Raw genomic sequence first — 243,793 nt, 5'->3', positions numbered from 1 at the left:
TTTGGTTTATGCTCCAGTCTCTCTCTCAGTTCAAGTGAACTTGGCTCAGGCCATTTAAAACAGCAGGAGAAAAGTAAACTCAGTTTTTGTAAGAATATTAAAGTCTTCAGATTTCTAAAGGGTGTACATGCCAGGAAGAGCGAGCCCTCGTTTTCATAATGATGAGCAGCAGGTTGAGATTAAGGGAGTTGAAATATAGGCTTTATATCATGAAATATTTTATTTCAGTGGTGCTTATGTGCCACTGGCACATTCTGAGGAAGAGGCAGAGCATGCCAGCAACTGGCTCTTTTGAAAGTGGAAAAGCTGAAACACTGAAATGTGCGGCCACAGGTCCTGGCTGTAGCTGGGGTATAGCTGGTGATGGCAGGAAGGTCTAAGACCTCCACATTCAGTGAGACCAAGGTTGTAATTTATTCTCCTTGTACTCGGTGCTGAGGTGTGGCAGAGTCTTGGGTTGTTGCTGTGTTACCCAGCATGAGTGCTGAAGCACTTGACGAGCTACAGGCAAACATAGGCATTGATGGCTTCAGGTTTAAGAAGCAGTCTGAAAAGCAGTTGACTAGTTATGAAATAATTTATTTTGATATTTGATGTTCATATATTCCCCTTTGGCACTGGGAAGCTGAAGTACCTAGAGGAGATCTGGAGTCTTAGACTGGCGGTTAGGTGCATTGCCTTGTGGCAGAAACAAGGCTACAAAGATGAGGGAAATGCTCAAAACCAGAGTTGCAATAGGGTACTCAAACTGTGATTCCCAACCTTTTCAAAGTTGGGGTAGAGACTGTTCAGGACTTGGTTTCTGGGGCAGGGACTGGCCCCTCCCAGGACTGGTAGTGCAGGGCCTGTTCTGCACAAAACCTGACTCACCTTGTCACACTTGTCTTGCAGGCTTTCTGTGAGCGGAGCAAGGAGCAGCCTCCGATACAATGTGCTCCCACCAGATGGGTTAGTTTTTATTTGTAGTCTTCAGTCTCAGCTCTCTGCTGGTCTGAACGTAAACCCACCATAATGCCCCATCTGCAGCCTGTCATACAATGGGGGCAAAGCAGCACATTTTAATTGGAGCAAATGTGACCCCTCAATTACCTAATAGTTGCTGATATGTATCTAACTGCTTTAGGCAAATACAACTTGATATTTCATAAAAAAAAAAAAAAAACCCAAGAAAACTAGATGAATTTAAGTTGTCAGTTTCCCTCATTAATCTTTTGAGTGGGGTGGGAGAGGCAGGAGGGAATTAAAGAAGAAACCCCACACAAAACCAAAGAAGCAACTCTTCCACACCCTTAACAGTGGATATTATCCCGTTCAAGAGGAAATTTGACACAATTAGTGACACACCATTTCTGCCCCCTTCCCCTTGCTGAAGGCCAGGAAATAGAGCTGGAATGCACTAAACTGCGTGTTCTCAGTAATAATGGCTTATAATTATTATAATTATAATTGTAATAAAGGTGGGCAAGAAAATATCATGAATAAATCCTCTCTCGGAGATATCCTCCTTTAACTGCTCTTATGAACTTAGCTGGATGACAATGCCTTCAAGTCTCTTGTTCTTCTACTCCTTGGAGTACTGACTTTGCGTTCATCTTCTGTATCAGCAGAAATGATGATTCCAAAGGCCGCTGTCCAGTTTTGCCTCTCTGTACTGCAGCATGATTAGGTTCAGCTAAGGGCAAGTGAGCCTTCCCTGTGGCTGGGTTGCTTGGCAGCACTGGCAACGAAGCCGGATGCATGGTGGCATGTGGCTGGGATGCCTGTCCTGGTAAACTTCTAAGGTATATTCACCAAAATTAAGGTAAAGAGGAGGCTTAATTTCTTCATCTGCTCCCCAGATGCAAAGGGAGGTGGTGCTTTTAGGTGAAAGGCAGATGGGATATTGTTGATGGTATTCTTTTTATATTCAAAGATTAGCAAGATTATTTAATATTTGCCCTCTGAGTTTTTAAATTCCTGAAGCCAAAGTGGTCTCCTTGTTAAAAAGCAAACCAGGTTGGTTTCTAGTAGAAGGGTATATTAGTATTGGTATATCTAGTAGAAGGTATATAAAAGCTAGAAGTCCTGGCTGTCCATTAGAGAAATTGGCTGCACTGTCCAGATGTATGCTCCATTCAGTTCTTCATATTGTTGTAAAACCTACCTAAGGTATTTCAATTCAAGCCACTGATGCAAGACAGGGAAAAGCAGCACCACAAAAAGGGAAGCATTTACTGAGCAGCTGCCGCAGTGCGTGACAAGCCCCATAGTCCCAGCAGGCAATGTTCTTGTGCTAACTTCTCAGGATTAAGCTTTTTTTGCACGTAATGATAACCCTGAAGCTGGGCTTACGCATAGATCAAGCTTTTACCTTGCTCCTAATTTGAAGATCACACCATGTCCATATAACCTTCCCCTTTTCTAAGGTGGACTTATACCCACTTTGCTTGATCTGAGAAACAGGATGATTAAAACTTGTCTATCACAGGGCTATTGTGAACATTCCCAGCAGCACCTTTCTTGTCAACACCGGAAATAAAGGTAGAAGGCATGTGGGAGATAGCTGCCTAGGTCCTGGGTGGCTCAGGTCTGATGGCACATCAGTGGGTTTGCTGCTGCTGGTGTGCTAGGCAGGCAGAGCTGCAGTCTGAAGGTACTGCTGCTCTTTCTCCTTCTCCAGCAGCCTGGACTCAGTGCTGGTGGGAGCCCCTCTGACCAGTGCCTTCTCTGAGTGTTAGAAATGTCTGTATTAACAACTCTTGCCTCCCTGAAACTGAATGCCATTTCAAGTTTTAAAACTTCCAAATATTTTTAATTTAGTTAAAATGGAAAAAAATGCCTAAAAATGGGAAATTGATGCTTCTCAGTTGCTTTTACCCTCTCAGCTTTCTCTTGAGCAATGACAGAATCAGATTTTATGGGGGAATTTTCTGGGGAAAAGATTCCTATACTCTGTCTCGAATTTTTTTTTTTTCTGTATAAACTTTCTAATTCTATAAATTTCTTTTACCCTGAAATTTATAAACAAAATGCTGAACCCAAACACCAACTTTGCAAACCTTGAGGGACTTGCCAAGTTCTCCTGAATTGATGATTCCTACTCTCTAGTTTTCCCCCTGACATAGAGAGAAGTGATACTTGAAAATGTCTCCATTTTCTCTGGAAAGGGATAAAGTAAATGCATTTGCCAAATGGACAGCTTATATGAATGACTTATGATTTTACTTTTAAGCAGAAATCTGCCAGCTATGTGCAGCTGGGAGTTTAATTCATACTGAATAATTTATGCAATACATTTTTCTTTTTCTTTTTTTTTTTTTCATCTTTTTTTCCTCCATTCCTAAATTCTTTTTTTAAACATAATCTTTATTTCAGGCTTAACTCCAGTTTAACAGATGCTTTTGCCCACAAACATATTAATAGGCAGATGTCCTTCCTTCAACTAGTGTGAGTTTCCTGGCTTTGTCATCATGTTCCCATTTTAACCTCTGGGGGTTTGAGGCCTTGTCATGGAAAAAGATTTCTGTTCTGGGATGGAGCTTATTTGGGTGAAGTCAATGTGGAGCCAGCAAAGAGAGGAAGTGAGCTGCTTTGGGAGTGCTGGAGTTTGTGATAAATGACATTCTTTACTACCCTGTCACTGCTGGAGCAGAGAGATACTTCCCCTTTCTTATCGGGGAAGACCTGTGCATGTCCTGATCCCTGACAGGCTGCTGGCCATAGCATTTGGGCTCTGGGTGTGGAGAAGCCTAAAAAGACTCTTAAATAAGGTTCAAGGAGACCCATTAGTGGTTTTATAATGGCTAATCCTTGGGGGAGGAGAGTGGGGAGAGAGATATAGAAAATGGTTGTTTCTGAAATCTATTTCTCTTAGAATCATAGAATCATAGGATAGTTAGGGTTGGAAAGGTCCCTGCCCATGGCAGGTGGGTTAGAACTAGATGATCTTAAGGACATCTCACATTAAACCATCTCACCCAAGGCTTCGTTCAACCTGGCCTTGAACACCGCCAGGGATGGAGCATTCACAACCTCCCTGGGCAACCTATTCCAGTGCCTCACCACCCTAACAGGAAAGAACTTTTACCTTTATATCCAATCTAAACTTCCCCTGTTTAACCAGTTACCCCTTGTCCTGTCATTACAGTCCCTGATGAAGAGTCCATCCCCAGCATCCCTGTAGGTAGGCCCCCTTCAGGTACTGGAAGGCTGCTATGAAGTCTCCACGCAGCCTTCTCTTCTCCAGGCTGAACAGCCCCAACTTTCTCAGCCTGTCTTCATATGGGAGGTGCTCCAGTCCCCTGATCATCCTCGTGGCCCTCCTCTGGACTTGTTCCAACAGTTCCATGTCCTTTTTATGTTGAGGACACCAGAACTGCACACAATACTCCAAGTGAGGTCTCGTACTCCAGGTACTCCTCTCTACCCAGGATTGAAAACCTGATACGTCTTATGAGGACCTGAACCATTTTGTTCTGTAATTTTAATATTTTAAGATTTACTTTTGAATTTGGGTATGGTATACATTGTCAAATTCCTCTAAACTAACATTCAATGCAGTAACGATATAAATATGCAAATTTTTAAAGACAGCAAAGCAACAATCAAAATGATTAATATTGACTTCTATTCGATGGAGCTTTTAATGAAATCAAAAAAGTTTTGTATAGTATTTGATTTTGATGTAAAAAATTTTTAATTGCATTTTTTTTAATTGCAACACATCTGAGCAGTAGGTTTGATTGGTTCTGCAGCAAGTGCCCTATGAGAGCTAATTAAACTACGCCTTAGTTACTCTGAATTCCATATCTTATAGATGGCACTGCAGTGGAACAGCAAAGGTAGACTTCCTAAGGGGAAGTGAAATAATACAGTGCAGAAAATGGACCATCAATGATTGTCAGATCAGAGGACTCTGACTTTGTCCTGTGGACTCGTGCACTGCCTTTGCCAGTTGTCTGTGTTGTTGAGACAAGAAGATATTTTATATCCTGGGGGGGAGGACATGACTGATTCCAAGAGCAAGAGGGTTTACCTGCCTTCAAAGGGGTGATGCTTGCTGACCTTCACATGCAAACAGTATTTTTCAAAGGCTTTGAGGCAGATCTGCCACTTCTTAAGACACCAGGAAAGAGAATGGGCCGATGCAGGGGAGCAGTTTGGCATCTGCAGGGAAACATCAGCATAATGCTGTGATAGGCGTGTGGGTCTAAGTGCTGGGAATAAGAAAATCTTTCTCCAGCCTTCAGTGGTGGCCTCTTGTCAAATCAGTTGACTTAGGAGGAAAACGTGGAAATAGTCCCTGCAGGAGGAGACAGGAAGCTCCTTTCTTGTCTGCTGGGATGGCGGCTGTTCATGCAGGTGTGGGCAGGTTCTGGCCAGGTTCCTACACCCCTGGGAGCTGGTAGAGCAGGTCATCCTTTGCAGAGCCTTCACAGAAGCCTGCTCTAGAGAAGCTCCAATGCCTTATTTCCAGCACAGTTACAGGCAACTGATACCTATAATGTTTGGGGAACTGGGGCAGAGTGTGAAGGAGTACTTGTCAAGTAGGTGGAAATTGTCTGAAAAGTCAGGAATAAGAGCTGGGAGCTGTATTTTAAGGGAGGTAGATATTCATGCATTTTCACATGGCTATGGTTTGAAAGTGAATTATATTGTAGCTGTAGCTTAACTTGCTAATTATTTGGAGATTAACTTTTAGATAATGCAAAAACTCTTTGTAAGGACTGTGTGAAGGTAGGTGGTGTATTAGTGAAGCTGACAAGTTCGTCTTTAATTAGAAATATCTTATAAGCTTTCTTAGTTCGGAAGATTTTGGGCCTCTGTACAGCTGGGTGACAGCAAACTCATGTAAAACAGAGAATTGTTTCACTGTGGTGCAAAATTAAAGGAGGTTACAGCATTAAAGCTTCAATCCTCAATTTATGCCTGAAGGAGAAATCTCATAAATCTTATGAACTGTTTTCCCTGTATATAGTATATCCCAGTATGAATTGCAGAGCTTATCTGTGTTTGTAGCTGCTTGTGGAGCATATTCTCTTCATGTTTTCAGAATTTGGAAGAACAGATGGTGAAAGCTTTGTCTAAATAAACTGACTCCCAACTACAGCTCTCAACACGAGCAAATCCTGGATATTAAAACCACAAAGAATCTGGCAGCTAACAACCACATCTCTGTCCTTGCACTACTGTGTACTGAAGTGATACCTTTCTGTACAGGAAGTTTCTGAGAAAATGCCCATTGTCTAAGGCTGTTACGAGCAAGAGATGAAATCATATAGAAGGCATATGCTGGAGCAGCCATGGAAAAATAAGCTGTAGCACACACTGGGCTTCACACAAATCTGGCTCTCCTGAGCTGGGAGGCCAAACAAAAGATGAGGTCACCACTCTTCATGCTTGCTCAGGTTCTTTGCCTTGTCCTCCCCAGGTAGCTTCAACTTGAAAAAAGACAAAGGAAAAAAAAAACCCAAAACAAATCCAGCAGCAATGGCCTTAAGGGTGTCAATACTGCTTAGGTCTCCAAATTATTACTTACACAGTAGCTGAGTCATGCTGTGATGGAAATCAGTTTCATTTTTGGAGTAGGGAGTTTATTGTGCTGATCAGTGTAAGGTGCATTTATGCTGTACTTTTGTCTTAGAAGTCTTGCTGGGAGCAGTGAGCATTTTGGCATTTCCTATGGGCTAATTTCAGAGCAATTTTTATCACTGCAATAGGTGATCTCCTGGGTATTCATCACTTCAAAAAATTACATTATTTAACTAGGAGCCCATGCATTTTAGGAACTTAAGTTTAGACTCACTTCTAAAAATCATGGCTCAGTTTAACATGAAGCAGTCTTTCAATAGCCTTAGTCTTTGAAAAAATGAATGTAGTAGTGAAGGTGAACTGGGGGCTGTTATATGCTGCTCCAAGTTATCCTTGATCAGGTTCTAGCAGGAAATGAAGGGGAAAAGGGAGAAGGGGAGGCTGTGCATTGCTGACAGCTCTTCTGTTCCAGTTATTGAGGCTGGAGCAGTGGGCTCTGTGCTGGCTCAGGTCACCTACTTAGCCTGGTGGTTAGTGCAGCAATTTGAGGGATACTGAGATAACTCTTGAAGAAATCGGATGTCATTGACAGGTCTAGAAATCATCTGGAAAGCTCTGAGGACAGAATTGATTTCTGCAGTGGTCATCCTTACTCCCTGTTGCATACTGCATCGAAGCGGTTTTTGTGTGTGTGTGTGTTCTGTTTATTTTTTCTTTATTTTCTCTTTTATAACAAAAGCACTTAATGAAAGTCTTTGAAGTCATTCAGATAATACTCATGATAGAACCATTTCTAAAATCTTTTCCAGAGCCACATAAAGTAATGAGCTGTGGCAATTTTTAAGGAATAGTGAATCTGTTTCTATTCTTCTTTGGTAAACCTTATTAACCAGGGTGTAAATAGTTTCAGAAAATAGTGCCAAGTGTCTGTAGTTTAAACCAGTTTTCCTCAGATTCCTGATTTAGCTGGGACATAAAATCAACTTAAAATTAGATTATTACTTTGTTCATGCAAATGCATTCAAACTGTGTTTTGGACTGTACATTAACAGTGCACAGTGTGTCACCATTAGTTAACTGTGGTTGTTGCATGAGCATTTTCTTAAGTGAAAGTCCATTGTTGGCAAAGGCAGTTCACAGTCACCCTCCCAGAGCATCTGAACTACACTGAGTTGTAATCTTCATCCGTGTTCCTATCTGTATACTAAAATCCTCTTACAGTGCTTAAAAATTTCAGTTTAAGGATAAACCATTGTGTTTTCTAATGAACTAAGCATGAAACCCTGCTGTTTGGATGTTTGCTTAGAGCCAAATTTACGGAGTTTGAAGTTTCATGCAGATTCTCCATTACTGGTTTTGAGGCCTGCAGATATGAGTCTCAATGTTTGCAGACAGATCCTTGCAGTAAACCAAACAGTTAAGAAACAGAACAGTGATGTTTTTTTTTGCATAGGTCTAATGGTTAATTCAGTAGAAACTAGAGCACATGTCTCAAGTGCCCACTTCATATTAGTTTCCATCAGAAAAGGTGCTCCAGTCACTTCTCAAATCAACAGCATCAGCAGGGCTCTCAGAGAACCAGGAGGCAAATGTGCCTGGGCCATGAAATGGTAAAAGGGTAACACCAGTTTCCCTACTCTGCCAGCTGGAAACCTCTGCTTGGTATATTGCAGATAAGTGTGAATTTTCCAATGGGCAAGAGAGCTTTCCCTCCAGGAGCTGCCCCAGGCTACTTGTACAAAGGGAGGAAAAAGGCAGTGGGTTTGTATTTAGGGGTGTGTATTGGTGCTTTGCAGCTATTGCCTGTGTGCTAGTATCCCCCAGCAGTGAGTGGAAGCTCGTGTGCCCTAGCTTTTGAAGGCAAAACTGCCCCATCCTTGCTGTAAGAAAAGCACACACAGCCAGATGGCTTGCATGAAATTGCTCTGACACCATGCCATGCCTGCCTCACTGAGAATGGTTTCTGAAGCCTTTAAGGGCTTTTGCTCCTGTTGGTTCCTGTAGTTGAAATATATGAACACTTGCTCTTAACTTCACTAGCCATAGTGAAGTGCCTAAAGGATATTGCGATGTGTTTGACCCACCTCTCTTTAGATGTGATCTCTATTTGGTGTAGAAGTCATGTAGTTCATATACTCTTGCATCATATTGGTTTCTTTTTGAAGGACTGTTACAATTGAGTTGGGTGTGGATATCATGTTAACAGGGAAAAGAACTTCATAAATTTTTGCTAGCCCAAGGGTTGAGAAAAGTCAAACCTTTGGCTTAAAAATAAAGGTAAACCAGGGAAGGTAAAAGAGACAACCTGGTGAAAAAAAAAGAAAAAAAGAATAGCTGGTCAAGGAAGGAGAGATGAAATAAAACTGAAGAACTTCTATCATCAGTTGTTTTTCCACTCTTCTGCAAATATCACGCTTATGTAGCTTTTATTGCTTTGCTAACAGTGCTGTTCAAGGATTAGCCTTTCACCTTGAGTCCTTTTTCTTCATTTTCTTTAAATTTGGTCAACCTTCAGCTGGCAGCAGTGGCTCCCTTTAGGATGTGAAATGGCTAACTTTTTTACAGTGCAATAGTAGCATCAGGGATAAGGGTCTAGCAAAGTTTTTGAGAGTGTTCTTCAAACTAATAGTTTCTTGTGCTACAGGTGAAAACTTTAGTTTGGATTTCAGTCTGCAGTGGCTTTTAATATCTTTGATCTTTTCAAACTTGAATATCTTCTTTGGCACTGATTCTTTCTTCCCTTGTTCCGCCTTTCTTTTATCATTCATTCATTAATTTCCTTTTCTGTCTTATTTTGATTTCCAGTCAGGCACGTATTATAGAGCACTGTGTTATATTTAGAAGGTACTGTACCTCTGGAATAAGAAATCTCATTATGCTTGTGGGATATTATCCCATTGCAAGTCACTTGATATACCTTGTCCTAGGCCTGCATAATGCCTGATACCATGGCAAAAGGTTATATCTTTTAGTGTTTGGATTGTTAGGCATAGTGAACTCTCTAGTTTCAAACACTTGTCAAATAAAATACCAATAGTTTCTTAATGTCCACCTGCCTTTGCTGTAGCACACCAGAGGCAAACAGCTATGTTGTAAAGTATTATGTAAAACTCTAGTTGGAAAACACTCCTGGGTATTCTTTACTGCTTCTGACACCAGAATTTCAAGCCCTGCCCAGTCCTCAGAAGGATGATGTTATTTGGACTCTGTCGTATTTGGGATCCTTTGAGGCCTGAAACAGTATTTATTCTTCTGTACCACAGACCTGATTTTAGTAAGGGAATGATGTTGACCAGTGACACTGAATTAGGTGGGAAAACATTGTCTGTGCTCTGACACTGGGGGGAGGGAAAAAAAAAGGTTCATTTGTGAGCCAAGTTACTGCTGTCGCATATATAATGCAGCAGAACTTGTGCAGCACTTGCTGCCTCCTCTGGTGTGGAGAGGGAAGACTGCCCAGAGAGAGGGTGTGATGGCGTGGGAGGAAGCCAATGTGGTTGTTAACAGTGGGAAAACTGGAAGGGTGTAATTGGAAACATGAAGACTGTGGGGTTTTCCTGTGGAATTCCATGGAACTATGAGACAGTCTTGGCTGGCGTTCTTTCTTAGCAGTGCAGCTGCTGATGGTGCCAGGGGACTGTTCGGAACAGAGCCCAGGCTGGAGATAGAGACTTGAAATACCTTGGGTTAACTGTAAGAAAATCCCTGTGCTTTTCATATGGAGAAGACAAACCTGGGCTATTGATTGACACAATAGAGCTGAAAGACATTATGTTTTGCTTTTTGAAGAATTTGTCTGTGCTTCTTAATACACAACAGGATGTCCAGTAGGTTGTTTAAATCTGAAAGTATGACTTGCACCACTGTTGAAGCAAATATTGGCTTGGCTGATGTCCATCATTGCACTAGGCCATCCTATTCCTTTAGTCACTTGAAAGGGGTGAATAAAGAGAAAGACAAGTACTGCATCGGCAGACAAATTTTTCTTTCATACTGCTCAGGAACTTGCACTGCAGTATGTGATTATGATGTAAAAAATGTATATGCAACAAAAAACAACCAAGCAAAAACTGAACAAAAAAGCCCCAAGCAACAAATAAACCCCAAACACCAACAAACAAACCAGTATGCAAGAAAAAACATGTTCGAGTGTTTTGCTTGAATCTTCTGAAGAGGAATATCTACCATAAAAACTAAACACTGAGTTAAAGGACAGAGGGGATTTCATGATCTTAAAATTGACTGATATTGGAATTTTGGTTATTGGAATTCTGGATATTGAAAAAATGACTGATAGGCTGTAGGCTAAGCTAACATTTGCTAAGGAAATGTGGATCAACTGAAGAATTTTCGAGTTCTGACTGTTTGTGAAATAAAAATATTGACAAGTCTTTTACAGTTCACTGAGCAGAACTTATGTCTGTTGGGATTATATTGCCAGAGATGAGTTTGCTTGTGTTATTTAAAATGCTTGGAACTGGTTTGCTTTAAGATGTTGTAAAGGGCTATTTTCCATTTTGCTAGAAGGAAGTAGGGGAAAACAACTTTGTCATTAGAAGTAGTTTCCAATCTCTAAAGTGGGTATTTGGGTTATCTTTTTTGTTCTTTGAAGTACGTAATTAATATTTGTACCCCAACAATTCTCAATCTCTGTGAAAACAAAGAGTTTTAAAAGCCTATGTGTCATGCTCACGTGTATCTAAAACTTAAGTATATTGCTGCATTTGTGTTGTACCCAAATGTACATGGCAATTGGGGTGTTTCAGGCCCAGCATTATTTGCTGACTGATAGTAAAAAACAGACCAGCCTTCAAAAGGAAAGACTGATGTGTTGTACAGACTATCCTCAGCCCAGCAAGGCACATGGGTAAGTTCCTAGCTGGAAAGGGTGTGAACTGCTCTTGTGGCTTTGGTGCAATTAGTTTAGTTCCTTAAATTATTTACAGTGTTGATCAGTTTGTTGAAGACAGTCCTAATGTGGTTAATATGGACAAGTTTGAGCTCAACACAGCAACGTAAGTGTTTGCTTACAAAGGCTCCTGCTTTCAGTGAGGTTAAAGAATGTTGAGTTTCTCTGTGAAAGTTATCATAGCTACCTGATATTTCTAGTGCAGCATCTTTTTTGGACTGGCTCTGTGTATAGCCAGAATTCATTTTGCTGCTTCCAACCTTAGCCAAATGTTCTCTGCAGTTCAGTATGACATTTCAGTTATTACTTCAGAAACCTGAAAGGTTTAGCAATATTGCAGATTTCCATCTTTCCTAACATTTTGGCCTTCATACTGAGGATGCAGTCAGTACGTTTTGACAACATATTTTACATTTCATTTTCTGTGCAGTTTTATTAGATTAACTCAGATAGGAAGAATGGCTTCACATTTATCATGAGTGACTTGCACATTCAGTCAAACACTGTGTAATATTGAGTAGTTTAAATCTCCAGCGTATGAACTGTAAATTAACATTGAAGGCCTCTCTTAACATCCATTACTCTGTTTAAGCAGTGCTGCAGAATTATTAGTTACAAGTAATTTCTTCTTGAGTACAAATATGTCATCTGTTCTAATGCTGTCTTAACTCTTGATCTGCATGTCATGAAGAGAATATCCTAAAATTAGGAAATGGCATGGCTGAATACTGTAATGGATAATTGAGACTTACTGCCATTTAGTACAAGTTTCAAGTTTGATTGCAACTCAAGTTACTAATTTTTTTAAGAGGTAATGATACTGTGCTTGCTGAGCATGGTCCCAGAGGCTAAATACCCATCCTGCTGGGACAATTGATTCAGTGCTTCGATAGTCTTAGCATAAAAATCTGACCTGTGAAGATGTTAAGTGTGCACTCTTCTGTTGCAAGGGATGACTTTCTTTACTCAGTAAAGTAGCCCTTTTAGGCATCCAGGTATAACAGTGTGGAGAGTATTCACTACAGACTTTTTTTCTTTTGATAAACAGAGAATTTCAGACCTCAGAGCTCTCCATTTATCACACTGCCCAAGTATGAGTATCTTGGACATAGGCACAATAAATAAATCAGCAAAAAACTCAGAGTATGCTACAGGATGCACTTCAGAGGAGAATCTAAAAGCAGAACTGTTGGTGAAGAGCTTGTCATTTCCAGTTCATGTAGCAGCTGTGAAAAACATCTTAGCATCTTCATAATACCTCAGCAGTTTATCGATTTGCGCTATAAGGACTAGGATTTCTGCTTCCTAAGGAGCTTAGGAAGCCCAGTGACATGCACGCAATACTTCTGAAGATTGAAATGGGAAACTATGGCTGCTGAAATCTGTACTGTTAGCACCTATCCATGATAATACCTTCTCACTGTGTTGCTACATAATCACCTCACTGCAGCATGTCTCTACCTGCTTCCCCTGCTTCCTGTTACCTTTGCTGACTCTTACTGCATGCTGCAAGGTGCACAGTACTACACAGTAAAGCCTTACCTCCTTATCCATTCCCCATTGCTTCTTGCACCCTGCTGTGCGTATTTTTCCAAACTCATGTAGCTAAACAAGGCGAATTAGGGAGCTGGAAATTCATTAGTTCTTTTCAGAACTTGTGATCATGCCTGAATATTATTTGTTTTAAACTACATGGGGATTAAGATCCTTTGAAGTTACTTGATAAGTGTTTAGGGAAAATAAAATGCCAGTTTAAGTTTCTGATCTTTTGTAACAGCGTATAGAACTCCAGTATTCAAATTTATGCTTAAAACAGCTGTTATAGAGTCATATTTAACCAGAAATTAATTAGCCTGGAAAAAAAAAAATGACTAAAACTTGATTATATTTAAGCTTGTATTGCAGTTTCCATCTGTGGTGAAATCAAGACCTATTCAGCTTTATGATCATTCATGGCGATGTCTTGATTTTTATTCTTATAGATTTCAATTTTTTTGCTTATTGTCTTTATATATTAAAAATTACCTTATTTTAAAATTCTTAATGTTTTAACTTTCTTAGTAGGAATATTATCATGCACAGCTAGTTGAAACTTCTGCAGTGAAAAAAGGCACATGCTCTAGTAACAGAAGCGTGGCTTTGTCCCTATATTTGCACTGCTTAGCTGATCTATGCAAAACCTGATCTGTGTTAATGCTTAATAATAGCATATGGCAGCTAGCTGTATGTAATGGTCGGTCAGTTGTCACAATTAATACATTTGCAGCTAAGCTATCCTTGTTTTTCCTATATCTAATGTTCACTGTATTCATCACTAGCATGATAGTGAGTACCCTGCATAGATAGATAGACAAACATCCACAGAGCAGACAGTCTTGGATATAGCTGTTTTGCAGAAATATTTGATGAGAAACAACTCTCCTCGACCAATAAAACCTGAAACAGTTGACTGCTTAAATCGAAGTATACATTTGAAGTGATCTTAAAAAAAAAAAAAAAAAACAAAACAATAAAACTTTTCCCAGCATGTAAGCTTTGTGTGCTGCGAGGCGGTCATGCCAAATGCCTTGTGGAATAACTGCTGTATAATTAGTGGTCATGCTCATTCTGTGAGCATGAGTAAAAGGGTGTCTGTTGCTTATTACATAGACTTCAATGTCTTCTACTATCAATGTTCACTTTGTGGAAGTCTGGTGCAACCCTAGCTAGATTAGGCTATGAGGTGCATTTAGAAAGCAAATGTTGGTATGTCAGGAAATGTCTATGCTGTGAGCTTGAATGAGCTTAACCTGTCAAGACTGAGATGCTGCAATGCATGTTTTAAATATTTTTAGTTCACATACTCATTGGACAAAGAATCTTCTGCTTCTTCCTTATAAACGTAATAGCTACTGTATTAGTAGCTATCTGTGGATCTGTTCAGGAGCAGCTGTAAAAGTGCTGTCGTCATGTGAGCATGAAGATGTTAGGAAGATCTTTGTTCCAGCTCACTAAAGTCTATAAGTAACATTCAGAGGTCTGTGTATGTGAGAGGGACGTGATACAGTCAAGCACTGAGACAAGACTAAAGAATTTAGCGGGCTGGTAATGCCTACATATTCTTATCAAAACCTGCTGCAGCTGGAAAGCCTGTGCCTTGTAGGTACAGGGATTATGATAAACCCTTACCTGGGGGGAGCAGGTATTTAGTTGGTAATATTTAATTTTTCTTTGAGTTTTGTGCTTAGTACATTTTCTAGCTTCATGCTCACATAAAAGCATCCCTTATTTTTTTTGGTTTTAGCCTTATTTCTTGTGATTAACACTACACTATTCATGCTAATGAATTCATCTGGGGTTGATGTGCAGTGTGTTCAAGCTGGAGTTTGTACCCTCCTAATCCTAGGTCTCCTTCATGAATATCTTCCTTGCCTGTAGCTTGGGTAGAACCTGTTCTGTCCCACACTGGCATGTGAGCAGAGGATTCGTAGTTTTCAGTCAATTCATCATTATTTATGATATAATCTGTGTCATCATCCTTCAGTTGATCCTGCATTCAAACAAAGAAAAAATCAGTGGAAGGAAGACTCTTGAGGAGGAGTTTTGTTAAAGCCTAAATGGAGAACAATTCTAAAGCAATTCCACTTTCATCTCATTATTTGCTTATTTTTTCAGGTATTAATTTGCCACCTTGATGTTGACTTAAAACAAACAATTCCTTACCATATTCTGTTTTCCAGCAGTGTTGAGAAACATAATCTACCCTTCAGATCTTAAAGATATAATTTTAGTGCTAAAATATCACTCATGCAGCCAATACTTTAAGCACCTGACTGAATTATTTTCAACATGTCACTCATGTTTGAATCTCTTGCAGTATTAGTGGCCGTTCTTGAAAACGTAGCACTGTACCTTCTGAGACCTCTTCTCCATGACCCTGAAGAGATTGTGTAATGATGAGCCTTGAAAGTAATAGGCTTTGGAAAAGGGAGTTTACCAAACTGTTCTGTTGAGGATGGCAGGGTTTGGATTACACCTTAAATACAATTAAGCAAACTGGGTACTTACACCATATGCACTGGGGCTGGTCAGAAGCCTGGCAACTGGATTACACCATGCAGGTAATGTCGTTGTAAGTGGTGGACCAGCATGGGTTAAGATAGGTTTTAAGTATCTGTAAAGTTTGTTAAAGAATATTTCTTACAGAAATATTGTTACTAACATGATTTTCTAGTATGCAAAGAAATCCCTTTTTAAATAAGGGAATCGTCTAACTGAATGGAAACAGAAAATACCATCTCTTTACCTATCCTTCACCTGTCATCAGAGTTGTCTAATGTTTTTCAGTAACAACAAACAAACCCACACACCAAACCAAGCAAAAAAACTACTCCTCATCCTGCTCAAAACCGAACCCCCAACCACAAAACACACCCCCAAATATTTTGATGCTCAAAGCGAGTTACTTTCTGGAGGCTATTGGAATGGCTGAAGGGGATGTGTTGTGGAATATGTAAATGCAGCAGGAAGTGGAAGAGAGGAAATGTGTACTAGATTATCCTGTTTACTATTATCATCTATTGTTTGCTGTAAGTGTTTAACAGGAAACAAATTAAAATGCAACTGTATCAGTTGCTCTATGTAAGAACAGTAGTGAACACTTTCTTAAACACATACTCAGCCTTTTGTAAAATCAATGCGTTTTTCTTCAGTAGGCAAAGTATATTTTGCTAAAAAGTTTATTGCTGGGAGCGTGTACAAGTTATGCGCAATACTGGCTTTTCTGCACTCAATGTATTTATTTTACACTTCATACGTCAATGCTTCTTTCTATAAAATTGTGTTACTATGTTAGGAACAGGCTTCAAGCTATTGTCTTGCACCTATCTTTCCAATATTTTAATCCAAAAGTGCTTTATTGAGATAAAAGAAAAACGTGTTCATCTTGAGCAATTATATCATCCTCATACCTGTCAATAACCACTTTCCCACGAGTCCCTCAAGTTGACTTATCTTCTCTACTACTTTTACTTGCAAAATTATTTTCAGTGTTCTTAGGAAGCAAGTCCGTCAGCTATTTTTGCTGTTAAGGATAATTTGCTTTATTGATTGCTGTCCTGCTTTCTCTCCCCTGCTCCTTTCTCTTGTTTGCTCTCTTGCGCTTTCTCCCTCACGCTTTCTCTCTGCCTCCTTAAAGAAGGAGGGAACAAATGTAAAACTGAGCAGTGGCAAGAGCTCTGCGTATATATTGTAGAAATACTGAGTAACTAACAGTGAGTCTTAACCATTCCTGAGTCTCCTTTTCTTTATTTGTTATGGTATCACTGTTTTACTCAAAATGAAAATTCTGTGTTCTGAGAAATGCTATGTAAAATACATATCCTTAAGATCTTGGTTACAGATTGAAAGGCTAAACAACTTGCTCTGCTATCCTCTATGCTACAGCCATGTAAATTTTATAGTATCTGTTGTGGTTCTACAGTATTTGTGCATTTTTTAATTTTTTTTAATTGAATCTGTCAGAAAATTGTGCAATTCCTTTGTCCAAGGTCTCATACTGAGTTAGTGTGAATTAAAAAAAAATAAATTGTAATAATTTAATATAAACTCTTATCAGAGTGATGATCAGGGTGGGAATCTCACTAAGTCAAATTGTAATTAGAAAGTTTAGATCCTCTTGCTTCTGAAAGAATAAAATCAAACCAAAAAATCCTTTTCTGATCAACGCCCAATTTTATTTGAAACCTCTGAAGTGCCAAACAGTTAAGAACTGTTATTAAATCTGTGTACGAAAGCTGTCATAATTGTTTTCAGCATTTCAGAAAAACATACTTTCATTTCTGGTTTTGTAATTAGGAGCCTAATTTCATATTTTTAATCTTTGGAAATATTGTCTTTGTTAGTACAGACAGCCTGGATTATTTGAACTGAATTGTCAGACCCAGCCTGAAAAATACAGGCTTGTAATGGAAGTTGTATGATTATACTGAATTCCATCTGCTCTGTTCTTTTATTCTCTTCCAGAACAAGTAACTGAAGATGAATATTCCTCTACACTTCCTCCTTTACCCTGATGATCTTGGGGATAGGGCTTAAGCTAAGCTGCCTTATAACTTTGTAGTGAGCTTTGCCACCTCACAGTAAAAATCTGAGTCCTGTTTTCCTCTCATGCTTGCATGGAGGCCGGCACTAGATCAGATAGGAATAAGGTGTGCATGCCGAAACAGGCAGTCTACTTAACCACCACAGTAGTCTTCAATTTTTTGAGACACCGCTACTTTTAGTGCATCTGGTGTGCTTAATTTGTTGCCATATGTGTACACTCCTGTTCTTAAGTGATGGCTTTATTTTGGGCTGCAGTAGGTCCTCCAGTTTCACTTTTTCTGCATGTACTCTAACACATTAATTGTGTGTTGTCCATGCCTCTTCTTTGAGGCCTCTTGGGATGCAGTTTAAAGTGAAGACAATTTTCTTGTGCTTGTTGCGATGCTTCTGATTCTGTAATAAATTATTTATCTCTTTATTCCTTACTTAACTAGCTACTATTCAGCCTGCTAAAGGGGCTTAAATTCCACTGCCCTATTTTTCATTGTTTTAATAACCTGTGCCATAAATGTTTCCTCTTTATTGTTGACACAGTTGCTTTATAGTATTACAGGCATAATCACATCATTCAGTGCAGCATGAAAGAGGAATTCTAATCCATGTGCAGTGCTGGCATTTCAAAAGTATGTCAGACTTGGGTCTATAGCATTTTAAGGCTGGCAAGAAGTCTTATCTCACTCCAGCTGCTCTGGTTGCATCTCCCAGCATCTCCATGGAGAAATAATTTAAATTGTGTAATAGAAAAAGGTAAATTTTACATTAAGGCTGCTTTAAAAATTGGAGGAAACTAAGTATAAACCTCAGCATAACTCATAAATCACTGCTGAAGTAAACTCATGTCTTCCTAAATCATGGATAAGGAAAAGATAGCAGGAATATATTTCATCAGTCATCCCACTTCTAGATTTGCACTTCAGGCATCCATAGGCCAAGCAGCCCATCTGCATGTCTCAGCTTCTACACTATGTAATATACTGTGTTGAACATTAATATTATAAATGTTGTATCTTCTAGTTGTGGCTTAAGCTCAGACAGCAACTAAGTACCATGCAGCTGCTTACTTTGCCCTTCCTCCCAGTGGGATGGGGAAGAGAGCTTGAAAATAGCTAAAACCCTGCGGGTTGAGATGAGAACACTTTTTAATAAGTGTGAAATAAAAATAAAATATAATATAAGTAGAAGGAAATAGAAAGGAAGGAATAAATCCTGACACCTTTCCCCCTCCATCTCCCCTCCCCCCCAAAAAAGGCCCAATCCAAAACAACAAACCCCTAACAAACAAACAAACAAACAAAAAAAAAAACAACCCAAAACAAAACCACAGGTGATGCACAATACAATTGCTCACTACCCACTGATCAATGCCAAGCCAGATTCAAGCAGTTATCAGTCCTTCCTGGCTAACTTCCTGCAGTTTTATATACTGGGCATGATGAATATCCCTTTGGCTAGTTTGGGTCAAATAGCCAGTCTCTGCTGCCTCCTGGCTTCCTTTGGTCCTCACTGGTAGAGCATGAGAGACTGAAAAGTCTTTGGTCAGGGTAGGTGCTACTTAGCAAAAACTAAAACATCTCTGTGATATCAACATTATCCTCAGACTAAAGCAAGAAGCAGCATTGTACCAGCTAAGAGGAAAATGAACTCTATCCCAGCCAAACTAGGACACTCCTAGGTTGGGAAATTGAATTCAAGATGCCTGTATACGCACAGGTATAGAATTTTAGTCAGTTTGCAGTACTGGCATATTAGTATGCCTTACTTTCTTAATCAAATAACAATTTTCCCATTGATTCACCCTACCTGCAGTCTTCCACTCCCAGTTCATGTGCCCAGAAATGTTTACTCTGGGTCCTCTCATTGATATTTGAGCATCCCTTTGTCCAGGCAGATTGTCTTCCCTTGCCACTAGCTAGGCACAGTTCCTCTCCCATCCTGTCTCCCTGACATCAGACTCAACGTGTAAATCTGTCTACCCCTTCCATGTACAGCTTCAGTCTCTTTGGGGTTTGATTCCATATGATGTCCTCTTCTGTCCTGCCCAGTAATCATCAAAGAAGTCAATGCCATTGCAGACAAGACAGTTGGCAAGTTTCTGAGCAATGTAGCTTAGCTGAATCACAGGCAGGTTGTCTGATGGGATTGATGAGGTTGAGCAATTCATAGAGGGGCTGTGGGAGGGTACAGCATGTTCAATAGCATCAGGACCTTCAGAATCTAGCTCTTGAAAATTAGTGTTTTGTATTTTTTTCTTAAGTGTACAAATAGCCAATTTTTCAGAGTTTCACAGTGTGATCTAGTTTAGGCTAAATGGCAAAAGGCATTTCCAGGGTTGAATATGAGGTTTTTCCTCTAAGTGCAATGTGTTTAACAATAATCCAATTGTCTGAAACCTCTGTGATGGAAACTTTCCAGACTTTTCAAGTATCGGGTAATAGTGGTGAGACACACTACTGCCACTAGCCATATTGCAGAACATTTAAGATTTCCATTATGCAGGAAGTTTTGAGATTTCAAAGTAGTTTTTGTCATGTCAGAATGGAAAAAAACTGGAATCTCAAAATTTCTGTTCTTATAGTCAATAAGCATCAACTACTGCACTGTTGGTAAAAATCAGTATTTATCCTTTTGATAAAATGGCACTAGCATGTTCAAATAGAAAAATGGTGGTTATTTTGAGTCAGACCTAAAAGAGGTTCACTTTTCTTCTGTTGGAGGAACCAATTCCTAATCCAGCTGTGTCTCTGCTGAGGAGTATAATAGTAAGAGAAATAACTTGCAGCTGAGGGGATGGGGACAGACAAAACCCAATAACAAACACCCCATAACAACAACAACAAACCCCCCAAAAGCAAACACCTGCCACACCCTCCAACAAGGCAGATGATGTGGTCACTTTAGAAATACGGGTAGCAGCTTTGCTTCAACTCAGAGCCCTGTACTGGACCAGGAGGTGTTTGCCTTTTGCCTCATTGCATAATGGGGGCTCTGACTCAAGGTAATCCCATCCTCCCTTCCTGCCAATATGCTCACGCTATTATATTTACTGTTACATATAGTGATTTTTTTCCACAGACTATATTCCTATTTCAAACTGCTATAAATACATATTTGTTAAAAATGTTATTTAATATTCTGTTGCTAGGTGTGATGTTTCTGCTGTAGGCATAAGAGGTAAATTTCACTATTCCCAGGATCCTTTGTGAAATTTTTCTTAAGATTTCTTGAGGTTTGCAGCCTTTTATTTTAAAGTGTCCCTTTCATGAGTATTTTATTTAAGTCTGAGTTTATTTTTTTTATGAGTTTCGTATTACTCTTTGTGCTTAAGAAAAGTATCAAAGAAAAGATATCACTTCTATTTGTCTTTTAAAGAGAATGATTATGGTATTAACTATGTGATAGTCTAAAGAGCAAACACGTCCATTTTATTATCTGGTAAGTTTTGCACGTGGCTGACCCCTGCTAACAGCTGACTGAGATAATTCAGGGACTTTATACAACAGCTTGTGTGCATGACTGAGCTGGTGAGGCACACATACATCTCTGGGTTTTAAGTGCATGCACAGCAGAACAAAATTCCCTCAAAATGGATATTATTTTTAAGGGGACTCTCTTCCTGACTTGCGCAAGAGAGGGTGGTATTCTTTCATGTACCATGGAATTTTCTTCAGAGGGTGGGGAATGATCAGGGTAGACTGGTTGAAGAGTGCAGGCATGGTTATATTAGATTTGTTAAAATAACAGGTATGCTATTGTAAGGACCATAACACCTAAAGTCACTTAACATATAATCTAATCTGTCCTATGCAGAAAGCTGAGAAGATATTACTAAATCTGGTATAAATGATATTTTTGACTTGCATTTGTTACTAGTAAATTCTGCTGTAGCTCCTTGTGGCTTTTTTCTCTTTTTATGGAGTGGATAAAAAAAAATAAAGTCCTGCAACTGTGTAACTTAAATACTAAGCACCTGAGGATAAATGGAATCATACTGTAGTCCTGCAAAGTCAAATCATCAGGTCTTCTTCCACTTCCCCTGTTTTTTAAAGATTCATTCTCTCCGTCCTTGGCTTTCTTATGTCTGAGATTGGGGAGGGTGGATGAGAATCAGTGGTAACAAGAACAAGTTCAATGCATCCTTAGCAAAGCCTGTCTGACTGTCAGATTCTTGAGCCAGATGTTATGTCAGACCCAAAAAATTAACTCTGGCTTTTATGTGGAATATGGCTAAAAATTTGCTGCTTTCAACTTTGAAACTGGAAGGATTGTAGAGATGTGGGCAAAATGGAGGAAGTTAAAAGAACTGATCTGGGTCAGATCTTTGTATACATAAGTAGCTGCAGAGAAGTGGCTTGTTCTCTAGTATGTTCTGAGTAAAATGTCTAGGGTATCTACAGACCATGTTCTTCTAGTTGTGAGCTCACTGAAGCAGAGAGGAAAATTAAGATATCTTCCTGAATTTATTTGAAGTCTATTATATCCCAAATATAACACCTCCATGAAAAGAAAAAATCTGAGGCATAAATGGAGACTTGCTTATATAATTTGATGAGTGGTTAATTAAGATACTCTTGAAAATGGAAGTACAGGGGAAGCCAAAGGATAGAAGAATAAGTAAGTTTCAAAATGAATATATGAACAGGCACTAATGTCAGACAAATTAATGTCAAAGAGCTTTGGAGGATGCAGGCTGTGCGAGGCAGCTAAAGTGAAGAGGAAAATACTTCCTTGACAACAATTGTATAATAACAAGAAAATGACCATCCACCGAAAAAATAAAACCCCAACCGAAATGCAACCAACAACAAAAAAAATGCACCACCAGAGACACACAGGAGTCAGCTACACACACAGTGAAGACAGACTGAGGTACTAGTTGGCATTGATAACAGGCATGTGACTTCTCAGAAGTATGTGTGTTATTCAAGGTTGATATCACTAGCAGGATTAATCTCCCCTATCTTCAGACAACTTATAGTAGGATATCTGAAAGAAACCTAGTCTACCAGTCTTACTTCATCAGTAGAAATAAATGGCCGAATGCCAAGGCAGTTATCTTGCAGTGCTGGAGTTAATTGGAAGGAACTGAAACTAGGATGAGTTTATTTCCCTTTATTTTGACTATAGAAGAGGCTGAACAACTAGATAAGTCTTAGATGGCTAATAATTAAGTATCTAAAATTTGGTGAAATTAATCTAACTTCAGGACATAAGAAAGTAGGACCCCTGAAGCAAAATATAAGAAACCAAACACATCCTCCTCCATACCAAGGAAACTAGAATTGTATAAAAGGCATCCACTTTCATAATTAGGAAATACTGTATTAAATGTATTTAGAAGAAAAAAGGATTAAAGGTCATGTTAACTTCTGTGTAATGCTTATGGCATCAAAGCCAGCAACAGAAACAAGAACTTTAAAATCATTAAGCTTGTGAAATCCTGAATGACCATGGAGTTAATAAAAGAAATTTCACCTCGGAGAAAACTTAGATTTCCTGGCATGTTTGAAGGCATAGAAAATTTTTCAGGACATTGCAAAACTGGTCTACCCATAGCTTGGCAATAGGGTTTCTTTTCCTGCAGAGAATGAACTTCTGCATGTGGTACATCTTTATCATGATTACAAAATTGGAGATGCCGTTGGCATTAGTAAGTATTGCATTCAAAAGGATGAACACTGGTGTGACCTGGCTGTGCATAGACCCTTAAGGCCTTTAAAAAAAGACTCTGATGCCAGCTGCCTGAGACAAGATCACTTTCAAGCTTTTCACATGAAGTGTGTTCATTGTATAAAATGCTTCAGCCCTGGTACTGGCAGAAAGGATGAATGTAGAAGAGCAAGGTAGGGATTTCTGCACTCCCTGTGGAAAATTGTTTCATGAGAGTGTCCTTGGCATCACCGTCTGCCTGAAGAGCATTCCAGAAAACAGATGTGTGAAGAACAAGGACTAGCAGCAGTTATATACCTTGCTAATGACAGTCTAATACCAGTGGCACCACAAATCTAATAATTTGCAAGATGCAGGATAGTAGACTTTAAAGATTAAATGCAATGAAGAACATGTACAAATAATTTTTGATCAGATGATTTACTTCAGTTGCATCACAGCGAGAAAGTCTGATCCAAATAAAGTGAAAGCTATAAAGCTTTTAAAAACATCCCATAAATAAATTATATCAGGTACAATGAACTTGCAGCTACTAAGAGAGATGCTGAGAATTGCAATGGTTGCAGTGTCTCTACCCTGGGAGAGGAGAACCAGGAGGATGGGGAAAGGAGTGTATAGTGAGAAAGTAATGTGAACAGGACTTTCCAAACAAGAAGGGCATCATTTGGCTCAAACTAAAAATACTACAGTGAAAGCAAAGTAATAAAATGGCTGCTACAACTTTGTAAGTAACAGCTGGAGTAATATTCTTGCTACCGCCGTCTGGTGACATGGATTGAAAGTTAAAGCCAGTGCACCAAAATTATACTGAAATAGGAAAATAATTTTTGACATTTTTCAGAAAGTCAGATATTTTGTCATTACACAGGTACAGCTGCCCAATAACAGTTAAAATATTTCACAGATCTGTGGAGACTTTTTGACAAATCTACAGCTTCTGCATTGCAAAGAATCAGAGGATGCTCTCAGTTATAAAGGTGCATATGATCCCCTGTGAGGAAAATCCTGTAAGGAACTACTGTTGTACAATTTTGTTGAAGGATGAGCTATGAAATTGGAGGAAGGCTTGGATGAACAGTGTGCCTTCTGGTGCTTTCAAAGATGCTGACAAAATCAAAGAAACAAAAGTGATAATTCACTGAATCTTTTATGAGAGAAAAATAAAGGTCAGCTGTGTAAAAAAAACCAACACAGAATCTCTCTTCCTTTATTGGAAGACTATAGAATAAAGTGTAAATAAGAAGATGGGTGTCATGCCAGAAAGGAGAACAGTAGCTCTAAAGATAATGAATTCCCAAAGGTTTTTTTTGAGGACTGGTTGGTACAGTAGTGACGATAGACCAGAGAGCTGTACTCTTGGCCCAGTATGAGTGTACAAACAGATGTGTATCCCTATAGAACATAAAAGCAGGGAGCCAAGGTGACCTGTGCTGGGTGAAGCCCATGACAAAGCTGCCAGCAACAGGGTAACATATATAGAGTGTTCATGAAAATATATTATTGCTTATTTGTACAGCTGTGAGAAACAATGCTTATTTCAGATATGGAAGTAGGTTCAAAACCTGTGACAAGATCAGGATGTGGTTTAGCACTTCTGCAGAAGAGTGTTTTACTCAGTAATGTATTGTACTTCTGACCAGTTAAGTAATGAGTAACAGGTGCTGGGAGTGACTTAAAAAAAGCAGTCTCTTAATCTCCCTATGCTGAGCTGAGCCAGTGAGAGAAGGATAGCTTTAGTAAAGCTTTGTTAATAGAAAGATTGTTTACTTTAATATATGCTCTGAGAATCACTACTCCTGCGAGCAGATTGGACCAAAGATTACATCTTCAGATTCTCCAGCAACTTTTTCCAGTGTTACCCATGTTATAACCACAATTAGCTAGCTGGATAAATTAGAAGTCCTAATAGGTTTGTGAAGAAAGCACATCAAGAAGCGGAGGGCTCAGTGTTGAGGAAGTGAAGACATTGCACCCGAATAGGTTCCGCTGTAATCCAGAGAAAGCAGCCTTCTGGAAAGGCAGATCTTTCCTTTTTTGAAGATCTCTTAAACCAGAGAAAGACTATGTAGTACGCAAATTTCAATAAAAGAATGACTGAGGATAATCAAGTATGGCAGATATCCTAGGGAAAAAGAAACTACTAAACAAGGATAACAGCAGCTTTTGTACTGCTAGGAGTGAAATAAATGTGAGGTATGTATCCTAATATTACAGTTTAAAATTCTAAATAAGTAAACTGGGATATTTTGTTTAGGAGCAGTAGCAGATTAAAGTAACAGTACAGAGAATACATACTTAAAGAGGTCAAGCTGCATTTTGATCAGCAGAGAAGTTTATCAAACAAATTAGAAGTCTAGCGCTAGCTTTTCCTGTTAGGCTAGTTCAACTCGCTGCCCCGTCGCCATACTAGTCTGGAGGGGGGTAACTGGCTGCACAAAAGGCTTTCCTGTGAGCCTGTAAATGCTACAGAGAAGTACGTTGAGTGAGGACAGCATGCTGTCATGGAGGATGTTGAAGATACGTGATGTTGGAGGGTGGGTGAGTAGGGTGTCAACAAGACAGATTTCTGCAAACGTGACAAATGATTTTTATGGCTGGTTAGAAATACAGTTGTACAAATGTGGAAAAACAAGTATTTTTTTACTAGAGTGAAGATATGAATGGGATAAAGCTTTGCAAAGCTATGATATTCCAGATAAGGAGCTGCAAGGAGAATTTCTAAGCTTTTCTCCTGTTTTACTATGTTTTTAAAGGAATGTGGGAGCTTAATGAAATTAAAGGGCACTCACTTTCAGGCAAGCAGAAAGATGTATGATTTTCAAAGCAGGTATTCAAGGTGCAACTATGATTGCCTGAAGAAATCATGGAGCCTGTGATAAAAATCTGATACTGTAACACAATTATAGCTGTCAGACATTAGGCCCTTGGGAGAGGTGAGAGGATTACCCCACTTTTTTCTGTACAGCCCCATGAGATGTAATTTGAGGATTTTATTTCTTCCATCTACTGCTGGGAACATCAGCATGATGGTAAATAATAGATCTGCTGCAGTAGGAGGAAATCTGTGCTCTGCCAATGTTGTCATTGCTGTGTTTGGCTAAAGTATAAAATGCTTTTGTAATTCTTTATTAATGGATTATTTTCACATATTATTAGAGATGTTGCAGGTCAGGCACCAGTTTCAGAGAGGTTAAGCCAGTTTCTTTAAGCTTGCCTACCTCACATCTAACAGTTTGTTTCCCGTGGAAAAATTCTGAAAACAGATTAAGAAAGATATTTTTGATTTAAGTTGACACCATTCTCTTCTATTTATTGGCACAATATACTGTGCACATGTACCAATGCTGGCACTGACTCAAATACAAGCAATAATAGAGGTGGGGAAAAGTACAGAGCAGCATGAATGAGCATGAGATTTTCTCATTCTCTGTGTTCCATTAAATGGAGAGGTCAGCTATTGGGGTTCTTGTCACAGGTTACTCATAATACAAATGCCAGCTGTACTGTGCATCAGCAAGTGTAGCTGCTCCATGAATGTGATTTTGTTAAGAAACATATTCATTGAGATCACTGCTTTTCTTTTCCTTTCCCATTTTTGGCAACTCCTCCACTCAACTCCTAATCCAGCTCTGATTTAAAAACTGTTTGCTGCCTAGATTTCACACTAATGGCTCGTTTCAAAATATCTTCACATTTTAGTTGATTTGTATTCAAAAGCCTAACTCTTTGTGAAGTTATGCTCAATTTATTTCCTTTTTTCACAGCTTTTTTTCCCCACATAAAATTGGATTAGCTTTTTTGTTTGTTTTTGTTGTTTTTGTTTGTTTTTTTCAGAGATGCAGCCTATTCTGATTCAATGAACTTAAAAATTATTGCTTGGCTGTTGATGACAGGTTTTAGAGGGGTCAGTAGGAAATCTGATATTTGATAATTTCACCACTGTGAAATCTCTGATGATAGAACACGTGGAAGATGCAGGACTACATCATGAGGACATAACAGTCACATAGGCATACCTTGATTTCCTAATAAACTGGCCTCATTAAAACATATTTCCTCTAACTATAATCCTCAAAATCAATAAGCAAGGAGGGCAAGATTCCCTGCAGTGCTTGTGGGTTGTAATGCCAAGACTTCTCATGAGCTCTGAGGGAAGTGATGCATGCAAACAGTGAGTAGACAACAAAAGTGATGTGCCAGTGCTTCTGTATTTAGACACTAGTGAGATCAGTTCTGCAGTGCCATGTCCAGTGTGGTGGTCCACGTTTTAAAGTGGTTTCCAAGAAGCTGGGAAGGATATAAGAAAGAAGGAGCCCTCTCATTCTTCCCCCAAAATACTAAAAATAAAGGAAAATATAAAACTGATTTAATGAACTTTTGAAGTTTTTTCATGAAAACATGCATGATACTGGAATGTTTATTTTTAAAGGATAAATGCAGGCAATAAGCTAAATCTGTGCTAAATGACACAAACCAGATGTTTTAACAGTGACTAAGCACTGGAATATATTCCTAAGGGAAGCAAAGAACTCTCCATTGCTGTTATCTTCTCATCAGGAATGGATGCTTTTCTAATTTCTGGTATCCTTCAGATCACAAAAGTTTCTGAAACCAATGCAAGATGGAATTTAAGTCTGATGTCCCAGAGTTCAGACTTGATAGTTTAAAAGGCCTTGTGCAGCCTCAAATTCAAATTTTATGAATTCAATTAATTATCACCTTAGCAGCTTTTTTATGCTATGCTGCGCAGAGACCTCATAGCAGCCTTCCAGTGTCTGAAGGGGACCTATAGGGATACTGGGGAGCATTAGGGACTGTAGTGACAGGACAAGGGGTAACGGGTTAAAACTTAAACAGGGGAAGTTTAGATTAGATATAAGGAAAAAGGTCTTTACTGTAAGGGTGGTGAGGCACTGGAATGGGCTGCCCGGGGAGGTTGTGAATGCTCCATCCCTGGCAGTGTTCAAGGCCAGGTTGGATGAAGCCTTGGGTGAGATGGTTTAGTGTGAGGTGTCCCTGCCCATGGCAGGGTTTTGGAACTAGATGATCTTAATGCCTTTTCCAGCCCTACCTATTCTATGATTCTATGAAAATCATAGAAGTGCTCACTGAAGTTATTTCCCTCTGGAACTATTGTTGGCTTAGTATATGAGAAATATTTAAGCTTTAAGCATCTCTTTGTATTTATTTTCCTAATTTTTAAGTGACTGGTTGTCCTAGGTTATATCTGTGCGACTATACTTGCTAAACCCTGCCTTTTTAGTTGCTTAGCTCTGCTCTATTTAGCTTGCTAATATTCTGTGGAAACACAGCATCTAAGCTCCTTGTTGTTCTCTACCAGTGGAATAAGTATTCAGGTTCTTGAATGACTTTTACAATGCTGTATTGGCTTTGTACTCAATTATTTTTATTAGTTTCAAGTTTGTCAATAACAAACTACAGAGGGCACTGAATTCATTTAGTATCTTGAGAAAACTGCCGTGTGCAAGGTATTTAGATTTAAAGCAATACTGATTTTTTTTTTATTATATTTTTTTAACTGCTGTCTCAAATATATATGAATACAATTACAGTAATGGACTACTCTGGAAAAATATTTCCAAATCACATTGAAGATCTCATGGAAATGGACACCAGTTGAGAGATTTATCTATCTCTGCAGAACTGTTGTTAGTATGCTCCGGCTAGGCACAGCATGGTGCATAGTAAAAACATTATCCCAGCCAGGATATGATTAGTGGTAGACAGCTTCCAGAGGGTCAAATGTTTATTTTGTTACAGGTGTCACACAGAGTAGGTGTCCCAGGCAACAGGTACCTTCAGTACTGTCACAGAAGCTGACTTGTTAACTATGTTAACTTGTTAACTATGTTAACATAGTCTATGTTAACTAGACTCAGTCTTCACAAACATCGTCATTTCTGGGTTTAGATGCTTGACACTTCAGTGAAAAGTCAGAACTACCAATGGGCATTTTCATTTAGTTGAAAGCTGCTTTTTCTGTTGAAAAGAATTATGAGGGAAAATATTTGACCAGCACAAGTAAGGTCCAACTACATATACACATACAGTTTTGTCTGACCTAGGATAGTAGTCAAGGACAGAGAATTATAAATAGTTTGGGTCAAGGATGGCTATATAAGTCTGACCTCAATACAAAGCCAAGTCTTCGAACACCTTTTGAAGGAAAAGGGTAACCTGAGGACATGAAGTTACATGGAAAATTATATGAAATGCAGTGTGTTTTTTTTAACTAAAGCCGATTGTGTCAGACTAGACCAGTATCTATCTTTGATAAGACAAGACCAGTATCTATCTTTGATAACTGATTTGCTAGATAAGGTTGAAATAACAGATCAAATATATATTTAGGTTTAAGTAAAGCATATTACATGAATTGCCTCATGGTAAAATATTCAAGAGACAAAAGGCAGTAGCATGCATTAGAAGATAAGAAATTATTTTTCCATTTAGCCAGCTTGGATCATCTTAAAAAGGGTGTTTAAGAATGGAGACAGGCTGTGCAGTGTGTGTGCCTCAGGCCCTAGTCGTGGGAACAGATAGCTGTGAATCTTTTGGCCTGTTTGCAAATGTCTGTGTTGTCTTTTGTTTCCTAGAATTTGTGTTCATGTGCTTATGCAGTGGTCAAAAAGAAGCATCTTTCACGTGCCTTACAGCAATAGTAAGAGCAGCTAGGCAGATGTCCAACATATATAATACTATTAGGGATTCTCTACAACTTATCCTTCTGAACTTTCCTGCTCTTTTTGATTTTTGCTCTCTTCTGTAAGAATGGATGTACGGTATATGAAGTTAACAGGCTTCCACATATTGTTTTATGGCTCAAGGAAAAGATTCATTAATCTTAGTTAATGTGGGTTTATATATGCACCACCTAGGTTTTATGCAGCAATTTTCTTCCAAATGTCTGAACTTCCCTACTTGATACTTTTTGTAGGGTTGTGTACAAGATACTTTATTTGGACCTATGAGAAATTCTATGAAATTTCTCGACTTTTGTTTGTTCACTTGTGTCCTAAGGAACAAAGTAATGAGTTGCTATATAACACCTAATTTGATTTTTCATCCTTTTAACTTGCTGACTCCTGAATTAATTCAAGCAAGTTTGTTTAGGTTAATGGTACTGCAGATGAGTAGACAAAATTCATTACACACAACATATGAATCTGTCATCTGAACATATTTTCCTTTCAAATGCTGTTTCAGATTAAGACTGCTGAAGAGGTACACTGCCTTATTTTACCTTTACTTTGCAAATACTTTTACAGGGTGCACAAGAAAAGATTTACCAGTTATTATGTGGTGGTTTTTTTTTGCATTGCAAATGATCTCTCTTTTCCTACCAAGACAAAGATGAAAATGGGAAAATTAATTGCTGATCAGCAATTGTAAATGACAAATTCCAGAAAAAATGTGCTTTAAAAGAATTTAAATTGAAAGGCCTGACCCTTAAAATTCAAACTTTTTCCAGCCAAATTATTGTTCAGTGATGCTGTCTAGCAGGAGGAGAAACGGATTTCTCAAAAATCTGTAGCCTGATCTCCATAATCATATGTTGGAGGCTTTCACCTTTTTATAAAGTAATGGAAAACAACACTGGAATAATACTAGAAACTGTGGCTAGAAACTGTGGCTAGAAACTGTTGTGTTAAACTGTTGGAGGTCACTATTGGACCTTGTGCTAATACTATGAAACATGATGATATTTTGGTGTCTGGTGCTAAACAGTTTGGTGAACTTGTGTAATTTCAAAGGTGATGTGTCTGCCACATTGGTCTCTGTTAGTGCTAAAGTCAGTCATCTCATAAAACACTTGGAAATCTATGGGTAAAAAAGTCACAATATATGATTCATAGTTACCTTTTTTGAACGGTATTCATGGAGGAATTCAAGGGCTGAGCAGGGAACTGAGCCACTCTTGCTGCTGAATGCACTTGTTCTGAGACAAATCTGAGCACAGGAGCTGGATGTGGTTCTGGGCAACCTGATCTAGTTGAAGATGTTCCTGTCATTGCAGGGGGATTGGACTAAATGGCCTTTGAAGGTCCCTTCCAACCCAAACTATCCTATGATTCTATGATAGGAAGGTGTTGATGGTGTATTGTAATAATGCATGGATATCCTTTGCTGTGTTTGTGAATATTAGTAACCATAAAGTTGTTACACTCCTTCTCTGTATAGTTCCCTCCTTGATTTTTTTTATTTCTAGTTATTTCTCTCATAGTATCAAGCTGTCACTTACAGTAAAGCTGTCTGACAATGTGAGAAAGGTGCCTGAGAAGTGCATGTTTCCACTCCTGTCACTCTGGGTCACTGAGGTATTCTCCTGTAAATCTCGTCAGGTGAGCAAACTGAAAGTAGCCCATGACATATTAAGTGGAAGGAATTTAAGACACAGAGGTTTAATATCAAAGCACTCTTTTGACTTCACCATTTTGACAAAGTCTTACAATGTTACCTTACCTTGAGGCAAGCAGAAGGCTTTTTTCCTGAAAGAAAAGATGACAGCAGATTATCTTTTATGGCTGCAATAACTTTATCTGAATGGGTGAATTGGACTCTTATGTTTGTTTAAGGATGAGACAGAACTTTGAACAGACCTAGCATCATTTTGAAATGCTGTTTGTCAGGTAGTTTAAGTTGCCTGCGTCTCAATTCTGTCACTGACAAATCCGAGATGAGTCATTTGGTCTTTAGCCATAACCTGCTGAGCTACATCAGCTTCAAATTCTGCCCCTAACATTCACAAAGTACCAAAAATACTCCTTAGATTCCTTTACGAATTGAGGCTGTAAGGTCCCAACTCCCAGGCAGTATTTGTGGCCCTGCTCTATGAAGTCATTCTGGTTTACCCTACATTACATTGTCTTTACCTGCAGAATTTGACTTTAAGTTAAGATCTAGCAACAGGTCACTGTGTGTGTATGTCTGATAGCATTATGGGATGGCCTAACAAAGTGCAAAAAACTCAAATACACAATACAAATACTATCTGATTTTTCTTATTGGTGGTTTAGTGCTACCTAAAAGCATCCCACTCAGACTAGATAGTGTGTTATAATCTAAATAATGTTATTAAACTTGTTAAATAGTGTTATTAAACTTGAAGTTTTACTTCATGGTACCCTTGTGAAAATAGGAAAGTAGTTAAATAGCTACATTATTTCAGCTCATAAAAATTTTCCATTTTAAATTCTTTTCTTCCTCTTTCCCCTCTCTCCCCTTTCTCCCCTCTCTCTTCTCCCCCCTCCCCCATTCATCTTTCCTTTGTTGCTAAGGAATGATTGTTTTAGGAAGACCTGTGGTTCACTTTCCCCTCTCCTCCACTTCTGAACCTGCACTAATGATCTTTGTCTCTGAGATGCCAAGATAAGCTATTGTACATATGCATTTGCACTTGCACAGTATAAGTTATACAAGCATGGAGGGATTAGAAGGTAATAATAAGGGATGAAGAATAGTGTAACTGGATGAATTTTGGGTGTCAGGCAAGCTAGATGGAGGGATTGGGGAAGGAAGCTTAGCAATTAGTTGTTTTACACTCACTCCTTCAAAACCAAAACTATTCTGCTGTCATATACTGTCTGATAACTTCCTGCTGTATCTTTATCTGTATCTCTTTATGGCATTCTTTCTTGCATGTTATTGCCCTGTAGGGTGTGTGGGAGATTTGTTTGGCTTCTCTACAGTATTGAGCACAGTAGAGCCTCTAGTTTGTTACTGAAGGTTATGAAAACAAATAGTACAGAAATAAAGATTAAAAAAATTAACATATGATTTTGTATTTATATTGTGCAGAAGTTTTTTATCATGATGTTTATACACATACTCTCCTTCATACCCCACCCCCCAAACTTCAGGTATAAAATTTGAATGAAAATTAAAATAGTGCCCATTCATATGATTTTAATTGCTCATTTAAAAACCAAAATTAAAACTAGAAAAAGTTAACAAAAAAACTTATTCAAACCCTAAGAAATAATAAATAGCAATAAACCCCATATTGTTTATTTTGTTGTCTTTCAGCCTGCTTTTATTCAGTACCGTTTTACCCAATGCAGGATTGATTTCTTTAAAATTAGTTTCCCTTTAGCTTTAATGCACTCATTTCTACTACTGAATATTATCAGATCCTGAAACAGACTACAATAAATGATCGAATGTTCCTGTCAATCACAGCTGCTTTTGTGAGGTTTTTTTTGGGATGGAAATTGAAAATTGTTTAATAGTGTGGTGGAACTTAGGTATTTCTTCACAAGGGCCAAATCATGTTCTCTTCCTCCTTGCTCCTCTGTATGCTTTGTACCTGTGACCAGCTAGAGTGGTTAGTCTGTTATGCAAAGCGTTGGGGTGAATCCCTGTTCACTTCACCTTGTGAAATGTGAGGGATGCAGCGGTAGGAAGATGTTAGCTGAGCTCAGGAACTAGCTGTGTTAATCAGCTTTTCTTAAGCACTGCAACAACACAATTGGTGCAGCAGTTGCTGAAAGGTGAAGCTATTGCTGCTCTGTAAGACACAAAGGAAGATTCTGACCCACTGCATGCAGCTGCTTTTCCTAGGTTTTGCAGGATACTGCTTGCTTCCTCTCTACCTGCCCCAGTCCCAGGAGATGCTAGAATAACATAACATAACATTCAGTTATCTGTCCCCAGACTAACAACTGCTATGAATAATTCATAATTTTGTTAGCAAGGGCTTGTGTTTACAAGGGTGCTGTAACTTTAAATCATACGCAAAATTTAATGAAAACTGGGAAAGGACAAAAGGAAACATGGTTTTATAAAGTGATGGTAGAAAATTAATTTGTACAAAAGAAACTAAAATAAAATGGAGTTGTGAAGTATGGAAAAAACCCCTCACACTAAATCCATAATTTTCTTGATCTGTGTGACAGAGCTGCTTAAGGACTATATTCTTTTTTTATTACTCAATCTCAGTGTTTGTGGGTAGCATAATATTAAAGCCTGATTTCTGTCTAACTAAAGTATTGATCTCAGCTTCTTCAGAACTGATAAAACATTCTTTTTTGAGTTGTTTCATGCACCTTCTGTTGTATATTTGATGAAGTAGGTTGTGTCATAGACTTTGTGGAAAATTTGGTTTAAATCGATAAAAGCATAACATAAGCCAAGCTGTCATAGGGCTTCTAGCACAGTGCATAGTCTTGGTGCTTAGGAATTCTCAGGGAATTAACAAGCAGGATTCAGAAAATTGTAACCAGGGGAAAACAAACAGATTTCAGACTCCCTTCCCTGTTTGCATTTCTGAGTAAATAGAACATCTTGGGAAAATAAGTAAGCAGAGAACCTCTATGTGTTAATGAAAGCGTGATAATACATTAGCCTAGCTGAGGGTAATACTTTCTCACAAGAGCGTAGGCTGGTGCTGGATGCACGTGAGCTGTGCCTAGCAAATAAAAGGTCTTGGCAAATGTCATGGTCTAGAGACAGAAGATGGCTACTGATAAACATGTCACAGCCTTTGTCAAGTGAGGATGCCTTAGTGTCACAGGCAGAGTTCACTCTATTCCTTTCTTTGGAGCACTGATATTTGTTTTTTAAATAATTTCTTAAAATGGAGTAAACACCTTCTTTATTTGCAACCAACATGATCAAATGCCACCAAGTCTCAGAAGCATCTAAAAACATTCTCAATCTGGGTAATTAAACTTCAGATTGCAAAAATATTACCTAAAACACAGGATTAGTCTCAGGTTTTGATTTTAAGGATTTAATCTATATAACTATTCATATGAAACAGCTTGCAAAAGAGGTGTAAAAAGTTGTCCAGTTTGTTTCGGAGAGAAACTTTTGGAGTCCTGTTCACATTAAAGTTTTTGACGAAGGCATAGCATGCTGATGGAATCTGTTATTAGACATCCTCTGTGAAAATAATAGCTTGTCTTCATATATCCAGACACCTAATGGCCTGGGGGCTGGGGCACATTCAAAAGACTTGGTTCAGATTTACTCTGAATGATCCAGAGTTGCAAACTGAACCACAGCCGGGCCTATGTGGCATACTGTGGTTGGTCTGGTGTGTCCCATCTGTTTATAGCAGTGTTACATTTGGACATAGCCTTGAGCCTCAGTTTTCCCCACATAAGGCACAGGCAGGCTTTAGAGTCCATTCTTCTCTCTGCCTCATGGAGTACTTAATTCCTTGGAAAAGTTATGTAGTTGTAATGGGAAAAATGGACATCTGCACCTGAAGGGATTTCCAGAATTTTTAAAGAAAATGAGATATAGTCTCTGATGCAAACCTGTTGTTCTTTATATTTTACATAGCCAGTAAGCTCTGCTGGGATGGGGAAAAGCTGCACACAAATGGTATTGTCGTCTTCTGAGGACACCTAAGAATAGGAGCAGGCTGGCAATGTAGGTGGGGGTGCCAGTTTTGTGAGTCACACTCAAGGATGACAGCAGCAGTTAAGCTGCATGCTTTGTTCACTGGTAGAAATACAGACATTTGGTGCAGAAATTTAGCCATCACAAAATGTATTTGCTTCTGGGGGTAGCTCAAATGAAGAATACAATATCTGCCATTTAGGTTGATCAGCATATACAAAAATTTGGAAGCTTCTAAGTTGTTTTGGACAGTTTTTGGGGAGCTACAGGACTCTGAAGTCGTGCTTCTCATACCTGGACCTTTAGTTGAGTATACTAAGAGTGTGTTCTTGAATTTAGTGGTTTTCTTTCTTTGGGCTTATGCTCTAATTAATGCTATAGCTATATGAAAAAAGAGCCCTAAATATATCAGGAGCATACTATATATTTTAGCTCAGCACTGCAACCATTTCAGAAAATTATTTACTCAGAGAAACACAATAATAGTAGTAACTCATGTGAGACGTCTATGCTAATCAAGTCAGCATATACTAAAAAGCAGCAAGTAATTGATATACTTGGGTGGCAGACTAAGGAGGAAAGAAAAAAGAAGTTTTTAACCATGAAGGTGGTGAAGCACTGGAACAGGATGCCCAAGGAAGTGGGCTTCATGCTCCATCCCTAGCAGTGTTCAAGGACAGGTTGGACAGAGCCTTGGGCAACATGGTCTAGTGTGAGGCGTCCCTGCCTGTAGCAGTGGGGTTGGAACTAGATGATCTTAAGGTCCTTTCCAATCCAAACCATTATATGAATCTATGAAATGTAAAAATTATTGTTAGAAAGTCTGTTTAGGACATGTGCCTGCAAAGTGGCAGAATAATTTATGGAATTTCATTTACACTATTTAGCCAAGAAAAATATTTACTGTGAAAAGTGTTACCTATTCTTTAACTTTGGATTGTTCCTCTCTTCTTTCAAATGCAGCACAGTCCAGTGCTGAGATATGCACTGATGTCTGTAAGCTTAGATGCTTATCCAGAAGTTTGTTGTCTACTCACGCTAAGGATTTCCTGTACTGAAAAAGCCAGGTGTGTGTGGCATAGTATTTTCTAATAAAGTGGGCCCTCTTCCAACATTATAACTGTTTCTATTTTAGTATCCAGATAGACACATCCTTTGTGTGTTTGAAGCTGAACACTAAAAATAGCCTTCTTTGCTTGGGACCTTGCTCCCCCCTGGCCAGGGCTATGGAAAGATGACCATCCTAAGTGGATAAAGCCCCTGAGAAAAGCAGGAAAGGAGACAGCTGATAGTGTGGGAGACTTTCAGTGTGACCACACAGAGAAGGGGGGAGGTCTATACAATCATAATTTCCTTTCTTGGTCTCTTTGTTAGACTGAGATTCATGTAATATTACTTATTTCGCTGCTGAATTGAGCTAGGGCAATTTATGTGTATGGTCAGGTCACCATTTTAATCACTCATAGGTAAAGCAAACATCCTGTAATCTCAACTGAATGCCCTCCTTGCTTGTCTTTTGACTTTTTATAGCATCTGTTCCAGGTATCTTTTTCTTCCCAGTGACTCACTTTTTAATATAAACTCATCTTCCCCCTCCCCATCAGTGTAATCATGGATTGCATGGCAAATTTCTTGTGTGGTATTGAATACAGGTTGTTTTTTGTAGATCAGTTATAATTTACTCTAGCTTTTAGAAAAGCACCAATTAATGGCACTGCTTGATATCTTGCCAAAGAACAGCAGGAAACATTCAAGTTTCTACTCTTAAATCTAAACATACTCTTTAGTTGTGACCTGAAACATGTTTAACCAATGGACTGCTCTGCTGAAAGCACATCCTCCAGTGAGGAAAAATTTCCTTAGTGTTGTTTGACAGTTACTACAGGATGAGTGAAGCCTGGAGATCTATCTTGTTTTTCATTCTAGCTTGGATTTCTTATCAGGCATTAGGTTTAATACTAGGGACTTAACAGTCTGTGCCTTACTCAGAATAAAATTTTTGTCCGTATTATGCATTTATCATGAAATTCAATGGTGTTTGAGACATATTCTGGCTGTCCTCTGAGGAACAATTAAATACTCCTATTCAGTAGAGATGTTAAATTAGTACTGATAGAGTCAACTTTCTTCTTGGTACAGTGTTGTGTTTTGGCTTTAGTCTGAGAATATTAATAACACAGATGTTTTAGCTGTTCATTACTGCTATTTTTTTTTTCCAGTTACTTTGCTGTTCTTATCTCAACCCATGGGTTTTACTTTTTTCCTATTCTCCTCTCCATCTCACCCAGAGGAGGGGGTGAGCAAGCAGCTGCATCTACTTAGTTGGCAATCAAAGTTAAGCCAAGCTTAAACCACAGCAAGTAGTTTATCTGCATCTTCATTAAAAAAATAGAGTTCCTGTTCTTCCTTCTTGCTTATATATAACCTGAACTCCTGTTTTAGTTTGAACCCATTCCCCCTGTCCTATTGCTAGAGTCCCTTATGAAGAGTCCCCCTCGGGCTTCCTTATAGGCCTCCTGCAGATACTGGAAGGCTGCTACAAGGTCTCCATGCAGTCTTTTCTTCTCCAGGCTGTGCAGCCCCAACTTTCTCAGCCTATCTTCATACAGGAGGTGCTCCAGTCCCCTGATCATCCTCATGGCCCTCTGGGCTTGTTCTAACAGTTCCATGTCCTTCTTATGTTGAGGACACCAGAACTGCACACAATACTCCAGGTGAGGTCTCACAAGAGCAGAGTAGAGGGGCAGGATCACCTCCTTCGACCTGCTACTCATGCTCTTTTTGATGCAGCCCAGGATACAGCTGGTTTTCTGGGCTGCAAGCACACACTGATAGCTCATGTTTGGTTTCTCATCAACCAATAAAAAGAATGGAAAATGATTTTTTGATACTTCATGTGGAATGATACCTCTTACCTATCCTGATCTGAAGTTCATGATATGCATGTCTTTCACACCTATCAGAATAAGGGCTCATTCCTCTGTATATGACAGATATTACTGCAGCTACAGACATGCTATCGTAGTATGGTGTAAGGTCACAGTGTCCTTAAACTTAAAAGAAAAACAAGCTCCTCTTCAGGAAAGTTTTCTTAATCTGGTAAATTTTACTCCATCAACATTGCTGATGGCAGTTTGTTTTAGATTGGCAGTATTACCTGCTTCCCAGAAATATGACAAAGGGGTAGATGAGAGAGACATCACTTATTCTGAGATTCTCATCATGATCTTTGATGGAATTCAGAGCCACACCAGAAACTTCAAGATAAGATAACTAAATCTAGCCTACAATATAGACAGCTGAATGTCACACATCATAGGTATATCACCCTACTGGTAAACACCTTTTTTTTTTTTTTTTTTTTTTTTTTTTTTTTTTTGAGACAAGATACAAAGAAGGCAAAATAGAGAAAATTTCATAAAATGTGGATTAAAAAAAGAGCAAAATACAGGGCTGTGCCATGTTCGTTAGAATTTCTTCTAAGTGTTGGGATGCTAGTTAGGAACCAGGGCTTGGATCTATTCAGTTAATCTATGAAGCCCCTATGTGGCAGCCTGATATGTGAAACAAATCAGAGTCTGAGTGGTGCTCTGCATAAGCTTCAGTCTGTTTAAAAACTTGTCAGCTAGTAAAGACAAAGCATAGTTAATATTTTTAGTCATCTGAACAATGCAAGAAGGTGAATTCTTAGTCCCATTTTTACCACCCATGGTACTTTAGAGCTATTTCCCCAAATTAGATTACTGCAAAGGTAAATAATGCCACCTGAGAAGAGACAAAGAAATGCACAGTACTTCTGAAATAACCATATGTGCTAATTTCGGTTTTCCAATAATACTGAAGGTTGGCACTCCGGCTGTAGAAACTAGTGAATCATTCCCCTCGGAAAACACATACATCAGTTTTTCTCCCTTACAGGGAAAGAAGACTGAGAAGAAAAATATAATAATAATCCATGGAAATGAAAAAGAGGCCTAACATGAATTTTCAAACAGTAAATGAAATAATCACTTTTTGGGGAGTCTGTATATTTTTAGTTACTGTAAGATGCTGCTTTTATATCATATAAAAATGTATTTTGTGTTTGTGGTGGACAGGAAAATAAAAATATAGATCTTTTAATGTTGGTGAGAGTGTGCATTTTGGAAAGCAAAGATGCTATTAGACCTCTCCCCAGTAGGAAGTCCTCTGAAACCATCAGGCTTCCACATACAAGTAGGTCAAGGGAGACTTCTTTCAAAATTTGTAGGTTTTTTAGCTGCAAATAAGAAACTATTCCTTATTTTTATGTCCAAAAGGCCATATTAAACCTGACCTCCAGCTTATGTACAGTTTTTCTTGACCTTTATTTAGAATCCCTTCTGCTAGAAAACTGCCTTTTGTTGTCACTTAAAATACACTTCACTGTCAACATTATTCAGTATTCAAAGAGAAAAGCTTTCAATTCAGCACAAAGGTACAGTGGAATCCTGACTTCACTGATGTCAGTGGAAATGTTTCCACCTATTGTGGCACTAAGATTTTTTTTTTCCACCTGCTTTATTATATCAATTGCTTTCATTATTTCCTCCCCCCTCTATTTTTTTCTCTGGACTACAAAGAAAAATCCCTTCTTTTGATAGAGCAGCATGTGTATTTGTATATAGAGACATTCAGTTCTGCATTTATGCAGTGACAGTTACATTTGTGTAACTGCAGCATTTTCATCACTCTCATCTTTATGAAAGAAATGTTTATTTTTTTTTCTTTCTTCAGTTGCATAACATCTGCACAAAAGCAGAATTGTCAAACATGCTTCTTGTTCTGTTATTTCTTCTAAATATCAGCCTACTTTTTTTGTAACAAGAACAGTGATCCTGCCTGCAGACAGCATGCTGATAGCATAAGAAATGCTCACTAGTGAGTTTTGTGGCTTGCTTCTCTCATGATGCCAGATTTGATGAGAAAGTTTTGATAAGTGCTGGAACAATAGCAAAATAGGGATCTATCAAGTTATTGTTTTCTTTTTCACTGTTTTTAAACACTCTAAGTTTTTTCTCCAGACTAACACAATAATTTTTTCCATCTCTTGGCAAGGACTTCTGTATCCACAGCTTGTAAAAACAAAACCATAAGAAGTGTAAATAATCTTTGAATGCAAAGGCACAAATTATTGTTACTACCTCTGTAGAAAGGGACATCTGGGTCAACAACTGGCACCTTAACTACTGTGTGTTGTGGTTTATTCAGCTGCAAAAAGGGAACAGTAATACTTTTATCATAGGCTATTTTGAAAGCATAAACATTGTAAGGTGCTTGGAGACCTGTGCTGATATGCTACTGATGCATGCATTACAGATCTTTGGTTTGAAAATTGGGCCCCCCCCAAAAGCCCAAATCTGCATGTATTAAATTGGGGGGAAAAGCTGCCCTTGACTTCAGTGATGCTGATCATGGCCTGTGCAACTTCTGTGAAGTTATATAGTGAAACTGTTGTGAACCTGGCAACAGAAGCCTAAGATCCTTTAACTTGCAATTTCTGTCATATACTTAAGTAGATGGTAAAAGTAGGGACTTCTGTTACTCTTCTTAAAACTTCATGGGATTTCGAATTCAGGTATTCTTGAAGATTTTGCATATTTTGTGAAATCTACTTCCTAAAACTAGAGACGTTTTTAAGGAGAGAAAAAAAATATCTTAGAAGCTGTGCAATAACATTGTTTTTTATGTCCAAGCAGTATTAACAAAATTAAGATATGTAGCAGCGGCATGAAAACAAACTTGCATGCTGTTTTGGCATGTGCATCTCATGGAAGGGTTGCTAATTAGTGAAAATGCCAGTCATTACACCAAGTGGTTCATTCTCAGGAGTGGATGGTATCTACCAGTGCCACATGGCACAGAATCAGTGGTGTGGGAACTGGTCATGACCACTAAGGTATTTGGGAAACATTTTAGCCTTTTAAAATATGCCTCCCACAGAAAGAACTGTACTTTTACCCAGTTTTAAGCTTAGAAAAGGAAGAGCTGCTTTTAGGGGAACACTGGAGTAAAGAAAAATAAATAAATTTTGAAGGAAACCAAAATCTAGGTATCCATATTCTTAATTCTGGTAAAAAGGAAAAACCTTCACCTACTCCAAGCTCATGTAGTGATGCTGGAGAATGAATACCAGTTATCAGGGTAGTGATTTGGCGTGAGCACTCTAAGTGCTCAGTTGTTTCCTGACAGCTAGAGTTAGGTGGGTTTTACTAAAGCCCTGCACTGGGGAGTGAGGTGGTGCTGCATCTGGAGACACAGTCACAGGGCACAGCTGCTAGCATTTCACTAGCTGCACATGCTGTCCTGAGAAAGGGTGGAAAAGGGAGTGGGTGACCTGTACCTCTTTTCTGTCCTTTTCTTCCTAGGTATTTCCCCAAATGTTCCCCTGTGCCCTCAGCAGTGAGGATATACCTTATCATACCTTACTATGTATGCATCTTACAAAAATCATGTAGTCTTCTGCCCATTCTCATTTCCCCAGACTAGAGACTTACCAAAACACCTGAAATGATGTCAGCTTTGTGAGCCAGGACATTGTTTTGCTTATGAAATGCCAAAGCTTATTCTTACCCTCTAGATTCAATGATATACTTAGTACTTCTGTCAGAGGTGCAACTGCAGCTTCTGCTAGCTGTTACGTTAGCTAGGTTGGGCTCTGACAGCAGTGCAGGAGCAGCACGGCTTAGCATGGGCTAATTGTTAGGGAATGTACTGAGCTTTCACAACAGGCATTGCACTGCTACAAGCAAAGAGGCAAGAGCTGTCACAGTCATTAGTCAGATCTAGTAAGATACAGAACACGCTCTCATCTGTCAGGAACAAAGAGCAAGTTATGTTTCATGAACAGGATATTATCAAATGCTTATGAAAACCAGAAAATAGGCTTCCATTCACACAAGACTATCAATTTGCTTTCTCCAGTGACTGCTAGTCACAGCCTGTTGGTAATATAGGCTACAATTTCCTAAGCAGAGGCTGCACTGGCAGTATTATCTAAATGAAGAAACAGGAAACCTTGAGAGACTTTCACTCGAACTGTGAAGAATAACATCTTTTAAAAGTTTCTAAACAAAATCTAAGCTATTAAATATTTTGTGGCAATGAAGTGCTGATTTGCAAAGGAAGGACAGCTTGGTGCTTTTGTTGGGAAAAAAGAAAGCAAGGCTGCTTTGGAGTTTCACAGACTACCGAGAGGCAATTTTGTTAATGGAGCAGTGGGCAGCACTTCTCCTTTTCTGGCTATGTCAAAACAACCACTGCAGAGAAGGGCATTTTATTCTCTGCCATGGAGATACCACAGCAGGCTTTTCTGAATCACAAGTTTGCTGGCTTGCAATTTTCAGGCTCAAGGTAGAGAGCTACATTTAAATATGTGATCTTGTATTTTCCCCCTTATAGATCAGATCAAAACACAGCAATTGGTCCTTGTGGGGAAGAACAGGGATGATTACAGTGGTGGTAGACGCTGTGTGTAATTATAGAAATAGCCTTGCCACAGTAAATAGAGAGGTTTTAAATGTCTCAGTTTGGAGTTTTATTATATTGAATATGGCTTAACTAATAATTATGAACAGGGTTGTGCTTGATTCTTGCATATATCTCCCATCATTTAGCAGTCATGTAAGAAGTCCAAAAATGCAGATTGTACTATGTGTGTACTTATGGTAAAATCTGCCAACCACGAGGCATCTTTAAAGTCTGAAAATGCTACATTGATGGTTTAACTGAAAAAATAGTTGATTCCATTAAAAATTATGAATCTGTGGAAATGCAGAAGCATATGCTCAGATAACACAGCTTTTACAGGTGTAATTAATGTGCAGGGACCAAGGGGACTAGCTGAAATTCTGTGCAGAATCACTATGCCTCCTGACATTCCAAGCTCTTTCTCATTTACTGTGAAATTTGTTCTTGGAGACATTTCTCTCTCCTCTTTTGCCTCCATTTTCCTGAAGTGTGTGCACTCTAGCAGCAGTCATCAAAACTGCAGGTATTAAGACACAGGGTACAGAAATAGAAGAATCAAATAATCTCCTGACTTTGTGTGATAGATCATAGCCCTTTAGAATTGGTCTTGAGCATTGTTTGATAGTGAGTTAGTGATGCTCAGTAGCTCTAAAAAATGCTTATTGCTGAGAAGCTTACACCCACCTCTGTAGGCAACTAGGATCCAAATTAATGATAATTGTTCATACAGCAGAAGGAGAAAAGAATGCAAAATAATTTCTCTCCTGAAGCAGCCTGTCTCCTTGTCTCTCTCTGTCAGGAGAAGGAACACATACCTTAGGAAATCAGTCTTCTCTTGTTAATTCCAGCTGAAATGTCTCAAAAAGGTTTCTTGCAAGTGTTTTGACATAAAGTGCAGAGCACTATAACAGAACTATTCCTCTGGTACTTTGGTTGGAATTAACACAGGAAGGCTTTTAAAGAGGAATATAGTGAGGGTGCTCCACAGTCAAAATGGGAGCTTATGCATTATTTTCTGAGTTGAAGTAAAACTTCTACATCTGAAAAATTAAAACCAAAAGAAAAAGCAGGATAACCTTGCTGAAAAACAAAAGCATTTTGATATAGCAAAAATATTTAACAGATGGAAATAAGGAATTAATAGTCTTCTCCAATGTCCAAAAGAAAAAGGGCTCACAGGTGCTGGTGCTGACAGCATATAAGCTTATGAAAGGAAGTCAGGGAGGGCCCCATGCACATCAAATGCAAAGCAAATAAGCAATTAAATTCAATCTGTCAAAATTAATTAGAAACAAGATTAAAACCCCCCCTCACAATCAGATGATGCATTAGCTTGTTAATGTTAATTCCTGTTCTGTTATTGTTTGTGATAAACTGAGTCATAGCTATTTGCTTTGCAGCTGATGAACTTCTCTACAGAATCTGAATTTTCTTTTTATTCACCTCTGAAGGTCTGAGTGGAAATATCTGTGTGTAACCATATCTAACTGTATCTGTGTGTCGCTGGGATTGGTGTAGCTACTGTGCTTGGAGTTGGTGTAGCTGTGTTGTCTGTTGTAGTCAGAGTTTGAGTAGCTGCTGTATTTGTCACTGGGATTGGTGTAGCTGCTGTATTTGGAGTTGGGAGTAGCTGCCTTGTATGTTGCTTAGCCATCAGCGTAGCTGCTTCCACCATGGTAAACACATGGCGCTTGCCTTGGCAGGTTGGTGGGAGTGTGATATAGTCGATCTGCCAGGCCTCCCCATATTTGTACTTCAGCTGTTGTCCTCCATACCAAGTACTATCTGAGCCTGACCCTGCTTAGCTTCCGAGATCAGATGAGATTGTGCTTTTTCAGGGTGGTGTGCCCATAGGCCACAACCTCATATGAGGTATAGTGACAACCTCATAGCCTACCTCCTTAGCTGTGGGGGAGAGAGGTTTTCGGGGCAAGGTCCTGCTGAGGCTTCTGCTGCGGGAACTCCCCTCCCCAACCTAAGGAACTGCACACCTTTCAGGGAAGGTTATGGGAGTGGGTCTCAGATGTATCTTACAAGGAGCTTCTGAGAAAGTGTTTCTGACTTATTTGCCTTGAGCTTCCAACCTGATCTAATCCATGGATATTTGCTACAGCTTCCTAACTGTATTTCATAGCATACCTACTTTGTCTTCTCCTGCCATGTGCACTCAAGAGATAGTAGCTCTGGCTTGGCGCTGCTCTCGTGCAGTGCAGTTTTCAGACTGCAGTTACCTTGTACATGGCAGCAAAGCAAACATATGTCTGTTTGCTAGCAAATGTGTAGCCTGTTTTGCTCATTTGCATTGATTGGACTTGCCACTCTGTGCATGAAATCACACCTCAGACTTTATTTATGCCTTATGTTAGATTTGAGCTGAACAATTAATTAGTAAGATAGTACTGTAAATCCCACTGTGTGATGATGGGGTATTACGCACTCTTAGAAGAACTGCTAAGTGTCTGGACTGACTGTGGCAAGGTTTGGTCCAGGTGTTTCTATTGATCAGATCTACGTTAGGAAAACTTTGTAGAGTTGGTATTTTATGCTGACTTTGACTAAACACAAGTCACCTGCATTATTAGCCAAAAACCCTTTAGGTTCCTAACCGTATCTCTATGAATGCTAAGAAGCAACCTGGGGTGGGAAGAGAAGCATCAGGGGTAGACATCTTAGTATCACTGTAATTTGGTGAGGGTTGTGGAGATGTTTCATTTCTGCCTTATTTCTTAGAGTGACATGATAAGTTCGGTGTCCTTGTAGCATCCTTAATTCGTTAAGACAGCAGTGAACTCAACCAAAAAACCTCAGCTGCCAGGTGAGTTACTGGCCAATTTTTACATAATAGCCTAGGTGTTAAAGCACTGATCTGGGAATGGAAAGATCAGGATTTTTGGTTCCTCTTAGCCCAAGAGGGTTTGAATCAACTATTTCTGTTTCCTAAAAAAGTATCCTAGCAGGCAAGATACAGACCAGCCTGTGTGAGGCCATGTTTTCTCTACTGAATCTTGCTGTACTGTTATGTAAGTGAGAATGAAAGCTGGGGAAACAACAGTTAAAAAATATGTTCAATATTTCTATGCGTGCATATATATTTTGTTATTCTTATTCTTTCCTTATTCTTAAGATTTAAGGTATTAGTCAATTGAGTATCACAGATAATTAAACATAAAAAGTATGTCTTTACATTGTCTTTTTAAATTCGTGTAGCAACCTGTGGAACAATCAGCTCCAGAGCTGCTTTATCTGCATTTTCATGGATCATTAACAAATAGCATTTTCTGCATAACAGAAAATATAAGTTTCTAGCTTAGCTAGAAGGACCAAGCCCTAAAGACCAATTACATCTTTATTCACTTCAGTTCCCGCTGATATTCACCATGATACAAAATATCAATAGCAGTTTAAGGATGCCTAAGCAGACAATATATACATATTTTTTATATCCAAGTTTTAATTAAATGTGTATGAACCTGATATGCAGTTATTTGTGCAGCAAGCATAATCATATCTTATGCATTTGAAAATTTTGGATGCTGGCAGTACATGAAAAGCACTTTATGGGAATTGCATTATTGCATATTTCATTATAATGTAATTCTATGTTAGATATTCTATTTATGCAGAATCCAAAAATAGTTTGTGCTGTGTAGCAATGCAAATTTCAGTGAATAATCCACAAAGAATTTCAAAGCATTAACTATTTCTGACATGCACTATTTTGTATCTTTGATGAGGACTCAAACTTTGAATAAATTATACAGGGCTTTTTATGAGCAAAGTCAATTTCTGTACTTCACCAGTAAAGAAGGGTCTATCACTTCTCATCTTTATCATTGAAAATATTTGGGGGGTTATCATTACTCTTCAGAATTCCCCAAACTGGTTTTAGATGTTCTATAAATAGAGTCCAGATCTGGTTTCTGTACTCTTAAGACTATGCTCTCCCTTTTCCACCCGAGGACTGATTACTGGAAAATGAGAAAGCATAAGCAGCCTCATGACCGAAGCGCTATGTAGGATAGCACAATAGCTGAGGAAAAATCCACTTTCCTCACATTTTCTTCTCCAGGAATCCAATTTAAATCTGTGATGAATGGAGGGAATTTCTTTCCCACTGGTTTTGGGAAATAGTGGACAAGTATAGGGATGCTTTGTTTTACCTGGTATTACTGAGACTCTTAAGATCCTGAAGCCAAAGACCTGCTTAGCGAAAAGCTTGAAAGCTGTAAGCATTGACAGCTTCTCTTGTGCTGGTGTAAACTAAGACTAACGGATTATGCTGAAGTCAATGATACACTGGTTTAACAATCACAGTCATCTCTCAGTTTAGATCACAGCTCCTTAGCAGTGTACTAAATGCAAAGTGAAACAAGCTAGGAACTTCTTGAACTACTTACAAAAGTTGCAAAGCTGGAGCTTTCTGTTCTTTAAACTAGGTAGTACCAAGCAGAATTTTGGCTAATGATGCTGTAAGAAACAAAACCTTACTGTTTAAAATGTCAAGATTATGGTCAATGTGAATTGATTATTTTAACAAATTATGTGTTTCAAAAAGTGTAGGTCAATGGTTCATTTTTTCAACTGGTTTTCCCTACTTCTGCATACAAAATTAAATATTTAAAGTATCATAATGTGGTTAAAGAATCAGTTCAGAAAATCACCAGGTTGCTTTTAGCAGATTGGAGAAAAAACACTCCCTATAAATTTCTAATGAACAGACAGCAAAACACTCAAAGTCCACCAGCACTGGCTAGGAACTTTACAGAATTGGAGTGAGATTTTACCATTCATAGCACAGCTGTGTTCTCAATACGTAACCGCAAGGAAGACAAAAGAAGGAAAAACCCACTGTAAAACTGTCTGTGTAAATAATACATCCTTTGCAATAAATTTTAAATAAATATTAACAGATTGAAACTCTTTTAATCAGGTATAATAGTAAAAGTTTGTGTTTTTTTTTTTTTTTTTAAAGACTGTAATGACCAGTCCAAAACACTTATTCCATTTCTTCATGTAATTAGGTATGCATTTTCGAACCTTCTGTGATGGTATTTCTTGCTTTTTGAAAATGCAGCTCCAGCACATTAAACCCACTAAATTTTGGTATTATTTTCATATCTTTTAGGTAAACTAATATATACTTTGACAAAGTTGTTATTTTAAAATCTATCTTTATTTCTGTCCATCTGCACACCTATATGACCAATTATGACCAAGTCACAAACGAAGCATCTGAAAATGTTCTGTACTGCCACCTATTCCTCTACTGTTCACCTTTAAGAATGGCTTATTTTTCTAAAAGTAGAAATAACAGAGTTCATAATAATTGCGAGGTCCCATTCTGCTGCAGACCAAACCCTCCAAGTCATAACATCTTCATATACCCTTCTGTTGCTAAAAATGGAAAGTAATAGTTTTTATGCTGCTATCAAAGCAGTTGAGCTGCTCCTGTAATTGGATCTGCAGCTCATTCCCTTTATCTGTACATCAAACTGGACTCTGTTTATGACAGCTTGATGCATACTAAAGTTCTAAAAATAATGTCACCAAGATTTCTTTAGCTTCTGGGCCAGCAGGAGAGGATGATATTAATCTGAATGCTGTATTTACTATGAATAACTATGTCATACTGTGTACAAAGAAGGTCAGGATGGTAAGTTCTGTCAGCCTTCACTGAGAAGCCCACAGATGTTCAGCTGGAAGATGTGGTGCTGGCTTTACAGAGGAAAGCTATGCTAGGATGACTCAAAGCTACAGAAGTCAAGAGGTTCCTCAGTTCTAGGTCTATTAAAAAAAAAAAAGACCACAGCTGATTTTTTTTTTTTTTTTTTTTTTTTTTTAGGCATCTAAATTAAGCAAATGTGTTCCTATGGGCAATATAATTTGACTTCCACTGTACTTCAAGCTTGTACTATAGTGTGAGATGAAAGGTAGCCTTTCTTTCTCCTGTTTTGGACTTTTGCATCCTCTGACGATAGTTCATGTGAGCTCGTAAGATGTGATGATCTGCTGCAATACCTCATACTAACTTGTCAGCCGTAAACCAGTATTTTTATTCTTGTGATTTATCGTCTCCACCTTTCCTTAGCATCCCCTTGAGAAGAAGTGCTGAATTAAGAACTGGTACTAAGTTTGGTTGATCCACAATATATTTGAATATGTGATGATGCATGTGTTCTAGTGAATCAGGCACCTACTTCAATATCAGAAAATAGAAAATGACTCTTGAGTTTCTGTGCTACGAAGCATTGCGTTATTTTGAATCACTGATTGCTAGAGTGTTCTTAAAATTAGAGGCAAATAATTTTTTTTCCCTTCACACATTCGCATGTTTGCCTCAGCCTTACTGGTGAGGTGCATTAGAGTGTTAGGGTGCATTAGAGTAGTTTTAACTCAAAGCTGTCATTGCCAGCGCAAACTAAGGACACCAACAGTGCTCTTTCCAGAGCAACCATCCCAAAATTGAAAGAATGCCACTATACAGGCTAAGCTTCTACATAAGACCTATATTGAGAGCCTCATGCATGTCCGCTGAAAGCACGGAGCATGTCAGTGACTTTAAGGGTTTTGCATCTAGACACTAGCTTTCCATAAGAGTTCAATTCAAGAATACTTTCTAATGGAAAAATCATTAACATGCCCTTTGGCAGTCCTGGTGGTAACCTTAATCATACAGCATTCCTTTAGTCTCACAGCTTTTACAGGAATACCACCGTAATTTAACATTAATAACAGACCCTTATTAGGAAGTATTATCAATTTCTTGTTGAGGTGATGTTATAATTAACAATATCTTGCTGCGACAATTGCTGCTGTAAAAGAAGTGCCATTTATAGATGGTACTACATATACAGTCTGTGCTGCACGCACATCCAAGAATTCCAATATATGCTAAGTGACTGAAAAGGCTACAGTGAAAGATACACAATGCAGAAAAATATTTTAAACCACTTCAGATGCAATGCAAAGTAGTTTTTTACACATACAGGGCTGCAAGTGAAATAATAAGCTACTTGAAAGAAAGTTTAAGTTATGCTTGATTAAATCTGTGTTATAAGTTTCCGGTACTCTTATATCACACTTAGGTCTCCTGGGTGCTGTTAAGTATTGTCAGCCAACAAACTATAATTTCATGGTTGAATGGACTAGTACAAACCTAGGCTTCTGTTGCTTTGTACAATCAGACTACAGTATGCTGTAATAATAAAGTGAGAAGGAGAGGAAAAAATAAAGTAAAATAAAATATTTTCATGCAGAATAGTAATTAATATGCACCAGTAAAATCAGATACTACAATGCCTTCATCTATAATTTCTTGAGGTCAATAAACTGAGTCCATTTACTACTTCACTAGGCTTTAGATCAGCTGATTGAAGTTCTGTATTTTGATTTGACAGGTACTCTAAGGCAGCTACATAGCTAGAAGTAAGCTGCAGAACTGGAAGGGTTTTTATTTTAGATGCAGCAATTTTTCTAGTTGTGACTTTTGTCCGTGCCAGGACATTTTTTTGTTGGCCAGTAGATATTAATTTAGCACCTCTGAAATACGTCTGTAAGAGGAATCCTCTGTACTTAGTTTTGCCTCGGTAGAGTATGTGCTGAATTTCTCTTATCCTAAAGTGTACACCCTTAATATCTTTAGTACATCTTATAGCAGTCTAGCTTTAACATGCTATAGTGGCTTCATACAGCCGAAAAATAACATTAAGGAAAAAAAAAACCCAACAAACCAGTTCTGTAAGCTGGATTGCCTGACTGAGGCCTTGGCTTTATGGGGTGCTGTGTTCCCTTGGTGGGACTTGTAAGCATCCATTGGTCTGTTGAACAGCTTCAGAAATGGCTCTTGGTAAATCTGAGAGAAGTGGCTCACGTATTTCAGCTCTTGGGTATAGTGCAAAGGTTACTCAGGTCAGGGGACTGACCTGAGCATTTTAATTAAGCATAAAATTATGCTTAATATTTTTACATGAAAAAAAGGTAACAGTCACATAAAGCCCAATGCATTTATACTGGGGCCATTGTGGTCTGTGAAACAGTCTTTATATTCAGTTGTTATCAGAAATTGAGAGAACCTCTTGAACAGCACAAATGGAAGGTATGCTATGACAAACGAGTTAGGATGTTAAATAGAAAAGCTGGTAATTCTACACTGAGTTGTGTAGAATAAGCTATAAGCCAGATAATGCCTCAGATGCCATGAAAAAGTCTTAAAAAATCAATGATCATTCAATGCAAACAGCAGAAAATAGAACCTGGCCCAGCATGTCTCTGATGGTTGACAACAAGGATTCAGTAACAGCTTAGAAAACATTTGTGGTTTTGTGGACTTTATGATGAATCTCTTTTCACATTAAAGCACTTCCCTTTTCTCAGATTGCAACAATAATGACAAGCTCTCCTCCACTTGTCCCATGCCTGTACTGTTTAACCACTATTTTGAGCATTGATTTTTTTTTTTTTTTTAAAAATCCCGTAAAGTTTCCCCACTTGTGTCTCTTTACTCCTTCCTTTAAAGGGACTGTGTGCTACTCTAAAGGCTTTAAAGAAATGAAGAAATTTGATATAATGGCTCTGCTTCCAAGTGAAACCCTTTGCAAAAAAAAAAGTCCTTTTCCAGAATTACATCGTTTTTGTATTTTATATAACTATCAGATAGAATTAGACTATGAAAAAGGATCTAATATTTCTGTTTTCTTCCCTTGTCAGTTACCTTTCTCCCTAGCTTCATTCACCACCCCACCCCCCTTTTTTTTCCCTAAATTTTATTTTAAACATGTAAATAGCCTTTTTCTGCTGTGTACTGAATAGTAGTGTCAGGATGAAAAATCTAAATAGTAAAAACTTCAAACTTTATCTCCTTTTGATTATGTTTTGTGGAATCAAAATTCCTTCATCTTTTTCCTTCAAGATCATGGTGGGGAAAGGGTGGATTCAAAGACTCGTATTTTGTAATTAAATTATCAAGAAATGAGAATGATTTTATTTATTTTTTTTTTTTTAACTTGCATATTCAGCGTGGATTTGTTTCAGAATGTTTTATCCAGGTTTCTGTAAATGGAGGACAAACTGAGGTCACTTATTTTTCTGGTTAATCATTAGCCATGTTTATTTATTAGGTTAATTTGCAGAGTTTCAACAGTCTTGCGTCCTTGGAAAGGGTCGGGAAGTAGCACCAAATCAGATATACTGATTATCTGTGCTTTAAAAAGAACAATGAGTTTTTCTAGATCATGTACTTGGAAACCTGTTAGTGGAATGAATTTTGAACCAAGTTCAAGTAATTGTTGCTAATGATAAAATACCTCCTGGGGACACAATACTGCTCAAGTTTGCAGTGTTTGAGAAAGCCTTAGGATATAGACAGCTGCTCTTGTGTCATGTTCATGTTATAGCCACTGTAATTCTTTTACTAAGAATTATACTTTCCTCTCAGTTTTTTACTGTGATCTGTTTGTAACACCTGTAAAACTGATTCTTGTGCTCTATAGGCAAATTAATGCTATGATGTCTAAGTCTCTTGCTAGCCAGTTCTTTATTACTCTTGTATGCTAATCTATACCCTTGTTGTACTGTGTGGTACCTGAATTTGATTACATCATATTATCTGGTGCTTCCTCAATTCATAATTAGACTGGAGTGTCTCTGAAATAAGATTTTTTTTTTGTTTTGTTTAAAAATTGTCTAGCAAAATGAGGTTCTGGTCCAAAACTAGGACACTCTGTGCTATTTTGCTTTTGTCAGTAAAGTGACAAAGAATACCAAATTGGAATATTTGTAATTAAGAAACATTTAATTCTCCATCAGATAAAAGCAAATGGTGTGCACGTGCATGCTTTTACAGTCTCTTGTCTTTTCTTTCCAAATATATCTATCTCTGATATGAGTGGCAGGTCATCCCATAAGGAAAATTCAGCTGCAGACCATAAAATGCTGAACTTTTCTTTGATTGTCAGTTCACCCTGGAACTCACTTTTGCTTTTAGTAGCTTTCCCATTTTCACACAGGCACAGAATAGTACTTATCTTACTTCATAGGCAGCCATTATGTCAGTTTTATCCACATAGAAAGCACAGGAGAAATAAAATGATAGGTGCCCTGATAAGTTAAGGAGGATAAACTCTTGAAGTCTACAAATAATGCAATTCCTTTTGGCTGATTGATTTTGGGTAAGTGCAAAGGACATAAACAACCATTCTTTTAAACTGAAAGGAATGCATCTGGATGATGGATAACTGCAGTTCAAGTAGAAACACTTCTACAGGTTGCTTTATGGAGGATTGGCTCATTCTGTCGCAAACTCCTGTTTCTTTTCAGTGTAACTGAATGTTAGTTCCTCAGATTGGAAAGAAATTTCTAAAGAAGGAGAAAGCTTTACTTCTACTCTACACATGGTATTGTGTATGCGAGCTGCTCAAAAAGCTAAGCTCTGTGCAAGTTAGCTACATTGCTGTTTGGTAGCTTGGAGCAGTACTGAGGATGCAGTACGTGTGTCACTGCAATACTTAAAATATCTATACTATCCAGCTAAAAAAAATCATCACATCTCTCTTGCTCTCTCACCTCTCATGTGTTTTTTAGTCTTGGAGAACCATATCACATGAAATGTCATCCTCGCTCCACTGCCAAAAAAAAAAATTGATTAGCCTTGTCTGCGGATGGGCCCAATACCCCTATCTTGCAATTTAACAGTTACTAAATATTTAAAGAAACTTACCATGCGTTTGAAGTCTTTGTCCCTCTTCCTTCCCTTCTTGCTTTCTTCTATTGTAATCTTGCATATGTTTTCCTGTTATGCGGCAACTACCTTTTTTCTCAATGCATGTTTCTGCGTGTACTATTAAAGTACATATCCTGCAATATAATCCTGCAACATAGTGTAGGCTTCTCTTTTATAGACCATGGTGAGCACTTATAGATGAAAACATCTTGTAACATTATACTCTCTTTTTTCATCTTCAGTTATTTTGCACTTCTGTATTTTAGGGCAGCAATCCAAAATCCTTCCTGTCCTCTTGATATACCACATGAGAAGCTGAGAGAACATTGTAGTCATCTTCCTCACTGATGCTACAGAACAGCCAGTGAGAGCAGAGCAGCCCTTACATGAGGAAGTGAGAATTATATGAATACAGAGAGAAAAGGAAGCCTTAGTAAACAAAAAGTCTTGTGTAAAATCATGTTCAACCAGAAATAATTACAGTTCAGTCTGAAGTAGCTTGAAAAAATGGTGAAGATTGCAAGACCCTTCTATTATATTTTACGTACATTTTTAGTGGTAGATTGTAACTGGAAATACAGGCCTACGCAGAGAAAGAGTTCTACCTCTAGTTAGGTACACAATGTCTTAGGATGAGGCAGGCAAAGCCCAGTGATATTTGCTGGACGAAGAGAGTAAAGAGGTTTGGACTGAGAAGAGTTAAGAGCAGATTTCTACTAGCAAGGTAGAAGCAAAGTTCTGGGAACAAAGTTACAGTTCTGTTGTGGGTTGCTGTGGAATGGGACAACTTTGCTCACCATTTAATTGAGCTCTGCCCTTATATAGAATCATAGAATAGTTATGGTTGGAAAGGACTTCAAGATCATCTAGTTCCAATCCCCCCTCCTTGGGGAGAGGCACCTCGCACTAAACCATTTCACTCAAGGCTTTGGCCAACCTGGCCTTGAACACTGCTAGGGATGAAGTATTCACAACTTCTTTGGGCAATCCATTCCAGTGCCTCACCACCCTCACAGTGAAGAACTTCTTCCTTAGATCCAATCTAAACTTCCCCTCTTTAAGTTTGAAACCGTTGCCCCTTGTTCTATCACTACAGTCCCTAATGAAGAGTCCCTCCTCAGCATCCTTATAGGCCCCCTTCAGATACTGGAAGGCTGCTATGAGGTCTCCACATAGCCTTTTCTTCTCCAGGCAGAACAACCGCAACTTTCACAGCCTGTCTTCATACAGAAGGTGTTCTAGCCCCTTGATCATCCTCATGGCCCTATATATACATATATATATACATATATATATATATACAAGGGCTTTTGCCCTTGTACGACAAGATTTCCACCTACTTATTCATTTGTTTGCTGAATATGGCTATTTCTGCCTTGAAAAGACACAAATAACAGTATAAAGTTGTATATAGTGCTGGAATATAGATCTTGGGTGTTCTACTCCACCCTCCAATAAATTCTTAAAATACCTTTGTTTATGCCCTCACTTTTCCACTACAGCTACAGCCTCAAATGGTAATGCATTGTAAGAAGTAAAACTTAAGAAACTGAAGTAGATGTTGTGGAATTTCCCCACTATCACATACCAAGTATTTTATTTTGTATTTTTCTTCTTTAAATTAATCGAGGATACCTCTGAGCATTTAAAGGATCTGTTCTTCATTTTTATTATTCCAATATTAACATTTCTTAGCCTAGATTTTAGAGAATTGTTTGCTTTTCTCAAGTGTCCATATTTGATTCAAAGATACTTCCTTAAGGAAAACAGCCCCTATTGAAGCCAGCTGCCTCTGGATCAGGCTCCTACTGTTTCTGTCAGAATAAAAAAAAATCCTATTCTCAAATAGAATTTTGGGGTGGTTGTATAGTTCTGTCCCAGCAAGGCATGTTGCCATTGCCTAAGGCCACTGAACAAAGTGAAAAATCATTCATAAGGGCAGCAAAGAACAGCACACCTTTTTTTTTTTTTTTAATTTCCTCAGTGATATTTCCTCCCTCGTGCTTTTCCCTTGTGAAATAAATAGGAATGAGAATATTACTGCCAGAAGAGTGGGTAGATTTGTGTTAAGGTTTAAGTGCAAATGTCAAACTATAGAAACGTCACAGTTTTGTATGCTTTTGAAGTATATAACCAGATTATTATTTTGTTGTATCTTTTCTTTGAAAACTCTCTCAATAATTGTCTATGCAGTCTTGTACTGGGCACAAATACTGTGCTATATTGTAATTGCTTCTTTTAGATTTTGCATCAGAGCTTTGTAACATTAGGCAGGGAAAGGAAAATGAAAGTTTGCGTGGATAATTTCTATCTCCCTGAAAAGAATGTCTTTCAGAAGAAGTCATTCCAAATGAATGTTCAGAGCTGTGAGTCACAGCATTAGTGGGTTGAACCATTATTCTGTGCAAGTATATGGGCATATATTTTCAGGATTAGTAAAACGGAGAAATATTATTTGTAATAAAAATATATTTTAGGATAATGGCAGGGTTATAATCTCTGAAATTCTAATGAAAGATTATGACTTGACTGGAAGAGGGATTGACACATGAATAAATCTGTTCTAAGAACTTTAAAAAAATCACTTAAGATATTTGTTTGAAATGCAAAATACATGGAAGGGCAGACTTTCTAGAATAGAGCATGAGACATCCATATTAAACATACCTACCATGGATAACCTCTGAGAAGTGGTGCTTCTGGTGCCTTCTACAGTCCTTTCATTTTGCACGTTGTTTGACATTTTCATATTGATTTCTCTTTCCCTCCTGCATCTGTCCCTTGTTTTCTAGCTCTACCTGTGTCTTTGTAATGGATTTTTTTTTTAAACTCGTGCCTCTGTCCTGTTTTTACCTTCACTTTTTTTTTTTTTTAAGTTCAGAGCAAATTTCTACTCCCCCTTCACCCTCCTCATACATCTGTTCATTGACTTTCTGACTTATAGTTTGAGATAATCACAACCACAGGCTGTTCCTTCTGCAAAAGAAGTGGAACTGGGTGTTAGTTAAAGCCAATTATGCTGGTACTCAGCATTAACATTTAAACACATTTCGCCCCTTTATACAGCATTCACCTATTATGTCTTTTTGAAGAATTGTTCTAGTGAAACATTTTAATGCTAAGGGCTTTTTGGCCTTTAAGATTGCTCTGGTAGATTAACTAGGGCAATACATTCATTTTTAACAAAAAAGATTTTTTTTCCATCAAAATTTTCTTTCAAGGATAACTTCACTTGAGCTCTCTAAGGAAGCTGTATTCCCAAAGAGTTATATTTTATCAGATGAAATACTTCATCCTAGTTTGCTGCAGTTGATATCAGAAAAACACCTGTAGCCTGAACATTAATCTCTACTCAGTAGTGAAGGGTAATGGACCAATAGATCTGCTATTGAATAATGGAGACTACTGGTAGAGCTTTGCCTGTTCAGTTCCTGAAGCAGTGTGCATGGAAATTAGCAGATAGGCTTCTTTTACATTCATCATACTTCTCTGTGAAAGGCTTAGGGCATGCTTTTATTGTGGGATCTCACTGATAGCTATGCAAAGCCTTTGCAGAGCCAGTTTAAAATGGCAATAAATTCAAATGGTAGCTTTTGCCATCTTTCCATTGGCACTAGTGCAGTATGGGTGTCCAAGAGTGTATGTTCTACCTTGGTCTTGTGAGGATATTCTTTTAATAGTATTTAAAATAATATAATAATATAAAAAAAAATCAAGAATTTTCTTGAAATGCAAAAGATGAGGAAAACCAAACTTTCTAGAATCAGCGACCTATATTCAAGATATCTACACACATGCCTCAGTAGGAATGTGAATAGAAGGAGGAAGGTTCAGGAATCCAGGGAATAGGACTTCCTTGGAGCATTTGTCTCCTGGGAACTACATGTTCAGAATGGGGTGCATCTTTCTCTGTAAGAGGTGTGGGTAGATCAGTGTTGTCTTATTTTTACTTTCTCTTTGGTAGCTACTGCTTTCTGAATATGCGGTCAGGCTGCAGCCACTGGGCTGCTTCAGCGTCCAACCTTCTGATTTCCCAAATACAGAATTTACATGCTGATTAATAATGAACTTTGTTGTATCCTGGAATTTATAAAGATTTATTTAGATAAACCTATTGTCTATATACTAATGTAGGGCAGAGCTTGTTCTCTCTCCCCATACCCTCAATCGATAATGTACTGCCACTGCACTGCCCAGCTTCTCTAGACCTTCTGTTTCCCTGAACTTTCAAAATCTCTTTACTAAACACGTTAAAATAAACTACATTTTTGTTTTCAGCAGTAGATTCCTGAGCATTTTGACAGTGCCAGTTATAACACATCTATCACCAGTGGTTTATAAGAAGAAAGGATACTTATGGTCAAAGCTATACCATATTCTGAACAGCCATGCACTCTCAGCTTTGGTTGTATTTTTATCCGGGTTAGATGCACTCTGCAAAATAAATGAATGAAGTGAAAAGTATTTTTATAGTATACATAAAACATGGACTTCCAATATTAAAAAAACCCATGTCAAATCAAACTACAATTGAACTGCACTTTCCTCCCCCCCAGCCCCTAAATTCAGAAAGCTTCTTTGGCACACAAATGTCATCTCTGAATCACTTCAAGAGCAAATTGGCTCATATAGCATTGCTATATACTCATTGTAAGAGTGCAGCATTTACCTTTATTGATGATATCAATTTTATTAGCAGCTGAGAAGCAATATATTCTGAGATCAATAAAATGATATTTTGATTTAATTGCCATTGTAGGATTACTTCAATTTACTCCTACAAGATCAGACGTTATTTGTATATGTCTAACAAAATGTCATTCCCAAAGGGATCATGATATTCTAACGACACAACTTTCCTTTCTGTACTTCTTTCCAAGGGAAGAGGACCATTACTTGAGTCGACAAGGTTGAAAACACTGCTTTCCATTCTGAAAGCTAATTCTGGGGTGTGTCACACAGGTAGATAGATGGACTGTCCTTTTACTCAGGATCATTATTTGGAATGATACATTAGAAACAGCTGTACAAAGACAGCTAATTGTGCTATTCTCTGGGCATGGCATTAGCACTAGCAGAAGAATTAGTGGCAGAATGGAACGAGGAATGGGCTTGCCAGTTCTCTAAGGATATTTCATTATCATCTTGTGTTTTGCTGCAAGTTAGATTTTTTTTTTAATGGGAATATTTTTCTTTATGCAACTTACCTATTTTTTATGCTTTAGAAATATATTAAACATTTCCTATTATATATTAGCATTCATGTAAATTGGCTGATGATAATAATGTCAATGGTCTGATCCTCAAAACAGTAAGGTTCCAAGCCAGCCTGTGTATAGGAACTGTTACATTGATTTCAGTGAATTTTGACTAAGGTTGTATAGAGACAGAAACCTTATTGTAGCTGTTATGATTTTGTTAACATCAAAGGGCTCACAGTGAACTTACAAATGCACCAAATAGGCCAAAAGTTATCTTTGGGATTCATTTCTGTGTCACTAAATTGATTATTTTCACAACTCCCTGTAGCGACTGGGGAGGCTGGAGGTGGGAAGAAGGTGATACTAACCCCTAACCAAGCAGAACACTCTTCCAAGGCCTTCATATCTGATAGTGCGTTTTGGCAGGATAGATACAGATGGGGAAAAGGGTTGAAACATTTAAGCAGGAAGTTTAATGACAGGGAAGGTCTATGTTAGGTCAGAACAACAAGAATACTGAAAGGAAGAAGGTGAAGGATGAGGGTGGCAGGGATATAGGTGAGAAAGAAGACAGGTATAGAAATAGACATATTGTGGAGTGGGCTGCAGCAAGCAGCCAATAAGTGCAACATAAAGGAAGGCTGTAAATGGCCCATGTGTCCTTAGTTTGACTACTAATATTTCTGGAAGCCATAGTGTTGTCGGTTAATTGCTCTTTCCAAACTCATTGTATATCTAGCTTCCTCTTGCAGGTAAAAGATTCCTCATATTGGAACACAAATTGTTCCTATATAAAAGCAGTTGATAAAAAGTCTACATGAGAGTATAATTCTCTAAGAATTTCCTGGTCCTGACCTGGAACTGCTTGTATTTCTTGCACTACTGTTTATTGTTTCTTTGTTCCACACTTGCTCTGTCGGCCTGTATTCTCTGTCTTACGTAAGCTCTGTGGGTCTCACATGTGTTGCACCTTCTTCCTTTTGTATATGAAATCTGTGTTGTGTTTACAGCTTTTCTGTTTGTTGAGAATGTGGGTAGTTATTTGTAGTGCAGATCCTGCTTAAATGGTACAGACAAGGGATGGCAGGAGATGTTGGTATGAGTGCTTTTTGCACTGTTACAGATCTTTGGATCCTATGATCTTAGAAAGTAACATTTTTCCCTGCAGTTCAGAGAGGTAGAAGTAGGAGAGACAGCCTACCCCCTCTCCTGGACAACAACTTTTTCTCTAATGAAGTGAGAATGCCAATGTTTCTCATCTCTTACTTTGGAATTATGCTTAGGGAGATTATTCATTTGCAATGAAATCACCAACCAGCTGGCCGATGAAACTGCTGGGGAAAGTATAAATAGTATACTAATAAATATATCAGGTGTTTATTTTTAAAGGTATCAGGTAATTTATTTTTAAAATAAACTGTTAGTTTGAGAGAGATAATATTGACACGTGTTTTGCAGGCTATTTAATTTTCTCCTGAGATCAATACTGCATCTACAACATTTTCCCAAAATATATTCTTACACTGTCTTGGCAGAGATTAACATAGTAAAATTTGAGATACAGAAACCATCTGAATAAAATGTTATTAACTGTTTGGTTTTATTTTTTCTAATGGGGAATGAGTTAAAAAGCTGAGTGCCATAAGAGATTTTGCCTTTTAATAGAGCAACTTTGTAACTCTGCTTAGTGATTATGTATTCTGCATTCTGCTTGTCAGTGTTAGATTTAGGTGTTTATACTGTGAATGATATGCAGCAAGCTACTTCTGCTTTTATATATTATTTTCTATAAAATAATATACATTACCTGTAGCATGTATTATGTAATTAATTTCTTTCAGAAATGAGTTATGATGATGCATCAATAAATAAATGGGTATGAATATGAGGCTATTATTTCTTATGTTTATGCTTATATTGTGGTAATGATTTAATGATAAACACCTTTAAGAAAAGGCAAGGCAGAAGTGACACAAAGAACCTGAGAGATGCTTTTCATGGATGAGGTCACAGTATGGTGAAGACCAGATGCTAATTATATATTAAAAGGCTTCACACCTTTGCTAGAGATGGAGCCTTGGATTTCAAGTCTTACAGCTTGAACTGGAATTTGCTGCTAATGGCCTGCTAACATTACTAGTTGAGCCAGCCCAGAACAGAGCATAATCAGAAGTCCAGAAACAACCATGTACATGGGAGTCTTGACTAAATGCATCAAATTCCTTCAGGGAATTAAAAACTGAATTTGTGGAAGGGAAGGAAAGAAGGGAGATCAAGTTGAAATAGGAAAGGAAAAGTGTTATGCAGCCATGTAGCTGCTATGATCTCTGACATAGTACTCACAAGGTTGAAGGTGTTTAGGCTTTTTTCTGCCCCTGAAAAATCCAGGTCTGGTTATAGATACAGACTGAGAGGCTCTCACAGCAAGATACCCCGTGTACTGGTATTTAGAGTGGTCAGAGAGGAGGTTAGGTTCAAATCTTTACGGTAGACCCTGTGGCTTCATCGTTCTGTCTGAGTAGTCTGGCTGAGAAGAGAGAAGCCTAGAGGCTTGTTTTCCACTAAGTTTGCTGTCTTTTAAACATCTTATTTGTGAGAAGATATTCAGTTCTTATTTGTGGTACATGTGGCACATGTTTTCAAGTTCATCTGGGTGAGAGCTTTAACTGGCGCTTGATAGGTTACTTGTCTAGGGATATATGCAACAAAACCAACTCCTTTCACTGTGAAGACACACTAACATAGAAAATGAAAATTAGATAAACTAAATAAAAATATTGTATTAGAAATAAAGGGAAAGAAGAAAGACAAGAAAAGGGAAGAAGAGTTGTGAGATGGAGATGAGAAGAAAGAGAATATTAAAAGAAATAACCTGACATAGATTGAATAACTGACATAAATAACTCAGATAAGTACTGTATTAAAGAGGGCTGCAGAGAATGCAGCAAAGGTCTCAATTAGTAAAAGGTTGAGATTTCAAATATAAAAATGTCAGAAAAAGGAGAGTACCACAAGAAGGAAAAAGAATAATCAGAGCAGCAACGTTATTGTCTAAGTTAAAATTTGCTACTGTAAGGAATGCTGACTTGAACATGATAGGGCATGAAAGCTGTTACATTTATTTACGCCTTTTGTGTTGTATTGCCGTGTTTTGTCAACAGAGATAGGTGTTAATTCACAGGGCACAGTTGGGAAACTGAATGTGTTATTGTTATTCATAAACATGATTATTTCCATTTTTAACAATAGAAAGAGAAAAATATATGCCTATTGACTTCTGAAGAAATCAGGTTTTCACAAAGCATGCATTCAGTCAATTTTATACTGCATTCCGTTCTCTGATATTTGATAGTTCTTGAGTGTGGCAAAGTAGAAAATTTCTGACATGATGTTATCTTTAAAAACCAGTCAAGAATAAATTAAGGTTCTGTATTCTGGCCTTGGTCAGAATTTGGGTAGAGGCATTGCAGGAATTTGCACCAAGGTGCTTAGGAGAGTGATGTTAGTGATTAGTTCCCTCAAACTCAGAATAAATCAGTATCTCAACATGGTGCAATGGAGTTATATTAGCCCTTCTAATAGTGGCTGAGTTGTAAAATTAAGAATATGGTCAAATATGAATAATGTTGTTGGGGTTTTTTTTTTGTTATTTTTGATTTCCCCAAAGAAGCAGCAGGACATTAGGCACCTGAATTCCATCCAGTTTCCATCAACGACCTAAATGAGACCCTAAATGCCTTCAGATAGGTGCAAAGGTGTAAATGTTAAGAATGCTCACTATGTAAGATTTATTAAAATTCCACCTAATTATATCTTTAATGTATTTTCAAGTGAATAGAGTAACTTATTCATGTCTTAAAAATGTAAAAAATCAATTTAAGGCATCACTGAGTAATTTAAATTTGAGTTCTAGTTATGCAGTCTGAGAGTGCATGGGATGGTATTGCCTAGAAACAGGAACACAGTATTAGGTACTTTTTTGCTTTGGCAACTTGTCAGCTGTAGCATTACTTCTCCCTAATTGTACTGCTCTTCCTCTTACTGTGTGGAAGCACATGTCATGTCTCTGAGTATTGACTTACTATAGATTTCTGCTGTTGTTGCAGGCAGTGCTACATTTGAAATAATGCCATACATGTATGACAAAAAAGGGAAGGTGACAGTCAAACAGCTGCACCTTGTTAAACAGCCTGCTTCAGTTTACAGTTTTCAAGTTTACAATGTACTTAGGTTTCCATGTGAAAAATATTTCCAGAAACCTGATCTCCTATAACTGAGCATTGCACCTTTTCCTATTTTATTGTAGGGAATAAAATATTGTTCTGGCTAATTTTTATAAATGCAGCATTCGGAAGGTGATAATAAAAGTACTGCCTTGATACATCCATATATTTATTTTGTTTGTTAGACTTCTCAGGGCATCTTCACATTTATTTACAGTTTTCTTAAAACTCTAATAGTTTTAGTTAAAAAATTTCATGATCGCATCCACAGTCAAAAACCAAATATATCCTCTGTACTTTATAAGATAAATATACTTTTCAGCTCCTTCTTATTTTCAACCTGCCTGTTTTAAACATTTTCAGCAATAACACTGTTTTTGACTAAAATGATCTACCAACATTTGAGCCGATTTTTAATACAGTATGCATGTCTACAATCATGACGTACCTGACTTGCAGCTTCTGCTTTCAGATCTTCATCTGGATCTACGCCAACTCTAAAAAAAAATCCAAAACAAAGACATGTGGTAACGATATGATGTCTATTAGAGAGCTTTGAAGGTAGAAATGTTTCTCTTGTGACACTCATTTCCTGCTAAGTGAGAAACTTGAAGAAGAGCTGACAAAACATTAAGATCAGTTTTTTTAATCAAGGAAGTTCTTTAGTTTTTGGGAAAATTGAGACTCTCTTTAACAGCCAGTCATAATACCTGAGATTCGATCTTTACCCTGGTTCTGGTCCACATCTGTGGTGAGAAAATTAAGTCATTAAGCTGTGCTATGAAATCCTTAATTACTGGCAGAAGAGGGGTGCTGAGGAGGAACTGGAGTCGGGTATGAGGACAGGATGACGGGACTCTGGCATTTCTTACTGTACTGCATTATAGCTAGCTTGTAGCATTTGGAAAGGGCTTTACTTGGCAAAAAATGTATGGGAAAACAAACCCAGAGGGGAGAGGAAATTGTAGTGGGTGATGTGCAAGATGATGAGAACCTGGGTGGCATTTTACTCATATGGACAGGTTAAAAATAACATTGGCTCTTAAAAGTGATGTGGTGGAAGAACTGACATATCTTGAATACTGCTGATACTCAGAACTGAGTAGTGCAACTGAGAAATGTTGATTTGAATGACAGAGACTTGTGCTGATGTTCATACCACTAACGAAAACAGAGCAATGAGGGTGATGAATAATGAAACTTATTATCACTGGAATCTAAAGCCCTCAGCTAGCTAGCTAGCCCACCAATAGCCCCCAAAGCCTCCCACATAGTGTCAGGTCCACCAAGCTAATGGAGAATTTACTGATGTGAATAAAAGGTACTCTTTCACTGATTCTGGATACTCATTTAAGACCACTTTACTGTTTTTCTGACAGTCTTCCTTCTTGAGTATGTTTTTGATTTTGGTAATAACACATCAAAATACATATTTAAATAATATTAAATATTAACTGTTACATACTTCAGCCTTATTTCCTGTACGTATTATGCACTCTTATTCAGTCCGAGACAATAACAGGAACTATATGCAAAGTAGATGCTTTTTATATGTAAATATTGCATGAAAGATAAAAGACATTTGTTTCTATCATAGCTCTTGAGCTTTCACAAACCTGAGTTTTTCAGGCATAAATATTTAAATCTTTTTACAAAAAATAGTCCTTTTTTGTCCTATTGTTTTTTAAATTGCTTGAAAATGCTTCTGATGGCACTAACCTATTCATTAGTTTGGAGTAAAGCAAGTTAGGTATTTCCATTTTAATGAAATTGAAGTATTTACACAGGAAAAAAAAAACGTTACACAGAGGTTTAACCATCTGTCTGACAGTGGGTTTGTTGTTGTCATATACAGAGCAGTCTAGGCCCTTCTCTCCCCTCAGTGTTGTAAAACTAAGCAGTGTGAGACAGACATTGTTGTAAAACTATCAGTGTGCAGATGGCAGAGTGTACAGAGTAAATACAGCAAATTATGAAGCTTGAAGCAATGGCACAAATGTAGGTGTAACAGTCCCAAATTTATAAAACAGGTCACAATCAGGGAACCCCAGTCTCCTAAATGCAATTACATACCCTGTTTAATAGACTATGTTTATTTGCTAGATGTGTTCACCAAGAACACTACTTGACCAGTATAGAAAAACAACAGCAGTACAATAGTCAAGGGTCTGCACAGTTCTGAAAAGTAAAAAATTCAAGGCATTTACGCATGACAGGTGGCAGCTGAAAGGCAGGGCTACAGCACAAACTTCTCCTCTCTCACTCTCCTGTCCTTAATGAGCTTAACTTGACCTCAAAGAATCAGTCTCCTGGGACAGAAGTAATTCAGCCTTCAAGCAGTTCTGGACCTACTGGAGTTGAGAAACTGCCACTTCTGATTGATTGCGTGTGTTGGAGTTGTGATGCGTTTATTATAGAATGAGCTAAGACAACAGAAAACATTTCACCTGGGACTAAAAGGACTGTAACAGTAAATGTAAAAAATGGTAGGCAATGGAGCTAGTAGGAACCAGAGTTTCTGATTGATACTTTTTCAGTAACTATGATGTAACTACTAAGTAATCACATTCACAACAGGAAACCACTGGCACAGGAAAAAAATCTGGATTTATAGAGTTTCACAGAATTTGTGGTATGCTAGAGTTTCTTTGCATGTATAACTTCTAATCCTTATAGCTGCAGAGACAGCTAGTTGTTCTACCTTGTTTATTCTGCAGACAATATATTATAATATGCCACATACAAAGATAGTCACATGAAATCTTAACCAGGGTATTACATTTAAAGCCAGGCAATCCCTACCCCTCACCCCAGCAATAAATCAGACTTAAATTCAGTGGAATCACACTTCTGTCCTAGATTATTCACATAAGAAAAGAAAGCATGACACATGAAAGACACACGAATGCCACGGATCCACAGATGATGCTTTCCTTTGGTCTGGTCTCTGCTCTTGTTTAAGAAACAGGTGCAGATGCCCTTGCTGTTTTTCTCATGGAACAGTATCTTGCTATTGCAAATCATAGAATAGTTTGGTTTGGAAGGGACCTTCAAAGGTCATCTAGTCCAACCCCCCTGCAATGAGCAGGGACATCTTCAACTAGATCAGGTTGCACAGAACCACATCCAGCCTGACCTTGAATGTCTCCAGGGATGGCACATCTACCACCTCTCTGGGCAACCTGTGCCAGGATTTTACCACCCTCATTGTAAAACAGTTCTTCCATGCTTCTAGCCTTGAATCTCCCCTCTCTAGTTTAAAACCATCACCCCTCTCCTATTGCAACAGGCCCTGATAAAAATTCTCCCCATCTCTCTTATAGGACCCTTTAAAGTACTGAAAGGCTGAAATAAGTTCTCCCCAGTGTCTTCTCTTCTCCAGGCTGAACAATGCTAACTCTTTCAGCCTTTCCTCACAGGAGAGGTGTTCTAGCCCCCTGCTCATTTTTGTGGCCCTTCTCTGGACCATTTCCAACAGGTCCATATTTTTCTGTATTGATGACTCCATAGCTGGACACAGTACATCAGGTGGGGTCTTACCAGAGCAGAGTAGAGGGGCAGATGTGGCTCACAAAATATTAGGCATTGATTTAAAGCCCCTTGGGAAAAGGACCAATCATTCTTTGTGTTCTATAGGAGAGTTTTTAAATGCATTAAAACAGCAATACATTTTTGTAGTAACGACCATTAACAACTTTATTAAGTATGCACTAAGCATACTGAGTTCAGTCAGTTCTGAATTTGAGGCTAATTATTTCATATCCAAATATAGGCTTGGGAGCTTAACACTGACCGTTGAAAATCATGGTCTGCTATAATTAACTCTGATACACTTGCCATGAACTAGAATGCTGTTTTCAAACTGCAAATGTTGAAAAACAAAGTATAACAAATTACATGAGACAGTCAAGACAACTGAAATTAAGCACAGACATGCACTTGAAGTTTATGTCCTTCCTCAAAAGACCTGCCATAGATGTAATGGTATTGCACTAGAATTCCAAACTTAAAATTCATATAGATTACTACAAACACCTCTAAGAAATACTTTGTTGTTAATACTTGTATAAGTATCTCTTCCCCTTTTAACCTTTTTGGTTTTCCTTTTCTGTGAGAAGTTTTTGTAGTATTTTTTGTTCTCCTTTCTTGCTTTCAACTTTGTTTCTTTTCTTCTGTTATCTTGTTGTACTTCTTGCAGTCTCCCTTTTCCATTCCTCTACCCCACTTCCTGGTTGCTCTCTATTCCTAATTCATTTCTTCTTGGCATTCTTCTAAATATTGTATGCTTTTATCTCTGCCTTTCTATTTTTGAATCCTTTTATTCTATACATTAAACATTTAGGATGACTTCCACAAAAACAAATGGAACAAGTGCAATGATTTCTTAATTAGATCTATATCGCAGTGGAATTTATGTGCTCTTATAGTCTTTAGTAATACCTTTAGATTCAAATATTCTAGATATGAAGGAATTCAAATTCTTGAGAATTCCATTATGATGTGGGTTTTTGGCTTTTTCTTGATGTCTTTTTCTTGGCGAGGGGGAGGGAATAAGAGTTGTGGTTTTTTTTTGTTTTTAAATAATGGCTGGATAAAAACCTGAATTTAGAGATTGTTAAAATTTCTGTATTTGAAATCTGGAAGTAAAGCTTGTGACTTCAGGCAGTTTTGAGTAATTATGCCTAAGCATTGCTAGGAACTGTGCATTAGTTTGCAGAAGTACCCTTTACAGTCGATGGTATTTAAATCCCCGTGTACTATCAAGTGTATAATTTTTTTTTTAGCAACAGACAGAACGCAATTTGTAATAAGAGGAGGAATTTGTCACTGCATACAAAGCAGTTGATAACATCTTTTCTTATGTGGTTGAAATGAAAATGGACGGAAAGATAAATCCCAGATTGCAAAGTGAACAAGCAGCAAAAAATACAATAACAATCCACAGGAACAGTGAGTAGTAAATCACTGTTCAGGCACTGCAAGCTTTTAATTCCCTCACTTCAAATCACCATAAAGTCAACACTATAGGGTAAAATCTCTGCTTTCTACAGTGGAAGCCACAGGAAAATGAATATACTGATGACTTCATGAGGATCTAGGCATGAAAAGCAGAACTTTTGGTGTCTATACTTAAAAGTGTGATTCTCAGCCCTCCCTCACTTTAACTGCCAAGAAATCTGTAAATAGATGCATTTCTCTGAAATCTGAATTCTAATTACTGAAATTCTACTTTTGGGCTTGTACAGGCTTTCTGTATTTGCAGAACAGAGCCTGGTTCATGCAAGTTGAATCTTGCTTGCAGTCCCACCTAGTCTAGTTTGCACCTACCATATACTCGCACTGGTTAGCAATATTCCAGATGAGGCAGCCAGGACTGCTTTTAATTGAAAAATACGTCTTGAGAGCATGTAGTTGATTCCATTCCTTCTTTATTTAATGAAAGATCGAGTGTCCTGTGAAGAACTGGGAAGCCTAGTTTCATCAGTCACCTCAAACGGAGGTGATTCCATATCATGCCTCTCAGGAGTGCCATAAATACTGGCCTGAGTGGTACAGATGGTGGCACAATCCATTGTCCTCCCAGTATTGTCCTGTTTCACCAAATATCTTTCAACTTCAAGCACCAATGAAGCCCCCAGAAACAGTTGTTTATAGATGTATTATTTAATGCATCTAATGTTTTAATGAACAAAACTTCAGGCTTGGGAAATTGCAAGAGAAATGTCTCTTAATGTGACTAACAGTCTTCCCTTATCTAAGTGTATGTGAATGTGCTCGTGACATAATATGATATTACAGAGCTGTCAGATGAGGATTAGAATTAGCCATGTCTTCTCTACTTCCTTTTCTAGATCAGTGGCAAAACCAAAGGCAATTCAAGAGGAGAAAAACCTGTGTTTTCTTTCTGTTTCTGGCCTTATACTATAAAATGGGGATAATAATATTTTCTCCATGCCATCGCTCATCTGTTTTGTGTATGTAGCTTGTAAGTGCATATCCTTTATTATGTTTGTACAAAATTTGACTTGGTAGAGCTGTAATTTTGGTTTGGAGCCCTAGGAGTGCTCCTGTAAAATAATTACGAACAATATTAGCTTCTTTGCTTGTCAAAGGTTTTACTGGAAGAACTCACCTTCTCAGTACAATTGCTCCAGCCTTCCATGGGCTGTCTCATTGTAACTAAAACAGTCTTTAATCCTCAGCTTATATCTCAAAACCTGCACATACTGGGAAAGGTTTTTTTGAGTGATTTATAACCCAATAAGTGATTTATAACCCAATTGTCAAATGGCCATTAAACAACATTTGCAACAAGACTCTTGAATATTTTTGCATGAAGACATCTGAAACTTGTAGTTATCCATCATCAGAATATTGCATTCCGTACGGAACTGTTAACTGTAAAGACTACAAACAGGAGCAAAATCCAAAAAAGATTGTTTCACCATCTCTAATAAATCATTACAATTGAAATTAAAAAATCTTAGGGACAAATAATGACTGCTCAGGCCATTATTCTTGTCCATGTGGCAGTAAGTATGACATGTATTCGTAACAAGCTGACACCGAAAATCTTCTTTTGCTTCTAGATTGCTATATTGCTGCTACATATTGCTATTGCTATGGACTAATACTCTCAGAAACATCTGCTTTTTTTATAGTACTTTTTTTTGATTGACACAAACCCCATGGGGAATTATGGCATGAATATAGACCTTCAAAGTTCATCTCAAGATGATTTTGTTAATAAATGAAAACACTTTAAGGAAAGAATAATCACTTGTGTCTCATAGGAGAAAGAACATATCAGTTTAATCTCATGCTGAGAAGGATTAAAATAATTTATTAGGTAAATGATGTTTTCTAAACGGTTATGACAGCTGCTTGTCACTTGGCTAAAGCTTTCTATTATATACACAACATAGAAATGGAGCAAAGAGTATGATTTTTAAACCATGCAAGTAAGAGATAATTGTGCCTTAGTTTGACTTTTGAACTTGCTGTTTCATGAAACTTGGAAAATTACGTTTTGAGAGATGCTACTGCAAAACATTAGTTCTATGCTCAAGGTCTATGGACTGCTTTTGGTGGGCACATGGTCTGGCTGCAGAGTTACCAATTAATGCAATAACTGTATAAATGGCAAGTAAAGAAAGGTTGCAATGGATGAAGATAATGTGTAAATGCAAATAGAGATAAGGTTGATGAAGGAAATATAGTGCTGTATAATAGATGCACAAGTTACAGTCTCTAGATGTGATCTGAAGTATCAAAAAGATTGTGATATTGTAGATAATGTCACTGCATAAAATTTTACCAATCACTTCTACAGCTGTGCAGCTGTGTGAAGTAAAACGCTAAAATTTAAAAATAGATGATGACTTGCATTTACATTTACATCATGTGCTTATGTGAACAGTAACTAGAATGATGAATAGGATATTTAGCTATCTTGTATCTGATTCTCTATTCTGTTAATCCTTTCTTGAGATATTGGTGGGTGAGGAGGGTGAAATAGTTTGGTCACTTGGAAGTAACAGGGTACATCTGTATGGCAGAATGCACTACTGATGTCTGTAATCATGACATCATGGCACTCCAGCTTAGAAGTTCTGAAAAGTAGTGATTTATGACTCTGTAATGCTTCTGGCACGTGCAGTAGATTATGAATGTCATTGTGCTATGTAAATATACCTGTGGTGAGGAATCAGGCCTCTGGCTTACAAATATGAAACAAGTTGACTAGAATAAGCATCATTTAACTTATGTGAAAATTTTAGAAATCAGCAGTTATAGTTGTTTCAGTGCATGTGAATAAGTTGGAATAAAGTCAGCATGAAGGTTGGCAGCAACCAAAATAACGTGATCTTCTGTGTGGCAGCAATATATGAAGTGGGACTTGTTTTCCAATTTAAGGTAAGATCATTGTAGTAGATTCTCATTATAGAATATGAGGTGTTTGTTAAATTGTTCAGTATATTATGACACTCAGGCTTGTTATACCAGATTATCACATCTAGCTGGATAGTGAATGCAGGTTGTGTGTTTATGTCTACAGACAACAGTAATTGCATGAATTACACTGAATTCCGTGTCAAACTGGAAAAATAACATCTACTGACTCTGCCATATCCGCTCTGCATGCTTAATTTGCCCTAATGGCATACTGCTTATAGCTAACTATTGCACACTTCTACGAGGCAGTTCAGAACTTCTTTATTCAGGCAGTAGGCTGAATGTGATTCCGATTTTAAAGCTTGGTTCTGAAAAATATAGGTCAAAGCCGGTTTACATACATGCATACAGATGTGCATGTGTCCAGTCATTAGGTATCCAAATGCACAGTTGCTTCTTGCCTCTAATGCTGAGTGCAAGAGTAACTTGGTTTCTGTACTTTCTCTAGAACTTATTTTCTTGGACTTCAAGAGTTGCTCAATTAAATATCTTCACTGTGTGGCCCTTAGACACTAGTGAAAGCCACAGAGCCCTGGCAGCAATGTTGAACATCCACTCAGTACATCAGCTGATCAGCACTATTTTGCTTCTTTTTTGTACTGATATCTCTTCTTCTCTCCCCCGCTTAGTTTTTGGTTTTAATTTTTTTTTTGTCTTTCCTATTTATATATGCTTATAATCATATGTTGTTGCTCTACCTTTTATTGCACTGTGGTATGTGATCCAGCTATAGAATCATGAAATAGTTTTGGTTGGAAGTGACCTTCAAAGGTTATCTAGTCCTACTCCCCTGCAATAGCAGGGACATCTTCAACCTACTGCTTTCTGTTTATAACTCTGCTTTACCAAGTAATAATACACTTGCATATTTTCTTTTCTACCCCTGCCTTAGGGATAAGTAAAGCCTTTCATAAAATGGCATTTTTAGTAGTCCAAATTTAGATTAATAAACTTTTCAAAGTTTAAAATAAAAATAAATAATAAAAATAAAACTGTTTCTAAGTATGTGGAAAACTCCACTACTCCTCCCCGCTTTTTATATCCTTATCTGGAAAACGTGTACCTCAAACACAGTTTTTCTAGGAACCTGGCAATGTCCAGATCTCTGTGGCAGTTGGGCAAAGCTTTGCTCTGTTCCCCATTCCTTAGTAAGGACTAAACTGCATACCATATGCTTGTGTGTCAGCTACTCCCCTATCCCTGCCCCCCAAAAGTAATTTTTCTTCATCTTTTGTTGTTCTAAAAGGGGAGGCTTCCACAAGACACTCAGCATGCGCCCAACCGCTCCTGTTCAAGCCGAGGTCATCACTGGTGTCACTGGCTTCAAAAGGAGCCAAGTTAGACCAGCACTGAGTGCTTCCAAAGAGCCATTCCTTAACATTTTTGCTATCTCTCAGCACTCCTGAGACATACAAGGATGTGGTGGTTGTTTTAATTTTCCACTTATTGTACTAGCATCGTTCTCTTATGTAGGTTTCATTAACAGATTAACTGGTGAATCGATAGTTTCACACATCTCATTTATGCAATAATCAAGACATATAGAACAAAGTAATCACTTTACTGTCTGCTTTTCAAGCATTTAAACTCTGCAAGTTCCCCCTTGTTTTGAAGAGCAGGAAGTCCAGAACAGTGTCAAGAGTTTACATGGCCATAGTCAGTTAACAGTCACTGTTATTTTCCAGCTACACTCTTTACTCATTAAACAGATATGTGATTACTTGTAAACAAACACAGATTTATGGGCAAAGGATGGGAAAGCTTAATAGGACTGTAATCCTAAATTTTTATTTTTAATCTCAGCTGCAGGAAAACCTCAAACCCCGAACTCACAGCAAATCTAAAGTTTGGGGTAACTCCATTGCTACCAGGATGAAATTGCCATGCCAACAGTAGAATATTTAATGCTAAAATGCTACAAAATTTATTAAAAATTGGGTTTGTTCAGTTAGGATGCAAACATCTCCGGACTAAAACATGGTTACAAGGGCAGAAGTGCTACATTGTGATAAGAGAAACTGAAAAAACTACATGAAAAATAGTGTGACTTGAATAATTTTCTAAAGCTGCAAGAGAAGATTAGATCTGAGGAATGTGCATGGCGGTAGCTGGGATATACAGTGTAATTATCACTTTCTTAGTAAGGCTGCATTTTGTTATTTAGTTTTCATCTGAGTTTCATGTCTGAGATTGATAGGTGGGACTCCCAGAATAAGAGGATCCATTGACAGCACATTATAGCATTGGTGAAGCATTGTCTGGGATCTGGATTTGGTACCTTGTTGGGTAGTAATGAAGTTATCTCTTGTGAGTGTCAACCCAGTAAATCCCCAAGAAGTTGCGCTTTTGAAATACTGCATCACAGAGTGGCAAGGTTGTCATGAGGGGACTCTGATGCCTCCCATCCAAGCCCTTTATCCTGTAACTGTTTTGTATTGTTTTGCTTTTATGGGGGGGGGGGGGGGGGGGGGGAAGGGGAAGGAAGACATGGTTTGTTTTGCCTTACTTTAAACCATATGATCTTGTATTTAGAATATATTGGGACTGTTACCAGCATACATGTGTTAAGGACAAGTGATTATGGAGAGAGAAGGAGCTACCAGTGATGGCAGGAGATTTTTTTGCTTTAAGATGTTGCAAAATCGAGAAGTGTGGGCAAAGATGTATCTCTGAATAATCCTCTCAATAAAAAGCAGTACACAAAACAGAATATTGATCAGCCTTCACATGCTTTAAGAAAGTTGGTATTATTGCCATGCCTCTCCTCCTGCTGTGAGGAAGTCTATAGATCAAATGCTCTGTAGATAACATTGGAACTGTATTAATAAAACACCCAGAACATTACTAAATATGCATTTTCAGTTAATGCAAAAAGATAGAAACATTACTGCATTACAGGTAGCGTCATATTTGCACGTAGCAAATATCCTAATTGCTACTTTTATGAACTCTATGGAGATGAATACAACTTTCAAAAAAAAAAACCCCAAAACCACATCAGGAATTGGGCCTTTTTGTTGGCATCTTACTTAGACTATTAATGAGCTTTGCCAGCCAGGAAAAATGAAAGCTGATTTTACAAAAGATCTGTATGAGGAAAAGAAACTGTGCTCAGATGTATTTTGACAATTTCCTACAGATGAGCTTAGTTAATTCTTGGCTCAGAAACAACAGTTCCATCCACTGAATTATGTCAATGATTTTTAGAGCAGTAAAATGTTTCTTCTCTGAATCACTTTAGGTGTCTGTTCCTTTGTTTTCCTTGAACATAAACAGCACAGCTTTGGCAAGAAGCCCAAGCCATTGTAGACGCATTACATTATTGTTAATGTGATTAACCCAAAGTAAAACATTAAATGCTCCTGAGGCATTAGTCAAAATAATGAGATGACCAAGTCCCAAGTTCCCTGGGCTCACAGTATGTGGGCAAACATATCATGTACTTCATCTTTTGCATTGACATTTGAAATTTATCATATAAAGCTGGTACTGGGAGCAGCTGTGCATAGTCATTCTAAGTGAAGAGTAATGCTGGTCAAACTAAATGTATGTTACAACCAAAACACACTAATTGCTACTGGCTTTGCTGCCAAGAACTAATGACAAGGTACCTTACATGTAAAGCTGTCACTGATCTTTCCATTTAGGCTGCTCTTTTCAGAAGCAGTTTGTAAAAGAGCTGCATTGCTTAAGTTCATATTTCATTCCTGGTTTTTAATATGTACACATAAGTTCTGTCTGTAAAGCTCAGAACAGCAGGAAATGATAATAAGGACTTGTATGGATTTATTGACCCAAGGCTGTATAAAATATGGTGTATTGGAGAATATAACTTTAAATATATGCTGTACAATTATTTTATTGAAGGGTAAATCAAAATGGCATTTCTGAATTAGTGAAGTGATGCATTAACGAACCATGCAACGCAATGGCCTTTAGAGCTGAGGTCACTACATTCATAAGCAGGTACGCTGCAATTGGTAACGTGAGTAAGCATTGATAGGATTTTTTTCATGTTTCCTCATCTAGAAATAAATATTGTAGGACAGAGAGTGCTAAGTTAGATGCAGCTAACTTAGCGCTAGTGCTTAGTTAGATGTAGCTAACTTAGTTCTAGTGCTTAGTTAGATGTAGCATGTAGATGGAAATATATCTTGCTATGAAATAAAAATATCTGTTTTCAGATTGGACGCATGCTCATTAAATTTTTCCAACTCTGGGCATTCAACTTCTTATGTTTGAAATTACAAATCAAGCTCTATAAAGAAGAACCTAGGGAAAAGTCTCAGATTGTGTAGAATATGTACTAAAATAGAACAATTTTGCCTAAAATTTCATTGTCTGACGTGTGCAGTGTCAACAATTATTACCCTTTCAGTTTTAGTGGCAGAGAAACACCTCTGCAGATTCATATTGAAGCATGCTTTAAAGCCACTTTAAATACAGCAGGATAAACAGTAGTGTCATTTGTGAAGACAGTGTTCTAAAACACTGCTTAATAGAAAATTTAACTTTTCAGTTGTTTTATAATACTTTGCTTCTCAACAACAAAAAATTAAAAAAGGCTCAAAAGGATACCTATATTATTTAATTTTGTTATTCTACCAATAAAACCCCCAAACCTTCATAGTTTATATGCTCCTGATAAAATAAACATCAATTAAAATGTAATAGTCTTTTCAACAGAGTGCATATATGAAAGTGCTCAAAAAGTATGCTCCCCTTCATCATTTAGTGTTTATCTCATTCCATGTTGTTTTTAATTCAGACACTCTCCAAACCTTTGTACTACAAAGGTTTCACAGGGAAAAAGTATTTTCTAGTGTAGTTGCCAAACTTGGACCAAGTGTCATCCATGACAGTGTAAGTTCTGCTAGTCACACAGCGATCATGGAGCATTATATAGCTTTGATAGAATGTTATTCAGTTTGTTGATGTTTGTTTGCTTCCTTTTTAATTTTATGGAGAGGTTTACTTGTACAACAGCAACAAAGATAAATACTTTTACCTTCGTTGCTGTATTTATCCAGAACTACAAGAATTGTCTTTATTTCACAGTATGTGTGGCTTGATTTTTCAGTAGTCTCACCTTTTAAAATATGCATAACTTATTCATATGGAGAGAATTAGAGCTTAAGTAGAATTTAATTGATTTAGAACCCCAAGTTTGGTACCCTAACATAGGTGAAATTCAACTTACATACCTACATTTGCATTATACTGTATTCAGAATAATTTAGGAAATATCCAGCACTTATTTTGTATTTGCAAATACTCATTCTGGGAAAGGGACTCTTTCAAGTGTCAATGATAGCTTTTCCTTTTGTGTCAGCAACTCAGCTGTGGCTAGAAACCCCTTGATTCTGCTAATTCCATCCATCTCAACTAAAAAAAATCCTTTTTTTGGTAGTGAACTGAATTGTCATTCTTGTCTGGTTTACTGAGGGCTCTCTCCTAAACATGTTCTATTTTGAGATTTTTATGCTGCCTGTATCAGTCCTTGCAAGCCTTTTATGACTACCCAGGAGGAGGGTTAGTCACCCCCTTGTTGAGTTATACTTATTAACTGTGACACTGTAGTTAAGGTTGATAAAACACTTTCATTTTAATTAATTAAAGCCTTCATCTTTTTATAAGAGCATTTGGAGATGCTCTTCAAAGCTTCTAGATACTTGTAATTTTTTTTTTAAATTCTCTTTATAATCATATACAGCTTGAGCATAAAGCCTCAAGCACCTCTTTTGAGTTGGCTGCCATTTAAAATGAGCGCAGTGGAAAAGGAGTGCTGGGAGGAGAAATAGCTTCATAATTTTATCTATGCTGCTTGTGTTGTTTTGCAGTGTGTTGGAAGGTGTTTGCTGCGTTATAGTTAAGAAAGCATGTGAGCAATCATTCTGTAGACTACTGAAGAATGATCATCTCTTTCTACATCTCATCTTTTCTACAATGATTACTGCACTTTACTTGGTGATTCATTTTACATGAAACAGAAACACTTACTTGCACGGGAGCTGAAACCTCCCTAGTGAACGCATTAACCACTAGTCTACAGAATAATTTTGTCACATTTTCTGGTTCAGTTGATTAAAATTATTTTCTGACTTTGCTTTACTCATCACATGGATAACATGCATACGTGTGTAGAACTGGCAAGGCTAGAATTCTTCCAGAAAGGTGGAGGAGGAAATACATACGGGGAAAAAAACATCTGAGAAAGACTGATTATTTTTTTTTCCAGACTGAAATGATATTATAGGTATTATATAATGAAAACTTTTATCTCCTTGAAATGAAACCTTCAGTTTAGATTTTCTTGCTGAAGAAATTCCAGTATTCTTTGTCAAGCAAAATAGGAGAAGAATGCACATAAAAATTTTGGAAATTAAGCAAACTAACAAATGTGAAGAACGTATTAATTTCATACCCTTCTATTTTTTGAGCCAGCTCAAAGTATTACACAGCTCTTAAAATATGAAAGTTCAGTGAGTTTCCAGAGCAATTATTTTGCAAAAAAGCAACCGTATCTGATCAATAATAGAGCGAGTTAAGGGATACCTTGATCAATGTCTATAAAGCAGGGATATAAGATTCAATTCAGGAAAGGTAATCATTATTTTTTTCTAGAGGCAGGATTTCATACCACATTACCACATATTTATCTCAAACTTTTAAATGTTAAAACCATTTTTCTCTCCCCTCTATTTACCCTTAAGCAACACATTTTTAGCATATGCTTAAAGTCAAGGGGTCTATGCTTGCACTAATTTAATTTGGTGTACTAGTTAGAGGTCAAATTAATTTGTCATATTTTGGTAGAAAGTAGTAAATCATTACTTTTGTTCTAAAGTCCCAGATAATTAATGAAGATATTCCCTAGCAGCAGTTCCAGATAGGTTTCCTTGATTCATTAGTTGTAATTTGAGCAATTTCACCATGTTCATTGTTGCATAGCAGCTACCTTTTCTACGACAGGGAGATATGTTTTAATGGAAGAAATAAAATGCTTCCATAACATGGAATAAAGTTGTTGGTTTGGTTTTTGTTTGTTTGGTTTTTTGGTTTTTTTTTTGGTGGTGTGTGGTGTGCTTTTTTCATACTCAGACTCTTCAAAGTAACTTTATTTTAAACAATTACAAACGAAATATTTTAATTGACACAAATCCTGCTGGATGTATTCTATTCCAAGCTGTAGGTTTAGGTATAATTTTCTAGAAATATATACAAAGTATTCTGGGTTTTTGGCATGTGGAAAATTCATCCCAGAATTTATTCCTAGTAAACTGAAAAGCATGAATCTCTCTTATTGTTCTGTAATTTCCCTTTCTCCTGTACCAAGTATTTTAGCAATAAAAGCATGTTTCATTCCTTCCTTCATTTTTGGCTTTCAATAGCCATGTAGAGCTAGAAATATGATGTATGCGAGGTGGGATGTTAGGAGACTGGGGCCAAAATTAAACTCCTCTGGCCAATACAGACCAACAGATTTGACAGCAAGAGTTGGGTACATGTCATGCACAAGTCACGATTGCAATCCAAAATCTTCCATTCAACAGCTGTCCAGAACCGCCTTTCACAGTCAGTCAGAAAGCCCAAGTCCTCTGTATTCTGGTATTTTGTTATCAAGCACAAATGTTTATAAACCTTGTTCAGTATCATTCAGGTGAAATACTATGGTCAATAACTTTGGGAGATCAAATGCACACCTTATCTTAGCAGAAAAGTACCTTGCAAATAAATAATAGGCATTTCAAGAGATCACTGAGATTCATTACCTGGATGATTTCTCATTTTCAGATAGAAATGAAAGGAAATCATCCAATTTCTTTTTTATAATAACATCCAATACATTTAATGTCCAATTTCATCCTCCTTCATGATTTATAGCATTCACTAGGCTAATTGTGCTCTAGCCACTATTACAAAAGCAGCTATTCTATTAACCCTTTCAGTGGGGGTGTGCCCCAAGAAGCATTTTCTTTGCTCACAGGTTTCAAGTGTGATGTTGACTATCTCAGGGTTTGAAGCAGAACGCATTTCCATAATACGTGTTTAGTCAGGAAGACCAGACCATTTCCTATTTCTTGTAGATGCTACATGCACAGTGTGGGTATACATGCCCACAAATCTAGAACTGGTGCCAAAGGCTGCCAGGCAAAGGGAAAGTATCACATCTAGCAGTATTTTTTCTAATAAAAAAAAATCTCTAAGTGGGATCTAAACCAGTATTTTAGTCTGTGCTACTACAGGAGATCAAAGGGAACAAAGTGATAAAGCGGATTCCAATCTTATGCTGTGAAACATCACAAGTAATCAATAGATTACTATGCAAATTACACAAGTGCTTAAATCACAATGATCTCTAATGTGTTGAACCAAACTTGAAAATGCTGATAGGTAGTTATAGTGGCAAAATTTCTTACAGCTGAAAGTAAACTCTGCCTCTTCCTCTGTCTTCCTGATAGAGTGGCTGACAGCCATGCAGTTTCCCAAGTCAACTCTGAACTGCAATTTTTCTGTTTGTACCCAGAGTACTGTGTGGGAGCAAGGATGTGGCTCAACAGCAAAACTGTGTGTCTTTAAGGTAGCACACTGACAACTGCAGGACAATGTCTTCTCTGAGCTATTATTTCAGACTGTCCATGAACTCATAAAAAAAGCTTATTAGTTTAATTTGGATAATTTTCAACATATTCTTTGCAGTTGTGAAACTTACCTTTTAAGTAGCAGTGTAGAATTTGTGACCTAAGTGTCTGCACATAAATCAGTAATATCCTAATGCTGAGAGCTTCAGGAGTCAGCAACATAGTTTTTCATATACATGCAATTTGTGTTTGCTAGTGCCGGAACATTCAAAAACTATCATCAGTATGAAAGGTGGTAGGAAAAGTGCTGTCCTTTAGATGTTCATACATGCAGAAGTTGGCCAAATAAGAACAGTAGTAATGTTAAAATAACTGAATGGATAGAGTTATATATTAAATTACATGTTGTTCTGGATTTCGGAGGGTTTTGTTAGGGTTTAAAAGACTTTCCAAGCGAAGACTCTGATCTCTATAGAAAGTGTATCTGGATGAAAAGGAGCACCATTGGCTGAAGAGGCTGAAACTGGGCTCTCAAAAGAATTTATTGCAGCATGATTTAAAATACTCACTGTACTCGCTAACAAGGAACATGACCCTGGAAACAAAGAGTGACATTTGTGTATTGGAGCTATTTCTGTTACTGAGAATACCAGTTAGGCTGATTATGAGTATTCTGAAAACAAAACAAAATAATAAATGGCACAAAGTGCACAGGAATATAACAGCACTTGAAGACATACTGCCTTTAATTGAAGTATTTGTCTCTGTGTTGTGGTTGCTTGCAAATTACAGCTAAAGATACTTGGGCTGACATTCTGTTTTCAATAGTAAATCAACAGATCTTTCAGTAAACTGTTTTCCAGGACTCTAGGGGAAACATGACCCAAAGGAATACAGTTATAGAAAAGAGAATGTGCCAAGTCCAGGAGAAAACCTTTAATTAAGCCTCCTTTCCTAAATTGGCTTTCTTTACTCTTGACAAATGGTGAAAAGAAAATGTGTTCAAAGGAACACAAGCTAAACAATTAAGTGGGCTCATAACCATTTATAACTGCGAATTATAGATCACATTCTCTTCGCTGTTGCATTCAGATTATCAAGGACTAGCTATGTTTCAGGAGTGATAATCCTTGTGCACCTGTATGAGGGTGAAAAAGGAAGGCTAAAATACATTTACTCAGAATAAGCATTCCACCTAATTTAGGAATAAATGAGGAGCTGTAGAGATCAAGATCCTACATGAATCTAGTTCATAACAAATGGTCGCAAGGAGATGTACTATCTCATGCTCTTCTATATGAGCAGAGGAGAATTTAGCAACGGAATGCAATATTCTGATGAGGCTCCTCTTCACCAGGCAGCAGGATCCCTCCTCCTTGCCTTGGCTGACTGCAGCCTCTTTGCCTGGATCAGCTGTCAGGACACTATTCTTTTTAGTGCCATAATCATGTCTTATCCTGGTTAAGACTCAAGAAGGCATTTCTCCACTTAGCATCAAATGAAACTGTCTGAGTCTAATTTTTGAATCTTCATCTCCATTGAATTTCAATGTATTTGAAGTTTTTAAGCCACTTTTGACTACAGAAATTTGCAATACGGCATAGAACAAGTGTTTCAGACTTACTATTATTTGTTTCATGGTTTGGGAATTTGCAGTAAATAGTTTATCACTCTGAAAGTTTTAATACAGCTAGAACAGTCTCAAGTTTCTCACTACTCCTATTTACAGTGACAGATAGTGTCTTGGGAGCTGAGGGAGCTTAGTTTCCTGCTGGGAAGCAATAATGAGGGCCCATTGGCCCACTACAGTTTGCTGTTAAAGCTTTGTTGAAGGAGCTTGTCAAGCATATGCAAATGATTTCAGGTCAGTGGAAGGCTGAGATACATGTGACTTCTCCCTGAGTTTACATGTTTGACCTATGTTTGACCATCTTAAAGCTCCATAATACCAGAGACAGGTGCCGCCAGTCCTTTTGGACTGGTAAACTTTTGCAGGTTGTATCCATCCTCTGCATCTGAAAGTCTTCTTCCTCATTATCAGGTAAAGATGCAGAGCCCCAATTTGGATAGTGATGGAAGAAGCCTTAAGAGGAATTTCCTGACTAGTTAAATGTGAGCAGTTCTGGGTAGTGGCTGGACCACTGAGTACAACGTTAACACCGTTTCAGACTTGTGCACATAGTACAGCAGATGCTGCAAAGAGAGGGTGATGTAAAAATCATGAGTTTTAAAATTGCTTATGTCTTGTTTAGATAATTTTAAAATCAGTCTTATTGTCTGAAGAACAATTCTGTTTAGCAAACACCGTGGTTCTCAAGAGTCCAGTTATATCACCACCTCTCCCATAAATTCCATTCATACAGGTTTCCACAAATTTGGTCTTGAAGCAGGTTTCTCTTACAATTAAGTTGACAAAGGCAAGTGAATAAATCTATCCAGATGCTATAGCCATATGATGGCAAATCAGAGCATATCTCTGGCAGAACTCAGAAGCAGGTATATTTTTTATAAGAAAGGCTTGAATGTCATTATAAAAAAAAGGAAAAAAATAGCAATTTTTCTGTAGAACTGGAAAAATATGTAGGCAGCACCATCCACCCTGTCTAGAACAATCTGTTAATCTTTAGATCTAAAGTGCAACCTTCTTTGTTCTTAGGCTGTAGAAAAAGAAGGCTTCTTCTCAGCACCACCTTGCTCTGAAGCCCTGAGGTTCAGTCATATTTTTACCACTATTTCAGCCCTTGAGATTTCTTACCACAACTGTTGCCTTTCTAGATAAGGCAGAACTCTTTCCAAACCCCATGATATTGTGGCTTGTTTGTTTGTGGTTGTTTTTTTTTTTTTGTTTTTTTTTTTTTTGCTTGAGCTGCATCTGGGAAGCAGAAAGAACAACTTCGGAAGCTTAAAGGACAGCCCAAATCTGATCAAAGCTTCCTACTTGGTAGCAATGAGCACTACCACTGTTCTAAACTGTCTTTCTGCAGCATCTCTTTGAACACAGCTGAACATAGGGAATACTGCTATAGAGTTTGGGAATAATGAATATTTTTGTTACTGAGACAGTAACGCTGTAATACTTCCCAAGGTCATGTTGTTAGCCTAGTTGCTCTATCATAAAGTTCTGTCTTTCAGCATTCTATAATGAGTTGATAAAGCGCTGGGTTAAACAAAGAATCTTACTGTACCAACCAATTCTTTTATTTTTCTGGTAGACAGCCATGGTCATAGCAGTCAAACCACAGTATTTAGCCCCACTGCCCACCAGAGTCCTTAATGCAATATTCTGGTAAACACACGCAGTACCTTAGCCTTCAATAGTGGAGCAGTGGATTCAAGTGTTCGATACTGAAGGAACCAAAAACTTAATTTCTTGAAAGAACAGCTTATCTATGAAGCATTTGCATTGTAAAGGGGTATGCTAGTATTCTCCACGACAGAACTCTGCTGGCTCATGACTTGTGGCTGCTGATGTTTGCTGAATGCTCATTTCCTATTGTACACAGTGGATTGGAAATACGGAAGTCAGTGGGAATTTAGGAGGTAACAGTGTTTTGATCATCCAACTTTTACACTGTAACACTGATTAATATTATAATTTTATGTTTCAGATGTGATATAGTCAAATAGTTGGACTTATTTCAAAAGCATTAACAGCTAAGCCAGATTCTCAAAATGTTTTGGGTGCAGCTTTATCACGGTTTTTTTTCATTTTCATTTAGAAAACAGTGCTGTAGCCATGCCATAAGGAAATGCCCACAAAAGAACACGGTCTGTTTACATTTTGTGGTGGAACTTCTAGAAGTGGAACAATAAAAACTCAGAATAAAACTGTAGAATTTTCTTTAAAAAGTTGACTTTGTCAAAATACCAGTATATCGTATGAGCTGGCTAGAAGTCCTCCACTAGATCTTTGTGCAACTTCTAGTCTGAGTTCTTATGTTCTGTCAGTGTTACGTTGTGCCAGGTGAGGTTTAGATTGGATATTAGGAAAAATTTCTTCAACAAAAGGGTTATCAAGCATTGGAACAGGCTGCCTAGGAAAGTGTTTGCGTCACCGTCCTTGAGGTGTTTGAAGGACATGTAAGATGTGGTGCTAAGGGACGTGGTTTAGTGGTGAACTTGGCAGTGCTACTGTTAATTGTTAGTGTTAATGGTTGGACTTGATAAGCTTAAAAGTCTTTTCCAACCTAAAAATTTCTATGATTCCATGAATAAATGAACCCTTGAGGCAACTCTTGACTTTGGTGGCTTCATAGCAGTGATAGAGATATGTCTACATATAATCTGTAAATGATTTTGCTTTTCCTTCATTGCTTAACTCCTGGACAGGGGTTACCGCATGCTTGACCCCTGCAAATGGCAGATCATTTTTTTCATGCTGTTAACAATATTGCTCCCAGTTTACCTGCACTCTACTCCTAGCCAGTTAGAATTGTTTTATGTACAAAACATAAAGGAGTCTCCACAGCAATGATACTACTTTTGCTTATGTACTCATTTCAAACAGATCTGAGGAAACTTAATTTACAAGATGTGAATCCTGTCCTCTTATTCTTGTTACACGCACTATATTGTTTTTTCAGTTATATTTTTTACATTTGATGCATTTCTATGTTTTATATTCTCAGAGATCACTGACCATATTAAGCTATGTTGTATTTGTGCCAGTGTAGTGTGGATGAGTGACCAGCTGCTGTTCACTATTAGAGACCTTCTGGCTTCACTGATGCAAAGAAAGTTTCGGAAACATATAACCTTGACATTTTTAGGTTTAGTTTTGCCTAGATAGGCAAAGAGAAATAGCAGTCTATAATTATAAAGCTGGAATCTGAACAGTGAAAAGAATAGGCAGAGCTCTGCGAAAACTCTGGAAATTAATCTAAAAGTTGGGTCAATTAGAAGTAAGGAAGGCAACAGCTGAATATTGGAATAGTTTGTGTTGATTGATTTAATTTTCTGGATTGGTACTTTCTCTTAGAAAAGTGCAATGAGGAGTTGCTCCTGCTGAGAATGTGAGTTTATATTCACATTCTTGGTCACCCCCCAAAAATGCGTTATGTGCGCTCTCCGGCATCAGTGTTTAGAGAAGTTTGGAGGTTTAGAACTGAAGTTTTAGGTAAACTAGAAATGGAATGTTTTTAAGTGCAACCAGGGACAGAGGTGGAGACAGTTTGTAAAATGCATACGCAAGGCAATGGCCAGATAGGCACAGTATTGAAAGTTACTATTCAGTGCTGCCTTGTATTTATTTAGAATATGGAATAAAAATTTCCTCATTCACTGAAGAGCTGTTGCAAAGAGATGCAAAAAAGGTATGGAAATCCCCTGACAAACCTTTACACAGGAGGTGATGATAAACAAACAGGACCTAATACCTAGCACAATGCCTTTGTAGGACATGTTTTATTAACAGCTTTGTATTTTTGCTTTGCCTGTTAGGTGAATCCTTTATTCCCAAACCTCTCATTGCAGATTTGCTGTAAAATGTAGCTCTCTATTTTTAAACAGAGTATGGGGAATGGAGACGTATCCAAAAGCATTAGCAGGTAATACTCAATATCTCTGAAGGCGCATTTATTGAATACTTCAATTTGACTGTGAACTCAAATGACTATCTTAGTTTTGCTGTTGATGTATCATGATATTATTCTCATACATTGATGCAGGTTTATTCGTTGTCTGCCAAGAGCAGTATATTGTAGTCTTTTCACATGGGGAGAAAAGGCAATATTTTTTTTTTTTTTGTTACTTGAAACTCAGATAAAGCAAAAGACAATGCATTATTTAGGAACGTGGTGCAACCAGTTCTGCTCTCAGTGTGCCAGCTGATAACACTGTAACAGACTATGCATATGCCTCTGTGCTCAGGAATGTTGTATTACTGTGCCAGACAACTGGAACACTTAAACAGGACCACATTTTCAGAAAGGGAGCACTCAACACTTCCTGAAGGTCAGAGTTTCAGGTATCTAAAGAAAGGAGACAGCTAAAATAAATAAATTTCTGAAAATGTATGTCTCATACTTTTAGAACAATTAAAAAATATTCAGACTTTTTCAATAATTTTAAGGCTCATTTTGAAGGCTACTCTGTAAGAGTAAATATACCAGTATGAGAAATGTAGCTGTAGATTTCTTTTAAAACTGTATTTTTACATATAGAAACACGTAGACATGGATTGTGCAATCAGCAGGTCAGGTTTCCAAGGCTTTCAGAGCCTGTCTTATAGTAAAGCTATAGCTTAAGCAGGAGCATGTTTCAGTGTAATTCGTTTGTTAAATGAAGGAATCTAGAATTGTGAATCTCAATAAACTTGGGTGAACTGCTGGGATCCATTTAAACTTCTTTTTACAAAAGCTTTCAGCACAGTTGGCCTTTGCAACCTTTTGAGATAGCTGAGTGATATTGCTGCATTAAATGGGAGATGGAAATGGAACCTTTTTCAGTAGCACATGGTTAGTTTTGATTATATATCTTACTATGTGTTTTGGCAACAATTTGCAAGTGTTATATAAGCCATACGTGTTCCTGGAATAACTCAGCTAGTAGTTATGTCTGAGGACACATCTTCTCTAAAAATAGAGTGACAGATTATATTTACATAAAGTTGAATTTTAACTGAAAAAAAAATAATCAAATCTGATGCTATTGCTGTGAGGAGAGGTGGAAGCTTACGGGAATTCCAGCTATTATGGAAACAAAATTGATTTTTTGGAAGACTATTACCACTATTTTTTAAAAATTGTCATTGTTCTAGTCCCTTATACTCTGCTGATACATGAGGAGTCTTGGTCACCATTATGAGAATTTCACAGTGTAAGTTACAGAGAGTGCAATAAATCATTGAAACACAGTATAATATGTAGAAAATACTGTACAATAAGAAGGCTGTACAGATCTTGAATACTATCTTTTACGTTGACTATCGTAATGCATTATGGTAGAGCAAATGGTAAATATACTAGTGTTATTTGTAATTTAGATTATTTTTACATATTTTCAAGTTAATGGATGATAGATTTATTCATGTTTTAAAACAAAAATGTGGCTAAGTTAGTCTGTAACATATAAACTCAAAACACTACTTGCTAGGATAAGACAAATTTGACCAACCTTGAGGAGTTAAGAGTTGCATTTTCTGAACTACTGATAGGAACTATAGTCTCTTCCACATGGCTAGAGTGGGCACAAATTAAAATGTTCATGAATAAGATTCAATTAATGGAAATAGTCTCAGAAATCACGTGTTCCTGTCTGTTATTCTCTGAATGCTTCCTGTTCAACTGAATATATGACCTGCTGGATAATAATTTAATGATGAAATGGTTAATTGGCAAACAAAAGCACAATCCATTTTGGATTCTTATTTATTTGCCCACTGTATTTTTGACTGTTCCTGTCTCCTGAGAAGGTTTACCTATACAGCAACTCATGGGTCAAGTGAGGAAATCCATTGTAGTTGCTGAGACCTTAAAGCAGTCATTTCCTGTAAGGTACTTAATTTTGATAATATGAATAACTTTATTTCTTGTTGCTTAGATTAACTGATCTAGCAGTCTGCTTTGAATTTGAACAGTCATGGTAAATCTTGTTTCCTAAAGTACTGGGAAATAGTACAGAAGTGGTTTTAAACTGCCCCAGGATGGTGCCTAGTATAAGTTCACTTCAGTTGAACACTTTAGCACTAGTCTCTCAGCTTAAGACCAGTCTCCCTATTCTGTGCTTACAGACATAATTGCTTCACCACTTTTTCCTATAATTGATAACATACCAAGCCATTCCAATGAGTGTCTTCACATATAGTTGTAACATTTTTGTACTCATAATACAGTTTCCCTTGGTTTTATGAGCTCAACACTTCAAGTGAGCATGAAAAATAGAATACTTTTCTTCTAATTTTATTAAAAAAAAAAAAAAAAAAGAGATGGGGATAGACACAGCTCAGAATTGCCATTCAGACACAGCTCCAAGAATAATGGGGTTAGTGCACCAAGCAAGGTGGTATAATTTGGAGTCTTACTTCAGACTAAAATGACAAATGCTAGTAGCTAAGGACAAAATTCTGTATTGAAGTGCAATAAATTATAAAGACAGTTAAATATATTCACTAGAAAGAGGAATCAGAGCCTCAAGATATATTTGTAATTAAAGATGTCTATTTTATCTCATTTTGACTACACTCTCATAATTTATGAAGCTGTATGTTCTGATGTAAAGAAATTAAGTGGGAGTTGTGAACCTAATGGCTTTATAGTAAGAAAACCTACATCCCAGTTACAAACCCAAATTGATTGGTAAATCTGCTTTGCAGATCTTCTGGGATTCAGCGGACATCACTAAAGAGGTGAGCATTTCAGACCAATAATGACTGTCTACTTTCAGCATCTCTGGTAAAATCAGTTGTACAGGTGGGTGAAGAAAGCACGTGCTTGCATTGAAGGGTGTAGTTAATATGAGAATCAACCCCTCACTTGTGGTGCTTCCCACCTCTGGGTAGTACTAAGTAGCAGAAGAAATGCCATTGCCTCCAACTAAATTTCTTGTGTTAGTGAAAGCACTTGACAGTATTAATTTAAAAATTACTTAAAGATCTAGACCAGGTCAGGCATCTAGTGACCTAAGTCCTTAGACTATACACATGACTACTGCCTACCTCCTTTTCCACTTATTGTATTCTCAGAAGTATTCCTTAATCTCCTGTTATAGTAATCCAAACTCATCTGGTCCACAAGATTTAATGAGAATACTGCTTCTCACCCAGTTGCCATATAGAGCAATCCTGTTGCTGACTGACAGTGAAAAAGTGGCATATCTCAGAAAGATGGCTAGTGCTGGAAGAGTATATCCAAACTTGATTGACATTATTGGACATGAGAGATGTCATGAAAAATAATCGAGCTGTCACAGAAATAGAAAGCATATGGATGCCTGCATTTTTGTTTATACAGTACACTCATACACTAGGCCTTATTTTGTTTGCAAGCTTTTACCTATGATTTTTGTTAAAGCTCCAATTTAGTTATCTTCAGCTGGTATTTTATAGCAACAGTCTGACAGGAAGGCTTGTTAATCAGACATCATTTTGTAAACAAAGAAAGCATATGCTATATAAAATAAATGATAAGGAATTCTGAATTACAAGGCTATCTTGGTACTGATTTTTGGTGACCTTATGAATCATGGCAGTGAGTTCTAAATGGATTATGAAGTAACCACAACTCAGGAATAGCATCACACTCTGATAAAAGTGGGTTTCAAAAAAGCTCATTGCAGAATATGACTTTTAAATTAGATACTTCTTATTCCAGCTTCCTATTTCCCTCTCTCTTATTTAACCTCCCTTGTCTTTCATAGCTTTCTGTGAATAAAAGTGATTATGAAGTAATGTAAAAAGTAATATAGTGAAGGAGCATATATAAAACAACGAGTAATAAATTAATGGCTGAATGATGCACCAGTCCAGGCTGAATGGTATACCAATGCAGGTAAATTTTTCTAGTATATGCATATTATAACCTGAAATACATTATTTATGACAGGTTTGTGTAATAAATACATATTTCTAGATGAGGGAAAAAATGACTTTATAGCTTGCTCTTCAACAGTAAGGAGGATATGGCAAACATTCACAGTGTTTAAAAGGAACAGTAGGGAAACAAACTCTTACAAAATGAGGATAGGTTTGACCTAGGTCCAAATCCAGAATGAACTTGAGAAGAACGAGCTCCTTGTGGTCTGGAGCCTCTACCAGGTAGCCAAATACTTTATTCATGCTTGTAAAAGTGTATTTAAAACCATATAAGTAACCTTAGCTGTAGGAATTTAGTGATTGATCTATAATGATTGTGTGCTATTTTGATTGTTAATATTGTAAAGACAGTACTAACCTGATCTGAAGCCATGTGAGCATTGGTGTTGTGCCCCCACCAAATACCCAGACTGTGAAAAGCACGATAAGCAGTGCTGTTGTAAACATCATCTGTTTGGGTTGGGATTCTGTGTCTCGAATAGCCAATGCAAATGCTATTGCACCACGTAAACCTAAAAAAAAAGGTCAAGAATTATAAATTTAATGTGATGGGAAAACAGAATTTTACTCTTTTCAGCCTAAAATTAATTCCTAGGGCAGAAGAAATTTTCAGACCATGATTATATTTATAGAATGCTGAATTGTCCTGATTGAGAGGATAGTGCTTAATGCAATGTAAGCAACTTCGCAAAAGTGGACAATGAAGATTCACATAATAATCAAACATTTTCTTTACATCCAGAGAATCCTTTGTGTTGAATAATTGCAAATGAACAGTAATTAAAACTTCAGGCATGTTAAAAAAGAAATCTATTCCCTGTGTTGATTTACTGACTTCAGTGGGACTACTCATGAAATAAAATGTAAGTGAGAAAGAGTATTGGCATTAAAATTAGTACCCAAATAGGTTAACCCATTTCTTGCTTGAAAAAATAGATTTCTTTAAAATTTTTAGATATTCTAATGTGCTAAGAACAGTCAGAAAAATAATTACTTGAAACCAATGCTTCTTAAAAGATTGATTTTAAGTATTTAAAAAAGGGGATACAAAATGTAGATTTTTAGCTCTTAATGTACTTGAAATATTGCAGTAGTTGTAAAATTATACACCTACAGAGACTTGAATAAACAAAACCTTGCAAACATGGAGAAAATAGCTAAAGAGTTTTAAAAAAAGCCCCATAGGTAGTAATAAGCTGATTAAACAGGTCCTCACAGACTGATACATTTTAAAAAAGAGGGGGAAAAAAGCCTGCTAGTGCCTGCAGCCCTCAGGATGCATAAAACAAATAATACTCTTTATTTCCCAGTGCTCTTCATCTATCTATTTAAATTTACTTTATAGTTTAAAAAAAAAAAAAAGTAATCCACAAAAGAAGTATAGAGATCAAAGCCATTATATGTATGCATTACACACTGAATCCAAAACGTACTTTGCAAGTATTGAGAGAATAAATCTAGTAATTAAACCTCTTGTAAAGCACTGATGGTATATGCAGAATCATTTAATCAGCTGCTAAATGCAGCTATTTTTGAAATAGAACTTTAAGGCTTTTTAAGATTACATAGCTAGAATGCGAATTATTTGGTGTACAAGAGGGTACAGTTTATCCAGAGAATAACACAAAGCCATTTCTGCAAGCAAGTACCAGACTGTAGCTTTACACTAGCTGAAAATGGTTAGTTGCAGCAGGTTTAAAATCTCTGCTTGTAGGAAAATAATGCTACAGTCAACAAGTGGTCTTGTCCTTAATTTTTGTAAAATACATCTCTAAGGATGCACATACCTTGCTATTTTCTTATGGGAAAAGAAATATCAGCTTATTTTAAATGTATCTGAGGATGGATTGAGCCACTCTTGAAATTATTTTTTCCCAGTGGTTATAGTGGTAATCTTGATGACTAGCTCAGATGAAATGCTTAAATTACTTATTGATGGCTTTCTTTTGGTGGAAAACAATGCTGTTTTCCACAACGGCATCACACTGCTATGTACAGTATTAAATTTAGAGTATCTCTTTTAGTAAGAGGAAATATATATATATATATATATATATATATATATAAAAACATTGATTAATATGTCATTAAGACTCTGCTTATTGAGCAGTGGGCTGGGTATTTCTTCAGTTTAGAGAAGAAGTGAGTGCTTCCACTGCTTTTTTCATTAATGAAAGGCTCAACATAGAAGAGCTAATTCAGTTTCAACTAAAACCATGTCTAAAGTAAAATAGATAATCAAACAAAGCATTTGCTTCCAACTAAAGCAGTGGGAAGCAGACAAATGAAAAGTAAAATGTAAAGACTCAATGAGAAGCAAGGAACACTGTTATATATAGTGTTAAAATATATATATTAATTATATTAAATATAAATATAAGTATAAACACATATATTATATATATTAAATATATTAAATATATATTAAAATACATGCCACGTAACAACATGAAGGAAAGGAATTTTAGCTATCTAAGAAAAGACAGTAAGATACTGAAATAGACTGAAGATAAGGAAGGTTACATTTTCTGTAACACCTCAGGGAAAAATACCAACGAAACACAATGGAATGATTTGCTCCGGTGGACTTTGGTACCCCAGCTACACCTGGAGACAGTGGCACAGTAGAAGGAAAACAGCGATGAACCATTAACAAAGATTCTCTCCCATCATCTCTCAGAGATGCAGCACTGATAGCAGCTCCACATCTGTGATGTGATCTGTTGTTCCTTTGGGCTCTGTCACATATTTTCTGTCAGATTTTTTTGTGCTAGCTGTGCCAACCGTTAAAGGATACGCTTTATTCTGTCAAGGTCTCTAAAATCACCCTTAGGGTTAAGATTCAGAGGCCCACAGAACAGAAAAGGTGTGTCCTATTGGGCTTTTACCCATCCTTTGCTCATGCTCCACAAGCACACATCACTCTGAACCCATCCCCCTGAAGAGCCTTTGAGGGCAGTACTGTTTGTGGGTAGTGTGGAGAGAATCTGCCATGAAAGGAGACTTTCTGTATGTAAATCTGGTGTTTTGGTTTCAACCATAGTTCTCTGCTCTTTTCTTCCTTGCTTTCTTTTCTCTTTTAGCTGATTTTGTTTCTGTGTTCTTGGAAAGTTTCACTTTGACACTTCCCACCACCATACATGTGTGAGTGTGCAGATGTAAATGCACAGCAGCTGCCTGTACGCAGGCATTCTTTTTTATTTTGCTCCTGCACTTGTGTTTGACTCTTTGAGACTCTGCTGCTGTTGTAATGTCTTATTTTAACAACAGTCACCTTTGTAGCCTTGTATCCCACCATACTCTCTCTTGCTGATTTTTATGCTGTAGAGAAGTGGAAAACATAGTGAAAGGTAAATAGAGATATTGGACAGAGTGGAAGGTGCAGTATTGATGTTGTGAAATAGTCCCCTCCCGGTTATGTGGCAGTAATGCCTAAATATCAGACATGTTAGTGTCATGAATAAGCGCATTTGGATCCATTCAGTTTCCTTCCCTTTTAATTTTTCTTACCAGTTAAAAGCATCACAGCAGGGACTTGAACTGAACTGAAGCATTTTTCATGCAGCATGGAACACTAGTTTATAGTGATAGCTCATTTACAATTTAAGACATTAAAAAATTTCTTTTTCACATGAGCAGAGATTGCTGGCGTCCGCATTTTAGGTGATGTTGAACTTAATCTGAGAAGCTGAGGCTTAATTATGGGAGGACTAATCTAGTTTTGATTTACAATGGAATACTCTCAGGAATCATGATTAAACATGTTTGTAAAAGTAAAGTGAATCCGCCCTCCATTGTGGCATTAGGAGTGACAGAAGCAGGTGGAGAATGTAATAAATCAAAATGCTACATAATCCACTTCCAAGGTTAACTCTTCCACCTTTATCAAATTTGTTAATACAGCTCAAAAAGTAGAATTTACTGACTTCAGTAGAATTCTTTGCAGAGTAAGGTATACACAAATGCTAATCAGCAGTGCTAATCAGCCTGACCATAGCTGCATTTTTCAGACTTCGATATTCATGCTGATCATGGCAGTAAAACTCAGAAAATAAAGCAGTAAATATTTGACGCATTTGTTAGCAATGAAAAAAAACCCAATCCTAACCCCAAATTCATTGTTTAAATCTGACTGCGGGATGCTGTGGTGAGCTAAGCCCAGTTTTCCCCTGATTGCTAGAACCAGAATATTGCTGATCTTGTGTAGGCAGTAAGCATCTTCCTCCAAACTCAAATTCCATGCCTTGTTTGCTTGTGCCAGAAGCATGTCTCTTGTGGCAGTAATTTTCTTCTGTTTATTGCTATATACAGTATGATCAGTTTCTAGTAAATAAGAATGTTATTGGTAAGTAAGCAAGAATCCTAGTGCATATTAAAAAATAGTTACACAGAAACCCTATATATGCTAAGTGTTCTGTGAAGTGTGAAACTGCTGGCAGTGTGAGAAGCAGTCAGTCTTTATTGTTCTACTTGCAGACGATGCCATTTACTCTTTTTATAGTGTAAAGACATTTTTCTCTACAAAATTCAGTGTTTCTTTGAAAACAGTTAAAAACTGCTTTTCCAAGAATTTGAACATTTATATTTTAGAAGTTTTGAATGTTACTATTTTCAGTTCTCAGCTGCCAGATTGTAGTGGAATGCTAACATGTGACTTCTCGCGTTCAGTTGTTGGCTGCAGGCTGCTCTCTGCTCCTAGCTGTGGGGAGAATGAAGTTTGACTGGAGAAAACAAGGACAGGAAAGGTGAATAATAAGATATAGTTTTGAAGATTTTTAATTCTGTAGTTTAGAAAGCATTCTTTCTATACTGATAAAAACCAAAACAAATAATTGAGTCCAGATACCAAGTAACTAATAATACAAAGCTATTTCTCATGCTCTTGGCCACCTGCTAACTTTGCTAGAGTGATCTACATATAAATTTTACATGGCTAACAACTGTAGGTGAGCAGGCAGTCTGAAAGCCAGTTCCTAATGGATGTATGTCATCATCTCTCACTACAATCTACCCGGTATTAGCTGACATTTTCAATGGCAGCTTTTAGCAGAAAGATTGAATGGATATAGAAATGAACTACTGTGTCGCTGCCTAGAGAGATGAAATTACATAGGTGCACAAATGAGGCACCCTGATGTGGAGAACTCCTAATAAGGAAGCTTGAAATGTGGTGCATGTTATTTTTGCTTGTTATCTGGCTAAATAGATCAGTGTACATCAAGGCTGTCAATCAAGAACTTTTATCCATAAAAATCTGGAACATGTTTTTTGTATAAAAAGCAGGAAAATGAAGAAAATAAAATTTTATAAAATTATTTCATAAATGGCATTGTGCTACTGTGTTTCTGTCTTTTACTAAACAAATATTCTTAGCTTAGAAGTGAGTTTTTCCTAACTAGCGTTATAAAGTCAAGTGGAGATATTTCTAGCTTGGGGAAGTCCAAAAATACAGAATCTTGCTGAGATATTAACAGTACAGGCGATGATGCACAAATCAGCATAGAGCATCACCCCCTCTTCTGGAATTTTAATTTTTTATTTTTAAATTCTATAGTATTAACCAGTTAAAAAGAAATAAAATCTGAATTTGGAAAATAAAGTACTCAAATATGAGGCTGGCACACATATGAAAAGTTCTGTGTAACTAAATTCTCCTAGTCTTATGTTTCAAAGTAAAACTGTTCCTAAAGCTAAAGAACTTACCACAGACCACTGAATTGAGTATCAGTACTTTTAACAGTTGCATCTTTATTTGCTGGTACATAAGCATCCTGTCAGGTATACTACAAATGCCTCTAAACACAACAAAAAACCATGGTATCCCAAATTGACATGGGAGTGTAGGCAGATGGAGGACAATGGGTTGAAAGATCAGTTTTCTGGGTGATAGGTTTCAAAAAAGTTCATTAAAATAGGTCCAGAGCACAGCGAAGTTAATGAGAATACATTCATTTGCTTCATTAGCTTTGAAAAGACTATAATGAGTTTTAAGATAATAACTTTTAATAAGTGTGGTTTTTCTAGTGTTAGATTTCTATCTTTGTCAGTTGTTAAATGGACAGGGAAAATAGCAAAATAGAACTTACCTGAGAACATCATCATGTGCTGAAAGTTCCTCGCAATCTTTTGTTTTCGACCCAGATTCAAAAGGAAGGTAAGTGGATATATGTTGCAAGCTCTTGCGACAAAAACTGCCACCTAAAATGTAAAATGTTGAGGAAAATAGTGCAGGAGCTTCTGACAAAACCAGTTAACTTAAACCCAGCATTTATCCAAATTTATTTTAAAAGTGTAATTAAAATGAATATGAGATTATATTCCTTCATATTTTACATGTCAGATCTTTCTGGTTCCAATTTCATTATAGAACTGTTCAGTGGCAGAGATTGTCTTCCCCAGACATCCTGGTTATATATTCATCATTACATATCCAACTTCAATCACTCTACTTCTACTCATTGCATTTATATCACATGTGACTTCATCTTCATTCCTGCAGTAAAATGGCCAACATCAATTGCAGAGATGGCATTATCTCCTTGAGCAGCAATTTGCAAAGAATAAATGCGCTTTTGGACATGATTATTGCTTTCTTATTTCCTGACAATTCATATTGTCTATATCCAGTATTCTTGGCTTTTTGTTTTTACTGCTTTTTCTTTGGCAATTTTCTAAAGGGGTTCTCTATGACTCCTGCGTGATGATCACAAAAGTTGTCTTAATTAGAAACATGAGGTTATTTCAGATTAAAAAAAATGAGAGACGATCAGAGCTCCTTACACATGTTTTTAGCATGTTCTGCCCTTTCCTTGTCTTGCGACTCTTAGGGCTCAGTTTTGGCACTTTTAGTCTGAGAGATGCTGTGGAGCTTAGAATAGAGGAAATACTTGAGTGGCAGTGTCTGTATGTTTTGTATCTGCTGGGCTAAGATCTGCTTAAAGTTCCCATGGACCTGGGAGAACATGCATTAGCAGTGGTTGCTTCACATGTCCTGTGCAACCCTGTTGTGGTCTGTTGGCTCTTAGTGAGAGGAAATGATAGAGCCAGGTCCCTGCAGTACAGTCCCCACCTGGGGTGCTCAGTGCTGTTCCTACATTCAACTGTCTTCCCGTGCTAGGAGTGCAGGACACAGTATGGTACTCACATTATTGTGGTGGTGGTGTGGAATAGGCTATTGGGGTCCTCTCTGCCATCTAACCCAACCTGTAGCCAAGGGAGCTGTGGTGCAGTTCTTAGTATTCGTTTGGAAATGACAGGTAGGAATTACTGCAAATAAAAAGTATGATCCCAACTTTCAAAGCTATTACAGTTCATCAAAAAGTGATAAGCGAAGGGCTGCTGCTCTGAGCCAAAAGAATCATTGTCTAAATTGTCAGTGTGAAAAGAATCTGTACCACTGTACAAGAAAGCAACAGATCTATTGAGAAACTATGGCAGATTTAGACACAGACTCTTCTTCTTACAAATCCTTTAGGTGTAAGTAAGTCCATGTACACTGAAAATATGACATACAAAGAAGGAAAGATTGAGGAAATCCAGAAATGTTTTATTTTTAAGGACTAAAATGATACTATTTTAGGTAGCTTTGGGTAAGTTCTGCTCATGGCGCATGTCTGTCTGGAGACAGCTCTACAGTTTGTGGATCTGCACTGGCTCTGGACATGCAAAAAGGCTTTGTGTGCCTGCACCTGTCCCGACTTGTGTCCCTGTACACATCCTAATTTCCCATCCCACTTGTAAACTGGTGGCAAAAGTTCCCCACCTGGATTAAAGTTCTTTGCCTTATAACAGATCTGCAAAACAGCAACTGCCAGAAGACCATGTGTTTATATGCATTGAGCCAGTTATTGAAATATATGTAATGAAGATGATTGCCTTTTGACTTGATCAAAAATTGGTTTTTAGTATTTAAGAAACTTATTGGTTTGCTTGTTGACTTTTTTTTTTTCACGTGGAACGCATTCTTTATATGTATAAATATATATATACACATATACATGTAGATAGATATATACTTCTTTAAAGCAAAGGATACAAATGCACCAAAGATAAAAAGAGGATTGAAGATATGATTTTGAAACGTGAATAGTGCAAGTCCCATGTAACAGAAGATGACATTCTCAGCCAAAAAATTCATGAACTCGAACAACTTAAACGAGAGAGAAAGAACATAATTATGACTCATGCCTGTAATGAACTACTGTTTGCCACCAGGTTCCTGGGGAATACAGAACTGTTTAGATGAAAGGAACAGAAATTGCACCTATTTCAGGGGTGGATTTCAAAACCACCTAATTTGCTATACCATATACATGGTGTCTTTTAGCTTTAAAAATCATAGTTGCTTGCAAGTTTTTCTCTGATTTGTGTATGAAAGCTTGACACAGACAACTGATGGAATATGTAAACAGGAAGTAAGTTATAAAAGCTTCAAGGCAAACTGTAAGGAAGTTGAGGGAATTTAAGCTCGCTCTTGTTTACACAGGTGAGCCTGTGGAGCCACAGGGAGCTACTGATTGCACAGTGGCTATGCATAATACAGTGCTGGATATGGGTACGCTAATGTCAAGAGAGGAAAAAACTAATTCCTAAATGGACTTCTAAGAACCTATGCCCATAAAATATAACATGATCTTTGTTTTATTACCATGAATATTATGCTGCAGATGAAAACTTCTGTTGTGGTGTATGAGCCCAATATCAATTACTCATTTCAAACCAAACTATTTAATATACAATTTAAACATATTATAAAAATAAGCATAAAATACGTGATTGTGGTATGATTTCTCCTGTGAAAAACCAAGCAAAGCCAAAATATTCATTTGCCTTGAGGGGATGTTCTTGATTGCATTTGCAGCTGATTCTATAAAAACTAATAATATAAATTTTCATATTTATTCAGATCTGGAAAAAATCAATCGTTACTGCCAAGTAACTACAGAAGAGAGAAAGAAAAGGTGTTTTAACTTCTGAAGTTACTTTTGGGCTCAAGAGACTATGCTAACAAATCCTAATACCGAATTAGGGCTGAAGTTTGTCAATCCATCAACAACCAGTCATAAATCACTATCCAGAATGTTACTATGGAGATATGTTATTCATCATCAATGGGCTTATGTATTTTTTAGTAATATGTTTGTGCTTCTGAAAATAAATATCCAATAACAGTCACTGAGCTCTAACAAAGGAAAAATGAGAGCTGTCGGCATTATTATTTAAAACAAATTTCAGAGGCAAAATGGCATAAAACCCACTAGTATATAGAGAGATACTTTGGGCCCCATGGCAGCACCATCAATTATCCCAAGCAAAGATTCCATAACCCCCATTTTGTGCTGCAGTGCTGAACAACATGAAAACAAACAAGAAATATTCGCAAGTTAGTGGACTTAAATTATTTCAGTTAAATGAGAGAAACCAGTTGTCGAAAAACATCAAAGTATGTGGTCTTGTGACCCATAGAAATTGTTGTGATAAATCTTTGCAATTCTGGTTTGGGAGCAAACACAATCCCACTTCTTAGTGGGAATGTAATTTGTCACATTTTTCTAATTCTTTAAAAAATGTATGAGGAGCATCATGACAAGATCTACATATATATATATATACACACACACGCACATATATATGTGTATATACATATGCATATATATATACATATATAAAGGTATTTGTGTATATATAAAAACCTTTTGATGGAAGCATACTGTTATGAGGAGCCACAGCAGCACACTTTAGTTGTTGGGATAAGATAAAGGTGCTCCAGTGGTTTTCAAGTTGAATGATATTTCACTCTCCATTTACGAAATTTTATGCAAGACTTAAAGAAATGTAAAGTAGATGTATTTTAGAAATTGAAGTTTCTTTCTTGTTATTTTCCAAACTTTTTGTTGACACAGTTTTAAAGGAAACCAGATTTTGCTATATCATTACGTCTGCTTGTATATTCTTTCTCAGTTATCTGTAACAGTAAATTCAAGCTTGGTCTTGCCTGAAGTGCACTGGGACAGTGTTTTCTGTGCCCCCATCATAGGTCTAATAGTTTTCTTAGCCTATATTTGCAGTGTACATAAAACTTTCTAGTCATTCATCTATGTCAGATACATGCAATGTTGTAATCTATTGCAGTTCTTGAATCGTATTGCTGGACACCAACTTTGGTTTGTTTGCAAGAGCAAATATAATCCAAATCCCTCTTTCCCTCTCTTTTCTTTTTTCTTCACCTGTGAATTTTGGTGCTGAACTGTGCTGATTCCCCCTTAACCCTTATCTCTAGTTTCTTTGTGTTTTTGTTCTTTCCCTATCAGAGCACTGCCTACTTGCTAGAAGATTAAATCCAGATTAGTTTCCTTCCTTTGTACAGCAAAAAGCCAGGTACTATTTCAATAGCTAATTTAGAGAAGGCTCCTTCCTATTCTAGGTACAGCCATGATATGGTCTCTTAGATTCATCTCTTCAGAATGGTAAAACTAGCTTGGTAGCTTCATTAAGAATCTTTTGTATTCCTGATGTGGTTTACTGTTCCTTTTTTAAAAGTATATCACTCTTAAGACACATCTATTTATGGAGTGCAGCCTTGATCAAATTTCTCACCCTGAGTTAACAAAAAGAAAAATAAATTAAAAAAATATCAACTGCTTCAGACCAGTTATTGTCATAAAAGAAGTGGTATCTGGATGCCTTTTCCTGGGACATAATGCTTGTGGAAATAACATAAAATGTATTCGTAGTCCTTCAGGCTTCACTTTTGATCCTGTATTCAGCGTAGTGTTTTATTTAGTGTTTCCTCAACTTCTGTGTTTTGTTCAACAGCAATACAGAGCACATGCAGATACTCTATTAAGCACTTAACTGTCAGTACTGTGCAGCATAAACCCCATCAGAACAAAACAATTTATTCTAAAGAGATCTTCTGAAAACCATGTTAAGAAATAGCTTCCATAGATTCATTTTCCCAAATAGTCATGCTTTTCACACAAAAGTTTCTGTCACTATTTTAAAAATGAGATGTCAAGACCTTTTTATGAGAAGCAGAACAACAAGAAGAATAGGTTTTCATCTGGAATTTATAATTTCCTGGGACACCCAAGTAGTTCCAAGAATTGCAACCTCCACATTAACCTCTGAAAAACTGTTTTTTGTCTGAGGGGCCACAATGACCGGGATATTGTCCATGGTCTGCTTAAATGCCATTCAAAAATGTTCCTTATTTCGAATATATGTACTTGCAAGTGCGATTACTTGCTTAAAAAAAAAAAAAAAAAGAAAAAAGTTAAGATTAGACTCCTAGATATTAAGTCTTTGGAATATTTTGTCTATAACCATAAATTCCTTTCCCTTGCCTTCCGCACAGATAGCTAACTTCTTTCCACTTTAAATGAAATTGGCATTAAATTGCTCATATGCTGCCATTAGTTTTCCCAAGGCTACCAGAAAATTATGCTAGAAACCATTATAATATACACATAGTAATAAGACTTTTTTTTCTGTATAAAACTAAAACCCCTCATTTGTAATGTGTCATTTCTACATTTCCACTAAGTCTATAAATCTGCTGATAGCTTTAAAGTAAGAGTTGTAATAAATCACCAATGTCAACACATTGCAGAGTAGAGTATTTACAAAAACGCCAGTTCAGAACCAATCCAGGCACTTAAGCTTAGGGTCTTAGCTCAGTGGGTTAGCAAAACTGATACTTGGTTTGCTTTGTTTATTTTCTCTGTAAAAAGTCGATATTACAAAAGATTTATGTTAGAAATATCTATTAAAGTAGAAATAATATTTATGTACTCAAACACATCATTCACCAAACATGCTTAGTTTTTCTGTTATACTTAGTTATTGTAAGTACTAAGAGGGATATGCAAAAAAATCAGCTTTGAGTTGGGATATTCTTCTGAACTTGCAGTTCATTTCTCACTGGCAGAACAAGGAATCAGTCCAGGTTATCTACATCCTAAGACTTGCTTTAAGTTTATCTTATAGTGATGTTTTATTTTAACTCAAGTGAAAAATTTAATATGATATAAAAACGGTATTAGTTTTATCTTTGGAGTGAGATAAGGGAAGTGCTTTTTCTCTTCTTCCTTCCCTCCACCCTCCCCAGTTGCATTCAAGTCAATTACAGAAACAAGCCATATGAAAATGGATTTTGCAACTTGATCCATTTTATAGAACTACTTAAATTTTCACTGTTCGAGATTATCTAGGTAATCAGTGTACCTGGAAGATGGGACATACAAAGTTCCCATCTCAGCTGCAATAAAAATAGAATTCTTTAAAGGAGCATCAAAAGGAGAAAATTAATATCTTCTATGCCACAGTCCCCTTGTGGCTGGAGAGATGGAAAATATGATTTCTCAAATCCTACTATTTTAAACAGCATTCTTTCATCTCAAGTAAAAGGGTTTTTCTTTCATCAAAGTACAAGGGTTTTGGGTAAAAGCTGAATTACATCCACAACTTACTTCCAGCAAAATTCAGTGAACTTCACTCACTGATGGCAATATTACATTCTTTCACCTGATTTATTACCTTCTGAAGGAATGTCATTCACCTCTTGCAGGTACCTTCAAGCCTTCTCTATTTGCATTGATTTTTCTAGCAACATGGAGGAATACCATCTGTCTAGGGTTTACATCTTGGAGTAATATACTCTTGCATGACATCAAAATAAGGAGAGTTTCAGTAGTCCAACAGCAACTAGGAAGCTGTGATGTAAAATTGCTTATACTTTTTAAGAGAGATTTGAAGGAGACAGAGCTATTAAAATTCCAAGCAGTCAGTGTTAAGTGATGGTTATAAAATTTATTATATTTGAATATGCTATTTAATTAGAACACAGCTATCAAAAATGATCCACGAAGTCAAGGATATTGATAAATCAATAGTTGATGAAAATTGCTTTTCCCTAACTATTTTGAATTAAAATACTGTGAAAATTCCAACTACCATAATTTTTCTTAGATTGTAGAAGCTTATATTATGGTCTAATTGCTTTATTTAATCTTTTGATTAGAGGTTACAAAATCAGAAGAAGGTCTGAATTTGAACCTCTTGCCTGAAATCCTTTATACAACTATAATGAATCTTCACATCACAGTGATATAATGCTCATTTCTAGAATAACATACTTAGCTGAATCAGTAGAAGTAACTCAGATTCATGATGGAATACAAACTTGTTTATAAAATTAATTTTGATATCCAAGAATATTTGACTGTAAACTTACAAACCCACTATCAAAGACAGATTCTTACAAGATCTTTTATGCCCTGCGGCAAAATTCTGGCCTTTTTTATCAGTAGGCTTTGCTACTGAATTAAATGAATTTCACCCCAACAGATTTAAGGAAGGCACTCAATAACTTTCTATTTCCCTATAGAGCTGGGAGGTTGAAAAGATTCCTAAGGCCTGAGGAAGAGCTAGGAAAGTAAAAAGAGAAAGAAATTAAGAAAACAGCAGCACCAAGCAATAGGAAAAGCCAGCAAGGTTTTGTATTTACCCTATGGATTAGTCTCTTCTGGCATAATCTTCATACTGCCACGAAAGTTCTGGTACAGGGACTCTTCATTAGGGACTGTAGTGATAGGACAAGGGGTAATGGGTTCAAACTTACATAGGGGAAGTTCAGGTTAGGTATAAGGAAGTTCTTCCCTGTGAGGGCGGTGAGTTGAAACTATATGATCTTAAGGTCCTTTCCAACTTCTTTTTTTTTTTTTTTTTTTGTTTCAAACATTGATCAGTTTGTAAGAGAGGGAACATTTTTAGATCACTATCTCCCTTTCCTGCAGCACAACTGACTTTTGCTATCATACATGAGGCAGGCATTAAGTTGTACCTAAAAATAACCCAAGAATGACACCTTAATGGAAGGTATCTCCAAAACAGAGTAAATGATGCTGTTGCTCCTACAGCTTGTCATCTAAGTTATCATTTGGTTCACAAACTAGAAATAACCACTTTGAAAGTGCTTATTTATCCTAAATTCCTGAATGTTGCAGGCACAAAGGAAGGAGGAGTCATCAGTGCTCTGTTGTATGAAGATAATGTGCTCAGGGGATTACTGCAGTTGAAGCTCTCTACATTTAATTGAGCAGTACTGTATTATTCTGCAAGTATTAAGGAAGGGTTCTGATCAAAATAGAGCATAACAGTGTAGCTGGAAAACTGTTTGAAGGGATATAAAAAACTTTTAACTGGCCAGAAATTAATGGTGGTACTAGAATCACTGTGCTAGGAATGACTTTGGAAATTTTTGGGGCTATTGATGGCTATTCCATTTTCTGATAGAGAGGGATAATGGTGCTAATGGCAAATGAAGAGGCTATGAGCAGCCTGTGCTATCTAGGGTTAAGCTAATATTCTCATAAAGCTGAATTCAGAGAATAAACTGTGTAGAAGAAAAAGAATTTAAACGGCTGCCAAATAATAATAACATCAATGAAAATGAAGGTTAAGTTTATGACCTGTTCTGAGCAACTTGAAAGGTACTTTCTTGGAAGGCATCTTTCTGGGGAAGCAAATCTCCAAGCAGGTGGAGGCAGGGAATATGATGGACTTGACAGTGAACAGCTATATTGAACAATAGTTAAAAAAATCAGGAAAAGAAAGAATAAATTTCTGGCTTTGCCAAAGCCAGTTTCAGCTAACAAAGGCGGTTTAGATGCTTTAAAACATGACTGTTCTCCTTCTGGTCACAGTAAAATAGTAATGTTAGTAGTATAATCCAGTTGTCTTTAAAATTCATTGAACTAATAGATATTTTGTGTTTCTCTGTGTTCAAATTAGAGCTACCGTTGCTGATTTTTCCAAAGTAAAAAACACAACCAATTTAATCTTCCTCTTTTCACCCATCTCAAGTGCTTTTTTGTTTTGTTTTGTTTCCTGTGACTCGCCACCACAGTCCTAACCTTAAGTGATCAATTCAGTTTCTAAGGAGGAAAAATGCAATATATTCCATTTCAATTTGCTGAGAGGAAATATTCTCTTATATTAATTCTTGAAGTGAGTTCATAAAAACAATTTCTTTCCTTGTCAAGTTTTAGGTGTTGGAAAGTAACCAATACCAGGGCCTTTAACCTATCAGGAAAGAAAAAACCTACAAAGATTCTTATGAAATCTGCGTGTCTTTTCTCTATGCTTTCCAGCAAAATCAAGAATGAAAAAAATGATCTGATGCTCATGACTTGAAAATTTCCATTTCACTGCGTATCTGACATATTACAGGACAAATACTTGTTCTCCTTGAACCTGTTCTAGAGAAATTATATTGCAGCTTCTGTCTATCCGTATTGATGCTTCCCTTTACCATCTAATTCTGTAGAGGACTGCTGTAGAACTGTAAATCAGGATTAGCACGTTTTTCTGACAACACGCTGTTTTGTATTTGCTGCCTAATATAAGATGAAAATGTTTACTCAATAACTTCTCTACTTTCTGTGCCACTGTTATTTGTTCAGGGTTTTCCATATGTGTATACTGTTTTTTATATATCTGGTCATAGAGTCTGGAGGAGAGTGGACACAAGATCTTACCTCTTTCTAAGCTAGGCAGAGCATCCTCCCTCTGAGGACAGTTCTTGCTCTAATTGGTATTAAATAGCATGAGATCCTCATGACATTAAGCTCCATTTATTATTCTTAAAGACCTATTAATGATGAGCCAACTCTTAACAATGCTATCCTATAGTTATATTTGGTGGTATTATTTGCAATTACTCTGCAGGTTCTAGTACCAGTTTCTGAAGCAGGATACTGGCTTAATAGGTTCACTGATCTGCTCTTATATGTTTAGGGTGGGAATTTGGGGGACTCTTATGTTTCATTTCTACAGTTCTCTTTAAACAGCTTCCTTGCCTCTTTGCATAGGCTATTATTCAATAATTGATGATTTATTGGGACAAAAAGACTGAGAAATGTGAATAGCAACTATGTTTTTGTGTCATATTTTTTTCTTAAGTATCAGAGTGCATGACTTTCCTCATGTAACAGTCCTTTGCACTTAAAGATATAATCTAGAGTGGAGACTGTATGGAGATAATTGAGACATAGAATGTGAGGGGGATTTACTTGAACATTGTGTGAAAGGGCTAGTTTTTTAAATGCAGAAAATGTCAGATACTCACTGGTGGGGTACTTTTTGAAAACACTACAAAGGACCATGTTTTAGATAAAGCACAAGAAAGCTGTCATCAAATGCAAGTTAGCTTCCAAGTGGCTGCAACCTTGGCAATTCAACTCTGAGCAAATAATTGCTTGTGGCAAAGGGCTGTCTAACACCTTGCATTTGCATCTGTGAAATACATAAAAAAAAACCTGCAGATGAAGGATAATTGGAAAAAATGAACTTGGAGGAAATTATTAGTGCTGTTTATGCATGCCTTTTACATAGCACAGTGTATGTGTGCCCATGAGTGTATGTGCATACGCTAATAGTATGTGTAAAGGCCAATGGAGATAAATATGTAGTATTAAGCACAAACAAGGCAAAGATTAATAATGTCAAAACTTCAAAAGCTACAGCAGTTGGATGCTGTTAGGGTGCAAGGACTAAAAAGTGAAATCTTGCTCTCAAAATAAATGCAAACCCAAAGTGAGCCCGTGGATATTTGAATTTAAATGATAGTTTCATAATTAATTTCAATGGGTTAGGTTTGCGTCTGGCTATAATGAGACTCTGGCTGAAACCACAGAATAGAAGTTGTTGCAGAACGTATTGTAAGGATTTCCAGTGTTTTCAGGTCTAGTAATTACCAGTGATTTCCTTGGTGATGTTTCAGAAACCCCACAATTGACATCAGGAAAAAAAAAAAAAAAAAAAAAACAGAAAGAAAAAAATCATCACATTAAAAAGAAATTAAAAATCCTAAACAAAGATACAACTTCAACCGTACTTAAATCTCTGATCCTAAGACACTTTTTCTTTTATATAAAATTGAATATCTGTAGTGAAGAGATACAACTAGTCATTCTTTAATGCACCTTAAAAATAACTTCAATAAGAATCTATAGGAAAGCAGAAGGTGTGGCTAGGGAAGTACTATTTGGCACCTCATAGAGAGAAATGCTTTCTCAATAGAAGTATTAGTCACTACATGAGTGTCTGCTTCTGAGTATGCTGAATGGTGGCCTTGCTGAATTCTCAAACACTCAGAACTCTTCTCAAGCCCACTGGAGGTAAAGGGCGGACAACACCCCCCCTAAATTAGTGGAACTGAAGCAGAATTATAAGTCAAAAGCTTGAAACAGATGCTCAAACTTCCATGCTCTTTTTATTACTTTAGGTAAATGAAAGTAGATAGGTATGAAAATGTGTGGAAAGACAAGGCACTTATTTGAATACTAGTCACGATTTAAACATTTAATCCAAAAGATTTTGACAAAGGGCTTTTTAGCCCTTAATTATTTTCACAGACAGGATCAAGAGATGAGCTATAGTCAGCTGTTTAGCTTTTTTTTTATCTCTGTCACAAATTCTCAGATGAGAGAGTTGGGACTGACTAAGTGAATGTTGTAATTTTCAAATTTACAAAGCATGAATAAGTTAAACTAAGTATGTAATGTTAAACTACAGTCTGCTCTGTTTCAGCACATGTTGATAATGCAAGAATATGTTCGTAGCCCAGGATTAGCTTGATCTTGGTTTGTTTTTTCTCCCTATGCATTCCAAAGTTGCAGTGATTATGAGGGTGGCAATAATTAGGAAGGGACTTGTTTTGACAGTGTACATTGAGGAAATTTTCTGCACAAGACAGAATATTTGCCAGGACGCAGAGTTAAAAACTAGGGATAAGGGCTATGTACCCACAGTGAGGACCATTTTCGGACCATTTGTGAGCCCATTGAGACAGACACAATAACATGGCCTGCATAGTTATGTGAACCAGGTTTTGATTCTGCAGTAGCTTATATAGCCATATACAGTTTAACTCCATGGCACAGATGAAGACATATGAGAATCTCATTTGTGATTCAGGGAACCTTTCAAAGAAACTACAACATGTGTCTCAGCTTGGAATTTCATGACATATTTCTGCATATGCCAATTATATATTGGCCTATATGTTTTAATTCCAATTGGTATATGTCAGCTAACTCCTGGCATCTGTTATTGTGCTGCAAAGTGTAAACTGGAATCTTAACAATCAAAGAACTTGATTAATATTTAAAGAAAATGTTTAATGTTGAAACAGATTGTAAAATATTTAATGAATCCATTTGGAAACTAGTTTGCATATGGCATTATGTTCCTTAGCCTACCAGCATCAAAAATGACATCATTTTCAACAAGATGAGGTTCTCTGTAGAAATACTGTTTTCACTGCAGTTCTGGGTTTCTTCAGGGCATAAACTACATTTGAGCATGTGTATTTTCCAGTTCTTGTGCTTAAGCAAAATTGTTGTCTTCCTTGTTGTTATCAAGAGAACATATCTTTGTCATAGGTCAAAAATTCTGTTTATTCGTAGTGGAAGGCATGTGTAAGATAGTAGAATATGGTATTTCGTACAAAATGCTGATGATAAAGGGACACATGATTGGTGAGAACTAATGAGGCCAGAGTAAATCTGCACATTTTCAGTTAAGGAATCACTAAAGCAAGCATGCAAAGAAAGAGGGAAAATGGATATAAAGAAGTATAGAACTGAATATTCTAATGAGATTTCTATATGTGGAGACTCAATATTTCAATATAATGGATGGGATAGAGGATAGAAGCTATTTTACGATATGAATCAAAAATGATGCAGCTAATTACTGATATACCACAGTTATAAAGTCCACTGTTGCCAGTTTACTTCTAGCAGTGCTTCCTAGCTGTTTACCATCCATCATGTAGCTCACAGCTAAAAGGAAACAATTACAGCATAACCGCATAAATTTAAGGGGAGACACATGTCGTGAGACTGCAGATTAACATTCTTTTAGCATAGTTAAGTAACCAGGAACATCAGTCAGATAATGAGGGATTTTGTTAAGATTCAGATTGAAAGACATGGTAGTATAATTCCTTTTTGTGGAAATAAAGATTTTCTTGTGTTATGATTTTTCTTGTTAAACCCATACAGTAAGAAGCTTTAGCTTTCTTTATAGCATTATACTATTCTACAGGGTTTCATAAGATCTTATTGTACATCTGGTCAAACAATGCATCTGGCACATTTCCAGTCTTCAGCTTTTTCTGCTAAACACAGAAAATAGCTGTGTATAGAACTGGAATTCATTGTACATTTCCTGTCAATTGCAATCCATTTTAAAGGTAATAATTATTACAAGCACTGTGCATGTGGTGCATATTCAATTAGAGATAAGAAGGCAATTTATAAATGAGGGCAGGCTGTTTGTAACAGACCCAGTTGCTCTGCAGAGACGCATTGAGTTACCAAGCTATGACCGTCCAGCTCAGGAACACAAGGCTTAGCCAGCATGCCTGTGACACAGCTGGAGTTCATTAGTGCCTCAGGCTGGGAAAGCTGGAGGTTACAAGGGAAAGCACAGAACAAGAATGAGAGGTCGCTTGGTTGCTTCTTTTTTGGGTACTTAGGCTAGAGCTGTAATGATAGCTAATATCTAGAGACGTGAGCTTTTGGACTTTTACATGGGTATAAGACTGTGACTTCTATTTTTCCAATGCAAGTTAGGTGTCTCAAAGACAGCAGAAATTTAGACCTACGATTTCTGGTACCTCCTCCTAACAACCATGTGCTATATGCAGGATAAACCATTCATTTTTTTAACTCTGTGATTACAATGTTTTTATGTCTTTGTCATTTTCTTCTCTCGGAAAGAAAAAGAGCCAGGGGCATTTCTATGTCTTCCCTGATCATTTTGAACAGCTGCAAAACAGAGATTTTGCTAAATGCCTTGTCTTAAACCCCAAACAACCACCACCCAAAAAGCCTGACCAAACCAAACAAAACCCAACCTGAGTGAAATATAAGAAAGCAAGAGCAAGGTTTTCCTCTAATGTAACTCATTTCCAAAGTATTTGCTTTAAGCAAAACAATTTAAAACAAGGGTAAAACTATACTAATACTATTCCTATACAAATGAATCTTCTCAAATGCTATTTTATTTTTGTATTATCAGAAGTAGCTGATTCTTCAGACCTTTATGTTGACCACTGTAAATTGTTCATCTGGACTCTTTCCTGAGCAGCACTGCCTGAAGCCCCAATCTTTATTGCTTTTGAGTCTGAACTTGCAAGAGTTCAGGGAGATCAGAGATGAGAGGTTTTTTTCTTCAGCTGCAGAAAGGGAAGCATGAGACAGGAGGAGACAGTGCCCATCAGAGCTACCTTTTATGCTCAGTCTCCACTTAAATGGAAGAAAGTACTTAATATATGCAACCTGTTCAATCCTAATTAGGAATTTGGACTTTGTTGGATCCTTTAGGCAAAGACCTCCTGAATACTTTTTGAAGAGTGCCAGGCCTAAGTGCTGTGTATTAGTTAAAAAGAATTTCCACTTTACCCTCAGACAGAGCATTAGTCATCAAATGTTATCCTATATCAGATGGCCAGTGGTGCTATATACTTCAGAATATAATGGAAAAATTCTAGTATGAAATTTTCCTGCAGGCACCGTGATTGTGTTGTGCTGGAAAAACATATTCCTCCTGCACACCACATATGCAAAGACTGATAAGAATCTGGTACTGGTAGTAATCTTGTTTGAAAGATAACTTTCTTTTATTTCAGTCTTTCTCTTTGCCAATAATTTGTGTGGAAACATCTGACCTCTTGCAGTGCCTTAAAGGTCATTTTTTCCTCCGTAGAGCTCCTGAACAAATCGCAACAGCAGCTGCCAATTAGGCTGCTCATTTCAAAAGGATGAGAACTACATTTTGTGGTGGTTGCTGCTCTGCTAATTATCCAGGACATTTTGCTGTAAGTAGGGTTTTCCTCAGTCTAGAAATACTCTAAAATTTTTTAAAAGTCAAGAGGCTGACTTGTAAGAGCCATTATATCCTGACAATTGTGCGGCCTTCCCAGAAATGTAAACTGTCTACAAACAGTTCAATGCCTCATAACAAAAAATAGTAGGTATTAACTAGAGATAAATTCAAATAGGTTGTGTGCTTTGGAAGTAAGCACAGCTGTAGTTATTTGGACTTTTAAGTACTCATATAAATAGCAGGACCAAAGCCACAGGGCACACACAAGTCCTGTGCGACTGTGGAGCATTTAAGATAATGGCACTAAACCCATTTCATTTTGTATTGTTGTTCCCTATGATTTTAGAGGGCTGCGTCTCCCAAATATAGTATGGGTGCTAGGTATCTGGAGTGGGACACCTCACAAACAGATTGACACAGTTTTGGCAGTAGTAGTATGTAGCTGTCCCTAGTCAGCTGCACCCCTTCTCTCACAGAAAGATAAAAACAGTAGATGCAGCTCCTGGCATGTGCTTTTAACAACTCATGACATATCATTCTGCTGCTGGAGCAGAATTTGCAGTGCATTATTTCTTTTATTATGGAAAGATAGCTGTGAGGAGAATCCTGTCAGATAGTCATTGTAACATGAACCTACAGAATGTGAATTTTTTGTTTCCATGCTGGGCGTAGGGCTGCTTGTAACTAGTTTATGAGATAACTAGGCCAGCAGAAAAGCAGTAGAATGACTAGATCACAGGAATGGTGCTTCATTTGGATACAGAGACCCAGAAACTGATTTCAGCCACCTCTTTGTCTTCTAGTCTACAGGGCTCTTTGTAGTAAACATTGTCTGATGCTGTTGGTTCCCCTTCTGCCCTGGTTCCCCTTCTGCCCTCCTTCAGTAGATTTGGACATATCCATTGCCAAACTTTACTTTTTAGTTTATAGTTTCTTATTCCAATTTACTTCAGAAGTGAGTCCACTATGGATGGAACAGCATCAAGGATGAAGTCCATACTGATGCTATTCAGTGGCATGTCATAGTCAAGAGACTCTAATGACTTGATTTACAGTTTTTGAGGCATTAAAAAGTATGTTTCATGACTGTTTTGTCCACTTGTTTTAAATAATATGATTAACTAACATTAAATTAGTATGTTTAAAAACACAACCCTTTTACACCAAACTCTGTTTGGAATACAGTTTATGATCCAGCAATCAGCTGATTGATCCCTAGCCTGTTTCCTTGTTGGAAAATGTATAGCTATATCATAAATGAGCCAAGCAGTTTTTGAAAATGTAATGTATTTTCAAGGGATTTTCAGGGGATATTAGCTGCTCCTCTGCAAAGTGATGACTTTCAATAATTGGAGATAATAATGTCTGTGTTATAGTGTGGAAATTAAAATTTGAAGCAATTGGTACTACGTCCATCGGTGAGCAAAGACCAATCTGAACTTTCAGTCCTTCAGTATAAGTTAATTTGCTCAAGCGGTCCTAGTAAGAATACATGCTTTGGTAAAGCTGCTCAAAAGTTATGCAGCACAGCGTTCTATTGTTTTACCTTTGCCCTGTTCTCAAACCTGTGTAAAACCTCAGAGGTGAAGGGCTGCTGTAATCTTAATGTGGCATCTTGTGCATACTGCATGTCCAGTGCAGCTGAACAATCAGGCCAGAAGTTTTGTCTGTAAGTCAGGTGTTCCCTAATGGGTTTGTTATCAGAATCAGTGAAAAATGTAACTGTTTAACTTAAAATGTGATTAAAAAGACTGTTATACCTAACCTGAGAAGGCAACCTTCAAGAGCTTGTTAGAACAACTATTTCAGAGCTGACTATGTAAACAAGGGTTAGAGTAGTGAAATGAACAGAGACAGGCAGGGCAGTGTGTGACATATCCCCTTGCTGGCTGGACATAATTTCCTGTGCCTTCTAGTAATTCCCTGGCTCTTCTTCAATAGGAGATGTTTGCATCTCAGAATTCCTTTCCCATAATTTATTTGTTGGGACTGTATTTTGTGTGAAAGCAGAATTCTCCATACCCTTGCATACTTAACCGAAGAGAGGTAGTGCTGTTTTCTGGTCTCTTCATTGTAGCTATTCTCTGGAGTTAAGAGAACATAAATAATATAACTCACAAGTATGATGGATAATATTTATAGCCATTAGAGAAAGGCAGAAGCCTCTCTTAATACTCCACTACTAGAAAACTGTGCTCGTCTCAGCCTGGTATTTGAGTAAAAGTGCTAGAGGGCAGAGAGGAAAAAATAGCAAGGAATTTCTTCTCTTTCTGTAGAAAACACAGTGCTGTCCATGCATCTCTTTCTAGAGATGACCTGTAGGATTTACAGTCTACCCACTTTCAACAAACCAGTAATTTCTGTTTATCTAGCAATACCCTGCCTAGCCACTGACTGACTCGCAGCTGAGCAAATCCACACAGCCCAACTGTGCATCTGAAGAACCTAATGTAAAATCTGAACTATAATGTCCCAAGAATTAGAAGCAACTGTTGCTTGCCTGCAGCATAATATGAGGTTATAATAGCAGCTGTAAATAATTCTAGAGAAAGCTGCATAGAATCAAACAGCTTTTGATCAGGTCCTAACAGTTTCATCTTCTCCTTTGTTAAAGACATATTGGATAAATTAAACTTTAAATGTATGACCGAACCTTTTTTCCACGGATGGCAGTGTCAATTTTAATGTTGAAATCACAATGACCATAGTCAGGTCAATGGTGATGATGACTTAAAAATACTGGTATAAAACATCACTCATGTTAAAAAAATAAAAATAAAATAAATAAAAAACCCCAACCAAAACCCACACAAAGTTAATGTTTGTAGATACTTAAGAGAGAATTGGGATAATTGGATTGAATGAAACCTCTCTAAAGCCTGCATTTTCACTAAGCATTTATTACCTTACTTATGACAATATTAAAATAATCCATTGATTTTGACAAAATTTGTAAGATTCTTTAAGGTTCAGACGCTTAAAATCTAATATTTCTCTCTCATAGACTGTCAAACAGTGATTGACTAGACAATAAAGGATACATGGGGACTAATACTTACATGGCATCTTTTGACAGACATTCTTAATAGAGGTCCTTGAATTCTCATTTAAGAACTGTAGATAAGTTTTCATTTTATATCTGTATCTGAAGAAAATCATACGTCTTTTTTTCTTTTTTTTTTTTTTTTTAAATCTATTTTTTTAAGGGAAATGATGAGGTATTGTTAAGAAATGCAGAACTCCTGTATCATGGCCAGAAATACAGCCTCTATCATTGTGTACTGAATTTTACCATCAAGCTATGAAACTTTAATAGCTGGTAAAAATATAAAGAAAAATGTGCGAAGCAGTATAAAAGAAGCATTTGTTTAAAAACAGGTTAACACAATTTCACAATCTGATTTACAGTTTTAAATCTAATTTCTGTGGGGTTTGTTAGCTTTAGCTTTGGTCTTAACTTACTGTTCTGTCCGTGTGCATTATAGTTTACCAGTCCTTATTGAAAGATCTGTCATATTGTAACAAAAGAGGCTGCTTTAGAATAATTCTGCAAGTGAACTGAAGCACCCTTGATTTTGGCCTGTAATGAGTAATAAAAATGACTTAGATTAGGAGCAAAGCTGTCTGTCCAAGCAACCATATTAATTTAAAATGCTCTCAAGTCATATACGATTGTGAGAATACCAAAGTGTTTGGCTTAGTAAATTTGCTTGAAAAGAGTTCTTTTGGGGACAGAAAGAAAGAGGTAGTGCAGGTCTTGCTGAAACAGCTGCTTATGAAAGGGTAATCTTTGGATTAGAAAATAAATTAGAAGAATTTACAGGAATTAAACAAAAATTTTTGAACCATATTGTAAGGGAGGCAAGGATTAAGAGCTTACAGGGGAAGAGAAAAACAGAAGGGGTGCATAAAACTCACAGCTCTATAGAGAAACACATAATCCCTTTTCTATGTGTTCAAGGGTAGATTCAGTTTATTTTTGCTGTTTTGCACTGTTGAATGCAAGGGAATAACAGAGTAAACATGAACAAAACCACTATGCATTTAAACTAAATGTTAGTTACATCTGTAGTTGAAAAGGTTCCTATGTAAGTAAAAATACCATGGCCTTTCTTTTTTAATTTCTCTCTCTGAGGCTATGCATCACTAAATCATGCAGATGAATCCTTGAAAAAGTCTTGTATTCAAAATGTAACAGTCAGATGCAAGGGTAATAATGGCATATGCAATTCAGTATTTCCGCAAAATAGTAGTAGACATAAATGTTATTCCCTTATTGTACAGTTATCAGAGAAAGGTTATTTTTTCTACTGGAATGCTTTTGGAAAGCATCAGTCTCTGCTGGTGTGAAGAAATGCAATCCTGTTCAATAGTTCACACTTTATTCTAGAAGTACTGACCAGAAACCGCTTTGGTGATTTAAAATCTGACAGTTGAATTGATACAGTGGCCAATATTTTTTTCTATCAATCTGTTTTTGTTAGAAAATCGGATTTTTTTATGAAATTGTGATGTAAAAGAACCAGTAAAATTTTCTAAGTAAAAATTCCAATGGTTAAATCAGAGGAATTGCTGAAAAAGGTATCAGATAGAATCATGAAAATTATAGTCTCAGACCATATGCTTCCATTTAGTTCTAGGAGATAGAGTTTCTCCAACCAAGGCTTCTTGGGACATACGAGTCAACATTAAAAGGGAAGAAAACTGCATTTAAATGACTTCTTACAGGATCTAGGTAATGATGAAGTAGTCTAAAATTACCCCTTGTGCTGAAAAGCATTTTGAACATTGCAATGCCATATATCTAGTACTGAGAAGAGCCCCCAGTTTTAAAAAGATAATTACAACTGGACTAGTCACCTGTACAAACAAAAAATGGATGCCCAAATTTCTCCATTCTTTAAACTAAATAAGACAATGGAAAAAAGTCATTATCTTTCTAATTATGTCAGATTTTTAATGAGGCAGAAAATAAATTATGTCATTGCTCAAGTCTGTGTGCTAGGCTGCAGCTTATACAGTCCCTTTGCAAAAAATCCATATGGATCCAGTCTCTCAGACCACTTCTCTCTGATTTACTGGAGCTCTTTGATTTCCTTAACTTCACAGCATTTTTGTACCAAAACTAGCATAAATTGTTATTTCCTTACCCTTCATCTCCCCAGCTAACATTTCAGGTCTCTTGGGAAGAACAGATTCTCATATTTTTTGCTTATCCAGAAAATTGTTACTGTTTTCTTGGCAAAATCTCCAGTCTTTCCCCTAATGAAAACATAAGCCTCTTCCTTTGCATTAATAACAAAGTCCCTTCCAGATACATTCCAGTACCTCTGAGCATCCCTTACACCAGTTGAAGACACAGTTATTTCTGTGTCATACCTGTTTAGTTCTCATTTTGGAATCTGGTGACAGATTGTTGTAGGTATAATGTGCCTGTGTGACTCCACAGAAAAGGACTGCAACAATACCTGAAATTCAGAGAGAAAAACAGTTAGCTGCTTCTGTTTTCTTAAGTTTGCCAAAAGGCTGCATAAAAAAAGCTAATTAGATTGTTAATAACATTTTATAAGAAAAAAATTTTAAGATATAGAATCATAGAATAGTTAGAGTTGGAAAGGACCTTAAGATCATCTAGTTCCATCCCCTCTGCCATGGGCAGAGACACCTCACACTAAACCGTGTCACCCAAGGCTCTGTCCAGTCTGGCCTTGAACACTGGCCAGGGATGGAGCATTCACAGCTTCCTTGGGCAACCAATTCCAGTGCCTCACCACCCTGACAGTGAAGAACTTCTTCCTTGTATCCAATTTAAACTTCCCCTGTTTAAGTTTTAACCCGTTACCCCTTGTCCTGTCACTACAGTCCCTAATGAAGAGTCCCTCCCCAGCATCCTTATAGGCCCTCTTCAGGTAGTGGAAGGCTGCTATGAGGTCTCCATGCAGCCTTCTCTTCTCCAGGCTGAACAGCCCCAACTTCCTCAGCCTGTCTTCATATGAGAGGTGCTCCAGTCCCCTGATCATCCTCGTGGCCCTCCTCTGGACTTGTTCCAACAGTTCCATGTCCTTTTTATATTGAGGACACCAGAACTGCGCACAATACTCCAGGTGAGGTCTCACAAGAGCAGAGTAGAGGGGCAGGATCACCTCCTTTGACCTGCTGGTCACGCTCCTTTTGGTGCAGGCCAGGATACAGTTGGCTTTCTGGGCTGCGAGTGCACACCGAAGTTGGCTCATGTTAAGTTTCTCCTTGACCAATACCCACAGGCCCTTCTCCACAGGGCTGCTCTGAATCTCTTCTTTGCCCAACCTGTAGCTGTGCCTGGGATTGCTGCAACTCAGGTGATGGACCTTGCACTTGGCATGGTTTTATGAGGCATCTTTCAAACAAACTAGATTTTTGTTTCTTTGCTAAAAGTCAGGAAGGGTTTGAGTCTTCTACCTGGTCCATCACACATTCCACTGCTATGTATTTGGCTAAAACTGTAGAAAATCTCTTTTAATTAATACATGGTAGCAACTGACCATAATCTTACTGACAGTTAGGCAAGACTAACATAATCATAACATGAAGGGTTATTGGAAAATTTTGGCAGACTGGTAAGCCAAAAATAATTTTATTACATTTAAATAAAATGTAATATTGGTCCAGAATGACTGAAATCAGGGAAAGTCATTTCAGTCTGTGCCTGATTTTTAGCCTTATCATAAACAGTGTTTAACAGTGTTTAAGGTAGACAACACAACATCACTTACAAAGTGATACTATGGCAAGTGTGAGCTGCGTTGCACAGGATGACTAGGTCAGTTTCTCTAGCCATGCGGCAGTAATTATACTTCCCAGCTTCTGGAAGGTCTTAAGAAGAAGGGCAGCAGGTTTGTCAGGAAAAATAACTGTATTGTAGTGATATTTCTTATTTTTTAAAGCTTCCTCGCTGGCCCTAGTTCTAACTCACTAGAATCATTGAGCAATGTCACTGTAATGCAGTATTATAATTAAAGTAGCTGATCAGAGTGTAACTGCAATTTTGTGTCAGTTCTGGACACTGATAAGGCAGAAGGAACCCACACAGGGAGAAAATAAAAAACAAACAAGCAAAACATATCACCAGTAATCACACTTAAATGCCCATGGAGAAAGAAAACTCTATGCTTTCCTTAAACTTGGGGCATGTCTACATAGATAATTATTTACACAACAGCTCAGGGCTTGTTCATGTCCATTCCAATCATCATTCCCCTGGAAATCTCCACATGCATTTCCTGAAGCATATGGAGCATGCAAGTTCTGCTTAGTTTCTGACTAGTTTTGCGAAAAGAGCACAAGAGCAATGACTGGTTTTACGCAAAGCCAGACTGCAGTGTGATCACTGCACACCTGTGATCTCTGCGGTTCACATATAGGCAGTTTTCCACCATCCGTCCCACAGTGCTTTAGTTCTTGTGCCTTTCAGCCCTTCTACTCACTGCTTCCCCTTTGAGCTCTAATTAGCATTTTAGTTCTGCTTCCTCATGGGCTGCTCTGCAAATTGTTAGGTAATTTTTAGCTCATAGGCTGCTTACTTGTACTGAGATAACACTGATGAATTCAAGGAAACACATTGAGGCAATAAAGGAAGCAAAAGATACCCATCCAAGTTTAGGCAGCATCCATCCGTGTAATCTACAGCAGCTTTCTAGGCATTTATTGGGTTAAATTAGCATGAACTGAAACATATAAACCAGTACTGAAAGCAAAAAGCATGACGTACAATTGTGAAAATAATCCCAGCCTGTGCCTTCAGTCCTGAACTTGATACTGGGTAAGGCTCCTCCATCTGCTCCAGGATGGTGACTCTCCTAAATTTACAAAGGCCCTCAAGAAGAGGCTCAGTAAGGGGCAGAATCTACAGTGCTGCAGGCTTTAGCATGGCAAACCTGATATAAAACAATCTGCTACTTCAAAAGGACTAATAGAAGCAGGCCAGGCTTCACATGGTCACAGGAAAAAATGAATGGTAATGTGCTGAGCAAGTATCAGGGGAAAGTGCTGGTGCCTCAGTAAGTTCTTTAACAGGTTTATCCTCCTCCCCTAAAGCATTGTAGGGATAAAGAAACATGGCAAAGGAAAAATTTAGACAATGCTGAAACTACTTCACTGGGAGAGTGTGTGAATGTGTGTATGTGTGTGTACTACACACTGCCACACACCAGTTAAAGTAATTAGTACCTTACCATGCCTTTCTCATATTTCTGACTCTCTTTGGATTGCTAATCATGAAAGTACTGTCCAATAAAATTCAACTTCCTTTACTTGCAAGCCCCTCTTATTTCTGGGAAGAACTGAAGCCTAGCATTAATATGCCCATGATGGAAGAAAAAAGTATGGAAGACAAAATTCTGAGATGAATTTGGCACAAGGGATAACTGCCATCAGAAAGAAAATGAGAAAGCAAATCTTTTTTTTTTTTCCCCCACAAACCACAGTGGACATCTTCTTTGCTTCTGGGTTCTCTTTATATTGTAAATTTACCTGTACTACTTCTACAGAACACAGTCTCTGTAGCCAAGAGAAATTCCGCTGAGCTTTAACTGCTGTGCCTTTGTTGTTTAATATTTATTTTCTTATGTCTGTTTTGATATTTATTTTTTATAACTACACTAAGACTTCACAATGTGGGGAGTAGTGAGATTGTTACTTCTTAAATACATTCCAGGAAGTTCATGTTTTTCTGAGGTCTAATTGTTCTCTTCAGTGCATCTAAATCTTTTTTCTCAGTAAGTGTATTTGATTGTGCAGAACTGATCTGGGGAGTTTAAAAATTCTCAAGGCATTAATAATGTGCAATGGGATGCTCAAACAATGAAATTTCAGTAAAAAAAATACAGCCAATCAGTAATGCTGCTAAGTATCACTAGCTCTGGGCTCAGTAACAGAAATGGAGATAAGAGTTTCTGATTCAGTTTCTTCTAGATGAATCATCATGCCAAGTCTTGCATTTTTAATGTTGACTATTAAATTCCACTATGATTATAAAATGTTTTTTGACTGCTAAGAAACTGTTAGAGAACTGAGTGACATGAGGAATAAAATAGCCTAAATCTAATTTTACAATAGGAATAAATGATCTGAACCATGCAATTATGCAAGTGTAGAAACCAGATATCCTGTTTCCAGGGAAGACTGGGGGAATGCAGTGGAATATTTCAATTGCAGCAATTGAAGGCTGAATATGCACCAGCCATGCCGCTCACAATGAATGGTTCATTAAAAGGCTTGGAGAAAATTGTTTGTAATGCATTGCCATAAAAATGATTACTTAAAAGTAACGACCAATTACACGTTAATGCAACAACAAAGGGCAGAGAAGTACCTAAAGAGGCAAACACAGAACTTTTTAGCTAGAAGGAAAAAACAACCTGCATTTCTTTGTAAGGCTATCAAAGCTGGATCTTAAAGTTAGCTGGGTATCTAAATATTGTATGAATGGCATATGGCAGATTAATTAGGTAATTAAATTATTTCAGGCTTTCTTTCACAGAGAAACAGGTAAGACCAAACATGATAATACTGAGATTGGAAACAGAAAGTATTTATTAGATGCAGGTGGGCAGATAAAGTGAGATGGTCCTTTGACCTGTCCTTATTGCTCAGTGCTATAATTTTGGGATGTTGGAGACTTAGGTCACATTTTCAGTGCTGTCACATTGTTTCATTTTTTAAGTGGCAAATTTAGTTATTACTAAGATACTTAGTACTATAATTGCTGATTTATTTAATTACTAACTCAAAATAAGCAGGGAACATTTTTAATGGAAATGTGCCTGTTAAGTGCAATAGAGCTGCTTGTGTTTATTAGTGAACTTAGTGAATTTTTTCACTAACTCACAATAAAATGGTTATAGTCACGATAAACTTTCATCTGCAGCTCAACCTCTTTGAAAAGTTTTTATTAGAAATAAATTCGAACAAGCAAACGATCCAACCTCCATCTAACAAGGGAGTGGATGAAATGTATAACTCCATTTGAAAGGGTCTATAGGTAAACTGACTGATTTTCATCCCAAATTTGAAGCATTCCAGAGCTTCAGAAATGCATTTTTAATGATGCACACTATTCTGCAAATGCCACGGTAAAACAAGCAACAAAGACTGGTCTTTCATCAGTGATAGTGAAATATGTGAAAAAGAGAATAATGAGCACTGGGTAATAGAGAAATTATTTAAGTCAAATAGCATTTACTTTGGAGTCATATTTATGTCAGAGTATCCCTACAGCAGTTACTGGACACATCCCAGTGCATACTTGATTTTGTGAGTGGCAGGAAATGAGGCACTGTGTTCTGCATCAAATTGTTGCAATAATAAGGCTATAAACCCAGTAGCAACAATATCCCTATTCAGTCTGTTTTCACTGAGGGTATGAAGTGTGACAAATCATTTTCTTGATACTAAAGCAAAGATTTAAGGTTTCTTTCACCAGACCTGCACCAATGCAGAACCAAAGCCGGTCCTTTGTTCATGAAGCTTTTATCTCTGGAGTTGTCTGAGATTGATTTTATGTTGAAGTGACTTAAAGCAACAAAAGACAGCTGGGAGAGTTTTTTAGGCCCTCATATGAGGACTGATCATTGGTAATGCACCCAGCTGCTTCAAGCAAGACCTGAGTCTCAGTGTTGTACTGTTATAACCAGAAATGAATTGATGAATTCAATTTGGATTGCAACTCCTATGCTGAGACATAACAGGTTTTATTCTAGATACACTGAATGCTTACCTGTTTATCCTGAACCTGTTCACTAGCAGTAAGACTTCACTGCTATGCAACTGATCACTGATCTCAGTTAGAGCTCTGTGCTGGAATATGTACTTTTCTCTAAAAAACACCTTTCTCTTTTTCTCTTACTGTCCTAAAAGGATGTCCCTACAACAGGACCTAAATTAGTCAAAGCCAAGCAACTAACTCAAATACGTGCACAGTCTGGTCAAGCCGCGCTGTTGAATGGGATAACCGAAATTACACAGGGTATTGGATCTAGCTTATATGCCACTATAGTATGTCTAGAGCTTCCTCCGAAGTAAAGAGTCCACCTGACTTTAGAGCCATCTCTGAAGGTCTGTAGGGAAGTAACAGATTAGTAACTCACAGCAATCTAGCCCAGTTGTCACCTTAATCTACACAGCAGCCCAAATGCTATCTACTTATCCATGAATAGATATCTAAGAATAGCTAATATCTATCTAATTAGACCTAAATTTCATCCTTCTCTCCTAGGATGGCAGAGCTACAGCTTAAGGCAGTTGAGGTCTCTTTCCTTTTGACGTAGAAGCCAAGGTCAAATCATCCTCATTGCTGGGAGAAGCTTGTCTACTTCCCTGAATGACACAACATGGCACATTACTTATGAAGAAAGGAAAGAAAACCACAAAGTTTAGAATTTAAAACCCAGAATAACTTCCTTTTCTTGAATTATGTCAGCTCTGTGAACTAAAGCCAATCAGGTACCAACATGCATTATGCTCACAGTGCTCAAAACTGCAGTCAGAAATGTTTGGGTAGATCCCTTCTGAGAGTGGTACAAGAATAACCAGTCACAACATTTTAAATAAGGGAAGATACAAAGGTAGCACAAAACTGCCCCAGTGAGAGACCAGATCTTCAGGCTTGTCCTGGGTACATCAGTCATAATAAGCTGCTGCTTATTACCATTTTTTTGGAAGAAAAGCTTTCTCACTAGGTATACTCTGTGCTCCTGTGAGCCCCTGAATGAGAAGGCAAATGTCAGACATATATCACAAAATGTTCAGACAAGAATTGCTGAAGGTAAGGAAGCAGCAGTAATTTATTATCACAAGCTATTTCCTTTATAATTATCAGAAAACAAGAATTTTGGGCTGGGCTCTGAAAATCAGTAAAGGAAAAAAGACGAACCCATCCAAGATTTTTGTGTTCAAGATCTATTGTCTTTCTTGGCTTCATAGCACAGGTCTTTGGCATGTAAAAATTAGAGGTGGTTGGCCATACTTTTGATGCTTTTGCACTGATAGCTTCTACATGACTTTGAAGTATGCATTTATTAATTACATACACCCAAGTAAATTCACATATATTTGAGTGCTTTTTTGCAGGTATATTAGTTTCTTTTTATTTGAGTGGCTATTTAGTTCAATTCATCATGCAGATGCCACAGCCGGATGATATAGCTATAAGATTAATAACCATAACATTAATTTATAATTTACATTTATCAGTGTGACAATAATTGTGTAGTCATCCCAGATTTTTATTTTGATTTTCTGGTTTGATCACATCCAGTTTTCAACCAGGGCCAGGCCATACATTGTGTGTTTTATACCATGGGATATCTTCAGGTAGAGGAATAAAATATTTTATAAAATGTCCACTTGCTCTACTCTCCATTTGCATTTTGCTCTAAAAATCTACAAGCTAAACAAGAGAGCTCCATATACTGGTTACACAAAACCAGTATAGCCTATTATTTATAAATTATGACATACTTCAGTATTAGACTTCAAACGACTCACAGTGATTGAAGAACTAGTATGGAAGGCATTATAAGAATAAATTATTTTGCAATTATATTACTTAATAGCTACAGGGTAATATCTATGTCTAGTGTTAATCTTTTGAAGTTCATTTAGAAAGAACAGAGAAAACACAGTATCCAAGAAAATTAAGATGAGTATAGGCATAAGTGTACAATGGATCAAGTTAATTTTTGAAGCAAGTTTAGTGAAGTTAAAAGACTACAAACTAGGAATTTAGTTAGTTGAACAGAGTGGTCAAGCAGTGTTGCATGGTTATGATGCGCTCTTCTAATAATTGCTTTTGAGGATAAATACACTTGTCTGTAAAACTAGTTGTATGCATTAAGAGAGACAAAGGGAGTAAGCTGGAAAAGACTGGAAATGATAGTCAGTGGATTAATAGCTGTGTTCAGAAGGATAACAGGCTTTCCCCTGGGCTCCCCACACCTTCTGCAACAGGTATTTCATACATAACATACCAGTGTGGGAGACTGCACACAATAACTGCATTTTCACAGATTTCTTAACCGGTACAGTAATTCTCTTGCTGAACTGGATGTTTAAAGTAATATTTTGAAAGGAGGGGAGTTTGAGCTATTTCAGATGAGACTGAGAGATGAGAGCAATATAAAACTTGGTTAAATCAGACAACTAAAAATAACCACTCTAAAGTGTAGTGTTAGCACACTGCTAATAAAATCAATGCATTTGCAAAACACAGCTTTTAACTTCTGAAGCTACAAAAAAGGCTCCATGAGTTTTTTTTTTCCACTCTAACAGCTTCTAACAAAAGCCTTTCACAGAAACTAAATGAGAAAGGCTCAACTGATGAAACTTTCAAGATTAAACTTTGCCTTCTCACAAAAGTATGATTAAACAATCTGCACCTGAAACTCAGAACACACCCATGGAAAAAAGGCTAGTGACAGACCCAAAAGGACTTGATACGTTTCCTTGAATCTGTGTGTTGGCAGAGCACTTCTGCTTTTTATGCCTACATCAAGTCCTTTATTTATAAGAAATAGATAAATTTCCCAACAATTTTCTATGTTTTTGCTTAAGTTCAAACTTTACTTTGATTCCAATCTCTTTCTTTGGCTCTTCCTCTGTTAATTTAAAATTTCTTCCCATCTGTGGTGTTTAATAATTAAGTTTTTTCTTTCAGCTATTTTATAGATTGCAAAAGAAAAGAGAAAGGAATAGCTTTCCAGAGTGACTACCAGGAGAGACTATGCTGTCTGTCATCACATTTGCAATAGACAAAAAAGACATTCCAATTATTTTTTGGCTGGACATACAGTCTGTTCCTATGCCCAAGAAATGGAAATTACCTTTGGTACAGGCTGTGAAAGATGTTAGTGTTTCCCTTACAAATCCACTTTTTGGATATAATGTATAACTTCTCAGTTGTGCATTTGCTGAAACATAGCATCCTTGTTCTCTTCTAGGAATGTATTTTTAAACAGACTTTCCTTGGATGTCGTTGGATTAGGAAGTCAGTACTGCTCACTCACCTTCCCTTGGTGGGATGGGGGAAGAGTAAAAGTGAGAAAACTCATGGGTTCAGATAAAGGCAGTTTAATAGGTAAAGCAAAAGCTGTGCACACAAACAAAGCAAGGAATTCATTTGCTGCTTCCCATCAGCAGGCAGGTGTTCAGCCATCTCCAGGAAAGCAGACTCTACCATGCATAATGGTGACTTGGGAAGACAGATGCCATTACTTCAAATGTCTTCCCCCTTCCCTCTTCTCCCCCCAGCTTTATATGCTAGGATATAACATCATATGATATGGGATATCCCTTAGATCAGTTGGGGTCAGCTGTCCAGGTTGTATCCCCTCTCAAGTTCCTGTGCACTCCCAGCCTACTTGATGACAGGGTGAGGTGAGGAGAGGAGCAGAAAGGCCTTGGCTCTGTGTAAGCACTGCTCAGCAATAATGAAAACATTCTTGAATTATCAACCCTGCAGCACAAATCCAAAACACAGCCCCATACCAGCTATCCAGACAAAACCAGCACAGAGCTGTTAAAACAGTAAATGGACTTTTCTTTCAGCTGGTATTGGATTTTCATCCATGTGATGAAATATCACTCTTTCATTTAGTCCATGTGCCTCTCTTTTATTCACTGGCCTGAAGATTTTGGCAGTAAGCAGGATGCAAAATTGTGTATTTAATAAGGCAAAGCTGCCCAAGATGCAGAAGTTAATATCCATTCGGAAATAGTAAGATTGTGCGGCTAATATTAAAAAAGCAACATGCTGGCTCCATAAAAGCCAGTAAAAATATAACTGTTGACTTCAAAGAACTTTGAACAATTTTGCAAACAAAACAGCATGGGCTGCATTAACATTCCATTAAGCAGTTTTCTTCCGCTGCCTTTCCGTGACTTTAATTAGAGCACTAGATTTCAGAGGTGACATCATCAAGAACATTAAAATGACCAGGGTCTTACCAACTTTGTTCTTTCAAATCAAACTATACAATAGGTTGCCGTCTAGGTCAACTATACCTGTTTTCAAATTTTGCCTAAACTCCTGTGGACTCTGTAATGCAGTCCCTGGGTATGCACTTGACTGTGACTGTACAACTCCTTTCTCAGTGTTAATGAAAAAAACAATCAGATTGCGTGTCTTTCTACCTGTTACTGGGACATGACTGTGACCTCCTGCAGCAAAAGGTGTTTATATAGGTGCACTGAACAAGGTGATTTAAAAAAAAAAAACCCCAAAACAAAACCAAAAACCATCCAGAGTTGGCTGCAACCCACTGGCAGTGTTGAGGATGGCCCTGTCCAATGTTCAGTCATTGATGGAAAAAAGGAAAGACCAGGACAGGCAGTGCATGCAGAGGAGCACACAGTCTCTGACAGTCACATGGCACTGCATATTTGCTCCCTCTTACTTACTGACATTTTTGGTGCTATAGCTGGGCAGAAAATAGTGGGATTCATAGCGGCATGGTGGGACCACTAGGAATAGGACAATGTAAGGAACATAATCAAGAAAGACTGAGGACTTTAGCCTGATCTAGTAAGTCTGTCTCAAAGAGCTATTCGTTGTCTCTACAGATTTGTTCTTAAAGATGAAACTATCTTCAATAGAGTAACTGGGTTTTAGAAGATTTACGTATGATGTCATGCCCAAAATAAATGTACCATTATTCCATACTAATGGCATATTATGAAACTGCTTTTATTCAGTATGAGGCAACACTTACCTGTAAGACCAGCAGCTTCTGCTGACAAGAACGCACTCCAGGACAGGAGGAAAAACAGACCTGTTTCCAACATAGGAAACTCACACAGCTTTGTAAATTTTGTCAAGTGCGAAAAGATTACTAAGGAAAAATAAAATCCCAAATGTTTTGTAAGTGAAAATTGCCCCCAACCTGATAAAGAATGAAAGAAAGCAAGCTAGCCCCCTACACCACCTATACATGTTGAGCTCAGGAAAAACTGCACACCTTCTAAATTACCTTAAAGAGGAAAATCCAGTGGAAGTTTTAAACAGGTGAATTCTACAAGTCAGCTATTTCAAGTACTTTTGTGAGTTTTGAATTAATGCCTCACTGGTTGCATTTGGTATTCTTTGCCCAGGAAAAGGGGAAAGTAAGTAATTCTTTTCCAGTTTTGTAACCAAACTGGTATTTATTTACCTTTGCATCAAATGCAAGAAACATGAAAAGCACTGCTTTTTCTACAGTTGTATTTTACAGTAAAAATGCAGGACAACAGATATGCCTTTTATTTCTAACTTAGATAAACTGACTGACTGGATTTGTAGTCTAGTGTTTTAACCTCAAAATACTTCGAAACACTTCCCTAAAAATGTAATTATTGATAAATAGTAAAATAAAGACCAGAGTCTTGCCTAATGTTGAAAAAAAATTCTTTGTGGCTTCTAACAAATGAACTTTCCTGACAATTTGTGATTTGACGATTTGTTTGAGAAGTCTTGAATCACCAGAGGAAAGGTTAAGGCTCACACTAAGGATGCTCAGCCTCAGATATCACACATTTTTTTTTTTTACATCTATAGATTTTCTCTCTGAAAACAAACCATAAAGGATATTAAAGCTGTGACAATGGCATAAGAAGATCCCATAGCAAATGATCCAGCAAAGATTCCTAGGAAATTTCCCACTGACTGGAAGAAAGCAGCCGCATCAAATGTGTTAGGATTCTCCTTAGGACTGTAAATGGATATGGAGCTGAAAAGAAAATGAAGGGATGGGGGAGAGGGAGAGAAAAGGGAATAATGAAGTCAATCACATTGTTATGATTTTGGAATGAATAATTGAAAATGGACATCTTAGGGACTCAAAATGCAAAACAAGGCTTCTCTCTCTCAAGGCTTCTTGTCTCTCTTAATGCATAATGGCAGATTGGAGAGCAAAGCAGATGGAGACTAGGGGGGTGGATGGACCAGTTTATTTTCGAAGTATCACAGTGGAAATCAATAGTCTACTGCCAGTCAGTAAACATTTTTGTACTAGAAGTGCCATAAAGAATATTGTTTCTAGGCCAACTAAACATTAAAAGGTGGTAGGTGTATAAGAAAATTGCAGGGAACATAAATAACTTTGAATTATTTATTGGTCATACGTCTTCAGAGCAGTTATATATTCACAAATATTCTTGATAAAAAGAGCAGCTTTATGGCTGAGGCTCAAATGGGTGACACAAATCACAGTAGGTACCAAATCTGCACAGCAATCTTGTCATAAACCATCTAATAGTTCCCTTCTTGATGTAAATAGAGATTCATAAATAGAGCTGAAACCCTATCAAGAGCTCAACAGTAGGAAACCTTGTGGACAGAATGAATGTTGTCCCACAGAAAGAAATTGCTGCAGTTGGCAAAGGTGACCTTCTGTATCCCAGCCCTGGGTACAGCCATTAAGAGCACTTCTGAATGGGAAACGATGCTACAAAAGGGAATACTGTGCACTAAAGTATTTTTCAGTTTCAGAGCTGTTACTTGCCTCTAGTCAGTTATTGCCCAGAATACTAGTAACACAAAGTATGTATGCCTTTTTTCTTGTCAAAACATTAAATTTAACAGACACAAAATAGTTCTAAGCCTCCCAAAGTAATTGAGCAACATTTTAGATCTTTGTGGTTCTGTTGCTTTCAGTACTGTAGGTCTTTTATGTTCGCTGTCAAAGAAAATGTAGTCAGCTTGGCACTGGATTCGAGAAAGCAGCTTGGATTGCTGGAAAATGATTGGTATTTTAAGCATTAAAAATTTAGAATTTTAAAAATGGTTTGACTATTTTAAGCTCTTGCATATTAAGACTCTGATCCCTGCAGTCTGATGTCTTCCATCTGGAGATGAGGCTTGGAGATGAAGCTCTGTATGGAGGATTTTCTAAAAAGTTGCATTCATTTAGGAATTCATTTAGGAATGATGAAGACATGTGAAAACAGATCTTATGCTTTCAGTCTGTAAAAAAGGCACAAGGATTCTAAAGGCATATGGTGGAGCACCACTAAAAGTGACTGGTGAATACTTCTCCTCTACAACAGTATCCCGGGGGGAGAAGGGAGGAGTGAGAGAGTGGCTGCATATTCTGAGCTACTGGGTGGGCTTAAACCATGACAAACAGAAATTACTTAGCACCAAAACCTGGTATCTCCAGCTATGCTGATTACCACCACTACAAAAAATAGTGAGATGATTTGTAGCAGAAAGTGCTATTAATGTAAGTACACAAAATATGTTTCCCAGAGGAAATGCTAATTAACAACATGTTCTATCTAAATTCGCAGTCCTCTTTCAATCATGACTCTCTTAGATCAGGGTTCAGTTATAATTCTTTGCTTCTCTTGCCTTCAGATGATTCTTCAAATATTTATCATCTCTGTCCTACTCAAAATGTATTGTTTTAGACCCCATATGAAATAAAGAATTGTATTAAGTCATAGATACATTCTGTAAATCAATGGAATAGTTCTATGGAAATGCTATCAACTGTGACATTGTATCTTTGTAGTCTAATTTACTAAGTGTATTTTGTATACTTAGGGAGGGCTTTGGTTTAGTCAGTTATTTAAACTATTTGGTAGTGTAGCTGGAACTGTAAGACCTAAAACTTTTAGGTGCGTCTTGACAGCAAAGCACCCACTTGGTTCTCTGATTTGCCCCAAATAAGTATACAGCTGCTGTTCTGTATCGCTTAGTGAATTATAAATCCAGAAATGATCTGTTGTGCCACAGGTGCTGCTGCAAGTATTGAGTGGAGAATTCAGAGAGGTCAACCTGACTACATCGTAAAATCAAGGAAAATTATTCTATTCTATCGATGGGCTCTGCCTATGGAAGGGATGCTCAGTAATAAAAAATAAAACAAAAAATCCCAACAAAACAACTTGATATGTAGTAAAAGTTTAGTAGTCAAATGTAAGCCATAGTCATTAACTGACTTTATATTATACACTTAATAGAAAGTTAAGATACTTCATATGAAGGAAGTTAACCTTAAGGCAAGGAAAGTTGACTTTGTTAAGACCAGTTAGAGTTCCAGTTTGCTCTCCAGTTTACCAACATCTTTCAGGTATGGAGAAAACAAGAAGAAAGCATCCTATTCTTAACGTAGCTATTTCAGGATCAAATATGGAGTGACTCATTCTCACTGGGAAATTTTTCTACTCAATATACCCCCAAACCCCATGATTTTTTAAAAGCATCATAACACAACATATGCTCATTATGCTAACTGTGGTTTCTGGTCTAAATCTTTCCAGAACCCAAGCTTCCCTGCAGCTCAAAGAGTATTTAGTTCTATTTTTCATTTTGCATTGTTCTGTACTAGAGCTATAATTTCTTTTTCTATATATTTTTCTTCTTTAACACTAACTTTTAACCCTTTTAAGCATCTAAAATGCATACTAATTTACTTGATAGTTTTTTTATATGTATCTGCTGTATTTCAACAGAACAGCATTTCATCCTGTTTATTCTAGTACTTCCTGCCAAGCCAATTATGTGACCTAAAACCTAAATTACAGAGTTTAACACTAGAGAGAATGATAATTAAAAGTACAGCACCGCTACTCTGACTTCTTTTCCTCAGAGAGCAATTCAAGAAACATGCTGCATGACTTGCCATTTTGGCTATCTGTGCCTGATACAAAAGGGGTTTATCACAGTTCATTAACAAGCAGTATGTTAGAATTTGATACTAAATTTGAAACTGTATTTAGTTGTTAACTATTAGGGGCTAACTGTTGACTTAGCATGAGAAAAAGTGGGTTTATTGCCCTAAATTTGTACCAGAGTTGAATTACGCAAATCCTGAAAATAAATGCAGTAGAAAATTATTTTCAAAGATTGATAAATCAACAGAACTAATAAAAAGTTATGCTTTATTGGCCACCCATTATGAGATAGAGTGGAAGGATAGGAATACAAAATTTTTGTTGGTTTCTCACTGAATGCTTTACTGACATATCTCACAAACACCTGCCCCAGTCCTTACTATATATTTAAATTTGGTTACCTCTGTCCCTCCTTCAGGTTGGAGCTAAGAATACTACTTAGGTCCTTTGCTGGTTCTTGTAAGATTATCCAGCACTTTCTATATTAGAAAACTATTTAACAGGACCCTTTTTCTTTCCAGTTCTTCTGTGCTTCCTTGACCAAATAACAGTGGACAGGGTTAAGTGCTTTCCCAGCTTTTAAAAAGGAAATCTAGGCAATATGTATTTATACAACAAATTGCAAGTTAGGATGGGTAGCTTTTGCTTTGAACAGAAAGAAGGATTAACAGCTTGTGTAAGTTTTACCACGCGGATGATTCTGTTTCTTCCCTCTCTCATCTGTTAAGATCATTTTAGGATGAAAGCTCAGCACGATGAAGAATGTTTCTTTCTATGGACTTCTATAGTGATATCATACTAAAGGTCCCCATGACAAGCAGAAGTGCTATTGCAGTAGAAAGTATGCAGTCATGTTTCCAGTTACATCTTAATTGGTTACTTTTTACATCTTCAGTTATGCTCAAGGAAAATACCATTTATTCATAAGATCTGTTTCTTCCTGTATCTTTTTTTTTCCTATAAGTTTTTCCAGCCTGTGAATATAGCACGAACAGCTTTTTATCTTTAGAAGGGAAGATCTCTTTCCATTTGCTAAGTCTAAGGGCTTCCTTTTGCCCAGTGACCTCCTTCCTATTTGCCATACTATCATGCACCACATAATATTGCACAGAAGAGGATCAGAAACAATCTAAAATAATAAAAAAAAAATCATATCTGAAAATACAAGAAGGTCACATATTCCTTAAAATAACTTCATTGGATGAAGTGGGATCTCCCTCAGGTGATGAATAATTATAGAACTACACGGTGATTTCATCAGCTTCTAATTAAGAAAAATAAAACAGGCCACGAAAAAAATATTCTGAAGTTCAAGGTTATTTTTAAGAGGGGAAGAAGGTTATTTTTTCCTGACATTGTATAGAAAATAGTAGGTCACTACGTTAGAAAACTTGGAGCTTTCAGAGAAGTGGATTGAACTAAACAGTTTCTGTTCCCACACAACTTTTTAACTACGTAGTTCTCCTAAAAGTGTTGGAAGAAAGACGAAAGGACTGAACTATAATTTTCCCCAGAATGTAAGTGTTTGAGCTAGAAGTCAGATGTCAAAGTTCAAGCATAGCACCTGACACCTACACCTTCTCTTGGCAAGTTGTATGTTGGTAAAGGCTTTCTCATAAAGCAGCTTCTCACGCAGTAAGTATAAGTAGATGAGCTATAAAAATAAAAACAAATAAAAGAAGTTTGGGATATGCGCTGTCAACAAAAGCAAATATGAAGTAGAGAAGTTTGCAGACAATTAAGGGAGAGCAGAGAGACACGATAGTGCAGGAAGACTTTAGGACTAGTAAAAGCAGACAGTTGTAGCAGTAGTTTGTGGCAAATTATATAGAGAACCTCTAGATGAAAATTTCCCACAACAAACTGTCAGATGTGTTTAAAACACTGATCAGTAAGCAACACAAATGCGCAGAAGGTGCAATGAAAGAACATAGATGAGTTCTCTGTACATCTTTCTGCATAAAGAAATCTGTCTCCCTGGAATTAATTCCTGACAATATTTGCAAATGTTTAGAGATTTAAGGCTTCAGAAACATGGATTTTACAGAAATACACATATTAAACTTTCTATTCATATGTGTATAAGAACTGAAAACAAAAAAGTTACTAGTGGCAGCGTTACTGCTCAAGTGGTTATCATCTGAACCTTCGTTTTTCTAGATATCTAAAACTTAATTCTTCTTGGCAATACATCACATTGCGGTTTTTATTCCACTCACAGCCTGGTTTCAGCTCACTGCTAGCAGTGCTATTGGTTTTAATTCTAGAAAAAGATCCAGTAGTATTTTAGAAACTATCTTTTAGCTGGGATTACACTATTCTTTTTTCTCCGTGTCATGGCGTACTTGCTTCCTCTCTTTTCTGTTCTGACTTTTGTGCCTGTCTAGTCTTTTCCAGACTTGATAAACTATTAGAGGACATTTTATTTTTATTACTTTGAACCAAACTAAAGCTTACTGTTGTCATATATAAGACTTTTACTGTTCATGGAAACCTTTCTCAGGATGGATTGTTATCAGCTCCAAAGTGGATAGCTGATGGCAGATGCCAAAGCACTAGCCAACCTGGAAGGGTAAAGCTGTCACAGACTTTATGGAAAGCATAAGTTTTCCCATTTATGAGGAAAAGCACTATCTGCATGAAAATAAAAAATGGAAATCAGGTTCTCTGCTAGATTTTCGCTTAACATAAAATATCATAGGCTAGATCTACACTTAGGCTCCTTTTTAGGTGACACAAAGCATTCTCATACCTGATGTAACTGGATAGCTTAATGCATTTCTCAGCAGTATTACAAAGCAGATGCAGAATTTGAGTGACACTGTCCATTAACATGGGCAGTCAGAAATCATTTTAGCTCATCAGGAGTCATTTTTGGCGGCAAAGGATAAATAATTTCCACACCAGTAACTATTTCAGTTTTGTTCTGTGATCAGATCCAAGCTGACACACAGCAGCAGTTTGCAGTACTGTCAGAGAAAATAATGAGTAGTTTCTGATGTTCCAGGTACTTTCCATAATGCAGATCTTAGTTCTCATCTACCCTCAAACATTGGAGACTGTAAAAATCTGTCATTCTCCCTCTTTCTTCTCTCCCTCCCTAGCCATTACTCATAGGAAGCCTGCTCTACCTCCTTAGGGAGCCTTGGAAACCATCTCTTTATCATGGTGATCTCATTCTTGCCCTGCAATTTCCAACACCTTTGCCTTAAAGTTATCTGGTAGCTCACCAACCTCGATAGGGTTGAACCCAATACCCTAGTGCCTAGGAAAAACCTCCTTGAGCCCCTCGTGACATTGGTGCTGGGAACACTCCTGCCTCTGACCCTGAATACAACTCAGACCTGTAGTCATTACAGACACATAGAAAGGAGTTGTGAGATGGTAGTCTTGACAATGAGTAATGGCCTTATGGGCCAGTGAGATGAACAATTTCAATTCTGAAGTCATATCTGATCTTGTGTGGAGCTTCTCTAGCCCTGTGCATCTGAGAAATGGTTATGTGCTGTCCTAATGTATCTGTACAAGTATCTTAACTTTTCATCTTTTCATTACCTCATTCTAGGGAGAGGTAAGTGTCCTGGGTTCAGCAGTAGCAGTTACAGAGCAGAGTCCATGGGACCTCTACACAGGATGTCACCAGCAGCGACCGGGAGATCTTCAAGGCCCAGCTAGCTCAGTTGGTAGAGCATGAGACTATACTTTCAGGGATCATTTCTGTAGTTGGTCACGAGAGGAGAGTGATCGCACCTGAACGGCGTCACAAACCACGAGGGTGAGCTGTCCAGGCCTTGAAGATCTCAAGGTCGCTGATGGTGACATCCTGTGTCGTTTAAACCATGACAGTAAGAAATCCTGATGAACAGCAGCTTGGACTTAAAATTCTTTGTAAAAGAAAACTAAGGCTTTAATAGTAAAATATACTTTCATTTATCTGAGGCTTGGTACAGGAATGTTTCATTCTTAAATCATGGCTATTGCTTCTAAATATCTAGTTTTCATAAATCTATTTGAAAATATCACAGTTGTTTTCCAGTGACAACTCTTTTACAAAAAAGCTTGTCCCGTATGTTTGAAAAGGAATGAAGCACAGCAGCAGAAAACAGATGGCTGATAGTGGGTCATCTGTGATAGTATGTGCTACATTCTGTTAAGCTATTACCAGCATCCGACTGCCCCTACTTAGGAGCTGATCATACCAAAAGGCACATAATTTACAGATTTCTGTGCCTGCAACTATGATCCTTCTCATCTGGACACCAGAACTGTAATCCAGCTCATTGTTTCCAGTCTTTTCAAACGCTGCTTGAAAAGAAATGGCCTGTGTATCTAGAGCAGCTTGAAGTCTGCCCTCCCAGTTAGGGAGCTCTTAGTGCTTCATCAGCTGCATAGATGCTTATAGTGCAAAGAATTAAAAACAGAGAATCAACTATGAAGGATCATATATCTATCAAACTAATTATTATTGTATTAATATGCACAGCTCAATTCCTCCTCTGCCTTGCATATCTCTCATGCTTACTCTCTTATGCCTACTCAAATAAGAACTTATAAGTTAGAATGGTACTGTAAAAGATACACATTTTTCTGCATAGAAAACACGACTGTAAAAGATACAAAACAGTGATTTGTCAAACCACCAACTCTCTGAGTTAACAACAAACAATGAATGAGGAATAAGCTCTCCAGTCAGTATCTAGAGGAAAAAAGAAATACATTCCTACATGTTATCAAATCCTATATGTTACTCTATTCTTATATGAATCAAATCTGCTGCATGCTAGTTAAACAACCCAGGCAGAGCATATTCAGTGAATAATAGTACCTCATACTTTGTAAAGGCATCTTCAGGCACCTAAGAAATGCAATAATCCTTAAGAAACATTTCAGTTAAAACTGTTTACTGAACAAAAAGAAAATGGAATAAAACAAAAAGAAATACTAAACTATATTTTGCCTTCCTCCTTCTGGTACTCTTGTCGAGAGTTATCATTCACTCCCAGCTCTCACACTCAACAATCTGAACTTGTAAAATGACCTAATGATTTGTATTTCTCTAATAACAACATAGTGTGCAGCACTTCCTTCCTTCCTAGACGGTTAGATCTTTATCTCCTGTCATCTTTCATAAAATCACAGAACGGTTAGGGTTGGAAGGGACCTTAATGACCATCTAGTTCAAAACCCCTGCCATGGGCAGGGACACCTTCCACTAGACCAAGTTGCTCAAAGCCCCTTCCAGCCTGGCCTCAAGACACTTTCGGGGATGGCGCAGCCACAGTTTCTCTGGGTGACCTGTGCCAGTGCCTCAACACCCTCACTTTATTTTCCTACTGTCTAATCTAAATCTGTCCTCTTATAGTTTAAAGCCATTTTCCGTTGTCCTGTCACTGTGTGCCTGTGTAAGAAGTCCCTCTCCAGCTTTCTTGAAGGCTCCTTTAGGTACTGGAAGGCTGCTCTAAAGTACCTCCAGAGCCTTCTCTTTTCCAAGCTGAACAAGCCCAACTCTCTCAGCTTGTCTTCACAGGGGAGGTGCTCCAGCCCTCTGATCATCTTCATGGCTATCCTCTAGATGTGCTCCCACAAGTCCACATCCTTATGCTGGGGGCTTATTCTTCTCCTTATAGCATTCTTTACTTTTGTATTATCCTTTAATTTCTTGTCTGTGAGCCACAAGTCTCCAGAGTTACTCAGAGTTGATAAATATTTATCAAAAACATCTACACAATCTTCCATTCATGTGACCTTACCACCAGTTCAGGGTGATGAGACCCTGTAATAGGGATTCAGTGAAAATTATATATGACTTCGGGAAGTCAAAAACTGAATTGATGTGTAATTGCAAGTGTTCTATAAGCAGAGGCAAAAGAGTTTAATGTGCTCTTGGAGGCTTAATTCCATCTACAGCTCAGGTTTATTTGTACAAAAGATGGAATACTGGAAAGATGGGTGGTCTTAATTAAACTCCCCTTCCACAGTAAAATTATGGGCATAATTCTAGGATGAGGTAATGAAGCCTTTCAACCACCCTTGTCTTTTACAGTGACCACAATCTTGCAAATAAATGTGACATTTTCTATGTCAATTGAATTCTACTTCCTTGTTGATAGAATGATGTAGCCTGATGGTTGCCTGCACTGAGTGATACACATTAAAACACTGCAGCCGATTGCCACTAAATGACTATGATTTACTGTCATTCTGCTTGAACGCTCTAGATGAGACACTGCCTCATACTACCATTACAGTGATGAGTATCTGAAGTAACTCCAATGATTCAAGGCAGTTGTTCCAAATACACTCTGGTGTTAAAAATGAGTAGAATATGACCCAAACACTTTAGAGAACCTCTCAAAGACCTTGGTTATTCATGAAAAATCCTTTGCTATTATGGGCAACTAGTAGAGATTAAGCAGAAACAGTTTGCACTAAACCTTTATTGAATTGTAATTTTCTTAGAATCACACAGCCCATGATTTTGCTCAGGAGCAGGTTAAGACTGAAATATCCAAAAATTATGTATATTTTATTCCAGACAGCATTACCTTCATTAGGGTTTGACTCATAACATTGTAGCAGAACTCACTACACCTGCCTGCAGTGTGAAATACCAAGGGATGAATAGCAGCCTTCACTTTGTAATAATAGGCAGTCCTTGTCCTTCACAAATGCACAGTCCTACTCACATCACCCTCCTCTGGGGTTTAAATCAACTTCTTCCTGAGAGTTAGATGGTTTAACAGTACTACAGTACACTACAATCTTCTCTGAAATCCCCTTGAATGAATCTGAACGAAGGCATGGAGGGGCAATATAAGATTACTGATCAATGGAAGAACATACACAGCAGGTTCTTACTTAATATTCAGAGCTTTCTATTTTCCTGTGGCCCCTGCACATGAAGATCCTGTGACTGATGCTTTCAAGGGTTGTGTATCTGATTTGTGTTCACAGACAGCATTCCAAATTCACTCCCAAAGACAGCATGAGGAATCTCTAAGTGCCCAGCCCTCCCTGTATTGAGGAAAACAAGTAGCCTGTCCTTCCATTCCTTCTTTCCTCTTTGTCAGCAAAACAGCAAAGAACACCATACTTACCACTGGTCAGCCAAACCTCAACTGTTCCATGTAACTGCTCTGTTTTAGGTGTAACAGAGGTGTCAAGAGGAAGGACAGAACTGTGACCCTGCTGCTGGTGATATGATACAATGAATTCAAAGCATTAAGAGAAGGAACAGGAGAAACCGAAAGGAAACTGTATCTTTGTGATTTCTATCAGATCTCAGTTCCTTACAAAGATAATGTATGAACCACAGGCTTTCATAATTTTTTCTCAGGCACAACAGCAGTAGGTTCTGTTTTTCTTCTGTTTGTCCTCTATTTTACCTCCCTGACATAAATTGTCCATGACATAAAAGTAATTTAATGAAGCTGGACTATAAGATAATCTTTGGAATAAATCTAGAGTTTAGTAAGTAATCATTGAAATATGGATACTCTTTGTTAAGAAACCTGCAAGCTACTGTTTGCATTTAAAATAAAACCTATATAGAGCTAAGTCTGCTGCTAGAGGATGCAGGTGGTCACTGGAGCAGGTGGATAGCCTATTGCCAATACTGAAGTGCTGTGCCACATTTCTGGCCTATCAACAGCCTCAGGCTTTTTCACTTCCTCAATGTTTTCTGTAAGAGATTGAGAAAGGATCCCCCAGTCTCCCTTCACACAACTCCAGCATCTTTAGGAATCTGTGAACAGAGTACACTAGAGGGCCTTGATGCTGAATGCAATCGGCTAAGATAAACTGCATTAAATCACATAAGAATTAAGAGTGAAAGGAGTCTGAAAGTCTATCCAAATTTTTTTCTGTTTCAGTGTTCTCCCTCACTCTTGCCTAAGACTCTCTAATGTGTAACAAATAGGGAGACACATGATCCTTGGTATGTCTCCACAATACGGTATACCATCCCCATACAGTCTGTGCTTGCAAAACATATTTACCATAGTCAGAAGGGGTTTAAATAGGAAAATAATTTTACGTTTCATGCACATTTTCCATGTCTGGAGCGCAGTTTGTCAATCTGATACCCAGATTCTTGTGGAGTTAAAAGAAAAAAAAAGATAAATTGAATGCTTTGAGAAATATTGGAAACAAATGCAAACAAAATGGGCCATGTGATTTCTAATGTACCTGGGCCATAAGCTGGATGACCCTATCTCAATTCTGACTTGGAACAACATGACCTTGAGGTCAGTGCAAAACCTCTCTCTTTAGCCACATTTTAATAGGGAAAACAGTACACTAAAATCTCAGGCAACATAGTACGTTGCAAGTGACATGAAGCAAAATCTCAAGGGAAGGATAGCTCATTTTGAAGTCTTTTATGTTAACATTGTAAACTACCTATGAATCTTTGCATTAGAAACTAACAAGTTTCAAGAATGGGTCACATCTTCCCCCCCTTCATCGCCCAGGTGAAGGCACACCCAGTGTACCCAGCTTGCTGTTTCTGTGCTTCAGCTGAGACCATAGGTAGCTTGGCAAATCTCGGTACTCCTATAAATCTTTTTTGCCCACTAAACAGATGATAATTTTTGCCTCTTGCTAATCTGGATTTGACATGAGCCACTAATCTAAAGAAGACAATCTTTTAAATCTCCAGAGCTGTACAATCCCACCTACATTTCATTATAGAAAATATTTTCTATATATTTCTTTTAAAAAACAGGGCTAGTGAAAAATGACTCTGGCATTGTCTGAACGAAATACTATACTGATAACAGAGCTTCTCTCTCAAATATTAGTTCCACTTCTATTGCTTTATAATAAATGGTTGCAGCTGTTGCCATGGCAATTTCATTTTTAAAAATGTTTCTGAGCGAAGACAAGAAATGCAGCTGTTATCGTGAGAAAGTCTAAAATAAAACCAGATGTGAATTGTATGCTCTAGTGTTGGCAGTAATAATGTCAGAAACAAAACATGTTACATGTATTGTTTTCTTGATGTACTGGAGCTGAGGATAGGGATTTAGGGGTATTCTGACTTGCGGGTCTCTGTTCCTGATCCAAATATAGCAAATGAATAGAATGAAATTTCACCTTAGGGAAAGGCACATCACTTGCTAGAAAAGCTGGTCAGCCTTGCATAGAGAATAGCAGTAATATTCCTGTAAGAGCAAAGTAGGCCCAAAGCTTTCCTCATTTACCTTTCTGATAATATGCGAACATTCTATTTTTTTCAGCTTGTAAAAAGAAAAATTCAAGCCACGGTAGAAATTAAAAAAAATGCAGTCTTACCTATTGCTTGTTACCTTGTCACTCTGCAGCCTGAAGTTCTCTAAAGTCACTGCTATACCTTTCACGTTCGACACAGAACATAAAACCAAAATGACTGGGCAGTTCTCTTCAAAGAAGGTGCAATTCAACAAGTCCCAACACACGTACTAATAGTAATCTGCTGTAAAAATGCACTGTGTTGGGGAAGTATAGTCCATTCAATTCACTTAGGAGAAAAAAGTATTGAAAGAGAGAATTTCTGAGAAGCTGAGAGGAATAGCGCTGGACTTACTTCAAAGTGGAAAAAAAAAAGAAATAAAAAATTGCAGTTATATGTCTGGTAAATGCTGACTGAAAAGCAATTGCCCAAATCTTGAACAGGAGGTGTTTAGAGATGGACTGTGCAGTCTCACACAGTATGGGACTCGGTCAGGATGGCGCATGGATTGAAAGGTAGCTTTGCATCTGTCTTGTACCTTTTCTCCTTGCCTAGTTGCTGCAAAAGACTATTTGGCTGAAGCCATTCTAAACTGTAGCTGGCTATCCACAGTCTCAGTGGCTCATTTAAGCAGCTTGGGGCTGCTGAGAACAACAGAGGTGTAGCTGCTGAACCTTATGGGAATTGTTTTGCTCAAGCGTTAAATCAGTGGTGATTATGACACCTGAAAATAATCTTTACTCTGGGGGATTACTCACTGTCAGTCGTGGTAAAATAAAACAAAGAGGAGGAATTACCAGGCAGGCAGTGAAGTTGATGTGGACAGAATTGCAGTCCCAAACTCTAAGGAAATCACAATGGTAAAAATTCTTTTTATCCTTAAAAGTTATAGTAAGAAGAAAAATACTAGAACACACACATTCCATTTTTCTGATTTCTGTCTTCAAGGATAGTTTCCTCAAAACTGTTGTTACAGTCTTTATTTCCCTATCCCTGGTACGGAAGTTTCAAATGATAAGCCAGTTTCAAGCAGTGCTACACAAACATATGCCACGCTTGAAGAAAAATTTAAAAGCTATTTGGAATTGTGACAATAATGTGGATAATATAATCCTAACACTGCCCCCCCCCCCCCCCGCCCTTTCCTAAATACACTGCAAATCACTTAATCTAAGAGACTTTATACCAAATATACTGGATGGGAGTTCTTGCTTTGATAAGAATACATTATTCAGAAGTACACATGCTAAGGTTTTTGAACATGTAACTGTCAGCTGGTAGTGAACTATTCCTCAAAGGTAAGATTAAGAGTCAAGTAAGATCTCCCTTTGTTTAAAATTAAGGTATCTGCTATTACCTGTGGCCTAGATCCAATGACTCTGGAAAATCTCACAGAAATGATAGGCAGCCAAATAGACAATTTTTCTTTCTGGATTTGTGAAGACTTCATTGATTTATGGATAAACATTTAGTATAGCACACTAATTTCCACCACTTAGTTTTAAAATAGATACTTCCTCTTGACAGGCACTTCCATGAGGCTTAAACACAGCTATTAATAAAATGGAAATAATTCTGGCTAGCTTCATTACCCTCACAATTACTAGAACGAAGGAGTCTTGCCTCACAGGTTTTTGCATTTACTTCACTCTAACAATGCACAATGAAACAATGAAAACACTCTCCTAGCTATGGGCTAAGCCCTGCTAACTCTAGAAATAGAATGTAAAACTGTGAACATCCTAAAATGTTGGTTTAGAAATACCATTAACATTACTCTGTAGGTATAAAAATACTGTGATAAAGAAGATGTGCACTGTTAAATGGTCCAGGAGGTTGAAATATTTTCATTCAGCTATAACCTTTTCTCAGTGTGTCTAAGGGAGAGAACAGAAGTCTGCTAGGCACTCCATTATTCTCATCTCACTATCATTTTGGCTGTGCTTGCTACAGATCAGTAGAACAATGTAGAAAGGAAGAACTGTTTGATTTCTTTTAAGTGAGTATAAATATGCAATGAATGGGGAGGCAAAATGAAAATGCTCTATGCTTAAAAATTATTTAACTTCTGTGAGATTTTGTAATGAAGAAATTACTTTGAGAAAATTGTGAATATCAGTTTATTCAGTGTATTGTTGGATAATATTTTATTCAAAGTTTTAATCATATTTAAACCTTCCTTTTCAAATCCAAATTCTAATGTTACTAGGTCTCCCCAGAAATATACTGAAATTTCATTATGAATCCGAACAACATACACATATGCATACTACATTCAGAATAACTAAATCATTATAATTAGCAATTAGTTGGGAACATCAAAGTACCAAACACATTAGGAGGAAACTGGTAGCAAGACTGGATTTTTATTTCTTTGGTACAATGGTCTTTACAGGACATGTTCAGAAGTCCCATTTCCCTGAACATAGCAGAAATGAACAAGTTTTGTCACACTGTCCTCTTTCAGGGCCACTTGCACAACTGCTGTCCTCAATGTTTCCTCTCTTTTGGTCTAGCTCATACCTGCAGTATGACAGGAAATGCCCTAATTTTATTTGGGTTGTGTTTTTGCATGGTTTGTGACTTTGCCACAACACCACCATTTAGGCTTCATTTCTGTGCTGCATTTGCGCTTTTTGTGAATACTGTTTCTTTAAAAAAAAAAAAATCAGCCGTTTTGCAGAACCAGTACAAAGAGAATACATTTGTGCTTATCTTGGACAGAAACCTTACAACTACATAATTACAATGCTGTGCCACTTTGAAATTCAGACTTGTCACTTCTAAGGGGAGGAAATAGGAAATTGCCCATCTGTTACTCATGCATCTTTCACCCTTCTGAAAATGTGCCAAAACTGAGCAATTTTTTAAGGTTTCTGAAATGTTTAGTTGACAAATCTCAGCAAAAATCTGATAAACTTCAACAGCTAAAAATCTAAGCTCTCATTTGTATTAGGCATGTGCCATCTAGAACTTACAATTTTTTTCCTGCAATTGCTGATCCCCAAATTCTGCAATCTACTGTTCTGCCAGCCTTCAGAACTGATCAGCAGCATCGCTCTGTCTGGTCCTCTGTCACAATGCAATAAGGAGATTAACAAAGAGGTGTGTCTGTCTGTAATAAGGACAGGGTATCTCTTGGCTTTAAAGAATGAAGGTGATTGGATTAAAAGTTTACAGTCCTAGCTTAACTTTAGAAATAGTTTCTTTCCATCTCAGGTGGGAGACAAAAGAACTGGTGACTGCAACAGGATTGTTGGAGGAGGTCATGCAATTCAGAATAGGTAGAGCAAGACAGAGATGGTGACTCTTGTCTATTGGAAAAATAAAGTCAAGAGAAGGAATAAGATTGAGACCAAAGAAACAGAAGATGGAAACAACAAGTGAGTGAGGCTCTCTAATCATTAGAATAAATCCTAAAACCAGAAATTTGCTGAGTCTTACCATTTAAGTAGCTATGAAATGCAGTAGCTAGAGGTATGCAGTCTCTCCTGATGCACCTGGCACTCAAGGAAGGCAGCTGCATGCTACTCTTATCAATTATTCTCTTTGCTCAAGTGACAAAAGAATATTCTGAAAATGATGAAGTTCCTAATCCGAAAGGTGAAACGTACACACTGAAATGATGTCTTGGGTATGGAGAGGGGGAGGTTTCTTTGAATGATAAAATAAACCTAAAAAATTACATTTGATTAAAACACTTACAGAAGGTGCCTCTCAGCTCTTCTGTAAGACATTAAAATCTTGGGGCATTATGTAGCATTTGAGTACTTGATAACCTTTGCACTATTTTGATGTGCTTTATGGATGATTCTCCATGCACACATAAGTATGTACGTACGCATGTGCACACGCAAAAGAATTTCATGTAAAGTTATGTCAGTTCACTCTAACAGACTCAGGAACTTAAGGATTTGAGCCTTAAAAGATCAAGGCTTTCAGCAGGAATGAGTTTACCTGATGTTGTTCTTAGTAAATAAAAAAGTTGAAAGATTTAGAGCAGGTCAGAATGATGACATTCAAATTAAACTGCATGTAGAGCACATAGCTTCTGGAGGGGTTCACAGAGGGATCCCTAGAGACGTCAGTCTTTCCAAGTGCTTCTGGGTAGCCAATGGAAATATGCTGTCCATTCTGCCACAGTGTGAGGGGGTTCTTCTTTCATGTAATCACAACCTGATCTTCAAAGAATAAAATAATTTTGATGGGAGTTCTTCCTCTTGTGACAACACCTCAGTCATTTTGAGATAGCTGTAGCCTTCAATATTGTATTTCTGGAATGGATTTGAACAATGAATAGGTATTGGTGGGTACCCAGTAGCTGGAATGGCAAGCTCTCCCCCACCTTTCTAATACATTCTCCTCTTTTGTCTTCCCTTCCAAGAAGACTTGAAAAATATGTTGATCTACTGTAAGTCCTAGACAGACTCTTATGTACAGTATCTCATCCAGAAAGGATGAAATTAGCTTTCTTTTGGAACACTTCAAGGGAAGTAGTATCAATACATTCATTTTAAACCGAAAGGGAGTTGTCTCCATAAGTAGAATTAGACTCTGAATGTAATTATCTTGCTCTCAGAAAATCTGTCTTATTCACTGGAGAAAGGTTATTTGGACAAGGGAAAAACATCTGGAAGAGCTCAAAAACAAGCTGACTTTTACCAGGGTGTACTTCAGTTCTGGAGAGTTCCCAATAGAAATCTTTGAAATAAAGAAGCTTTGATGCCATTTTGGTCATTTGTACAGAAAATGTAGCTAAATAGTTGCCTTTTAGATGTGATTTGCAAGCACTGTAAGCAGCATTCATAATCCTGAACATGCAGTTCATATTTTTTAATTTTATCCGTTTGTTTGTGTATAAGTGGACAGAGATACCTGCAGCTACTCTGATTTTATTAGATATGACAAGTACAGACATTCCCAGCTGATTTCAGCTAAGCTACGTTTTCATGTATCCCTGAGGGCAATCTCCATAACAGTACTCACTGAAATCTATTCTAGTTTAGCAGACTGCAACTGAAGGCTGCCTACTCAAATAAATTATATAAACAAAACAGAGCCAATTAGGTAACTATGGTGGGTTGACCTTGGCTGGACACCAGGTGCCCACCAAGTCACTCTACCACTCCCCCCCTTGGCAGGGAAGGAGAGTAAAGAAGATAGGAAAAAACTGTGGGTCATGAATAAAGAAGTTTAATAAAGCAAAAGCAATATGTGGAAGCAGAGAAAAGTGAAAGATTTATTCTCTCCTTCCCATCAGTAGGTGATTTCCAGCCAGTTCCCAGGAAGCAGGGCTTAAGTACGCTTAGTGGTTGCACCAAAAGACAAATGTTGTAAGAACAAAAGCCCCATTCCTCCTTCTTTCTGTTAGCTTTTATTGCTGAGCAGACATTATATGATGTGGAATATCCCTTTGGTCAGTTTGGGTCAGCTGTCCTGGCTGTGTCCCAGGATCTTGCCCACCCCCAGCCTACTGGTGCGGGGGCGATGTTGGATGCCCTGATGCTGTGGGAGCACTGTTTAGCAGTAGTCAAAACACTCGAGTTATTAACACCGTTCTACCTACCAGTACAAAGCACAGCTCTATGAGTTCTGCTATGGAGAAAATGAACTTCATTTCAACCAGACCTAATACAGTAACATGTAGCTAGAAAGACCTTTAGCATCTATTGACTAGAAGCTAAGTAGAATTTTAATGTGGAGCTGATATTAGAAAAAGAGATATGAAATAGCAAGAAGTGGAAAAAACAGAATGATGAGAATTACCTCCTGAAACCATTCTGGTCAAAATCACCATTTTCACACTGAAATGCCATCAAGAACACGCGTTACAGACATTCTAGAATATTTCCCCCCAGTTTATGCACAACATTGGTCAGTACAGTAAGGCTTATGGAACAAAAAGAAAAGAAGTTTTATTAAGCAAGGACACCATCATTTTATGTAGGATAGCCTCGCGACTACATGCCTTAGTCGTCGTGGGGGACTTTAACTACCCCGATATTTGCTGGAAGACTCACACAGCCAGTCATTCACAGTCTAGGAGGTTCCTCGAGTGCATTGATGATAATTTCTTAATGCAAATGGTGGACGTACCAACTAGGGGAGCAGCGCTGCTAGATTTAGTACTCGCCAACAAGAAGGGTTTGGTCGAAGTGGTGACGGTCAGTGGCAGCCTTGGCTGCAGTGACCATGAGATGGTGGAGTTTAGGATCCTGTGTGGGAGGAATAGAATACCTAGCAAAGCCACAGTTCTGGATTTCTGAAGGGCCAACTTTGGCCTCTTCAGTCAACTGCTAAGGGAAGTCTCATGGGAAAGTGTACTAGGCGGTAAAGGGGCTCAAGATAGTTGGTTAGCATTCAAGGACCGCTTCTTCCAAGCTCAGGATCGGAGCGTCCCACTGAGTAGGAAATCAAGTAAGGGATCTAGGAGACCGGCGTGGTTAAACAAGGAGCTGCTGGGCAAACTCAAGTGGAAAAGGAGAATCTATGGATTATGGAAGGAGGGGCTGGCCGCTTGGGAGGAATATAGGACAGTTGTTAGAGGATGTAGGGAGGCAATTAGGACAGCTAAGGCCTCCTTGGAACTCAATCTTGCTAGTCGGGTTAAAGACAATAGAAAGGGCTTCTTCAAATACATAGCAAATAAAACTAACACAAGAGGCAATATAGGCCCACTGCTGAACGAAGTGGGTGCCCTGGAGACAGAGGATGTAAAGAAGGCAGAGGTGCTGAATGCCTTCTTTGCCTCTGTCTTTACTCCTGCAGACTCTCCCCAAGGGCCCCGGATTTCTATAGCCCCAGAAGGAGTCAGGACAAAGGAGTTTGCTTTGGTAGATGAGGATTGGGTTAGGGATCAGCTATGCAAACTGGACATCTGTAAATCGATGGGTCCGGATGGAATGCACCCACGGGTGCTGAGGGAGCTGGCGGAGGTCATTGCTAGGCCACTCTCCATCATCTTTGGTAAGTCGTGGGAAATGGGCGAGGTGCCTGAGGATTGGCGGATGGCAAAGGTCACACCAGTCTATAAGAAGGGCAAGAAGGAGGACCCGGGTAATTATAGACCGGTCAGCCTTACCTCCATCCCTGGAAAGGTGATGGAACAACTTATTCTTGACTCCATCACTAGGCATATCAAGGATGAGGGGGTCATTAAGAACAGCCAACATGGTTTTATGAGGGGGAAGTCATGTATGACCAACCTTATAGCCTTCTATGAGGAAGTGACTAGGTGGAGGGATGATGGTAGAGCAATACATGTAGTTTTTCTTGATTTCAGTAAGGCATTTGATACTGTCTCCCACAGCATCCTCATAGATAAGCTAAAGAAGTGTGGGCTTGACGATCAAGTAGTGAGGTGGATCGAGAACTGGTTGAAAGGAAGAAGGCAGAGAGTTGTGGTCAGTGGCGCAGAATCTAGCTGGAGGTCTGTGACTAGTGGAGTTCCTCAGGGGTCGGTGCTGGGACCGGTGCTGTTTAATATTTTCATCAATGACCTGGATGACGGAACTGAGTGCACCCTCAGCAAGTTCGCTGATGACACAAAACTGGGAGGAGTGGCTGACACACGAGAAGGCTGTGCTGCCATTCAGCGAGACCTGGACAGGCTGGAGAGTTGGGCGGGGAGAAACTTGATGAAATTTAACAAGGGCAAGTGTAGAGTCTTGCATCTGGGGAAGAACAACCCCATGTACCAGTACAGGTTGGGGGTTGACCTGCTGGAAAGTAGTGAAGGGGAAAGGGACCTGGGGGTCCTGGTGGATAGGAGGATGACCATGAGCCAGCAATGTGCTCTTGTGGCCAAGAAGGCAAATGGCATCTTAGGGTGCATTAGAAAGGGAGTGGTTAGTAGGTCAAGAGAGGTTCTCCTCCCCCTCTACTCAGCCTTGGTGAGGCCGCATCTGGAATATTGCGTCCAGTTCTGGGCCCCTCTGTTCAAGAAGGACAGGGAGTTGCTTGAAGGAGTCCAGCGCAGAGCCACAAAGATGATTAAGGGAGTGGAACATCTCCCTTATGAGGAGAGGCTGAGGGAGCTGGGTCTCTTTAGCTTGGAGAAGAGGAGACTGAGGGGTGACCTCATCAATGTTTACAAATATGTAAAGGGTAGGTGTCAGGATGATGGAGCTAGGCTTTTTTCAGTGATATCCAGTGATAGGACAAGGGGCAATGGGTGTAAACTGGAGCATAGGAAGTTCCACGTTAACATCAGGAAGAACTTCTTTACTGTAAGAGTGACAGAGCACTGGAACAGGTTGCCCAGGGGGGTTGTGGAGTCTCCTACACTGGAGATATTCAAGGCCCGCCTGGACAAGTTCCTGTGTGATGTACTGTAGGTTACCCTGCTCTTGCAGGGGGGTTGGACTAGATGATCTTTTTAGGTCCCTTCCAACCCTTGGGATTCTGTGATTCTGTGATTCTGGGAAAGAAGCTCTTTTAAAGTTCCTGCTAATAGCAAGTTTGTTTAGTTTCCCAGTGCTCACATCTCCTGTTCCAGATGGTCAGTGACGTGAAACTCTAATTATCATCAACAAAATAAGCTGGGAGTAAACCCTTCCTCAAAGGTAAAAAGAGCAGATGGACAACCATAATTTCATTATTATAGAAATAATAGATGGAAAGGATTCCTCATACATCTTTTAAAATCATTCACTAACTTGTTGCACAACTCTGTTATTTCAGTGGTTTCCAGGGTACACAAGGCTTGGTACATAAGCCTTTCTATCAACATTTGGAGTAGTAGGCACGTTCATCTTGTTTAAGGGGTGGCAGTAAGTGAAATGTTTGGGCTGAGCTTCCATCCAGCATTTTGCTTTAAGTAATTCTATTTTATTCTCCTCCAAAGTGTGACAGTCATCCTTCCTCAGGAACCTTTGTGGGAATAAAATCGCAAATAGTATTAATTTGGAATGAGGCAATGGTCAATTCCAGAGATCCAGTTAGTCATTTGTCCAGATCTGCAGCTCAGAGGCACTGAAATCCCTAGATTGTCAAGATCCAAGGTCATGCAACTCAGTACCATTGAGCAACACTTCCTATGCCTCTTGCGGTCCAGCGCTGGTCTTACTTTGATCTGCAAGTCCTATACTGGGTTTTGCAAAGGCAACCCCCTCTCTAGCCCTGCCATGGGGCTCATAGAAGCCTCAGTTCCTCCAGCTCTGCCAAGTGAATTTACATAAAAACAGCTACCAAGAAAAGGTCTGGGAGCAACTCCCTTTCTGGCAGAATCTCATTCCTTTTCTGAATTCAGATGCATTGCTTGATTGCAGTGTACTGCTCTTTAGAGCTGCTGTCCTAATTCCTATACTTTTCGCAGTTTCTTTACAGTTCAGGAGCACATTTTCATGTCCTGCTTAAGGATTTCAAACATAGACATTCCTAAAAAACCAACACAGAACTGCAAATTGCACCAGAGAAAAATAATTAGTTATTTTCTCTGCAGCCCTATGAGTAAACAAGCTTTTCTTCCCTCTAAAGTGTCCTCGCTACAGGACTGTCAGGATCTGTATCTACACAGTATGCCTTATCTTTGTTTCTCACCATGTCTTGTGTTTTCTCACCCTTGTTTCTTTTTTCTAGCCAGGTCTTCACAATGTCCATTTGTTGCTTTCAACAGTTCAGTTTCTTACTTTCCCTTCCATCTCCATTTCACCATCTTTTCCCACACTTAGAAACCTATGTGCCACCTACTTTCTTTAAGCAGGAAAATGCTGCATGTGTTAATCCCTTTTACATTTTTGTCATCTGATGGCACAGGTGCTTCTATTTCCCTCTTTTCTCCCTGGGCTAGAAGCGTGACTGTGCACGCCTTGTACAATAGCTGGCAAGGAATGAGGCTCATACACTTTAAAAAAAAAAAAGCTGAACAGTGTTATGTGTAGGTACACTAAAGCTACTAACTGTGTGCGCATAAGGGCCCACTTAGGAAGAGAAGTAGGTTTTTTCACATTATTACTTACGTACTGATATGCCCAGGATGAGTGAATAACATCTTGTCTGCACTCAGATACATGTTGGAAATAAACAGAACTTAAATAAGTTTCTTTTTCACTCCAGTGGCTGAAATAGTATGGTAAAAGACACTGAGAAATTGCATGAATAATTGGTTTAAAAAAAAAGGCTAAAAATACAAGGGCAATAGAGAAACATCCTTTTTTTATCTGTAATGACTCAACACTGAAGCATTCATACTTTTTGCCTAACAATGCCTAATATGTCCTTAGCAGGAGGCATGGGATAAAGGCTGACAGACATCACCATGTTCATAGATTGAATGAACTCTCAGTTACCTACGGAGGAGGAGAAAACTGAAACAAAGACAGAAGTACTGACTGATAAAAAAGTCCTTGTTTCTTAGTTGATTAAACATGATAGAAAAGAGTTTGAGACAGTATGTATGGAAGCCCACAATGTCCCTTTTGAAAGCCACTTTCTGAATATAACCACGATTTAAGTGAAAAATATGAGAACATTCAGCTGACTTTCGCCTGCAAAATTTGTTATTCAATGGGTTCAGGGATCAAAGTGTGGCAAAATTCATACAGAATAATACCCCCAAAACTGAAGGGCAAAGGATCCAAATTAGAGACAGTCCATGACAAAAGAACAAAGCTTAAAATAGTCCTAAAGGAGTCTCACATCCGCTGAGATACGCATCAAGGAGACACTCATCATAGCTTTCAAAGCTGATATTACTTCCTGCAAATCCCAGCTCCCAACTTCATTATTCAGCAGCACTGTTACAATATCTTTTCATGTCCTTTTTAGAACTGCTGATTTTAATATACAATACACAAAGAATCACAATTAGAAATACTGAAAAGTCGGAAAGTAACACTTACAGATAATGGATAGTTACCTCACCAGGCCAATGACAAAGTGAAACATAAACTGAATATTTGTACCTGTATTTGATGTTTGTCCAATGTCTGTTTCTTCAGTCTCTGATTACACTTTATTCCTGTGTAAACTATCTTCAGGTTCAATGACATAATAACAGAATTAAAACCACTGAAGTAACAAACATGTAGGGAAACAACCAACCAAACCCAGAAGGGTTTAAAGGTTCTTATGGATTTTCTATTTGAGGTCCATTTGATGAAAAAAAGTTTTGTATAGTTTGAAGAGATCTAACCTGAACTAAAATTAGTAATATTATGATTGTAACTGTCAGTAAGAATAACCAGTGTGACAGAAGGAATTCTCTGACTTCATAAGTCAGTGACAGTGATCACTGAGGAATGTCAACCTCAGAGGGTGCTCAGCACAAGCTGAGTGGAGCTCTGGCTTCTGAGTTATTTCTCCTGGAAATCATGCTGGGTTTAAATAAATTTGTCTCAGTTACTTTTGCTGTGTTATTCTAGAAAGCTCCATACAAGTTTCCAGGAGACCTTCTGCCAAGAAAGAATAGTGTGAGCATTATTTTAACTTGTATATGATATTACTAGACTAGAATGAAAGTATTTTTTGAGCAGGAAAGGGGTATGCTATGACATATGTTGGTATATGTATATCCTTGAAATATTTAAGATGAGCCATGAAACTACTTTTACAAGGGATTTCCTTACTGGACATAGTAAAGCTGACCATTATCTTTATCAATTTGCCCTGCCTGTTTTCCCCTCAATACTCTGAATGCACATTGAATAATTAGAGTTCCTCCTTTACAATTTAACCTACTGCAGCAGATAAGCTCTGTTTACACTACACAAGGAAAGACAAAAGCAAGGTGAAATGGGAAACCTGCAAGCAATTTGTCATAAATTTCATGGCTTTTAAGCTATTAAAAAGGGGTCTGGATTCTATGGACAGTTAATTCATCAAGCACAGATATAGTGTCATATGTTGTAGCTAGATTGTGAAAAATGGACTTGAAATATACCTATTGTTAGAGAAAATGTTATATTCCAAGAACTTTGGAAAATGAAATTTCTTCATCATGGTAAACCACTAAGTAAATCTTTGAACCAATCTATAGAAGCTTATTATGTAGAAGGGGGTTGCAGTACTGTTCTACAAGCACAGATTGAAAAAAAAAGAAAAAACCTGACTGTTACCTATTTATTTGAGACCATCTTATCTGGCCAATAGATGCTCACTGAATTTCTGCTTCTGTGAGCATCACTGGAAATATGCATCTCACCCACAAATACTGTTCTTATCAGCAAGGGTCCTAAAATAGCAGGATTACACCCTTAGTTCTTACCTAGTTCTAAGAATTTAGCCTTTTGGTACTGGTCCTAGACTTTTGCCAAGGGAGCCTTATGGCCTGACTGTGTCAAGTCTGCACCTTCCATTGCCAGTTTTTTGCAAATAGGCATTAATAAGCTTTGTGGAAATCTACACAGTCGATAGATACTTTACAGAAGAGGCAGGATACCCATTTCAAAACAATCCTCTTTCTTAGGGGGGTCTTTACTTTCCTTTTTACTTTCGTCTGAACCTCCAAGTTTGTCATCTCCTCCTTTACATACCTAAGGTGTATCACTTAAAAATGGCAAAGCAAACTTCACAAGAAAACTATGCTTGTAGTATTACTTTTATCTCTGCCCCAAAATACCTCTACTTCTAAGCCTTCTAGGCAATTAGCATTTTGACATGGGAGGTCTTCATTTCATGTGTCAGCTAGTTTCTGTGTTCACCGGTTTCACTGCCATGTGATCATCAACCACACCTTTTATCTCCAGGATTTCCACTTCATTCATGTATCTAACTTGACTGGTGTATAACAAGTTGGTAAATTCATTCCTTGCTGTATGTCTTACATGTGACCATATCACGTGTCCTGTGTCCCCTGGCTGCCACTCACTTGTTTTGATTACCTGTGAAAGGCGCCATATGTTGATGTCCTTGCTGCCAATGTGACTTCCACACTATCACCTCTTCCAGAAAGGGGATGCAACTTCATCAGGCCTACTGAGCAATGGTACAGAGCCAGCAGAGAGATGAAGTCATGTCTTTCACATAATGATGATACAAACACTTCTGACATTAGCTACAATGGAAACATCTCTCGTGTAATGTTCTCTTAGATAATTTGTTAGCAGGGAACATGTATCAGTATTCATTACTGCTTTATACATCCTGCACTCACTGAGCACTCAGCATGAGAAAGATTAAATAGCTCTGCTAAATACACTGTCTCAATGCTAATGACCTGTTCAGCTACTTTTCAGTCACATCTTAAGCTATTCAGTGCTTTTTCTACAACTTCTCCACACTTTCTCCATCAAAGTTATTTGCAAATGTGCACCACCCATGCCAAGCCCAAACCTACAGTATGTGCACTCAAAATATACGCAGGTGTTTCCTTCAACAAGTGATACATCATACGAAGATAGAACAGTGAAAAAGGAATGAAAGTGAAAAAAAGGTTAACCTTATTTGCTCAAAAATATCCATAAATGATTTATTCAGGGAATCGGATGGCAGAGGGTTAAGTTTATAGCTAAGACAACGGCTTTATGTGTGCTGGAACATCTGCAAGCTATATTTTGCTGTTAATGTTTTTGCAAACAAGCTGAAGGAGTTGAAACCCCAGGAGTTAAAGGATACAAGCAGTGGTAAAAAAACCCATCATCTGGGAAAATATTCACTACATCATAGACCAACACCCATGAAAGCAAAAGGAGTCATTCCATACAGTATATATTATGATAGAGCCATATAAGAAACGTAATCTTAGGTGATACTCATTAATTCTGGAAGCTACAGAATAAACTCAGGTAAACTTCTTGGTGATGAAGTACAATGTACCTGCGAATGATTTCTTTATTAAAAATTGTAATACAAATATGATTGGAAAGGCCTTTTCATAAAACATTGCCATAATCTGTTGTCTAAAATTAAATTCCAAAGAGTGAAACAATCTGTAATTGTAAAGACTATAAGGATATTTAAACACATGTAGAAGAAGTTCGAATATCTTCAGATATATTCTCCTACATATGTTTTATTTGTTTGCTTTAATGTTAGCATATATAAAATACTTCTACAGAAAAAGCATATGCTGCAGGCAGACTTAGAAGGTGGACAGGGGTGCCAAGTCAATTTGCTTGAAAACAAAGTATGTAGGAAACACTTGTGGTGTAATTACTCACATAGGTTTTTCTGAGTAAAAGCAGACATGTTTAGTTATCTAGTAATTATTGTAGGGCCCAGTTACTATTTTTCTTAAGTGTCTTGAATCCTTGACATAAAAGAGGATCAAAAATTACTCATTTCGAATATTTGAATTTCCATTTTCTCCCAAAACTTTATTTTCTGTGAGAATTCTCACAAACTTTCTGTTAAAAAGAGACTTTTGTCCTAATAATGAAAAGTTGTAAGCAACTCTGTGAGTTACTTATGTAGAAAATCCTTGTTACAGCTACAATACCCTTATAGAGGCTCTTGTGTATATGAGCTCTCCAGATGCACAACAGCTTGTCAGCCTTTCTACAGCCACGATTGCCAATTTGATTCACACTGATCCCTCCTGCACGGATTATCTTAAAATAGCACAGTATAAATGAAATCTTGCAATTACAAATACTCAGGTGTTTGTTATGGCAAGATGGCCTATAGGAGAGTTGCTGATTTGGCCTGGAGAACTTGTGTGCTTGGTATATATTTTCTGAGGACAATTGGCCCTGTGCATACAGTTGCAGCAACACACAGCTTGCTGTTGAAAGAGTAGTGGTAGCTGGTCCTGCTGCTGTCCTTTTTAAACTAAGTGATAAATAGCACAGGAAAAATAGAGGTTGGAGGGAGAAGCTGAAGGAAAAGGGAGATACCATATAAAGCCTTGTTGGCGCATAGCCATGCTACCTTTGGCTTGCCAAATTGCCACAGCTAGCCATCAAGGCTGTCCCTTTTTTCTTTTCCTCCCTTTCCTGCAGTGAGTCACTCTTGCAGACATTAACTGGGTTATTCTGTGAGCTGATGAAACACACTGTGTATTCTCTTAATCTGTTTTCTGTTCACCATTACATAGTGTGCAAAATTACTTAATATTGCTTTTCCAGATTTGTAAACATTATTCTCACACCTTTTTAAATAGCCCCCTATTACTGTAATTATGAACATGTTGTGTTTGCACAGCCTGAGAAGTGTTATGTGTTACAGAGACAAAAAGTAGTTGTTCTTTTGTCGTGAGAGAAAAATAATATTCTTCATTTAAACTCAGTTTGGTTTAGTGGGGTGTTAATGCACGGAAGCTGATATTATCAAGAGGTTATCTTTACTTAAAAGGCAACAGGAAGGGAAATCATGTTAAATTGTGGAAACATTGCATTTTTGCAGAAGCTGATTATTTAAGCCAGTAATTAATGAAACATGGAACTGATGACATCATATATTCTCTTCAGCCTCTCAAAATGATTAAATAGGTTAGATAAATCAAAGTATCGGTCACACTGAATATACAGAAAAATATGCTAGTTTCCAGTGACAACATTCTGTAATAAAGAAGACTTGCAACATCCCATGTATACCAAAGAAAACAAGAGAAGGAGATAGCTAGTATTTGCATCAGGCATCCTTATAGGTTTCTGTATCCATGTGCAGGCTGAGGGTCATAACTAGGACTTGAGTACTGGGAAGAGCAGAGGTTAGAAACTCATGAATCATGTACTATCTGATAGTACTTTTCTTTCTAGATTTGCTTTGCAGTTGAGTTGCACCTTTAAGAGATCTATGTGCTTTGACATCACAGCAATGGAAAACTAGACAGTTAAAGTATTTTAGGTCTCCTTGAGCTCCTTATAGCCTGACATTTCCCTAGTCTATAGGAACCTTACACTAACAGATGAAGAATCTAAATGAACTATAAATGTCCAGGCCCTCATTAAATAAAGCTTAATGCAAGAGAAAAAAAATCACCTACACACTTATTTCCAATTCTAATAGCTACTTTAATGCTTTTCTGTCTGTTCTCTCTGCTGAGGTTTCTATTCTCTGCTCAGTTTTCCTTTTGCATTTTTTATTATTTGGTGTACTAGATGCTCTCCTAAGTGACACATTCCAACCACAGTCACTGAATGTGACAGCCGTGCTGTATCTTGTCATGAAATGCTGTGCTCAAGTGCTTGATAGCATTTGAGAAAAAAATCCCTCTTGCTCTAAAACCAATCTGAGGTGTTTAGCATAGGTGAATGTAATTAGACTGATAATTGCAGAATGATAAATTAAATAGGAATACTATTTTTTGTATTGTGAAACAATTTTGAGTATTTTTGCAATTCAACTATTTCAAGTTTCCAGATGAGATTTCGTAAAATATAAACAAAAAAATACAGACAAAATATAAACCTCATTTTTTAATGACTGTAAACTCTGTAAAGTCTGTTTTCTGAAGGACAGAATAAATCCTAGTTCAAGGATCTCTGTTTTAAGGAGAGAAAGGTGGGACTGAATTGAAGCTTCAAGCATCCTGGAAAACTGAATTCAATTTTGCAGAGTTCTGTTACTTTTAAGATTATCTGAGAGGATGATTTGTATTTCTAGCTAAGCTCCAGGAAGCATATAATACGTATAGAGTGGAGTTATAAAGTTGAGATCCTGTTAATCATGTTCTTGGCATCTGTGCTTTTAGGGCAGCACATACTTGTGTGATTTTGGTCCATCATTTGTGATCTGTTTGAGGATTTCTGAGAATAAAAAAGCTATATATAAATTTAAGATAATATTATCAGATGAAGGTCTGTCAGATTCAGTAAGCTTAGGTAGAAACACTGAGCTCCTGTGTACCACTTTGTAGTTTTAATTTTGGAAAATAGCAGATTGCAAAAAATAAAAAGAACCTGTTTCCAAATTTATCATTGCCCTATGTCCTAGGAGCTTATTCAGCATTATTTATTCAAGATATCTGACACATTTTACATAATATAGTGCTTTCTAGGTTGAAGAAAATGAACTAAAATTGCATTTTAAATACGCAGTTACCATTCACGGTATTGGAAACTTGGTGTTTAACATACCAAGAATGACTCCAGAACTACACCTTTGTAATGAAATCTTCAAATGTATTATCCCTAACATAAACTGTATCAGTGAGTATCAGTATCAGCATTGCAAGCTTGTAAATATCTCACCAAGAATGGAGATGGGTATACTTACTACGTCAGCACGATAGCCACGGCATCATTTAGGACACTCTCTCCAAACAGGAGTGTGTACAAATCTGTATCTACATGCAGCTCATGGAAAATAGCAAGAACTGTCACTGTATGGAGACAAAGCAAAATGAGTTTGTTATTTTCATATTCCTCTGGCAGTTCAAGAGATAAAGCAATGTTAGAATATGGCTTTTGAGAAGTCCAGTCCTATTTATTGCCTAAGTGGATAACAATAAGTTAAAAGGGATCAACTGAAGTATATAATCCAGCAAGTCTATGAGTTTCGATGCTTCAGCTGAACTAGGAAGAAACTTTCATACAGAGAATCATGAATAAATGAAAATGTCACAGCATATTTTACTGTGCATAAAGTATTATGATCTTGTGACCAAGGAGAAATAAGGGTGCTGAAAAGACTTGGGTTTTACCATGGACTTTGTGTGCAATGAGTAGTAGTTTACCTATTTTAAGAAGGATATATAATAACGCTTATCCATCTGTTAATGCATGCTCACTGAGAAACATGCATAATAACCTCATACCCTGTCCCACTAGCAGCATAACCACTTTCACCTGAGGTGTAGCATATCTGTAGTCATGAAGCTCTCTCATCCAGATTTGGATATCTGATACTTCTAACCCATTTTAAGGTTCCTTCAGCATATCACTAATTTAAGTCTTTACCTCATCCTTGAGTTATATGCTATATTTGATTGTTATCTTACCAGTGAAATAGAAAAAAAATAGAATGTGTTGAATTTAAATTGAAGTTGGACAAATAATTTAGACATACATCCCCAAGGGCATTTAGATGCTTGGCTGATATCCAGGTAATTAAGTCCTATCGATATTAAAGAATACCTTATTTGTTTTATGCCTCAGTTTTCTTATCTGTAAACAGGAGATCACAATCCATCCCAAGATTCACGTAGCACTTCATAATCTCCAAATGAAGGCAGCTGTCTGTGTGCTGTGTTGATATTATTATTCTCTCTTTGCATGGACAAACCAGAGCCTTCTCTTTTCAAACAATTTAATGCAAAGGCTCCCAATTATTTGTATGGTTAAAAATTACGTTAACTCACTGCTTCACTGGTGCTCATTCTAGTACATAATTGTGCAATTGACTCAGTCTTTGTAGCCCAGGGATTCCAAAGATTAGGAGCACTTCTGGGATGCCACGTTAACTTCTGACATTTCAGAAATTAAAATTACTTTAAGATGGTTGCTGATAATTCACACAAAAACATGAACAGGTGATTATGCTTTGTCTTAATAACATTTCTTGGAACTCTGAAATCATTGCCGGTAAGATTTTCTAATGGCACTTAAATGTCCGTTTAATCTAAAAATCAGTTTATAAGCCCGAAGTGGATTCTCAGTACTCCTGTGAGATTTTATGTCAAAGTGATCTCTGTTGATGTGTTATCTTTGAAGAATTTTGGAAGTGTTCTTCTACAGAAGACAATTTGGGAGATGTGCGTAGCTGAACATTTGCTGATATAGCTATATTTAAATTAGATAGTTATATTTAACCATCCTGGTAATCTCACCCATCTACTCCCAGTGCAGTTATAATTTAAACCAGGAAGAGAGCTCTTTCCCCAGAAAAACAAAAAGGTGTAGGAAGAAATTTTATTGGCAACAGATGCTTTCATGGTTCATCAATACCTATCTTCAGGTTTTTGCTTGATTAGCAAAAGCCTTAACGTGCTACATTTGGACCCAATTTAGATTCCCATTCTTTGATGTCATTGGCTTGTTTTCTACAACTATTTGCCACTTCCAGCTTTTGCTTATTAGCTAATTAGTTTGGGCTCACGTTAATAGTCTCTGCAATAATGACAGAAGGAAAAGAAAATAGTAATCAAAGTCCAGTGTACTGTTGGTATGTATGTGTAGCAGGCCAAGCCAATTAGACAGATGCCTACACATTCCTCTCCTTCCTCTTGCCTCCTAAAAAGGTCAGCTTTATCTTCTTGCTTTCTCTTCTAACTCTACCACAAAAATCTGACTTAAAATCTTTTCAAATGAAAGCGGAACAATAAAGCCAGCAACACAATAATGCAGCAATTGGCTTTTCTGGGAGAGACTGCCCAGTTAACCCATTTCTCCCATTCCCAATGGCAGTTTTTGCATCTTCTTTACAGCATTGCCTGTATCTGACTAATTCTAGTTTCTTCTCTGTCCCTATGTTTTCCTGGCCCAAGACACAGCAAGCTTCAGCCATACTACTGATGACTGATATTTGTCTGAGGTTTTTAAATGGAATGATGCTAGTTCCACAAATTGCAAGGCAGACTAGCCCACTCTTCAGTATTCATAGTTTATAAATGCAGTTATTCCTGAATTACTAACATAAATCTCCCCTCTTTCTCTTCGAGTCTCTAATTTCCATTCCTAGCCTAATGAGAAACAAATAATTTGTCACATTTATTCCCTTTTCTTTCCAGCAACATTTTGCCTATTCAAAGACTCTTCATCTCCTGCCTAAACTGACTCATTTCTTTCAACCTCCTCCTTTCAGTGATTTTTCTAGCCTGCTAATCACTTCTAATCAGTCAATAACTTTCCTGACGTGCAGTTCCCAAAATCAGATCCAAGTACTGTAGGTGACATTTTCTGTTGAGAAGAATGAAAAAAGAAGGGATGTGAAAATATGCTTTAGAACAAGTAAATAAATCATGTTTTCTTTTTTGTTTTGTTTTTTTTTTTTTTTTTGCTATGTATTGGTACTGATACATATTCATTCAACATTTTCAGATTGTAAACTTGAAATTTTTCAGCAGTGAATGCTTATTTCTGATCTTCTGTCTATGAAGATGATTATTTCCAAGTGTAGCATGGGTTGATGCCTTGTTGATTTTAAATCATTGCAAGAATCATACTGAATTCTAATCGTGTCCTTCAAAGTGTTTACAATCTCCTTTCAGCATAGTGTTATACATTAAAGAAGCATTCACTATTGCACTAGCAACTCATTAATGAAAATGTTAAACAGTATCTGCATAAGAACAGAGGACTGCGTAATTTTCAGCACATTCACCCCATTTAAGAGTTCAATAAAACATTTTCACTTTGTTTTGCCAACCACCAATCATTTCCTCAAGATCACATTTGCCTTCATTAATTAAGAGAATTTATGGATATAGTTCAGAATGAGCATATTAAAAGGGACATGATACTCTACTATGGAGAAAAGTTAATTTAAATTATTCTCTGGATAGAATAATACTCTGTGAATAGTCATTATTGCCCAGAGTAGTCACATCACATTTTGTCTGATGGGAGACTTTAAGACTCGAGGGAATAAATTTCAAAATTCAGTATTGGCAATCGTATACCACAGTAACATATCTAATTTGAGAAATTTCATATGTAAGGCTTTCTGAAGGCACTTTTGAGGAACAGTAGTTAGGGCTTGTTTTTTGTGTGGTAATTACTTCAAGTATTGTATAATTTATTAGATTCAATATGTATTATGAAAATGCCAAACTACTTTTCATTAAACTACACAGCATCTCTTAATCTCTTATTTCAATCAAGCGTATGAGGACAGAGATATAGGTAAAAAACTAGATGGCTAGAAGGACAGCTAATCGGGGAACAGCAAACAAGCATCTTTTGTGGCAGTAGGATACTAAACCAAATAGAAATAACAAGTACCAGAGTTTCTGACTCAGAAAGGGTGGTGAACTTTATTAAAAAAATCAGTGACGGGAAGCATGAAATAGTGAAGCATCTAAGATTTTCACAGTGTTTGTGACAACAGAAATCTCATTCAATTCTTCCTTAACTTCATAGATTGAGGCCACATCTGTTATATGTTAAGCCCAGCATGATTTGGATTGTACCCAAATCAGAACAAGTGTCTGTAGACCTGTTTGTGAAAGATGTCTTTTGATATATGTAGAAACAAATTGGCTTGTTCCTAATTCCTGTAAAATATATGTCTAACTGAAATATCAGCAAACCACAATAATCCCTGTTAACTGTATCCAGTACTTCGTTGTTATGTTTGAAGGTCAGAGAATAAATTAGACCATTATATAAAGTACTGGTATTATATATACCTCAATCTTCTGACTAGAACTATTAATATACTTCATAGCTCATGGGTCTGAATTCTTTTGGGAGGGCAGTATCACACAGGCAGAAAATAAGATGAGAGAAATCTCGCATTTCCTATCGATTTTTCTCTAAAAATAACAATTCTAATTTTAATTATAGCCTCTTTTCCCTACTAATCAGTCATGACACTCACAGATTAGCTCAGTTTTGAATAAAAAGAAAGCATAAAAATATTTTAACTAAAACCACATTTATAAACAGTCTTCTATAACCAGTGTAGAAAATATATTAACTTGGTCTATTTATACATGATACTTATAGTGCAAAATCCTTTGATTTTATGAGAAACTGTTCTTTCTGATAAATATCCAATTTTATCAATAAAAACAGTAGTGCAACTCACATCTCCAGTTCTGCTGTAACCATAGTAACTTCAAATAGAGAAGAGCCTTGTGATTATCAATTTGACCAAAGGTAAGGGAGTTCATACAGTTCAGAAATAGCTGTGCTTCAGCAAACTTTGTGGAGGTAAATGTTTTCTATGCTTGAAATGTCAAAAGTTATAAAAAAAGAAGTGTTAAGGATACATGAAATGTCTTTGGATTGGAAGGTCATTGTGCAGAATGTGTTAATAACACCGGCAAAGACGAACTGCCAGAGTTGTACTTTTCAGTTATTTTTTGGTGGCTAAGGCTGAGGTCAAATCTCTTCACTCATTTTTTGCCAGTTTTGTTCTGTCTTTCACCTTATTCCATTACAACCACTGATACCTGAAGCAATCTATTGCTGGGGCTTATTGCTGTGTCTGTCTTTCAACCACAGAGGACAGCTGTTGTCAGAATGTCCTTATCCATGCTCAGAAGTAAGTCAGTTTCAATTTTAAGGTCTCTGATGCTCAGGGACTGAGAGCTGGAAGCTCCACTCCCCACACCAGCACCTTTTCCACTGTTTCTTTGCTGCTCCTGATGAGTGACGCATGCAGAAGAACATAGGGACGAACTACTCCATTTCCTTTGAAGGGATCACACCAAAAAGATTCCAGAGTCAGGTTATATTAGAAATCAAAACACAATTCTGACACAAAGGAAACCCTTTCAACAGCAAAACAGTGAAAACTGTTATTTTACACAGATGAAATAACAAGAAGAGATGATTTCCCCAACTACATGATAAATGACGCCTATTGATCAGAATAAGGGAAAACAAATCCTGGTGCGATGTTTTAAATCAAAGACTAACAACTGGAGAATTTTTGAATTTTAATATTCTATTTTAAAATTCCTCTTATCTGAAGTCTTAAATTGTGAAACTTTTTCCACTGGAAATGATAAATTATTGGAAGGAGATATTTTCTGTAATATGAATGATTCACTTGAAGTAACCTTGTTTTGTCCCTAAAGTTTCTACCTTTTCTTTCTAGAGATGTGAGAGTCTTTTGAGGCATTCCTGAGTATCACAGATATTTAGATATCAGAGTCTACAATGCAAAAAAAAAACCCAACACCACATTCCTAAGTATATCCAGTCATAAATTCTTTTCTTAATCTTAGTTCAAGTGCTAGTTTTCTATATAAGGAAAACCACAGCATATAAGATAAATTCTTCTGAATCGATTTTATGGAAAAATCTGTATATTAAAGATCTTCAAATTCTCTTCAAAAATAAACCCTACATAATGCTATGACATTATTTCCTTCTTCCTAACAATATTCGTAGCTTTTAGCTGGCATACATTTGTTTACTGCCCTAGTAGTAAAATTGTTCTTTTGACATGTAAACATCTACCAGTCATCTTTACTATTATGAATAAGGAACTCAACCAGAACAATTTCTGTCAAGTCAGCAAATCAGTTTTTAACATCTTTTGAGACTTAATTGCTTTCCACAGCCAAGAGAAATTAAATCTCCTTTTGAAATGATCTTATAATCCTACGCAGTGAAGAATTAAATAAAGATCAGGTAGCAAATCTGGCAGGAATTTGTTATTTCATCTCAGGACAGTAATTTCTTATTCTATCCTAATTCTATAACACTAACAACATTTCACCAGATTTATTTATTTTCTTAAGCTAGATATCACTTATAAAATCATTAGACTGACTATTTTATGCCGTAGTACATATCAGTTCTCCAGGGTACCATATGTTAACTGATTTTGGAATTCCAATGAGCTCTTTACATGGCTTGAGATTATAAATAACTAGCAAAACCTAGCACACAATGCAATATTTTCAACAGTTTCTACCATTTAATTAAGAAAGGTTAATTCAAAGTACTTTAAGTGTTTGAGGGACTCAAATTTACAGATAAGACTAGTAAAAACATTTAACAGCTTATAATACTGAGAATAGATAACAGAGGGAGCAAGACTGAACACTAAAAAACTCTTGGACATACACAGACACCCTGTATAAGCATAAGATTAATTACAAACTGTTTAGTTCATCACACTAGAAGTAGTTTTCGCAACTGCAGTGTCAGCTTTTTAAGCCTACTTAAAAATCTGGGAAAAGTAATTCTTGTCACTTCTTATTCCTTCCAGCACAAGAGGAGCTTCTCTTCCTCCCTCCTCCCTCCCCCTGCCAATGATTGTTTCAGATGAATCAATGGTGATTTAATACTATTATAATCAAAATCAGTGCATCTGTCTTAGATATAGTTCTCCTCATAAGTCCACACATTCATTTGTGAAACTAAATTGTATTGGACTGGAAAATGGGAAAAGAAACTAAGCCAACTGCAAAACTCTATTCATAGCACAATCAAGAAATGTACTTGGAAGCTTTAAGCAGCCTTTTATTCCATAAGCAATTTGTTTTCCTAGGTTTTCTTTGTGCTTTCAGTTTCTGTGTTTTTCTCTTGCTCTGAGGACAGGCTCCAATCATGTGCTAAATCTTATTAAAGTACTCGGGTGATTTTATAAGTGGCTCCATATTGGATGCTTGGATTAATTTCAGAATAGCAATTAGATGCGGCTTTTACAGCAATCTACCACAACCAGTTTTGTGGGAATAAGTTGTTTTACACTATATTTTTAAGCCATCAGAATGATAAATCACAAGTTGAAAGTGTTCTGTTAAATACTGGGTGTTTATTTAAAGAATGAAACAGATTTGCAGAACAATGTTGCTTTCTGACATTTCTTTTAATAGCCATGAATTTCAAAGATTTATTCATAAGTTTCTCGGAGAAGCTTCTCAAGGGTAGTTAATATTAATGCAGCATGTCATGTGCATCACAAAATACTTTCTGTTCCACTTCCTGTAACAGCTCAACAGAATTTTTTCTTTTTTTTTTTTCAAAAATGCAATGTACATTTGCAGACTCTGAACTGTCTCCCTGTAACAATGTATCAAAAAATCCTTTTCACCTCCTCCTTCACTGTTGTTCCACTGACGCAAAAGCCAATGCTTTCATTTTAATATCAGAGTACTTTTAACATTATCAGTGCAACAAAACCTAGACAAATGTTGGAAACCTACACTGACACTGAGGTTAGCCCTGTTTTGATTAGGAGGCTGGACTAGAAGACCTTCAGCTGTGCCTTCAAATCCAAATGATTCCAAAATTTTGTGATTCCAAAATTCTGTTTCCCAGACTTGGAGATTTCCTGTAACTTTAGTCTTTAAATCTCAAGTCTGCAATTTCAAGTCATCCTCTTGGTATGTACCTTATTAGAATTCTATTTAACATGAAATGCTGCATTCAAATTGTAAACTGATACCTGATAAACAGTATTTATATGGCCAAATCTGAAAGCTACATTTCCTGTATCTTTAAACTCAGATCACACATGAATGCAATGTCTGAACTATTAACCAAGAGGCTTCAGTGTTAGAGGAGTTCTCATATCAGTAATGAGCAGATTGGTGTCCGAAGACTGGAAAACAACATTTTTCCAGTTTCCCCAGCAATTTCATTTATAAAGTTTGTGAGCTAAACATAGGTAAACCAGTTACTAAAGAGACCACAAAGGATCTCTGGAGCAAATTTGACTCCTAATTATCATAATATCAGACATTAACAGCTATGGGAATAAAAAAATCCAGAACAGAGACTTTAAACATTTCTATGGCACATGCAGTTGATACATTCTTTTTTACTCTTCTGACTTTTGAAAAAGTAATTTATTTAAAATGTTACCTGGATCTGTGGCAGACATCAGCGATCCGAAAAATAAACAGTCAGTGAAGTGGAATTCCCATTCTTTTAACTGGCCAATGTGTACCATGGCCTTCACAAAACCATACATTATCAACCTGTCAGGGAAAAGATAAGACGACATCCAGACAGAGTATATAACACTTATGCTTAATCTACAGTGTTAATCAGGTTCTTACTCTCTTAGCTTCTTTTAAATAAACATATCACATGAATGTTGAACACAAACTAATAGCATATAAAAATTCTATTCCATATTCCTCTGTTCAAGTATTGTATTAAAATGTCACAGACAATTCCAAGCCAAAGACTTTTATGAATAACTGTCATTGCTGGCAGCAGAAAGACAATGGCCTTAGCTGTTTATTTTTCAAAAGGAAAGATAATGTAAGCTTAAGAAGACATTATTAAGGCTAATTTGGCTAATGCTGTAGAACATTTAAACAAAGGCAGTTCGACTATCAGCTCTATGGCTTGCTCTAATATTTCAAAATGAATAGTTTTATTCTATAAGCTTTTAAACGTTAGCTGTATTCAAAGTTCCAGATAAGGTCTCCAAACGTGACAGATATTTAACACTTAAAATGACAGGGAGGCAACAAAGTCACACTTCAAAATGCACTGCTAAATCCACACTAGTATCACAGGAAATGCTATCACTGGTTTATATAACTAGGTAATGCTATCTGAGATGTGTATTCTAACCAGAATCTTGAAATACATAGAAAAAAAGAAATTAACTTCTTGTTAGAACCTGTCATAGATTTTTTAATTTTTATACATTTCCAATTTAGTTAATAAACCCCCCCATAGCATTTAATACCTTTTCCATAAACACAACACATAAATTGACAACTGTGCTCTTCCAACTACAGGCTTTAAAAATATAATTTAAGCAGAGCTACATGCATTCACACTTTGCTACATTTTGCCCTGAGCTAAGATGTTTCTGAAGTCATGTAAATGGAGATTTGAGCTATAGATAAAATGGTACAAAACAAACAGCCTAACAGTTAATTACAAATCATTTTCAGATACTTTACCAAGCTGTAGATTTTCTGAAGTTTTGTAACCTTATTACATTAACAGGGAAGCAGATAGCTCACCACAGAATTTCCCAGTGGTCCTACGTATTTGTGCATATACTTACATAAGCTGCCTAGCTAAGAGTTCATAGATCATAGAATGGTTAGGGTTAGAAAGAACCTTAAGATCATCTAGTTCCAACACCCAAATTACCCATCAATTGTTCTTAAACAGTTTATCCAGTTGTGGGTCTCCTTGATTGATAAGAACACTTTCTCTCCATTCCCGAAGAATAATGATTCGAGACCCTTCAGTGGAGTTAAGTCTTTTTATCACCAGCACTAAGATTCCTGTTAAGGAATGAGTTCTTCAAAAACTGACTGTGGTGCTGTACCTTGATTTGCAATTGTCTCAAAAGCCAACAGGAATGGAAGTGAACATGTGCATGCCTTTTAGAAATAACTGCCCAAACCTGCTTGCTATTTTGACAAATAATTCAGTTACAAATATTTTAAAATAACAAATACAATTAAGTTTCGACTATCCAGCAAATTTACTTGTGGCAATTCTTTAAACACCTGGTGTAGGCATCATCCTGGTCTTTAGCATTCCTTCTTTACACATTACTAAATATTTTCAGTATGTCTCAGTTTACCATCTGTACAAAGTTGCAGATGAACTGGACAAAACTGGATTCAGGAGTCTTTCATCCACATAGAAGGTCTAAGTTTGCCATCAAGTTTAGTACAGGACCTGGTCTTACTTCATATACCATCCAATTCTTGGCTGCACTGAAATGAGGAATAAAACTGAAGATCAGACCAAAAGGTGCTGATTTAGACACTGAGATGTTAACCTTTATCCGTCAGAGAAAGAGAACAGCAAACTCAGAATATGATACCTTTTCATTTTTTAATTCATTAACCACTTAATACATTTGGAAATGCTAAAATGGTAAAAAAGTCCAAATTTTCAAAGAAAAATCCAACTAAGTGCAGACATACATTTGGAATATGTGAGAAACTGCTGCTTTAAATAAGCCACAAGAATCTCTATTTGTACCTCCTCCACCTAGCACATATGAAAACATGCACAGAAACAATTTCCTACTGTAAATTACCTTTTAAACCACACGGGCTTATCTTTTCTATAGGAGCTGTGCATTTTTAATAAAGGTAATACACTAAAGTGACGATTAATTATCATTTATCAGTGATTTCTTAGTAGACACAGCCATAAAATTGCAACCCCACTTTCACTTTAAAGAACTTTAAAAAAAATGTGAATAATTTTAAACCAGAAATAACTCTTTTTTTTTTCTTTCCAGCTATAATTTTCTAGTCATATCAAAATTTGTTTCTTAGCATCTTCTCCAAACTACACCAAAAGTTCATCTGGAAATCTGGAAGCTGTTTTGAAAATTAGGAAGCATAGAGCAGTTCTGAACTGGAGTAAGTTGCCTGTTTGCAAGATTAACAGAACCATGACAGTTTATACCATCTGAGAGACTGTAAATAATTTAAAAAATTCATTGTAATACTGGATATACTCACAAATCCACTAAAAAAGGGGGTATTTACCTTATTGTATTATTCTAGATATACTACAAGCTGAATATGTCATGTTTTTAGTATTCTTTAAATTGTGACATTTAAACAATAAAGCAACTTATCTATGAGAAATGTTAATAACTCTTTTGAGAGTAGTAGTTGATGATGTAGTGTAACTTTTCCACTATATATTGAAAAGCTGGATCTCAGCAGGATACCTGAGATCCCAACAATAATGATATTAAATATCATCCAGTTCTATACAACATAGCTGTTCTTAATTAAAAGCCAAAGAGGAAAATATACCCCAATGACAGCAGGAAACACCCTGCAGCGATGCCCCTATTGCTATTATAAACTAGAACTGAAAAAAGTAATCTTTTTGATTTTTAGGGCTGCTGTCGTATCATTTGATACATTAAAGTTATTTTAAGCAAGCTTACACCCACCAAGTTTCAGCAAATCTGATTTATTAATCTTCAAAAATCCATTTATATGTTAAAAAAATGTATTAACGTATCTCTTAAAAAGTTGTAAATTGTTAAAAGTGTCAGTGACTGAATTTCCTACAGAATGTTCCTGTCCCACTCAAATGGGACAACCAATGCTCAGCCCAGTGCTCACTGTTGACAGAGAGCAAGCCATTGACACAAATCAGACTAATAATGTTAGGAACTCTGAAGAATCTTTTTAGTTCCAGTCCCTGTCTGTGAGATCTTTTTTTTTTCCACTTCACTTTTTACTTTTTTACTAATCTAGAATGCTAATTTTTTTTTTTACTCTTTTAGAATATTAGAACTGAGCTCTTCAAGACTGCATAAAGGAAATAGCAGCTGAGCTGCAAATCAATGTAACCCTTATTTCCAATGTGCGATGAAAATCTGAACGTTAAAATACACCTGCAAAGTAATTTTAATTCATATACTTTTTAATCTTGCTTTTAATTTACATTGCAAATTCTTTAGGAAAGTGGTTGCTCCATAGACTATGGAACTAACCAGGAAGAAACTGTCCTTGAAGACTTCTTACCTGGACTTAGTGATGGTTCAGTACTGCCAATAATGTTTGTGAATAACTGATTTGGTCATGGACTTTGAGCATTAATAAACTAATACAATAGAAGAACTGTGCTGCAGGAGAGCTGACATTTTCTCCACCCAAAAAGCTTTTTAAATTGTGGGAGGAACCCATCATGTATTTTGCCACTTCAACAGGGAAAGAAATCCAGTGATGTAACAAAACTCAGGAGAATTCAGTTTTCCAAATTATGCAAGTCTGGCAATTACAAAGTGCCTCATCTGGAAAAAATGCTACATATGAAGCTGTCATTACACAGTAGAGGAGATACCATATAAACATTGACCTGCTGAAGTAAGAATCATTTTCTGGCAACCTGCACTGTAAATACCATCATTTCCAGTACAAATCAGCAAGTAGACATAAAATCTCAGTACAGCTATGTAAAATAAACTGTAAAATACGTACAGCTATGTAAAATAAGACTGACAAAAAAACCAAAAACAACCCAAAGTAAGTAAGAGACAGTGAAGAACCAGCGCAAAACCTCTCAGGTTTAATGATTCTGAGTATTGGGTTGTCCTTACATTTTTGAAGCTGGGCGGAATTAAGGCTTGCCTCTGTGAAAAAAGGGGTAAGAATCTCTATGTCTAAAAGGTCCAGTTTTTTTACTACCACCAATTCTGCTGCTACTAACCTTTCATTGCCATGCATCGAGGAAAGGAGTTGGGAAAGTACACTGGCTGTCTGGGTACTGCTGGAAGTTTCCAGTGAATTTATTTATAAAGCAGAAGTCTAGGAACGCTACTCTCAGACTGGCACACTTCATCTAGCTGCTGTTTAAACGTAGAGGTAAAAAATAAGGAGCCCTCTCCTAAGGACTTTACAGAGTAATTACTACACAAGAAACTAAATGCTCAGAAGAGCTTTAGGTGCAGCTTAACAGAAGCCTATTTTTTTGCAAGAGTTTTCTTTAACACCAGTTGGTTTTAAGAAGGGATCTAAAAAGAGATACTGAATTTTCTTTGGGTTTTTTTGGGAAGTTCTTGTCAGGAAGTTCTAAATAGTGAAACTTCTATCCAACATTCTGCTAGTAAAAGAGATAATTTGTAGTTTTAAAGTAGAGACAAGCAGGGTATGTCTGATGCAGAATAGAATAGGGAGGCTGGAGGAAAGATGCAACGGAGGAAGCTGTCAAGGGACTGGGAGAATGATTTTAACAGAATCATGAGAATAGCCATATGAGGGATCACGCTACATCTGCAAAGGAAAAAGATACTGGAGTCATCTAGACAAGAAAGATGAGAGTCTGGCAAGAGTTTTAGCCACATAAGTGGATGAGAAAAGGCATATAACGAGTATGTCAGTAAGCAGCATACTAGATGTCTAAATATACAAAAAAAGGCTGTACTGTACTTAAATGCAGCTCATAAAAATACAACCCCAGTTACCAACATTTCTAGGAACACAACATGTTGTCCAAAAGAACTGTTGAGATGGGCTATATATACACAAACCATGAACAAAGCGGGACAAGATGACAGTGACAAGCAGTCTACTTTTGTGAGATGAGACAACACAAGTTGAAATAAATCTTACAAATATCTCATGGTAAAAATATGCCTGAATGGCACAGTCAGGTGAGAAAACCTGTGCTGAGATTTGTTTCCTAAGAAAACCTGGCCAAATCTTCAGCTTGCAGAAAATGGCATCACAGCACCTATTCTTCTGCATTAGAGCAAACTGAAATATTCATGTCAGTAAATACATATTGGCATGTTGGTTTATAGGATACAGCTTCTTAGATGAGTTAGCTGCATCCTCGCATGCAAACTAATTGGAAAACTAATCAGTTCTAAGAGAACCTACTCTTAATTTAAAGCTGTCGGGGACAGAATGTAACAGAAGCCACCAAGTCAAGATGTACGGTACACATACCATACCCTCAATACAGACAGACACATCTGCCTAATGTTTTTGTCAGCAATCATATTTTCTTCAGTTTTGTTATTCATTGCAACATAACTACTGAGTCTCACTGCTAAGGGTCTTTATTATGTTAAAGGTTTAAAAAGCGTAATTCCAAATTTAAGGCGTTTGTACAGTTATGCTATGTAGCATGAATGAGATTTGAAATTTAAATCTTTCTTTCCAAATATATTTTCTAACCTGTAGAGAATTTTTCATCTCATATTCTAACTCCCTAAAGAATCCTACTCTATCTAGCCATGATTATCTCATAGCCTGAAGCCAGTTGAACATAGCTGCAGATTGTAATCATGCAAGCAAAAGATGAAAAAGAACTGAGTTGCATTTCTTTCTTTTCACAAGGAATAGTAATATTAATAAGCCAAGAATAGGAAAAAATAGATTATTTTATTCTTGCTTGTGTATGAAATAGCATAGTGATTGACTGATTGATATCACAACAGTAATAAGAAGTCACTAGTCAGAATTTAAAATATATGCTGGAAAGCATAGACAGTAGAAATGAAAATGAAATACACATTCCTTTATTCTGATCTTTCTATTTCTACCATAGCAATATATTCCTATAACTTTTTCTATATAGGGGAATGCTTAATATCAAGTGTTTTGGCTACAGTGATTCATTATTTCAAAGTGCTTTATGTACTATTATATTCTTCTTTTTGTCATCTTTTAAATCAGTTTTGTCACTAGAAAGGGTTTTACGAGTTTTTCTTCAAGAAATCATTTTCTAACTCAAAAAAACCTCAGTGAAGTGTCTCTGGTACAAATAAAGGAATAATAAATTTACCTTAAGCTATTCTGTATAAATTGAACATGAAGAAAACCCCTTTGGCTATAGAAATAACTGGAAGAATAGAAAAGAAACTGGCTTTACAATTCGAGTGCAGACCTAGTTACCTGAGGCACAGTGACTCCTCAACAGCTGAGTATTAGAAATATAAGCGTAGCTTTAGGTTATAGATCTGACAAACAGTTCAAGTGAGAACAGCTGTGCTCCTGGCAGGACATTTGGTGATGTAAGAAGTGCTTTTGCTTATCATTTCCTAGTGAGCTATGGGAACCACCACGCAGTTTTTTAGTAGTCACAGATTACCTTCTGTTTGCTTCTTAAATCAGAAGTTTTGATGGGAAGGCCTACTGGAGAGAAACACACTTTACACCTCAGAGATATGATGTATGTGGAAGAAAGGCTGTGTTTCAGTCACCATAGTTCTATAGGTAACTTAACTTACTAAGGTATTCCTGCGGTACTGGACTTTTGGGATAGTGATGGCTGTTCAGATTTATTTAAACAATCAAGCAAACAGATACAGAACATGGATTAGAACATCCAGCACAGGTTTCTGTATCAGTCAATTTGGGAACTATCAGTAACAGAAAAAGTGGAGATGTGATACATGCTTCAAAATGTTTACCTTAGGTTCTGCAACCCATCTTTACTGGTACAGGACCAAAGTGAGAGATGGCCCTTAATGCCAAAACTGGGAGAGATCAATTGAAACGCATGCAAACACACGTATTTGATGCTTTAGGACTGGCTTGAATGAGACTATGCAGAATACCTGTAGTGGTCAGAAAGCCTGAATGTCTAAGCCTTTGCTTACTTAAAAACAACTCCCATGGAGCTGTGGTCAAGTTAAGACCTGCTACATGTCAGTATGAATTTTATTTTGGTTAGTCTTCCATTGTACACTTGACCATAGAAAATATTAACTGAGATCCAGAGACTCTTTCATTTAAAATAGAAAAAACATTTTGCCCAGGTTTAAAATTTCACGATGCAGCTGTAGGTTTTGAGAAGTATGCTAACAATACAATATAACAAAAGTGAGTGAGGAGTGAAGAAAGGGGAGTAAAGTGTGGAATATATATATAAACTGAAAAGTACTGTACTGTAGTTTTACAGTGTTTTGCATCAAAGACACACATATCAATTCACCACAGCTCACAACTGCACAGTACTATTTAATGTGGTTTTAATATGCCTCTAATGAGGAAAACAAAGCTTCAGGATCTCTGTGTTCCTGAGCTCTATTTAAATCAGATCCATTATGCATTACATACATAAAACCCTGAACCTCTTTGCAATTAAAAAGCTGTACTTGATCTTTGAGTGATGACCAAAATCTCATAATTACTTGCGCAAATGAGCCATGAAACAGTGTCAGCTGTACTGTGTCCATATCGTAGTGCCACTGAACATTTAATTTCACTACAAAGATTTAAACATTACTTCAAGATTTACTTTCCTCAGTATTATTAATGAGAGAATCTCCAATAGGTAATGAATAACTGACAAACCTGCACATATATTTTGGGATAGATATCCTTATGACAGTAAAAATAAAATCTTAAAAAAAAAAAAAAATCAGATAAAAAATCTTCCAGTACAACAATGGTAGATTATTTTAGAAATGCCTAAATCACTGTTGTACAGAAAGTGGTGGAATTCTACACAAAATATCAGTGACACTAAGAGACTTCCATATGGAAGGAGGATTGAAAATACCTACTACACATAGGGAAAATAAGATAGTGACAGTAGTACCTACAGTGGTTAAAACCATTGTAATTAAATGTCAGTAATTCTGAGTTCTCAGATTACAAAACTCTTGTCATAGACTGAACTAAAACATAGTTCCGTCAGGGTATTAGGTAATTCAGATTCATTACTCGGCTATTTCATTCAGTCAACAATTAATGCAGTCCATCAACTATTTCAATTACTATCATTATTATAGCAGTCGTAACGTGCAAGGTTCTTCTTTACCTACAAGATGTCAGTTTATCCTCAAACCATTCAAGAGTTTCATAAGCTCAAGAAAACCTGTTGCAGCCATTATAAAATTGCCTTCTCTAAGAGAAATTTCTATTTCTTAGCTGAGTGGGTGCTTATATTCTGAAATGTGAAGACCCCTAATCCCATCTCATTATCAATACAAACGTCTGACGCTATTAAAGACTGCTAAATCCACAGCTTTAACAATATCTGATAGCATTACGTATCATGGATTAGCTACAGACCAAGAACAAAAGTCTGTATCTGTTTTCTTCACCTTTGGAAGCTTCAGATGTGCTAACCTTTAATATCATTGACTATAACCTCATTATTATATTGACAGAGGGATATATAAGGATCATTTTGTCTTTCCTTTTCAACCTCAAGAATATTCCATGTGCAAAAAGAAAACTTTTATATGAGTTTTCTTCAGAGCTGCATGTAACAGCAAAATCCTACTTTGAGAAGTGGGTTTCAGGACAGCTGACAATGTTAGTATAAAAGACCTGTCTAGGGAAATTCTTCAAACCTCACACACCTGAATGATTAAAAGACAAAAAAAAGTTTGATTCAGCAGAAATTCAGAAGAAAAGTATTTTGAGTCAGGAAACTGAGAACCAATAATGTTTTGAACTCCTTCTCCAAGTACAGAAACGTTGCTAGATACTAATCTGCAATCCAATCTATGTGGAAGACAAACTCATGTTTCTGGTAATTATCCAACACTGAACTAATTCATGAATAATTCAGCTATTCTCTAAATTTCAGAATGAATGTCCCCCGAAGATTCTAAACCAGCAATATTTTTCCCTGCATTTAAACATACAGTGTAAATATTGAATTGTACAGATAAAATATGAAAATAATTTCATTTACTGCTTCCCATCAAAATAAACCCCATGACCTTATTTGCAGCGACCTGTTACAGTAAATTTTCACTGGAGCACCTGATGTTCCCTTTAAATGAGCTTGTATTACCATTAAAAGATAATTATGATCAGTTTGTGATTTCAGAATAATGTAAATTAGATTAGAGAACAACCTGCTGCAAAATAGGGCATGAAATGAACTATAGAGAAACACATTTGAAGCCACTTCAGCATTTTTATTGGATTATCTCAGTCAAATAGTGATACAAGTGCTCAAGAACAAACAACAGAATTCATACCCACACCATGAGAGAAGACTGTCAGGTGCCTATGATGGATGTTTAATTTACAGTGAAGTTTTGAAATGCAAAATATATAGTTTGGAGAAATAGTTGAATGTTTTTAGAACAGACAGGGATCTTGCTACAGCTTGAGAGTTTTCAGGTATCTATCTGGGCTTAGTCCAATCTCTCATAGAACTAAAGGAAACTTAAGAATACCAATCCTAAATTTTGCGTTTCTAGGTTAGGGTGTAGTTACCTCTTGGGATACAGTTCGGTCTTATGCCAGACTTTCTGCCTTAGTAGTTGAAATCCAAAACTTAGAGCTCTGAAAGGTTAAGAGTATCTGAAAGTGTGCAGACAGCAAAAGAAAACTATCCAACCTTTAACAAACAAATTTGATTTTAAACAGCACTCTTGCTATAGCAAACAAAGGTGGAGGAGAATGACAAGTTTTCTTATGTCCAGGCTAGCTCTTGTTTCATGGGATACAATAGTACTTATGTGCAATGCTGTTAATTGGTGAGGTGAAAACTGTGGTATTTTTCCTTGAAAAAAACCCCAAGGAAACAGAACCAAAACAAGCCTTAATGACAGGCACAGAGATAAGTCTAATGTGTCATGAAACTACTGTGATAAACTTTTACAAAGAGAAACCTTATAGCCAGTAAATAACCTCTGAGGGTGAAAGTATTTGTCCTGATATCACTCAGAATGAGTCATTGGGACATGACGTTTACAACACTTACTTAACTCCTGGCAAACAGGTTATCTCCTGCTAATATTGCTATCCTTAACTCCTGTGCTGGATAGAAATGTTCTTTTAATACATGAAATATAGTAGCAGAGTCCCAAAGCCCACTGTTGTGCTACCATATTTTTATTTTCAAACACTCTTATTTAATAGGATTGTGGCTTCTAAAGTTGTAATAATATAAAATTTAGCAAGTATTGCTGTCCTAAAGAGATGTTGAGGCTGCAGTTATGAGTGCAATATTACAAGAGTTTCTTCCCCAACCTGATTATATTACTGTCCCACACAGATCACCTTGTTCAGCAGGTACACAAATATTTTAATCAAATCCTTCACACAGTGGTGTTGTTTTTCTGTTCCATAGAATCTAGCTCTCTCTTAATTGTAGTTTTGTTATTTTTATATTAAAACACATCAAATATGCATCTGCTAAAATAGTTCTTGATTTATGACTAATTAGCAGTGTTGTGCTGAAGATTTGACTATTTTGTCTCTGATGCCACTGTCCTGGGTTTACCCATCCACAAAAGTTGTCTCTGATGCCAAAAAAAGGCAAAGATAGCTCAGTGCTATCTAACCACTAGTTAGATAGCACTGGGAATGGGGGAAGAGTGAATACTGGGCAACTAGATGGAAATAAGAGGACTTGTGTTTCTACAGTCACTGCCCATTCCAATCCCTACTCCTCAGGCAGCCTCAGGAGTAGGCTATGCCACTGAAAGGAGGTCCCAGAAACTTCTGCCAGATTGGTTGCCAAAAATATCTACCTTCAGCCTCAAGAGGACTTTGAACTAACTTGCTCCAGCTTTTTCTCAGAAAATCCCTTGGGGCAAATACTAATAATAACCAAACACATTGCATGCTAGGCATCTGCTCTTTGGGGAGAGCGTGAGGGATGGGATTAGAGAAGCCATTCCCTAACCCTCTGCTTTTAAGTATGTTTAAAAGCAACTGACAAATTCAAGGTAATGAATGACAACACAAATGAAAACCTCTTGTCCACGCTACCAAGAATATACTAGATACCCCAAGTACATGCTGCTTTTTGTCAGGCCTGGACCATACCAGGGTGATCCATAAACTTCTGCCTCACAGGCTTGAACCCTGTAAAAAGCCCTGTGTACAGATTATTTTTGTTCTTTTAATGGAGCTCAACTCTAACTCCAGCCACACAGCAGTACGTTCTGTGGCTCTGTCCTATGCCCATGCTCCTTACTAACATCAACCAAGGATGGGTCCTGTATAAGCTTAGGAATTGCCAGGAAATTTGATTAGTTATTGCGAGTAAAAGGCAGTAGGTGGAAGTTATTGCTCCTTCCTTCTGGTCTGTAGGATATAAACCTATGGGATCCTGTAGGGTATATGAATAAATATGAATAAACCTCTGGCATAAATCTCAGATGTGTCAAGACTTACTTCACTCCCTCTCTAGTTTTTCATTTCCTTTCCCCTGAAGGCAGAACAACCTTCTAAAGAATTGTATTTTATTTTACCAGCACTAGGATCCGATCAAGAAGACTTACACAGGCACAAGTCAGATGTAGAAAAGAGAGTTTTGCCACAGCATTTCTGAACAGTTTGTAGAAGTAGCATCTTTAGGACAGATTGACTCAATGCATCTCAGGAAGGGCACTTTTTCTAAACTCCAAGGCTTGCACATGCCTAGTTGCAGGACATGCTATTTGCATGACAGGGTTTTCATAATGGTTGTGTGTCTTGTTTCACAAATAAAATTTCCCATTCTACAGGATGACGTCTTCAAAATCTAAAGCTACTGCTGTAGCTTTTAGTTGAAATAACTAAGTGGAAAATTGCCTTAATTGTTTCCTGGGTGAGGCAAATGAATGATAATTAAATTGATTAAATAGAAATGCAGTTGTGCAGTGTTGGCTGCTTTCACATGGAAAATATAATTTCTAAATATATGAACAATAAATGGGTTTGATAAGAAAAGATGTTGACTTGGAACAGCTCTAATATAGTGACAGTGGATTGCATGGGATATAGTTCTTAAATGTGTACGTAAAAACATCAAACCAGGGGACAAATAATTTTTGCCTAACCCATGAGAATTACATATCAAATGAATACAAACATGAATAAGGCAAGCACAGGGGATTCAGCTAGCTGAAAGTATCACTAAAAAACTGTTTGTCTCCTTTTCTTCACTAGCTCAGACTTATTACTCCTAGGGTGTAAATGGGGAGTAACTGCACAAATAACTTTGGACTTACACTGCTGTTCACCAGGCATGACTCAGTCCCTGAACATGTTTTGTATATTTTATTGATATTTGAATATTTAAAAAGCTGGGATTAAAAACCCCCTTTTCTAGATATGAACAACTCTGTCAGATGAATCATACAAACATTTGCCTATCCATGTGACGTGGTGCTTAATAAGATTCAGTGTTTACTAATGTAAATTAAGTGATAATCAAAAGCAGGAAAGTAAACTCAACTTCCCCTGTTAGAACAAGCTGATTATTTCATTGCAAGTTACACTTTTGTTTATTTGTTGATGTTTTCACCAAGTCTATGACAGCTGATTGGACAACATTTTCCCTTTATGTGGTAAATTAGGGCTCTTTCAGCTGAAGCAAGGGCTATCAAGGAGTAAGCAGAGCTGGAATTTAGGAGTAACAAATGATCTGTCCTCACCTCCAGCATGCCCATTGCTCGCATGAGCAGTCTGACAGTATGCCAGCTCTGTGCTGTTCCAGCCACCTCCTTTTCCTATAGGGATCTTCAACCTGGCCAGTTGCAACACTTCTGTGCTGGGTGATGGAAACAGAGGCTATATCAGACCTGACAACTGCATACTAAGCTTAATCTGACCTTAAATTTCCAGTTTTATGAAGGCAGAACAACATTACTGATTGGCAGAAAGGCAGATGTAATTTGCTGAGATTCAGGGTAAGTTTATGTGTCACATCTGATAAAGCACGTAGAACAGGAAATAAGAAATACAATCGAAACTGCAGGGGAAGTCTGGGTGAGAAAAATGCAATGTAATTATTATGGCTAAAGCTAGGAAGGCCACTGGGGCAAATGTCACCACTCCTGCAAAAGTGTGCCATGGGATCTTTATACACATGCTATTCAGAGTTTTAAAGTTCTAGAAGCACAGTTACCTTGCATGTTACGCTGGGCAGTATTCTATTAGAGGTGAAAGGAATATTTACTGAACCGCTGACACTGTTATACTGTTTCCTACACACCAGCGCCGGCTTCAGAAATCCTCACCACAGCCCTCTGCTGCTGTGAGCCAGAACATGGGTGGAGTTAAGTGGCTATGGAGTAATGCACTGCAATCAGACACAGATTTGACAAGAGGCTGGAAAATATTTTTCCAGCAATAGGACTGATTAGACATTCACAGCTAGGCACTGTACAAATGCAAATAGATTTGTTCTCTGTAATGGCAGCAATTACTGCTTTGCTTCGTCCTATAGCAGGATCAAAGCAGAGAGAAAAGGATTGACATTTCTGCAGTTCTGGAATTGCTCCTTCATTATTTCCATGCTCCCACGTTTTTATGTATACTGGACAAAATACCCAAGAATGCACTGCAGAGTAGCCTTTTAGGGATGGAATAATGAGCTATATGGTCTAATAGCTCTTTTCTTGCTCTAATTTCTGCGCCTCCATCATCTCCTCCTTCATTTCATCAATTCAAAGATCAGAGAAAGATTATATTCCTAAATGAGCAAGACTGAAGAATATTCCTTTCTTGGGAGGACACTGATATAAATTAACTAATATTATGTCACTAAGCATTGCTTACTATGAACTGTGATAACTTTGGGGTTGATATTATACAGCAGCTGTAGCTGAATTTAAGACTGGATTGAGTTTGCCTGGCAAGGTTTTGGTAGTGGGGGGCTACAGAGGTGGTTTCTGTAAGAAGCTGTTAGAAGCTTCCTCTGTGTCCGATAAAGCCAATGCCAACTGGCTCCAGGATGGACCTGCCACTGTCCAAGGCTGAGCAATGGTAGTAGTGCCTCTAGGATGATGTATCTAAGAAGAGGGGGGGCATGGAAATGGTGCAACAGCAATTGCAGCCATAGGGAGGAATGAGAATATGTGAGAAACAGCTCTGCAGGCAGCAGGGCCAGTGAGGGACAGGCAGGAGGTGCTCCAGGAGTTGGGGCAGAGCTTTCCCTGCAGCCTGTAGTGCAGCCCATGATGAGGCAGGCTGTCCTCATCCAGCACATGGGATCCAGGGTGGAGCATGTATTCACCTGCAGCCCATGGGGGACCCCACACCAGAGCAGAGGGATGCTCAAAGGAGGCAGTGACCCCATGGGAAGCCCATGTTGGAGCAGGCTCCTGGCAGGACCTGTGGCCCCGTGGAGAGAGGAGTCCACACTGGAGCAGGTTTGCTGCAGGACGTGTGACCCCACAGGGAACCCACGCTGGAGCAGTTCATGAAAAACTGCAGCCTGTGGGAAGAACTGAGGTTGCAGAAATTCGTGGAGGACTGTCTTCCCATGCTGGAGCAGGGGAAGGGTGTGAGGAGTCCCACTGAAGAGCAAGGAGTAGCAGAGACAATGTGTGATGAACTGAGCACAGCCCCCACTCCATGTCCCCCTCTGCCACTGGCAGGGAGGAGGTAGAAAACTTTGGGAGTAAAGTTAAGCCCAAGAAGAAGAGAGGGGTGCAGGAAATGTGTTTTTAAGCTTTGGTTTTATTTCTCATTATCCTATTCTGATGTGATTGGCAGTAAGTTAAATTATTATTCTCCAAGTCGAGTCTGTTTGGCTTGTGACAGTATCTGGTGAATGATCTCTCCCTGTCCTTATCTTGACCCATGAGCCTTTTGTTGTATTTTCCCTCTGTCCAGCTGAGGAGGGGAGTGACAGAGCAGCTTTGGTGGGCACCTGATATTCAGCCAGTGTCAGCCCACCACAAATGCAGTTTTACACAGTATCCCTTCAGACTTTTCTGTAAGTTTGGGGGGTTTTGGCTTGGTTTAGTTTGGGTTTTTTTTAATCTCATATGGACAACTGATTACTCAAAATGCTTGTCAGCTGCAGTTGTACTGTAGCAGTTTGTACTGTAGGTTGAACCACAGCTCATGAGATACTGCTCATATCATTTTAGGGAAGTTCTTCTTAAATCAGGCTGGGCCTCCACAGATGGGATTTTTTTTTTTGAGACTATTCACAGAAGTAAAAAGTGCTTCAGGAATAAGCAAGCAGTAATAGCTTTAGGCTGCCTGTTGGTGTAGCTCCAAGCAATTAACTCAGTAAGTGTTTCTGGAACTTCTCGACAAAACTTTAAAAATTGGCTTTAAGATCTCTACTTCCTTCAGTTTGGAGCGCTTGCTATGTTAACTTACACAGTATACTTCTTATACTACATTTCAGTATTTTATACACACGCAGCCTTCTTTTATTCACAGTGATTTCTCCTGTACAATAATCACTGGTCTATGTTTTGGAGCACGGAAAGGGTTAGAAACGGTACAGAATTGCTCACACTTGTCAAGCACCTACTGAAGTTAACTGATGCTTGGGCTGTACAAGCAAATAATGACGACAGTGTTTTTTAATAGTAACTGAATGTACAGTAAAAAAAAAAAGATGGGAGTATGAAAGACAAGACCGAAGAGCACAGCTGTCTGCAGTTAAGCAATAGCACTAGCGACAAGAGATAGGGGAATAAATCTTGATCCCACATGAGAGATGGGGAAGCCTCAAGACTGGAAATGAATGATAAAATACTCGCTCTGTCACACGGTAGGGGGACGTGCCTTCAGCACCCACTAGGACCGTCCGAGAGCTGGGCTTTACCACCCTCTGCTGTCCGCATTCTGTCGAGCAGCAGTCAGTCATTTGACCAAGTTAAAACCTTATTTGAAGCAAATGGTGTTTTCTGGGGCACATAATCAGAAGAGTGGGTACCATTATCTCCCAGAAGCCTTTTACTTTGCAAAATATTACATAAGCTTGCTTCCGGAGTGTTCCCAGCTCCCAGCACACACTGAGAAAGGGAGCACCAAGTGTAAATTTGGTACATTTTGGTTGCCATATCCTTTTCAAATTGCAGCCAGGACGAGACACAGTGTTGAAAGCACAGGCAGGATTCTGCACCAAAGCTTCTGGTCCAGAAGCCAATTTAGCACTACCATGCAGCATATGACTTTGGCCTGGCCTAACCAGTCCCCTAGGATGGATCGTTCCCAATTTTGCTGCTTTTCCTCATCCTACTGCAACTTGAGCCTGAGCTTGAGCCTCGTTTGTGCTAGAAAGACTGTTTGTACCTGCTTTTGCTGATTGAAAATATTTTCAATCTCAAATTAATTTTAGTGAGTGTTAGAACTTCTAAAGGATAAAAAACAGACCCAGGAGCTCCATTTGCATTTGCCAAAGCTTGAATCTATTTGGTGGCATAGAAAGCAGAACTGCCTGCAACACCTTGCCAGGAGAAAAAGCACAGATGAAAGGAGGAATCACGGCACTCAGGATTTTACATTTCCACTGCACTTTGATGTTCAACTCTCGCTCCCCTCCCTACTCGAAGCAAGCTAACACCACGGTGTGTGAATACATGCTTCTAAGTGGTTGAATCTGCCTCCAGGCACTCTTCTCCCAGTCCTCCTTGCTACATTTGAAAGATCATCTGCCTCCCCAGCATCTGTTCATGAGTGATGACGATCAATGCTAAAGGATGAGAAAGGGCATCCCAATGGCAGTTTTATCAACTGGAAATCATCTAGCAGCTTTCAAAATGGGCTAGCAAGGGGAAATTACGAATAGGTTAGACTAGAATGATCAAGCAGATCAAAGAAGTGAGAGAAGGAGGGGAAAGTAACTCAGATGTCTTTTTAGAGGCAGAAAGCTCTGCAGTAAGAGGAAGTATGAAGGCACAAATATCAGCATATTATCCTGGCACTGCACCGTTACACATTCCCTTGTGATAGGGACTTATATAGTATCACTATGGAAAGAAGACAGCATTCCAGCAGGGATATTGGCTGCATAACACAGCAGTGTTTCCATCCCCAACATGTTAAAGAAAAAAAAAAAAAAAACCCACCAAAAGATAAATAAGTTCGCAAACAAGATTCTTATTAAATGACATAGTTTGTATTCTTTGGATTGTTCAGCTTTTAGTTTGCAGTTGGATCATGTTTTCCAGTTCTTCTTCATAATGAGGCATTCAAAAATAATTAAATATGAGGGTTTTGAATAACAAGAATATTCTCAAGTGTGGCACTTTAATTAAAATATCAAAGTTGATGAGGTTTGCCAATAACACCAGGTTTCATAACACAGAGGTGTGGCACACCTCTGAAATGGGTTGCCTGGCTTCAGCCATCTGTCCTGGCTGTTACCAAACGTTTTTGTCCTTGTAACACAATGGGGTTTGCTGTTGTTGAAGAGATATGTAGGCAGAGCTTGAATAATTATTTCAAAACAGAAACCACTCAGAGGCCAGTACCTAATGAACAGAGGAAGAGCACACAGAAGGAATAGTTCGGATGGTGTGGCTACAGATACCTTGTTTACAGCCTGTGACAAGCTAACCAACCTCATGGTTTTTCTCTCATCAGCAGAGAAGCCATTCCTAAGGCTCTTTAATGAGGGGGAATACTATCTGAGAAGCTTTGTCCTTCACAAAGCATTTGTGTGCAATTACTGGGAAATGTGTTAAACTGCTACCAGTGTGCTCTACTGATGTGGGAACAGCCTTCATGGATGCTGCACAGCTTTCCCAGATCAACCTAAGGGAACAGGAGATGGATTTAAAGAATCTATGAGAAAAACTGGAATTTGTCCTTGCATTGTCCTTACATTGAACAGTTTTACCTTTAAAAACCACAGACTGTATGTCTCTACACTGTAGTGAAAGCTCATGAACTGACACTTCAGCCAGAGAATGAGGGTGAGTACTCTGAAGGAATGAAGTGTGAATTGCTTATGAACCTTTGGAGACCTTTGCCAGCTGCCCTATCAGACTGTGTTTTCTGCTCGCCTCACTCTAACATGGATGGACACGAATTTAAGCCCTTCAGATTTTACTAACAGGTACCTGTTATCAGGGCAAACACTGAAAACAAAAGTACCCTTCTTTCAGAATGAGCTTTCATCACCAGTTGATGATGCTCTCCTTGCTACTCTAATAGAACACTGGTTTGTTATCTTGGCTTTGTTACTCTTGTTACTCTCTTTTTTCCTACTCAATTGTTTTACCAGCAGGGAAATAAGTCTTGCTTCCCTCTTAGAATCATAGAATCATAGAATAGTTAGGGTTGGAAAGGACCTCAAGATCATCTAGTTCCAACCCCCCTGCCATGGACAGGGACACCTCACACTAAACCATCCCACACAAGGCTACATAGTTAAGAGATAATAATGCTTCTTTACTACGTGCATCACACATGTTTTCAGCCAGACTGTGGTGTGAGGGATACAAGTGAGTGCTTGTGGACACTTGTGGCAGGCCTATTCCTAATTGTATAAATTTCTTGCATTACTGGAGTACATGAACAGGACCACCTATTGCCCGTCTGGTAAAAACTGGTATTGCCCTATAGTAATGTTAACACATTGCAGGTCAATATGTCATTAACAGATTAACCTATTCTTTTAAATTCTTATTATTATATATATCATCCTTGTCATGTGTAAGAACTATGTAGAACATCCACACCACTGAAACAGTTTCTCAAGGAAAGGAAGTTACTTTATGTTACTTTATGAGTCTTGACTCACTGGGGAAAATATGACAAAATTTATGTGCTTACAATTATCATTAGACCTTAATTTCTGGCAGGTTTAACCACTGCCTTCTCTTCCCATTTACTTTTAAGTGAGTTGTGTTCATGAATGTGCCAGTTTCATAGCCCCAAAGACAGAGAGCATCTGTTTGCCTATAAAGGAAATATATTTACAACATTCACTTCCACAAACTGCTCCCAAAAGAGTGCTTCAGTCACACACTTGAGGGGCGAACAAGAGGATCAGTAATGTAAAACCTCCGTCATCTTGCCAAGGTTATTAATGAGGCTGCAATTTGCCAGCGAGAGGTTGCAACCGTAATGGGCTTTGCAGTGTCTTCCTTTTACTAGAAGCGCATTGTAGCAACTGCTCCAGGCTTCTGAGTCACTTTCAATTCTGTTCCCATAACTAATGTAATTTTATTAGTGATGTCCTTGCATCACTGTGTCATGATTCCAGTAACTAAGTCCATACTTACAAAACTAAGTGAAAACATTTGGAAATCAGGCTGATGATTAACACTTGACATTTAGGCATGGTGGACAACAGTTTTAGCTAAAGGACGCCATCTCCATGGTGTCACCAAAACCTGGGAAACAAACTCTCCAACCAGAATGACAGGTTCGAAAGCCGACATCACTTTATGATGGTACCGGGTGCATTTGGGATTGCTCCGCCTACCATGCACACCCAGAAGAGACAGTTTACAGCTTATATATCTTCATTATATACATGCTTTTTATAATTTCACAAAATGCCCACCCAATGCTTGTTACTCATGCATACGGTAATTGGGGCAGGTAAGGCCATGGCACAGGTGCTGTGAATTCTGAGGAGTGATCTCTGGGAGTTGTGGTGGTTGTTTGGGGAGAAATACCCCTATTAATTTTATCCATTTACAAAGATCCATTAGTTAAGGCCATTGGAATGTGTTTAGTCTTTCCAGTTAACTGCGTGTTCTTTTTTGGTCTAATTTATGACCCTGAGAGGCTCCTCAAGTTGTTTTCTTTTGCAGCCATTTACCTATTTCTCAGGCCTTATCAAAAGGAGGAAGGCCTACATTGATTTGAAAGAAGACATCTGGTTTTCTTATGCAGGCTTTCCTTATCTCTGTATCCTCTGTATGCAGTAAAAATCTAGTTTAAGAACCCTTATAGCCCTAAGTCTCTATCGTCAGTGAAATACTAATTTAATCCGGTATCAATGGCATCCCTAATTTTCTAATAATCGTTCATTGATTCCTTTACTGTGTTACTCAGATTCCTTGGGTAGATCAGTGTTTGAAAAGTGACATGTAAAGGGTGGTAATCTGTTCTATATCCTAACAACCAGCGCTCAAAGTTGGAGGAGTGAGAAACGAGTGTCCCTGCTCCTGCGGGCTTTGGGAGCTGTTCCTGTCACACATACACAGCAGAGCTGGCACTGGCGCTGCTCGATTGGGAATCTGGATGCCCCAAACTAAGCCCACCATGTGGCTAGCTGCCCCCAGTACTAACCTGGAGATGGGCTCTAAATAAAAAAGCAGGTACTTGTAAAAAAACCGGTTTTGTTTGAGATAAAATGAAATGCTTCTTTCCCTAGTATTTTTCTTTAATCACCTAAAAACTAACGCACGGCCTGCCTTCAGATTAGCTTGGCATTTCTCCTACCCGCCTTCCCCGGTCAGCCATGCACGTAAGACCACAGGGGGTGCGAGGCACCCCAGGTTTAGATGGCTTCACCTGCCAGCCTGACCACCAGGACGTGCGCCCAGGAGGCAACACTCCGCCGCCCCCTCCTTCCGACACGGGAACACGGCAAACAGCGATGGGGCCGGGAGGAGCGGCGGGGAGGTTGCCACCGCGCCGCACTGCGCCGTCTCGTATCAGAGACGACCACCACATCCGAGTGCTGTCTGATATCAACACCATCTCCGACAGGCTCCTCGCTGGGGCCGGGCCGCGCAGGGCAGGCGCAGGCAGAGCGCGGGCGCCACCTGCTGCCCCGGCGGGGGCTGCGGCCGGCACTGCCGGTGTGAGGCGGCCACGGTGCCCGTGCGGCAGCTCGGCCCCGCGTTCGCCCCCGGGCGGAGGTGTGCATTATCTTGACGTGCTACCGCCGCAGCAGTGCGCGCTATCGTTAGACACCCGTGCTGCCCGTTTCTATCACAGTTTACGCGCATTTTATAAGTAGTTAAGATGCGTGTTTCCCCTGCTCTGTGACACATATGGAAAGGCATGCCTATGGCTGGTATCTTTAACAGAGAAGAGATTACAAACAGCACAACCACACGTGCTGCATGTTAAACATAGAGTTCAGCAGCAGAATGGGGCCATTCAGAGTGCTATTATAACCCTTGCAGTGAATGCCTTGTCTCACACAACTGTTCCTTTGGCTGTGCTGGAAAGGTGCCAAAGTGGGATTATGATTTGGACAGGAAACCAGATCCCGAATAACCCAGCTGCATCTGTAAGGCCTCTGGCTCTGGCAGGGCTCTTTGATGCTGGCCTCACTGAGGCTGTTCTCTCTTCCACTGCACATGAATAATTGGGCCACCTGAATGGTGATGGCAAAAAAGTGCTTTTCAGGTACTCACATTTGAAACAGCAAATGGTATGTACCACATACGTATGTACACAAATGTATGTACCACAGCCTGGTGACCACAGCAGGGCAGGGGGCTGTGGATTTGCCTCCCAACTCTGCTGCTGACTCCATGTTAACAGTCCCAGGGCCAGAGGGAATGCATATATTCCATTTCACCAGCACCATAAAGATGTTTTCTCTGAAAGTTAATACAAGAGTAGCGTTGTGAACTTGACTTCCAAATGATGCTGCAGCCAAGGGTGCTGGCTTACACATGTATGGCGTATGGGTGGTCTATGGCAAGAGAAATAGGGGATGCCTGTCTTTGGAGATCACATGGGTGTCAGTTCTTAAAGAATTCATGAAGATCAGGGAAGAAGACATTAGATCTATCCAAAAGTGTGCATTCCTGCAGTAAAAATCTTCAAAGGGAACTGTGAAGAAACTTTGTAAAAAATGCCCCCAAAACAAACACCCCCACCAAACAAACTCTTCCCTCCAGTGTTTCTTGGAAAGTACCTGGACTTGAGCGTTTTTCCTATTTTGCAAAAAAATCCATTTGCGTGTTTTTCAGAAGAGTCCATTTCATTATTTTTTTTGTTGGATTCCTGGAGATTATCAGGAAAATCAAATATCAAATTAAACATCCTTTGGATTTGAGATGACTCTCCTGATATTCTACGTTCTGTTTGTTTCTGCAGTCCCACACCTCTGGTCTTCCCTATAATACAATTCTTTCAATATCCTCAGTATGCTGAGGGATTCTTCTGGAAGATACAAATAATTACACCCTGCTGTTCACCACATCTGTTTGCGAGCAGAAAAAACTGTGTTTTCTGCATGATCAGCTCTGCTGCAGTAAACAACGTCAGATGTTTATTGCGAAATAGCTACAAATTCTGACTGAACTTGCACCAACACATACTTGAATGCATCGAAGTACTCTTGGAAGGGCTTTCAGCTGTGTGGGTGTTAGTGGTCTGGGAAACACTATTATGTGTCAGTGTCTTGATTTAACACAGCTTCTTATCAGTATGTTGACAAATCATGCAAATAAGAAAGCTTTATTTTTACTGCTTTATAACTTTTAGAACTGTTAGAAGTCTCTAAAAGTTATGCCTATGAGAAAGCCTCTTCCCCTTTTTGTTCTCTTAGCAAAATTCCTACTTCCAAATATAGTGGGTGTATATTTTCAAGCTTCTCTAAACTCAGGCTTTACTATGAATTTTGCATTCAGCAATCGCCTTTAAACAAAAGCAATAAGCAGGATCCAGTCCTTGCAACTGCAGCTGTGAGTTGTACTTTGCAGCGCCATAGACTGCAAGAGAATTATTTTAGGTTTGGACTGACCAAAGCACCAAAGTTACTGCATTGGGGTATTGCAGCTGCACATTAACTAAGCACACCAGTTCTCTTGCTGGGGCTTAGTGTTAGGTTGCCTTTGAAGAACTCTGGAGAGAGACTTAGCTTGATTTTTCAGCTAAATCATGCCTGTTGAATTTCCTCAAATCAATGTGCAGTACTGCCTCATGACTGAAAGAAAATGCCTGCTTTCACTCCAAGATGGATATGAAAGCAGCCAAAATAACAAAAGATGGTACCAGCACAGGTACTATACTCTTCAAAAAAGGTTGTATGACATTCAAATGAATGTCTGCTTACTAATTTGGACTTTATTTCCAGTCACAGGCTCAATATCTAGCTTCAAAAGATTAATAGAAATTATAAAAGCCAGACAGCTGATGTTCAAAGGGTTTTATCACTGAGGAGCACAAGTGGTCTATATACAGTATTTCCCCCTTTCTCCCTCAGTTAATCTTTACAGCACCAAGATACTGTAACATTCTCCCTTACCAATTTCTGTTTGTATGCAAATAACACTTTTATTCTTGCCTGTAGGCAGGGTAAGCATTTGCTGTTTACAGGTGGTATGTGGAGAAAAGATGGGCCTGGTGTTTTTTGTGTCATGGGAACATGTGGTAGAAAACAATATTTTTATTAGAAAAAAAATACGACTTCCTTGTACATGAACTAATTCTGAATTAATAGGAAAATGATCATCTGGGAAGGCAAGAGCTGGTGTAGCAGCAGATAATCTTTGTGCAGGTATTTGCTTAGTTTATGGAGAGCTCTCTAACAGAGAGAAGACTTCTTTTCTGTTACCCTAAACCTGGCCCCATTTTTCCTTGCAGAAACAGTTTCCAAACCCCAGAGGAATCCCATATCACTGTACAGTAGATTCAAGCCAAACAACATTTGGTTTTGCTCAGCTAAAGTACATAGCTAGAAGTATTTAGTTTCCAAACTGTAAAGTCTATCCATAGCCCTCAGATGAGAAAGAATATTCAGATTATAAACTCAATACTGTTTCACATCAGCAGACCCCATTTGTATAACCCATTAGGCTTCAGTCAGAAAGTAATATAGAACACACACATAGGCTAACTAAACATACATCTAGCATTTGCCCAACTACCAAAATACCTATTTAAACCAAAACTAATAATAAACAAAATTCCCCAGTCATGCAGTGCTCAGTAAACATAACTACTACATGCTGAACCTCTTGGGTGGGCACTGCCACATGCTTAATGAGAGACAGAAACTGTGTCTACTTAGAATATGTCAGCACATCAGTCCTGTCTCGTGTTTCTATGAGGCCAGAGCAAGCTACCTGTTGTTGAGAAGGATGTTGTAAAATAAGCTAACTTTTCAAGAGGAAATGAATACACCTACACACACACATAAAGTCACACCTTTTTTTTTTTATTTTTTGTTTCAAAAGACTTTTTTCTACTAAAAATGATTAATCCTAATAGCCTGTTTAAATGGTATGCCAGTGCAAGGAATTTGTTCCCTAACCTTCAGAATATCTGAATATTGCCAAGAGACCTAAATCTTCATATGGTTATATCAGGATGCATCGCACCCATCCGTGTAAGCTGTGTAAAGAAAAGTTGAATATTTCTTGCTACTGCTGCTTTCTGGCAACACTTTTTAGTTCAGCCATCCCTTCCTTCTTTAGGAGGCACAAAAAGGGGCTGTCAAAAGTGTGCAGTTAAGAGTGAAGAAAAAATATTTTCATGTGATGATGGAATCTTGGTACCACAAACATCTGAATAGAAAATATCCCTTTTCTTCGAAAGGTTATGATGGAAAACACAATTTCATGCCCTTTTTTTGCCATCCCCCAAAATATCACGAGTGGTATTTGCTATTCCTTTTGTTCTGTCTTATAAATTTCTTTATATGTTTATTCAAAAAAGTTCTGTTTTTCAAACAAAAACATCTACAGTTGAGTTTTAGAAGACATATTGTATTACATGATTTATATTATTCCATTCTATTCTATTCTAAACAGCTTTTAGCAACCATGTGCACCAAGCATTTGAATATTCATTTGTAGAATGTTGAGGAATGGCAAGGGAAAGGATTCTTGACTCCATGTGAGAATCAAGTATAATGACTTATTCCTCACTCTTTAGTTTAAATGTCAGAAGAGACTTTGTCCATACTGTCAGTCATTGCAGTTAAACACAGATGCACAAAAGAAATATTTTGATTCTATGTGCTGGGTTTTTTTTTTATTAGAAGGTCATTGTTTTAAGCACTGATTACCAAGAAACAGTCTAATATGGTTACTCTAAAGCAAGCATGTGCTCACTGCGCTTGGACTGGAATTAACTAGGTCAGTCTAACCAACTTTGGCTGTAGTTGGAATATGGAGGAGTCCTGTGTCTCCAGCCACAGAAGGCTACACTCTCTGAGTAGCTAGTAAAAAAAGCCCTACTTTCTCCTTAAAATAGTAATGATGTTGGAAAGATTTTTCCTAACACCAGCATTGCCAGCTCTTTGTATTTCATAACTTCACTGTCTTGAAACTACAATTACTCTCTTTTGGTTGTTGTTTTTTTTTTCCTGATCCAGTCACTATTTTTTATCTCAGCTTTATTCAAACAAAATTCTCAGTGCAGCCACGACGACAGATCAAACTTGGCCTAAGTTGTGTGCAAATGTGTTTGCTATTTGAGTGGCACATTCAGAGAGCTTTAAATTTGAGAAAAATCAGGCCTCGCCAAATCTCCTAGGCAGACAGAAAAATACGAGTAAGTGACTGCAAACATGCTGCATTCTGAATGTCTAAAATGTGGTTTTGGCACTGCAATTTGAGTGAACGCAAGTGAAACCGAATCAAAAATCACAGATAAGGCCAACTGTGTGATGTCAGTGCTCCTGTGCACAAGCATCTCGGCCCTGGCTGGCACCGAGAATGCTGATCTGAAAAGTCAGGATGATTTCAAGGAGGGGGAATGCAAATCTTTCTACTCCTCCTGCCACTCCGTGCCTCATATGTTGCTCTGATAGGTTGTTACCATAGTGTCAAGATTCTTCCAAACACTTGAGCACTCTTATCAAAATCCATCATCAAAATTGAAAATATCTGTTGCAGGCATCACTTCTGGAAGATGCATCCCATCAGATAGCACAGGTTATTAAAAATAAAAAGGGAAGAGAACATTATTCCTTGCGGAAGCTGTTAGGCCGTTCTCCCTGCTTCTTTCTGAAAGGTGTGGAAAAAAAACCAAGACAGGCCAATGCTCACCTAATTTTTCATCAGATCAATTTTCATGGGCTCACTGCTCACCGAGTAGCATCAGCTCAGTGCTGCTTCAGCTTACAGCCATCAATCACAGCTAATATCCAGATTCATATTTGAAAGATAGAATAACCCCACAAAACAGTCATGCAGGAGCGTGACTGGCTACAAAGCTAGCTGCAGAAACCACATGGAGTCCTGGAGGCTATCAAGTTGAGTGTAAGTCAGAAATAGACTTTTAAATTGAAGCTGTGAAGGCTAACTTCACACACTCATGGAAGTGGATGAAGCAAGTTGAGAGGAATGATTAGTCTCTTCTTGACACTTGTGAGGTGTCATCTGGAATAATGGGTTCAGTTTTGGACTCCCTGTACAGGAAAGACTGACAGGAGACAGTCCAGCTGTGAACCACCAAGATAATTAGGGGGCTGTAGGCACTGTGTATGAGAAGAGAGGAAGGGCTGAGTTATTTCAGTCTGGAAAGAAGCAGCTTAGCTTTCTCTTGTGCCTAGGAGGGGATCTTCAGATAATAGGTGGTTATAGAGAGGGTGAAGGCACCTTCTCTGTAAGAGGGGTGCATAGTGAAAGGATGGGAGAAATAGTTACAAAGTGAAGCAAGGGAATTCTAATCAGATAAACAAAGAAACAGTCTGTCCAGTGAGGGAGGTAAAGACTGGAACAGGTTTCCCAGAGAGCCAGTGGAATTTGCATTCTTGGAAATATTCAGAACTTGGCTGGACAGGGCCCTAAGCAGCTGGATTTAAGTTTGAAGCCAGTAATGTGTGTATTAGCAGGTTGGACTGCAGACATCCAGACACCACTTCCAACCTAAATTGTTCTCTATGAAGCTCAAGTAGTCTGCTACAGCACGAGTCTGTTACACCCTGTGTCAGAGAAACCCCCAGGGAGACTTAAACTGCATGATTTCTCCTAGGAATAAAGAGCTGTCATACTGATCGTCTTCGGGAAACAAGGAGCTGGAAGCAATGCAGAGAAAAAATATGTTGAGATATTGGGTCTCATATGATCTTACATTGTGCAGACCCAGTGTAAGCATGAAGGGGACAACTTAGCAATTCTGCAAAGTTGATACAGCTTGGAGTGGGGGAATTTCTCTTTCCCCTCATGGGATCCCTGCATGGATCCTTGCTAGTCTGACTCAGTGCAAAGGGCATAATTTGGCCCGTCTGGGAGAGCTTGGGAACTAAATTAACTTGCATCTGTGTTGAGTGGCTGAGGACAGTATTACAGCTAACATGGGCAGGCATTCCTTAGAGCAGTTGAAAGCAATTACATTTCAGCACTGCCTTCACTAAAAACCCAGCAATCTCTCTTCTCATTCCTACCCAGCCCTCAGTGGGAATATCCAATTCTAGCCTTTTCACTCAAATTTCATGTAGCTCCTCTTTCTTAACGCTAGAAGACAGCCTTTCACACAATAGCAAAGATTTACAAAGTGGATACAGGCACCATTGTATCAGTGTGTTCCATGGCAACTATTTAGCACCCTAAGTTTGCAAAAATCTAAATGATGTTTCTGTCCTTTATTAATGTACTTTCCATCTGTTTACAAAGAGCATTCTGCTGCTTCTTTGTTACGGGCTGTACCCTGTCAGTGCAGCCAGCCCCATGGGAGAAGCTCACAATGGGATGCTTTGTAATTCACTTGCGAAGGGAAGAGCACAGTCCCAGTGAAAGGCTGCGGGTGCACAGAGTCTAAGCCACTGTGTTGGATAGGGCTTTGAGCAACCTGGTTTAGTGGAAGGTGTCCCTGCCTATGGCAGGGAGGTTGGAACTGGATGATCTTTAAGATCCTTTCCAACCCAAATCCTTCTATGATTCACATAAGCCCTATTCTGAATATATTACTGCCTTCTCTGCAGTAATTTCAGTGGGGGTTGTGGGTTTGTATGGAACACAGTACAAGGCTCAGTGCTGCTCGGTGCATACTGCTCTACCTTAGGGTTTCCTTTCAATCTTTATCCCTGAATATGGTCTTGAACTTTGAATTGCCAGTTAGAGTTGTTCCTAGTAGAAATTTTCTGTAGGAGATTCTATCCACATTTATTCTGGTTTAGATAAAATAATATGGATACAGGAATTACAGCATTTAGAATTAAGGCTAAACTGAAAATATTATGTTTCTTTCAACAAGCTTATCAAAGCTGCTCTGGCATTTTCCATTTACAAAGGGCAATGATAAGTGTCAGCATACTTAGGAGCATCACAGGGCTGGATACCCTACTGCTTTTCTGCAGTCTCACAGAGCTATTAGCAATTGGCTTACACGACATAAATGTTCAATGGCTAAGACAAGTGAGAGGAAGCACAGGAAGAGTCCTAATGAGATCCAGGACCACTGTTACCTCAGTAATGTGCTGGCATTCAGCTCAAACTGTTAGCAGGATGTAGATTTTTTGCTGAATTTATAATTCCAACATTAGGGATGCTATTTGCCATGTAAATCAGAATGAAAAGAAGCAGCTACAAGAGCTAGGTTAATATAAAGGTCTCTATTATTTACTGTGCTTGAGCAGGGAGGTTGGACTAGATGACCCTCAGCGGTCCCCCCAACCTCAACGATTCTGTGATTCTGTGATGTTACTGCAAATAAAGATGTGGGGAAAGTATGAGTGGTGTAGTTGCCAAAGCTGTGATCTTCATGGGTCCATACTCAGGCATTCACCCCTCAAAGTAACAATGCTGTGGTACTGATGTTTCTCTTTCATGTGGCTAAGTGCTTCTGGAGCTCTATTGCAAGCTGTAGAGCCTCACAAAGAAATGAGTAAAGAGGTTTAACGTAGGGAAGTTCCTGCAACTGGGCAGGAAATGGTTCTGATTGTTTAATTATGTCATTTGGTGGAATCCTGTCCATTCTGGGTCTCTAAAATTCCACGCCTGTTCCCATGAGAAAAGAAAGATCCCCAAGATCCAGAGCTCTCTGCCTCACATCCTTCTCCAGAGGAGAACAAGCAATAGCAGAGGTGAGAAGATGAGGTGCCATTTCTGAAGGAAAGCAGAATTTCAGAAACGAAAGCAAGATTAAGCTTTTCCTCTCCAGTTAGTGAAAACACATGGCACATTGTCTCCTGGAGTTACAGATTTGTGTCTGAAATCAAAGGTGCTCTTTCTACTTGGTCCATAGGTGTTCAGCAGTTTTTCTCACAGGAAGGGGAAGCAGCCATATAGAGAGCTTAACACTCCTCTGTATGTCAGCACAGAAGGTGATCATACTTTGAATGTTGCTTTTCATTGTGGAATCTAAAATTTTGTGATATTTGGAATCATAGCTTGCAGAACATTTAATAGCCACTGTGCTTCAGGTACATTTTGTTTACTAAGCTACTTGATTATTAGGAATCTAGGATGTCAAGATATATATTATGACATACCTATAAAAGAACAGGTTTAAAATCAGGTTAGTCATGTATTTTACTGTTATCAAAACTACATTAAAGGAGAAAATTCCATCTGATAATGATGCCAGCAAGGAGCTTATATCTTGCAGCACGTACATCTTTGCCTGTAGATCCATTATAAAGAAAGGGAAAGGACAGAAATATAAAATTAATTGCTTCTATATTTTGAAAGTCCTGTTCATAGGTACAGAATTTTGACCAGTTTTAAATTCAAGCACCCTCATAAAACCTGACACATTTCCATCAATCTTTCCATACCATGCAGAGATATAAATTTTACATTTCAGGTTCTACAACCCAGGACCTCAAACAAGTCCTACAAGATGCAGTGTGTTTCCTACTCTAAAACCTGAACACCAGAAAGTTCCGTGACTTTTTCCTGTTTTGACTTTGCACAAATCCCAGCAAGATCAAGGCCTCTCAGCAAGACTTACTTTCACATGCAGCACCTCTCCATCACCTCCACAATACCATACAGACTCAGCTAGCTCAGATGTCTCTGCATCATTCCATAGCACAGAAATGCCATGGAATGCCTAATGATCCTATGGTTAAACAGTGAACAGTGCACTGCTTTTCTTAGTAAGGCTTTGTGCAGGCACAGACACTCACTCACTGCAGAATCCAACCCTGGTCATTCATTTTTGCCTGCATCAGGAATTTTCCCAGAACACGAGAGCTGAAGTGGTATCAATAAATTGTGTGAAAAACATGCACTTTTAAGATCCAAGGTTTGCTTAATTTTGATAGAGCTAACCAAACAGACGAAAAGAAGTTTCATATTATGCCAGTCTGGAAACATATGATCCATCTCTGACTAGCAAATCTTTTCTTTAATGAGGCAAATTTTGAAAGAAAATCAGAAACTTTTCACTAAGGAGGTATAGAAATAAAACATGATTTTTTGCCCCTCTGCTTTTTTCCCTTTTTTTGTGCTGAAGCCATTTAGTCATATCTAGACTAAATTCACACAGAATTACAGACTGAGGCTTTTGGTGTGATCTTTAACCAAAAAGTTTCACTTAGCTTTTGACTATTGCTCCAGTTATTTTACATATAAGCCACTAGGTATCTGTTCCCCCCCTTCTGAGATTTAAAGTCCTTCTTTAATGTTAGATGTCTGATGTCCTTTATAAAGAATTCTGGTTAGAAGCATGGAATTTCAATCAAGAAAATGGTTCTATTTCTTAGGACTGCTACAGGGCTGTAGAAAGCAGCTCATGCTTTCATCAATCACAGACCAGAAATGGACACAATTTCCTGAATGCCCTGGACAGTTCTTACTATACAGTAGCCTTTTCTTTCCCTAGTAAGGAATTACTTTATCTGTTTTACAAGTTGTGAAGTATATTGACGATATAGAGTCCACAATTCTTATTACAATTTAGTTTTTAAATGAGAAAAATACCAAGCACTAATAATGACTTCAGCAGTAATAACAGAAGGCATTCACTTACCCTATGATGATGCAGGAGATGGCAGTTCCCAAAAAGGCGTACGTTAAAATTGATCCTAAGTTACGAAAAAAATGTCTCTGGGGAGGAAAGTTTGAAATAAGTGCTTTGTAATACAGTCAATAAAAGAACATTCAGACCAAGCTGAAACACTGCATCTGGAAGTGACACTTGTTACATCCTGTATCTCAATCATAAGGTGAAACAATATAGGCTACATCTTGTGTTCTGGAAATACAATTTAAGATGATTAATTTTTTGCCTGGTGGAATACCATCAACATTTTCTCTTTTATGTGTCTGGCGAAATGCTTCAGGATCATAACAGAAGTTCACATTGAAAGTATCTGATGCAAATACTATCATAGCCCATCCCTTGAACAAACAAAGCCCTGATGATGCAGTATATAAAACACAGGTAGGCTGCTGCCTACATGCAGTGTCACCAGATTCAAAGTGGTTTCTTCTGAAAAGAGGAATGCTGAATTGTACAGTCAAATCTTTGTAAAGGTGCAGAAAGGGAGAAGAATGAGGTATGGGCATCTTTCATTTTCTTCCATTCCTGTCAAGTTCTTTCCATGCAATGTAATTGTTAAGTGACTCTTTTCTCTGTCATTGGCCTGTTAGATCTAGAAAGTAGCAGTCATGTTCAGTCACTTTTGTAATAAAGAGGCACATACCTTCTTTAAACTATATCCAGCATGAAATATAATGGGTGGCAGCAAAATATTGAAGAAGATGGAAGGATCAAATGTCATCTGCCAAAAAGGACGAAAAATAAGGTAAGGACAAAGAAAGTAGCATTTAGTTTGATAGAATAGGTTTTAATTGTAACTTCTGATCAGGATGTGATGTGACTTGTTAAACTATAATTGTATAATCAGTCCTACTGATTATACAGTTATGAAACCTGCCAGCACAGGTGTCTGTGTCCTAAAGTTTCTCAGTAAATCTTCTGACTGCTTCTCTAGCATCATTTCCATTGTAACACATCTTGTAAAACATAAGCCTTTTCTTCCAGATTTGTGATGGCCTTAATTATTACCAGCTCAACAATTTTACCAGAAACATCCTCAGGTACTTGCTGTTTTTTCTATTTTGATGTGTGCTGACATTTTAAGTCATATTGTCATGGAAATGAAACTGGAATTTGTTTCTGGTGACAGTTATCTATGTCTGCATTACTGAAAATCCAATATATCAGTGTGTTATGAAACCTGAGAGGCACTGATGCTGTCCTGTTGCCTACATATCATGTATCTGTTTTGTAGGTGAATGGGGATTCCTTATGTTCTCAATAAGCTAAGGACTAGTTTCAGCCATGCAAAGACTAACAGGATTTTCTGCAGACATTGCTAAGGTGCTACTTGTTTCAGAACTGAAGGTATGCTACCAGGTTAGTCTGTTCATGGTTCCTGTTCCAAGCCACTTGCTGGAACAGCAGCACATACCACTTCGTCCTCTGTTACACAGCTTGTTACACTCATATGCCTGTGTAATGACAACCCCATTCATGTGAAACACATTTTTTTTTCCTACAACAGCCAGAAACACTTTATAAAATACTTATTAAAATGTTTAAAGTAATGCTAGAATAAGGACAGTGTTAGGCAAAGCAAAAAGTTCTTATTCCAGCTGTTGTTGGTACAATGTTCATATTTGCCTTCACCTTCAGGCACAGGGAGAGACCAAGGACAATACTCAGTCACTGCAAGGCATTACGATTAGCTTCCGGTAAAATAGAATCCTATTTCAAATCCCAGTATTTCTGGAGAAAAAAGTATTTTAATAAGCATGTGTACTGTAGACTGTTCTGTCAGTGGGCTATATTATGCCAGTACTTTTAAAAGAGACAAGATGTAATTAACACAAACGCTTGCAGCTCCTTTGTTCAGATAAAGTGATATTTTAAGGCTATTTAAGTATTCCAGATGAATTATTTAGCTTCAAAAGAGTAAGACTTGCCTACAAAATCACTTCTGGCTTCTTACTAGCAGATAGCTTGATTTGATAAACAGGAAGTGAGAGCTCAGCCTTTTGTTCCATTCTGCTGACTTTGAATTATAAAGTTGAAAAAAAAAAAAAATAGCTGGCAAATGATGTGCCAGCAATTTTAGCTATGCTGGTAACTTCATTGAAAACATGTCAGAAAACGGATTTTCTTCACTTGTGAACTAACAGCCTCAACTGTTAATTTCGGAATTAATTCAGCAAATACGTTAAAATATTTTTTCCACAGGCATCAGAAATCCTGACTACATGTTTTATTATTCAAAACTGTGTTCCAAAGAATACACATTTGTAAGGCATGGCACAGTCTGTTCTTTCTGATAAATGCACTTTGTAAACTCTTAAATGGAGGTCAGAAGGGAATTACAGTCGCACAAAAACCAGAGCATGGTGTCACCATGTTTTCTGTTTTTTATGTTAGTGCTTTTGCCAGTCAGGAAGGCTGCCAGGCTTTGTTACTGTCTCCTAAACACTGCTGAGTTCCTCCCTCTTTCTTTTTTTATGTATTTTCTTTTTAAGAAGGCATTTGCAAGATAACTGTGAAGGAAAAATGAGTGAAAATCCAGACGGGCTGAGGCCTCTCCAGTAATACAGAGAAACCCACAATTCACAGTCAAGACTATGGAAAAAAGATTGGGAAATTCCTTGTAAGGACAAGAGCAACTTCTGGGCAATTTAGTGCTCTTTTCTCGTAATACAAGTCAGCTTCAGTATACCAGATCTGATGAAGATGTTTAAATGTAATGAATTAGTACACGTGCCGTGGAAACTAAACACGCATTTCGACTAGTACAAACCTCTTGCAACCATCTAACAGGAAAAAGGATGAAGAATCAGCAAAACCTCAGGAGTCTGACTGCCACAATGTTTTCCTGTCTCCACCCACCACAACTCTAATAGTGTTCTAATAGTCCTTGACAGGCTAGTTCTTTCTGAGAATGCCAAGAGCCTTGCAGTAAGGACAGACAGGCACACGACAGTGCTGCCTCAGCAACGGGTTTGAGCAGATGGTAAAACCCTAATTCTGCTGAGTCCCCCAGTGTACATTCTAAGCTTAACTTAAAAGTTTTTATAATGATAACCACTATAATACACAGGGACATGCATTACTGTGCTAGATAAACACTAATACTTGGAAAAAAGGAAAATACTGTATTCCAATATTGTACAAAAATGCTGGTCAGAAGCTTCATATGAATATATGATCTCTTGAAGCATAAAATCCATGTTTTAAATAGTCCCTCTGCACTCCTGAATTCTTTAAATTGATGCTATTTTAAAAGAAAGTGAGTGTTACAAGAAGTAAATATTGCAAGGGTTGGAAAATAATATAACTACAAAGTGAACTATTTGAATTGTTAAATGCTGAAAACAGAAAATGCCATGACATGCAAAAGACTGTAGACTAACTCCCACACTTCCCTTTTTGCATCCAGCATGAATTGCCCCAAAACTGTCTTCTCATGCTGGGCAATGAAATCCCTGCTGAGGACCATGCAGTAATAAATGAATGTACGAGAATGCTGTAAAGCATTTAAATGTTATAAAATCCCCCACTTATCTGTGGAGCTTTACATATACATATTTAAGTTTGTATTTTTGTAAAATGTTTAAAGTTTGCAGTTACTTCTGCTGTATACAGGAGGCAATCCTCCCTTGCATTGTGCTGCCAGATGAAGTCACTTTTAAGACAGAGGCCAAATTAAGATATCAGTAGTGTTTATAAAGTTTTGATGGCAATGAATCCAAGGTAACAGCTGCACCTGCAAGTGAACTCAGTGTCTGCAGTAGTGGGACTGTCAACTGAAAGAGTTCAGCCAACTATTCTGCAAGCAGACAGTCAGTTGTATGCTAAATGATGGGCAGGTTTCTACGGCACCTTATTTCCTTTCCTGGTCTCTTTCCTCACCCTAAATATAGAACAGCCTCTCTCTCTCTGTTGCATTTTATCTTGAAACTTGTCTTCCTCTCTCACAGGTGTAAATAAACATCTTACACGGTTTAGAACAAAAATAATACAGGTTTTACCTTTTGAAGCATTGCATTGCCCTGGTGACCATTGACATTGTGGTGGCTGATCTCTCTTTTGTATTGATATTCATAGACCTGGTTAGTTATATTAATAAGTAGAGTGGATCGCCCAGATTTCAGCTTTTCACATTCATAAACAGTTCCACTTTCAACATCTGATGCTTTCGTTGCATATTGTATAATTAAGCCCATTACAAGACCTGGAGAATAAAAAAAGAACAAACCCAAAGAGATTCAGGTAATTTTAAGTATCTGATGATACACAATTACTGATCAAGACAACTCTATTAAAGCTAGGACACCACCTTCTCAGTGTTGCCACATTCAAGGAGGCACTCATTCCACACTTCATGGACGACCATAAAATATTTTTCCAAATTGGTAATTTCATTAGAATACAGATGTTTGACATATGCTCAGTTGTGCTCCTATTTTTGTAACCCAGTTGCTGGAATCATTCTGATATAGTTAACTGAGTTGCTCATCCACTTAATTTTCAATAGATATTTAGAGAAGGGAGATGCCTGCATAACTAATGTGTTATACTGAGCATATAAAAATCAGCTTTGTTTTTGGTGATTTTACAAACTTCATTCATGAGGGCAAAACTGACACAGTATCCTCAGGCACGTTCTGCTTTCTGCAGAAGGCTGTATATTTTTAAGACTGTATAAACATGGGAAAATAAACGCAGGGAGAAGGAAAGGAAGATTAAGACTGGGATTAATTGATTTGATTATCTACAGTATAGGACTCTTATCTAAGAGGCACTTTGGCTCCCTTCACAGTTAACTGAAAGGAAAATACATTTCTGCAATTGCCCTCTGAAAGGTATGCATCTTTCTATTGGCTCTAGTGGGAGCTTGCTTAAGTTATTTCCACCCTCAGAGACTAGGATTTGGTTTCAAATTTAATTTCCATGTTTATTTTATCTCCTGTAAGTCCCATGTATAATGAACAGCTTTACAGCTACTAATTGTGAACACAATCATCAAATGCCAAGTATACTCAGATTGGTAGAAGACATCTAAACATCTAGATAGATAAACTTACTAATGAGGGATAAGAAAAAAATAAATTACAGGAAATAGCTGATAAGCATCTGAAAAAAGTATTATGCCAAAATTTAAGCTTTAGCAAGCAATGAGATGCCATGGTGATAAAAGTGATCATAAAGGCTTAGAGAGATAAATAGGATGTCTTTATTATCATCACATTTTCGCATAACGGAGTCTCTCTGAACTGCAGATTTCTATCATACATGCAGGGCAAGTTTGTAGCTTCCTGGACTGATGCTACAAGAGAGTAACAGCTGCATTGCTTGGTTAGTTTGCATAAGCATTTGTGCTTGGATTGTACTGATTGTTTAGTATGGGTCGTTTCTTTAAACCGTAAAGTTTAGGTAAGCAGTAGAAAATCCCAAGGCCACTTTCTTTAAGTTATGCAGCATTTGTACAGAAAAAATCAGACAATGAGTGTAGCTGTAGTAAAAGACACAAATCCTCAAAATCTCAGGGGAAAGCATATATGGGAAAAGGGGAGCAAGCATTGCATGTGCTACTATAAAAAATGACTTCTACAGTGGTCACTCCCAGATGTCCAAAATCATGAGTCAGAACCCAGGAAACCATTAATTAGCTAAAACAGTCAGGGTTTTCATCTTATTTTAATTAGATTTCCTTAGAAGAACCACATCTTTTATTTCCTCATTCTGAGATTTCTTGAATGTGTATTATATTGGCTAGTACAGCATATACTTTGAACCAAATTCTGTTTGATTGTTTTAAAAATGAAAACAAGTATTGTCAGTTATAGTAATGCAATTGCATTGACTTCTTCAAGGGTAAATTATCTGAACCTGTAGTGTCAAGTTTAGACTAGGAATAGATGGCTGTTCTGTATTGTGAGAAGATATCTCAGCTGTGATCTTCAGCTGTAGTCTGAAGCTGCCTCTGCAGAAATCTTCTGGAATGGAAACAAATGCAAATACTGTAGATCCTAGTCCTGCAAGACAGCTCTTGAGTACAAATAAATCCATTTGCAGAAAAGGAGTCTTTAAAAAATATGATAATGGTAGCTATATAGAAATAAAGAACAACACTGACTGACATTTGCAACTGGAATTCAAGTTTGCCCTTTGGGTTTTCTTCTCCCAGCTTTATATCTTATCCTCTGATGGGCTCCAGAGAGGAAATGATAGTGAAAGAATAAGGAAATTGTGAGAGTATCCAGCAGCATATACATATTGGAGGAATTAAATTAGAGAAGATTCTAACAATCTATATTCTCAAGGCATCAATGGGGCTTTGAGGTCCTTGTAGCTCTCAAAGAATCTCTATTATGTATTAAATTTGAACAAGATGTGGATGGGATCCATAATGATGGGCAGATTCAGAGTCTTTTCAGATGCTCTCTAAAAGATTCAAAGACAACTATCACTAGACTGTATTGCAAGAGTCAATATAAGCGATGGGATTGTATTTTTTCTTCAGTAATAACAAATGTGCCAACCACCCTATACAAAACCCCCAGTGAGTTAAAAATGTGGGAAGAGTGCATTTAATATTTTAGTAGGTGTATCATTTATGGAATGCACTTTCTGCTTTAGATCATTATATAACATTGCTTTTGTGGTGGAATTCAGGAGCCCAGGTCATATTCTAATAGAAGTAACTTATCTTTAAATAGGTGTGTAATGTACTTTCTGTTCCTCTACTCCCCCTTCCAAACTGAGTTACTGCTTTTGTAATGTATCTTCTGGAACATTTTTTATAGTTCAAGGGAAAAAAAAAAAGGGGAAATGTCATTTGGATGTCTGTACTATGAAAATAAAAAAGACTAATGTTTTCTAATTTCCTTGCAACCAGAGTTTTGTGGCAGAAAAATTAAACATGAAATTTTTCTCACAAAGTTCTATAGACTCTGGTATGTAAAAACATACCTTCTGTACAAATAGCACAGGTAGTTAGTTCTGATTTCATAGTGGCATGCATAGAAAGCCTAGCTTTACCATGGGAGTCTAGGAATTTGGCAGTTAAAAATCCCAGAATGTGAGTCAGAAAGGGTGCTACATCCATTACTTGATATCACACATAGGTATTATACCAAGGAACTGGTTAGCAGAAATAAAAAAATCAAATAGTATTACATCAGTTAAGGTTGTAGGTAATTATAAATGCAAACTCTGATGCAAGGCAAAACTTGAGTGTACTAGCACAAAGTAGGGTACCTGTCTTGTATTCTAGGAGTCCAAATCTGATTACAAATGTTTTCAGCTCAGCTTCCCCTTATTTAACACATTGTCCTTCAAAACTAGTACCAAGGCTTCATTTAATTCATGTTTTCAGCACATTTAGTTAGGGGCAGCACTGAAACAGAAAAGGGTGTAACCAATGTTGCAGATTTCTTTAAAAAAGTCTCAATCATCCCTTGAAGTAAGATCTTGCAGCAAAATCTCACTCTAACTAGAGCTCCGTCACGTTTCAGTGGAAGGCAGCACAGGTTTTCCAGCTTCTTCAGTGGAAGCAGGATAAAATCCTTAATCACAGAGTATTGGAAAGGATTTCTTAAGTCACTCATTCCAAACTCCTCAGCTAAACAGACTGTTCTTTAACCAGGATTTTTTCTAGTCAGCCGTTAGATGCCTTCCTTAATAACAACACTCAGGGATGCAGTTTGATTTCTTCAAACATTTTAGAATTTCTTCCAGATTTGTTTGCCTCAAAAATGTTATTCCTCTCTGTCGTGGTTTGAACCCAACCACAAACCTCGTCCACTCACTCCCCCCCTTCCTGCCCTCCCCCTGCTCCTGGAGGGACGGAGAGGAGAATCAAAAAGAATGCAACTCCCACGGGTTGAGATAAGAACAGTTTAGTAACTAAGGTATAACACAAATCACTACTGCTGCCACCAATAATAGTAATGATAAAGGAAATAACAAGAGGAAAGAATACAACACCTCAACACCAGCCGACCAATAACTCGCCCCACTCCCCCCAGCCGAGCACCGACCGATACCTCGTCCAACCCTGCAGTCCCAACCCTTCCGGGTCCCTCCAAGTTACATCCTGGGCATGACGTGCTGTGGTATGGAATACCTCTTTGGCTAGTTTGGGTCAGGTGTCCTGTCTCTACTTCCTCCCGGCCTCCCCTCCTCCCTGGCAGAGCATGAGGCTCAGAAAGTCCTTGGCCAGACCAAACATTCGAGCAGCAACTGAAAACATCGGCGTTATCACCACTGTTCCAAGGCCAAAAGATCAAAACACAGCACTGTACTAGCTCCTAAGAAGGAGAAAAATGACTGCTGCTGCTCAAAACCAGGACACTCTCTTCACCTGCCCACTACAAAATGTCAGTTTCTGCCTTGATCATGATTTTCGCACACCCTCTGAATGCTGACAATCTTTCTTCATTATGAATGTTGTAGTCAGGAAGACAATGAAGTACTCTATTTTACTGGGGGCTAGAGATTCCACTTTCTGCAACTTGTTACATCCGTTGCTGCCTTTGAGAATCAGGGCTTCTCAGAACACACAATCAGAAGGAAACTACAGTTATTTCACACAAGAGGCATAATGGATTTAGGAGGTGTAAGAATCATATTGCCTAATCGTTAGAGACCTCCACCAAAGTCGAATCAAGAACCCTGACTGTTTCTCACTTCCAGACATGCTGCATGGGATCCTCAGAAGAGCCTGCAGAAGGGCTACTTTGAGTCACCATTCACACTTCCCACCTGCAAGGAGATGAACAACTGGAGGGGGGGAAAAAAAAAGTGGTAGACCTTCAATCCCACCCTTTCAATCCCCTCAAAACTTCCAGAAGGATCTCTAACCATTACAACACAAAGCCATTTCTTTTGAGTGCGACAATGGCTGTGTTCTGTCATTCATTTTTTTAATGTTTTCACTCCAGTCTGACCAAGTAGTCCCACCGAGCAAAACTTTGAAGGCAGGTACACCTTCAATCGGCCTCAAAAATGGGTATTGTATCGGTGGATTGATTGGTAGTGAGGTTTGGGGTTTTTTGTTGTTTATGTTTCTGTGAAAGTTTCTGCCTGCCTGCCTGTTGGAGGGCTAGCCTCCTAATCAGAGGTAACTGGTGGCACCTGTATGTAGCCCTGATACCTAAATTCTGGGGAGGGTGAGAAATCTGGATACTCAAACCCACTTTTTTGGTGTGTTAGCTCTGGATTATTCCCACACTAGTGTGGAGGGCCATGACTTATGTATTATATGGGGAATTTGGCATCTAATATTTTATGACTGTGGTATTTAATGATACCAGACCCTGTAGCAGCTGGCTAATAGACACTGAAGTCTCTTATCGTCTAGTTTTAAGGCTGTTTTCTGAGCTCTGTTGTTGAAAGAGGGGCTACCTACTCTTACCTGAGATAAGTGGCATTCAGTTTTCATCACTGCTTGTGCAGATAATCTACCACACTAATTCTGACTACACTGTTGTATAGCAAATGGGGCTGATAATGTATATAAAGGATGTTACTCCCTTTCTAGGTGGCACAAAGTTACTCTTTTATATCCACCTGCCTCCTTATGATATACAGAAATTGGGAAGTAAGTAGAGTTTACTATTTTGGATCTGTTTGTCAAAGCAAGGTAAGGTGTTTGTGGAAAGTTGTTCTCTGAAATACTGGGAAATCAAAGAATGAATATGAACAACCAGGTAAGTGTGTATTTTTCTTAGCTGTTGGGAGTAACTTTTCAGTTTGGTTTCAAAGCAAAACAATGTGAGTGTTTAAATACTTTCCAGCTAAGTGACTTGAAATATATGTATACATATATATATACGTACACGGGTGAGGTTTTCATGTGTGAAATAATGTGGAGTTCCTGTTGAATTAATTCTGGGTTATGCTAAATGCTTTTGTTCTTTTCCTTACAACTGCAGAAAATTTTTGAATTTAAATATAATTATATTCAGTTATATACTTATAGTTACACCATTGCTTTGATTAAAAAAAAAAAGTCTCAGTTTTTAAATGTAATTTAAAGTTTCTAAATGGCCACTTTTCCAGTATGGGCTTTTTTTAGCTGGAAATACTCAGCCTAGAAATTAATTTATTACAAAGCTTGTGTAAACTCATCCTCCTTCTCCCCCCTCCCCAGTTAAAAAACAGACCTTTTCTTTGTTCTAGACTTTAAATAGGACTTTCTATCAGGCTGTTCTTAGTGTTCAGTTTGTGGCTGTTCAGCACTTTGCAGTAACTGCAAAACTTCTTCCTGTTTTTGTACTTCTGTGGTGTCTGATTCCCCCCCCCCCCCCCCCCCAAATCTTCCTCCTGCTTCTCTTTATCCTTTCCACTGATATACACCTAATGGCACACTGTCCTGATAAGGGATACAGACCCACACATCACGCTGTGGGACACAGTCTGCAAATAAATGGCCATATTCTGACACCTGAAGCAAAATTATTCATTTCTTGTGCTGCTATTCATGCATCTAGGACATAGCTCAATGGGCTGGAGTAAAGCAAACTGTAGGGCAGAGACCTCTAGTTTGTACAAAACAGGTATAAATCAGAATTGTTCTGGTAACGAAGATAAAAACTGAAGGCAGGATTTAGCTCGCTGTCAGTGCTTGGTGCCATGAAGATTTTCTTCCAGAGTTGCTGCCTGTTGATGGGACATCTCTATCATGACCTCTGAAATTCCACTTTCTTTTCATCATTGCTATTCCACAATGCTAACCGTACCAAAATTTCCAAGTATAAAAAGGACATAATCAGCTTTTTGGATCCTACAGATCAGCTTTTTCCCCACGTTTAAAGGTTGCCATAAATATTGCAAGACTAAATAGTTTTTTTATGACCATGAGGAATGTTTCCTTTGTTCATGAATGTTTTAATAATTCAAAAGCTCTGCCCTGCTGCAGCACTAATCTCTTAACTGATCAAAAGAATATAATGAGCTGTTTAGCCTCATGAAGTGCAGATTATGGTCTGGACAGGCAGCAAAACAACCAAAAGACAGACAAAATTCTAATTAAATAGTGATTTATTTGTGTAATTTTGAATTCCCCTATATTTAATTACTATTTTGATAGACTTTTGGCTAAATCTTCAACAAATGTCGTCAGCCACACATAGGAAACAGTGGAATAGTGTAAAGGAAGGTGGTATAGAAGAGTCACCCATGTAGCTAGAAAAACTTTGTAGTAACTTACAAACCAATCATAATGAATATATTGCTCAATGTTTAATGGTTTATCTTTTGAGGGATGCTAATAGAAATGCAACAAGCAAATATAATTTCAGCTGTGCTCTGTAGCTTGTAACCTGTAAAACTGCTAAACAATAATCTAGGTGATGTCAGAGAATGAAAACCATTGTTTTTAAGCACTGCGTGATGTGTAGTTCTGTCTCAACTGGTTCTGTTGAAGCGTGTTTTCTATGTGCAACAGACTTCAAGATTACAAAATTGGCATATGATCAAATAAATACTTTTTCACAACTTTAAAATACATGCAAAGCAGATGAGAAATGAGAGATCCCACAGAACCAGGTGTTAGGTGCTCAGTGACTGGCTTAATAGAAGAGTTTCTTGTTTACTTGCTTTCCTTCAAAGTATCAAGTCACTTGTGAAGATAGTAAATGAGCTAAGATGGTAAAATGGCCTGTGTTCTTGAAATTTCACACAGTTGATTTATCTAACAAAATTGTTTGAAGGGGATGCAAAGAAAACTAATCTTCAGCTACAGTCCTTCTATGGAACTGAAATGATCTTAAAATGCTTGATATAGAAAGAATAATGAAACTTTCTCTCAAAATGCAGGGGTTGGTTGACTGTTCTGTAGCAGGCTTGAAGCTGAACCTCTATAGGTGTGCCATGATAAACAAATACTCTGCAGAATATGTTATCTTAACAAAACCAGTTTGGGGTAATACACTCTTGGGTACATGATGTACATACAGTAACTCTGAATCAAACTAGGTTGACATTTAGATATAGAATAACTGCGCTGTTGATTTATATGTTCCATTTTGACAGTGTTACCCTCCTCTATGGCAAAAGAAATGGCAGTCACACACTTTTCTCAAAGTGAAACAACACTATGACATGAGAATGACAAGAAAAATCACTATACATGTAAGTGTATGCCATTATTAAATTAGCAAGTACTTTTATCAGTGGACAATGCAGAAAGTTCTACATGAAAGTGATACACAATATTGCAAAACTTCATTAAAGAAGATTAGAACTAGACAGGGAAACAAATTACAGTACAATGACAGCATTCAGAGATTTGAGTGAGGCATTCTTTGTGGTGTGTCGTTCAAAGGCACAGGGAAAGGGCATAAGAAAAATCTCAAGATCATTTAAACTTTATCAGACAACATGCGTGTATCCACAAGGCTCCTTCAGTCTAACACCTTTATATGTTATACAAAACAAACATGGAAAATAAACAAATTTTATAGTCTCTTTCACTGAGGGCATTTCATTCTTTTGAAAACAGTAAACTCCTTATTCCCAGAGTGTCAAATCTGTTTGAAAACATTAAACTCCCTAACCTCTGAAGTGGGCTGTCTGCCCATAGAGGAACGTAACATGCACATCGTGAAGACAACCAGCTCATGATAGTCACTGCCTTAAAAAGTCAGCTTCTAGCTACTTTATGAGAGATGCTGTTATATTTTTATTTTACTGTACAGTTATGGAGCTGATGATGCTTCATTCAGCACGTTTTCTGAGCTTTGTCAGCACTTGATCTCAAATGCCTTATCATAAATATGCAACTAGTAACATGTTAAGCTGGCACTTGAATTTATACTCACCATAAAGCATAGCTCCTCCAGTTTCATGCAGAAAGCGGAATCGATGGTTTTTAAACAACCAAATTGTTAATATTGTAAGAATGAGCAGAAAGTTAAAGACTAGCAGCTCCACAGCTCCCTGATGATAAAACTGATCTTCATCTTTCACTGATACGTATTTCTCCAACTTCTCCATTTCATTCCCTTTGTGGGAAATATGTGCAAAATAAAAGAAAAAAAAATCACAGGAAAGAAAGTATTATTGCCTTTGGTACAAAACGTCCAGATACTACAGAAATTCACAGCAAGCACATCTGTTTCATTTGCAGCCTCATGGTAAAGTGCCCCAGCTCAGAATTCAGCTGGATTCTAGTTACAGCTTCCTGTTTCTGTCTTAAAGCTGCCCTGTCTCATTTTGAATGTTACAGTTGCATCGCTGGGCTGGGCTTGCTCTGGTTGTAGATGTACAAATCGCCTCCAAGGCTCAGGCTCTGTCAATCTCCAAAATTCTGTTGCAAAACTTAGTCTGTGTTCACAGTGTTTGTTCCAGTAGTTTACAGCGTAATCGGAATCCTAAAAATCGTATTTTGTCTTGGTAGTTTCAGGTAGAAAAAATGAGATTAGAAGAATGGTATAGCAACCTTCGTTACATTTTTGAATCTTTCTTCTTTCCAACTTTTAAATGCAAGTGCCATAAAATAAAGGCGGCATGTTACTATGCCGCAAAGACAGAATAAAACAAAATAAGGAGTAAGGATTTCAAGATTTAGATCTTGAACTTCTTGTGATCATACAGAAAGACTAAGCACTCTGTGTAAAAGCAAGGGTCCGATTACCTGGGATTAAAAGCACTTAATCCCCCCATCAAACTAAATAAATGAAATGTGGAATTTGCTTTCTGTCATTTCTGCTGTTTGTATGATTTTAATTTACATTACTCAAGCCAGGAAAACTGTAGAACTTGTCCTACAACTTTCAGCTAATATGGAAGTCTTTCTGTCTGAGCTCGAGGCTGCAATACATGTGTTACACTGGAGAATTGAAAAAAAAAAAAATCTGAAAAAAAATCTGATTCTCACTAAAAAAAGGACAATCTTGTTATTTTTTGTCAAAATCTCATAAAACTTATTTTTAAAAAAGTCATTGGGCCAAGCTAATCTGTACAGAGACCATTCCAAGACATGTATCTCTCAAAGGTGAATAAACCAGAAATACTTTCATATGTAATTTCAAGGCTGTAGCTCATAATAATATGAGACCTCACTTGGAGTATTGTGTGCAGTTCTGGTGTCCTCAGCATAAAAAGGACATGGAACTGCTGGAACAAGTCCAGAGGAGGGCCACAAGGACGATCAGGGGACTGGAGCACCTCCCGTATGAAGACAGGCTGAGAAAGTTGGGGCTGTTCAGCCTGGAGAAGAGAAGGCTGCATGGAGACATCATAGCAGCCTTCCAGTATCTGAAAGGAGGGCTATAGGGATGCTGGGGACAGACTGTTTGTTAGGGACTGTAGAGATAGGACAAAGGGTAATGAGTTAAACAGGGGAAGTTTAGATTGGATCTAAGGAAGAAGTTCTTTACTGTGAGGGTGGTGAGGCACTGGAATGGGTTGCCCAGGGAGGCTGCGAATGCTCCATCCCTGGCGGTGTTCAAGGCCAGGTTGGATGAAGCCTTGTGTAACATGGTTTAGTGTGCGGTGTCCCTGCCCATGGCAGGGGGGTGGGGAGTGGATGATCTTGAGGTCCTTTCCAACCCTAACCATTCTATGGTTCTGTGAATTCTGTCCTCCATGTAAACAAATTTTCTCACATTTTACAGGTTTTCATTTATTCTTTCTTTTTGTATGAAAAGCAGTTTCCCTCTAGTTCTTTTTAAATTAATGCTTTACATTGCTTGCCAGATACCAGATATTTTTTTTTTTAAAGTATCATTGTTTTGTTTTGGTGTTGTTTTTGGGTTTGTGGGTTTTTTTTTTTTTATTATTATTTTTGTTTATTTTGTTTTTTTTTTTGTTTTTTTTCTTTGTTTTAGAGAAACACTGAAGGCATTTTCAGGCTTCTTTTATGTAAGGCAAGACATCCGTGTCAGGAAAAGCTTCACCGTCCTCAGGCATGAGAACTTAGACACTAGTTTTCAGACATCACAAAACTTTGTCCTTGCTGGAAAACTTTGGGGGGTTTATGTCTGTTTGTTTTAACTGGTTTTATTTTTTTCTATTTGTTTTAATTGTTTCTACTGAACTAAACACCACAAGCCTGTTCCAAGATTCACTTTTTTGGAAGGTTATAAGTTTCTTAAGTTTGAGTCTTAACAACATAAGGGCTTCATAAAAGACTGTTTGTGAAAAGTAACACCAAGTGTCCCAGCTCTACAAACTTTTCATCATGTGCTTAAGTCATCAATTTAATCACTGAATCAAGCCCCACTTGCTGAATAGGTTTTGGACTTAAAAGTAATCTAGACACGTACCAGACATAGACTTTACTGATAGTTAAAGGGCTATGTTTCTTAATATTGGCATAATAAAAAGGTGTTTATACTTCAAGAGCTTATTGCTGTAATGGAAAAGTGCTGTCTGAATAAAAGGTGATCTTAGTATCAGCTTTTGGCATTTGCTTAGTTATGTAAAGTTCCCTTTATAAATGGGAACTGGTGATAATGGCTGACATTGTGAAGCAACGTTTTCAGATCTGAGTTTTAAGTTACTAATATTTTCAAAGGGGCCAGATGTTCAGCTGCAGCAATCCACATAAAAGTTCACTTCTATATTATTCCTCTATAATAAAATATGCAAAACATATGAAGATATGATGATTAAGGAAAGCTAACTATCTGATGCAACATGTTGCAAGTGGTTATTTTATACATAAATTACTGGTGGAAATATGTTGCAACTAACTGGTCCAGGACCTTAAGAATGCTTTTTGCTTTTAATAATCTGATGACATTTTGGCATGTTTAAGCTACTCAGAAGTATGCCCCACATGTTCAGGGTCATACATGGAGAATAGCTAATGTGAAACCTGTAAGTAACAAAAAAGCCTGAATTAAAAGTTTCAATACAGTTAGTTTTGTTACAGTTTGTGAGGAATGGTATGACTTTATTCTCTGAATTATTGTTCTCTGTATACCATATCATTTTATCAGAAATATAGGTACACCTGTAGAACCTCTTGAGCTAAATGAAACAAAATCACCTCTCCAGTGTTTCTGCAGGAATGTTTTGTGAATTACAGTTCTGGAAAAAAACATGAGTCTGGGTAGATGAGAAGTAGATGAGAAGCAGCTTTACTGAAAAAGTGGAGCTAGCAATGAAAAAACAGAGAAACACGTATGGCCTCAGAGAACCTTATCAGTGTTTGGAAGATCTCATTTGAAAAACTTTAGGCAATGCGACAATATGTTTATTCTTTCTGTGCTCAGGTCTTTCCATGTTCTTATCCGTAACCACAGTTTCAGCAGTATCCAGGCCCTTCATCAATTTCCCCTCCTAACTGGAACAACCCCTCTCCAAGGTTTGGTTGGTTTGCAGGTCAGATAGAACAACAGTGTTTTGCAGCAGCTGCATCATGTTTGCAACACTGATAATAAATGACAAATCATCATAAAGGAAGGAAGGGATATGGATAAAATAAAAAGTTACTTTTTGGCTTTCAGAACAGGCTATTTATTGGGTGAATGAAGAAATTTTTCACAGGGAAGATATTTTGAGTATTATTTAACAGATCAAAGACAGAGCCAAAATAAGTTAAAGTTCCTGTTGGAAGGTAGTACATCAAGTAATTCTCATAATACCTTGCTCTTACTACAAATAGTATTTGCTTCCTCTCCCTTGACATGTCATTTTTATGAACAGAGGTGGTAGCGGTCTTGCTTATTTTCTATGTTCATCTTATCAACTCTACTTTATGAATTCTACAGAATAATAATCCTTTTCTCCCTTAGCCTGGCAGATGTAGAAGTCTGCTCTTACAGAAACTATTAAGATTAAATAGAAAGCAGAAAAGGTCTTGTAAATCAGTAGAGAGATTCTCGTCCTGGAAAATATAAAGTCAGAAAAGGAGCACAATGCAAAAATTGTAATTAATTATAGTAATTATAGTTACTGGGAATTCCAAGCAGAGAGACGATGCTTTGGCAATTATGCAAGCATAGGAAAAGTACAGCCAAAAGTAAAAACAAACATTGAAAACAAGTGCATCTAAATATGTAAACAAAAACTGAAGCAAAACCAATTCTGAAACTGAGAAATCAACCACATTGCCAGTGCACAGATAAAAAATGTTCTGTCATAGCTCGCTTACCTAAAATCCCCAGACAGGATGGAACAGGATTACTGGGATCACAACTGGTTATCCTTCTCTAATCCATTCCGGCCAAGAAGATCTGCATTGCTAGCTCCTGTTCTTATACAGAGCTGCTTATGAATTAGTGTGGGCTAAGGCCACTTAGAACCACTAAGCCCCCAGTGGTGGGCTAAGTGTCAGTTTATAACTGCCAGGCCTCGGTGTATTTGGAAATCTCTACTGCTTAGAAGAGCCTTTTTATGAAATGAATTTATTTGCTAGTTGCTATTGACCTTACCCTCTTTTTTTTTATTTAATTTTTTTATATATTTTTTTTTCTGAGGTTAGACTCTGGTATTGAGTATATTAGTATTGCTGGTATTCTATCTACATGGGTCACAGCATCTCTAGTGACAGAAACAAGTTCACAGAATCTATATATCTAGGATGTTACAGTTATTACTTTTAGCTGAAAAATAGATTTAAAAACAATTCATGCTTACTGGAATGCATCTTTCTATGCAGAATGCACTATCCTGTTATTTTGGTTTTGGGGTTTTTTTTTTTGACCCTCCTTGGTTCAAAGCCTGTTTTACTGCCTAATCAAAATACAATACTAGTTATGATTAGTAAATTGAGTTCAGTGAAACTGGATTTTCAGTCTCTCAAGAGAGTTGAGATATTTCTCCTCATTTGCCACTGTCTCCAGACTAATGACCAGCTCAACACACTGTAATTGTCATGCTGGAACCAACCTTTACAAACCAATTTCAATTCAGAAAGAGCTGAAATGCTCATATGCCAGTACTTCTGGAGAAACTAAAGCTCTGAAAGGAGAACAGTTTGATTCTATGAGCTATCACTGTACACTTGATCTGCTCTGTTTCAGCCAATAGGTTCAGAACTAAGGCAAATTCTTATGAAATTCTGTGAAAGTGATAATGCCTATTTATGCAGTTTATACTAACCCATGTTCATTGTCAGGATCATGAAGGATATATTTCCAAGGTTTACTTCCTTGGATTTAATGTTCATTTTCAGCCTGAACTGCTACACTGCATTGTTTTATTTTTATATTTTAATAAACTGAAAACCAGCCTAGATAAAAAAATTAATTTAAAGATGCCAATTTTAAAGATAATTTTTTAAATTATAGTTTCCTTGTGGGGGACTGCTTGGGGAGCTAAAAAGGTGAGAAGGGTTCACTATGGAGTAGAATGTTCATGAAATCTCAGCACATGTAAAGTTTGTTTTGCTGCTTATCCCAGGCAGCCTATTTTTTGAAGGACTGTGGCACACTGACTCATGTTCATGTTGTGGAACCATGGACTTGTGTATGTCCACTGGCTTAAGTTCAGCTTCCTACGAAACAGGTAATGTGTAAGTCCCATAGACTCTGTTGCAGGCTGGGAGGTGTGAAGGTGAACCATAGCAGCAAAGACTCAGGCAAAACTGTTTAAGCATTTCTCTATGCTCAGGTAATGTCTCTATACTCCTACTGGTTGCCTCATCCTGCTTCCACCTTCTTTGTGCTTCCTTGTCCCATTTGAGTTTGTCCAGGTGTTCCTTCTTCATCCACACTGGCCTCCTGCCATGATTGCTTCGTTTTCTGCATGTTGGGAGGTTCTTGTCCTTTGAGAAAGTTATCTTTGAAGATAAATCAACTCTCCCGGGCTGTTGACATCAATAATACCCCAGGCTTCCATATGAAGAGTGATATTGCATCACTGATTCAACTGCATTTGGTACACAGCAACTACAGAAATGCGACTGCATCCATTACTGCCACGCTGCAGCAGTGAACATCCTGTGTCTGACATCCAAATCTTTAAAAAAACCCAACCCAAACCCCAAACCACCACAAACAACAAAATGAACACTAAAAAAAAACCAAACAAAGCTGCTGGACAAAGTATATTGCAACAGTGAATTTTGTTTTTCTCGGGGACATTTTTCAACAGTATCTAATCTGGTGACTTGTATTTCAGAAACAGGTTATATTAGAGTGTTCTGTGGTCTATCAAAGTACTGCTAAGGAAAGCGTTAAAAATACCTGTTGTAACTGATCTACATGACTTGGACTAGTCTTTTTCGTGACTTGAATCCGGAGGTATATTCCACTAGAGGGCTCTCTTTACACGTGAAATGAAAATCTGACTAAGCCGCATACTAGATCTTTTTATGAATTCTTCAGGTTAAAGACAGGGGGTTTGGTTTATGTAAAAAACATTTGTAGTGCATCAGTATACTGGATATGACTGGATAGTTTGTAATATATAATTATTTTTGTTACTTCATTTTCTGAATTACTTTTAGTCTGTGAACACAGACGTTTCGGATAACTCCTAGTTAAATTAAACATCTTGCTCAAATTTGTATCTCCCCGAGGTCAGTAGGAATTGGATTAGGCTAACATTTTTATTTTATGGATTCTGCTAATACCATTAAAGTATTTTTTGGTGCAGGTTTATTTATGCATATGCTGGCCAGCCTTATGTGAAGATAACCCTGCTATCTTCCTACCTGAGAGCCTAAAAACATATTTTACTAAAACAGACCTATGATGAGCAATGCTGTTTTCATCTCTATCCGTATGCAAACAGCAGCTGTTCCTTTTTTCACTTGAACAATGTTTAAAAGCTTGTAAATAAGAAACATTAAGAACAGTTAACCACTGTTTCTACGTAATGGCACTGTGCCATCATCAGCAGCATTTCAAGAACACAGGTTGCATTCTTGCATACATAAGACAACTGGGGCTATGTCTGTAAAGAAATGTAGGCACAAGAAGCGCAGGCAGGCACTTCTGAAAATCCCGGTGGATGTAAACTCCTATTACAGACAGGGTTTAGCCCTGCTGCTCTTCTGTAGTAACCAGTCTTTCTTTAAGTGAATCATGTCCAAAATGTAACTAATTTAGATCTGGGAATATCTACCTGGAGTGCCATGTTGCTTTCCTTGCCCAACGAAAAGACTGAATCGCTCCTTTGCTTATCTCTAGCCTAGTCCTTGGCCTTTGTTGTCTCTTCTTTTGCCTTTCTTTGCATAGGTTCTGGACAACCATTGCTCTCACTCTGAGCCATGTCTTATCCTTATGCTGCTTTTGGTTCCAACCTTTTTATTCACAGACCTCTTTTCTTCCAATTGACAGTTTTCAAATATTTTTCTCTTGTTCTCTGGAAACTAGTTGCTATAGAGACACCTGATGATTACAGAGACAGTGACTACCTTTGTTAGAACCTCAGTTGCTATAGCAATGACTCTTGGCTATGGGTTCAATGAAATCTGCTACATGGTTCATGCCCTTTTACACAGCAATACAGCTTGTGAAAGCTTCTTTTAATTGTTATGCTCAGTAATGAGACTGTGAGCCAAATTCTGTTCTAATTGAAGTCAGTAGGAGTTTTGCCATTAACTTCAGTGAAACCACAGTTTGGTCCTAAACTCCCATGTGCATAAATAACAAAAGGAATCTACTTTCAGCACAGTGGCAAACAGTATGGTTACACTCAGTAATAGCTAAACCTTGTAACGAAACCTGGATTGTCTGTATTCTACTAAACACTGACTTGTTTGATAATATCTTTTGACATATTACAGAAATAGTCAATTCTCAGATCACGGTCTCTGTGTGTGTGCATATCCTTTTAAAGAGGGGAATTGTGAAATAAAAACGTCATCTTTAAAATTCATGGAAAAATGTTTCTCTTGTTACTTTGTGGAAATAGTGACAAGACAGTACACATTTTTAAGGAAATAGCTTCAATTCCAGAAGGGGTATCCCTACTGAAATGGTAGATATAATGCTGTTTCAAAGGTCATTATTTCTCAGCAGTCTCCCTGAATTTTTGTTTGACACTATGGGAATGACCTCTGAAGAATGTCTTAAAGCTAACTTTGCCTTTGAGCTATTTCTGTTCTATTTAAGGTATCCTAGAGATAGTTTCAAAGTTGTGGGAATCCAATTCAAGGATAAGTTAAGATTGGAAAGTGCTGTATTTGATGTGTCCTTTCACTTAAGTTTGTTTTGTTAGGTTATACCCAAATAATCATATCTTACAACTGCTGTAGTAATTCCTTCCTTCATCTGGTGGCCTTTTCAGGAATTCATTACTGTTCTATTTAACCTGGTTTTGTGAAGCTGTGTGGAAATCTGCTGTGAGTTTGTGTCATAAAAACAGAAGTTCTTCCCCCTGACCCCCTTGATAAGGTCTAAGTTATAGGCAAGATTATAAAATATCTTATTTTCAGCATGCTCAGAATAAATACTGGCATGCCCACTTCGACAGCTGCTGCAAAACTGAAAAATTCTCAAGTCCTCTTACAGTGTTTTACCATGCATATTTTGTATGAAAGTCTGCTCATTTTAAGCAGTCAGGAGTACATGATAGAAAATCGTGGAAGTATATGAAATAAATATTATTGATCCCTTTCTAAAGATTTAGGCTGAAATCATCACAATGGAGATTTTGATTTGCTGTGGGAAAAGTATGGAATGGAGAAATGTTGCCATTACAACAGAAAGCCTGAGGTCTTTAGTAAATCATGCTTTGTATTAACACATATTTTATATAGATTTGTACTAGAGTCACTCTGCAGGTGCTTCCAGATACATGCAGAACACTAGAACTCTTGTGTGTACTCCCATGCTTTGGCATGCTTACTGTTCTGTAGCAGGTTTTTGGACCCAGGACAAAACTCTCAGCAAATCCAGGCTCACTTATCTTTCTTTTCCCTTCATATAATTTCCTCAAAATTTGGCATTTCTTCTTGCTGCACCAGTCATGTCTGTTTCTCTTTCTTCTGCTCTCCAAAGATAAGCTGTGGAACACTCAGGAAATAAATAATAAAAAATATCCTCTTATGAATTCTACTCTCCCCTGAAGATCAGACTCATCTGATGATGAAAGTCCATATTAGGCATTTCTTTGTTTCAATGCTAGCCTGTTGGGCAATTTGGTTGCTCCTGGTATTCATGCATGCTATGTTTTCTGTGAATAGAGACTCCACAATTGTTAATAGCTGTGTATTTATAATTTGGAATTTATGATTGATTTAGAATCATAAAATCAGAATGAAAGAATAATTTGTGTTTGAAGGGACTTCTGTGGGTCATCCAGTCCAAAGTCTGAGTCAGCTTAGATCAGACTCCTAACTGCTTAGTGGCTAGCTGTTTTTCCCTTTGAGTCTTTAACTTGCAGGTAGAGAAGAAAGGAAGCAAACAAGTATTGCATTCAAATTAAGTTGGCAATTTGAAGAAATTGCACAAAAAACCCCAAACCCTTTTATAATGTAGAGCTCAAATTAACAAATTATATATAAATTCCATTGTACTCAAAGCATTATGTCGTGACTCCTGCATTTTCATTCCCTTGTCAATCTGGTCACAGAATAACATTAGAACTAGAATCGGTTTTGTTACTGAAGTTTCACTTTCTTAGGCATTACATGAATATTTCCCACAAATCTGTTCTGAGAGACACAGGAGACCTGAAATCCTGAAAATTCTTGGGGACCACTAATTTTGGTGAGATTTTTTGCTTTGGGGGGAGAAGCTTTCTGAATTATGAACTGACTTTTTGAGGCATGCGAGAGATTCTGTCCTGTCTTCTAACATGTATATGTAATGTATTTTAGATTACTCATATGTTTTGCTTGGCTGCCCAGTGCTTTCTTGTATTATCTATGGACAACCTATATGCTGGTATTTGAAAGAGAGACATTGTTTTCCATATCCTTCTAGTAAGAATGCAATGTCTGAAATGAAGTTATGTCTGTTCCTAATTGAGGCAGAGGAGAATAATTCCCTGCTTGAGGAATGCCCCATGTAAAACTTACAGCAGTTCTCTGACATTGGTAGGGAGCAGAACTATAGAAGCTCATCATCATGTCTCTCACAGTTTAGGTGCCTCTTAAGAAAAAAAGCGTATCTTCTCAATACCCTTAGTAAAAGAAAATAACTTTAGGAGAAATCAGCCGAGTATCCCAGACAGAAAGTGGCAGGAGGTTATTCAAACTGAGCTAGCACTTGTGGTATTGCTCATTTGTTTTCAGACATGCTATTAACAGTGTTCTTTATCCACCTTATTGTCCCTTCTCTTGCCAGTTGTCTTCAATCTCTGTTGAGTGCAGGTCAGGAGAAACAGTTGTTCCTTATGAGGCAGCTTTAGCAAAATGAAAGAAAAAGTGTGTTGCACTTAGATTTATATTGTTATTGCTTAACTTCTCTCCTCTGGAGCACAGCTTGAATTCTTCCATGAAGAATGTTCTTTCCCCCATGTCTGACAGTGTGAACCTGGCAATGCTCAAGCTGCTCCAGGTGTATGGAAGATAGCAGGATAGGTCCTCACCTACCAGAACAAAGATTCTATGAATAGAAGAAAGTCATAAATGATCAATGTCTCACAGCAGTCCTTTTTTTTGTTTGTTTCAGTAGCAGCAAACCCCAGAACTTTTGTGCATCCACTACTGTCACTCCAAAGTGGAGTGAATTGAACTCCTCTTGGAAAAGAGGAAAAGTTGCAGCTTTCTGATCAGCTGGATTTGAAGTGACAAGTCATAAAGATTCAGCACTCCCTGTTACTTTCGTCATCTTTCCCCCTTCTCAATGTATACATAAATAGCCTTCAAACATCGTTCTTCATGTGTTCCAGATGAAAGTAACAAGGGTGTTTTGGTGATGTTAAATGTGATATTATACATCATGAAACACGTTTTCCAGGTTGAGTTAATGTGCATACTTAAAGGTTCTCTTTGTGACTCTGGAAGACTGCCACGGAGCACAGGCTATTTTGTTTGAATATTTGTTAAGTCTGGTTTTGAATATGGCTTTTTGTTGAAAGACATATTATGGGTGACCAAAAGGTCAGTTCTTGGCTCTGGAAGAAACTAATTTCTTTGGTTACATTTGCATCTTGCACACTAATTTTTAGGGGGTTTAAAAGAAGTAAAACTGAAAATACCATTATCTGACCTTTGGAGTTGTTCCTTTATCTAGGAATTATGCATTTTAAAAAACTGCATGAAATATTTGGAATGTGGATACTGTAATGTTTTATAATGATAGGTATTTTTCATGTCTTATGGTAGAAGAAAAGTGAGACTATGTTAGTATTCTGATAATACAACGGGTTGCATTTCCCCAATTCAGATTTCAAAGTCTCCTCCTAAATCCCCCACAGAAATCAGTTCCATTGAATTTAATAATTCACATCTCACATAAGAGATAGTTTTTTTTAGGAAAAACATTTTAATGTATTATTTAAAGTTTCTGACTAATATGTCATAGCCTCGAAATGAAATATTGTACACTGACAAATACCTTTTACTTCACTGCTTTTTTAAAAAGGAAATTGTGGGTCATGTAACTTTTTGTGTGATATTTTAAAAGATGTATGGCATTTTAAAAGATATGATGAGGGCACATCTTAAACTGAATTGCACACATAGTAGGCAAATAGGTGAATATTGGCATTCCAAATGGAAATTCACACATTTATATGTCCTTCCTTAATAATTTTAGAATTTCTACTAAAATACTTTTGTAAAGAAAAATAGTATAATTTTTGTAATTGAAAGAAGCCCTGTGAGACAATCCTCAAATTTATCATTCATTTAAAATGAATGGGAGAGGCCATAAGAACAGCTAGCCAGCTAAACAATGTTTTTTTTTAACAGAACTTTTGCTCTGCAATCAAATGTAGAGTTGGCCTGAGCCATCTGCTCAGCTATAAATTATTGCTATTCTGCTTTAGCTTGGTTTTTTTTTTTTCTTTCTGCACAATCTAGCAGACACACATTTGTTTTGCAGTTCATAAAAGTGATATTGCCATAAAACCAAGCAATTCACTACTTATTACTCTCGTTCTGCCATTCTACCTAGATTCAATATAAAACTAAATCCCATTTCATATTTTACATAGGAATTTAGACACCTGAGGGCCTGTATTTCTGAAAAATACTAGCAAAATTATTAGAGTGTATGCTTTGTCCTAGGGAAGCATTGAAATTACTTTAACTTGTCTAGACATCTTCATGTGAGATAACAATTTCAAAAGTACAGTAAATAATGGATATTTTTTTTCCAGGGTTCATGTCTGTAAGCAAAAGTTGCTAGCAATACCATTCTTTAAGCTTCTGTTGCAAAGCAAATAGATACCAATACAGTGTTACTTAATGAGGAAAAAGAGATTTATTTCTCAAATAATGCTAAAAAATGTTGGGGTTTTGGGTAAACACGAATTCTCTTAAATTTTTTTTTTCTCCTCCTTCCACTCCTTTTCATGTGATTTGCTGAGGGAGAGGAAAAAAAAAATAAAAAATATCCAAACCCCAACTAATCAAACAAAACCAACAAAACCCAGTCAGTGATTAAGAAATCTTGAATGAAAATGTAAAAGAGTTTCTGAAATAAAAATACTTTTGGACAAGTCACTAGACAACTGTTACAGCTCATCTACAGCTGTACATCTACAAAGAAACTGGGAATTGGCCCCATCCCTCTCTCATGAAGAGGCAGCAACTATTTCCTTTGGGACAGTTATTTTGTCTTGTAAGAAAACTCATATCGGAAGGACAAGCAAATTCAGCTAATACATAGAATCAACTAAAAACTCTGAGATGTCAATGTCAAGACTTGTGTTGAGATGGAATTGGGAGAAGACAGCATCATTGCAAATATATGGACCCTTTAAACCAGGAGAAAATACTGTCCAGAAGCACAAAGGTACTAGGAAGCCACTTCTCAATCCCCACTCTGGGCTTTTCGTTTCCCCTTTAAATCACAGAATCATAGAATAGTTAGGGTTGAAAAGGACCTCAAGATCATCCAGTCCCATGGGCAGAGACACCTCGCACTAAATCATCCAACACAAGGCTTCATCCAACCTGGCCTTGAACACTGCCAGGGATGGAGCATTCGCAGCCTCCTTGGACAACCCATTCCAGTGCCTCACCACCCTCACAGGAAAGAATTTCCTCCTTATATCCAATCTAAACTTCCCCTTTTTAAGTTTTCACCCGTTACCCCTTGTCCTATCACTACAGTCCCTGATGAAGAGTCCCTCCCCAGCATCCCTATAGGCCCCCTTCAGGTACTGGAAGGCTGCTATTAGGTCTCCACGCAGCCTTCTCTTCTCCAGGCTGAACAGCCCCAACTTGCTCAGCCTGTCTTCATACGGGAGGTGCTTCAGTCCCCTGATCGTCCTCGTGGCCCTCCTCTGGACTTGTTCCAGCAGTTCCATGTCTCTTTTATGTTGAGGACACCAGAACTGCACACAATACTCCAGGTGAGGTCTCACAAGAGCAGAGTAGAGGGGCAGGATCACCTCCTTCGACCTGCTGGTCACACTCCTTTTGATGCAGCCCAAGATACGGTTGGCTTTCTGGGCTGCGAGCGCACACTGCTGGCTCATGTTCATTTTCTCATCGACCAGCACCCCCAAGTCCTTCTCTGCAGGGCCGCTCTGAATCTCTTCTTTGCCCAGTCTGTAGCCGTGCCTGGGATTGCTCCGACCCAGGTGTAGGACCCTGCACTTGTTGTGGTTGAACTTCATAAGGTTGGCATCAGCCCACCTCACAAGCGTGTCAAGGTCCCTCTGGATGGCATCCCTTCTCTCCAGCGTATCAACCGGACCACACAGCTTGGTGTCATCGGCAAACTTGCTGAGGGCGCACTCAATCCCACTGTCCATGTCAGTGACGAAGATGTTAAACAAGACCGGTCCCAACACCGATCCCTGAGGGACACCACTCGTTACCGGTCTCCAGCCAGACATCGAGCCATTGACCACAACTCTTTGTGTGCGGCCATCCAGCCAGTTCTTTATCCACCGAGTGGTCCATCCATCAAATTGATATATCTCCAATTTAGAAAGAAGGATGTCGTGTGGGACAGTGTCAAACGCTTTGCACAAGTCCAGGTAGATGACGTCAACTGCTTTACCCTTATCCATCAATTCTGTAGCCCCATCATAGAAGGCCACCAAATTGGTCAGGCAGGATTTTCCCCCTAGTGAAGCCATGCTGGCTGTCAACAAGCACCTTGTTGTTCTTCATGTGCCTTAGCATGTTGTCCAGGAGAATGTGCTCCAAGATTTTACCAGGCACAGAGGTGAGACTGACTGGTCTGTAATTCCCCGGGTCTTCCATTTTCCCCTTCTTGAAAATGGGGGTTGTATTTCCCTTTTTCCAGTCGTCAGGAACTTCACCTGACTGCCATGATTTTTCAGATATGATGGCCAGTGGCTTAGCAACTTCATTCGCCAGCTCCTTCAGGACCCGCGGATGGATTCCATCAGGTCCCACGGACTTGTGTGCGTTCAGATTTTGAAGATGGTCACGAACCAGATCCTCTCCTACAGTGGGCCCAAGGTCTTCATTCTCACAGCCCCTTATCTTTTCATATGACAAACTGTAAATGAAAATAGTTCATAAAAAATGTAGAACCGATGAAGTCTACTTCTTCTAAAGCCCAAATCTGAGAGATGAGACATATGAATTTCTTGCCTTACTTTGCCAAGGACTTCCTGTAGGGATGTTATCATTTACGTCTTGTTGTGAGATTTAATTTACTCATGTTTCTGAATGATTTTGGAATCCCTAAATAGTTACTCTACAAGCATTCAGTGGTGTTGTTATGAATTGCCAAATAATTCAGGCATTTTCCTAAAGGAACACATCCAGCTGTACAGGGGCTTAATATTTTGATGCCACCATGCACAGTCCTTTACTTGGATATGCTATTGAAGAAAAGCTGCCAATAGCTTTATGGAAGATGCATCTTTTCTTTCAACTCTGCCCTCCATTTCAATCCCATTTACAAAAAACGACTCTTTGTTTCCTATGCATTAAACTATGGAGTGGAACCTATGGCCCTCCATTTTAAAATTACTTCCACAGAGCACAGAGGTTTCCTGGGGAGAAGGGCAGTTCTAAAACTGAAGAATCACATAAAACTGGACTCTTGCTGGTTAAGGATTATAGCAGCATACCAAAAATATCTGTCCAGATATAGCACTTGTCACTTTTGCAGAACTATGAAATATGTTCGGAATCTTTAGGGACATGAAAAATCTCATGCTATAATCAATGCTTTAGGTGATGTTTTCTTTTGTCCTGTTAATCTGCAGTAACAATTGCCTTTGCTTCAGTTTAAGACATGTAAATCAGAAACACATGAAATGGCTTTCTCTAATTTTCTAGAAGTGTTTTATATTCCCATAGTTGAGCTGTGGGAGTACAAAATCATGGTTATTAAATGTGAACGTACACAATTTCTTGTGTACCTCTACAGCATGAAATGTATATTGACTCCACTGAACAATATTATATCAGAAACAGGTTGAAGGAGAGCCTTCTGTTATCTTGAATACTCAATAGTATACTGAGGAAGATGGAATCACACCATTTAGTGCCATACGAGAAAAAATAAGTCTGGAAAAAATACGATGGAATCTGTGTTAAAAGGTATTTTTCGGAACTGCAGACCTGGCTATTCAGCATATCTGAATATATGGTATTCTTACTGCAAACTCTGCAGTCTTTTCTCCCTTGTAACAGTAATGCCTAGGAAACAAGATTTTCATCAGTAACAGCAGCATTAAGCCAGGCCTTTAAAAATTTCATTGAAGGAAGACAATTATCACAGTGAGTTGATTTATTGTCCTGTCCCTGCTGGAGACCTAAGGTCGAATTCTGATCTGGGTCACAAATTAAGAAGTAATTTTATGCCAGTCACCATCTGTGCAGTATCACAACATTACTACTCATTCTAGCATCATTCAGAATGCTCTGAAATCAAAGTGAGATGTACTAATAGTGCTGCTTGGGAACACTTAAGCAGCACTACTGCATGATGGTTCATTCTGTTACTGCTTCATTTATTAAAAGCAGATTCTCATCTCTCTTGCATCTGAGGAAATAAGATCACAATTTGGCCCCATAACAGCGAAATAACTCATTTGCTATTTAATGTGTTATTCCATTAAGTACCAATATACCAACCAGTCACAGATATAATTCCCTACCTCTTGTTTTAATCCTACTCCACTTTAAAATACACTTCTAATGCTGGAGAATTTTTCTGCATGGAAATATAATTACATCTTTAAGATGGGGCCATGAAACATTTGCATCTGGCAACGGTGATTTTTGATACCTGTAGATAGATTGCATTAAGCTAACTTTGGTACTGAAGACTGACAGCGCTTATAATTATGCTGCCACTAGATCTGCAAAAGCAGAGCAGGGAAGCAGCACTTGTAAGGCTGCTTTGTGCCAGATGGCACACCATGTCAGAAAAATCTATTTGAGCCCTTGTGTTCTTTCTTTATAACTAGCAGATTGTCAGCTGGAGTAAAGTATAGAAAGTATGTAATTTAACTGACCTTGTCTCTGTAGGAATTGATTCAGAATCAGAGGATGAAACTATTGATGTTTTGACTTGGTGGAGCAGTTTCTTTTTTTCTATCTCTCATACAAGATGTATCAGTGATTGATAAGGACTGCTGCAAAACTTGCTCTGAAATGTGAATGATTTGTGAACTTGAAAGACATACCATTTTAATAAAATACTGCTCTATAATACTGCTCCTCAATCCTATGACCTCAGATACCTAGAAGTAAGTTTCTTTATGTTGCACATTACAAAATACAGCTCTATTCGTTTTCATGGTTATATGCTAGAAACCATATATATTAGGATTGTGATTTTGAAGTCAAACTTCAGACATAAATCTCATCTGATAAACCACTTCAGTTTGAAGACCCAAAGCACATTGTCTCCTAACACAGTACGACCAGTAAGCATCAACCTTTAGGTTACCTTCAGGTTCTGTTCTTAATTTCTGGCCAATTACAAAACATTTAGGTAGTGCATTCACAGGGGAACTGTTTAAGAACTGTCACAACTGGGTATGTCAGGAGGAAAAAAAGGCATCTGGTTCACTCTTCACCAGCACAGTTTGCTTGGGTGCACCCTCTTTATCTCTTTCTCTTGTAACAGGGGAAAAATGCTCAGACCGTCCATTACTATAATGGCTGCACCCTGGTAGAGTTCTGAGAGCGCCATACCTTGGATTCAGCAAAAGTTTGTTGAACCCAAGATACTGAAAATTAAATACCTGAGAATCAATGAACCAGTGTCTTCTAACTATGTAACCAGCAACATACTAAGGTCTTTCATGCAACCGAGTTTAAAAACTGGAGGGTTGTCTGTCAAACCAGTTTCTAATGTTTGTTCCTATGAGCTATTCATTTTTCAACCAAACTCAGTGAAAATGAAATTGTAAATAAATGAAATAAAAATTGATAGCTTAACTGTATCCCCTCAACAAATTTTAAGTAATCAGCCAGCTTTTCAGGAATTATGGGGCATTCTTTTTTTTTTATCTCACTGTTTATGACCAGAAAACACTGCAAACATTTTAAAGGCAAATGTTCAAGGCCAATGCAACTTATGAAATCAAACTGGAGGTATAGCTGTCTCCTGAACAGGAGGCAGGTAAATAGAAAAAAAAAAAATATAGAGAGCCTTAGACTTACCTTTTGAGTGCTTTACAGTACGAACAAGAAAAAGTACTTATTAGCATAGCAACTTCAAAATATCTATTACTGGCAATGCTGTCTTCATTGGTGTCATATGTTTCACCTTGACAAGCAAATTTCCTTTAGTAAGCAGTAAAACAGTAAGAGAATAACAGCTCTTAAAAATATTTTTTATTTGGTTTAGATCTCTAGGCCTTTTTCAGTTAATGAAAGTCTAGATTGTGCAATGAATTAATGAATAGAAAAAAAAGAAAGTAACTTCCAACTCTGAACACTGTTATCCTCCTGGCAAAGCCAAAGTTGTAAGTTTCAACTAGCTGTGGGTTAAGTTTATACTATCTAGTTGTAGTATTTAAACTCTGGTAACTAAAATTATTTTAATGGGAGTTCTGATCATGGTGCACTTGCATGCCAAACCAGTATTTGAGCACAGGTGATTGCATTTTGCTCACCGTCATGTACTAAGGTGATTAATAGATACGATGCCAAATTTCCGTGTATCATTTTTTGATTTACCTTTTTTACTATTGTCTAATTTATGTTCCAAAACTTTAAAAAGTCATTAACTTTTCTGTCTGTTATATTCCTAATAATTTCATTCCCATTTACTGTAAGTGAATTAAAAGTTTTTCTTTTTCATTCTATGTAGCTTTTCTTTTTCCTTTAGATCTGTGTTGTGATTAGTGAATCTAAGCTTAGTCATTTCTCTTGTTCTTGCCACTATGACAGGTCTATAATTTGATCCATATGCCAAGTTTTCTACTTTTAGACTACTGTTTCTATAGGAGTACATCTTAACACTCTTACTTAGTTTGAATATACTACTGTATCTATGTTATCCAAGAATAAACCATACCCATGTAGTGCTTTTGAGGTCCTTTTAAAGAATATTTCTAGTTATACAAACCGAGTATGACTTCAGTGGACAAATGCATGTCAAAACTCATAAATGTACTGTGGGCCACTGTACAACACTTCAAGAAGGAAAAGATAATTTCTAGTATCACTGAATTTCAGGCTTGGCTTAAATCTTGCACTGGGATTCTACATGTACTTTCAAGATGTTAACCTCTCAAGCTTTTCCTGACCATTCCAGCTCTAACAATGGTTGTGGTTTTGCTACTTATTTTTTAAAGATATAAATTCAGTACTTTTCCCCTTTTTGGTATCTTTGACTGTTAACTTCCTGTGACCAGAGAATTTTAATTAGCTCTCCACTATCAGTGGGCTTTAATTATCAAGTGGTTAAACCCATTTCCCTCTTAATGAATTTGCTGATTATGTTTTATGATACTTTTTCTCTCACTGTTTTTACTAGTGGTTGAGGGGGTTTTCCCCTTTTTAATTTTCTGCTCCCAATTAATTCATTTTTATGTAACTTAGGTAAGTAGCCACCTTACTAAGCACTAAAGCAATACTTTTTTACTTAGTTATGCTTCTTATAATAAAAGAAACACATCCTTCTGGATTATTTAAGCTGAATTTGCTGTGGCTATATAAACCACAGTTTTGTGGACATAACCCAACTTTTCTGAAAGTCTGGGGCATGATTAGCCATGATACTCCTTATTCTAGTCATGTTTATTATGAGGTCTGCAAACATGTAGGCCTTGTTACAGTGTTCATCTGCAAAGCAGGGTAAGCACTGTATGTTTTTCCATATGGGAAACTCTTGGCTGAAGCAAAAAATAACTAGAATTGGCTTTTAATTTATGCCAGTAATTTGTTATTTATTTCCCAACAAAGCTTCAGTAAAGTGTTGAGCATATATATCAAATCCATTTTTCTACTTACATGTAATATTGTAACATAGAATCATAGAATCAACTACATTGCATTTTCATGAGCTTCATGGTTTCCTAAACCAGAAAGGACTACTAAGCCCCCTAGTCTGGTTATCTTACATGTTGTATACAACTAAATTTCAGACAGTTACTCTTTTAAGGTAACTCCATTGCTTAATCAACCAAGAGTTTATTCTGTAATTCTGATTTGGAAAAATCACTGAATTGCATATAAATTCAGGTTGCAAAGGATGTCTGAAGATCACTTCCCTGATGAACATTTGCCCAGAGTGGGCTGTCTTCAACTAATTTAACAAGGTGCCATTGATGCATTTCTAGGTTTGTTATCAACATGTTATAAGACCTTGGGACAGCAGTAGTATGGCTCTGTGGTACCACACAGGTAGATGGAAATGGACTAAGTGATGAAACTAATTTGGGGTTGTTGTCGTGGTTTAAGCCCAGCCGGTAACCCAGAACCACGCAGCAGCTTGCTCACTCCTCCTCCTTCCTCCCCTCCTCTCCTGGAGGGATGGGGAGGAGAACTGAAAGAATGTACCTCCCACAGGTTGAGATAAGGACAGTTCAGTAACTAAGGTATAACACAAATCACTACTGCTACCACCAATAATAATAACGATAAGGGAAATAACAAGGTAAGAGAATACAACAGCTCACCACCCACCGACTGATACCCAGCCCGAGCCGAGCAGTGATCTATCATTTCCGGGTAACTGCCCACAGTTTATATAGTGGGCATGACATGCTGTGGTATGGAATACCTCTTGGGCTGGTTTGGGTCAGGTGTCCTGTCTGTGCTTCCTCCCAGCTTCCCCTCCTCCCTGCAGAGCATGAGACTCAGAAAGTCCTTGGTCAGAGTAAACAACTAAAAACATCGGTGTTATCAGTGCTGTTCTCAGGCTGAAAGTCAAAAACACAGCACTGCACCAGCTACTAAAAAGGAGAAAAATTACTGCTACTACTGAACCCAGGACAGTTGTACACTTTTGTAAGATGGAAAAGCCTAATTTCACCTTTTGGGGATTTTCTCCATTCCATAAAAATGAAAGCTTTATTTAATAGTGTTGAAGCAGAAGAAAATCTCTCAACACTTTAGTAGCCCTGTTCAGACTGAGTCAGGGAGTCGTCCACACCTTTTAAAATTCCCTCTGGTATTTGTTGCTTTCACTTATACTTCCTTGATGCTCTTACTTATCAGATATATTTGTGTTTAAAATTACTAGTTCGTTTATCATCTACACTTGAACCTGTAAGGAATTCATACTGGTGTTGTCTGGAACACTGTGGTAGTTCTGACAAAGTCTGTGACTTCAGTTCTGACTTTAGCAGGAGAAAATAAGGTGGGAAGAGAGCCCACAGGAAAGAAAGTAAAAATTATCCTTAGTTACGGTGAAGCATGTAGGCAGTTAGTATATCACGGTTAAACTTCCACTGTTTAATCCTTTACTTAGAAAGCCTAATCTTGACTGCAGCATTTTTCTAATTAGAAGCCAATTTCAGATCTTCACTTCCTTAGCAAAAACTCTTAAAATGGTGCAGTCCCTTGATTATAATTATTCATTCAGTCCCTTGATTATAATTATTTACAATAGAGTTTGTGGTGTATTGCAGAAGCTCTACTTAAAGACACAGTTTTATTGGCAGCCCTTTTAAAAACATTTTAAAATGAAAAAGTGGTACCTTTTTTTACCTTGTTCAAGACTTTATTTTTTAATTATTTTGATAAACTTGTTGAGATTTAAGAGGTTCCTTTAGCTTAAATCTTCATTTATTCATTTCAAAAATCTCTGTGAAGTAAACAACAACAAAATGCTGGGCCAAGTTCCCAGACTCTTCAATTCAGCAGACTCCAAAGGAAGGAGGTCTTTGGGTTGTTGTGGCAGTATTCACAAAGGACACCACTACAGGGAATGCTTTATACTGCTTTTCAGCTCTTGGCCCTCAAAGTGGGATCCAAATTCTTTTGTTAGGGCCTATGCAAAGACAGAATGACAGGTAAGACCCTTTGACTGACAGATGCGATACATCTGGTAGATATGTCCTTCCTCCTATTGAATTAAGCCGTTCATGTGACACTAGCAAAGAATTGCTTTCTATTGTTTTCAATTCTGAAGGCACTAAAGCTTGTAAGGGATGTTCAGCCCTTCTGAATACAGCAGAACCTCAAGCACGTAAATATTTTTACTAGCAAAATATGCCCCCATGGTGTAGATGACATTGGAACCTTTTGAGACACTAAGGCTTGAACTTAGCTACCAATTCCTACCTGTATTCTACCTTTTCTACATCTAACTTTTTTAATGTACTTATTACCATACAATGTTTTGTCTTTATTCTTCCTATTTTACTCTCCTCACTAAAACTAAATTCCTGTTACAGCTTTATTGTTACTGAATAATTAGTTACCATTCTCATTAGCTGTCATAAACTGTTCTAGCACATGCTTTGTACTAAAATGTATTTAATTACTGTTTTACTTCTGAACTTATTCAACTGCTGGGTGGAGCTTTAAGATCGTTTGGCAAGTACAACATATCCAGTATAGAATCATAGAAACATAGAATCAACTAGGTTGGAAAAGACCTTTATGATCATAGAGTCCAACTGTTACCTCAGGACTGTCAAACCCACCACTAAACCATGTCATTAAAGGCAAACTGATTCCCCCTCATGCTGCCCCTCATGATCTCCAGTCACAGCCACACCTCATGGCTGCCCCCTCATAGTGGCCCCACACTATATAGCTGCTGCCCTCACCCCTCATGGCCACACCTCATGGTCCATGGCTGCCCCTGCTCTCACCTCACGATCTCCCCTAACAACCACTCTGTTACTCCCCTCATGATCTTTCCTCATGGCCGCCCCTGTTCTCCCCTCACAATCTCACTTCACCTCTCATGGCCACCTCCCCTGTCCCCTTAGCATCACCCCTCATGCCTCATGATCTTCCCTCATGGCCACCCCTGCTCTCCTCTCACGATCTCCCCTCGCCTCTCATGGCTGTCCCTCCTGTCCCCTCAAAATCTCCCGTCGCCACTCATGGCTGTCTCTTCTGTCCCCTCATGATCTCCCCTCACATCTCATGACTGCCCCACCTCTCCCCTCACGGCCAGCTCTCCTATGCCGTCACAATTTCCCCTCATGGCTGCCCCTCCTGATCTCTCCTCATGACTGCCCCACCTCTCCCCTCATGATCTTCCCTCATGGCTGCCCCTGCTCTCCCCTAATAATCTCCTCTCACCCCTCATGAACAGTTATCAAAAAACTTCCCTAGAAATTAACCCAATTCTCTGTCTCCCCCTACTTCCTTTGGTTCTGTACTGCATTCTAGAAAAACCTGCAAGAACCTGCTAAACATCTCCTCTCAGTCCTTGGAGCGGCATTTACCGCCCCACCAGGATACTCACCCCAGCAGAGAATCCTGAATGAGATTTCCAACACCACCTGTGTGACTTGGACACAAAGGGCTGATTTTATCTACCAGGCTCTCAAGAGCAGGAGGGCTCACGTGGCCTGAAGTTCAAGGGTTTTGTTTTAGCATATTTACCTGCATTCATGACCTCTCCCTACCGGCTCTGCTTCACATATGCTCTTTAAATTTCACATATACACCTCAGAGATACCTGTAATAATACAGCAAATTCAAGCAGTCTTAGGGAGCCCCACCCCAAACACTGTCTCTCGGGAATCTTTAAAAAATGCTCTTTCCTTAGAAGTTGGAGAACTGTAACACAGTATTTTAATTCTTTTGACTCTTTCTATGCCAAGTGGCAATCTATTTCTATAAGTAAACTAGACATTTCCATCTGACTTGTAATCTGTGTTATTTTTTTCCTCACCTTTGAAGCAGAGATAACATAAAATACTTCTCTCACAAGTTTGTTAAGAAGATTAATGGGAGTATTTTACTCTTAGCAACATAAGGAACGTGCTTCACACTTCATCTGCCTGCTGGACCAAGAGGGAGGCACACTGGTAAGGAAGTATCTAAATGGAATAGCAGAATGGCACAGCTCAGATCTAAAGACACCTCTGAAAATGTCAAATAGAGTACAATATAGAACTGAAGGACAACTGACTGAATATTAGTTCTTGGAATATGGGACATTTGGAAAAAAAAATGGGGGGGGGGGGAAATGAAGGGCCTACTGGAAGACAAGTCCAGTTATGTACTAGAAAGGTTGGCAAGTGAGGAAAATGTCTTCATAACTATTAATTACTAAAAAAAATGATGAGTATTGATAATAAAGACATTTTTGAAGCTGAATTACTGGAAAATCTCATCTTTTCAATCTGACAAAACAGTATGGAAGGGACTCATTGTGTTACCCTTTGTGCAGTAATTTCTCACAGCATACAAATCACATTAAAGCTAAGGTTTTAGCTAATATTCAACAACTCCGAGACTGAAACTAAACAACTAAATAACCCTAATTCATAGATTAGCTTCATCTGACATTAGATGTGTAGCTTTTGAAATGCTGATGTCCTTTTTCAGGTTAAAGATATTAAAATTGAAAGAGGAGACGTTTTCATCTTTAATGTATATATGCAACAGCAAAGAAAAGCAAGCAGCTGCTGTTGTGGATCATGGTTACCATAGCAATGCATTCCCATAGTCACTAAGAGATTCATTTATAATAATAGCAGCTTTACTAAAGAAGAATACAGAAGTTGCCAATAGCATTAATGTGATTTCCTGTATTACAGATTTTCGCTGTTTACAATAAGATAGCTTTATTAACAGACGGACAGTCACCACCGAAGGAACATGATAAAGTAAATCAGAGAGTTGGTTTTCAGTTCCTTTCTTCCCATCTGAGTAATTACTTGTAAATAATCCTTTGAAACTGGTAACATCAGATGCAGGACAACTCACTAAAACCCCAAGCCAGTGTCCAATTAATGACGATCTACTAAATTTGGTGCGTTCCTGAGGTTCATACTTACATACAAAATTACAAAAAGTAAGAATAACTTTAATGGGCCCATGATTTCCATGCCATGAAAATTCTGATTACTACAAAACTTGCAGACTGATCATCGAGTGGTATATAAGAAGAAAGGAAAAAAAGCCCTAAGCCTTCCTAGCAGACAAACCTGAAAATCCACATTAAGGAATGATACATTTAAATAATCAGATGTTATCAAATGCCATAGAATACTTATACACAGGCTTGATTGAACAAAATCAAGATACACGTAAAAGTAGCAAAATTCTGCACTGAAAGAAAAAGTCTTTGCTGTTTATGGTAAAAACGGTTTGAAGATAAAAACAAAATCATTGTTTTCACGGGGAAATTTCAAATTTCCACAAGAAACAAATTAAATAGACTTCACAAAATAACATAAGTACTCCCACCTTGTTGTCACACCAATATAAAGGCCATACTGCATGAAATCAGAATAGACATTGACTTTAAAGTAAAAAAGTAAGGACCATCCTTAACCTATAACTGAAGATGCAACGAAAGAAAAAGAACTTTAAAATACTTTTGCAGCTTTTGATATTCAAGTTCAGTACTATAATTAGCAAATGTATCATGATGACCAAGCACATTTGCAAGGTTGTTGATTCAGCAAAATTACTTGTAACATTGTTCAGCTGTTATAAGCGTGTAATACTTAGCAATTAAAGGAAGAAGAAATTGAGGAAAAAACATCACTCAGGGCAAAAATTCTACAGAGCCAGTATTTCTGTGTTATGCTGCAGTATGTTCAGTATGTGATCTGCATGAAATTTACCCCAATTAAAAATTTTATGTTTTAGTTATAGAAACAAATGTAATTTTGTTGCTTTTTTTCCCATTTTTTTGCTTGCACTTTAAGCAGGAATTAGTACATAGGCAATTAAAACACCAATTTACTGCAACTGTGTACTGGTTAAAGGACAATCCCTCCTACTTCTCATATGACAGATTAAACTAAACCACCTTCTAGGTGTTACTTTTCGCGCCATGGAGGTTTAACCACAATGCTAATTTCATTCTGCTGTATAGTGAGTGGTACGACATGGTAAGAGAGATTTTGAATCTGCAGAAGGTAGAACACAGAACAGAGGTTATGCTACATGTCCTTAGACAACTTCAAACAGTGTCCCTCCCTCTTGGTCTCTAAGACAACTAGAATAGATAGTTGGCTGGACAGTTTACACAGCCCAGCCATATATCCAGATTTCCTCAGGAATGTTCTCTTTTCTGCCTAAAGATCAAATTTTACAGATGTCTGAGGATATTGAATGTTTTCCCCAGTCTGCGGATACCCCCAACATAAAAAGGGAAAATATTCAGAAATCTCTGGCACTGCTTGCTGCGGCCATTCCTGTGACACAAGCTGTGTATGCAATCAGTCTGATGCATGTGAACAGAAATATGTAAACTCTTGATTATAAAGGTGCAGAATTTAGGATTTCTCTTCCTGGCACATCTTTCAGACTTGCTTGGTTAAAATGGCAATGGTCTCTATTTTGAAAGTGGCAAGGTGATTCTGTGATTGAATGGGTGAATGAATCTCTAGCCAATTTAAAAACAAACAAATACAACCCCAAAAGAATACTCTAGATGATTTTCAGTATCTGCAAGGATTTTGAGACACTTGTCATTTTGGACAGCTGCTTATTCTGCAGTTTGAAATAGAAATGCTTGGAGTGAAGTGCCTTAGTAAGCCAGTCTGTTATCAGTCCTTTACATAGAGTTGCTGGATCATCTTTTCATTCTAAACTGTTTAAATTCTGGGCAGTTTGTTTTCCCTGTGAAGAGAAAAGGCCTGGATCTATTAAAATCTTCTTTCAAATCAACATACTAGATAATACGATGTTGCATAAGATGTCTCTATAGACATACAGTCTGCAATTTTCATGTCTCTGAAAACAGTGCAAATACACTATGCCCACTTTTATTAAACATCTGTGCATAACTCCATTACAACGTTGTTATGGGAGATGTAAAAAATCCATATATGGAGCCAGCAATAATAGGTAACTGTTAGAATGGCACTTCACAACATACAGCAAACTGAGACCCTACTGCTGAGGTACTGCAAAGAAGGCCTGTGTAACTGCACTAACCTCCTGTACATCGGAGGACTCTACTGTTGGTCTGTATTTTCATTCCAGTCACTGTAATCTTTGATGACTTATATTGTCATATATAATGAAGCCTTCACAGGAAAACTACTGTAATTTTCTTTTTGAAGCTTAGGCAGAGAGTGGCAACTGCAGAAAAATAGGAAATGTGTGCATTATAGTGCATTATCTACTTTATTTTGCATTACCCTGCACCTTGAAATGAACTCCTCTCTCCCCCTGAAATAGATCACTCACATATCAGGCTTTTTAAATGTTACAATATATATATGTCATTCTTGCAGAATTAACCATGTTTTACTCAGTGGCTCTCCCTCCTCTGCTTTTTGCCTACCAACTCTGCCTCAATTTTTTTTTTTCCTCCACTTTTCTGTCTTCCAGATTATATCAGTTCCATCTTCCTTTCAGTCTCCTTCTTTTATCAAAATTAGTCTGTGAAACTAAATTACAGTCACATTGTATAAAAAGGCAGTCTCCACCTTCCTTTATCCCTCAGAAATAACCTCAATCTCCTATGAATACCAATGAACCCAGAAATAGCAACTTTTATGTAACTCAGAACAAGTTTTCTGATCTGTTTAAAACCAGATTTATTTGTTTATGGATTTGCAATGTCAAATACTTCAAGAACATGTCATTGTTGTTGGAAAAGCATATTAGTAAAAAATATTTAAAAGGTTCTTTGTACTATAAAATGTTCTCATCTAGTAAAAACTAAAATATTCTGTTCACATTCACAAGGATCAAACTGTTTTCCTGTAACTGTGCAAATGAGAAAGCATGAGAAATAAGCAATGTAGAAGTAAATGTTAATTCAATATATTTGTTTATATTTTGATTTGTTAGTGACTAGTAAGTTACAGACTAAATACTGTTAGATGAAAAAACACTGCCAGCATGTAAAGGAGACCAAATGTGTTTGGCTAGTGAGTTTGGAGTTTACATCCAGAAAAGAAAATCAGTTCACCCTTCATTATCTATTATTGCTATTTGAAATGTGGCATCAAGAGTATGTGCACAAATGAAGACGGGTTTGCTGCTGTTCAACACCTTTGTCAGTGACATGGACAGTGGGATTAACTGCATCCTCAGCAAATTTGCTGATGACACCAAGCTGTGTGGTGCTGTCAACACACACTGGAGGGAACAGATGCCATCCAGAGGGACACTGACACACTTGAGAGGTGGACGAGTATAAACCTCATGAAGTTCAATAAAGCCAAATGCAAGGTCCTGCACCTGGGTCAGGACAAATACAGGCTGGGTGGAGAATGGACTGAGAACTGTCCTGAGGAGAAGGGCCTGGAGTGTTGGCTGATGAGAAGCTCAACATGACCTGGCAATGTGCATTTGCAGCCCAGAAAGTCAACCATATGCTGGGCTGCATCAAAAGGAGTATGTCCAGCAGGTTGAGGGAAGTGATTCTCCCCCTCTACTCTGCTCTTGCGAGACCTCACCTGGAGTACTGTGTCCAGCTCTGGGGCCCCCAATACAAGAGGGATGTGGACCTCCTTAAGCAAGTCCAGAGAAGGGCCACAAAGATCATCACAGGGCTGGGGCACCTCTCCTATGGAGACAGGCTGAGAGTTTGGGTTGTTCAGCCTGGAGAGGAGAAGGTTCATGTGAGACCGTAGAGCAGCCTTCCAGTACCTAAAGGAGGCCTATAAGAAAGCTGGAGAAGGGCTTTTTACAAGGGCATGGGGAATGGCTTTAAGCTGAAAGATGGTAGACTTAATTAGACATTAGGAAGAAATTCTTTACTGTGAGGGTGGTCAGACAGTGGAATGGATTGCCTACAGAAACTGTTGCTGCCCCATCCCTGGAAGTGCTCAAGACCAGGCTGGATGGGGCTTTGAGCAGCATGGTCTAGTGGAAGGTGCCCCTGCCCATGGTAGAGGGGGTGAAACTGGATGATAGTTAAGGTCCTTTCCAACCCAAACCATTCTGTGATATGTCAAAATACAGTACATTTGGAGATAACTGCATGCTAATGTAAAAAGAGAAATGTACTTCCAATATTCTAAATACTAAGCACTAAAATTTATGTATCATGCAAATGAAATAACTGGAAATTATCCAGTCTACTACACTTCGTCCCCCAATGATTGTCTCCCCACTGCAAATTTGAGACTGAATAGGTAATATGCAGGTTGTTTTTAACTCAGCAGAGCACATGCTCACTTGAAAAAAACAGAGATTAAGACTTTTTTCTTCTTAATGTCTTTCACTCTGCTCAGTTTTACAGAATGGTTCTTAATCCGTGGCCAGTAACATCGACACCACTGACAGGGAAAGACTGTGACAGCAGCCTCCACAGCACACTACATTCTTCACTCATTTGGCTTGGTGGCTGCAACGTGTAGGTTCTTCTCCCGATATTTGGGATGAGACGAACACATGTCAAAGAATCGGTGTAGTCCCACAGTAAAACCAGGGCATTATAGAACACGTGAACTGTCCCTTGCCAGCACTGGAATTTGAAACCAGAAAACCTTTCCCATGGCCCCAGCGAACCAAACTGGTTTACACACTTGGATTCGGTGTTATCAGCTGTGTGTACATTTACAGAGTTGTGTGAGGTGTTGCGCAGGTACTTCAGTACTGTGCTGCTTTCCTGATGGGAAGCACCGTAAGCCGGGCACGGAAGGCAGGGCCGCAGCCCCCGCACACCAGCCAGCCCAGCACCGCACGGGCCGTGCCCCTCCCGAGGGAGAGAGGCCGGGTCCCGCCGCGCTTGGGTGCGCGTCTGCCACGGCACCGCGGTGCGCGCCAGCGAGCAGCCGCTTAGCGACAGGTCTGAGCCGCGCTGCTGCCGCCGCCTCCGCCGCGCCGGGCCATAGCGGCGGGCCAGAGAAGGCCACCCTTGAGGGCGGGCTGGGCCACGCGGGGTGACGGGAACCGCTCCGGCGGCAAGCAGGTCGGTCCTGCCGGTCGCGTGGCACCGCTGGCAGCTCACGAGCATCGCCGCCCCAGGCCGCAGGGAGGGCGGCGAACATGGCGCCCCCCGCAGCAACCCCCACCGCCCCTGCCCCGGCTGCTCCGGAGTCCGACGGCGGCCGTTGGGTGAGGGGGCGGGAAGGGCAGCTGGCCCCGCCCCGCGCCCCGCCCATCCCCCAGCCATAGCGCGCGGGCCTCCCCGGGCCCCGCCCTCCTCGCGCGCGTGGCTGCCCCTCCCTCCGGCTCCGAGGAGGAGGGGGTGCGTGAGCCGCACGCGACCCCGCCGCGTCACGTGCAGCCAACCGCCGCGGCCGCCGGCGCTCGCGCGAGACCCCTCCCCGGGTGGGCGGGGGCAGCGGCGGGCGGAGGGAGCCCCCCTCCGAGGGCGGGAGCGGGCGGCCCGCGCACACCTCCGCGGCGGCGGGAGCGGCGGCGGAGCCCCGCCCCCGGGGGCGGGGCCGGCCGGGCCGGCGGGCCGCTGGCGCCTCCTCCCCTCCCCTCCCCTCCCCCTGCCCGCCGTCCCCTCAGTAACTTGGCTGCCTTTTATCGGGCGGGCGGTGAGGCGGAGAGTTTATTGGTGCCGGAGCTGCGGCGCGGCCGGGCCGGGGAGCGAGCGCGGCACAGGGCGGGGGGCCCGGCCGGGCCGGCCCGGGACGATGCTGCGGCTGGTGTCGCTGAAGTTGGGGCGGCTGTACCGCTACGTGAAGCTGGCGGTGCTGGGCAGCCTGGCGGCGGCGCTGGTGCTGAACACGCACTCGCTGCTGGCCTCGCTGCAGCGCAACGAGCTGTCGGAGCGGCGCTTCCTGCAGCTCAATAAGTGCCCGGCCTGCTGGGGCACCAGCTGGTGCCGCAAGTTCCTCAATGGGCAGCTGCGGCTGGAGAGCTGGGGCCGCCTGCGCCTCTTCGACTTCTTCAATGTCAAGAACGTCTACTTCGCGCGGTACGGGGAGCCCCGCGAGGGCAGCCGCCGCGTCGTCCTCAAGCGCCTGGGCTCCGCGCAGGAGCTCGCCGACATCGACACCAAGATCTGCCGCCGCGCCACCGGCAGGGGCCGCTGCGACCTCCTCCAGGCCCTGCACGCCACCGAGTTCGCCAGCCTCAACGGCGACGTGCGGCTCCTCACCCCCGACGCCGTGGAGGGCTGGTCGGACCTGGTGCACTGCCCCTCGCAGCGCCTGCTCGACCGCCTGGTCCGCCGCTACGCCGAGACCAAGGACTCGGGCAGCTTCCTGCTGCGCAACCTGAAGGACTCGGAGCGCATGCAGCTCCTCATTACCCTCGCCTTCAACCCCGAGCCGCTGGTCCTGCAGGTAAGCGAGCCCGACGGCGCCGGCAGCGCGCGGGTGGGTCCCCGCCTGCTCTCCTTGGTGCTGCACGGCCGCCCCCGCCTGCCGCAGGCGGGTCGGGCCCCGCGGGCCCCTTCGTCCTCGCCGAGCGTCCTCCGTGGGCCCTTCGCCGTGGCCGGGGTGTCGTTTGGCGGCTCGCCGGGCGCACGCAGCTGTGTCTGTGGGCAGGGGAGCGGGTATCCCGGGAAGCTGACCTCAAGCATTGGCGGAACGCCGGGACCCTAACTCTTTTCCCGAGCAGTGACTTATGTAAAGGGATCAGCTGGGCAGGCTGAGGAGAGGGTCTCTGGTTCCCACTCTGGGCAGGAGGCGTTTCCGTATCTCACGGCGTCCCGTAGTCTCTCTTTATTTCTTTCTTCGTTATAATTTTCACGATTTGTCTTCCTCCACGGTGCTACTGTGCCCCAAAGCATTAACTCCTTTTCCATCCTTCTTGCTTTTGTGATCTAGGCAGGGAGCTTACTTTTTTGCTTGACAGCGAACGGTGAAAGCAAGCAGCTATCCTGCAGGAAGCAAGGCGGGGTGGCATGCTGAAAGGCAGATAGATGCTTTCTGGTGGATTTATCTCTTGCTTACAGTTAAGTGTATGGCTTTAATCCTATGGCGCCTCCAGTAATACATATACTCCTAGGCAGCTATGGGAATCGGTGATTAGTTTCATAGGGTCTGGTTTAGTAGATAGTGGGTATAAACGTTAATATTGTTGCACTTTCCCTGTCAGAAACTGACTCATGCTATGTCGTGTTCTTATGGGAACTAAATATAATTTTTGTTTTCCTGTTAGTAAAAATTAGAAATAGCTGTTTCATAGCCTGAAAATGGAGTGAAAAATACATAAACAGTATTCCTTTTCATCAGTTGCATATTTTATATTCTTTAATTGGGAGGACTGGTTATGTTCACAGGCCAGAAATTTGTGCTTTAATGTTGCATAAATTTGTTGGTGAAAAACTTGTAGAAAACTGTTTTATTCTATAGCACCACTCAGTTGCTTCTGTTTCTTATGTGTTTATGTGGGGAGCTTTGTATTTCGCCTGTTTGCACTGCTGAGGGAACTCCAAGTATGCCTCTAAAGTGTAAGTTTGCACTTCGAATTATTTTGACTAACTACTGAACTGTCCTTGCCTTTGTCTGATGTTTGATAAAAAGGGTATTTGCACACACATTTGAAAGCATCACTGCATGATTACTGTTACAAACATCTGCTATTTCTCTAGTGAGAGGCCAAGAAATATTTAATGCTCAAAAAGCAGTACTGCAGGCTTTGCCCTACAGCAAATTCACCTACTGACTAATTTCTAGAAAATGCATTTATGAACTCCACTTAATTAAAAACATGTTTTTAAGTAGAATGCCTGTCAGTCTCTCCATGTACAGCTCTTAGGTTTGTTTTCAAAGTATACAGTTTGCTTCTGAGCGGTCTTAGGGCACAGTGTGTCTTCCATTTTGCCGTGAAGTTGCTCCTGAGCACAGTCAAGAAGGAAACTCCACTTAAGTAAGAAAATCAAAACTGCTTTGCTTTGCATATTTGGAAGTTCTTTGAGAATCGTTTTGTTTTGGCTGCATTTCATGCAGCTTACAGTTTTGGTTTAAACACTGGTTCCAACGTACTGAGCATAGCCCTAGGTGGCCAGAAAAGAGCTCTGTGTGTTTCTTCATAATTTGTAGGGCCAATTTATTCTCTGACACAATTGTAGCACTTACTTTCATGGGGTGAATCAAAGGCAGTGGCCAGCATGGGTTAATTTAAGAGCCTTGATTCCTGTCAGCTTCTTGATAAACTGTGGATGAGCCCTGAGGCTGTCAAACAGATTTGTTGAAGAGATGAAAATCTGTGGATGTGAACTTAACAAGCACTTTGCTTGCTGTTTATCATAGGGAAGGTGCTGCTGAGAGCAAAGCAGGTCAAACTGGTGGGAAGTGAGGCAGCCTTTACCTTTACTTTCCAGAGTGTGGTGAAGTTGTCTTGTCACTTCTTGTCAGATGAAAAGTGTTTTGCAGAGTTTTAAAAAAAATTTAAAAAATTTTTGTGAATGAGCATATCCTGGAAAATATTTTTGGGCAACTTCAGGTCAGGTTTGTGTGTCGAAACACTGTTAATGTGTTCTCCAGAAAAGTATTCATCAACTTTGGTAATGGGTACTGTAGGTTGCAATACCTTCCCTCAGTTGGAAATGAAGTATCTTAAATACACAAATCTGAAGGAACTCTTCTCCTTTGCATAATGTGTTACATACCACTCTATTCTCAGGCTTGAGAAACCCATAAGGAATGGATAATCATGTGTTATGCAGCTATTGCAACAGCAAGATGCAAGGCATTCTTTACAAGAGGCGAAGTTATTTTTCAGAATTGATAACTGACTGCTGAGAAGTTTGCTTGTATTTATAAGCAAGATATATAAAATTTCTTATGGTATAACTTCTGCAGTATTGGTGAGGGCAGATACTGGCATGGGAGTGAGACTTATAAGCTTGTTCTAAAAATCAGCTGCTTCCAGGAAAGGAACCCTGCATGATGTCATGTAAAGAATGAGATTTTATTTTTAAATTAAAAAGTAAGTAGAATTTCAGCGCATTTAATTGATGCTGTCTGGTTGTCACTGGAAGGCACAAAGCAGAGTATTGGTAGTTTTTGCCTCAAGCCTTTCATGAAACACTACTGTGACTGTTTAAATCACTGTCATGAATAACAGTTTTGGTTTAGAAGTGGAGGTAACTTCTAAACTCTTCAGTGTTCCATACATAAAGTTCTGTGTTGTTTAATTAAATTACAGGAGCAGTGAAATGCAAATAGGCACTGAACCTAAAGCTTGATATTTGACTTTTAATAGAAAATTCACTGCAGTCATCTACTAGAGATTGTGATTTGTGGATTACAAGAATTTTTATTAGATTGGGATTTTAGCTGGAAGTCTATTTTGAGTATGGATTATTCTTAAAGTGGTGCTGCTTACAAACTGTGTATTGTCACAACTGACTCGCAGCATTTGCTGTAGGAAGTTTTCAGGTGGTGCTTTAACCCATAGCATGATAATATTTTCGTTACAAGTTTCTGAACAGTAATAAACCAGCACAGTTTTGTATAGATTACTTACTGTAATCCTAACTCAATATTTGTATTTTTTATAGCTTGTTAACCTTATTTATCCACATTTGTTAAACAGTTGCATACGTGTACTCAGTGAAGAAGTCAGCCGCTTTTGCCATTTTACTTCATGGAGCAAGTGAAAGAGCAGCTGACTTACTATTCTGTACAGTTTACATCTTTTTCTGGGTATTAAAATATTATTTTTACTTTTGTAGAATCTCACTAAATTAGTCAGTAATTAAATTTTCTCATTTTTTATCTGAACTCACATTTGAATTAAACAACCCATATGTGAGGGTTGAGGAAAGAATTGTTCAACTGGAAATGTAAACGTTTAAGATTTAACTCCTGATAGGTCTGGGTTTTTCCTTCCCTTTTGTAGTATTCCTTTTCTGCGATAAAGGCAAATACTTTCTAGTAGAATAAATTTTGATCTATAATGAAAATTTGCTACATTTTTATGGAAAGATTTATATTTATATTTTACATAAACGTGAACAGCTTATTCAGGTAAAAACAACAAAAAAGCTTGTTGATATTCTCTTCAACTCATTTAATGGAAAACAGTATTTTAAATAGGAATCACCTGGAAGATAGGATCCGTGCATCGTATCTAATTCCTGATTGAATATGATGACTGTGTGCATCAGACACTTGCAAATATAGGTTGGCCAAAGTTGCCTTGTGAAGAAATAGCAAAATTGTAAAAATAAATTGGATTACAGACTTAGTGCAGTGTGAATATTCACTTCTTGCAGAATTCATAGAACCAGCATGGATGTGAGCAAATTTATCCTTACCCTATGACTTCTGATAAACCATCCACCTTCTAGTTTGTCTTTTAAAAATGAGTGTCGTAGAAAAACTGCTTTCAGTTTTTTTAACCATGATGTACACTCAAATAATGATATTCAACTTCATGAAGTAACATCATTAATTTTTATCTTCACTGGTGAATGGAAACATAAACTTACCATTATGGAACTAAAAATATTGTTAATTTCAGTAAAGACTAAGGTAGTTGTTCATTCTTTGATTCTTACACAAATTCCACCCTCTCCCTCTCTGCCCAATTCCCTAACAAGTTCTTTTTCCCCAAACCAAGGCAGTTCAACAGAAAGATTTGGGGAAATGGTTAAGCTTTCTCTACACATGCCTCATATTTTCCATAGAGCTCCTGCACTACTCTCTTATCAGCCTCCAGATTTCCTATTTAGAGCCACTCTGGCTCTTAACAGTTTCTGAGCTGCTGTTGTGCCACCATAGCTGCCATGCTGTGAGCCATGGTATGCAACCATGTGTTGTCCAACACATGAAGGCCTGTGGAAAATTTTAAATTTTGTGCTTAAACACAAAAAATCCTAAAACTATTCAAAACGAGCAAAGCGCAAAAGCAGGCCAAAGTGGGGTATTCCTACTTCTGGGGGTTGGGGAAACTACAGTGTAACTCACAATGGCTGAAGTAAGAAACTGTTTCTAGGTAAGAAAAGTGTGGGCTTTTTTGGTAAAGTGGTTGTATTCCTTCTAAGATCTAATGGTTAGCTAAAAAGGCAGTT

General features: G+C 38.1%; 2 protein-coding genes and 1 non-coding gene across 3 annotated transcripts in view; 2 read left to right on the top strand and 1 right to left on the bottom strand.

The window, feature by feature from the left end:
* Positions 1 to 558: 558 nt before the first annotated feature.
* On the bottom strand, positions 559 to 208,498 carry SLC9A9 (solute carrier family 9 member A9). The gene is made up of 16 exons (XM_065674907.1): positions 208,166 to 208,498; positions 199,367 to 199,569; positions 196,009 to 196,086; positions 195,333 to 195,409; positions 164,281 to 164,396; positions 156,068 to 156,173; positions 126,731 to 126,869; positions 125,877 to 125,982; positions 115,513 to 115,601; positions 97,271 to 97,384; positions 95,322 to 95,433; positions 89,594 to 89,747; positions 63,617 to 63,665; positions 58,099 to 58,178; positions 15,467 to 15,572; positions 559 to 14,948 (listed from the first exon to the last, which is right to left on the bottom strand). Exons 1-16 carry the CDS (start codon positions 208,338 to 208,340, stop codon positions 14,733 to 14,735), a joined length of 1,920 nt encoding a protein of 639 aa, XP_065530979.1. The 5' UTR covers positions 208,341 to 208,498; the 3' UTR covers positions 559 to 14,732.
* On the top strand, positions 133,452 to 133,576 carry LOC136012471 (small nucleolar RNA U3). The gene has a single exon (XR_010611772.1). It is a non-coding gene; the product is annotated as a small nucleolar RNA U3 (small nucleolar RNA).
* Positions 208,499 to 238,316: 29,818 nt separating the features above from the next.
* Positions 238,317 to 243,793, top strand: part of DIPK2A (divergent protein kinase domain 2A) — a 20,163-nt gene continuing 14,686 nt past the window's right edge. Inside the window, exon 1 of the mRNA XM_065674903.1 lies at positions 238,317 to 239,111. Within this exon, the coding sequence (XP_065530975.1) occupies positions 238,458 to 239,111 (654 nt within the window). The 5' untranslated portion in view covers positions 238,317 to 238,457. The remainder of the gene's footprint in view (positions 239,112 to 243,793) is intronic.

The sequence above is a fragment of the Lathamus discolor genome, chromosome 3 (assembly GCF_037157495.1).
Source record: "Lathamus discolor isolate bLatDis1 chromosome 3, bLatDis1.hap1, whole genome shotgun sequence".
NCBI lineage: Eukaryota > Metazoa > Chordata > Aves > Psittaciformes > Psittacidae > Lathamus > Lathamus discolor.
Note: the sequence above shows the minus strand (reverse complement) of the source record. Positions and strands in the feature narration are given on the sequence as shown.

What these genes read in the sequence shown, in the direction of transcription:
- SLC9A9 (XM_065674907.1), bottom strand. Translation starts at nt 208,340, where the DNA reads ATGGAGAAGTTGGAGAAATACGTATCAGTGAAAGATGAAGATCAGTTT. An exon ending in GCACATGATGATGTTCTCAG is followed by an intron (nt 89,748 to 95,321) that starts GTAAGTTCTATT and finishes CTTTTTTTTTAG; the next exon opens with GTTTACGTGGTGCAATAGCA. An exon ending in AAGCAGAAGCTGCAAGTCAG is followed by an intron (nt 58,179 to 63,616) that starts GTACGTCATGAT and finishes TTTATTTTGCAG; the next exon opens with AGTGCATCTAACCCGGATAA.